At 41.0% G+C, this 284,460-nt stretch overlaps 4 protein-coding genes and 1 pseudogene across 6 annotated transcripts; all 5 read right to left on the bottom strand.

The window, feature by feature from the left end:
- Window positions 1-5,571: 5,571 nt before the first annotated feature.
- Window positions 5,572-25,127, bottom strand: HMGCS2 (3-hydroxy-3-methylglutaryl-CoA synthase 2). The gene is given in 13 exon segments (XM_030869319.2): window positions 5,572-5,678; window positions 6,927-7,049; window positions 7,683-7,746; window positions 7,748-7,793; window positions 8,841-8,872; window positions 8,874-9,015; window positions 11,423-11,588; window positions 12,956-12,970; window positions 12,973-13,119; window positions 13,708-13,832; window positions 17,407-17,474; window positions 17,477-17,914; window positions 25,116-25,127. Coding segments are annotated over 13 exon segments (1,485 nt in total).
- Window positions 25,128-36,293: 11,166 nt separating this feature from the next.
- Window positions 36,294-63,589, bottom strand: REG4 (regenerating family member 4). Its single transcript, XM_060293631.1, is given in 7 exon segments — window positions 36,294-36,442; window positions 55,746-55,851; window positions 57,711-57,737; window positions 57,739-57,849; window positions 61,545-61,642; window positions 63,122-63,173; window positions 63,500-63,589. Coding segments are annotated over 7 exon segments (633 nt in total).
- A 10,107-nt stretch (window positions 63,590-73,696) lies between these two features.
- Window positions 73,697-76,727, bottom strand: LOC138842612 (tigger transposable element-derived protein 1-like; annotated as a pseudogene).
- A 564-nt stretch (window positions 76,728-77,291) lies between these two features.
- Window positions 77,292-79,799, bottom strand: ADAM30 (ADAM metallopeptidase domain 30). Its single transcript, XM_030869322.2, is given in 5 exon segments — window positions 77,292-77,418; window positions 77,420-77,706; window positions 77,708-78,248; window positions 78,250-78,659; window positions 78,876-79,799. Coding segments are annotated over 5 exon segments (2,289 nt in total).
- Window positions 79,800-104,767: 24,968 nt separating this feature from the next.
- On the bottom strand, window positions 104,768-282,828 carry NOTCH2 (notch receptor 2). Of its 3 annotated transcripts, XM_030869221.2 has the most exons (34): window positions 282,619-282,828; window positions 228,527-228,608; window positions 199,531-199,790; window positions 195,720-196,055; window positions 185,268-185,390; window positions 166,424-166,657; window positions 164,924-165,079; window positions 164,200-164,388; window positions 163,145-163,258; window positions 162,224-162,337; window positions 160,303-160,536; window positions 156,272-156,382; window positions 149,282-149,474; window positions 147,781-147,926; window positions 146,097-146,210; window positions 136,488-136,607; window positions 135,937-136,089; window positions 133,019-133,247; window positions 131,571-131,772; window positions 129,688-129,841; window positions 129,121-129,305; window positions 127,369-127,501; window positions 122,919-123,155; window positions 119,952-120,064; window positions 118,492-118,997; window positions 116,818-117,165; window positions 115,828-115,970; window positions 115,415-115,625; window positions 114,872-114,968; window positions 113,230-113,398; window positions 112,333-112,634; window positions 111,392-111,539; window positions 110,292-110,389; window positions 104,768-109,364 (listed from the first exon to the last, which is right to left on the bottom strand). In XM_030869221.2, the coding sequence occupies exons 1-34, from the start codon at window positions 282,689-282,691 to the stop codon at window positions 107,976-107,978; spliced, it is 7,416 nt and encodes a 2,471-aa protein (XP_030725081.2). In that variant the 5' UTR covers window positions 282,692-282,828; the 3' UTR covers window positions 104,768-107,975. The 3 variants fall into 3 exon arrangements, with proteins under 3 accessions (XP_030725081.2, XP_069901305.1, XP_069901301.1); XM_070045204.1 differs by lacking the exons at window positions 228,527-228,608; window positions 282,619-282,828 and adding an exon at window positions 226,326-226,342; XM_070045200.1 differs by lacking the exons at window positions 228,527-228,608; window positions 282,619-282,828 and adding an exon at window positions 210,831-210,931.
- Window positions 282,829-284,460: the final 1,632 nt, after the last annotated feature.

The following is a 284,460-nucleotide window of genomic DNA, read 5'->3' as shown; positions in this document are numbered from 1 at the left end:
TTGAGGGTTTTTTACTCCGTCTGTAGGGGATGACCCATTCCTACCTTATGCCCAGCAGCATCTGTTTTGGAGACAAGGCAGGCTAAGAAGGCCCGGCACCGGGCAGCTCATTGACAGTGGCAGGAGCAAACCCATCACTGTGGCCTCAGAGCCGTGACTGAACGGAAGGTCGGTGGAAGCTCCACCAGTAACCGCTCACTGTGCTGACCTCAGCTGTGAGCTCATAACATGTATTAGGGCCTTGCCGGAGCAGACCTGGAAGGGGATGGGCCTGAACTCGAACAGCAAGGTGGCTTTGAGCTGCTTTGACCTTGAGCACAGTGCTTAATTCCCCTAAGCCTTTGTTCCCTCATCAGTAAGAGGGATTAAGGACGCCTCTCAGGATTGAATGGCTTAAGAAAGTGGTGTATGGGAAGTGCCCGAGGCCCTTGGTCTCTTCATCCCTATGTCTTTCTTTAAGAGCAGACGACCAGGTGTCCGTCGCTTACATAGAATCCCATGCTCCAAACAGCCCTCCCTTTGCCCTTGTGGTAACGTTCTTTCAGATCTGGACGTGGGGTGTCCTGACATCAGACAGCCCGTTCTCTCTGCCTGGAAAGAGATCAAGAAGCATCTGGTGGGGGTCGGGGGGGGGGCGGTGGGCGCTGGAGCCCATCGATAGCTAGAAAAATAGGCTGAGATCGATAAGTTAAAAATTGAGCTCAATCTTCAGCTGCCCAGCCTCTTCTCAGAAGCCCCTAGACAAACCTGTGCTCTAAGGTGGTCAAAACAATTCTAGAAACCCCAATTACTTGAGCATCCCCAAATATCTTCCTAGACGTGGGTAGGTTTTGAAGGCATGGGACACATTCACTGTATCACCCTGTCCTGTGGCTGCCCACGTAAACTCTCCTAAATTTAAAAAGGCAAGATTAAGTTCAAGATCCAGCTGGTGCTGTTTACTCCTTAGCATTTCTCTGTGGTTTGTGGCATCTCTGCACCGCCTAACTTTAGAGTGGAATTTCCTTCTTGTGTGTCTTGGCTGGGAAGCAGAAGTTTTGCTGGAAGCTCAGTGAGGGAGGCAGACGAATAGTGGGACAGGAGGGAACTGGCCTCCGAATGCTGGCTCCTGGGACTCTGAGATTCAGAAACGTACGTACGTACGTACATGTGTGTGTGTGTGTGTGTGTGTGTGTGTGTGTGTGTGTGTTTAGTATGTCCCCTGGAGACCAGAAGTTGCCTCATGGTCAGTGGGCTGGACCACTCTCCACATCTGTGTCAATATACTGTGACATGTTGGTATTCTTGCTTGAGCTGCGTTAACAGGCCTCAATGCCTTTATCAAGTCATCACTCCGTCCTCTCCTGCTGTAGGTTGTCCTGGGTGATTTTTTGCCCACATAGGTAAGTTCTTTATCTGCATGATTGTAGCCTACCTTAGGGTGAAAATGGTGACCGGGCAACTGGAAAATCATTCCCTCATATGCTGACCTTAAACAGGGGGAGAGGGCTCTGTTCAGAGCCAGCAGGAGTCAGTTTTAATGAAGTAGATGCCGGAGGTACCAGAGGAAGTCCTAGGGCTTAGTATCAAGGTCAGTGAAGAGGGGGAGAAGAAGGGGCTGGAAACCTCTGGGCAGTGGTGACAATGACCAGTGCTCTCCTGGGTGCCCTGCAGCTGAACCAGGGCTCATATTCTGCCGGCGTGCACGGTATGGGCAGCACCTTGATAGTCTCATTAAATATTTTTAATATCACCCCCACATAGTGTCCAAATGACTCACAAGTGGCAGCAGGCCTGGCTGCGGCATTCGGTGACACAGAAGGTCCTGGTTGCTCAGGCCACAAAGACCCCCCAGCAAACTATGTGGATAGAAGGCAAGGTCCGGAGTCTCCTGCCTCAAGAACTCAGGTGATTATGGTACTAAGTGAAGTAAATCAGACAGAGAAAGACAAATATCATACGACATTTCTTTTATGCAGAATCTGCAAAAAAAAAAAAAAAAGTGACACAAATGAACTTATTTACAAAACAGAAACAGACTCAGAGACTAAGAGAATGAACTTACGGTTACCAGGGGGGAAGGATGGGAGGGAGGGATAGATTGGGAGTTTGGGATTGACACATATACACTGCTGTATTTAAAATAGGTAAACAACAGGGACCTACTGTATAGCCCAGGGAACTCTGCTCAATATTCTGTAATAACCTAAATGGGAAGAGATTTGAAAAAGAATAGATACATGGATATGTATAACTGAATCACTTTGCTCTACACCTGAAAATAACACAACACTGTTAATCGACTCTGCTCCAATATAAAATAAAAATTAAAAAAAAAAGAACTCAGGTGAATAAGGGCTTTGCTCCCATGACTACAGACACTACTCCAGAGATCCTAGGAAAGGCATACATTGTCCTGCCAGGGCTGCCAACTAGACTGAGGGCCCCCAAACAGCTTGCTGAGGAGGAGTAGGCAATGGGGGTCAGCCAAGGCGGGCTGCTGGGTGGCAGCTACAGCTGGTGTAAGAGAACAAGAGTTCAGCGAGCACCTGGAGAGGGCCTGGGAAGGGAGTCAGCTGATGCAAGATTAGCGCTCTCGCAGGGCTTTATCTCGGATTTTCTGGTGCCTGTTGTGAGTCGAACAGCCCGGAGCAAGCAGTGAAGTGGGCGGGCCCAGCACCTCATCTCCCTGTGCCCAGTGTCCTGTTATCCCTAGGGCGGCCTGCCCACGCCTGCCCTCCTCCCCACTGACAGAAGCCATCCTCCCTCCTCCAAAGTGCCCCTTTCCTGCTGGGGTGGCAGAGGAAACTTTCTACAAGTACATAAGTTAATAACTGAAATAACTTCACGCCCCTGAACTATTGCTGTTTTACAAGAAGATCCTAGATGAAGCAGTGCCCTAGCTCAAGAGGGAAAAACCATCCTCTAAGGGAAGAGTTTCCTGCTAGGGATTGAAACAATGTTTTTGGCTGCAGGAGCCCAAAACATAACCTATTCAACTCTGCCCTGTGCTCACTTGTGCCGGTAACACCAACAAGGCACGGGACCAAGGAGCTTTGATCCTCATATCCTGAAGTCATTTCTGGCCCCTGTCTGCTGGCTCTGTAAGGTGTCTGTAAGGTGTCTTACGATCAGGGAAGGAAGCTGGCGGTGGAGGCTGTGTTTCACCCTTTGTTCCCCCTGTACCTCTCAGAGAATGGAATTGGAAGGGAGAGAGGGAGGGTGTGAGGTGAGCGCTCGGCAAGTTCACAGCTGTGGGCGTACATGCGCGTGGGGAGAGTGGGACCTCAGAGCCAGGAGGGCCAGCAGGTTTCTCTGCATGACAGCTGCTGCACTGGTTGTGTTCTGGTTTCCAAGAAATATGGGAGTTATTCCCTCCTTCCCTACTTTTTAATTGTGTTCTATTAGTTTAGTACCAAACCTAAAATTTAGAAATTCACAGAAAACCCTACGAAACAAAGAAAGAACTAACAGCACAGAAATTTAATAATAACAAACTTGTAACAAAGGAGAGGCAAGCTATCAGGATCTTGCGGGAGACAACGGATCTGCCACATTTCCGGTCTGTGATTCAAGGCTGAGCCTTCCCTCCATCCCTCCATCTCCCTTTTCACAAAGGGCTCCTCTAGCACCACAAGCCCATGACAGTGACTACAGCAGGGAAAGGCATGAAGGACCCCCTAAGGATGGCCCCTCACTCTACAGGGCCAGTGCTTTTGGGGGCTGCTGTGTCCAATCCAATCTATTTACCAGCTAAGAGTGGGGGACATTTATACGATCGAGAGAGGGCAGAAATTCTATAGCGTACTTTTTCAAGGAACCTCTCCACAGATAAAGAAACAAAAGAAGGACATTCAATCATGAGTCTCACCCTGGGCATCCCCCCTTTCCCCATACCTGCTCCTTACCCGAGGCAGGCTCTCCTAAAGATATCCCGAGGTCTGGGGCGTTCCACTGCCCTTCCAGCAACAAACCTGGATGCCTGAGGGCCCTGAGCCCAACGCCATGGAAGCCAAGGCTGGGAGGTGGGCAGGGTCCCCATGACACATCCTGTCTGTGATGGGAAAACAGGCTGGGCAGTGCAGAGGCAGAGCTCCGCAGAGCACTGCACTGACATACAATCTTTATTTCAGCTAACATCTCAGTGGTGTAGGTTCATTGCTCCTGTGAGACAAGGATGAGGCCCAGCTTTTCTTTTCTTGGTACAATGCTGCTTAAGCATGTGGACCAGGAGAGGGAGGGAACCTGATTTGGAAACTCTCCCTTGAAAAATCCCAATTCTCTCTCTCTTCCTCTGTCTCTTCTTTCTCCTCTCTCTCTCTCTCTGCTTCTGATGACTGAACTAGCTTGACACATTTAATGGCCCCCTCTTTGCCACTGACTTGCCCTTAACAACCATATTACAAACAGACAACAGATAAGCAAACAAACAGATGACTCCCTGGTAGCACCAAAGTCTGATGAGTCTGCTTAAGGAGCCTGCCGTTCTCAACCATACCCTGCAGCCTGGCCGGTCGGCCCCCTTTCCAACCTCGCTTACCTCCTAACATCCCAGAGGCACACTTCAGTTGCCCCACAGGGCTGAGAACGCTGGCAGTGGTTAGGAGTGAACAGAGGACACCCCTTATCCTGCAGTTTTCCTGTTTTATCCGGGTATCTGGTTTACCCAGGACTTCTTCCTCATCTTTCCCTGTTCCCTATCCTGCCCTTGGCAAACCTTTTTAGTCTTCCCCCTTCATATACCAAAGTAGGGGGGAAAATTTAAAAACAGGAAAATGTAGATGAAGTATTCAGGCACAGGGACTGATCTGTTGAGATTTATGTGTTGTAAAAGCAATTGCTTCTCACACTTCCATTCTGCTTATCTTCCCAATTTGGAAGATTAACTGAAGGCAGATATCTGGGTCCATGCACTACAAGATTCTAATTCTGAATCTTTGATTTTCCTTTAAAAAGTACCATAAAGAATTCTCCTATTTCTCTTCCCGATTCCATCCACTTCCATCAAACTCTTCTCTCCTTATGCCCCTACCCACTTATTTCCCAAATCTCACTTCTTCTACCCAGAAGGAATCGCAACACGGGACGATTGCTCACAGCCCCTTAGCCTAAGGTTCCCTCCAGCCAAGGCTTCTGCCTCTCACAGAATCCCCAGCACCCCGTTTCCTTATGAGTCTCTCCAACACACTGGCGTGTCCTTCTCTGATGCTCTTCATCTTTGTTACCAACTTGCCCCATTGGAGTAATGAGTTCCATAGGTTCGGGTTCACAGCCTGCCTGCTTCTGTTGCGGATGCTAATTTTGTTTCTATCAGGCTTCTAGGGGAGCTTCCTATCATGAGTAGATCAGGTAAACAAGTTGACTCTTCTTTTCAGATTCAAGATTTAAGAACGTGCCCCTCCCCCCAGCTTTTGCCTTTCATGGGCAAAGAGCCCCAAGAGTTTTACTTGGTCCTCGTGGTACAAACTCCCCACCTCTGATCATTTTGGAAGCTACGGACCCTCTCTGGCCTGTTCACACTCTCAGAACTGCATCTGTCACCCAGAAGAAAACCTTTAAGCCACCTACACTCTAAAATTTCACTTATCACCTTTAGACCAGACGCCGGGCATACTTTCGGTGATACAGCTCGTCCACTCTCTCCAGGTATCAAGTGCCTAGGAAAAGGCTGTTTTTGTCACCAAGTGGTGAGAAATTCACTGTGGAATGAGAAGAGGCAATACTCACAAAGGGCTGCATGGGGTTGAGGAAGAGAAAATGGTAATAGGGACGCCTAGACCTTCACGTGGAGCTCTCCTGGCTGTGCTGCAAGGGGTGGCGAGGTCACCTAGTCTACACCCAGTAGGGCACTGGGCCATCAGAAGAACCAGAAGCAGCTCTCTTGGAGCTAGTACCTAAGACTTGTCTACTAGAAATTTTGTTGTAGGAGTATGCTGTTTTTCTGCAGTAGACATGCCCTTCCTCCATTGAAATCTTCATCATGTCCTTCTGCCAATGGTACCTAGCTTGAGGTGTACCTCAGAGCATCCTGTTTTCTAATAGACACTTCCTTCCTAGCCCTAAGTTTTCCAACTCTGATTCATTGTAGTATTTCAAAGTTTTGTCCATTAACGTTCATCTCAGAGGTCCTATTTTTATTTTATTTTGGCTTCTTTTTTGCTCTAACATGTCCCCTGTTCCAGATAAGATCAATGACTACTAGGTCTAGGTTTTCTGGAACATTCTCAATTCCATAAGTTCAGTCTCCTTTTCAGGGCAAGTCATGTGTCCCAAGTTTTGCTTGAAAAAAATATGGTTACCCTGATTTTAAAATGACCATCTGGCTTCTCCAGTCCTAACTTTTGCTTTGGTGTACTTTTCCTTTGTTGCTTTTTGGGGGCACTATTTTGTTTTATGTTTGGTAAGGAAAGGGGGTAGCTGAAAGAAGACAGTAATATTTGCCGATAACTTATTTATCATTAATTCATTCATTAATCTCTTTGGCAATCCTGCAAAGTTCGTATGATTTTAGAAATGAGGCAACTGAGAAAACTTCAATAATTTTCTCAAAGATAAAGAGCTGATAAGTTATCACAGCTCAGCTTAGACTTTGATATCCGGCTCCAAAATCTGGGCTTTTTCAACTGTTGCGTAGATAGTGTTTTCAAAGACCATACCTCTGGCTTCCAGGGGACTTCATTGTCCAGTATCCTGTTTTGGGTGGTTATCTATGCTCAGTGCTGGGAAGCCACATGCTGCCTCCTACCTCTTCCCAACTCTGTCTTCTGCTTCCCCACCCAGTTCTTCCCCTTTCGAACCTAACAAACCTTCTCCCAATCATATCTGATAGAAGTCGTCACTCTCACCCACTATATTCTAGACTTCTGATGAATCCCTGGCTCTCAGCTCCTGGCATAGAATCTGAGAAAAATTGCCTTCTTCTCCTCTCTTTCTGCCTTTTTTCTTACCCTTGTGGTAGAACTGTTCTCTTTGGTCCATTATTTCTGTAAACTTCTCAGGAGACACATGCTTCCGGGAGGTGAGACATTTTGGCAGGTCTGATGTACTGGATACCAGCTTCTCTGGTGGGGGGTGGGGGGTGGGGCGTGCGGCGAGACTGGGAAGCAAAAGTAAGACTCTTAAACTTACTTCATTGTCATCACTGCTACCAATCACAAGTCCAATGGAGAGCCAGGCTCTGTGGGAGCTCCCGCCCCAGGGGAAAGTGCTCTATGTATGGCTTAGAATGTCAAGAAATGATAAAGCTCAGCAAATATAATGTTAGCAAAACATACAGGCAGACTCTCATTTAGTCAAGGTGTATCCCGTTTAGCGCTTAGATGTATGCCCTTGATCACGTCCATCATAAAATAATCCACAAATGTTTCCTGGATATCTCAAATCCATCCATTTCTCTTTAACCAGTTGCAACCAAACCACCACCATCACCTCTTGCCTAGACTATTTGCTGGAACAATCTGACAGGTTTCCCCACATTCACCTTTGTTTCTCATCAGTCTAGTCTCTAAGTAGTAACCAGGGAAGTGCTTCGAATACATGAACTAGACAAACTTACTCTATTGCTTAAATCCCTTCAGGGCTTTCCTTTGTTCTTAATCACAACATAATTCTGTCAAGGTGGGAGCCTTGGTAGTGGTGAGGCAGAAAGTGGTTTCTTTTACCCGATGAAACTGGCCAGGAGTGCCTGATCAAAAGACTGGACTCACCTGGAGAAGCATCCTGGGGCACCCGAAATGAAAAGAAACTTTCCGCTAAGCCAGAGCCATTAAGAGAAGGCACCAGTCCTGGAGCCAGCCAAGTCCTGGGCAGAGTGACTGCGGCGAAAGAAATCAAAACCTAAAACCACACATCAACATTATGTTCCGCACTGCAAAGAAGCCACCAGTCTAGTCAACCTCTTGCAACTAGCAATGGGTTCTGGGCACTCTACACAAACAGGGGCTTCTGGAAGACCCTGGGGGTAGGCCCAGAAGGAGGAAAACTTACCAAGAGGAGAACAGCTAAAGCCTAAGATACAGAAGCCACAGTGAGCATAACTGAATCTCTGGGATGTAAAAGGAACTTCTCCCCACCCAGGAAGCCAAGATGAATTCAGTGAACTCTGAAGGCACCTCCAAGTGAAGGTCAGACCACTGGACTCATCTCAAGGCTCCCATGTTGACTGGCAATGCTTCAGCAGTTGTAACTTTTTTTATTCTACCCTCATTAGGAATAATTTGAGCAAGTCCAATGATATACATATATATTTTTCTCATGTTGTATGCATGTACTAGTACAAGTGTTTTCTTGTAAAATCCACAAAAGAGAATATCTATAAAAATAAAAACTAACACTTGGGCCTCTGCTGAGCATTACTGTTTTAATTGCTTCAGACATTTAACATTCATCAAAACCTTAGAAGGTAGGTATTGCTATTGTACAAATTTTATAGTTGGGAAAAAGAAGGTGCATAAAGGTTAAATATTTTTCCAAGGTCAAAGCTAATAAATGGTAAAGAGATTTGAACACAGGTTGTGGGCTCTAAAGCTAGAATCTCTTGACCAACATGCTTTACTGAGTACAGAGATTTTAAAGGATGAGATCAAAATATGCATAAAAGTTCTACTATTTTCCTGCTGCACCAGATAGGTCTTGCTCATCCCCTGGCATCGTACGTGCACTTCACTTTGGAGACCACTGTTTAATACTGATGGTACATCTGCCTACCCATACACCTTTGAAACCTGTTTCTTTCATTTTCCTTCCTTTCTTTTTTCTTTCCTTTTTGAAAAACTTCTGAACCAGAAGAGGAACAAAACTTGGTTGAACCCTCAGACCAGAGGCCACGGGTGAGAGGAGGTGGGGTCACATGCCGTACTCACTGGAGCAGAAGTGAGGCCAGGCATCCCTCCACCCAGGGATGAAGTGTACATATTCCCGTTGTGTGTGGAGAGGTAGAGGGATGCCTTGCTCTTCTTGTTGAACATGTCTAGAGAGGCCTTTTGAAATGCTTTTGCTACGTCCTTATCGGTGTAGGTGTCTTCCAGCTTTAGCCCCCTGTGAGGCAGCCAGAGGAATAGGCCAGGCGAGAAGCCACATGAGGGAAGGAATGCAGCACGGGGAAAAGTGTAACAGCTACTGGAGAGAAGACTTTGGGACACATGTTTTTTATAATAGAATATTTGGAAATACAGAAAACACAGAGGAAAACTGTCACTAATAGTCTTACCATTCAGAGAGAGCACTTAGGTCGTAGTTTTCTTATGGAATCCATTCCTAATTTTATACAGTTTATTGGAAAGTAAAATCATGTGATACATTCTGTTTAGCATGCTTCCTTAACTAATTTTCTCTATGACATTGTCAGCTTCTCTAACATTATTATTTTTTTTTTTTTTGCGGTACGCGGGCCTCTCACTGTTGTGGCCTCTCCCGTTGCGGAGCACAGGCTCCGGACGCACAGGCTCAGCGGCCATGGCTCACGGGCCCAGCTGCTCCGCGGCATGTGGGATGTGGGATCTTCCCGGACCGGGGCACGAACCCGTGTCCCCGGAAGCGGCAGGCAGACTCTCAACCACTGTGCCACCAGGGAAGCCCTCTAACATTATTTTTAAAGGCTGCCAAATGGACCATGATATTATGTACCCTACTTTAACCAATTGACCCGTTTCTGTCCTCATTAGCTAAAATACTACAGAGAATAGCTACATGTTTGTTTTTTTTTTGGAAACATTTTTTTTTCATTAAAAATTTTTATGCTATTTTAAAAGGTTACTTTCCATTTACAGTTATCACAAAATGTTGGCTATATTCCCCGTGATGTACAATACATCCTTGAGTCTATATTAGACCCAATAGCCTGTACCTCCTACACCCCTATGTTGCTCCTCCCCCTCTCCCCACTGGTACCCACTAGTTTGTTCTATCTATGAGTCTGCTTCTTTTTTGTTATATTCACTTGTATGTTGTATTTTAGATTCCACTTACAAGTGATATCATACAGCATTTGTCTTTCTCTGTCTGACTCATTTCACTTAGCATAATGTCCTCCAAGCCCATCCATGTTGTTGCAAATGGCAAAATTTTGTTCTTTTTTATGACTGAGTAGTATTCCATTGTATATGTGTACCACATCTTCTTTATCCATTCATCTGCTGATGGACACTTAGGTTGCTTCCACACCTTGGCAAATGTAAATAATGTTGCTCTGAACGTTGGGGTGCATGTATCTTTTCAAATTAGTGTTTTGGGGTTTTTTTGATGTATACCCAGGAGTAGAATTTCTGGGTCATATGGTAGTTCTATTTTTAGTTTTTTGAGGAATAGCTACATGTTCTTTTAAACACGTGGAATTACTGAGCCAAAGATGCACATCTATTAAGGCTTTTGCTTCATGTTTTCCTATTACTCCCCCAAATCTTTGTATCCGTTTACTATTGCTCATTTTCTCATAGACTCAATTCTGGGTATACAAAAATTTTAAACGCTATCTAAAGAAAACATTAACTTGTTTATATTTGTTACTAATGGGTATGCACATTTAAAAATATGATTATGTGCATTTCTTCCTTGAGGAAATTTCTTGTCCATATACTTTGTTCAGTTTTCTACTTAGTGTGTTTTTCTTGTTATGGATGAGACTTTCATATATTAGAGATAGTAAGCTATTATCTTTGGTATATGTTAGAATTTTTTTCCATGGGGTAGGTCTTAGGAGCAGTGTTTGTGCTAATTTGTATGTTGGTGGCAGGGTTAGCAGTAGTAGTTAGAAACAGGGGCAGATGTTGGTAAAATACTCCAAAACTTGAACAGATACCAAGAAGAAAGGGAAAGATTCCTTTCCCAGTGAGAACTCTTTGTATTCTTCTTTTCTGAATATCTTGGAGTATCGCATCAATAAACAGCATTCTCCCTGCTTTATCGACAGCAAAGGGGAGTGAGCTGGACTATCTCTATTTCATAGGTGCGGGGATTTGAGGCAACAAGCAAGACATTCATTAAGCCAATGGCTAGTGGGAATGAGACCAGACGCTCCCCAAGTTGCCATCCTGCATTGTGATTATTTGCTTCTAGGTGTTTCTTTCTCTACAGACTGTGAGATCCTCTAGGCAGGTATCATGGAGTCACATCCACTTTTATGTCCCCAGAGTTTAGTATGATGTCTGACACATAGTTGATGTTCATAACATGTTTATTGCCTGAATAATTTAGCCACACTCCCTTTCCCCTTTTTATTACTCGCCGAAGCTTCTTATAGTCACTTGATCTAGAGGTTCTGTCAGTGCCCCTGTGCTCCCTAAGATACAGGGTGAGGTCTCTGAGAAAACAATAACGCACTAACCCACGTGAGGACTTGGTGTCATTTCTACTGTGTTGGAGGATTGTTGTCTTTTCCCACAGGAGTGGCTGGTGGTCCAAACTCAAGGCATGAGGAAGCCTCCTCCTTCTTATGAAGAGACCTCACCTGAAGGCTTCCAGCCTCTTATAGAGGCCGGTCTGTGTGTTGCCACTGGCTAAGAGAAAGTCATTGAACATCAGGTGAGCCAGGGATTTCTGGACCCTCTTGCAGAAGGGTGTGTGAAAGATCACAAACTGTAAGTCATCAGGAGTGAAATGTCGATCGATGCCAGCTGGAAGAAGAAGTGTGAAAGCAAGGATGTGGCAGGATCCACTTAGACATACTCTCCAAGATCTAACTGTGCTGAGGTCTCCCAGAAAACTGGCTCCTACCTCCGGCAAACACACAGAGGTTTGTTCATTCATTTTACAAGCATTTTACTAAGCATTCTACTCATAAAGAAGGTAAAGAAACAAATATTTTCTTCCTATCTGCCATTGCCAACCTCTATGACAAATAATTCCTCAAATCAACCTCGTACTGTATTATTTTCTCTATTTTCCAGGGGAGAAAACAGTCTCCAAAATATGAAGCTGAGTCATGTGTCCAAGGTCACCCAGCTTGAAAAGAGCTGGCTTTGGCTTTGGGTTCTGGTGTCTCTGGATCTACACTCCAGACTCTCTCATATTCCAAAGAGAAGAGCAATGCACCCCCTGCCCTTAGGAAAGTTTACAATTCGGTGCTGAGATCCAAAGCGGCATTGATCAAATTCCATATGAGATTAAGGACTAAAATTAGAATGTCATAAGAATTCAGAGGATGCCAGAGCAATTAGCCAATAACAATTTTACAGTGGATGGGCAGAGGCAGAGATGTTGAAGTCGACTCCTTTCCCATGGAGGCAGCCAGCATCCCACCCAGTGCAGCAGAGACAGGCAAGATGCTTCAGGACACCCCTAAAGCATCCATGCTCTGATGCTTCAGCACATGCCTTTTCCCACACTGAAACCTGCCTTTTTTAGATGCCCATCTGGGCATGGCTAAACAGGTAGGAACTCCCCACTTTATTTTTTAAGTGTATGAGTTTCTCTTTATTTTTAAAAGAAGATTCGTTTCTTTTCTGATTATGGAATTGGTACATATTTTTTAGCAGAGAACTTCAGAAAGTAAGGTGAAAATAAAATCAACTTCCAACACTACCAGGCAAAGAAAAGAATCACTGATAACACTTAAGTATACTGAAAATATAGGTAAGAATTTTCAACATCAACCAGACTTTAAAAGGTGGCAAACTATAAACCAAGAGTCAAATCACTCCTGACTTCAACAGAAATGAATCCTGGCCTCCATAGGACGTGGTCACTCTGATTCACACAGTACCTCCCCAGGTGGCCGGCACCCACTGGCTTCAGCTTTGACCTTGGATTGTCTACTTTCTTTCATTTAACTCAAGTTAGAGGCAATTTCATGCTTGACTCTGGGTGACTTCCAAAGGGAATTTAGCTCAGGCCCAGGAAAGGGTGTCAGAAGAAGGGGACATGAAACAATTCTCTTGTGATCATTTGAAGAGGAGAAAAGAGTCCTTGTCTTAAGAGGTTAGGACGTACTCTTGGCCTCGTGTGAATAGGGTCCCCACCTTCTGCCCTCTGAGCCCCATACCTTGCTCCCACTCGTCTGCATCTTTTGATGGTATAACATGTAGCATCGGTCCAGGGCCCGTAAGTAGCGCTGGATGGACAGCTTCCCATCCAATTGTGGGCACTCTGAAGTCATATCTGCTTTGTAGAAGTCATATACATTCTCCATGTGGGTTGCTCTAAGCCCTGGCAAGGCACACAGAGGGATTCGGGGACTGTACAAGGCAGCCCACGTTGAGCAGAGAGGATAGGAGAGCCACATACAAGCAGCCCCCTGGTCTTTATCTTTCTCGTGCCCAAGCCTGAGCCCACCGAGCATCCCTCATGTGTTCAAAAGGAGTTGATTGAATTGTCACTTTTATATAAATGAGATTTATATTTCCATTTCCATACCTAGATGGGCTTAAAAAAAATCTGGAATAGACACCAAAAGTCTCAAAGGAAAGCTCTCACTTTATACTCAATTATCTTCTTTCATTTTCAGTTGTCAGTTTAGCTCTCAAAGGGTCCTTGTCAGCAGCACCAGTGCCAGCCATTCCACACATCATTATCCCAAAGTGTGATGGTGCAGAAGAGGCAAGCTTGCGGATCCCTCTCTTCCCCTCCTCCCTGCCCTCTGCTCCCCAGTCCAGTCTTTTGGAGACAGTCAATATCATCACCAGATCCACATTTCGGCCCTGCATAGTGGGTGGGCCAACTTGGAATTAGGAGCTAGGTATTTGGTTACGCCATGCACAGTCTCCCGGCGCCACATAGACACTGTTTACTACAAACCTCTCTTGAGGGCTAGAGGGCCCTTGGGCCCAACCAGCATTGCCACAGCTCCAGCCCTGCCTGTGGGGTGAATATTACCACTGGAGTACACTGCGATGTCTCCACAGACCACCAGGGCATAGTGACTTGTAATGAGAGACAAGAAATAATTATTATCACTACCAAATCTCAAGCAGACTGAAAGCCTCCTGTATGCCAGGCACAATTTTAGGTACTGGTGATAGATCACTGAACCAAAATAAAAATTCTTGCCCCATGGAACTTGGTCTAGTGAAATTCATCATGACACATTTGAAATGCAATGTCCAAACTCAGTGTTCTGTGACTCTAGCTGTAAAATCCTCATTTATTCAGAATTCAGTTTCTGAATTCAATGAAACATTCATAAATTAGCACTTCTGGAGATAATTTAGGTTTGTACTGATCACCTTATAGCACTTCATAGTACTACAGTGGAAATTTCTTTCAAATCATAGAAGGCCAAGGGATGGGGAGGGAAACTAATATTTGAAATCCTAGATAGACATGAGCTATCCTCAAACAATCCTTAAAATAATCCAGTGAGGCAGGAATTATCCACATTTACAAAGGAAGACACTGCCTTCTAGAGAATCCAAGTAATTTGTCTAAGGTCACCCACCTCATGAATACGGAATTAAATATTCAGACCCGGTTCTGACTGGATCCTGAACCACGTGCTTCGAACAATCTGGTATTACCTTCCTTCTGAGAAGAGTTAGTGTCAAGTAACCACATTTAATGTAGGTGAACCATAGTAACTACTTCTATAGTAGCCAGATGATTATTCAATAAATGATTGTTGTCTTGAATATTATTTGTTCCTCTCTCATCTGATAGTACTGCCCGCCCTCAAACTTGGGTTTGTGAGAGAAACATGGCGGCAATTTTAGGATTCTACCTAAACTGTGAGGAAGCCCCCAGGGTTTATGCCAGCACTGTGTTGAGAGCCATTATTTCTGTATAATTCAGTCCTCACAATAAGCTTATCTGTCAGATACAGTTATCTCCTCTTTATAGACAAAGGAATTGAGACCCAAAGAACCTGAGTCACTTACCTAAAGCCACGCAGCTAATAGATGGTAGGATAAAGATTCAGAGTCAAGGTTCCAACCCAAATTCATTGAAACCCAAGAACCTTCTCTTAAGATTATATAACAACTCAAACTCCAATCCCAACGAAACAGTATTGTTATTTTTTCTCTGCAATTTTATATACATAATATATAAAAATATATAATAAACATATAATATATATAAACAAAATTTATATATGTATATAAAATTAGGAAACTATAGAATAGTATTTAGAAGCCATTAAGGAAAAAACCAGTCAATTAGACTGTCTAAAATTAAAACCTTCTATCAGAAACAAACTCAAAAGACAAACTGGGGAAGTATTTACAGTACATAAAGCCAACAAAGGATTATTTTCATTCATATATAAGCGCCTCATAAGAAACATAAGATATGTAATAGAAAAATGGCCAATAAACATCATAAAAATATCAAAGTTCTCTTATAATAGCAAAGGAAAATCAATGATACTATTATATTACTTATTAAACTGACAAAGATTAGAAAGTTTGATAATATATATTGTAGGAATGCACTTTAGTACAACATGTTGAAGAACAATTTGGCATATTCTATCAAACCTTTAGATCAAACTATTCTGCAATTCCACTTCTAGGAATCTATTCCTAGAACATATTATCATGAGCGTGCAAAGCTATTGTACAATGTTCATTAAAACAGTATTTATAATTGCAAAAACATACATCAATCTAAATATCCATCTATATGGGACTAAGGTTTGGCATATCTGTCAATAGAATATTATGTGGCTTTTAAAAGAATGACTTTAGGTGACCTTATGTGTATATCTATCTATCTATCTTATATCTATCTATCTATAGAATGACCTCTAAGACATCATAGAGATGAGGAATAATGTGTACAATGCTAAAAAATGAATAGATAAGGGTATGCTTTCAGGTATATAGAAAATTCCTGGAAGAATACATAGAAACTGTCAGTGTTAAATTATGGGAGTTGGTAATGGGGTGTCAAAGGGAAATTTTCTTTACTTTCTTTACTTTTCACCCTTTTGTGTGTGTGTGTGTGTATGTACTTAACTGTTGGTTTCAATTACCTTCATTTAAAACAAAAAAAGACAAGAAAAAATGAGGTCTCTCAGGCAATCTGAGCCAGTACCACTCTTTCCTTCCCTCATACCCTGCTGTCTCTCTGGAGTGGTCCAGACCTTCTTGGTGAGTCCCAGAACCACCTTCTCCCATCTGAGGGTCCCCAGGTGGATGGCCAGGTCAGAAGCAGAGATCACATCTATGCTGGCCTTGTCTTGTTTTGGCATTTGCCATTAGACTCAAGCTTAAATATGCTTTTTGTTTTAGTATAGATTAACAATTCACATCCTAATAGCTTGTTTGAATTTTTCCCCCGCAAGACATCACGTTAAAGAAGGATGCATTTGCAGCCCTCTCCTGTGGAATACCCAACCATTCAGCAGAATTTACTCATTTGAAATGACATGTTTGAAGCTGCTAATGCCCCCAAATAAAGGCTCTGATTTTGGGTTAAAGGCTGGTGTGTGTCCCTTGCCCTTCACTTCTACTCTCTAACTAAATTCTGGGCTGGACATGTTGGTGGTGACGGTAGTAGGGGTTGCTGGAGAGGTAATAATACAAATGCCAAGCAGGAGAAGCACTGCAAGTACAGGTTTGACGATGTAGAGACTAGAACATGCCAAATCAATGGAATCATTCTTGGCGAGGCTACGCAGGGCAGTTGAAAAAAAACACTGAATGGGTGTGTGGAATTGTACTGCCTTGTTGCATGAACAGAGACAAACCATTAAACTCTTCTTGGCCTCTTTTTAAAGTGAAAAATATTGGATTAGATAGTCTCTAGGGTCACCGCCAACATCAAGACTTCATAATTAATTTTATAATTAATGTTTATTATGGTTTCTAAAGTTTAAATTCTGGTTTCCAACTTATTAAAGTAGGGCCTTGTCTGCCCAGGTACTGTTTTTTCACATCTCCATTGATATCTTGTTTAATGCCTGTAAGGCAGGTAGGCAAACAAAAACTCTGAGTCTCTCAGAGGTTAAGGGACTTGTCATCAATTATTGACAGACCTAGGTTTCTAACTCTCCTAGGAACCAGGCAAGGGAGAGAAAGTAGAAATACTCTGTGTCATAGTCTATCCTGTGATTCTTTGGGTCTATTTTTATCAGGGTGTTTTTCCCTAACACCTAAACTTGTTTAAATCTTTTAACATCACCAATCTCTTTCCCGCTCAGAGACTTGGGAGAAACCTTAGAGAAACAGGAAGAGTGAAATGGGAAATATACCAAATTTGATTTGGTGTCTTGCTTCTGCCATGCACTACGTGTAAGATATTAGATCCTCCATTTTCCCCCCATAAATCAGGTATGACAGCCACTTCCTAGGCTGTTGTGAGGACCAAATGAATGACTCTGTGAACATGCTCCCTGATTAACTGTATAAAGCTATACACGTCTCAGTGGTTATTATCATTGTGGTTGTTGGATGATCGCAGCAGCTGTATGAAGAAGGTGTCCTTCCCTCTCTGAATGAAACCACCCAAGGAAAGGAGAAGCTGAGGATTCGGCCTCCAACCCAGCTCCCTTCTTACATATGCCTCTGGCAGCATGTACCATCCCAGGAGCTGGACTCGACCCAGTTGGCAACACTGAATAGAGAGAGGCAGTGTCACCGTAGCAGGCACTGGTGGTATCTATGCCCTCAATGTCAGTGTTGCCTGAATCCTGGAAGAGCTCCTTGAGCACTGTTTTGACAGCCTTGGGCTTGTCGATGATGGTCTCAGTGCCCACTTCCCGCCGGCCCACAGATTCCCATGGGAGCTGCGTGTGCTCCATCAACTGCTGCACCACTGTCAGGCACAGGGAGTTGATGCCCTCCTGGACTGAGCAGAAGCCCATCTGGGTTTGGCCCATGCCCACTGTGTACTTCCCTGCCCCCACATTGTTAAACTTCTCCATGTCTGTTTGGTCCACATAATGGGCTGGGAAATAGACCTCCAGGGCAAGGATGCCCACATCCTTTGGCCAAGCATCTCTTTTGGCCAAGGGGATAGCAGGGACTGTAGAAAACGTGTAGTAGAGAAAACAATCAAAATTCCACTAATGGGCTCTAGCTAGTTTCCTCAAAAGACAGTACAGCAATCATTTCATTCATTTTTTAAAAAATATATTTTAAAGACATCAGATGAATACAAATTTAGAATTGTATTTTCCTGTTGAATTTACCCTTTTATCCTTAGTAAATGTCCCTCCAGCATTTTTATAGCTAAATACATGTAGAACAAGCAACGTCTGTGGAAATACAGAAGACAGAGAGGGCAATTCCAAACTGGAGCAGAGAAAAAGTGGAGAAAGATTCAGTAAAGAGGGAAGAAAACTGTTTCTTTCCTGGACCCACCACCTCTCTTCAACCCTGACTCCTAATCCCTCTGGAGAAGATCTGGAGTTTCTCCTTCTAGCTACAAGTAAAGAACTCACCAAGCCCACCTTCTATTTGTTCCACATAAAAAGCACCTGAAAGCTGGTTACTTTAGAGGTATTCTTCATTTTCCAGATGGTGAAAGCAAGGCACACATTGGTGAAGCGATGTGCTCAGGGTAACTTCTCAGTTTCTCATCTGTTAGAAATATTCTGTCTTTTCACTCATGAGTACCACCAAATTCCTTTGACTTGCATCTGGCTACAGGATTCCTGATCGTGGAAGAGTGACAGGGTGGCTCTGCAGGCTTATGCATTTAGCTCTATGCCACAGGAATTGTAGCCCGGATGGAATGTATCCATCAGTCATCCACAGGATTCTGGGCTTCTTGTAACCCCCGTTTTCCCATCACAGAGGTCACTTTAAAGGACTGCTGTGAGGCAAAATGGATCATGTGATCACAAGATAGTGAGGCAAAGTGATAAATGTTTATTCGTATCTGACAAAAGAGAATTGAAGTTTAGTTCTCTGCCCTATTTGGTGACACTCAGATAATTAGAGTTTATACTCTCAAATGTTCGTGGAAGAGCTTCCCAGTACCTAGAGCTAATGGCTACCCAGAGCTCAGTCCTGTGCTTGGCTGGGTTTTCTCTCATTCTCATTCTCCCTCTGTCGTCTCTAAGCTCACTCCATCCCTCTCTTTCCCAGTTAGAAATCTCAAGTCATAAGGAAAGTTTCCAAGAATTAGTCACATTGTAACTTTTGTAAATGTCTTGGTAGGGGGTTATTACTTGGAAATGGATTCCAGAGCCTTGAAGAAAAGTTAACATGTAGAGGTTTCCAGAAACATCAGGCCACTGGAGTTAAGAGTATCCATCTAATCTTGTACTTTCTCTAAAAAATAATCACTTTATTTAATTTAGAACTGGTTTCGTTCTGGTGTTGCTTGGTTCAAGAACATGCATCAGACTTTTATTTCTTTACTCCATCTCGCCTCCTTCTCTTGTGTTTCAAAATTAGCTATTAGGGCTTCCCTGGTGGTACAGTGGTTAAGAATCCACCTGCCATTGCAAGGGACACGGGTTCGAGCCCTGGCCTGGGAAGATCCCACATGCCGTGGAGCAACTAAGCTGGTGCGCCACAACTACTGAGCCTGTGCTCTAGAGCCCACGAGCCACAACTACTGAGCCTGCGTGCCACAGCTACTGAAGCCCACACACCTAGATCCCGTGCTCTGCAACAAGAGAAGCCACGACAATGAGAAACCCATGCACTGCAACAAAGAGTAGCCTCTGCTCACCACAACTAGAGAGAGCCCGCACGCAGAAACGAAGACCCAACACAGCCAAAAAACAAACAAACAACAACAAAAAAAACACAAAATTAGCTATTATATGCCAGGCACTGTGCTATGGAGGGCTGTGGGGTGAAGGGGACGGTCGGAGAAAGGCGGAGATCAAGGTTCTTGGGGGCCTCCTCCACCAGTAGGAGGAATGAGATAAGCACATACATACTATATAACCCAACCAAGAGTCAGAATATGATAAAGGCCACAAGAGGGAGATGGGCAAAACCCCACGGGAATTCAAAGGAAGCAGAGATTTCCTGTGTGTGGGAGAATCAGGACTGGCCTCATGGAAGGGGCTAAATTTGAGGTCAACCTTGATGGATAAGTGGAGCGTCTTCTGATGAAGAATTGGAGGGTGGCTGCAGGGACAGTGCTACAGCAGGGGGTGATTGAACAGGTAAGGGCACCTGGAGCAGAGAGTGAAGGGGAGAAGGAGGACAACAAATGAGAAAAGCAGGTGGGGACCATGAAGTGGAGGGCAAAGGTCTTCCTTATTTTAAAGGCAGTTGAAGCACATGGGGTGGGAGCCGTCTTTATGGTGGATTTAGAGTGAATGCAAGTTGGATTAGAGGGGATAGACATACAGAGAAAAGGAGAGCCATAAAGAGGACTCTTAATACCCATCCAGGCCATGGAAAATGGGATTAGCTGTGAGTACACCAAAAGGGAGATGTGAATGATAATTCCAAGTGTTGGAACCAAGGACATCAGAAGGAGGGGGCAGGTCAGGGGGACTGGGGTTTATCTCTTGGAGGACAGCCAACGGTTGCTCATTGAGACAAGCAAATCCACTTCAATCCCTTCCTCACAAATGGAAAAACATGTTAAATTCCGAGCTGGGACATTAGGCCTGTACTCAGGGGGTGGGGAAGAGTGTTGATGATGGTGGGGAGTCATGAAGAAAATAAGAAGGCTCAAGGCATCTCCTCCCACCCGATACATCCACGCACACAGGTTCCCTGGGCACCAGGCAAGGGAAGACACTGGGCGAAAAGTGTTTCTCTAAATATTCTTGGAATGCAGTGTAGAAATGGGAAGGAAGAAAGGGCTAGTCCTAAAGTACACTGGATGGTTTAGGGGTGTCCGGGTGCTAGCGGTAGCTGTGTTACCATCAATGCTGGGAGACTGTGAGCCCTTGGGCTGGACTTGGGGAGTGTTTGCAAAAAAAAAGGAGTGCGTGTGTGCTTCTGTGCACGAGCACATGGTACACACACACGCACACACATACACTCTTATCTGTACATCTCATGTCCCCCTTTCATGAAATCAGAGAGCAGAGAAACACACTTCTTATCCTCCGTCCATTTTGAATCTGACTACAGTGACTTGAAGCAGCTGGTTTTACTGACACTGCAGGTGACACAGAGTCCTGAAGGTCTCAGCAGGGGCTGGGGGGAGAGGTGCAAACGGTGGTGGAGAGAATGTCATGGGCCCTGGTACCGATATTTCCATTGCTTCGTGCTGCTAGGGGTGTAAAACGTGTCTTGCTGACATCGGCAGGTGCCAGAGGTTTGGGATCCTGGAATTCGGTAAACAGACCTGGGCTGTCTCTTTAGAGATGAGGTGACTGAGACCTTGAGAGGTTAACTTGCTTCTTTAAGGCTGTTCCCAAGCCTTGCCAACTTTTGACTGGGATTCTAGTGACTTCTGCCTCCGCAAACCCTGCCCCTGCTTATCGAGGCTCTGTGGCTTCTAAAACTGGGCACAACTTCTCACTTAGAACATGGGCAAATCAAAGAAAAGCATCATCTCTCCAACATGTACATACCTGTGCTGCTCCTGGGCATGTATGGGAAAGGATGGCACTGATCCCTCCTTTCTTGGGCTCTTGTGGCAGCCTTGTTTATGTTCAGCCACCTCAGGAGGCTATGGTGTTCCTTATAATACATCCTAAGGTAATCCAACCTGGTCTTGGACCCTTGTCTGAGTTACTCTCACTTGGTTGTCGAGAAAGCTCTCTGTCGAGTTAGCTGTTATTAATGTATTTTGATGATAAGGAAAATCTCTCAAAACCAAAGGGAATGAATCTATTCATAGTAGCCCTTTAAGTAGTTGGGAGTGGTACGGGCATACAGGCAAAGGGCTGGAATTAGAGAGGATAAAGAGCCTGCTCCATTTCTTCTGTTTTTATTGTCATTCTTGTGTTTGTATAGCGCTATACAATTTCCAAGTGCAATGCAATAAGTGCTACAATAAAAGTACAGAAGCCCTAAAGAGGTGATCGTCATTTGCAGCTCAAGGTCTCCTGAAGAGGAAAGGTCTGCTTTACTGATGAGGCTAGTGATATGTGGACAGGTGATCCAGCTTTCCCAAAGATCTACAGCTGGTAAATGGCAGGTTGGGCACTCAACCATGTCTTTCGACTCCAGATTCTGCTCTTTCCACTTTGGTCTTCTACTTCACAATAAAATGCTCCTGCCCTCTGATCTTCTAATGAATCTCTCCCTCCATCCCACTCTCATTGCACCGATCTTCCTCTATCTTTTACAAGAGTCATGCATTCACTCATTAGTTCATTCAATTAACCCCTCTGTCTACTATGACTCTGTGCAGGGCACAGAGAACAGTCAGAGTGGTTCCTGATTTAGGGGAAACAGAGGCAACTTCATTTTCCTGAAGACAGAGAACTTCCAGCTGCCCCTAGAAGTCCAAGTCTCTCAGGTCTTCCATCATCTTTAGATTCTTGCCTCCATACATCTTGGTGCTTACTGCTCTAACCCAATCTCCCACCTTGCTCTGTCACCCCATGCCCTTCCACTGAGCCACTGGCAAAGCTCTGTCATCAACTGAAAATTCCTTATTTCCAATCCTTTTTCTGAATACGCCCTTTGCTTCTTTCTCTGTCTCAGACTGCAACTCTCACATGGTGGTTGCGCTCTTTGCTTTCCATAATATGGGACCCCTGGCCAAAGGAACCCAATGTACTGCAGTGCTTGGAATAAGGCATATGTCCTCTTTGCTCTTCGCTGATATCGCCAGAGTATTTTTCTTCTCCCTCCTCTCAAAAGCCCCATTCTCTGCAAGCACATGCCATCTGTCTGGACCAACCAGTGCCTTTCATTCTTGCAGTCAACATTCAGTCCTGCTCCACTACCCTTGTTCATGAACATGGAAGCACAGGGATCACTGCCTTCCTTTCCACCCTCAATCCTCAGCATTCTTGGAGATGTGAATCTCCACATAGGTAATTCATCCACGCTGCCCTCTCACGTAAGTTCCCACTTCCGTGATTTTTGTCCTCCACTTGACCTCAGCCTCCCATCCCACACTCATACTCTTTTTTTTTTTTTAAGTATAATTGATTTACAATGTTGTGTGAGTTTCAGGTGTACAGCAAAGTGATTCAGTTATTTATATATATATATATATAATTTTTCAGTTTCTTTTCCCTTATAGGTTATTACAAAATATTGAGTATAGTTCCTGTGCTATACAGTAGGTCCTTGCTGGTTATATATTTTAAATATAGTAGTGTGTATGTATTAGTCCCAAACTCCTAATTTATCCCCCCCCCTTCCCCTTCGGCAACCATAAATTGGTTTTCTACGTCTGTGGGTCTATTTCTGTTTTGTATATAAGTTCATTTGTATTATTATTATTATTATTTTTGGATTCCACATATAAGCAATATCATATGATATTTGTCTTTCTCTGTCCTGCTTAGTCACTTAGTATGATAATCTCTAGTATGAGTTTCCATTCTCATACTCTTGACCTTCTCGCTATACAACCTCCAAAGTTTTAATTTCATGCAGCACAATTCTAATAACCTCTATCTTCCCTGCTTACTTTGTGTGTGTGTGTGTGTGTTTAATGTCTTTATTGGAGTATAATTGCTTTACATTGTTGTGTTAGTTGCTGCTGTATAACAAAGTGAATCAGCTATACGTATACATATATCCCCATATCCCCTCCCTCTTGCGTCTCCCTCCCACTCTCCCTATCCCAGGCCTCTAGGCGGTCACAAAGCACCGAGCTGATCTCCCTGTGCTATGTGGCTGCTTCCCACTAGCTATCTACAATACATTTGGTAATGGATATATGTCAATACCACTCTCTCACTTTGTCTCAGCTTACCCTTCCCCCTCCCAGTGTCCTCAAGTCCACTCTCTACATCTGCATCTTTTTTTTCTTCTTTTTTTTTTTTTTTGCGGTACATGGGCCTCTCACTGTTGTGGCCTCTCCCGTTGCAGAGCACAGGCTCTGGATGCGCAGGCCCAGCGGCCATGGCTCACGGGACCAGCCGCTCCGTGGCATGTGGGATCTTCCCGGACCAGGGCATGAACCCGTGTCCCCTGCATCGGCAGGCGGACTCTCAATCACTGCGCCATCAAGGAAGCCCTAAACCCACTCTTGGTCTACCCTGTGCCTGTATCTGAGCAGCTAAACAAGGCTGAAGGAAAACACAGTATGGTATTAACTGGTTAGCTTTACATTTACAACCGCATATCTCAAATGGACCCTCAGCATAGTCTGGCAATTCTACTACATTTTCCTAGTTCATTTGCTCTCCCACTCCCAAATGACTAGTCACACTTCCTCTTCTGTCTTCAGCCCATCTCCTCTACTCATTCTCAACTGATTACTTCGACTCCTCTTTCACTGAGAAAATAGAAACCATCAGAAGAGAAGTACTCCATCTCTTATTAGCAAATTCAGCAAATTGCCTGCCTTTATACCCCATACTCTACTTTCCTATAGTTCTTATCTAGAGGAACAATCCCTGCTCTGTTTTAAATCTGATGTCACCACTTGTGCACTGATTGTACTGCCTCTGCTCTGTGTGAAGACTGTGGTTCTGCAATTGTCTCTTCTCTTCTTCCTGATTTTTCCCCTTTCTACTAGGTTGCTCTTATCAGCGTTCAATCACATCTTTACCCTTTTGCCACATCTTCTTTATCTACTCATCTGTCGATGGACACTTAGGTTTCTTCCATGTCCTGGCTGTTGTAAATAGAGCTGCAATGAACATTGTGATACATGACTCATTTTGAATTATAGTTTTCTCTGAGTTATTTGTAGTGAGGTGGATGGACCTAGAGTCTGTCATACAGAGTGAAGTAAGTCAGAAAGAGAAAAACAAATACCGTATGCTAACACATATATATGGAATCTAAAAAAATAAAATAAAATAAAATGGTCATGAAGAACCTAGGGTCAAGACAGGAATAAAGACACAGGCCTACTAGAGAATGGACTTGAGGACGTGGGGAGAGGGAAGGGTAAGCTGGGACAAAGTGAGAGAGTGGTAGTGTATATATGGACATATATACAGTACCAAATGTAAAATAGATAGCTAGTGGGAAGCAGCCGCATAGCACAGGGAGATCAGCTCGGTGCTTTGTGACTAGCTAGAAGGGTGGGACAGGGAGGGTGGGAGGGAGGGAGACACAAGAGGGAAGAGATATGGGAACATATGTATATGTATAACTGATTCACTTTGTTATAAAGCAGAAACTAACACACCATTGTAAAGCAATTATACGCCAATAAAAATGTTTTAAAAAATGCCCTTTTGACCCTATATGTCCTACCGAGTGTGCCATCGCCTCTCTGCTCCCCTCTATACTGAAAGCCACTAAATTTTCTGTTCTCAGTGTTTCACATCTTTTCTTCTCACTCTGTCTTTAATTGCCCCATTTTGGCTTTTGTCTCCTGCATTCCATTGAAATTCCTTTTGTCAAGGTCATCAGTAACTTCCTTTTTGCCAAACCCAACATTTGGTTCTGAACCTTCCGCTTACTCGACCTCTCAGGAGCACACGGCTCATATTCTCACTCCCTCTTTCTTGAGACACATTTTTCATTTGGCTTACAGAACCTGACAACCGCAGGATTTTCCTCCAAATCACTGGCCACTCCTCACAACTGCTCCTCCTCCCTATGACCTCTAAAATTTGGAGCTCCAGGTCATCCCAAACACTCAATTCACTGAGAAAATAGATGGAACTGAATAGGAACATTAGGCTCTTAGACCAAAACACCCAATAGTCACACAGAATTATGGATACTAATAGATGATTTTGATAAAATTGAAGGCCAAAACCAGCCAATCCGGTAAAAACTTTATTAAGTATAGATAACAGATTAAGCACTGTGCTAAGCATTGGGAAAACATGGGATGGTTCAGCTTCATTTCTTTCTCTCTTTTAAGTTGGCATGTACTAAGAAACTACTGTGTGCCAGGTACTGTGCTAAGCACTTTTTGCACATTATCTCATTTAATTCTCATAACTGAGATGGCTACTATTATTACACCCATTTTACAGATGAGGAAACTGAGGTTTAGAAAAACTGTATAATCATCTGTGGTTTGAGAACTTGCAAGTGACTTAAATGGGCTTTGAATCTAGGCTGTCTGGATCTATGCATGATCTGCACCAATCTTCAACCATTTTTGGTTGAAGAAATGTCAATGCCATGTGGTTAAATCTAATATTAAGTTGTTTCTTTGGAATAAGGGAACCTTGTAGGTTGAGGAAGTACCAGGAATATGTTATTTGAAGTATAAATTGGGGGAAATAATAGCATAACAACATCAGGTGATAGTTTTTCATAGTGGACAGAATTTAGTTGACTTAGTCAAGTAATTATAGTCAAGCACAATAAAGTAATTGGTTTTTCTATGAATTGTCCAAAGTGTTGAAGGAAATATAGTAAAGAAGACACCCCTCAAACACTTACATAAACTCACATTTTGATACTTTCTAAATGAGGACAGACATTTTTATTCTTGCTTTGAGATTTTGGGGTCCTTCAACTCCTGGACGGCAGCTCTTTAGCTGAACTATTGATGAAAGATAGAGTGTTGATTAATCAAAAATGTGTCAGGATGTATATGTATAGCTGATTCACTTTGTTATAAAGCAGAAACTAACACACCGTTGGGAAGCAATTATACTCCAATAAAGATGTTAAAAAAAAAGCGCCAGGTGCTAGATAAACATTAGGAATCAGAAAAATTGATTATTATGGTTTAAAAAGTTTAGAAAGTTTAGGGTGAATCTTGCAAAAACAATGTTTGTTTTTTAAGCAATTCTGTCAAAAAAGCTGATTTAGGAGAGCAAAATTGTAATAAACAACGTTCCCAGGCACCTAGATTTACCATTTTTAGCTACATCTGCCTCTTCTACCTCAGAGACTCACAGTCCTCATTTCAACAAATGCCCTGAAGATGCATTTAGCCAAGGTTTCTATGACTGATAAATTGAAGTAGATCCCCACTCATGCAGATTTATACTTTAGATCTCAATGTAAAGGAAAGGAGTTTTCAGATTTCTAGGCATCGGGAAGCGTGTAGGAAAGTTATTTCTACAGAACGTGTAGACCTAGGGACAAGTCTTTATGTTTGGGGAGACGAACCCTGTTTATTTAATAATAATACTAATTCAATACAAGCATATCTGGTACTTCATCAGTTTTGAAATGCTTTCACACGCAATCTGTACTCACAACAGTTCTAAGTTGATTTGGACATTGAAGCTTCCAGAGGTGAAGTGACCTGGCTTGTGGGTGTGTGACTAGTTCATGGCAATGGCTGGGAGTAGATATCTCTGCTATATCTCCAGATCGAGGACCCTCATCACATCTACGTGTGGATTCTGCTATGGGAGGGGAGGAGTCAGAGCTACTTATGATTTTGTGACTGGTTAACCAATCTCTCCTTTGCCAGGTCTTGCCTTTTGTGATTATCTGGGCTAACATGCAGACCTTTGATTCTAAAGCTTCCAGGGTTTTGTGAGGGAGGACTACTGAGGCCCGCAGGAAGTGTGCATAGATTCCTATCTAATTAGCTGAGAGGTCCTGAGAAAAGTAGGGGAAAGGGCCTGGAGTCTGATGAGATTTCTCAGAAGAGAAACATTGAGCACTGGTGTTCATTGTTTTGTTTGAGTTACATCATTCCAGGAGTTACCTTGCATTTGTTATATCATCTAGGGAGCAAACCCAGCAAGATGATGTCCAGTCTCAAGAGGGAAAGATTCAATATTTGCACAGGGAAGACAGTGGAGTTGCCCGTGAGTCTCAAAGAGAAAACCTTGGCATCATCTGATCACCTGTCACTGCTTCTCTAGCATTTATTGTCCAGCCTTCTTCTTCTCAGACATTTAAACTGTTTGGAAAAAAAAAAACAAAACTAACTTCCCACAGTCATTTTAGGTCAATAACAAATAATATGTCACAAAATAACCAATTTGCGTAAGTAATCTCCTTTTCTTTTTTTGAGCTCTCAGAATTTCGTTGTTAGATAATTATCATGTATTTGTCTTATTATCATAATTTATATTTGCATAGCATTTTAACAAGTCCAATTTTTTTCTGCTTGGCAACATGGCAAACTGTCATAGGTTGTTGAATTCCTCTTCTTAAATCAAAAAACACTAGAAAAATGACTAAAGCATAAATTTGAAGAACAATTCAGGAAAAAAAAGCTATGAGAAATCCCTGAGGAGTCTGAAGGATGCCCTGGACCAAGGGATGTGGGATAGACGCAGGGATGAGGTTGGATGAGGGCTGAAGCCTGCAAGGGAAGGATGGTTGCAGGGGGTAGTGGGAGGAGAGACACTGCAAAAGCCCTACCCCGGTGCGTTGTTCACGAAAAGAGTTGCAGGTTGACCAATCATACACTGACAATTATTCTAACAAACCTCCATTCTCAAACCCCAAACTGGTGGCCCGGCAATATTTTCTCCAGGTGCTGTTGTTTTCCCAGCAGTTTAATTGTGCAGTCTTGGTCAGGAGAGTCTCCTGGTCAAGTGGCAGCAAACAGGATGGTCATCAGTGGTTCTGCAATGTCTGGGGCTTATCCCCACCACTCATTTGAAATGTGCCTTGAGGAACACAGACTGGGGCCAGATCTTCAGTGCTTCCACAACACACAGCACTAGAGAGTATCCATTACCCCCAGGGGACATGAACTCATATGCCAAAATAAGGATACATTGAGGTCTATAAAAGGAAGACAGCGCACTGAACAGAATTTTTGAAACAGACAGATCAAGAATTTAAAATAATCATCCTATGTGTCCTTAAGAAGGGAAAGGAATGTTTTGTACTACAGGGCACTAATAAGAATCACAACAAAGAATTATGTGTATAACTAATTCTATATAATGCTGGAATAAAGACTATGTAGATGAGAAATACTACAGGATGGGAACATAGCTTAAAAAAATTAGTGAGTAGGAATATTCAATTGGGGAACTCTCAAAAAAGGCCAACAAGAAAGAACAAAATGAGAAAATATTGTTTTAAAAATCTAAGAGATTGGAAGAATAAATGTAGAAGTATCAATATTTGAATAATGGGAATCCCCAAAGGAGAAACATTGGAAGAAATAATAAAGATACATTTTCCATAGTTAAAGAAAGATGACACATCTCAGTCTGGAAAAAAACTTATCAGGGAACAAGCAAGAGAGTTAAGGAGAAAGTGGATCTAGAGCACATACAGAAAAAGAGGAAATTCTAAAAATTTCTAGTAAGAAAGATCACCTGAAAAGGAACAAAAGTCAAGTGGCATTGCAATTCTCAATAACAACACTGGACTCACTAAGACAATGAAGTAGTATTTTTAAAGAATTAAGGAAATGGACTTCCCTTGTGGCGCAGTGGTTAAGAATCCACCTGCCAATGCAGGGGACACGGGTTCGATCCCCGGTCCGGGAAGATTCCACATGCCGCGGAGCAACTAAGCCCGTGCACCACAACTACTACATAAAAATTGAAAATGAATGGTTAGAATAAAGTATACTATACAAATATGAATCAAGAGAAAGCTGAGGTAGCAATATTAATATCTGCTAAATTGGGAGAGGATAGATTATTTAATGGTTAATGTACTCTGTGGAGAAAAATAAAACTGAACTCTTCAGAGAGTTGGAGGTAATTTGGGTGTCCATCACTGCAGGCAGAATGGGTAAAATGTGGTTGGAAGTACAACCCAGAGTGCTATGAAATGGTTAGAAACAGCACGTTAAACACACAAATAGCAACGTGGATGTGTCTTAAAGGTAATGCTAATGTAATGTAAAGTAATATTTACTCAAGTTTACTCACAAAACAAAAATACCTATTTTATAAAAACAGATACAAATAGAAGTGGTTGTCAAGGTGGGGTCGGGAGGGAGCTGAGAGTGGGAGAATAAATACTGGTAAAACCACAAATTCCATATCCATGGCTACATGATCTTATAGTACAGAGGTATTAACATAGACTTTGGAACCAGGCAGATCTGGATTTGAATCTTAACTTTTCCGTATCCTACTTGAATAACCTGAAATTGTCATTTAAAATTTCTTAGAATCAGTTTCCTATTAGTTTCTTCAGTTGCTAGGGGTGGAGAATAATAGTTCTGCATCATTGGGTTGTGGTGATGGTTAAATGGGATAATGCCTGCAAGGTGCTGAACACAGTAAGAGTTTAATAAATGAATATTATTATTACCCTTATGTGTTGGGAAAGGATGAGAAAATGAACCACTATCTACAGGCTGAAAAGGATCTGTAGATATCACTGGGCCTTATCTGAAGCTTCCTCTCACTGCCCACTACCACATTTCTTCCTGCCAAAGAACCTGTGCATCTTATTTGATGCATGCTAGCTAGACCTGGGAAACTCAAGGGAAATTCTGTTGTGTGAATGTTGTTAACCTTTCAAGAGATGAGAGGAAGAATCATTGGAAGGAACTTGGCGAAGAAGTTTAAAGAAGGAACTTGGCAGCCTGCAACTTTGCTGGGTCTAAAAATCTAGGAAATCAAACTACAGTCATTATACCTGCAGGTCATTTTTCATTGTAACTTGAGATAAAGGATTTTCTCTGTATAACAATTGGGTTAGTCTGGCTTTTGGCTGACCTGTAAGCCCAGGATGAGAGGGCAGAATACATTTCCTCTTGTGCCCATTGGAAACTTCTCCCCCTTCATTTTGAAATCAGTTCATGTTTGTTTATGAGGATATAGGATCTAGACAAAAAGTCAAGTACTAAAGCCATTCAATGGAGTAAACAGGCACAGAAAAATGAAATGTTTTGCTCAAGTGATGGTGCCAAGGACTTAGGACTCCTTCTCTGATGCCTGAAAATTGTTGTTAAATATCTGGTATTCTTAGTCAAAACATCTGGACAGCAAATGTGATTTTTTTTCCCACAAAGGAAGTTTCCTTGATTGTTCTCTTCTTAATATGAAGACAAAACTCATTTCTGAAAAATTCTGGTAAGCAAACAGAAAACATACCATGATTCCATCACAAGCATGGTTATCACCTTCATGTGTATCCTTATGGATGGTTTCTGAACAGATATATTAAAGGTGAAAAAGATATAACATCAATAGAGAAAACTCTAAGCACCTCCAACTGGTAGTGGGTGAGCGAATTCACTTCAAATACCCCCCATCCCCACACTGGTTTTCTTTTATTCTAATTTAAAAGTCATTTTCCCCCTTCACTTTCTATTTATACACTATTATGTTGTATGGTGTACTCCCCAAAGAAATGTTCTTCTCATATCTTTCTTCCCATACCTCTCATCTGTGCAAGGTCACCCATTCTCCAGAGCCTGACTCACCCCCACTAGACACTTCCCAGACCATTCACCACAGCTAATGTTGGTCTCTCTCCACTTCTAGAATTGACTAATTTAGGCAGAACCATAGCCCTCAGTGGCCCCTAGTCCCAGCAGATCCATTCCAGACTCCACGTGACAGCTTTTCAAACAGCACCATCTTGCTCATGCCTCTTGTGGAGATGCTGGCACAGTATGGAACGGGAGAATGATTAGAAACTCTCTCACTTCTTACCTCATGAGAAGCTTTCATTCATCCTTTTTCGGGTCAACAGCTACAAATCGAATGCTGTTATGTAGAAATCAACACATAAGGAGCTATTCGCTAATGTGAAGTAAGATCTGCTCATTTCTTGAGGCCATCATTTGTGATGGAAGGAAGAAAGAAAACAGAGAAAAAGGAAGAGAAGAAAGGAAGGAAAGAAGGAAGGAAAGGAGGGAGGGAAGGAAGGAAAGGAAAACAGAAAGGAAAGTATAAAATCCTAGATTTTATAGTGTGCTATTTATAGTGTGCTATTCACTCACTATGAGACCTCAGTCAATATATTTAACACCTCAACCTTTAATCTCCTCATTTGTAAAATTGGAAGAATAATTGAAAGTATTTTACAGCTTGTGAGGATTAAATGAGATCATTTGTAAGGAATTAATACTTGGAAAGTACTCAATCAATAAATGTTGCTCAATAAATGTTAGTAATTGTGAGGCTGATTTTATGTGTCCACTTGACTGACCCACAGGATGTTGGATAAACATTATTCTGAGTGTTTTTGTGAGGGTATTTTTAAGTGAGTTTAACATTTACATCAATAAACTGAATAAAGCAGATGGTTCTCCCTGATGTGGATGAAACTCATTCCATCAGTTGAAGGTCTGAATAGAACAAAAAGGCCAACCCACCCCTGAATAAGAGGGAATTCCTCCTGCCTGACTACCTTCCAGCCAGGACGTTGTTTTTCTCCCTACCTTCAGGGTTAAAATGAAACATCAGCTCTTCCTGGGTCTTAAGCCTGCTACTCCTCGGACTAGATTGGAACTACACCATCAGCTCTACTGGGTCTCCAGCTTGCTGACTGCAGATCTTGTCAGTCTCCATAGTCATATGAGCCAATTTCTTATAGTAAATCTCTCTCTCTCTGTTTCTCTCCATATATATATATATATATATATATATATATATATACACGTATATGTATATCCTGTTGGTTCTGTTTTTCTGGAGAACTCTGACTAATAGAGTAATATTATTATTTGAAAGTTATATCTCACATACCTTTCCACAATGTTCAAGGTAAATTTACTCCTTTCTCCAGTCCAGTTCTGTGGAAAATTATGTTATTTGCCAAATGAGGAACTGACATTAAGTCTGAGAAGATATTTCCTGACCTTGAGTCCTGGAATCTTCTTTTCTGGAGGAGGCAGTTCCAGAAAAGTAGCTGTCCATGAGGAGAGTAAAGATTTCAAACTTAGTTTTTTTTGTTTGTTTGTTTTTGTTTTTTTTGGCTGCGTTGGGTCTTTATTGCTGCGCGCGGGCTTTCTCTAGTGGCAGCAAGCAGGGATTACTCTTCGTTGTGGTGTGTGGGCTTCTCATTGCGGTGGCTTCTCTTGTTGTGGAGCATGGGCTCTAGAGTGTACGGGCTTCAGTGGTTGTGGCACGTGGGCTCAGTAGTTGTGGCTCACGGGCTCTAGAGAGCAGGCTTCAGTAGTTGTGGCACACGGGCTTAGTTACTCCACGGCATGTGGGATCTTCCCGGACCAGGGATGGAACCCGTGTCCCTGCACTGGCAGACGGATTCTTAACCACTGCACCACCAGGGAAGTCCCTGTTTTGTTTTATTGTGTTACTTTAGTATCTGATGAGTTAAATGGTGACCAGGAAGCTGGTGGAAATTCAGAGTCTGTGTGAAGCAGGTAAAAGGTCATCAAGCTCAAAGGGGGAAGCTTGGCTTGGTAGCTAAGAAGGATCTTCTATGAAAGCTTTTGCTGAGACTGATCAACAGCCCTCCAGCTCTTGCCCCAGGAGGCCTTTGGGGGGTTCATGGGAGGCCAGTGACAGATCTGGGTCCAATTCACTGTTTCACAAAAGAGTTTTCAGTGATTTGAGCCCAGACAATTTCAAAGCTAGAACGAATCTTGGAAGTCATCCAACTTGTAGATTCTGCGAATACAGTGGTGGCATTGTCTTTGAATTTCTGAATCCTCACATCAAAACAGGTAGAGGAAAACCAAAATCCCATACACATTTGCAATAAAACTAAGTGATAGCGAATCCCTGTGACCCCCAAAATACAAGTGGGTGAGGATAAACCAACAGTCATAAAACTTGCTGTGGCATCTGTGAGGGAGAAAGCAGTGGGCAGCAGTGGTGTGTCTGAGGACCTGGAGAACCAGAGAACCTCTAAACAGCCAATGAGAAACTGCCAGAGAGCAGACAGACTAATTCAGGGGCATTAGCTCAAAATGGGAGTAGTTTTGTCCACCCCAGTGCCAGTGAGTACAAGCTCCAATCCCCAACTCCCCAGTAAGATCTCAAGAGCCAGAGCGGCATAGCCAGTGGTGTGCTGGTAATTGTTTAACAGTCCAATTTGTGGTGCTTGCTGATTTCCATGGTATAAATACTCCTGCCATGGCCAACTGCAAGCTACTAACATGAGTACAAAGTTGGGAAGAGATACGCACAGTTGATTCTTACAAAGTGGGAGCCGGATGTGAACTCTAGTAAGAACAAGAGCTCTTTTCCAGCATTGGAGGGACACTGAATAGAAACTGCTGGGAGTGGAATTAAAACTGAGTAGGACAAGAACAACAGCTACAAAGGAAAGAGAAGGTCGAGGTAAACACGGGGGAGTGGAACAGAGCCAGGAAATCTCAGACCGCTAGCTGCCATATTTCTGAACACTGCACAAAAACAAAAGAGAGAGCTCAGTAAAGTTAGAAAATCTACCCCGAACCACACTACCTTTTAAAAGCTCAGGAAACTAATGTCACTTAAAAATGAGCAATAAAAACATATCAAGGTAAAATCTAATGCAAAGTTATTATAAGAAGTCATTTAACTCTGTGGTTCCCAAACCTGCTGGACATGAGAATCACTGGGGGGGAAATAAAACAAAAACAAAATCAGAAAACATTCTTTCTGAGCCATTTGTTCTGGATAGGAGGGCATACTACTGGCTACATACAATAAGTTAAACTGGCCTAACCAGTATGTTGACAATGCAGTGGTCCCTTGATATCCTCAAGGGACTGATTCCAGGAACCCCATGAATACCTAAATCTGCAGATGCTTGAGTCCCTTACATAAAATGGCATAGTGTTTGTATATAACTTATGCAATCCCCTTATATACTTTAAATCATCTCTAGATTATTGTAATACCCAATAAAATGTGAATGCTAGGTCAATAGCTATAAATACAATGTAAACACTATGTATAAATTTGCCAGAGCCTGGGAAATTCAAGTTTTGCTTTTTGGAACTTTCTGGATTTTTTTTTTCTGAATATTTTTGGTCCAAGCTTGGTTGAATTTGTGGATGTGGAGCCTGTGGATATAGAGGACCATTGGTAGTTGTCTCCAACAGCCTCCTTCCACTGAGCCGACAACTACCTATGCCCTTGTACCCTTCTCCCAGTTGCCCAGAGATTTTCATCTGGAGGGGTGTCATGTGCAAAACTGCCTCATTCTAACCCCAAACTATCCATTCTATATTCTATCCCTTCATGAAGGAATGATAAATGAGAACTGATAAATCTATGACAACTAATGTTTCAGTAATTAATTTTAGCTTACTAGAGATTCCCTCCCCAATACTTTCATACAATAGCTGTAGTATTGCATCTATTTTCACTGTAGACCCTCAAGGAATCACTAATGTGAAAATTTCCCAAACAATTTAGGTAGGCATATGGGGGAGAGATTTTAGGTCACAAGAGCTTCAACAGTTCAGGTTCTTTGGTGACAAACAAAAGAATCCTAAGCACACTAGAAAGAAGGAATATTTATAGCCTTGGGAAGGAGAGGAACTGGGGACCTTCTGGGAATCACAGAAGCATGAATTCACAAACCTTCTGTTAGGGTGTACATTAGGTAACTCAATTCCAAACACATTTCAATTCTCAACATTCAAATTCCAGAGAAAGAAACTTTAAACTGTTTTTATTGGGTCACATACCCATTCCCTTGATACGTAAGTGGAGTTTTATAATCAACAGCTCCAAACTATATGGAATTTCTCAAGAAGGAAAGAAACAAGAAAAAATACAACAGATTTCCACTAGAGACCTCTCTCTAGATCTGCCTGGTTCTAGTCGCCCTGACTAGGTGACTTGAATGCACTTTTGTTGAATGAATTCTAAATGAGTCATTCAAGATATAAAAAAAAAAAAAAAAAAAAAAGTCAACCTGATGTGCCTGGTTCTCATGTGGCTTCTGTTCTACCCCACACTGTCCCTAACACTGCACCTGGCATTTCTTTGCATTCACTTTAAAGAATCCCCTTATATCACACATCATTGATTAAAGATTTTGTGCTGAGACAGAGAAGAAGGTTGCATTGTACCCCACAAAAACATGAACTAAATCATTTCAAGAAACTACCCAAGTGCCCATCATCAGTAGAATGGACACAAAACGTGGCATATTTGCAGAATGCGCTACTACACAGCATGAGAATGAGCGATATACAACTATGCATGACATGAACGGCCTCACATACACAATGCTGAGTGAAAGAAGCCAGACAAAAATGAGTACAGATTGTACAATTCCATTTAAACTATGAAACAGGCAAAGCTGGTCATATTGTTCAAGGTCAGGCTGGTGGTTACCTTTTTGGGGAGGGGTCATGACTGGAACAGAGTGTGGTGCTCCAAGGACAAAGAACAAGATAGACTCAAAGGGCCAACATTGCTGGAACCAAGAGTTACAGGACTCCTGTCACTCTGTCACACTGCGACCATTGCAATGTCCCAGAGCCCTCCTAGCACATGCTCCGCTGTTCTCCAGCTCAGCATACTGAAAGTATACATACTCTTCCCAGTCAGCAGATGACTCGCAGGTTCCCTGGCTTTAAAAACAGACCAGAAACCTTTGCTGAGGGTCGACTCTCCCTATCAAGAAGTTGGCCTGCTGCTCTGGCAGCGACCCTTCCCTCTAATAAATTGTCTTCTTGACATTCCGCATTGTGTCTGGAAATTCTTTTCCAACCCACATTCGGACCACGACGCAGAGTGCAAGGGCAGCTTCTAGGGTGCCGGTCATGCTTTGCTTCTTGGTCTGGGTGTTGGTTTCATAGGTGTGTTCTGTTTGTGAAAAGTCATTGAGGTGTGCACTTTTGATAAGCAGACTTTTTTGTGTATATTATATACTTCAAAAATAAGTTAAAGAAATCTTATTAGATATTCTTGTTCTTCCCGAAGGCCCTCCTTGCCTGCCTGGCCAACCAGGGGTCCTCTCTGTCTCCCCTCTCAGCTGTGTCCCTGCTCTACCCCTCATGCTCAGGGATCTTCTTTTTTTTTTTTTTCTTTTTTGGTACGCGGGCCTCCCACTGTTGTGGCCTCTCCCGTTGCGGAGCACAGGCTCCGGACGCGCAGGTTCAGCGGCCATGACTCACGGGCCCAGCCGCTCCGCGGCATGTGGGATCTTCCCGGACCAGGGCACGAACCCGTGTCCCCTGCATCGGCAGGCGGACTCTCAACCACTGCGCCACCAGGGAAGCCCAGGGATCTTTTCAGCTCCTGCTCCAAACAAGTTCCCTTCCCTGTTTGGCATGGCTCCCTGGAAGGAATAGTTTTTTGCTCTATCGGCTTCCCTCTCAGAGAATGGTCCTGCTTGAATTTCTGGCCTTCAATAGTTCTTCCAGAAGTTCTTGTGAATAGTGAATAAAATGTTCTCATCCCATTGTATTTTCACCTGAGAAAATATTTGCAAATGAGACAGGCTGGGACCCGGGACCCTTTGTTGGGACCTAGAACCCCTTGCTGCAGTGCTGCAATGCTTGCATCTGGACACACCTCTCCTCAAGCAACGAGATACAAAGAAACTGTATGGGACTAAAAATAACTGCGTGCATGCCGCAGTTGAGGCAAATTCTGTACCCAAAAGATACAAAGAGACCAAAAAACCCAACTGCCACTTTTTAAGAGCCTGGAGCAAAAACAGGGTGTTGGGAGCAAAAGCGGGGTACTGCACATGCCCCCTGCATACAACACCACCTAAGCAGTGGGCAAAACACCTCAGCCACCTCTCCGGCCCAACCCCTGGACACACCCCTACCCTCACCCCATATAAGGAGCAAGCTTGCCCTCCCTCAGGGAGCGAGCAAGCAAGGAACCTGTTGTTTGTTCTCCGCTCCCCCTGCTGCAGCAGGGGCCCCGATTTAAAGACTTGCCTGAATTTCTAGTCTGGCCTCTAGTCAATTTCTATTGACTGGGGAAGGCCAAGAACCCTGGTCGGTAACACAAATATTTACAATTTTGGATTCACAAATTCTGCCCCCAAGGGATAGATAAGAAGAAGAGACCTGGTATTCCACTAACTTACTAGTTCAGACATATTCCTTCATCTTCCTCTCCTCTCTGTTTGCTTTTTCTTAGGGTAATTAGATGCTAAGTACCAGGGTGGAAGTCTAGTGATCACACTTGTGACGTTAGGGATTGTAAAGTTGCAGTCTGGCTCTGCCTGTATCCTCTCAGGCTTCACCATTTTCAGTGCCTGCTATTGGTGTATAAATACCTCAATTCCCTTGCCCCAATGTGTGGTAAGTTTGAGGCAAGTGTAGCAGGCGGGCTTCCAGAGTTCCTGAGAGGGATTAAGGTTCAAATTGCCCATAGTTTGTAATTTATTCACACACCCGTTATTAGCTGCCTCCCTTCCCTATCTCAGTTCCTCAGGCCCCTGCAGGTTTCCTAGGATCTTCTCCCAATTCCATGTGAACCCTTGTCTCAGTGTCTGAGTCTGGGGCAACACAGACCAAGGTGGACATGCCCATGTGCACATGTACACAAACATACACAACAATGAATGGTATTAGTGTATGGCAGACACGCCCTAAGGTGACCTCTAATGAGTCACACCCCTTGTGTAATCCCTTCCCCTTGAATGTAAATGGAACCTGGGACTTACTTCTAGCCAACCAAATAGGATGAATAGTGATGGAATAGTCACTCCAGGGCTTATATTACATTATAAGAGAGAGATTCTCTAGTCAGTTTCAGAGAAGCAGACCACCATGTTTGAGGTGTCTGTGGGGGTCAGAAGACAGAGAGCTGTGGTGGCCCCTATGATCTGGGTGTTGCCTCTGGACAAGTAAGAGGACTCAGCTAAGCTATGTGGAAGCCCTTGACCCATGGATATTCTGAGATAACAAATGTGTTGTTTTAAGCCACTAAGTTTGTGATAAATTGTTAAGCAGTAGAAAATGACTGCATTCTCTGTGGAAATTATTGACCTGAGGTTGGGACGTGTTTCTCCCATTCCTTAGGACCTTGTTGGCAGGAATTCAACCTCAAGTGCCTCCGGGTCCAACTTTGCTCTTTGATTTGTTATCTAAGAACAGTCAGGATTGACACTTTTTCTTGTTCCTCCTGAGTTTTCACTAAAAGTGACTATTTGGTTGGTCCATCAATTCTCCGGTAAATGCACATTTCTTCAATAATGGCTCTCTCTAAATTCCTTCTGGAGAACTTGATCCAGAAGAGCCTGACCTTTCCAAGGTCAGGACCAGGTCCAGGCTCGCAGGACCTTGTTCCATGGCTCATTTCAAAAGTCTGCTGGGTTGTAACAGGATACGTAAAGTTCTTTTCTTCTTCCTGTGTATGTCAGCAACTTGACTTATGAATTAGGGCAATCCTCTAAACTGCTATAAGGCTGAGGCTCTCCCTTCTGTTCTCTGAGAAGTTATGAGAAATTTTACAACATTATTGGGCAGCTGTCTATATTTTCAAGTATTGTTTGACGGGCTTCCAAGAATTTCCCTACAGCTTTGGAGCAGAGCCAGCTTAGCCTCCTCTGTTCTTGCTTTCTGATATCCGCTCTATCTAGCATTTCAGTACTATTTCCACTCAACATTTAAATATTTCTTCCCTGGAGATGGGGTGCAAGTGGGAGTTATGGGGAAGATTCTTTCAGCATTGCACATTATTTTATTTTATTGAAGTATAGTTGATTTACAATGTTGTGTTAATTTCTGTTGTACAACAAAGTGATTCAGTTGTGTGTATATATATATATATATACATATTCTTTTTCATTATGGTTTAGCACATAATATTGAATGTAGTTCCCTGTGCTACACAGTAAGACCTTGTTGTTTATCCATTCTCTATATAATAGTTTGCATCTGTTAATCCACAAATCCCAACCCAACCGCGCCACCCCCACCCCGCACCCCCATGTCTATCCTCTATGTCTGTAGCATCTCACATTTCAGTCTGGCCAAACAGAGCTTTCCACTGACTGCTCCACATGTCAGCCCTCATCTCTGTTGCTTGGCCCCAGTGTGGGCGATAGGCATGTTTTTGTAACCCAAGCTCTACTGTGTTCACTTGTGTCCTAAGAAGAGGATTAGCCTGTTGAGACATTGAGACAAAGGCAGAATCTTAAAAAAATCACATTAAAGGTATTTCCCTGCTCTGTTATCACACTGGAAGTCAGAAAAATTTAATCCTAATAAAGCTGTATTTACTCTCTCTTCTCCTGTGAAAAATTTTGCAAGCCACTTTATATTTGCTCCCATTAAAAAAAATTCTTCAAGTAGGATCCTTTCAAACTCAGTCTATTTCAAAAATCAGCAGAGGTTCTGAACATCCAGGCCACCGGTGTCCATGGATCCTTCACAGGAGCAGACAGCTCTCTCAGATACTGGTCTACTGCTACAGCTCTTGGTCTCCCTACTGTTCTGATTGTTAGAGAGTGGTCAGGTATGTTCAGTTGATGTATTTGACTACTGCTACAGGAAAAGCACTTCTGGTCCAGGTGTTGGCCCATGATTGGGCTCTCAGCTCACCACTGCCTCATGTCCCCCTCTTATGCTCAGCCAGTGTTCCCCAAAGAACAACCACTGTGTTGGGAGAGCTGCTTCCAGGAGTTTATAGAGTCAGCCACAGGCTGGGCCATCCCCTCATTCTCCAGAGCACAGCGTGTCTCCCTCGTTCTAGAACTGCTCACGCAGAAGATCCACCTCTTCCCCTGTGACAACTTTGCTCACCATGAATCGCAGGAACTTTAATCGAGTGCCAAAACTATTTGTTAGATTCTTATCCCAGGACGATGACTGCCTTAGGTGATATCGTTATAATATTACTGAGAGTAGCAATTCAAGTGTGTTATTTCTTTAGACGATTTGCTACAGGAGTATAGGACACATGTGACTGTGCTCCCAATTTAATACCTTCCTTGACAAACAATTTCATTAAATCTACTCAATGATCCTAAAAAAAGTCCTTTTTTTTTTCTATTTTACAGATAGAAAAACAACCTCAGAGAGATTGAATGAGCTGTTCAAGGTCACACAGCTATTAATTGACATACCTGGGATTAGAACTCAAGTGCGTTTGACAACAAAATAAATGTTTTGTTCTTGTCTTCTGACAAGAAGGAAGAGAACTCCTGGGCTGATGGGGGAATATAAAGACTTGCCTTATGAACCTAAACACTGAAAGGTGTTTCTTAAGCTAGAGTCATGTACCCCTGGTACCTTATAGGACTAATTTAGGGAGTTTGCTCGTTCTCTGAAAAAACTTCTAAAAGTGTATTTTCATTTTGCTGATAATCTGGGGAAAAAGATAATTTTCTGTATAAATGCTTAATTACTTTCTGAGTAATGCCTTGAGATTTGCATGCTGCATTTGCATTTATGGTAAAAGTCATTGGCACCAAGTAGTACTTCGTTAATTATGAGTGAATGGGAGAGAACACAGGCTGACTTTCTATGTAACATGGTGTGGAGTTGAGGCTGAGTGTTGCAGGGCTGTCAAAGAATGAAGGCCTTGTTCTAGTTTGGAAGGAGAAAAGCTACAGTGATATTTGAGTCACAGAGTAACTGTGGAATGCCAAAAGAATCTGAACCGTAGCAAAACATACCAGGCTCCTTTTGTAAGCCTTGTGATTGTTTGGTTGAAACTGGACGATGCAGTGGCTCTGGAAATTGGATTCTGTCCCTTCTCCAGGGTTTGCTGTGTTTTTTTGTTATTGTTTTTGCTTTTTTTTTTTGACTGTTGTAGGCTATCTCTGTGCTAAAGACCAGCCTGAGGTGTAAACTTAAGGTTTTCTCAGGTGTTTTCGGAGACTTTGCCTTTCCCTGGGCACGCACAGTCACTTTCTATGAATAATTTTCCCCACATACATGGCTGCTTTTGAATGTCCTAGTCTTTGATGTCTGGCTCCCAAGAGCGGAAAAAGAAAAATGAAGGGGGATGGGGGAAAGGGTTCCTGCTCTTTAAATCTTTGGGAAGTCACTGCAGCTGAAAGGGGAGGTGTTGCAAAAAACGGAGTGAGGTACGAGGACAATGGCCTCTGTGTTTGCACCTTTGTGGTGAGAAGCAGCGGTCAGCAATCAGAGCACAGGTCACCGATATTTGAGGGATGGGGTGAACTATTCCTTATTGGGAATTTGGATTTATGGTCTGACTATTTAATGATCTCTGTAAATAAATTAACGGTTTAAAGAGATTTTTGTTTCTGTTGGGTATCCCAGGTCATTTCTTCACAGAGAATCTAGTTTATTGGCCTTTTCCATCAGGAGTTTGGTTTTATGGTCTGTTCATTTGATGATCTCTATAAATGGATTAATAGTTGATAGATCTTATTTCACTGGGTGAGAGGTGACAGAGAATCTGGTTTGTTTGTCTTTTCTGTTTGTCTGTTGACTCTCTGGAGCTCAAAGTAATTAAGAATTTTGCAGAAGAGAACAGCTCTTTGAAATGGACCCGTGAGTTTTGTAATTATGTGTTTTTTCTGACTCATAGCTGAAATTCCAGAATTGAAGTTGTAAACTCCCTTTGTTTCAGTCTGGATGTCTATGTATCTGATTCAAGAGATCTTTACGTCTAGTTGTGTGAGGGTGTAAATTATCCTACTTGCCGGTTGGTGTTAACAAATTAGATTATAAATTATCTTAAGTTAAAGGATCTCTAGTCTGATTAGCTAATGAGATAAATATATAAACTGAATATTTCTAAATATTATATAAACTTATAATAAATATATAAATAATATATATATAGTATTATATTATATATATTATATATATAAATATATAAACTGAATATTTCTAAAATTCCAAGTAAATAAGGAAATTGAACTTTTAATGTTTTCAATGTTTTAGACTTAAAAAGTATCCTTACACAGAATAACTCAGAAATGTTTTAAGAATTCAAGTTCACACAATTTAGGTAAATATTTGGCAAGTGAAGCTAGTTTAATAATTTTAGTTACTAAAAATAGCTAAGTCTTCACTGATTTATCACAGATGAGTATAAATGTAGATTTTATTCTGTTGTAGGTACATTGTTCCCAGACTTAGGCAGATTTACTGATCAAATAATCTGTCATTATTTCTACTTAATACTTACAGTTATGAAAAATGTAAAAATATGAAAAATGTGTTTCACCAAATTGACTCATTATTCTGATAAAATTTTATTTTAACAATTATGTTTTGTAGTACGTCAACTTGAGGATAATTTCCAAAATGTTTAGGTACGTTAAAACCTTAGACTAGGATTAAGTTGAATTAATAAATGAAATTTCATTGGATAACTGCAAAATTTCTAAGTAAGACAGAGCACTGAAACATTAATTACTAAGCATTATTTTAACTTTCTATGTTTTTGCTTCTTCTTATATGCCACAGAGAAACTATATAGAGACTTTAATAGACTATCTTTGGGTCTATTAAAGAATGTGTTCATTTTTGCCATTTGAGAAGTTGTATAAAGTATGGCTATAGAAAGTTGTATTGTATTTATGAGCTCTGCAGGACAGCGAAGATGCTGGTGTGTAACCCCAGTTGTCTACCCCAAGTTTTTTCTGTGAAATAGAAATTACTTCAGTTAAAAGTTATGATTAGTATATGTGACTGAAACTATTTAGGAACAATAATTTCAGGGAAATACAACTCTGCACATATTAGTTTGCTAAGGAAAAGATTAGTTTTGTCCTAAGAAGCAATATTGTAACAAATTCAATAAAGAGTTTAAAAAATGGTCCCCATCAAAAAAAAATCTTTAAAAAAATGACCAGCCGTGTTTTACACTGTCCTGTTTAAGCCTTAGCCTCTCATAGGAATCGTCCCCGATGCTGTTGAGACTTGGGTCCCATATTCTGCCTCATGTGTCACTCTGACTTCTGTTTGTTGAAAGTAACTCTGCCAGACATGCCCGCATATGACGTCTTGATCCCTGTTTGTGACTGTATCACGGGAAGCTGTGCTGACCAGTCCTGCTGTCTCTGCTGTTTGTGACCACACACGCAGATCTGTGCCAGCAGTAGCATCGCTGGGAATAGATCCCAGCCACCCTGAGCAAACAATGCTGTACCTTCAGTGCGGTGCTGTTCTTGGCTCAGCGGTCAGCCTCTGCAGACCTGACTGTAGACTATGTTCCTAAGGCTGGGCCAGAGAAAGAAGTATTGAATGTGTTTAATCTGCAGCATCATGTTTGAAAGCATGGACTTTGGAGTCAGACACTCCTGTGTTTGAATCCTGGCTCTACCACTTATTATCAAGGGCAGCTAGCTTGCCATCTCAGAGACTATTTCTGTAAGGTGGTATGTTTTTGTTTTGAGGATTCAATGAGCTATAGGTAAATAGCCAGGAAAGGATCTTTGAGTCATTTTGTTAGTATGTTATAAGAAACCTCCACATGTTTTTTCCGAAGTGGCAGCGCCATTTTGCATTCCCACAACAATCTCTGAGGGTTAGGGTTGCTGTGCCTCCTCACCAACACTTGGTATTAACAGTCTTTTACATTGTAGCCATTCTAGTAGATGTGTAGTGGTATCACGTTTGGTTTTGTCATTGCTGTTGTTTTGGATATTTTTTGTGTGTGTGTTGTACGCGGGCCTCTCACTGTTGTGGCCTCTCCCGTTGTGGAGCACAGGCTCAGCGGCCATGGCTCATGGGCCCAGCCACTCTGCGGCATGTGGGATCTTCCCGGACCGGGGCACGAACCCGTGTCCCCTGCATCGGCAGGCGGACTCTCAACCACTGCGCCACCAGGGAAGCCCTGTTTTGGATTTTTTAAAACAGCTTTCCTGAGATATAATTCACATACTTTGTAGTTCATACATTTAAAGTATACAATTCAGTGGTCTGAGCATATTACATCACTACATTTTTTGGCAAAATACATATAGCATAAAATTGGCCATTTTAATAATTCAAAAATGTACAATTCAGTGGCATTATTATATCTACTGTGTTGTACAATTATCACCACTGTTTCCAAAACTTTTTCATTACCCCAAACAGAGCCTATGTAACCATTAGGCAATAAATCCCTGTTCCCTTGACTCCCTAGGCTCTGGTAACCTCTAACCTACTTTCTATCTTTAAGAATTTCCTTATTCTGATATTTCATGTAAGTGGAATCATATAATATTTGTCCTTTTGTGGCTGACTTACTTTGCTTAGTTTTCAAGTTTCATCCATGTTGTAACATGTACCAAAACGTCATCACTTTTTATGGCTGAATAATATTCCACTATATGTATATAAAATATTTTTTTACCCATTCATCTGTTGATGGACACTTTGGTTGTTTCCACATTTTGGCTATAGTGAATAATGCCACAATAAATGTCAGTGTACGAGCATCTGTTCAAGTCCCTGTTTTTTGTTCTTTTGGGTTTATACCTAGGAGCAGAATTTCTGGGTCATTTGATAATTCTATGCTTAGCTTTTTGAGGAATTGCCAAATTGTTTTCCATAGCAGTTGCACCATTTTACATTCTAACCAGTAATGTACAATTTTCCACATCCTCACCAACACTTTTTTGTGTTTTTCTAGATCATAGCCAGTCTAGTAGGTGTGAGGTAGTATCTTGTTGTGGTTTGATTTGCACTTATTTAATGATTAATTGTATTGAATATATTCTCATGTACTTACTGACCATCGTGTATCACTTTGGGGAAATGTCTATTTGAGTCCTTTGCCCATTTTTTCAGTTGGGTTGTTTGTCTTTTTGTTGCTGAGTTGTAGGAGTTCTTTTGTATATTCTGGAAATTAAACCCTTATCATATATACGATTTGTAAATATTGTCTTGTATTATGTAGGATTTTTTTTTCACTTTCTTGAAATGTTTGATGCACAAAAGTTCTTAATTTTGATGAAGTCTAATTAATCATTTTTTTCTTTTGTAGCTTGTGCTTTTGATGTCGTATCTAAGAATCCACTGTCAAATCCAAGGACATGAGGATTTATGCCATATTTTCTTCTAAGAGTTTTATGGTTTCGCTTTTATAGTTAGGTGATTCACACATTTTGAGTTTATTTTTGTTTGGTGTGAGGTAGGGGTCCAACTGAATTCTTTTCCATGTGGAAATCCACTTGTCCCAACATCATCTATTGAAGATACTGTCTTTTCTCTATTGAATGGTCTTGACACTCTTGTTAAAATTAATTGACCATAGATGTATGGGTTTATCTCTGGATTCTCAATTCTATTCTACTGGTTTGAATGTTTATCTCTATGCCAATGCCATACTGTTTTGATTACTGTAGCTTTGCAGAAGTTTTGAAATTGGAGAGTGTGAATACTCTAACTTTGCTCTTCTTTTTCAAGATTGTTTTGGCTATTCAGGACCCCTTGCAATTTCATGTGAATTTGAGCATTGGCTTTTCTATTTCTGCAAAAAACACTGTTGGAATTTTGATAGGAATTACATTGAATCTATACATTGCTTTGGGTAGTATTAACATCTTAACAATTTTAAATCTTCATATCCATGAACACGGGATGCCTTTCCATTATTTTAGATCTTTTTTTCACTTCTTTCAGCAATAGTTTTTAGTTCTCAGTGTACATATTCTTCAACTCCTTAGTGAAATGTATTCCCAAGTATTTTATTCTTTTAGCTGTTATTTAAGATGGAATTGCTTTCTTAATCTCCCTTTTGGATTGTTCATTGTTTATTTGGATTGTGTATGAAAACACATGTGATTTTTGCATGTTGATTTGGTACCGTGAAGCTTTTCTGAATTTGCTTATTCGCTCTAATAACTTTCTAATAGCTTTCCGTATATAGAATCATGAACAGAGATAGTTTTACTTCTTCCTTTCCAATTTGGATGCTTTATATTTCTTTTTATTGTCTAACTCATCCAGACAGAACTTCTTACAACGTTGAATATTGCGAAAGCAGGAATTCTTGTCTCATGCCTGATTTTGGAGGAAAGTGTTTAGTCCTTCACCATTGAGTATGATGTTAGCTGTAGGTTTTTCAAAAAAGCCTTTTATCGTGTTTCAGAAGTTTCTTTTTCATCCTAGTTCCTGAGATTTTTTTATTATGAAAGGGCAATGGACTTTGTCAAATGTTTTTCCTTCGTCAATTGAGATCACCATTTGGGTTTTTTCCTTCATTCTGTCAGAGTGATGTATTACATTGATTTTCTTGGGTTGAATCACATTTATATTCCTGGGATAGTCACATTTGGTTTTAATTTGCAGAGCTCTAATGACTAGTAATGTTGAACATCTATGTGTTTTCAGCCATCTGTATATCTTCTTTGGTGAAGGATCTGTTCACGTCTTTTGCTCATTTAAAAATACTGAGTTGTTTGTCTTATTGATTTGCAAGTCTTTTCTCAGATATATGTTAAACAAATATTTTATTCCAGTCTGTGACATGTTTTTTAGCTTTTTAATAGTATTTTTTAAGGACAAAATTTGAACATTTGAAGTTCAATTTATAATTTTTTTCTTTTATTGTTCTTGTTTTTTGTGTCCTAAGACATCTTACCCAAGATCACAGAGATTTTCACCTTTATTCAATCTTAAAATAAATGGCTTCTGGCTTAGTCTTCATGTTCTCAGATTACTCTCCTCTGTTTTTATTCATGCAGTGACTACAGACTTCCCATATAGTAAGTCTGATGGAAACGTGTATTGCATTTAAAAATTAAGACTTGGTATGTGCCTTCTTCACTATCCTGTGTCTGTACAGTCATCCCTCAGTATCCATGGGTATTGGTTCCAGGATCCCCACCCCTACCCCCAGATACCAAAATCTGTGGATGCTCAAGTCCTTTATATAAAATGATGTATTATTTGCATATAACCTACGCACATCCTCCCCGTATACTTTAAATCCTCTCTAGATTATTTATAACACCTAATACAATGTAAATGCTATGTAAATAGTTGGTGGTGCACGGCAAATTTGAGTTTTGCTTTTTGGAAATTTCTGGATTTTTTTTCAAATATTTTTAATCCGTGGTTGTTTGAATCTATGGATGTGGAACCCGCAGATACTGAAGGCCAACTGTACTGCCTCCTATGTGGTCATGCACATGCCAGGCAGACCCATAACACAGAGTTTTCTGGGACCCAAGGTTTCTCCCGGATGGCTGTCCTCCCGTGTTCCAGCAGAGGATGTTAGTTTCTGCCATGGTAGTCAAGCAGCTAATTATGATAGCTCACGTGACTTTCATAGAGGACAACTATATTTGTTAATGCTTATGCCAGGCCCCATCCTAAACTCTTTACACATTTTAACTAGTTTGATCCTCAAACCCCACAGAAAGTAAACGACGGCTCAGAGACTCCAGGCTCCATCTCATACAGACAGTTTGAGGCAGTCAGTCAGATCCAGAGAGGCTTAATTCCAAAGCCTTTGCTCTTCCCACTATAAAAACTATCATAGGCTGTGGCTGGAGTCTTATATAAGTGAGCACATTTTGGGAAACAACATAGACCTGATTTTTCTTCTTCTTAAATCAGATGCATGTCCAGATGCATTGAAGTGCAGACGTCTGATTCTGAGGTCCTGCCGTGGGGTCTAAGGACAGGGTTTTCCACAGGGTGGCCCTTAGCCCCCAGGTAGAGAACCACCTTTCCCGCACTCAGCCCACATGTGTCAGCAGGGTCACATAGATGAGGGCAGTGTAGCTTGTGCACTGCACAAAGGTATATGGCTAAGGGGGCAAGTGGGGGTTAGAATCCAGCCTGTTTTGGTCCTGTGGGTCCATGGGGCAGTGTCTTCCCAGAGGGGCATCATCTTTTTATAATCCCTACAAAGGCACCATATCTGCTAGCAGTGGCCCTGTCCTTTTTTTTTTTTTTTTTTTTTTGCGTTATGTGGGCCTCTCACTGTCGTGGCCTCTCTCATTGCGGAGCACAGGCTCCAGACATGCTGGCTCAGCGGCCATGGCTTATGGGCCTAGCCGCTCTGCGGCATGTGGGATCTTCCTGGACCAGGGCACGAACCCGTGTCCCCTGCATCGGCAGGTGGACTCTCAACCACTGCGCCACCAGGGAAGCCCTGGCCCTGTCCTTTAGGTGAAGCTGACTAAACCCCTGGGCTCTAGTGAAATTACATGTAATATGACTTAGCTAAGTTAATCATCACATTCTATCCTCCTGGCCATAGTGATTGGTTGAGGAATGAGCACATAACTCATGCAGGAGACTCTTGGCCAGTGAGGCTTGATTTGGAGGCTTTTGTTTGAGGGCTGTGGTTCTCGCCTGATAAGGTGAAGACTGGAGCTGCTGCAGCCATCTTGCAACGAGGTGGGGCTTGATAATGAAGTTAATTCCCAGAAAACGTCAAAAAATATCGAGAGAGAGAAAACCTTATCCTGGTGACATTGTTGAACCTTTGGTCAAGTTACGCCTGAAGCCCAAATCTACTTATGGACTGTGGAATAACATAAACCAATAAATTCTCTTTTTTGCTTGAGACAGTCTGGCTGTCAGTTGTGACCAGAAGCACACTAACTATTCCATACACACCTGCACACATGCCTGCTCCCTATACCACGTCCTGGCTTTATATTTTCATCACAGCCTCTGTCGCTATCTCATAGTACTTTACTTATGTGTTTAGTTAATTGTTTTCCTACATCCACTCCTCACCCCTGCTGAAGTGTATGCTCTAAATGGCAAGGAATTTTATCTTCTTTGTTCACTGATGGATTCCCAGTTCCTGAAATGAGTTCTTAGCACATAGCATACATTCAATAATATTTTGTTGAATGATATACCCCTACTCAGTGAATTATTAAGGATTACTAAAATTCCAGATGCATAAATGAAAATCAGCACAGTTCTAGAGTTGACCAAGGACCATATCAGCCTTCTGATAAGACAACGGGAAGGTAATAAAGCTTGCGCTGTGCACGTGTACATGCAAATTGTTGGCATTTCAGCAATTTCAGGGAGGGGGCTTAGTTATTGCTACATCACCAAGATTGTTTTCAGTTGGTGAGGCTTTTCAATTGGAACTCTTTCTAAGTACATTTAAAATACTTTTAATATATTTATAGAATGACTGTTAGGTTTTACTTTTTGTTTCGTGTTGGTGTATCTGCTGTTTTTTACTTTTTGGATTTTTATTTTGTTCATCTCTACTTCTTTACTATCATGATGTATTATTTTTCCTTTGGAAAGTGTAACTGAATTAGGGGAGATAGGTGAGCCATGGTGTCTTTTATCTCTCATATGTGTCATAGTCAGAAAAAGACTGAGAACCTCTACCTTTTGGGGGGATTGTCATCCACATTTCATTTACATCCTTTCACTTCTTACAGGTAATACCACAGAATCTGTCACTTAATCTAATAAGGTTTACATGGCTCCTGTCAGTCTGGTAATCCCCATTTATTTACCATCTCCATCATAGAATCTGATACTTTTGTTTGATTCTCTGACAGTGATTTGCCCCAGAGCCCTCCTGGGAGTTGGTGGCTGCTTTTTGCAAACCTAACTGTATGCTTGTAAGAATGACCCTTTTCCATCTGCCTGTCACCTTATCTGAACTCTCACTGTTAAGAGATTTATCCTTCAGGTTAACAAGCTATTTAATGCTTCGGGGGAGCAATACATTACTTCTGATGTTTTTCTTTGACAACCAAAATGGTGACAAGGTTGTGATGTGAGGAAGGAAAAAGAAAGGAAGGACAGAAGAAGGGGGAGGTGGGTAGGGCCAATGCTCTGTTTCATTTCCCCTCTCTTCTTTCAGCCGGCGCTCGGTAGCTAGTCTTAGGCTGCCTAGGTGATAGGGGATCATCTTCAGGTTGGGGTATAAGATTTTGTGTTTACTAGTCAGCAGTGCCATGTGGGTGAAGTGAGTGGCCATCTGCATAGCCTGGTCTGCACGGCCAAGCCACGTGTCCTCTCCTCTCTGGCGACGTTTCCTGCTAAAAAACGGGCATGGGATCACACCAAAGCCATGTTTTCTGTAATTGTCAAGTCCATACTGTTTTGCCTTACATTGCCAAGTAGATTCCTGACCTAGGGAGGAAAAAAATGACCTCCTCGGTATTGGAGCCACCACTTCATAAAGAATCAAACCTCGGAAGGCAAAGAGACTCGAGCAAGACCACGTGAGCTGTCAGCAGCAGGAGAGGGAAGAGCACCCAAGGCCAGGCCAGCTCCACTGCACCTGCTGCAGAGCTTACAATGAAATAAACTGCCACCCACTCAAGCCTGCTTCGAGGTTGGCCAGGCACGTCACCTCCATCTCTCCTTTATCACACCAGGGCTGCAGCCGGGGAGGAGCTCTTCTGAGGGGGTGGGGGGGTGGGAGGCAGAGACTGGAAGGAAGGAAATGGAGAAACACTTGGGTGTGTTTTCTGAGTCGTATTTCACCTTTTCACTCTCATCGCTACTGAAGTGCAACAGAGCAGCCTTCTATGCACACAACCACCTGTTAAAAGGTGGCCCTGGAATTTACGGTCCACATCACCCTAGTAGAGACTCTGCTGGTAAATGTTCCCCATGGCAAATGGAACAATAAGCAGGTGGCTGAGGAGAATGAGGGCAATAGAGAGAGGGCAGAGGGATGCAGAAGCAGAAGAGGGCTAGAGACTCTTTCCTGAGTTTCTTTCTCCCGGATGGCCAAAGACCTGGCTCTTTCCTCGGTGGGAGATGCATACCCCTCGTCTGCTGAGGGCAGCTAGAGGTGGGGAAGAGAGTACCATGGAAAGGGGTTATGGGGTGAACATTTAGAGCTAGAAGATACTGTCATACCAATGTTGACGTCACTGTCCCTGAGCTTAAAAATGTCAGTGCAGTAAGGGCCTCATCAGTCCTAGCTGCTCTGTATACTCTCCGAGACAACGATCAGATCGCCAGCATGGCAGAGAAGGAAGAGGAAAGGGGCTTGAGCAAGGGCTGGCAGGATCTTGATTCTTTCTCTATGGTAGGTACTTGCATAGGAAGTGTTGGAAAGTCAAAAAATCTATAAGAAAATAAACAGACCTTTAAATCTGTCTGATTGTGTATTGAGCTTATCAGTGACCTCGGGGTGTTTTGCTTGGACCCATGGATAAGGTACATACTTTTACTGGTCAGCTTGGCTAGGATGTGGTGCCCAGTTGTTTGGTCAAACACCGGTCTACGTTTTGCTGTGAAGGTATTTTTCTTTTTAGATGTGATGAGCATTTAAATCAGCAGACTTTGTGTAAAGCGGATTACCCTCCATAATGTAGTAACCATCCAATCAGTGAAGGCCTTAAGAGAAAAGACTGAGGTCCACGGAAAAGAGGGAGGAATTCTGCCTTCAGGCTACCCTCAGCCTCAAGACTGCAGCATCAACTCACAGGAACGTCCAGCCTGCTGACCTGCTCTGTGCACCTCAGATTTGCCAGCCCCACCATCGCAGGAACCAATTCCTTAAGATAAATCAATCTCTCTCTCTCTCTCCCTTCTATTTCTTCCATTTCTCCGGAGAATCCTGACTAAAACAGGTACTAATGGAAAGAAAGAAAGAAAAATAATTTAAATGTCACACAATTGCAGACACTGTACACCAGCACTGCTTTTGAGGGAAGGCAGGGCTTGACATAAACCAACCGAAAACAAGAGGCTCTTTCACGTATGAAACAGGATGCTGTAAGGAACAGACGGTGATCTTTCCTGACGTCCACAGCTGAGGAGCTACAAAGATCCCACCTGAAGTTCAAAGAATTGGAAGCTGCTGAAGCCAGCCATGTCCCATCTGGCCGCTGATTTATAAAGGACTGAGAGGAAGGACTTTTGAAGGACTGAAGTATTTTTGAAGAGAGGTCCAATTATTTCCCTTCCAGAAACCAAGCTCCACAGAATCACTTGTCATTCTGGGTCGTCTGCCATAGAATGATGAGTTGTTCCCCAGCTGGATGTCTGCCTGGCTCTGACTTGCAGATCTGGCCCTGACACCAGTACCAGTGTGTGTCAGGTCGCTGGGATGAGAGCCCTGAGAGAGAGGGCATGGGGGGCACAGCCAGACAAGGCGGGGTGAGGCACGCCCCCTCATGTGCCTGGTTCTCAAGAGGTATAGAGGATGGGTCCTGCTCATTATTGCAGCCACGGGCCCCACAGCGGGGCCACAGAGTGTAAATGAGATGGAAATACAAGCATTCCGCGCACTGTCATGGTGCGGGGCAAAGAGAACATGGCATGAGGCATCACACAACCGAGGGTTAGCAAGCTCCCCTGTGGGCACTAATTTAGGGAGGTGTCTCTTTTCACTCTCTTCTTCCATTCCTCAACACCAGAGGGGCAAGTGCAGGGATGCACTCTCCCCTCCAGGCCACGAGAGCCACGAGCCAAGTTTGCACCGTGATAAACACTTGACATATATTACGATGATTAGTAGTAGTATTTTTTCCCCTTTACAGAGTGGCATCTGAGGCACAGAGAATTAAAAAATCTGGTCAAGGTCACACAACTGAGAGCAGGAGCTGGACTCCTAACCCCAGGCATTCAGAATGCAGAGCCCAGGGTTGTTTTTGTTTTGTTTTCTTTTCTTTTCTTTTGCGGTACTTGGGCCTCTCACTGTTGTGGCCTCTCCCGTTGCAGAGCACAGGCTCCGGATGCGCAGGCTCAGCGGCCTTGGCTCACGGGCCCAGCCACTCCGCGGCATGTGGGATCTTCCCGGACCGGGGCATGAACCCGTGTCCCCTGCATCGGCAGGCGGACTCTCAACCACTGCGTCACCAGCGAAGCCCCAAGCCCAGGGTTTTGACCTAAACTATATTGAATATGAAATTTATTTTTCAGTTATAGAACCCTAGTTATCATTATTCAATATCTCAAGGTGAACCAGTAGATAAGTCAGGAGGCACCATGAAATACAATTTTCCAGAGGGTCAGAGTCTTTCTAAATAGATAGAAAAAAGGAACAAGGCCAGTCACACAGACAGGCACACACACAGGATGTGAGTGTGAGGCCTAAAAAAACCTTGGGAATCTTAGAAAAACAATTTAGCCACTGAGTTGGTGAGGCTAAATCTGTTATACAAATATAAAGTGACATTGACGAGGCTGAGGGAATGTCCTTTTGCATTCTGCCTTCACCAGTTTCTAATCCTTGCTTCATTCCTTGTACTTTTCTGCCATGAGAGCCTGTATTCTGAGAGTGGAGAGCTGCGCTGGGCGAAAGGGAAGGGTAGCGTCCAATGGCCTGGCATTCTGAGGTGGACGTCTGGCTTCTGAGCCCCACACAGGAAACTTTGTCGTTGGGAAATTTGCTGATGTAAACACGGACTGACAGGGGAAAGATTTTTGTCTGAGAACTTTGTCCAAGTGAAATCTTAGGATCATGGGAGGGACTTTGGGAGGCATCTGGTCCGTTGCTTCCTTGAAGCTCGGTCGGGCATCCAGCCCTAGAGAGTCTCATGTTGTCGGTCTAAAGCAATCCCTGGAATTCATATTTTTAAAATGTTCCTCAGTTGACTCTCATGTGCTGTGAGCCTCTTTTAACACTTTTAATGCTGCAACTACAACAACAACTACAATGTCCACTTTTGCTTGGTTCACTCTAGTGATGGGTTTCTCACTACTTCCTGGGGTAGCCCATTATGTTTTTGGACAGGGCTGATTGTTCAAAATATTTTTCCTTAGTTTGGATAGAAATCCACATTTTGGTAACTTCTACCTATTGGTCTTGGTGTGTTCCTTCCATCTGAGATGAATTATTCCTTTAACAGCAGCAGCTGTAGTCTCTGAAAGACTGTGGAAAGTCCTTCCTTGGTCTGTGATATGACCCACTTACCTCTGAGGGTTTACCTAGAGCTCTGCCTCAGAGGTGGTCTCCACATGGCCATCATTCATCCTTTGCTGTCAGAAAGTTTTCTCACTCTTTTGTGCATATAAGCTTTATTCCTCAGACAACAGTAAACCCTGTTCCACATCCCTTTCCACCTGAGCCCCAGTATCTGAGTCCTCAGTCCAGGCTGTGTCCCTGACCCACCCCCTGGCTAGTGGGGGAGTCTTAGTGACACTGTGATGACTTTTTAAACCCACTGGGATGTTCTCTTTCATATCAAGTGTGCTTTTGATCTTTGACATTCTGTTTTCTTTTCATATCACTTATTAGCTGTGGTTCTCAAATAGGAGTGATTTTGTCCCCCTAGGGGACATTTAGCAAAGTCTGAAGACACTTTTTGTTGTAACAACCTGTGTCTGTGTGGATGCTACTGGCATATGCTGGTTAGTGACTAGGGTATGCTCAACCTACAATGCAGAGGACAGGCCCCAAGACAAAGCATTGTCCACCCCCAAATGTCATTTGTACCAAGGCTGAAAACCCTAGCTTATTAGCATTAAAAAAGCAAAGACTTAAAAAAAAACAAAACAAAAGCAAAGAATGAAGGCAGGCAAGAGAAATGAGGCTGCAGAGACTGTGTGCAGCCTGCAGCCGAGGTTCCAGGCGCTGCATCCTCAGAGAAACAAATGAGGAAATAACCCAGGCAAAGGCGAGGTTTCCAGGGCTCACGCGGAACCCTAACTATAAAGAAGCCAGAAAGGAGTCACATATATTTACTCCCTGTAGCCTGGTTTTCCCCAGATGTGACATATTTCCCCCTCATGGTATGTAACAGAATTTTAAGATAAACATATTTAAGAAGAAAAGTGAACGTAATTACTTTGCTGCACAGGAGTAATTAACACAGCATTGTAAATCAACTATGCTTCAATTTAAAAATGAGTTATTAAAAATCAAAAGAAAAGAAAGAAAAAAGTGGATTTAAAGAATATATTGATAACTGAACCGCTGGTACGGTGATATGGCAAAGATTGTAAAATGGTCGGTAAATAATGTCTGCGACAAGACCGTTGCCTTGTAGGAAAAAAGAGTTGCTGGTGTTCGGGCTTCCCTGGTGGCGCAGTGGTTGAGAGTCCGCCTGCCGATGCAGGAGACGCGGGTTCGTGCCCCGATCCGGGAAGATCCCACATGCCGCGGAGCGGCTGGGCCCGTGAGCCATGGCTGCTGAGCCTGCGCGTCCGGAGCCTGTGCTCCGCAACGGGAGAAGCCACAACAGGGAGGGGCCCGCGTACCGCAAAAAAAAAAAAAAAGAGTTGCTGGTGTGAAATGGAGCAAAGAGGCGTCAATGTGCATCTTTGCTCTCAATGGGAAAGGGAAGGAGCCGCGATTTGGCAAGAGATGCAATAGAACTTACTGTTCATGGCGTTCATCTCAGCATAGTACTTGTTCCCACCCACGGACTTGCCAGACAGAGTTCTGTAAATATACGTGGCCCCATCGAGCCACGTCCACTGTTGCCCCTGCAAATGACAGGAGACGGGAGACATGTACACATCAGCCTGCCCACCTGCTCACAGCCCAGACCCATGTAAAACATGGTTCTCATTGTAAAAACTGGGAAAGCACAGAAATGTGTAAAGACGGGAAAGTAAGAAAGTCACTCCGTTTAATCTCTAGGAGGAAAACATTACTAATCTTTTACTATATTTACTTTTGGTGCAATCATTTTTGTCTATCACAATAGTTTTATATACTGAAAAATGTGGTGGCCTTTAAAATATATATTCAATTGTGTAGCATCTTGCATTCCAAACATTTTTTAATGGTAAGAATGCACCATAATTTACCTTACTAATTCTCTTATTGATTGATGTTTACATTGTTTCCAATTTACAATTATTGCTAAGAATACTGCTATGAACCACTTTATTTGCAAAGCTGTTTCTGTACTTAAAATTATTCTTTAAAGCTAGCATCCCAGAAGTAGAATTAATGGCCAAAGGGCATGAATATTTTGAGGTTATTGATATTTATTGCCAAACTGCTTTCCAAAAACAGTTCAGTTGTAGGAATTTACATCCTCATTTACTGGGAAATTTCTCCTTATCCTTAAAAATATTATTCATTAAGACAAAGCAAAAGTCTAATAATCTGATGTCAAATTACATTGTTATTCTAATTTGCATTTCTTTGATAACTAGAGACATCGCACAATTTGTTAGACTGCTTATTAGCCTCAGTCATGAAGGTAAAAAAATTAAATTACAAAAAAAATCTGGTAGAAATTGATGTAACTATTTATCCTATCTCTGAATGAGAGAGCTCTGATTGATAGCAATGTGAATATATAAAAATGTAAAATTCATTGTATAAAATATATGTAACATCTATGGCAAAGTTTATCAAGAAACAGAAAGTCGAGCTTCCCTGGTGGCGCAGTGGTTGAGAGTCCGCCTGCCAATGCAGCGGACTCGGGTTCGTGCCCCGGTCCGGGAAGTCCGGAGCCTGTGCTCCACAACGGGAGAGGCCACAACAGTGAGAGGCCCACGTACCGCAAAAAAAAAAAAAAGAAAGAAACAGAAAGTCTGGGGTTTTTCTCCTTGTATTCTTTGTGGTTTTTTGGGTTAACACAGAAGTCCCACAAAGAATCTGTAAACTGCAGATCCCACATAGAGACCTCAGCAACCTTACATGTCATTTCTTACTATGAGGTATTGAGGTGGGTAAAATGAGGGACCAGTGAAGAAAGTTTAGGATAACATAAAAAACATGATAGCATCTAGCAAAAAGCTTAGCTGAAAGTTTCCAACTTTAACTCAAGATCTAATGGGGGTTTAACTAAGCTTGGTCTCCTAACGGGTCTGTGTGTGTGTGTGTTTATTTGTATATACCCATACATACTTACACAAACTTTTTTTTTTTTTTTTTTTTTTTGCGGTACGCGGGCCTCTCGCTGTTGCAGCCTCTCCCGTTGCGGAGCACAGGCTCTGGAAGCACAGGCTCAGTGGCCGTGGCTCACGGGCCCAGCTGCCCCGTGACATGTGGGATCTTCCTGGACCGGGGCACGAACCTGCGTCCCCTGCATCGGCAGGCAGACTCTCAACCACTGCGCCACCAGGGAAGCCCCACAAAATTCTTTGTAAAGGCTCTGAAGAGCTGGTAATTTTGTGTTCAAAGATGTGGGAGAACTTTAATTAGATAGGTCTGTAAGTGGAGGAAATTGTTTCCTCCCTAACCTTGAAGCTTTGGCCTCTATCAATCGGAGGCAGGTGACTGAAGAAAACCTGTTGTGTGTCAGTAGGCCTGGGGCTGTTTCCCAGAGAGGGGCTATCTACCTGGCTTTCCCAAGGGGCCATTTGTGGGCCAAGTCTGAGGTTACCTTCTGCAGGTCATGCAGGTAGATCCATTATGGGCTTGTTTCTTTGACAGCCACCTATGTACGTTGCTATGGTGTTGGCTTCCTTTAAATTCAGGATAGATGCCAGGTGGGCTCCGTTTCCATACGACTGACACTCGAGCTGAGGGCAAGGAGGAGATGTGAAGTTTAAAAGCACAGCCCACACCCTAAATATCCATCGACAGAGGAATGGATAAAGAAGATGTGGTATGTATACACAATGGAATATTACTCAGCCGTAAAAATAATGAAATAGTGCCATTTGCAGCAACATAGGTGGACCTAGAGATTATCATACTAACCGAAGTCAGACAAAGACAAATATCATATGATATCTCTTGTATGTGGAATCTAAAAAAATGATACAAATGAACTTATTTACAAAACAGAGATAGACTCACAGAGTTAGGAAGCATACTTATGGTTACCAAAGGGGAAAGGGTGGGGGAGGGATAAGTTAGGAGCTTGGGATTAATATATACACACTACTATATGTAAAATAGATAACCAACAAGGACCTACTGTATAGCACAGGGAGCTCAATATCTTGTAATAACTTATGAGAAAAAATAATCTAAAAAAGAATATATATATGTATATATATGTAAAACTGAATCACTTTGCTGTACACCTGAAACTAACACAACAGTGTAAATCAACTGTATTTCAATAAAAATTAGAAAAAAAAGAAAAGCACGGCCCTCACTTCAGAACCCTAGAGCACCAGGCAACATGGGCACACACAGCCCCCACCTCCCCTTGGGATCTAAGCCCCACAGAAGACTTCCTGTCACCTTGGGAGAAAACACAACTGTCACAGGTGTCAGGCCTCAGAGGGGGAGGCAGTTCGAGGCAAGGGCACGAGCTTTAGGGTCAGTGGAAGTGCCTGGGGTCCTGGTCTTGCCTGTTTTTAGTGTATGTGACCTTGACAAGTCACTTCACCTCTCTTCCTTATCTGTAAATAGAGGAGATAATTAGGGCTACACAAGGGAGTTGTTAGGAGGATAGAATTATTATAATTTTATGTTATAATATTGCACTTCAACAAACCTAAGAAACCACTGACTGTAAAATGTGCTGTTCTCTAACAAGACACTTACTGCCCAAATAAAGAAATCATTTTATATATGCACATTTTATAGCTAGACAGAGCTATATACTTTATGCTCTTTGGGGGTTGTGTTACAGGATCTGCCTACATAATAACACAAATTAATTTAATAAAAACATGGTTTTGGCTGTGGTTGCTACTCTCATGTTTGCCTTTGAACTTGCTCAGGATTAGATGTGGTGACTGCTTAATGATAATTTACCAACCAGTTGATAATACCAGAATGTTTTTATACCCGTAATTTCTTTTTTTAATTTTAATTTCAATTTTATTTTTTAACGTCTTTATTGGAGTATAATTGCTTTACAGTGTTGTGTTAGTTTCTGCTGTATAACAAAGTGAATCAGCTATACATGTACATATATCACCATATCTCCTCCCTCTTGAGTTTCCCTCCCACCCTCCCTATCCCAGGCCTCTAGGTGGTCACAAAGCACCGAGCTGATCTCCCTGTGCTATGCGGCTGCTTCCCACTAGCTATCTATTTTACATTTGGTAGTGTATATATATCAATGCCACTCTCTCACTTCATCCCAGCTTACCCTTCCCCTTCTCTGTGTCCTCAAGTCCACTCTCTACGTCTGCGTCTTTCTTCCTGTGCTGCCCCTAGGTTCTTCAGAACCATTTTTTTTTTAAGATTCCATATATATGTGTTAGCATATGGTATTTGTTTTTCTCCTTCTGACTTACTTCACTCTGTATGGCAGACTCTAGGTCCATCCATATACCTGTAATTTCATTTGACTTTTAAATTTGTGATGCATGGAAGCTGGATTACCAGTCAATGTGTAGTGAGTGCACCAGTTACAAAAGATTCCTGGGACAGAAGAGGCAACAGGCTCCGTCTGTTTAAATGATGTTTCCCTTTCCTGTCAGTTCACACAGCTAGAACTCAGAACGCTGCCTCTTCTGTCCAAGATCGGGTCTTCCTGTCGTTTTAACTGCCACCTCCATCACCTCCAGGAGTCTTGTGAACTAAGATGCCAGCTAGGAACCAAGGAGCACAGCAGCCATGGTGTCAATTTCTCCGGTCCTTCCTGGCACCTTCTCTGCACTCTGGTTCAGGAGTGGTTAACTGTGCTAAGTAAGGCTTGGTATCAATCATGTGGATCGTTTTTGCCTTGAAAACCTGAATTGAGCATCCACCATGTGCCACAGGCTTTTTGCAAGTTCTTTTCATGAATCCTCCCAACAACCCCATGGGATAAAAGTGTTATCCCCATTTTACAGAAGAAAACTGGTAAAGCGAGGTAGAGCTGCAACTAATGTGTGGCAGAGCGTGATTTAAACTCAGGTCTATATTATTCCAAAGCCCTCCAGATGTCTTCTTCTTTGTTTTGGTAGGATTAGTGTTGGACTCTCCAGGGACAGGCAGTACAAACATCTGTCCAGGATTTCTCCAAGTTGCTTCCCAAGAACTGAGGAGAAGTCCACTGCTGTCCATGAGCTTTTTCTTCTTTCAGTGGACAGAATCCGGGAGGCCCTTTCTGTGTTTGGCTCTTTTTTTATTTTTTGCTATCATTCACATCTGCTTAGGAAAGCATTGCATTGGGGCCAACTTCCCTGGGTTTGCTCTGCTGGTTATTCTCGGTGTAATCTTGGGAAAGTCGCTTATGCTCATACTGCATTGCAATTTTTTGTTTAAATGTCACAATCTTGCATCAGTTCTGCACTTTTTTAATTTTATTTTATTTATTTAGTTATTTTTGGCTGTGTTGGGTCTTCGTTTCTGTGCGAGGGCTTTCTCCAGTTGCGGCGAGCGGGGGCCACTCCTCATCACGGTGCGCGGGCCTCTCACTGTCGCGGCCTCTCTTGTTATGGAGCACAAGCTCCAGGTGCGCAGGCTCAGTAGTTGTGGCTCACGGGCCTAGTTGCTCCGTGGCACGTGGGATCTTCCCAGACCAGGGCTCGAACCTGTGTCCCCTGCATTGGCAGGCAGATTCTCAACCACTGTGCCACCAGGGAAGCCCAGTTCTGCACTTTTTAAGGCCAGAAAAGATCTTTGCATCCTCAGTAGCTATCACATGATAGGTGCTTCCTCATTCTGAGTTATTGATTTACAGGGATTCTGAGGCCATTCTGGGCCCAGATCACACCTCATTTCCCCACATAACTTCCCGGTCAGTGACTTCAGTTTAACAACCACAATTCAGAGACACAGCAGCACGACTCCCAACACTCTGAGGTAACTCAGTCTGACTGGCTATGTGGGTATCTCTTAGAAAAGCCTCAGTGAAATAGAACCAATACATTTGTTGGGTTATGGAGACAGTGAGGCCTTGCATTTGTCTGGAATGCTTCGCTCTCCGTCAGGTGGCTCTGAGGCTGTCTACACACGGCTCTCTTGCTGGTAAATCTTGTATGGCAATTCAGTTGTTCTTTCTGTAAGTTCCTCATCTCATCGTCTTTGGATTTATGTCTTTCTGTCTTTCTCCCTGACAGTGAACTCCTTGAGGGCAGGCTGTTCCTTGCTCATCCTCATGTCTTTGCAGCCCATCCAGGGTCTGGGCCTATAGCACATGCTCCATCAATGCTTACACAATTAAAGGAGTTGAGCACATAACCCTCTACTCTCCATTTCACCAGCCAGGTTACTTCTCAGGATACCAAGGAAGGACCCTTGGCTCTGAGTTGAATGATACCTGGAGCTTTGGGTGGCCCCTTGCTTTAGAGAAGCCTCTCCAAGCAAGGGCCAGATTTCTTACCTCAGCATCAGACCAGTTCTTCAGCTTCTGGAAGTATCCCTAGCAACAGGACTTGTAGTAAAACCATCCAGTAGCACAGCTAGATCTCAGGATGATGGCTGCGCACAAACAAAAGGCAATTACAAGTTATGATGGCAAAAGGAAGCAATTCCCACACTTGAGCCAGTTTAAGACCTGGCTCCCCTTGAACGGAGGGAAGGCTAAGTGCCCTGGAGGAAGGATCCCTCCCTGCTGCCGAATCTTTATACTGTTAATCTCTCTCGTAGCCTTCTCCAAAGGGGACTGTGGGCTTTTACCAGAGTAACTGTGCATTGGGGGAAAGGAGGTAATCAGCTCTTTGAGGATTACTGGACACCGGCTCTGAACTGACACTAATTCCAGGAGACCCCAAACATCACTGTGGTCTGCCAGTCAGAGTAGGGGTTTATGGAGGTCGGGTGATCAATGGTGTTTTAGCTCAGGACTACTTCACAGTGGACCCAGTGTGTCCCCAAGCCCATCCTGCAGTAATCTCCTTGGTTATGGAATACATAATTGGAACAGACATCCTCAGCAACTAGCAGAATTCCCACACTGGTAGCACGATCAAACAGCTATAATTCAAGACCTCACAAGAGTGGATGAGGGGCATAAATTGGTAGTTTTAGGTATTACAAGGAGGGAGTGGTGTTTTGGCTAGGGGGATGCAGGACAGGTTAGATGGCAACTTGTTTGGAACTTGAGAATAGGGGGGCTGAAAGTCAGTAGCAAGGGGAGGGCAACATTTTAGGCGAAGGGGGCGGATGAGCAGAGGAATGGTGGCAGCAAGAGCAAGCACTTACGTTTGCCTTAACTGTAGGGCATCTGGCAAGCAAGCACTGTAGAAGAGAAGGAGACATTCAGGGCCCAGAAGCCAGGGAAGCTATGATCAAGAAAGGCACACGCTCCTCTGGCTAGTGGGCTGGTGAACGGGCCACATCACTGAAACTGAGGTTTCTGAAGAAGCGGAGATGTCTGGAAACACAGAGGACCCAGATGATGAAGGGGATGCCAAGCTAGGAAATTTGGACTTTGTGCCAGTGTGACTGCACTCCAATGCTCTTGGTGGGTACAGGGGTCTTTCCACCCCCAGTGCATGTTCACAGACATTTTTGTGGTCACATAGCATTTCCTCTCTCCCTACTGAGATGACACTGTTGTCACTTGCTTGCCCCACTCTTCTGTTCTACTTCATTCCTTGCCTATAAATCTCCAGGGGCTTCCTGTTGCTTTCAGATAAGCTCTCCGCTCAGTTTGACATTTAAAAGTGCTCACAACCTGGTCTTGTGGCCCTATTGAGACACAGCTTCCGGTGCAGAAGCCCCAGTTCTATCTTGGAACACGACACTCATTACTGACATAGATCCTTTGCTTGTGCTATGCTTTGTACCTGTGAATGGTGGACATTGACTAACCCAGCTGAGGCACAGCAGGCAAGGTTTCAAGGTGAAAACAGCTCTTTTGCCCCTTTCCTGTTTGCCCATTTCTGTTCCCCTTTAACCTTAAAAGAACTTAATTAGAGGAAAGAGCTCACTAGGCAATTTAACCTAACTCCTGACTTATGCTCTCTTGAATGCACACCGTGTTTTGTCTAACTTGCTGATTCTTTTCCTAGATAAAAAGAAGTAAGAAGTAAGAATGAAGCAGTTAAAAAATGACAAGCTCTCTATTCTCAACAGTCCCCTTAGCAATCCTGCAGTCTGACCACGCAGGCAAGGTAACATCTGAAGAGTCAGCCAGTCTGCAAGCAATGGGGAATGATGCAGAATCCAACTTCCTCTGTCAATGATTCATTGAGATTCTTCCTTCTTTTTCTCCTTTCAAAACTGTCATGGCTGAGCAGAATCTTCAGAGTTGGTCTCTGGACACAAGTCCACCTTCTCCCTAGATTACTGGCTTTTCTGATTAAAGCACCTTTCCTTTCTACTGACACTTACCTCTCGAATTATTGGCTCTTGTGCAAGAAGCAACCGAACCTGGGTTTGGTAACAAAGTGGTACATCAAATGTACTAGGAACAAACAACATAGACACTCATGTGCTTAAATACCTCATCTTCTACCACCTTTAGAAATACAAACATCATTTGATGTTAAATAAAAAGAACGCCTTTATGCTGAGACAGGCTGGGATCTGGGACCCTTTGCTGCGGTGCTGCAATGCTTGCACCTGGACACACCTCTCCTCAAGCAACAAAATACAAAAATGCTGTATGGGACTAAACATAACTGCGTGCATACTCAGCTGGTGCAAATTCTGGACAAAAGATACAAAGAGACCAAAAAACCCAACTGCCACTTTTGAAGAGCATGGAGCAAAAGCAGGGGGTCAGGAGCAAAAGCAGGGTACTGCACATGCCCCTTGTACACAACACCACCTAAGGGGTGAGCAAAACACCTAAGCCACCCCTCTAGCCCAACCCCTGGACACACCCCTACCCTCACCGCATGTAAGGAACAAGCTCGCCCCCACTCAGGGAGCGAGCAAGCAAGGGGACCTGTTGTTTGTTCTCCGCTACCCCCTGCTGCAGCAGGGTCCCTAATAAAGCCTTGCCTGAATTTCTTGTCTGGCCTCTGATGAATTGCTATTGATTAAGGAAGCCAAGAACCCTGGTCAGTAACAATGCCACTGTTGGTACTTCTGCTACCACTATCACCAGCTTCCATGTACAAAGTGCTTTCTTGCTGTCAGGCACTATGATAAGCAGTTTATTCATACTATGTATTTATCTTTTTTTAAAAACATCTTTATTGGAGTATAATTGCCTTACAATGCTGTGTTTCTGCTTTATAACAAAGTGAATCAGCTATACATATACATATATCACTATATGTCCTCCCTCTTGCATCTACCTCCCACCGTCCCTATCCCACCCCTCTAGGTGGTCACAAAGCACCGAACTGATCTCCCTGTGCTATGCGGCTGCTTCCCACTAGCTATCTATTTTACATTTGGTAGTGTATATATGTCAGTGCCACTCTCTCACTTCGTTCCAGCTTTCCCTTCCCCCTCCCCGTGTCCTCAAGTCCATTCTTTATGTCTGTGTCTTTATTCCTGTCCTGCCCCTAGGTTCTTCAGAACCATTTTTTTTAAGATTCCATATATATGTGTTAGCATACAATATTTGTTTTTCTCCTTCTGACTTACTTCACTCTGTATGACAGACTCTAGGTCCATCCACCTCACTACAAATAACTCAATTTCATTTCTTTTTATGGCTGAGTAATATTCTATTGTATATATGTGCCACATCTTCTTTATCCATTCATCTGTCAATGGACACTCAGGTTGCTTCCATGTCCTGGCTGTTATAAATAGAACTGCAATGAACATTGTGGTACATGACTCTTTTTGAATTATGGTTTTCTCAGGGTATATGCCCAGTAGTGGGATTGCTGGGTTGTATGATAGTTCTATTTTTAGTTTTTTAAGGAACCTCCATACTGTTCTCCATAGTGGCTGTATCAATTTACATTCCCGCCAACAGTGCAAGAGGGTTCCCTTTTCTCCACACCCTCTCCAGAATTTATTGTTTGTAGATTTCTTGGTGATGGCCATTCTGACTGATGTGAGGTGATACCTCATTGCAGTTTTGATTTGCATTTCTCTAATGATTAACGATGTTGAGCATCCTTTCATGTGTTTGTTGGCCATCTGTATGTCTTCTTTGGAGAAATGTCTATTTAGGTCTTCTGCCCATTTTTGGATTGGGTTGTTTGGTTTTTTGATATTGAGCTGCATGAGCTGCTTGTATATTTTGGATATTAATCCTTTGTCAGTTGCTTCATTTGCAAGTATTTTCTCCCATTCTGAGGGTTGTCTTTTTGTCTTGTTTATGGTTTCCTTTGCTGTGCAAAAGCTTTTAAGTTTCATTAGGTCCCATTTGTTTATTTTTGTTTTTATTTCCATTTCTCTAGGAGGTGAGTCATAAAGGATCTTGCTGTGATTTATGTCATAGAGTGTTCTGCCTATGTTTTCCTCTAAGAATTTTATAGTGTCTGGCCTTACATTTAGGTCTTTAATCCATTTTGAGTTTATTTTTGTGTATGGTGTTAGGGAGTGTTCTAATTTCATTCTTTTACATGTAGCTGCCCAGTTTTCCCAGCATCACTTAGTGAAGAGCACATACCTATATTTAAATTCTGTTTTCTGCCTGATTCATAATAAATCTTTTAGCTACTTCAGGTCTGGGATCATGCCTACCTCATCTCTATAACCTTATGCTGAGGAGGTTTTAGTGCTAATCTGACCAGTGACCTAAGAAAGATTAGTTGCTTCCAAACCTGCCCCTTTTCTTCTTAGATGTTTTCTTCTAGAGAACAAACAAGCTCACTCATATCTTTCTTTTTCCCAGACAAAAGCTTCACTTAACTTTTTTTTGTTGCTTGTTTTTTGTTGGTTTTTTGACATTTACCACTTTCTCAGGGAGAAATGTTTTACTTCTTCTCTTGGAAAAATTCATGCTCTAAACCCACTTGAAAGCATCTTATTGTCATCTATGTGATGATTCTACTTTGCTTCCTAAGAAACTCCTTCAAGTGGAAGCATGTACACTGATATATCTCTATAGACAGATGGTACATTGCTGAAAAGAGAAAGTGGTTAAAAATGTTTAGATCAAAGTGAATTTTCTGATGGAAAGTAGAAATATGACCTCTTGACATATATCCAGAAATATTCAGTAAGCACACATCAATTCATGACACACTAGTACAAATGCCCCATAAGATTTTCTGCGATGATTGATATGTCCTAAAGTGTGCTATCAATGCAGTAGCCACTAACCACATATGGCCATTGAGCACTTGGAATATGGCTAGTGAAAATGAAGAGTTGAATTTTAAATTTTATTTAATTTTGTCAATTAAATTTAAATTTAAACAGCTACATGTGGTTAGTAGCTACCACACTGGACAGGAAAGATCAAGAGGATTGGAGTGGATTTCTTACAGAAGCAGATTGATATGAAACAAAAGAGAATTTGTTCTTACTTTTGAGGGAGCTTAGAAACAGAGTGCAACTCTGTAGAAGTAAGTCCTGAGAACTTGAAGGAAATGTGAGAAGTTTTGGAGGAAAGCTATAGAACTTGGATTTGAGTCAAATTTAATTAGATCACCAAGCTGACACCTAGGTTACACTTCAGTTAGAAATCTTCATCATATCTGCAGGATGTTTTCTGACTCCAGTTTCCCTGATTGAACCTTGGATGGCAATGATCCTTTGCCTTCTTCTTCAAATGACCAATGAACTCCATTTTGAGTTGAATAGTAGAGCTTTTCACTGCTTCATCATTTGAGGTCAAGCAAAAATTGTCTCCAGCTTTAGGATGACAGGAACTCACCTACTACCCATTTTAACTAATAAGGAGTTTCATACTTTACCCTTGGTGCCTACTGGAAGTTTATTGAAAAAGTCAGTTACTTTGTGAGAGGGCAGACAGCAGAAGCAAGAAGAACTACAATCTTGTAGCCTGGGGAACAAAAACCACATTCACAGAAAGATAGACAAGATGAAAAGGCAGAGGGCTATGTACCAGACAAAGGAACAAGATAAAACCCCAGAAAAAACAACTAAATGAAGCAGAGATAGGCAACCTTCCAGAAAAAGAATTCAGAATAATGTTGGTGAGGATGATCCAGAACCTCAGAAAAAGAATGGAGGCAAAGATCGAGAATATGCAAGAAATGTTTAACAAAGACCTAGAAGAATTAAAGAACAAACACCTAGAGGAATTAAAGAACAAACAAACAGAGATGAAAAATACAATAACTGAAATGACAAATACACTAGAAGGAATCAATAGCAGAATAACTGAGCCATAAGAATGGAGACACAGATATAGAGAACAAATGTATGGACACCAAGGGGAGAAAGTGGCAGGGGTGGGGTGGTGGTGGTGTGATGAATTGGGAGATTGGGATTGACATATATACACTAATATATATAAAATGGATACCTAATAAGAACCTGCTGTATAAAAAAATAAATAAAATTCTAAAATTAAAAAAAAGAAGAAGAATGAATAAGTGACCTGGAAGACAGAATGGTAGAATTCACTGCCATGGGACAGAATAAAGAAAAAAGAATGGAAGGAAATGAAGACAGCCTAAGAGACCTCTGGGACAACATTAAACACAACAACATTCACATTATAGGGGTTCCACAAGGAGAAGAGAGGAAGGACCTGAGAAAATATTTGAAGAGATTATAGTAAAAAATTTCCCTAACATGGGAAAGGAAATAGCCACTCAAGTTCAGGAAGCACAGAGAGTCCCAGGCAGGATGAACCCAAGGAGGAACATGCCAAGACACATAGTAATCAAACAGGCAAAAACTAAAAACAAAGAAAAAGTATTGAAAACAATAGGGGAAAAATGATAAATACCATACAAGGGAACCCCCATAAGGTTAGCAGCTGATTTCTCAGTGGAAACTCTACAAGCCAGAAGAGAATGGCACAATATATTTAAAGTGATGAAAGGGAAGAACCTACAACCAAGATTACTCTACCCAGCAAGGATCTCATTCAGATTAACAGAGAAATCAAAAGCTTTACAGACAAGCAAAAGCTAAGAGAATTCAGCACCACCACACCAGCTCTACAATACAAGAGAAGAAAAGGACCTACAAAAACATACCCCTAACAATTAAGAAAATGGTAATAGGAACATACATATCAATAATTACCTTAAACGTGAATGGATTAAATGCTCCAACCAAAAGACGCAGGCTCACTGAATGGATACAAAAACAAGACCCATATATATGCTGTCTCCAAGCGACCCACTTCAGACCTAGGGACACATACAGACCGAAAGTGAGGGGATGGAAAGAGATATTCTATGCAAATGGAAATCAAAAGAAAGGTGGAATAGCAATACTCATACAAGATAAAATAAACTTTAAAATAAAGAACATTACAAGAGACAAGGAAGGACACTACATAATGACCAAGGGATCAATCCTAGAAGAATATATAACAATTATAAATATATATGCACCCAACATTGGAGCACCTCAATACATAAGGCAACTGCTAACAGCTCTAAAAGAGGAAATTGACAGCAACACAATAATAGTGGGGGACTTTAACACCTCACTTACACCAATGGACAGATCATCCAAACAGAAAATTAATAAGGAAACACAAGCTTTAAATGACACAATAGACCAGCTAAATTTGGTTGATATTCATAGGACATTCCATCCAAAAACAGCAGATTACACTTTCTTCTCAAGTGCGCACAGAACATTCTCCAGGGTAGATCACATCTTGGGTCACAAATCAAGCCTCAGTAAATTTAAGAAAATTGAAATCATATCAAGCATCTTTTCTGACCACAACACTATGAGATTAGAAATGAATTACAGGGGAAAAAATGTAAAAACACAAACACATGGAGGCTAAACACTACGTTATTAAATAACCAAGAGATCACTGAAGAAATCAAAGAGGAAATCAAAAAATACCTAGAGACAAATTACAACAAAATCACGATGATACAAAACCTATGGGATGCAGCAAAAGCATCTCTAAGAGGGAAGTTTATAGCAATACAAGCCTGCCTCAAGAAACAAGAAAAATCTCAAATAAACAATCTAACTTTACACCTAAAGGAACTAGAGAAAGAAGAACAAACAAAACCCAAAGTTAGTAGAAGGAAAGAAATTATAAAGAGCAGACTGTAATAAATGAAATAGAAACAAAGAAAACAATAGCAAAGGTCAATAAAACTAAAAGCTGGTTCGTTGAGAAGGTAAACAAAATTGATAAACCATTAGCCAGACTCATCAAGAAAAAGAGGGAGAGGACTCAAATCAATAAAATTAGAAATGAATTTCTAATGAATTAGAAAGTCATTTAGGAGAATGAATTCATGTAGGAGAAGTTACAACAGACACTGCAGAAATACAAAGCATCCTAAGAGACTACTACAAGCAACTCTATGCCAATAAAATGGACAACCTGGAAGAAATGGACAAATTCTTAGAAAGGTATAACCTTCCAAGACTGAACCAGGAAGAAACAGAAAATATGAACAGACCAATCACAAATAATGAAATTGAAACTGTGATTAAAAATCTTCCAACAAACAAAAGTCCAGGACCAGACGGCTTCACAGGTAAATTCTATCAAACATTTAGAGAAGAGCTAACACCCATCCTTCTCAAACTCTTCCAAAAAATTTCAGAGGAAGGAAAACTCCCAAACTCATTCTATGAGACCACCATCACCCTGATACCAAAACCAGACAAAGATACTACAAAAAAACAAAACTACAGACCAATATTACTGATGAATATATATGCAAAAATCCTCAACAAAATACTACAAAACAGAATCCAACAACACACTAAAAGGATCATACACCATAATCAAGTGAGATTTATCCCAAGGATGCAAGGATTCTTCAATATATGCAAATCAATCAACGTGATACACCATATTAACAAAATTGAATAAAAACCATATGATCATCTCAATAGATGCAGAAAAAGCTTCTGACAAAATTCAACACCCATTTACCATAAAAACTCTCCAGAAAGTGGGCATAGAGGGAAACTACCTCAACATAATAAAGACCATATATGACAAACCCACAGCAAACATCATTCTCAATGGTGAAAAACTGAAAGCATTTCCTCTAAGATCAGGAACAAGACAAGAATGTCCACTCTTGTCACTATTATTCAGCATAGTTTTGAAATTCCTAGCCATGGCAATCAGAGAAGAAAAAGAAATAACAGGAATACAAAATGGAAAAGTAGAAGTAAAACTGTCACTGTTTACAGAAGACATGATAGTATACATAGAGAATCCTAAAGATGCCACCAGAAAACTACTAGAGATAATCAATGAATTTGGTAAAGTAGCAGGATATAAAATTAATGCACAGAAATCTCCTGCATTCCTATACACTAATGATGAAAAATCCAAAAGAGAAATTAAGGAAACACTCCCACTTACCAAAAAAAAAGAATAAAATACCTAGGAATAAACCTACCTAGGGAGACAAAAGACCTGTATGCAGAAAACTATAAGACACTGATGAAAGAAATTAAAGGTGATACAAACAGATGGAGAGATTTACATGTTCTTGGATTGGAAAAAATCAATATTTTGAAAATGACTATACTACTCAAAGCAATCTACAGATTCAGTGGAATCCCTGTCAAATTACCAATGGCATTTTTTGCAGAACTATAACAAAAAATCTTAAAATTTGTATGGAGACACAAAAGACCCCGAATAGACAAAGCAATCTTGAGAAAGAGAAATGGAGTTGGAGGAATCAGGCTCCCTGACTTCAGACTATACTACAAAGCTACAGTAATCAAGACAATATGGTACTGGCACAAAAACAGAAATATCGATGAATGGAACAGGATAGAAAGTCCAGAGATAAACCCATGCACATATGGTCACCTTGTCTTTGATAAAGGAGGCAAGAATATACAATGGAGAAAAGACAGCCTCTTCAATAAGTGGTGTTGGGAAAACTGGACAGCTACATGTAAAAGAATGAAATTAGAACACTCCCTAACACCATACACAAAAATAAAGTCAAAATGGATTAGAGACCTAAATGTAAGACTGGACACTGTAAAACTCTTAGAGGAAAACATAGGAAGAACACTCTTTGATATAAATCACAGCAAGATTTTTTTTGATCTACCTCCTACAGAAATGGAAATAAAAACAAAAATAAACAAATGGGATCTAATGAAACTTAAAAGCTTTTGCACAGCAAAGGAAACCATAAACAAGACAAAAAGACAACCCTCAGAATGGGAGAAAATATTTGCAAACAAATCAGCGGTCAAAAGATTAATCTCCAAAATATATAAATAGCTCATGCTGTTCAATATTTTAAAAACAAACAACCCAATCCAAAAATGATCAGAAGACCTAAATAGACATTTCACCAAAGTAGACATGCAGATGGCCAATAAGCACATGAAAATCTGCTCAACATCACTAATTATTAGAGAAATGCAAATCAAAACTACAATGAGCTATCACCTCACACCAGTTAGAATGAGCATCATTAGAAAATCTACAAACAACAAATGCTAGAGAGGGTGTGCAGAAAAGGGAACCCTCTTGCACTGTTGGCGGGAATGTAAATTGATACAGCCACTATGGAGAACAGTATGGAGGTTCCTTAAAAAACTAAATGTAGAATTACCATATGACCCAGCAATCCCACTACTGGGCATATACCCAGAGAAAACCATAATTCAAAAATACACATACACCCTAATGTTCATTGCAGCACTATTTACAATAGCCAGGTCATGGAAGCAACCTAAATGCCCATCGACAGATGAACGGATAAAGAAGATGTGGTACATATATATAAGGGAATATTACTCAGCCATAAAAAGGAACGAAGTTGGGTCATTTGTATAGATGTGAATGGATCTATAGACTGTCATACAGAGTGAAGTAAGCCAGAAAGAGAAAAACAAGTATCGTGTATTAACGCATATATGTGGAACCTACAAAAATGGTACAGATGAACCAGTTTGCAGGGCAGAAATAGAGATACAGATGTAGAGAACAAACGTATGGACACCAAGGGGGGAAAGTGGCAGGGGAGGTGGTGGTGTGATGATTTGGGAGATTGGGACTGACATATACATATATACATACATATATATGTATATTTTATATATGTATAAAATTGATAACTAATAAGAACCTGATGTGTAAAAATAAAATAAAATTCGGAAATTCAAAAAAAAAAGTCAATTACTTTTTCACAGCTAAACATTTTAGTACTGTTAGACTGGCATGGAAAAAGAACCTCAATCAGGCAGGGGCAGGGGAGTGGGGAGTACCTAACGGAATAATCAGAGAAAGAGATTTTTTAAAAAGGTGCTTTAAGAGAATGTGAAAATAAAGTCTGGTAGAGGGATGTGGAAAAATCTGAAGTGATTATATAATGAGGAGAGTCTTGAAATGTTTTCCAGTCCTAAATCCTGAGAAAACAGCCTAAACCCCTCATTATTTTAAGAAACTATTGAAGAGTTCCTCCTTGCCCCCCTAGGGTGCAAATTTTTACAGCCCTGGACATTGTCATATTATATTTGATGGAGATATTGACCATGAGTACTGTTGCAAGCAAGCCCTGTAATATCCCACGATACTGGAACAAATCCTATCAGTGTGAGAGAAGAAATGAGTCACCGAGGAGGTGTTCATTATCTTTTACAACCAGTCTGGAGAAACCCTTATCTTGACAATAGAGTTTATGGCCACCCACTCATCCCCAATGTAGGAGGCAGGTGGTATAGAGGACTCTCCCCTTCTCCACATTTCCTGGGCAATCTATTCTCTATATTTGTGACAAGCTCTGCCAGCTACAAAGCCTCAGGTGATTTGCTTAAGAAGCACAATGGAAGTTATGTCACAGAATTTTAAATTGAAAAGTCTGTACATGATTAACTCTCTTCTTCATCCTTCAGTGCATTCATCCCAGGCTTTATCTCATCCGTGAACCCTGCCCTAAACCAGCCCCTCCTTTGTAATAGCATTCCCCTCATTGTATGGAAATTATTTGTTCGTGGGCCAGATGCCACTCTCAAGAACAGGGATGTGACTTAATCTCTATCTTGGGCACTTGGCACTTGGGTGGTGCTCAAAATGTGTTTGCTGGACCAAACTCAATATATTAAAATCTGTACAACAGTGCTTGTCACATAGAAGATACACAATATATGTTAGCTTCCATTTTCTATATTTTCTGAATAATATGCATATGTAGAGGTGTGAAAAGATTGTAATAATAGCAAGTACTATAATTCATTTTTAAGGGGGTTGTCTTCAAAAATATTACCTTGATAAGCAAATTGGAGTGAAAAGTAAGACCCTAAGAACATTTATTAGTAGGATGGAAGCATAAAACATACACAGGCATACCTTGGAGATATTGTGGGTTCGGTTCCAGACCACCGCAATAAAGCAAATATCACAATAAAGCAAGTCACATGAATTTTTTTGTTTCCCAGTGAATATAAAAGTTATGTTTACACTACACTATTAAGTATGCAATAGCATTATGTCTATTATGTACAAACCTAATTAGAAAATACTTTATTGCTATAAAATGCTAAGGAGCACCTGAGCATTTAGCGAGTCATAATCTTTGCTGGCGGAGGGTCTTGCCTCAATACTGATGGTGGTTGACTGATCAAGGTAGTGGCTGCTGAAGGCTGGGGCTGCTGTGGCAATTTCTTAAAATAAGAAAGAATGAATTTTGCCACACTGATTGACTCTTCCTTTCATCAATCATTTCTCTGTAGCATGTAATGCTGCTTGATAGTATCTTAGCCACAGTAAATCTTTCAAAATTGGAATCAATTGTCTTAAACTCTGCCACTGCTTTGTCAACTAAGTTTATGTAATATTCTGAATCTTCTGTTGTCATTTCAACAATCTTCATAGCATCATCTCCAAGAGTAGATTCCATGTTAAGAAACTACTTTCTTTGCTCATCCATAAGAAGCAACTCCTCATCCATTTAAGTTTTATCATGAAATTGCAACAATTCAGTCACATCTTCAGGCTCCACTTCTAATTCTAGTTCTCGTGCTATTTTCACCACATATGCAGTTACTTCCTTCACTGAAGTCTTGAACTTCTCAAAGTCATCCATAAAGGTTGGAATCAACTTCTTTCAAACTTCTGTTAATATTGATGTTTTGACCTCTTCCCATGGATCACAAACGTTCTTAAATGGCATCTAGAATGGTGAATCCTTTCCAGAAGATTTTCAACTTACTTTGCCCAGATCCATATATATGGCAGCTATAGCCTTATGAAATGCATTTCATAAGTAATAAGACTTGAATGTTAAAATTACTTCTTTTTTAACTTTTTATTTTATATTGGAGTATAGCTGATTAACAATGTCATGTTAGTTTCAGTTGTACCGCAAAGTGATTCAGTTATATGTATACATGTATCTATTCTTTTTCAAATTGTTTTCCCATTTAGGTTGTTACATAATATTGAGCAGAGTCCCCTGTGCTCAATGGGCTACAGAATGGATTTTGTGTTAGCAGGCATGAAAACATCATCTATCTCATTGTACATCTCCAGCAAAGCTCTTGGGTGACCAGGTGCATTGTCAATAAGCAGTAATATTTTGAAAGGAATCTTTTTTTCTGAGCAGTAGTTTTCAACAGTGGGCTTAAATATTCAGTAAACCACACTGTAAATAGATATGCTGTCATCCAGGCTTTGTTGTTTCATTTATAGAGGAGAGGCAGTGTAGATTTAATATAATTCTTAAGGGCCCTAGGACTTTTTGAATGGTAAATGAGTATTAGCTTCAACTTAAAGTCACCAGCTACATTAACCCCTAACAAAATTCAGCCTGTCCGTTGAAGCTTTGAAGGCAGGCATTGACTTCTCCTCTGTAGCTATGAAAGTCCTAGGTGGCATCTTCTTCCAACAGAAGGCTGTTTTGTCTACATTGAAAATCTGTTGTTTGGTGGAGCCACCTTTATTACCTATCTTAGCTAGATCTTCTGGATAACTTGCTGCAACTTCTACATCAGTACTTGTTGCTTCACCTTGTACTTTAATGTTATGAAGACAGCTTCTTTCCTTAAACTTCATGAACCAACCTCTGCTAGCTTCAAACTTTTCTTCTGCAGCGTCCTCACCTCTCTCAGCCTTTGGAGAATTGAAGAGATTAGGGCCTTGCTCTGGATTAGGCTTTGACTTAGGGAAATGTTGTGACTGGTTTAATCTTCTACCCAAATTACTAAAATTTTCTCCATATCTGCGATAAGGTAGTTTCTCTTTCTCATCATTTATGTGTTCACTGGAGATGCAATTTTAATTTTCTTTAAGAACTTTTCCTTTGCATTCATAATTTGACTAACTGTTTGGTGTAGGAGGCCCAGCTTTCAGTGTGTCTCAGCTTTCAACATGCCTTCCTCATTAAACTTAATCACTTCTAGCTTTTGATATAAAGCGAGAGATGTGTGACTCTTCCTTTCACTTGAATATTTAGAGGTCGTTGTAGGGTTATTAATTGGCCTAATTTCAATATTGTTATGTCTCAGGGAATAAGGAACCCTGAGGAGAGGGAGAGAGATGGGGTAACAGTGGGTCTGTGGAGTAGCCAGACATACACAGTATTTATTAAGTTCACTGTCTTATACGGGTACAGTTTGTGGTGCCACAAAACGATTACAATAGTAACATCAAAGATCACTGATCACAGATAATCGTAAAAATATAATAATAATTTAAAAGTTTGAAATATTGCGAGAATTACCAAAATGTGGCAGAGACATGAAGTGAGCAATAGCTGTTGGAAAAATTGCACCAATAGATTAGCTCGAGGCAGGGTTTTACAGGGTTTTACATCCAATCTGTAAAAAAACAAAAAACAAAAAAAACCCATAACTGCAAAGCTCAATAAAACAAGGTATACCTTGTATCTAAATATTTCTGCTTCTGAGCAATAAACGTGAAATTTAGTGGAGGGGAGCATAAAAGAGAAGTGACAAATCTATTAACAGTATTGAGGCTATAAGCACATGTCCTCTTTTTTTAGGATATTTTCTGATGATGGCCAAGCTTGAAAAATGTTAAAATTATGATCACCACAAAGATGGGGTTATTTCGGTGTTACTCCTCTGAGTAATAAGAGTCCCCAGATAGTCCAAGGGGACCACTCTTTATTGTGAGCCTCCCACACCTTCTTTAGTTAGAAGAACTATGTGGCTAAGAAAAGAGGAGATTGGGGTGGGGTACAGTGGACCTGCAGTGCTGCCTGGGGAAGGTGAGGGAACAGCAGGAGGACTCAGCCCAGAACAAGACCAAAACACTTGGGCTCACACAGGTCTGGGGTGACGAGACCCTCGCTGAGCAAGAAGTGGCCACTGACTCCTCTGAAGGGGCCAGTCAGTCCTCCTCTCCTCCCAGGCAAAAGGGTGGGGGAGAACACTTGGAGGCAGACCTGGGTGTACTTGGGATGGAAGGTATTCCTCACTCCCCTCTGATCTCCTTAGGGGTGTGGCAAACCTGGGGCCAGATGTCCCCCAGCACACATTCACAAAAGACTTGCCCCTGCAAGCAGAAACCCAAAGCACAGAATTCTGTTAAGATCCTTGTCCTCAGGACACTGACAGACCTTGTCATCATTTGTAGACTGTGGTGCAATGCAAGAGTTACGGTAGATTAGAGTCCTCAACCCAGCTGAGGTCAACCCAAACACTGAGTCAGAGATCACACTTCTACGGAGATACAGTGAACCATACAGTGACTATAACAGCAGAAGATACTTAACTGAGGGACACACACCCCTTGCAAACTATCGCATTCTATATATAAAATGTGGTAGTTACCATTTATGGTTCAGCACGGGGCAGAGACACACAGGATTTCATGAAGGAGGCAGAGGGAAAAGCAGACAATGGTTTTGTTTGCTGGGAACTGAGAGACAGGACTCTACTCTGAAATCCACTGTAATTCTATGAAACGCACAGCATTCTGTGTTCGAAAAGCTGTTAGGGCATTCTTTTAAGGATATCCAAAACTTGATCACAAACCAAGGGGAAAGTGAAGCAGGAAAGAAAAACGCACTGATTTGTTTCCAAACCAAGAATACCTTTTATTTACTGATCAAAACCTCAAAGAACATTAGGTAAAATAAATTGAAGGAAGAAGGAAGAAGTGTTTGGATAAATGAGAAGCTTGTTCAATTTATGACCCTGTGTAATAGAGTGACAGTGGATTGCCTGATTGCTTTTTTGGTTTCTTGATCATTTTGGTCTTGAATTGTTCTGCTCCAGTGTTAATTGGTGGTGTTTCTTTCTCTTTGGATTTATAAGCTTCCTATGATTTTCCTGAAAAGCACAACAATCACTGAGATAATTAAGAAAATCAGGCGCATTAACATAATGGACACGACCTGAAGTGAGGCGGGCACCTCCCTCTTTAGGGGTCCTGGAGGCCCACTGTCAACGCTCCCTCCATACCCCCACTCCTCACAGAATGGAGGGGCCCAGACATACATGCAGTGGCAGTTTTTGTTACTGTTGCAAATGCCTCGGCCGTTGCAATTCTCAGGCAAACAGTCAAAATTCAGGACTGAGCTATTCACACAATTTCTATTAAAAACATATCCGCTCCTTACCACAGAAGGTACCATCACTTATCACATCCAGGTCAGGTAACCCCATAGGTACCATGGCTAGATGATAGCCAGTGCCCCAGCACATGAGATTTTCTTCATGCAGGTGAGTGGAAATTAGAATAGTATGATCTTGCATATCAGGGATGGTTTCGACATTTATACACTGTAGCCTGCCACATAATGCCTTTTCTCTGGGACACTTCTCATACTGACGAACTCCTAAAATACCACAGTTCCCATATTGGTCACCTATTACATTAACTGCATTGTAGCATTGAAGAGGAGCCCCCATGGCATCAGCTCCAAAAATATTTGGACACTGCACAGTTCTGGATTGGCAGCCCTTTCTGACACAACGGGCTCTGTACTTGCACGGAGTTCCATCCTGCTTATATGCGTCACTTGGGCAGAATGCTGAGGTCCCACTGCAGTGCTCTGCAAGGTCACATTCATTTTCTTCCCCCTGACACGTATATCCAGATGGACGAAATTGACAGTTATGACAGCAACGTCCAGTGCTACAGGGCACCTTCTTTGAATTTACAATCTGGCTGACAACATGGGTCTTCTTTACAGTCCTCTCTTGAACCACAATCACATTCCTCATTCTCTTCCACAATTTTGTTTCCACATCTCTTTACCACATAACCTAATCCTGGGATATCCGTTAGACAGTTTAATCCTGAACTTACCTGCGAATAAAATTCGGCATAACTACAATTACTAAACCCAGTTCATCCAGTGCCCATGATGCAACTATGCCTACCCTTACATTGGCAGTATTTGTAATCGTGGATCATTCCCACACTATGGCCCAGAGCATGAGTCGTCCAACTGGCAGGTCCAAGGATATTTTTATCTAGAATAGAACGTGTAGATCCAGAAGGCAATGTACTACATACACTTCCCCAGTGCTGTGAAAGCGCATCACTAAACTGTTTTTTTGTTGTTTGTTTTTTGGGTTTTTTTTTGCCATACGCGGGCCTCTCACTGCTGTAGCCTCTCCCGTTGCGGGGCACAGGTTCCGGACGTGCAGGCTCAGCGGCCATGGCTCACGGGCCCAGCCGCTCCGCGGCATGTGGGATCCTCCAGACCGGGGCACGAACCCGTGCCTCCTGCATTGGCAGGCGGACTCTCAACCACTGCGCCACCAGGGAAGCCCCACTAAACTGTTTTTTAAGGTATAGGTGTGCCCGATCTGCTGGAATCCGACGACTCAGGTCACGTGATCTGTATTGCACAAACTGGCCTAAAACTTGTGATATCACTGGGGCATTAAGTGCTATTTTGTCTCTGTCTGTCCATACTTCCATAGCTAATAGTTGTATTCTCGTACGGACATCTTGAAAGTAAGAGTCTGCAATTGCAGTCAGAAGAATGGCATCATTTATGACTTGAGTAAGTTTGGAGTTCAAATATAAATACCTACTGTTATCAAAGACCAGGGCTAATTCCAAGTACTTTTGGTGCATATATGCCTCACTAAAGTCATGTATCCTAGCCCTGTTCTCATGCTCGGCCAACTGCTCTACTGTTTCATCATTAGTTGAGCCACAGATCTGATTGGGAAATTCCTCCTCTTTCTTTAGGAGATATATGACATGTTCAAAATTGGAAGAGGCTCTGAGGGGCTCGATTTGGTAATGGTTGGCATTGACTTTCAGTATGCCTCGGAGACCCCCCATGCATGTACTTAAAGTAGCTTTAGAATCCTGATTTCCTTCAACCAAGCCCATATGGTTGCAGTCGCTGGGTATATAAGGGTGATCCTCCAAGAGCCTCTCCTGTTCTGTGAAGGAGAAAACCTGCAGATTCCGGGGCAATAGAAACCTCTTGGGCCACAGGTGGAGGACGTGGTTCTTGCCTTTTACCTGCAGGAGGTAGGACACGTGCTTGGCCACACCCTGCTCCCCTCCATGGAAGCTCAGCTTCTTGGGGACGGTGATTTCATAGGAGTCAAAGCCCCACTCGGGGTGAAAAATTAAATCCTTGCCAAGAGAGTCAACCAGGAGCACGGGCAGGACTAGCAAGGGGAGCGAACGGCCTGGGCAGAGGAGCGTCCTCACTGACCTCATGGCAGAGCCTGTTCCCAAGTGAGTCAGTCCCTGCCACTGGGGCCTTGCGACTCAGACTTCCAGGGACCGCCGCTAGAGGCGCGGGACTAGTGAGTGCGGAGCTCCCTGAGCCCCCGTGTGGGAGCGCATCCTCGGTCCAAGCTGGGTCAGGCTCAGTCCAGCGGATTTCCACAGCAGGTGCACGCCCTGTCCAATGCATCTAGTTCGTTTTCTGGGCGGTGCCGTTGGGCGCACGTGCAAGAATCCAGGGAAGGTGCGCGAGAATAAAATGAAAAGCGAGGCTATTTGCACAAGGGGTGGAGAAGGGCAGAGAACGGGTTGGGGAAAAGGAGAAGGAATAAAGAATAAGAGGAACTACGGTGCACTTGTTAAAGGCTCACTGTATCTTGGGCCATTTCTTCTGTTTCTATAGGCCTTAGGACACACCTGATTTTTCCATGGGTTGAGTGGGATATTTTAAAGCCCGTTGTGTCCACTTCACAGTTAAAATCATTTCCACTTTTCTGCTGAGCTCGCTTGAGGCAAACGGAAAGATCACCGGAGCCAGCAAGAGTATCACCAGAGCCTGAGAAAATCAGAGGAGACTCCACCTCCCCACCCCCACCCCGGGCAGCTCCTGTGGTCAACAGGTGAAATACCGAGCAGAGTTCAATAAATGCTGAATTTAACAAAAGGAGGTCTTGGTCACTTTAGTGTGAACGGTTAGGGGAACTGCTGAGGAGCCACATGCCAGAAGGTTGTGATGTGAAAGGGGGATTCAGAAGGGAGATCACAAATCCAGACCACACGTTCAAGAAGTTGGATGTGAAAAGAGGGAAGAAACACAACAGTGGCTGGAGGGTTCTAGGGAGTTTCGGATTGTCATGAACAAACTGCTATATATAAAATAGATAACGTGCTGTATAGCACCAGGAACTCTGCTAAATATTATGTAACAATCTAAATGGGAAAAGAATTTGAAAACTAATAGATACATGAATAGGTGTAACTGAATCACTTTCCTATACACCTGAAACTAACACAACATTGTTAATCAACTATACTCCAATATAACATAAAAAGTTTAAAAAAATTAAATAAATAAAATTAAATAAAAAAGAAGGATTGTTAGATGGAAGGGTCCTGGCCATTCTCAAGCACTGTTAGGAAAACCCCCATATACAGCCTGGCTCAGCCTCCAGGAGAGGATGGTGGGTCCCTTCAAAGGGGGCCCACTCAGGGGGGAGCAAAGGAGGAGCCTGTGTACAGTGGAGATGACCTGGTTGGCAGGCAGGAGAAGCAGTGAGTGTAGTTAGTAGCCAGTAAGGCAGGGCCAGTCTGAAGGTTCAGGGTCCCAGTAAAGTCAGCTGCTGAGGTGAGGGACAGTGGAGGTAAAGGAGATGAAGAAGAGAAGAACTCAGCAGAGAGCTGTCTAGGGACAAATGAAGGTATCACCAAATGTGTTGAGCTCCTAGTTCAGATTGGAAATCAGAAATCACAGTTTCCTCCGTCTGTGATTTTCTCAAGCCCCCAGCAGCCTAAACTGGGGAGGGCAGTTGGGATCTATCTCCTGTATTCATTCTATCTTATCATCATTTTCACATCAATACCATTTTCCTTTAGGCCCCTGGAGTATTTCTTGATTAAAACACTAATTCTGCAGCTCCTGTTGCAACAAAATTGTCTTTGGGCTAAACTCTACAGCATCTGTTTGTTAACACAAAGCTTTGTGGAAATAGCCTGCTTTGACCTATCTCCCCTTATTTACAAAAATCATGCACATATATTGTAAAAGGTGGAAATAACCCTGAATTACATAGAGTAGAAAATGCAAGCCTTTCCTTTATCCTCAATCTGCATATGTCTCCAATAAACTCTTCCCAACACTTAGAATTCTTAGGTATGATGCTTTTTCCATCTTAGGACATGCCATTAAAATATAGAAAGTATGTCATATTTAAAAATAGTACATACTATTCATATATTTTTGACACTGCCATTTTTCAGTACACAATATATTGTAAATAATTTTCTAGGCCATTGATAATAACAGACGTAGATCATTGCCTACTAACGGATACGTAATATTCTATAGTATTCACATAATTCTTTATTTAACCATTTCCTTTATGTATTCATGGTATAAACATTGTTTCAAATTTTTACATTTTTCTTGTTGATAAATATGTTCTATTATGGTGATTAAGATAAATATATGTACACATTAAATATTATTTATTTATATGTAAATATATAGATGCACATACACACCTTTTTGCCACTTCTGGTGGCTTCTTAGAATTGTGTTAGATCAAAGAAAATGCAAGTGCTCAAATTGATTGAGCCCTCTGAAAATCAGACAGAACTCTAAAAATCCTGTATTGGTTTACAAATTATCTTGTAAAGCAGTTTGTTCAATAACACGTTTTAAACACTGTGGTTAAAAAAACATAACATTAACTTTACCGTTTTAACCATTTTAAAATGTACATTTCCATAGTGTTAACTATATTCATATTTTTGTGCAACAGATCTCTAGAGCTTTTCCATCTTGCAGCACTAAAACTATACCTAAAAATCGCTAATTCTACCCCCTGTCCCCTACACATAGAAACCATCTTTCTACTTTCTATTTCTATGATTTTGATTACTTAAAATATTGAGTATGAGTAGAATCATACAGCGTTTGTCTTTGTGTAACTGGCTTATTTCACTTAGCATAATATCCTTAAAGTTTCTTCATGTTGTAGCCTGTGACAGGATTTTCCTTTCTTAAGCATGCATGCTCTTCCATATATGTATATACCACACTTCCTTAGTCATTCATCTGTTGGTGGACATTTGGGTTGCTTCAACCTCTTGACTATTGTGAATAATCCTGCAATGAAAATGGGTGTGCAAATATCTCCTGAAGATCCTGCTTTGAGTTCTTTAGGACACACATCCAGAAACTCAATTGCTAGATATATGGTAATTCTATTTTTAACTTTCTGAGGAACTCCATATTCCTTTCCTTAATAGCTGCACGATTTTACATTCCTACTAACTGTTCACAGGGTTCCAACTTCTCTGCATCCTTACCAACACTTATTTTCTGAACTTTTAATAGTGGCCATCCTGATGGGTGTGAGGTGGTATATCATTGTGGCTTGATCTGCATTTCCTTGCTGATTATACTGAGACTCTTTTATATGCTTATTGGCCATTTGTATATCTTCTTTGGAGAAATATCTATTCAACCTCTTGGCCCATTTTTAAACCAGATTATTTAACTTTTATTGCTGAGTTGAAGAAGTTTCTTAGATATTCTGAATATTACCCTGTATCAGATGTATGATTTGCAATTATAACTTTTCTCCCATTCTGCAGATTGCCTTTTCACTCTCTTGAGTGTATCTTTTGGTGTACAGATTTAAAATTTGTTGTTGTCATCTTTTTTCTTTTTTAAATACATCACGTAATATGTAGTATTTCTTCCTCCTTTAGGGTTTTTTAAATTAATTAATTAATTTTATTTATTTATTTTTGGCTGTGTTGGGTCTTCGTTGCTGCACGCGGGCTTTCTCTAGTTGCGGCGAGCGGGAGTTTCTCTTCGTTGCGGTGCACGGGCTTTTCATTGAGGTGGCTTCTCTTGTTGAGGAGCACGGACTCTAGGCATGCGGGCTTCAGCAGTTGTGGCTCGCGGGCTCTAGAGCGCAGGCTTAGTAGTTGTGGCGCACGGGCTTAGTTGCTCCGCGGCTTGTGGGACCTTCCCAGACCAGGGCTCGAACCCTTGTCCCCTGCATTGGCAGGCGGATTCTTAACCACTGCGCCATGGAAGCCCTGTTGTTGTCATCTTTTTAATCAATTTTTTACTTTGTTACCTGTGGTTTTAGTGTCATATCCAAGAAATCATTCCCAAATCCAGTGTCCTGAAGCTTTACCCCTAGGAATTTAATAGTTTTTGTTCTTACAATTAGCTGTTTAATCCATTTTGAGTTAATTTTTGTACATGTGTAAGGTAAGTGTCTAGCTTTATTCTTTTGCATATGGGTATCATAACATTTGTTAACATATCATAACATATGTTAACATATTTGTTAACATATAACATTTGTTAAAGAGACTCTATTCTTCTTATTGTGTAGTCTTGACATTCTTTTTGAATATCATTTGGCCATATATAGAAAGGTTTATCTCTGGGTTCTCAATTCTATACCATTGGTCTGTATATCTATCTTTATGCCAGTACTAAACCATCATAATGACTATCAATTATTATATTTTACCAATATTAAGTCTTCCATTCCATGACCCTGGGATGTCATTCCATTAATCTGAAGCATCTTTGGAATTTTTTAAGCAATGTTTTGCAGTTTTCCACGTCTAAGTCTTTCACCTCCTTTGTTAAGTATATTCCTAAGAATTTTATACTTTTTAAGGCTATAGTATTGTAGTTTAGTGGGAATATTTCCCAAATTTCCATCTCAGTTTGCTCATTGTTAACATATAGGAATGCCCCTGATTTTTGAGTGTTGATTTTGTATCCTGCAACTTTGATGAATTCATTATTAGTTCTAACAGGGTTTGGGTTTTTTTGTGTGGGGGTGGAATTCTTAGGATTTTCTGTATATAAGGCCATATCTTCTGCAAACAGAGATTATTTTAATTCTTCTTTTCCATTTTATATGTGTTTTATTTCTTTTTCATGTCTGATTGCTCTGGCTAAAGGTTCTGTACTATGTTGAATAGTAATGACAAGAGTGAACATCTTTGCCCACTTGTTCTTGATCTTAAAGGGAAAGCTTTCCCATTGAATATGATGTTAATTGTTAGCTTTTTATTCATGGCTTTTATTATGTTGAAGTAGTTTTCTTCCCTCCCTAGTCTGTGGGGCATTTTTGTCATGAAAGTGTGTTGAATATTTTCAAATGCTTTGTTTGCATCAATTGAGATACTCATATGGCTTTTGTCCTTTGTTCTCTTAATGAGGTTTAGTACATGGATTGATTTTTCACATTTTGGACCATCCTTACATTCAGTATAAATCCCATTTGGTCATGGAATATGATCCCTTTCATGTGTTGTTGAATTCAGTTTGCTAGTATTTTCTTTAGGATTTTTGTATCAATATTTATGAGAGATATTGCTCTGTGGTCTTCTTTCCTTGTTATCTTTTATCTGGTTTTGGTACTATGGTAATGTTGGCCTCACAGAATGAGTTTGAGAGTGTCCCTGCCTCTTTAATTCTTTGAAAGAGACTAAGAAGTCTTGATGTTAATTATTCTTTAAATATTTGGTAGAATTCTCCAGTGAAACCATCTAATCCTGAACTTTCCTTTGTTGACAGGTTTTGATTAATTTTCAATCTCCCCACTAGTTATAGGCCCATTTATATCTTTTATTTCTTTGTGATTCATCCTTGGTAGGTTGTTTGTTTCTAGAAATGTATCCATTTCTTAGGTCATCCAATTTGTTAGCATATAATTATTCATAGTAGTCTCTTGTAATTCCTTTTATTTATATGACATTAGTTGTAATGTTTCCTCATTCATTTCTAGTTTAGATATTTGAGTCTTCTCTTTTTTCTTACTATGTCTCATTAAAGGTTTGTCAATTTTGTTGATATTTTCAAAAAACCAACTCAGTTTCATTGATTTTTTTTTTTTTTACTATTTTTTGATTCTCTATTTCATTTATTTCTGTTCTAATCTTTATTTTTCCCTTCTGTCTGCTGAATTTGGGTTTAGTTTTTTTCTTCTTATTGTAATTCCTTGAAATGTAAGGTAAAGTTATTTATTTGAGATTTTGCTTCCTTTTTAACGTACGTGTTCACTTCTATAAATTTCTCTCTTTGTGCTCCTTTTGCTACATCCCATGAGATGGGATGTTGTGGCTTCATTTTCATTATCTCCAGATATTTTCCAAATTCTCTTATAATTTTTTCCTTACCACACTGGCTTTTAAAGAGTGCGTGGTTTTATTCCACATTTTTGTGGATTTTTCTGTTTTCCTTCAGCTAGTTAAAAAAATTTTTTTAATTGAAAAGTATAGTTGATTTACAATATTATATTATTTCAAGGTGTACAGCATGGTGGGTGATTCAGTGTTTTTACACAATGTATTCCATTGAAATTTATTACAAGATAAGAGCTATAATTCCATGTGCTGTACAATATATCTTTGTTGCTTATCTCTTTTATACATAGTAGTTTGTATCTCTTAACCCTCTACCCCTAATTTACCCCGCCTCCCTTCCCTCTCCTCTTCAGTAAGCACTAGTTTGTTTTCTATACCTATGAGTCTGTTTCTGTTTTAAGCATACATTCATTTGTATTATATTTTAGATTCCACATATAAGTGATAGAATACAGTATTTGTCTTTCTCTGTTTAACTTATTTCACAAAGAATAATATTTTCTATGTCCGTTCACATTGTTGCAAATGGCAGGATTTCATTCCTCTTAACAGCCGAGTAATACTCCATTGCATATACATATCCCACATCTTCTTAAGCCAACCATCCATTTATGGGCACTTGGGTTGCTTCCATGCCTTGGCTATTGTACATAGTGAAGCTATGAACATTGAGGTGCATGTATCTTTTTGAATTAGTATTTTCATTTATTCCAGATATACACCCAGGAGTGGAATTGCTGGATCATATGGTAGTTCTATTTTTAGTTTATTGAGGAACCTCCATACTGCTTTCCATAGTGGCTGCACTAAATTACATTCCCACCAACAGTGTATAAAATTTCCCTTTTCTTCACATCTTCACCAACACTTGTTATTTGTAGACATTTTGATAATAGCCATTCTGATAGGTGTGAGGTGATATCTCGTTGTTTTGAATTGCATTTCTATAATAATTAGCAACATTGAGTCTCTTTCCATGTGCCTGTGCACTTACCAAGGTCTGATGTGCTGTCTGTGCAGGTTTCTACAGCTCTGTTCAGACAAAACCCAAGATTGAGTCTTTTCCCCTGTTGTGGTCTTCCCAGATTTAGTGCAAGGTTGTGGCATGAAGTGGGCAGGGTTGGAGCATTTCTTCACCTGGGCCTGGGATCCCAGTGTTGTGGCTGTGGTAATGGAAGCAGCTGGGTTGCTGTCAGAAGTCGGGGCTGCTTCTATGGCACTGTTTGAGAAAGCACCAACAACGGCTGTTGCCATCACAACTGGACCTCTCCCTGGGCCTGTGGGTCTCCTCTGTGTCTTTTAGATGGAGTCTTTTCCCAGGACCTTGTTGTCCCAGATCCAGTGCCAAGCTGTGGCTTGGAGTGAGTGGGTCCAGCGTGTTCCCTCAGCTCAGACTGGGGGGCCCAGAGAGGGGGCAGTCCCTAGGGCAGACCTCTCTCCGCCCAGTCTGGTAGCAAGCCAGCACCTGCACACTCCTCTCGAGTGGAGTCTAGGTAGGCTCCTCCAGCCTTTCTACCTGTCCCAGCAGTTCTCCAAGTAGCCAAGGGGGCTTGTCTCCTCCCTGGAGTACCCCAGGACTGAGATGCCCAGTCTATGGCTCAATCTACTCACTCCCCAGGGCAAATGCCTGCCCCTGTGATCTCCCATTTCCTCTTAGTCCCCTCCCAAGGGCACAGGTCTCAACCCAATGCGATGCTTTTCTTCCACCTGATTACATGGGAATTTTTCCTGCAGCCTTGGTCATATAGGACCAGTTCTGCCAGTTTCCAGTTAGTTTTCCATTAGAATTGTTCCACATGTATATATATTTTTGGTGTGTTGGTTGGGAAAGGTGAGCTCCATGTCCTCTTACTCTGCCATCTTCATTCCCCCGCTCTGTAACAACCTATTTTAAACCGATAACAACTTAAATTCAATCGTATGTAATAAAATTATATACAATCTTAGAGGAAAAATATTTTGTAAATTAATCAAGGAGGTAAGTTTGACAGGCTTAAATGTAATTTGGGTGTTCTCTCTCTCTCTTCTTTGCTGTATGGAGTAGCTGAAGTGGTGCCTTCCCCAGCTCAGGTTCCCTTTCATCTCAGAGCTCTGCTCAGATAGTCTGTCTCTGTAAAAGGAATCTTGGTGTGAGCAGCTAAGCCACTTCTCCTGCCCCCATGTTACTAAATATAAATGGAAGAAAAAATCATATGTAAGCACTCTACTCTTTTACATCCCTACCCCCTCTCACTTTATCTTATTTATGACACAAATTACCTCTTTTTATATTGCTTATCCTTAACAAATTTTATAATTGTTTTTAAGAAAAGTCTATACCAGACTTACAAGTTGTTAACTCACCTACATCACAATAGTATGGCACTCTTTATTTGTCTAAATATTTACCTTTGTCAGGGAATTATATATTGTTGTATGTTTTTGTATTGCTATTTGTCATCCTTTCACTTCAACTTGTGGAACGCCTTTCAGAATTTTTTAAAGATATGTCTAGGGCTTCCCTGGTGGCACAGTGGTTGAGAGTCCGCCTGCCGATGCAGGGGACGTGGGTTCGTGCCCCAGTCCAGGAAGATCCCACATGCCGCGGAGCGGCTGGGCCCGTGAGCCACGGCCGCTGAGCCTGCGCATCTGGAGCCTGTGCTCTGCAACGGGAGAGACCACAACAGTGAGAGGCCCATGTACCGCAAAAAACAAACAAACAAAACAAAACAAACAAAAAAAAGATATGTCTAGTGGTGATGAACTCCCTCAGGTTTTGCTTATCTGGGAAAGTCTTAAGTTCTCCTCTGTTTTTAAGGATAGTTTGGGCAGGTGTAATATTCATGGTGACACTTTTTTCTTTCAATAACTTTAATATATCATCCCACTCTCTATATCTGAGAGATTTCTGCTGAGAGATCTGCTGACCAATCTAGTGGGAGCTCCCTTGTACGTAACACTCAGTTTTCTCCCTCTGCTTTCAAGAGTCCCTCTTGATTCGTGACTTTTGACAGTTTGATGATCATATATCTTAATGTAGGTCTCTTTAGATATATCCACATTAGAGTTTATTGAGCTTCTTAAATTTGTATGTCTATTTCTCTCCTCAGATTTGGGACACCTTTGGCCATTTTTTCTTCAAACAGTTTCTCTGATCCTTCCTCTGTTCCTCACTTTCTGGGATTCCCATTTGTATATGTTGTTTCAGTGGATCGTATCCCCTAAGTCCCTTAGACTCTCTTCATTTTTCTTCATTCTATTGACTTTTTCTTCCTCTGTTTCACTAATGATGAAAGCCCTATCTTTTAATTTTCTGATTTTTTCTTCTGCCTGGGTGAGTCCCTCCAGTGAACTTTTCAAATAAAGTATTGTATTCCTCATTTCCAGAATTTCCGTTTGGTTCTTCCTCGTGGTTTCTATCTCTTTGTTGATATTCTCATTTGTTCATGCATCATTTCCCTGATTTTGTATAGTTGTCTATCTGTGCTCTCGGTTAACTCATTGATCTGTAAGTTTGAATTTTTGTCTGGCAATTCATATAACTCCCTTTCTTTAGGTTTATTATCTAGAGATGAAATTGTTTCCTTAAACATGTCATGGTTGCCTGTCGGTTTGTATGTCTTGTTTTGTTGCTGTCGTTGTTGTTCTATTTCGGATTTTGGCATCTAGAGCATCAGTCAGCTCTCCCAGTCTGGTGTCATACAGGGCGGTTTTTCTCCACACAGCCAGGCAAGACAGTCTGGAGATCTCTCAAGTCTTTTCTCTGTGTGTGTGTGTTTAATGTATAATGTCTGTGTGTCCTTTCTGGGCTTGTTTATGCAATTTTTTTGAAGTGATTTGCCTGTTTCTATTCAGGAGCTCCCACTGCAATGTTGAAGCTTATCTGGTGTTGTTGTAAATCACCATCCTGGGGCTCCACCTAGTTTCTGTCTGTAGTGCTGCACACCCTCGTACATGGTTTATATCTTTGCTCTGAAATGCCTCAACATGGCATCTTTGTTCCTGTCAGTACTGGAGTACAGGCAAGACAGACACTTGTCCCTTGGACTGTCCCCTGAAGGTCATTTGTACTTACATTCTACTCCTTTCCCTTCCCAAGGAGAAGATGGGAGTTGAGTGTTTCCTCCCAAATGTGCTGCATATGTGTGTTGGTGGATCAGGGGATGATGGAGAGGCTCTGGTGAGAGAAAGTGGATAGAGCTGCAAATTCTGTAGCCAACTCTCATGAAGATGGCTTCACGCTCCTGTGGGGTATGGTTGTCTTTTTACTGGTTTCTGGATTTCTCACAGAGGTATTTTGTTGGTTTGTAGTAGTAGAGGAATGTCAGGGCTTCCTACTCCACCATTTCACTGATGTCTTTAGTCTGTTCAGTGGAACGTTTTGCAATGGTAGAGATGTTAATACAGACCAATACTATAGCCACTAACATTCTGCATTTATTGACCTATTAAATGTGGCTATTGTGACAAGGCAACTGATTCTCAAACTTATTTTAATTACAGTTAATTTAAATTTAAGTAGCCACGTGTTGCTACTAGCTGCCATATTAGCCAGCACAGCTATAGAAGGTCCAATTTCCTATGTTTCTAGAAGTATTTAATATTCAACTCTTTAATATAGGCTTATTAGAAAAAGAAGACATAGCTCATTATTTAAAACGACCTTCTCTGATTATTAGTGAGACTGAACTTTATAGCAGCTTAATGCCAATCTACTCTTTAAATTATTTCTAAATTGAGATAAACTGACCTATAACGTTATATAAGTTGTAGGTGCACCACCTGATGATTCTCTATGCAGTAGTCTCCCCTTACCTGTGGGGGATAGATTCCAAGACCAGCAGTGGCTGCCTGAAACCAGAGATAGTACCAAGCCCTATATATACTATGCTTTTCCCTATACAAACATACCTATGATAAATTTTAAGTCATGAATTAGGCACAATAAAAGATTAACCAAAACAACTAATATTAAAATGCAATAATTACAAGAATATACTGTTATGAAAGTTATGTGAATGTGGTCCTCTCTCTCTTTCAAAATATCTTACTGTTGGGCTTCCCTGGTGGCGCAGTGGTTGAGAGTCCGCCTGCAGATGCAGGGGACGCGGGTTCGTGCCCCGGTCCGGGAAGATCCCACATGCCGCGGAGCGGCTGGGCCTGTGAGCCATGGCCGCTGAGCCTGCGCGTCTGGAGCCTGTGCTCCGCAACGGGAGAGGCCACAACAGTGAGAGGCCCGCGTACCGCAAAAAATAAATAAATAAATAAATAAAAATATCTTACTGTCCTGTTCTCACCCTACTTCATCTCGTGAACCTCTGAGATGATGCAATACCAATGCAATGAGACGAAGTGAGGTGAATGATGTAGGCACTCTGAAGGGAATTCTCCTTTACAGTTGACCCTTGAACAGCACGTGTTTGAACTATTGGCTAATACAAGATTGCTGCAAAATAAATACAGTACTACATGACCTGTGGTCGGTTGAATCCACAGGTGCAGAACCGAGGATCCAGAGAGCAGACTAACGGACTTGAGCATCCAAGGCTTTGGGTGTCTGTGGTGGATCCTGGAAACAACCCCCCGTGGATACCAAGGGACAACTGTAATATTTTTGGACTACAGTAGGCTGCAGGCAACTAATAATATGGGAAGTGAAACTGTGAATAATGGAAGACTACTGTATTTATGTATTGCTAAATGATCACCACAATAAGTCAAACTAACATTCATGTCTACACATAGTTATACTTTTTTTCCTATGATGAAAACTTATAAGATTTACTGTCTTAGCCACTTTCAAATGTACAATACACGATTAAATTATTCTTACATTTGCCTCTTTGTATCCTTTGCCCATTCTTCTCTTACATGCTTTGCTCTGCTTTTTGATTTGTTGGCGCTACTAATATATTGCAAATTAATTTGGCCAATGTGTTATTTGTCATTAACCTATACAGTGTCTTTCACCATACGAAATATTTAAAGATCTTCTGCCTTCTGGGTGTCATGCCATTCTTTTGTTCTTCCTCATCCTATGATTGTAAAAATGTCTGTCTAATATGTGCTTTAAAAAATTTCTCTTAGTACATCTCTGATTTTTTTTTTTTTTTGGTATGAAACCCAATACTGTCTTCCAGGTGTGGTATGATTCTGTTCTGTCTTATTATTGGATCAAGTACTGAATAATCCTATAACTGACAAAGGGCACTCTAAATGTTTTTAACACATCAATTAGAAAAAGACAGAAATAATCTAATAGAAATCTAATAGAAAAATGAGCAAAAGGTTTCTGCAGGCACATCACATAAGAGAAAATTCAGGTAGCCAATAAACAGATGGAAAGGTTTCAATCATATTAGTAAACAGAATACTGCAAATTAAAGCTGCTATCTGACGCTACACCCATCAGGTTTAGCAATGATTCAAGAAATTAATAATATGAAGCTTTGGTGAGGATATAGAATGATAAGACCTCTCTTACACTTCAGTGGCAATAAATCAATAAAACAACTTTAGATACCTGTTTGACATTATCTCATATAGTTGAAAATAGTCTCTATGATCCAGAAATTCCATCTCTACCCTACAGAAATGTGTACATATGTACACTAGGATACATGGATGTAACAGTACTCCCCAAAACTGAAAAGAAGCCTAATTTCCATCAGTGGTGACTGCAGCAATGGAGCTAATGAATCTGAGTTATATGCAACAACATGGATATTACAAACAAAACACAAATGAACATATAAGTCAAAATCAGGCAAAACTGAACTTTAATTTTAGTGTACATGCATAATTGATAAAAATAAATCAAGGACATTATGAGCAGAACTGTCAGGAAAGTTGTTACTTCTGGGGTGAAGGGAAAGGGCTCTAATCAGGAAATAATGGGATAGGGGCAGGATATGGTTCATGTAGCTTCCAGGGAGCTCTGGTGTTGGTAATACATTTCTTCAGTACTACTGTTTGCTGTACATATTTGTTAAAGCATTCCTGAAATTTCAAGCTCTTTTGTGTATATATTATATTTCATGGTGAAAAAAAATTTTTTGTAAATTTTTTGTCTCTTTCTGAGATGTGACAATTACATGTGCTTTTTTATCATTAATCTTTAGGTTGACAGATTAGCATAGACTCATAAAGATATCATTGAAGGGATAGTGCTGGTAGATTAAATATGGCTGGTATTTTTACTTACATTGAAAAAACTATCACGGGTGCACTGTGTCCCTCCCATTTTTTTCTCCTAAAAGATAAAAAAATAGTTTCAATTTTTTGAGATGGCCATTATGATTCATTACATCCCTTTTGCTAGTGAATTAATGAAATGGTTATTATATGGATTCTAAAATGCCTCTGCATTATTCATATGAAGATAAAGCTAAGCACAACAAAGAACAGCACTTATTTCTCTTTAACGCTACCTTCTGAATCTATCCATTTGGGTTCAGTCAGTAGAAAGAAACCCTACAGTAATTGAAACAGGAAAATGTAATATAAAACAAATATTAACTGTAACAGAGAATGGAATAACTAGAGATTGGCTATTAACATGTATAAAGAGAACTCTAAAGAATATTGAAACAGTGGATATATAATAAAGCAGATATGATATGATACATGACATGATATATATGATACAATATGATATGACATATGATATAGCCACCACTCCCAGGGGTGAATTAGAGCATCTGTGGCAGGAAGAGTTAACCTCCTCCTAGGGCTGAGATCCAGATCTCGTTGGAGGGCACAGCCTTAGATCACTGAATGGCAGAGAAATCACTGAGGTACACTCTGGTATGTCTTGCCAGAAATCCAACCTCTCATGTCCTGGGGAAAACTGTTCCCAGGAATATGTCTCACTGAGGCACTGCAGGGCACTGGAGAAAGTTGTTCATAGGGAGGTATGTCACCGGGGCACTCTAATACACTCTACTACAGAACCACCTGGGGAAAAGTGGGTGCCTGGGATTGCTACTGGTTGCTGGGTGCCTCTGGCTGCCTACACTGCAGATGTGGGGCCCTAGAGAGGCTGCCTGCACTTCAGAAGTTTGGCCTGGGAAAGCTACTTCAACTGCAGGAGAAGCCTGTCTAGGGAGTCACTGGAACAAGAAAAGCAAATCTCTTACTCCTAAAATTTCTCTCCAGCACCCTCTACTGATAAAGCTTAACTTAGTGCCAGCTAACAAAGCTAAGACGCTTAAGGGCCCAGACCCATTTGCACAGGCACAAAGGGAGATTTTAGAGCTAACTGGTCATAAATTGATAATCTACTAAGTCCGCTATGAGGGACTAGATTTGCCAGTCAGGACAGGCAAGATCAAAGAATTCTAGTTAGAGCTCTATTTTCTCTCACCCAGATGTTTGAGGCTGGAGCAAGGTGTGAGGATGGCACCCTTAAAGGATGATTCTTCCTGAGGCACAGATGGAATAGGCAAACCCATTTTATTTCCCCCAACAATGTTCTCCATTTGGTCAACAGAGGTCTTCCAACCCATACCCCTCAGTTATCCAGTTTTTCTCAATTGATTTGGGTAGCTACACTTCTGAACCCTATGACCAGAATACATATAATTTCCTTCACAATTTGGTTGAATTCAACTAATCACTAATAGAAAAGTTTCCAATTTCTTTAAAATGTTCTCTTGTCCTCTTTAATTGCAACAAGCTCTAAAAGTTTATATTAGCCTCTGGACATTTTATGCATATAATTAGTTGGTCTACAAGCAATGACTGTGTGTTTCTATTTTTTTTTTTTCTTTCCTTGCTAGAACTAGGACTTCCAGATCAACTTCAGATTGAGAATATATGAGAGCTGGCATCTGCATTATTCCTAACTTTAAAGGAAACAAATTTATACGTTTATTATTAAGTATGATGTTTTCTATAGATTAGATACCCTTTATTAGTTTTAGGAATTTTCTATTTCTAACTGCTGTTATAGTTCATAATTTTTATCATGAAGATGTAATTTTCCCAAATACTTTGTTGATTCTACTGAAATGATTGTATGAGTCTTCTTAAGGTGTGATATCTAGTAATTGATTTACTAACTGTTAACCATCTTTTCTTTTATGAGAAGAAAATTATTAGTCATAGTGTATTTGTATTCATCATTATGAACTTGCTTCTAGTTTCAGTTTGGTAATAATTGATTTACAATTTTTGCCTCTATGTTTCTAGGTAAGTTAGATCTATAATTTTCCTTACTTGTATTATCCTTGTAGGGTTTTTCTATCAGAGTCAAATTAGATGCATATATTGAGTTGAGGAGTGTTTTATTTTTCATTCTCTGGAAGGTTTATGATAGGCTGCTCTTTTAAATTTCAGTGTATTATTATAGCAGCTAGGCCTGATTTTTCCCAAACATATTAGAATAAATTCGTTTACATTCATAATTTTTTATCTACTGTATCTGCCAAAACATCCTACTTTTATTTCCCTAATACTTGTTAGTTGTGCCTTCTTTATATTTTTATTTAATTTAACTATATTTATTACCTTCTTTTAGTTATTTCATTAATTTCTGCTTGTCTTGGTTATTTCCTACTTTCTATTTCTTTGGATTTATTCTGTGGTTCTTTGTCTAATTTCTTAAACAAAATGCTATGCCAAAACAATCTTGAGAAAGAAGAAGGGAGCTGGAGGAATCACGCTCCCTGACTTCAGACTATACCGTGAAGCTACAATAATCAAAACAGTGTGGTACTGGCACAAAAACAGACATATAGACCAATGGAACAGGATAGAAAACCCAGGAGTATACCCATGCACTTATGGTCAATTAATCTATGACAAAGGAGGCAAGAAAGTTCAATGGAGAAAAGACAGTCTCTTCAATAAGTGGTGCTGGGAAAACTGGACAGTTACATGTGAAAGAGTGAAATTAGAACATTCTCTAATACCATATACAAAAATAAACTCAAAATGGATTAAAGACCTAAATGTAAGACCAGATACTATAAAACTCCTAGAGGAAAACATAGGCAGAACACTGTGACATAAATCACGGCAGTATGCTTTTGGATCCATCTCCTAGAGTAATGGAAATAAAAACAAAAATACACAAATGGGACCTGATTAAACTTAAAAGCTCTTGCACAGCAAAGAAAAACATAAACCAAAGAAAACCTGTGGGATGGGACAAAATATTTACAAACGATGCTATGGACAAGGGATTAAACTTCAAAATATACAGACAGCTCATACAGCTTAATATATATATAAAAACAAGCAATCCAATAAAAAAATGGGCAGGATACATTTCTCCAAAGAAGGCATTCAGATGGCCAACAGGCACATGAAAAGATGCTCAATATCGCTAATTATTAGAGAAATGAAAATCAAAACTGCAATGAGGTTCACTTCACACCAGTCAGAATGGCCATCATTAAAAAGTCTACAAATAATAAATGCTGGGAGGAGCTTCAAGATGGCAGAAGAGTAAGACATGGAGATCACCTTCCTCCCCACAAATACATCAGAAATACATCTACATGTGGAACTACTCCTACAGAACACCTACTGAACGCTGGCAGAAGACCTCAGACCTCCCAAAAGGCAAGAAACTTCCCACATACCTGGGTAGGGCAAAAAAAAAAAGAAGAAAAAACAGAGACAAAAGAATAGGGACGGGACCTGCACCAGTGGGAGGGAGCTGTGAAGGAGGAAAGGTTTCCACACACTAGGAAGCCCCTTCTCAGGCGGAAACTGCGGGGGGCGGAAGCTTCGGAGCCACGGAGGAGAGCGCAGCCACAGGGGTGCGGAGGGCAAAGCAGAGAGATTCCCGCACAGAGGATCGGTGCTGACCAGCGCTCACCAGCCCAAGAGGCTTGTCTGCTCACTTCCCGGGACGGGCGGGGGCTGGGAGCTGAGGCTCGGGCTTCGGAGGTCAGACCCCAGAGAGAGGACTGGGGTTGGCTGCGTGAACACAGCCTGAAGGGGTTAGTGCACCACGATTAGCCGGGAGGGAGTCCGGGAAAAAGTCTGGAGCTGCCAAAGAGACAAGAGACTTTTTCTTGCCTCTTTGTTTCCTGGTGCACGAGGAGAGGGGATTAAGAACGCCACTTAAAGGAGCTCCAGAGACGGGCGTGAGCCGCAGCTATCAGCGTGGACCCCAGAGACGGGCATGAGACGCTAAGGCTGCTGCTGCCGCCACCAAGAAGCCTGTGTGCAAGCACAGGTCACTATCCACACCTCCCCACCCGGGAGCCTGTACAGCCCGCCACTGCCAGGGTCCCGGGATCCAGGGACAACTTCCCGGGGAGAACGCACGGCATGCCTCAAGCTGGTGCAACGTCACGCCGGCCTCTGCAGCCTCAGGCCCGCCCCGCACTCCGTACCCCTCCCTCCCCACGGCCTGAGCGAGCCACAGCCCCCGAATCAGCGGCTCCTTTAACCCCGTCCTGTCTGAGCAAAGAACAGACGCCCTCAGGCGACCTAGACGCAGAGGCGTGGCCAAATCCAAAGCTGAACCCCGGGAGCTGTGCGAACAAAGAAGAGAAAGGGAAATTTCTCCCAGCAGCCTCAGAAGCAGTGGATTAAACCTCCACAATCAACTTGATGTACCCTGCATCTGTGGAATACCTGAATAGACAACGAATCATCCCAAATTGAGGAGGTGGACTTTGGGAGCAATGATATATATATATTTTTTCCCTTTTCCTCTTTTTGTGAGTGTGTATGTGTATGCTTCTGTGTGTGATTTTGTCTGTATAGCTTTGCTTTTACCATTTGTCCTAGGGTTCTGTCAGTCCATTTTCTTTTTTCATTACTTAAAAAAATTTTTTTTTTAATAATTATTTTTACTTTAATTGTTTTATTTTTTCTTTTCTTTTCTTTCTTTCTTTCTTTCTTTCTTTCTTTCTTTCTTTCTTTCTTTCTTTCTTTCTTTCTTCTTTCTTTCTTTCTTTCTCTCTTTCTCTCTTTCTTTTCTTTCTCCCTTTTATTCTGAGCCGTGTGGAGGACAGGCTCTTTGTGCTCCAGCCAGGCGTCAGGGCTGTGCCACTGAGGTGGGAGAGCCAAGTTCAGGACACTGGTCCACAAGAAACCTCCCAGCTCCACGTAATATCAAACGGCGAAAATCTCCCAAAGATCTCCACCTCAACGCCAAGACCCAGCTCCACTCAACGACCAGCAAGCTACAGTGCTGGACACCCTATGCCAAACAACTAGCAAAACAGGAACACAACCCCATCCATGAGCACAGAGGCTGCCTAAAATCATAATAAGGCCACAGACACCCCAAAACACCACCTGACGTGGACCTGCCCAACAGAAAGACAAGATCCAGCCTCATCCACCAGAACACAGGCACTAGTCCCCTCCACCAGGAAGCCTATACAACCCACTGAACAAATCTTAGCCACTGGGGACAGACACCACAAACAACGGGAACTACGAACCTGCAGCCTGTGAAAAGGAGACCCCAAACACAGTAAGTTAAGCAAAATGAGAAGACAGAGAAACACACAGCAGATGAAGGAGCAAGGCAAAAACCCACCAGACCTAACAAATGAAGAGGAAATAAGCAGTCTACCTGCAAAAGAATTCAGAATAACGACACTAAAGATGATCCAAAATCTTGGAAATAGAATGGACAAAATACAAGAAACGTTTAACAAGGACCTAGAAGAACTAAAGAGGAAACAAACAGTGATGAACAACATAATAAATGAAATATAAAATTCTCTAGAAGGGATCAATAGCAGAATAACTGAGGCAGAAGAATGGATAAGTGACCTGTAAGATAATAGTGGAAATAACTATTGCAGAGCAGAATAAAGAAAAAAGAATGAAAAGAACTGAGGACCATCTCAGAGACTTCTGGGACAACATTAAACGCACCAACATTCAAATTATAGAGGTCCCAGAGGAAGAAGAGAAAAAGAAAGGGATTGAGAAAATATTTGAAGAGATTATAGTTGAAAACTTCCTTAATATGGAAAAGGAAATAGTTAATCAAGTACAGGAAGCACAGAGAGTCCCATACAGGATAAATCCAAGGAGAAATACGCCAAGACACATATTACTCAAACTATCAAAAATTAAATACAAAGAACAAATATTAAAATCAGCAAGGGAAAGACAACAAATAACACATAAGGAATCCCCATAAGGTTAACAGCTGATCTTTCAGCAGAAACTCTGCAAGCCAGAAGGGAGTGACAGGACATATTTAAAGTGATGAAGGAGAAAAACCTACAACCAAGATTACTCTACCCAGCAAGGATCTCATTCAGATTTGATGGAGAAATTAAAAGCTCTACAGACAAGCAAAAGCAAAGAGAATTCAGCACCACAAAACCAGCTTTACAACAAATGCTACAGGAACTTCTCTAGGCAGGAAACACAAGAGAAAGAAAAGACCTACTATAATAAACCCGAAACAATTAAGAAAATGGTAATAGGAACATACATATCAATAATTACCTTAAATGTAAATGAATTAAATGCTCCAACCAAAAGACATAGACTGGCTGGATGGATACAAAAACAAGACCCGTATGTATGCTGTCTACAAGAGACCCACTTCAGACCTAGAGACACATACAGACTGAAAGTGAGGGGATGGAAAAATATATTCCACGCAAATGGAAATCAAAAGAAAGCTGGAGTAGCAATTCTCATATCAGACAGAATAGACTTTAAAATAAAGACTATTACAAGAGACAAAGAAGGACACTACATAATGATCAAGGGATCAATCCAAGAAGAAGATGTAACAATTGTAAATATTTATGCACCCAACATAGGAGCACCTCAATACATAAGGAAAATACTAACAGCCATAAAAGGGGAAATCGACAGTAACACAATCATAGTAGGAGACTTTAACACCCCACTTTCACCAAAGGACAGATCATCCAAAATGAAAATAAATAAGGAAACACAAACTTTAAATGATACATTAAACATGATGGACTTAATTGATATTTATAGGACTTTCCAGCCAAAAAAACACAAAATACACATTCTTCTCAAGATCAGCTCGGTGCTTTGTGACCACCTAGAGGGGTAGGATAGGGAGGGTGGGAAGGAGGGAGACGCAAGAGGGAAGAGATATGGGGACATATATATATGTATAACTGATTCACTTTGTCATAAAGCAGAAACTAACACACCATTGTAAAGCAATTATACTCCAATAAAGATGTTTAAAAAATAATAATAATAAATGCTGGATAGGGTGTTGAGAAATAGGAACCCTCCTACACTGATGGTGGGAATGTAAATTGTTACAGCCACTATTGAGAACAGTATGGAGGTTCCTTAAAAAACTAAAAAGTAGTTACCATATGATCCTGCAATCCCACTCCTGGGTATATATCTGGAGAAAACTCTAAAAGATAATGCACTGAAATGTTCATAGCAGCATCATTTATAATACCCAAGACATGGAAGCAACCTAAATGCCCATTGACTGTTGAATGGATACAGAAGATGTGGTATATATATACAATGGAATTTTACTCAGCCGTAAGAAAGAATGAAATAATGCCACTTGCAGCATCATGGATGGACCTAGAGGTTATCATACTAAGTGAAGTAGGCCAGAGAAAGACAAATCTCGTATGATATGGCTTATATGTGGAATCTAAGAAAATGATACAGATGAACTTATTTACAAAGTAGAAATAGACTCACAGACATAGAAAACAAACTTAAGGTTACGAAGGAGGATAGAGGGGTGGGGGAGGATAAATTAGGAGTGTGGGATTAACATATACACACTACTAAATATAAAATAGATAAACAACAAGGACCTACTGTATAGCACAGGGAACTATATTCAATACCTTATAATAACCTATAATTGGAAAGAATCTGAAAAAGAATATATATATGTATAACTGAATCACTTTGCTGTATACCTGAAACTAACACATTGTAAATTAACTATATGTCAATTAAAAATTTTAAAATGCTTATGTTATTGATTCAGTCTGCTGTGGCATAAATATTTAGATGAGAATTTTTCTACTTAAAAACTTTGGTTGCTTTCCATAGTTCTAATAATTACTATTTCAAAAATAGTGGTAATATTTGATAAGAATTTTTGTATAGTTACTAAATATCTTCTAACATATTTTATTAATAACTGACATTTATACATTAAATTTTTTCATAGATATAGGGGTGTTGGTTAGATTTTTTGTTTCTAATTTGATAGTGCCATGTTCAGAGATTACTGTCTATATGATACTGATTCTTTGAAACTACACTAAGATTTTAAGATGGCCTTACCTAGGTATAATTTTTATGAATGTTCCAGATATTCTTGGAAAATTCATTAACTGTTATTGTGAAGTCAGTGCTCTGTATATAACGGGGTGTTGAGAAGGTATTCTTCCTGTCTTGGAGGCCTCTTGATGTCCTTTAGTCAAACCACAAGGAGCACCCTGGTGAGTCAAACAAAAATGGAGTCACTGATGCTTTTTGCTGCAGGGAAAATTACACACTAAGGGGAAATGTGGTATCTCAGTAAGTGAGTGTTAGGAAGGGCTTATTATGGGATTGTACTTGTGTTAGTTGATACTGAGAGAGGTTTAAAAAATTGAGTATCTTAATGAATATTATCAAAGTTGCAGGCATGATCAGATGAAATGTGCTCTTCTCTTTCATTACATCCCCAAACTGGATTTTGTTTATAATAAAGTTTTTCTATAAAGTAATTTTACATTGTTTTATTTACTGAAACCTAGGGTAGGTTTTTAGTATATTTTCTTGGGTTGTCCAGGTATATAGTCTTATTAATCTCAGATGAAGATATCTTCTCTTCCTCCTTTCCAATTCTTATATGTAAAATCCTGCAATAACCATAGTAACAAGATTCTGATGTAACATGATTACTGGTTGGTGACCCTCGTCTGCCAGATCCTTATTCTTAAATCTTTTCCCGGAGTGAAGGGAAAGGGGTGACTGAGGAGAGGGAGAGAGAAAAATGAGACAATTCCACTACAGAAAGACACAAGCTGGGTTCTTACATCCCAGTATTTGCTGGCCTAAATGGTCTGAAATAGGCATAAGAAGCAGGTGATGTTTACAATGAAGAGCTTGCCGATCCCTGTCTCATTACAGAACCCAGACTCAATTCTAATATGTTTATGCTGAAGCAGCTAAGTGCCACCAGGTAGTACCAAATAGCAGCCCCCAGACAGGTAGGGATGCTCCTGCTGGACTCCAGAACTCCTACCCGGCTAGCCAATAGCGGGCTTGCCTTGCTCTTTTAAGTAATTTGGCAATTCTGTGGTCTCACAATTTATACAACTGAATTTGAAAATATATTTGCTTCATGGATCACCTATTGCAAATAGCAATGTTGTTAAGCATAAAATAATCTCCACCAATTAAATTTATGAAAGCAAATAACTGGAAAAGGAAGGAGGGAGGAAGGAAGGGAGGGGAACGGAGGATATAGGAGTCTCACCTATATTACCTCATTTTTGAACATCTGAAACAAATATGAAAAAATATTAATGTATTATAATTTTAAAATATAAAATTATACAGTTATATACTACAGTATTTATATTAGGTGTTTATACATTTCTGTCAGTATTATAGATACATTTTATTGAAGTGTAACTCACATTAGTAAAATTCACAAATCTTAAGTAAATTTTACATGAAATTTTATGTATACATTCATGAAATCACCACCAAAGTCAAGGTATTTGCTGTCTCCAAACAGATTTTTCTTGCAGTCTTCTCAGTCAAGACCCCTCTCCCCCCAAAGTACCCACTATTCAGATCTTTATTTATCAGCTGTTTGCTTTTCTGACTTATATAATGGAATCATACAGAATGTATTTTTTAGTGTCCAGCTTATTTTGCTCAACATTATGTCAATGACACCTCTTTATATTGCTGCATATTATTCTTTTTCATTTCTGGGTAGTATTCCATAGAGTGACAGCACCATAATTTATCCATCCTCCTGCTGATGACTATTTTCAGTCTGGGTGCTCAAAGACAAGGTGGAGAAGAAACACACTAGTTGATCAGGAAAAGAAGTTAAGTCAGGATTATCAGTACATAATTTCCCTGCCTTCACATATCAATGGCAGGCTGTCAACAGAAGTTTTTTAGAAATATTATCATTGGAGGGAAAATGTTTTGGATAATGTTGTGTTTGCACCTTCCAGATCCACTCTCTTCCTTTCTCCACCAAGATTTCTCCTCCAGGAAGCTGACCTGTATCAATGGTTCAATTCCAACAGACTCCTTTATTTTCAGACTTCAACTTGGATTCAGCAAATACAAAGTCCAGGGTGGAAGTGTGGTGGAAAATGAGATCAGGGTGTTCATTTCTTGGCTTCCTTGCAGTGAGAGGGCCTGGGGCTCACCATGCCCCTGGCAGAAGTCACAGCTCTCCTTGAGTTAACTTGTTCCAAAGGACTTCCTCCTTTCAGTTTCCAGTAACCCCTCCCAGCCTTCACGCCTTTGGACCGGGAAGTGGTAATAGATGCTGATGCTAATGAGGACTTTCTGCACTACCCCTTAGGTTTCCCCTACACCCCACACGCATTTCATAATTAGTTTTGATAAATAAGCCCTTCTTGAATTATCCTCATTTGAATTTGCCCACACTTTGCAGTCAGGACTTGACCAGTGCAGATGTTTTAAATGTGTTTTCTTAAGGTCCGTTTCAAAAGAAGGAAAAGTTGTATTCACTGTTTCACACACATTCACACACCTACAAACACACATACACACACACACACACTTCACACACACCATCTCTCTCTTCGGGGCTTTTGCAAGCACCTGATTCATATTTCATTTTAGAAATACTATCACCAGGGAATTCCCTGGCAGTCCAGTGTTAGGACTCTGCGCGTTCACTGCCGCAGGCCCAGGTTTGATCCCTTGTCGGGGAACTAAGATCCCACAAGCCGCGTGGCACAGTGTAAAGAGAAAAACAATACTGTCACCAAACGAGGTGAATGACCTCAATATCGTGCAGCAAGCCTGAGGCAGTGTTTATTGTGAGAACTTGGAAGCAGAGGCAGTAACAGGCTTGTAGTTTGCCTGTTGCCCATCACACCATCACAGTGTGCAGACATTAAAGATGGTTGGTCTATTATCATGTTCTGAGAAAAGAATTCACCCCCTCTCCTTGAGCTGTGAGGCCTTTTAGTTGAATGACAGGGAAGCCCAGTCCCTCCCCTGGTGTGACCATGGCCTGGGGTCCAAGTCTATTGTTCCAGCTGTGTGATATGGCAGCCCTCGGCCTCCAGCCCTGCTCTCCCTTCTTGCATTTCATGCCTAGGAAAGCCCTGCATAGTTCCTGCACGATCAAGCACTAGGTTTCTACACTTGCAGTTGCAGGAATAGGATGTGATGGACAGCCCAGATCCACTGAAGTAGGTTTCCATGGAGCAAATTTTTGTTGCCACAGAATCTGAGAGGCTCTGAGAAGCCAGCCTGTAGAGAACCAGACTTGGGCGAGACATTCCTTAGCTCTCAAATTCATTTTCTCTTTACACCATGTCAAAACCCAACATGAGGACTCAAGTGTGTTTTATATAAAATGATAACACTCAGGATAACCAGTATATGATATCAATTGTGTTTAAAATGCCATATATACCATCAATGTCAAGTATTTGTGTTCAAACATCTTACTGATGACAAGTAAATGTATGAATGAACTTGGTAACATTTATTATGCAAAATAATATGATATAGCTGTATATTTTAACTCTATACAAAATTTAAAGAGGAATAATATTGGAAACTAATGGTTTAGTTAATAGCACCATTGGTTTTATTAGTTATATCCCAAATCCCAATTCTGGCTTTAGCAAATATTCTACATTTCCACTGGAAGGCACTTTGTCCTGAGACATTGTCCATTTGTCACCAGTTAGTGCACAGTGAAGTAACTCAATCTTGTGATACTTCCTATCTGGCAGAAGCTTTCTCCTCAAAAGCATTTATTTATTCTCTGCCTGGTGAAAGGAAAAAAGACTAGTGCTAGGCTCCGTGGGATTCAGAATGAAAAGAACATGTTTTCTCTCTCAGCAATTATGACATCATAAGGTAAATCACTGCAAGATCAGCGATGCAAGAATGGAAAATAAAAACTGCAGTGCCCATTGAGCTTGACATGTAACATTTTTTATTTTGTGATAAAAATGCTTCCATATAAATTTCGTCTTAACTACTTTTAGAACGAAACTTTGAAAATTAAAAACAAATTGCGCATTTTCCTTACTATGTATAGTCAGGAATATGCAGTCATTTTACTGGTTATGGGTTTCTCATACAAACAGATATCGTATCACTTTTATGAGAAATGTACACAAGGAAGAAGCCACAGTACCAAGCAGTTATGAATGGGAGCCTCAGGGCATATAAACTTGTCCTCTCAAACAGTCATTATACATTCAGTATATTAGTTAAGGCCAAAATCCCAAAACCACCTGCCAACAGAACATTACACCTTTGGTTCTTTTTTATGCAAGAATTATGAACTAGCAAATTTAATAAGATGATATAATGGACTTGTGCATCACAGCTGACTGCTTACATAAAATCTTTAGCTCTCAGTCTTTCTTTCCCTCAAACCTCTCCCTCCCTTACCAATATGTAAGTCAGAAAATGACACTTAATACAAAAGAAACAAACAAATAAAAAACATATCCCCAAAGGCAGACAGAAGAGGAATCAAAGGAAGAATTCATAAAGATAAAACAAGAATGTGCGGGGCACAGAGGGTGACCTATACCTGGCATAAAAGTTGTATCCCATACAAACTTAGTCTCCAATTCAGCACCCATGTGAGAAAGTGATTCTCCATCTTACCTTCTCTTTTACTAGGTACTATACAACTCAAGTGTTCTCACAATCTAAGCAATTGATAAATTCTGGAAAGGCAGTGTCTTCCTCCTCATCACTGAAGCCTGTTGTCTGTAATGGCAGCTTTCACATTCATTTCCCCAAAACCCAAAGAGGAACAAGCAAGTTAGGCCTACAGTGTGCTTGCAGATGGAGAAGGCTACAAGGGATCAAGCTACTGGATCAGAGGCTGACACTCTGAGGAAGAGGGGCTGGAACGGGATGACGGAGAAGTGCAGATGTGTGGGGTCCACAGTGATCCATGTAGATAGGTTCTCCCCACCTGTGAATCAACAAATGCGTCCAAGGATAAAGAGTCACCATTTAGAATGATAAAATACTACATACTATGAAAGGGGCTGGTAGAGTTGCCGTGTGAGAGAATAAAATACAAATGAACAAACAATCTGCTTATATCAGGGAAAAACAAAAATTTTTTTTAATTCAATGAACTGGGGCAGGACTGGCAAAATCCTTTGTACAATTCCATGCGAACAGACACACAGGGTTTCCATACGAAGTCACAGACAGATAAATCAGGTAAATGGGAAGAACTGATGAATACTCCCAGGCAAGGCAGGAATGAAAACTATCGAAACCAACACGGAGTAGGCAGACCACCTATTAATATCTACAAAACGTCCCCAGAAGAACTAATTTTCCATGTGTCATGACATCATAGCACCGGGCGGAAGTAACAGTGTGGAGACAGGACCAGTTGTTAGCTGACTCAGGCAGAAGAGGAAGAAAAGTATTTTTCTCCTCTTTCTAGCGTTGGCTAGAATGCTTCGTCCTTGACAGAGGGTCAAAAAAGTTGCCAACACCACAAATACAGGAAGCAGACTCAGGTGAGATACAATCACAATCTGAACAGGAGGATGACAAGACAGTGAGTCTGTAACTGTCCATTACCATCTAGAAGGTGACTCTATGAAAGGAAAAGGTCCCTGATAAGTGTCCACATTAGTTCCCTAACAGAGAATCTCATGATTGCTTGAAAGGAAAAGAAATGGTAGCAAAAAATAGCAAAGGCTACCTCATAGTTCCTCCCCTTCCAACCTTCTTGTAAGCCAACATTCTATTTCCCACACTCAGAAAACCCACGTGTTCAGTGAGAACCTACTGGGTGCACCAGTAATCAGACCCCACAGTATGGAGGGAAGCTGGGTGAAGGGGCCTGGGATCAGAAGGAATGTCAGGAAGTAGAGACTACAGCCATCTGACTAGCGGAAGACGACTGTCACGGGGGGCCCTTGTGCGGAGGAAATTTCACTTCTAAACAGCGAGGGAACATTGTTTGAGACATTTTCTTCTTGGAGATATGTGGAGGGGAAGGCTCAACAGCTAAGATGATCTTCATCTGCTGGATGTGTGAGTGAAGCAGGCCGAGCGTTCTAATATCAGGGAACAAATGTGTTTCACACTGGCAGTCAATGGAATGCTTGGCAGGGACGGGTCAGTGGGTAACCACTCCTTGCATGAGTTACCTTATCTCTTGGTCATTCCAACATTCCAAACCTTTGTCTGTTTGGGTTTTTGAAGGGCTCATATTACCTACACTGCCAAGGATAAACCTTCACAATTACTAGGCCCACAAATGGAAAAAACAACAGATTCTTACTCTTCTTCCTGGTAAGGTTTGTAGGAATCCTGTATGCAGGCAAGAGAATTCAGGGGCAGCCTCTTGAATGGGGTCCTGGTCCCCTAAATGGGTTCAAAGAAAAATATTTTGCTCCCCTTCTTATTTTAGGAATGATATTATGTAGGAGAATGCACTATGTCCATTTTCTAAAGAAACATACTTGAAAGTTTTCTGCTGAGAACCATAAAAGTAAACCCCGTGAGACTCCTAGGGACACTGGGAAAAGAAGGCTGCAGGTGCTTTCCAGAGCAGGAATGATTAAAAGCACAAAGGTCCTGCCCTATAACATGCAGGTGGGGTTCCAGCCACAGAGAGGTGCAACAATTACAGCACCAAGTGAAGTCGAAAGACTTTCCAAGGATGAGAATAGAAGATAGGTCAACTCCGGCAGAATTCCAGGGCACAATTCCCAATAGGACTCTACTATAGAATCTTCTCATGGCTATAACAATAGCCCCCAAGGCTGAAAATACAGTCCAAGCTGCAAGAATGTCTACAACAGGCATCAATTTTGCTGCCCACGCTGAAGAGAGGAAACACGGTCCCAAGTCTTGTATTCATCTTGCAATTCCATGAACCTGGGCTTGATGGGCAAGAGATTACAAGGAGCCTTGTCCTTTCCCGGCTCCCAAAACCCTGCAGATACACAGTGAAGCTAATAAAATTGCTTCCTTTGCATCATCTACAACATAAGAGCATCTCCTCTCCCCTGCCTCCGGAAGCTGGTTCCAGAGATTTCTTCATTTCTCTCCCGGACGACCTTCATTTGCTCCTCAGCAGCATTTACGATAGGAGTTCTGTCCCTACGCTGGAGGCAGAGTGTTTCATGCATAGACCTGCATGTTGCTGCGTGGTGGCTCAGACATGTGTGCCCCAGGTCCCCGCTGACCTCCTCCAGCACCCCCAGGAGTGGGGCTGGTGGTCACATCTGACCAGTCAGAAGCAGAGTGGGGGGATGAACTTGACCACTGGTCAGGAGACTCTGGGGATGGTGTCAGGTAGGGATGCTCACCCTGGAGGTGACCACTGTGACTGGGCGTTCTCTCAGCAGCATTGGAGGAAGCATAGCTATGCTGTGAAGGGGGTGTGGGATACTTGCCCACAGAGGCTGGAAAGGGATGGTAGGCTGGGAGAATGGTCTGAGCAACCTGCCCTTCCTGCTGGGGCATCATGGCAGTGGGAAAAGCCATACTGGGCAAACGAGCCATTTCTGGAATCTGATACATGGTGGGCAGGGTGCCTGCAACAGCTGGAGGGCAGCTGGATGGAGGCTGGGCAGCCCCGGCTGGTTGGGCAATGCTGCCTTTGGGGATTAGCTGGAAAGTCACGATGGGGGGCAAGGGCTCTCGAGGGGCAGGTAAATGCTTCCCTTCAGGCGGCCTGCTCTGGGGAGTTATGCCAGGGTGAGTGCCCTCAGCTGGAGCCAGGACCATACCAAACATCTCGTTGTACTGGCTCTCATTCACCTCCACACGGTTCATCCAGTCCGCTGGGACAGTGACTGGATGTAGCCTACCCAAGCTCCCCGCACTGCCACTGCCTGGGGGGACAATGTGGTGGTGTGACAGCAGCTGGCTCACTGAGGGAAGCACAGGGTTGGCCCCGTGAGCCAAGGGCTGCATCTCATGAAGGTTAGAGAAAGACAGTGCATGCTGTGCATGGACTGGGGCAGGGGGGGCAGCAGTAGCCAACACAGGGTTGGGTGAGGCCTGTAAGATTCCGGGGGATGTAATCATCGGAGAGGATGTGGTATCAGAAACATATGTGTGAGGAGATTCTAGGGAATCAACGGGGGACAGAGTCACTGAGCTCTCAGACAACTGGCCCTTGTCACTCAGAGACTTCTTCCTCCTACTCCCCTTGGCATCCTTGGCCTCCTTGGCAAGGTTAGGGAGGCTACAGGGCACAACACTCTTGGCATTGGGCCGTCTGGACTTCTTGCCCATCGGGGTGTGCTTCAGACTGAGAAAAGATCTGTTGGGTCCACAGATGACAGGTGAGAGAGCAGAAGTCAGCACGGTGCCTGGAGGGCTCGGGGTCACGTTGTACTCATCCAGCAGGCGCACAATGTCATGGTGCATGCGGTCCCGAGCCACGTCCCGGGGAAGACGATCCATGTGGTCTGTGATGTCCCGATTGGCAAAATGGTCTAACAGGATCTTGGCTGCTTCATAGCTCCCCTCCCGGGCAGCGAGAAACAGAGGGGTCTCTTCCTACAGAAAAGGCCCACACAGAGCACATTTTAATAACACTCTTGAGAATACAGCAGTGTCTCTCAATCTGTTTGTCATCATCCCTTTAGACATTTTTTCCTAACTTCCTTCCCGCATGAAATTTTAATATCACAGATAAAGTGTATAACTACCTACATACTGAAGGGATATCTGGACTTTATACATAAAGAAAGTTAAGATTATTTTATCCCTCCACAAGAAGCAATTTTGCCCCATTGAGTGCTACATCTCCTTAGTGGGGAACATGTGAGATAAAGCATGTCCCCAAGCCAGAAATTCACTTAAAAGAGCACTGAGCTTATCAAAATAGGGTTCTAAAAGGAATAACAGGTAGAAATAAGAAAGGTATGAGGGGAAGAACCTAAAGCATTTATAGAGCTGGGAAAAATAAGGGAAAGTAAAAGAAAGAAGAGACAAAACATCTGAGAGAAAGAACTAACAGAAGGGAAAAGAGGAAATGAATGAGAGAAGATAAGATGAGCAAGAGAGGGGAAACATGACATAAAAGAGGAAGAAAAGCAAACAGGAAAGCATCATGGTGCCCAAGAACAGGGGGGAAAAAGTATCAAGAAAACAAATAAGAACAAACAAGTGAAAAGGAAGTGAGTGTGAACAGAATGAAAACCAGGAGAAAGGGAAATGTCAAAGAAGAGAAAGGCAGAAAGGGCTACACCAAAGTTATTGACAGGAGAGCCTGATGCAGACTGAGTACTGAGTAGGCAGAGGGTCAATCCTGACACTTCCCTGGTTAAGCCCAATACAAGCACTCCAGCTCTCTGGACCAAGTTCCAATCTGCTTCCATCTTTGTCTATCCTTATCACAAGAGGAGCTACAGGAGAAAAGTGAAGGCCTTATAATCTGAGGCACTGCTGTGCCTGCCCTCCAGCTCAGAGCCCAGACCGTACCTTGTTGTCCTGCATGTCTCGGTTGGCCCCATTTTTCAACAGCAAAAGGGTTGCCTCCACATTATTCACAGCAGCTGCCCAGTGAAGAGCAGATTTTCCTGCAGGAAGAAAACATTTTTAGGGCTTCCCTCGTGGTGCAGTGGTTAAGAATCTGCCTGCCAACGCAGGAGACACGGGTTCGAGCCCTGGTCCGGGAAGATCCCACACGCCGCAGAGCAACTAAGTCCGTGGGCCACAACTACTGAGCCTGCGCTCTAGAGCTCGCGAGCCACAACTACTGAAGCCCGCACGTCTAGAGCCCGTGCTCTTCAACAAGAGAAGCCACCGCAATGAGAAGCCCGCGCACCCGCTCGCTGCAACTAGAGAAAGCCCGCGTGCAGCAACAAAGACCCAACGCAGCCAAAATTAAAAACAAAATAAATTAAAAACAAAACAAAACAAACAAAACATTTTTATAAGCAGACAGAGCAGAAGGACATGGCCTACTCCCACTATCGGGAAGCATCAGGATTTATACAAGGAAACCTTGAACTTCTCAGACGGCAGTAGGAAGCCAGTTCTCTCTGGGGGCCCATAGGAAAAACCCAAGTATTCTATTAATTTTCCCCTATTCTAGAAATACTTCAGTACAGGCTGCCTTGCCTCCAGAAGACCTCTAAGTAAAAGGATCATCTGTCTGTGGTACCACATCCCTCACATGGCAGAATCTACCCTGTCACACACTGAAGGCAATAACCTACTTATTTATTACAGGCCAGAACGCATAGTTAGAATATCTCACAACCCTCACCTCCACAATGAAGTTGGCTCTCACATCCTCATATCAAGAGTGGTATGCCTGGGAACGTACACAGGGAAACCTTCCATAGACCTGCTTTGAGATCTGAGAACCCTCACCAAAAATCCCTTCCCGGCTTCATCTATGGACCTCCCACTGTCTCAGATCTCTGAACTCAATATGGTAAAAGGAAGAATGAATGACTGAATGAATCTTCAGTGGATTCGGATCTGGGACAGCTCATTAAGGATCGTGCAACAATCTTCCTCCTCAGAGGCTTGCTTTGCAGGTAGGAATCTGAACCCCTGCTTCTCATCCCTACCGTGGTCGTCCACTGCATTCACATCGGCTTGGCAGTTGATCAACTCTGCCACCATCCCCTCCACAGCTAGGCGGGCAGCCAGGATCAGGGGTGTCGTGCCATCGTTCATCCTGGCATCTAGATCAGTTACTCGGTTGCGGATCAGTATCTAGAACACGAGAAAGCACAGAAAAGAGAGTCACCTGGATACAAAAAATAATGAAGCTAAGATAAGAAATAACAGCATCAGAGCTGAGGCTACACTGTAAGTCCCTGGAGTACAGGGAATGTCTTGTTATCTTTGTGCCCACGGTTCTACCATGGTCAGTCAATAAATATTTGTTGAATGCATGAATGAAGGAGTAAACGGATGAACGAAAATACAAGTAGGTACTCAAGCTTTACAATGGCTATGTAAACTCATGTACTTCTACTTTCTAAAGCGAAAAGAGGGATGTGGGAAAATACCACAACCTCAGTTATGGTGTCTAGGTTAAGATGATACAGCATGCCTCCAATTTCCCCATCAGGGTAGAATAATAGGGAATCAGGTATACATTATGAACTCATGTCAAGAAACCCGCCAAGGAGCAGCTGGAAGCCCATATGGTCCGACATATCTAGAGGGAGAAGCTGACACTAGTCAGAGGCTTCATAACAGGTATCACTCCCATCTGATCTTTTCATATGGGAGGCATTTTGCCATGTCAGAAACAAAACAAGGCTAAGCAGTGATTAACAATCAGAAGACTGGTGTTATCTGCTGTTGGCTCTATTGTTTCCTGGCTGTAAATGTTCAAGTCTGTTTGCCTGCCTCCCTTTTCCTTTCCAGCAAGCAGGACTCTATCATCTGCCTTATTCTCTCAAAGAATCATCGAACAAATGTAATGGGATGTTAAGTGCCTTAATAAAGGGAAAATATACTAGATCCATAAGGAACCGGCTCTTTACATGTACTTTACCTGGAAGACACCCTGGGCATCAGCTGCCACGGCAGCATGGAGAGGGCAGCGGCCCATGTTGTCCTGGGCGTTGGCATCTGCACCTGCATCCAGGAGGCGCTTGGCGGCATCGGCCCTCGAGTAGCGGGCTGCAAGATGCAGGGCCATCTCACCAGTCCGGTCTGTCTGGGCTTGGAGGCTGGCACCCTGGTAGACCAAGTCTGTGATGATGTTGGCGGAAGAGTCCTCTGCATCTTCATCTTCATCACTCATATCTGAACTGCCTCCTCGGAGAGAAGCCAGCATCAGTGGGGTGCACCCATCTAGAGGAAGGGAAAATTCCAGAAAGTATTCGAGGAGGGGAAGGACATTAATTGTCCATTAACCCTATTGTCGTCCAATGTGAAGAAAATTATTCTTTTGTGAAAAAACTCTCTGATTCTTGTGGTAATTGGCAATTGACTTTTCCTGGATAACATCCTTTCTGTAAAGAGCAGCTTCTCTACGTTAAATAAGCTTTCCTGTTCAAGTTCCTAAGTGCTATGTTATTTTAAATTGGACAACTTTTTAAAATAGCCAGTATTAATAAACGATGTGCACGAAGGTACGAACTAAACAAATTCTCTATCCCTCTGCTTTGGAATATTATTTTTTTGTCCTACTAAAATCTATCCCAAATCATCAGTCTGTTTGCTGTCGAGCATGCTGTATGTGAAGCAATGTGAAATCCTTCCCTCTTTTCTCATATAAATTCATAATTTCTGCAAGCCTGCGTTCCTTAAACATTCATTTCCTCAAGCTGATTTCCAATCTGTGAAGTCAGAAGGGAGCATGTCACCAAGTGGGACAAACACAGGGATAAGGTGGAAGCCAGGGCAGGCATGCGCAACGAGAAAGGGGAGGCTTGCAGGTGCTGACCTGGGCCGCGGACGTTCACATCCAGCACATCCACCTCCTGCTCTGCCTGCGGAGGAGTGAGAGCCAACGATGGTGTCCTACGGATATCTGCAGCTTCAAGGTGCTGCTGTGTCCACGGCCGTCGATCGATGGGATCGTCTTCTTCTGAGAGTAAAGCCTCATCTTCAGCCTGAAAGGAGAAGACAACTCTCCCTATCAATCTGGCCCACGCCAGGAGCTGCAGACAAGGAGCTAGTCCAGAGTCTCCCATCACTTCTAATCTCCCACCCAGTATTCTCTGTCCTCCTATCGAACCTTCCAGATTATTATCCACGTTGGCTTCCCACTGCTCTCACGATGTGGTTCCTGTTTACCTCTCCTGCATCATCTGTACCACTCTCCTAACCTCCCCAATCCCATACTCTAGGCTTCAGCCTTACTACGTCACCTATATTACCTACCTAACGTGCCATCTACAGATCCCCAAAGCACCATTTTCCTGCTTCTGGGCTTTTGCCTATGTTGTTCCTTCAGCCTGCCATGGTCTCTCCCAATTCTTTGTCTGACTAACTCCTGTCTACCCTTCAAGTAGAAAGCAGACTCTAATTCCTCTTGTTGGTCCTCCAGAGCACCCTCTGCTCACTCTTAACTGAGCATGTATTAAGTATTTACATGGCACTACACGGCAGTTTCTACCGCTCCCTGAAAGGTTCCTCACAACAGGGAACAAGCCTTGCTCACGGCTGTCTCCTTGTACCCTGTATTTAACCCAGCGCTCAGCACAGAGCAAGCATTCAGGAAGTATTTATTGAATAATATTATTATTATTATAATTTTAAAACCAGCTGCCCTTTATGAAGTATTTAGTATGTGACAGAAAATAGGGAAGGCAATTTACATGTATTGCTGTATTTAATCCACACAACTCACAGAGGAAAGAAGTATTATTATTTTCCCTATCTTATGGATTAAGGTAATTAAATACAAAGAGGTTAAGTAATGTGCCAGAGTTTTGGACTTGAATCCAGTTCTGACTAGAGCTAAAGCAATGTTCTTAACCATCATGGTGTACTTCATGCCCGTACTCCTCAAGCATTTATCTCCTCAAGCTGATTTAGACTACCCTTGGATACATGCGCATCCCAGCCATGTATATCTATGGGTGAATGGTCTCCTTTTTCATGTCAGACTCAGGCCAATGTTTACCTCTTACTTCTATATGGCTTCAGTTTCCAGGGCTCAAGCTTTGAAGCCTCCGAACTCAGGGGTCATTGGCTCTCTTCCACTGATTAGTTCCACCTTCCCTTCCAGAAGGAGAAGTACCCAGAGAGGATAAGGGAGAGATCTAGCCATGAAGGAAATTGCTATTTACACACAGTAGTCCTTATTCAAGTACCATCAGCATGACACTCGAGGAAGGAAGCATGTTTGTTTTATTATTTTTAAAGAGTTCTTTTTGAAAAACTTACACAGCTAACCCAAGGCCATCAGTGACCTAAAGGTTCCTGCTTTTTCAGACAACCTAGGATAGCCTCTGCCTGGGCAACATGTAAAGAATATCACCCTTTTCTCCCATTCATGAGACTCTAGATAGCAAAGGACAGAAATACGAAAAGTGAGCAGATAATGGATAACAATGGTGGTTCTCCCATGGCTAGCTTACCTTGGCTTTCTTTGGCTGGGGCCCTTCATCGTCGACCCAATGTTCACTCGTTCCAGAACCAATTAGGTTAGCCTCTGAGACTTGCACTGAGAGATTTCTGATGTGACGGAATTATGAAGGTGTAAAATAAGGGCAGATGTTATATCATAAACGAACATAGAAGTTTTCAATACTTTTTCTACCATCACACACTCTCATGGCTATAGTCAGACTTTCAGGGCCTTTGGCCCAGGAAAAATGGGTAATATTACATCCCATCGCCTGAGGAAATATCCTTTCCTTTCCCACTAATCAAGAGCTGACAACAAAAGTGTGCCTGCCTCATCACAGAAGCTGAGGACCACTGTGATTATATGTACAGAATTGAAGCATCCAGACACGTATTTTACAGCCACTCAGTAGGCATCGCGAATCATGGTCAAGCGTAATAACACAGCATGGCCAGAGCTCAGAATATAAAATCATGATTCAACAAGATCTGATTCTCCTCTTATCCATGCTCATTATTACTGTGAAGGGTAGCTTGTTGGCAGACTCCCTTACTTCAGCCCCACGGCATCCTGTCCCACTGGCTCACGACGTTTGTGATTGCTGGAGTCACGGCGAAGGGTGAAGCCTTCAGGCAGCCAGAGGGAGCCATGCTTACGCTTTCGTTTTGCCATGATCACCCCCAGCAGGATAATAAACAAGACAATCACAACAGCAACAGCAAGTAGATAGATAAGCTGGGTGCGTTTTGGGGTCAGGGATTCACCTGAAAGTGCAGAGAGACAGAGAAAAGTGATGAATGAAACATCCAACTCTCAGTATTCCCCCTACACTCCTTCAGAGAACAACTCTGACCTCACCAGCCCTGAGAGATAGAGAGTCGCACATTGTAAACTATGCCTTGTTCTTTCTGCCCGCAAGTGACACCTTTCTCCCCATACTTTCCCCTTAATTCCAGTGCTACTCACTGACAACAGACACAAGGGGGTACGACAGGGTCCCCTGGATGGCGTGAGATGCCAGAAGAGCTGCTGCTGCATCCGTATTCTTGAAGCACTGGTCTGAGTCTTGGACACACTGGCGGTTGTCGATTTCCAGGAATACCTGAGAGCTGTGGGAAGCCGAGGGGAAAGAGGTAGAAGGGAAATGGGGAGAAAATGGAAGGGTGTCAGTCCAGGAATCCGAGTTGGAGAGCGTGACATGAGCCTTCTTCCTCACGCTCAGCCTCAGGCTCTCCACCTCTGGACGCTGCCTCCAGAAAGATCTCAGAAATTAAGATGCTGTCCATCTAGATCCCAAACACTAATTCTCACTCGGGAGATGTCTCGCTATCCTTGGTTTGGCTCAGTCTAAGCATTCCGACTTAGGCAACATAAGACAAAGTGAGAAAATGGGGTGAAGCTGTCTTTGGTGGGCTTCTCCTACCCGTTCCAACGTACTCAAAGGTACATAGAGCCACTCTAAAAATACACCCCTGCCCCTTGTTTTTGTTCCTTACTCTCCTTTGTCTGTGCATCTGTACTTCAGCTAGCTATTGAATTGAACACTGTGAGATACACTAACAATGTGATGTGTGAATGACAGAACATCTGCAGAACATCACCGCTGTCAAAGAGACATAAATGAAGGGCCTTGAAAAGGCGGCCAGGATTAATACAAAGAGGAGTCATTACTAGAGGGATTTAAGGTAACTCTGGCAAACGGTTAGAGATTCTAGCACTTGAGGGGCCATCCTGACATCCTGCCCCCCACTTGCTCCAGCCCACTTTTCAGGATCCCCAAATCAAGGCAAACCTTTAGCACTAACGGTAAATACTGGGATCATGGGCTTGTGTTACTTGGTCTGGCTGTTCTTTTTCTGACCTTTCATTTTTATAGCTGCAGTTACGACTTCTGTGTATCAAAGTGCTCAGCTTGATAAAATTAAGCTTTAAGAAGTTCAGAAATTACAAACTTACCCAGCCACTTCCTGTTCTTGATCGCCTGGAAGGGACCTGCGCGCCAATCTCTGCTTCTTCATGGCAGCTGACTTTTCACCATAATAGGGGTAGACCATGAGGTCCCCCTGGGCATCCCGTTTGATGCGTAGGTTGGTGTGGAGCAGGGTGCCCAGTGCACGCAAGAAGCTGCGAGCATCCTGGAGCAGCTGTTCAGGTGGCATCAGCACCACAATGACCAGGGTACCCTCTGCCAGGTTTTCTGGCCGGTCAGCAGCACAGTCCAGCCCATCCCAGCCACACTCCTCACTGTTGCATCCCTGGTCACAATGGTTGTCTTTGAAGTGGTCTGCACAGTATTTGTCATATCTAGGTAGGGGGAGTCAGAGGAGGAAGAGAACAAGGTAAGGGTCTCAGACCAGACCGGAGCTCTATTTGATTTCCCCTTGGAACTAATGTGGATTTTCCTACCCATTTTCTATGGCTCAGATTAGATCCCGAATGTCCCATGAAGCCTTCTGTGACTCTCCTATCCCTGTCTTCTTAGAGTATATATAGTCTACACCCCTTAGTGTCAGTGAGTGCTCTCTGAATGAGAAACAAAACTGTACTCACTACACTCATGGGTCCCCAGACAACTCACAATCTTGTTAAATCTACTTGGTTCATGCTTCCTTTATTTTTTTTTTTATCCATTGCCTCTAGGCTTTCAGAAGTAAAACATGACTCTACAGAGTGCTTCCAGAAACTGGATAGTAGCCCTGTACCATCAAGAGATGCTGTACAGTGGACCATGTTGATATGGCCCAATTCTTTTCTAATCAAGATTGAATCCCAGCTCTGGAAGGTATAGATGGGGAGCAGTGTGTCCCACACAGGATACCAGATCTAATTTGTACAGTATCTTTCAAACACTGGGGAAAGGAAATTGAATCCGAAAGCCCGGTGATGCAAAAATCATTTTATTTCCACTCTCCTCTCCTCCCCCACTCCCATCCATTGATGGTTCCACCACCTAGTACAACTTGTGCCACTCTAGCTCAGGTCAGGAGTAGCTGTATGTGCTTTGGCAAGTTCTTGAACCTCCTAGGTCTCAGTTCCCTCACCTGTGAAAGGCCATTAACAATACCTATGCCTCACAAGGTTGGTGAAAATTAATCAGAGTTAAACTAAATGGGATGACTAAATGGAAAGTCATTATGTAACCCACAAAGCCCCCTATAACTGCAACAATGAAGACCTGGAGGGTTAAGTTGCCTAAGCTAGCTTGTGCTTCCTGCTAAACCTGATGGGGAAACCCTGTCTTAGGGAAAGGAATGGGGCAAATAGAGAGAGGTACAGACCTTTCCATCCATCCTGCAGGCAGGTTATGTGAGAGGCTGCCTGAGAGTGGGTAACAACACTTCCAAAAGTTATTTCCCCCAGGAGGTTGTGAGAGCAGCAGGCGAGGAAGCAGAGACAGGCAGAGAGAGGGCGGCTGTGCAGTGAGCATTCCTGCCCCTCTGTCAGCAAGGGAGAGCACAGGGCAGCGTGCGCTGGGACAAGGCTGACACCAGGAAGGAGAGGGCCCCAGAGCACCAGTCCGAAAAGCAGAGGCAGCTTGGGCTGAAGCACTGGAGTGGTTAGGAGCAACAACAAGAAACCGAGGTATGTTAGTGACAGTGTCCCTCAGTTCTGGGGACCCTGGATGCTTACTTGCACGTCTTGCTATTCCTCTGGCATTCAAAGTTGTCAAACAGGCACTCAGCCGTGTTGCACAGCTCATCACACTGGTTGTTGATGTAATCCCAGCAGGGAAGCGGGGAGGAGCAGTTGGCCCAGGGGTTCTCCATGGTGAGGGAACAGTCACCCCCATCCCACTGGCAGGCATGGCTGTTGCAGGCCTCATCGCAGACGCCATCCCGAGCTTTGTCGGCACAATACTGGCTCACACAGGTGGCAGGAGGGGTGCTGGTGGGAGCTGTGTAGAATTCACAGTGGCTGCCCCAGAACGGCGGAGAACACTTGCAAGAGTAATAAGGAGGCTGGCGCTGAGGGTAGCAGCTGCCCCCGTGCTGGCAGGGGCTACTGGCACAGCCTGAGTCGCAGTCCTGGGGGTTGGGGCAGAAGCAGCGGGGTCCTGAGGCTGTGTGCACACACTGCTCCCCTCTCCTACACTTCACTTGTCCACAGCTGCTCTGGCATCTCGCCCCAGAGAATCCCTGTGGAAATTAGTGAACAAATGAGAATGGCAGGCTGACTCTTGAGGGCATGTCCCATTTTCCCTCCCAACCCCCTCTCTGCCACACCTCTAGGGAGGTAAAGACTAGACCCTTGGCTAAGATCCCTCCGTGTAGCCTTCTGGACCAAGTTCTAGGAAGAGACCTCTTCAAGTCAACCTATAGGTTAGGGCTGGCGGTTCCATAGGATGAACATAGAATTTTCCCGCTCTAAGAGCTCAGTTCTAGAAATGAAGTCAACAGTTCATGGTAAGATAAGAGTCAGGTGACACCGTATCTATTAGCACCTTTCCTAAGCGTCATTAGATCACTCATACAGTGACTTTATAGGGGAAAAACCTCACTTCAGAGTATTAGGTGTCTAAAAAACTTTCCTATGCCATTTCGTTCCTGGCCTTCTCGCTCAGTCCAGGCCAAGGTTACTGGACAGGTTTCCTTTTGGTACCTCTCCACACATAGTGATCTGTGTTAGAGAGGTGTTAGCCTCTGGCAGTAGCAAAAGTGTTTGCACAGCAAATGGCTAACGTTAGGCTTCCTTCTAGTTGAAGAAGCAGCCTGCTCTCAAATAGTCCCCGCCAAGGAATGTGAGCAGGGTGGCATTTCCAACCAACTCTCTCCCCATCTGGGCAGTAAGACTACCCTCCAGCACAAGACCCAGAAGCCAGAGACACCAGCCCTGATTTCAAGGGAACATTCTATTGCCCTTGGTGCTTCTGAAGATTGACAGTCACAGATCAGGGAGCTCACTGTTTCTGGAAGTATTTTAACAGTTCTAAATGGAAAACTGAAGCACTTTCTCCTAAAGAGGCTAAAATTAAGAAATTTCCCCACCAAGGTAGCTCCCCACAGAGCTCGGAAACACCAGGTTTAATCTTAGCTTCGTCACAGACTGTGTGGAAGAGAGCATCCTCCTTCAATAGGCAACAGGGCACTCACCGGGGGACAACGACAAATGAAACCATCAGGCATGTTGCTGGCCACAGCACAAGTCCCTCCGTTCAGGCAAGGCATCTGGGGACACACATCGACGAACGTTTCACAGTGACGACCTCAGAGTAGAAAATGAAAGGGTGTTTTAAAAGGCAGAAGTAGTAACTGCAAGTTACAGAACAGAACACTCGGGGGCTTCCCTGGTGGCGCAGTGGTTGAGAGTCTGCCTGCCAATGCAGGGGATGCGGGTTCGTGCCCCGGTCCGGGAGGATCCCACATGCCGCGGAGTGGCTGGGCCCGTGAGCCATGGCCGCTGAGCCTACGCGTCCGGAGCCTGTGCTCCGCAGCGGGAGAGGCCACAACAGTGAGAGGCCCGCGTACCACAAAAAAAAAAAAAAAAAAAAAAAAACAACAGAACAGAACACTCCTGGGATGTGGGCCAGTCAAAGGATTAGAGAAGGAGGGAGAGGTATGAGAATTAAGGTCTAATCCTAAGGGAACAAAAGAGGATGAGGAAGGCACTCATTGGATCTTAACATGCGTGGCCCATCACCGACTCAGGGCAGTTCCCTCATCTGTCTTATCTACAGTAATAAGCACAAATGGCACACATACGTGCCTGAATCGACTCACAAAACAAGAATCAACTCACAAAACAAGACTCACAAAACAAGATTTTTTTTTAAAAAAAATGACTAATCCCTCCAAAAACAAAAACGAAAATGACATCTAAGCTTTTTTTGAAGGCACTTTAGCTTTCATGAGTCAAAAGAAACATTCAGCAAAAGTGTTCACTGCATTTTAACACCGTCTATTCCATAAGAGAGGCTACACCAGACCAATACATCTAAATGGTGATTAACATATACACACTACTATATATAAAATAGATAACTAATAAGGACCCTACTGTATAGCACAGGACACTCTCTACTCAATACTCTGTAATGACCTATATGGGAAAAGAATCTAAAAAAGAGTGTATACATGTATAACTGATTCACTTTGCTGTACAGCAGAAAGTAACACAACGTTGTAAATCAACTATACTACGATAAAAATTAAAAGAAAAAAACTAAGAAAAAGGGTGATTTGCAGTTTATAGCGAATTTTCATCAGTGACGTCTCTTTTCAATCATTTTCTAGCCTTTCTGTAACCTGATTGGCACTGTTTCAAAACACAGCTTAATATTCCCAGAGTTAATGATCTCTAGGCACAGTTCAGTTCTAAAACAGAAGGTATCCTGAGCCCACTGTTCCATGACAAACTGAACTAAGCAAATGAAATCATGGGGGGGCGGGGACATGGGGCAAGGATTCAGGCCCCATCTGGCCTTCAGGCACTTGGAAGGGAAGAGATGGCTTTAAAAATTAAAATGCAACTAAAATAGCAGTAATTTTGGCCAACCAGAATAATGAGGCAGGAGTTACAGATGTTTGTTTCTTCAAATCACAGCAGCAGACAATAAGCAAGAGCAGTCACCCCGTTTGCACAGGGCTCAGGGACTGATGGTCCCTTGATGTTCATCTCAGCATCAGCACCCCACCATAATCGCCATCAATGAGTCAAAGGGTTTTTTATTCACAAGGGTAGAAAATGTAGAAACACCACTTCCTGACTAGGGGACCCCAATTCAAGGTGTCCTCCATTCCTTCCTTCATCTATTTCCTTCTTTCTTTGTAAGAGCTTATCATCGTTTCCAAATAAAGGAAGCCTCAGAGGTAATGAAAGGAACAGGAGTCAGTTCTGCTCTTCTGGCTTCTCAAGCACATCATGACCGATATGAGACTACAGACCGATTGTTCATATTCTTTCTGTCCAGGGTTGCCTCGAAGGCATGATGTTCATAACGGATTGTTTCTCTTTTGATAATGTACCTAGGCATCTTCTGTATTTCAAAATCCATCCCATTTTTAATAAAATTCCCAAGTTCTTAAAGGTAGCACATCTTCAACATTGGAAGGAAAAATGTCTGGATATAATAGGCTCAGAATGTAGCAGAGTCCAACTTGCCAAACTATTAGTAAGTAGACTACTGCAGACTCTCATCTGACTCCCAAGGAATACTTACTTCTACAGCATAAGATTCGGATGGACCCCAGAAGTGCAAAACAGATTTCTGAGTATCTGATGATATTGCCATATTTAGACATAAACAACTATTTTAGCTCCCCAAAGTCATCAAGCTGCCCTCCTCCAGAAATAATTAGCAAGTGTCTATGATAAAGTCCCTATGCTGAGGCAGGACTTGGTCATCTTTATAATCTGTGATGAACACAGCCAAGTCTTAAGACGGCAGGTCATACTTGTGACTTCTGAAGTTTTCCTTTTCAAACCCTCATCAACCAATTCTGGTTAAACACACCCCAATTTGGATCTACTTCCTTTAAGTGTCCTAGAAGACCCTAAGCCTCTCTGGATTCCCACAGAGGTGGAAAGGTCACAGTGGCAGCAACTACCCAGTAACTCAAGTCACTACATGCCAAAGGAGGCAGGGTGATGAAACCAGAGTTAGATGTAAGGTTCCTGAAAACAAGATGTTATTTTGCTCAGATGAAGAGTTCTGGAGATGGATGGTGGGGATGGTAGCGTAACAGTGTGAATGTCCTAAACACCACTGAACTGTATACTTAAAAATGGTAAAGATGGTAAACTAAGTTATGTGTGTTTTACCTCAATTTAAAAATGTTATTTTGCTCAACTACTTCCAACATTCTATTTCTTTTTTTTTATATTTCTGCTACAATATGATATAATGAATGTATAACAAAAGAGACAGCATCTCTCAGGAATAGCAAACATCGATGGAGCACAGACCTAAGAAAAAATTGGGCCCTTGAATTAAGCCGGTCTAGTTTTTCACATATGAGAAAAGCTTCACTCAGGTCTGGGATGTGTCATACAGGACCCAATTTCCTCACTAAACTCCCCCTCCGAGGCAGAGTGGCTGGGGAGGCTGGAAAGTCGCTCACCGGTAAAGGCACTGCGGCAGACACACAGGTAGTCGTTGGTAAGCTGTATGCAGTCTAGGCTGCCCTCAGAGCTGCAGGGGTTGGAGAGGCACTCGTTGATGTCCCCCTCACACCGCTCTCCAGCAAAGCCAGGCAAGCAGCGACAACTGTAGCCCCCAATCCTATCCACACACTGACCGCCATTAAGGCAGTGGGGACCCCTGGCACAGTCATCGATGTTCTCTTCACAAAGCAGGCCTGGACGAAAGAGAGGAGAGAGAGAAAATCATGACAATCCTTGGAACGCTGCTGTCCAGCAAGGGAGAAGCACCCTTGTTGGCACTTTCACAATTAGTCAGGCTACATTCCTCAGTCTGCGGTGGGAACTTTTAGGTCAGGCAGGGCAAAACACACTCTTGATCAAGGGCAGCTGCTATCCTCTTGGTCAGCAGTAAGGAAAGAATGTACTCAGGGCTTCACACGTTTTCTCCCACACAACCGAAAGAAGCAGCTCACTAGGTAGTAGCTAGCATTATTTCCATTAATTTATTCATTTTGATTCAAAATATAAAAACAGTTAAAAAATAGCAATAAATAAATAAATAGATTACAAGTAAGAATTGGAAGAATTCTTGGTAAGAATTGGAAGTAAATTTTGAGTGACGTAATTGACTTTTCCTGTAAAATAGTATAAGTGCACTAATATCTTGTATTGAAAAAACAGAGGGGAAGTATCCTGTGGAGAGCTCAAAGGTTATTCCATTTAAAACAGAACTCATTCAATGTGCTGTAGTTGTAAATGAGCCATCAAGCATGAGTATCCGTAAATATTTTTGAGAAAGAAACAAAAGAAATCAATGACTATTCTAGAAATGATTTCATGATTAATTCAAAAAATTGCAAAAGAAAGGAAAGCAGTTCTGTATTCCTACCACTTGTAATAGCAAGACTATTGGAAAGAAAAGAAAAATGTAAGAAAAGGCCTCATTTTCAATAGCAGTAGCAAAAGATAAAATACCTAAGAATAATCTTAACAAGAAATGTGCTACACCTACGTGAAGGCTTTAAAATAGACCTGAAAGGCTCAAAAGGAAACTTGAATAAATGGAAAGACACTATGGTTTGGTTAGGAAGACTCCTCATCATAAAGATGTCAGTCTTCTTTACACAAATTCATAAATTTAATGTGACTCCGATAAAAATACTAACAGGATTTTTAATAGACAATCTGATTCTAAAATTATATAGAAAAACAAACTATAACCACAGCCTGGAAAACTGTGAAAAAGAAGACCCTTAATATTTAAAGCAGAGAGGCATTGATAAATTAATAGAATAACAGAACAAAAAGGAAAGCCCAGAAAAACACCCAAATACACATGGGAATTTAGAATTTGATAAAGGTGCCATCTCAAATCACTGTACGAAAGATCAAATATTCAGTAAATTGTGTTGGGACAAATCAGTAGCCATATGGAAAAAGTTCTCCAGTATTCTAGTACTTGAAGAAAATATGTGAGAATTCCTTTATAATCTTAGAATGTGAACAGTGTTGCTGACTAGGATTCAAAACACAGAAACCATAAAAAAAACCCTGATAAATTCAACCTGATTAAAAATAAAAATCTCTGCATGAAAAATTCCCATAAAGAAAATTAAAAAACAAAAAGCAATACATCGGGAATATACTTATATTTTGTTTCATAGACATCTGTTCTCTGTAAAATATTAAGATAAACAACATAACAGGAAAAAAGGATACAGATATGAACACAGAAACCATAGAAAAAAGAAAACCAAATGACTCTTAAATGAGAGTATGTCCATTCACATTGAGGAGAAGCCCACAGGTTTGCTCATACATTGCAATTCAGTAATATCAACCAAAATTACAAATGCACCTATTCTCTAATCCAGCTATTCCATTTCTGAAAATTTATTCTACAAATACACTTACACACATGCTAGACAATTCACATTTCTATCATTAGGGCACTGGTTAAGTAAAATATGGTATGCTCATAAAAGGGATTTCTGCAGAATAAAAAAGATTAAGGAGGTTCTATATTTTGATATAGAAACATCTCCAATTAAGTTAAAAAAAAAAAAACCAAGTGCAAAATACTGTGTCTAATCTATCTTCGGAGTAAGAAGTGGGTATTAAAAATATCTTTGTCCTTGGCTTCTATATACATAAAGAAACTCTGAAGGATACATTAAAAAAAAACTCAAGAAAGATACACAGAAAACTAAAGAAAAGTGGTGTTTACTTGTTTGTGAGAGAAGGAGAACTAGGTATATGGGAAAGAGATTTTTCACTGTATGCTCTTTCTACGTGTGTGTGTGTGTGTGTGTGTGTGTTGGGGCGGGGGGTTGTATAAAATTGTGGACCATGTGCATACATTACCTATTAACAAACAAAATCAAAAATTGCAAAGTAAAAGCAAACCGGTATGTGCTCCCACTCTCATAGAATATATGGTATTCTATGGACTGCTAGTAAAATGAACACAGATGCTTATCCTCCCATCAGAATAGAACCAGCAGTCATGAACAGACCTATCAAGTAAAAGAGAGGTCAACCTCAGCCTGAGGCAGAAGAACTATTACAGTTAGTTCTTGACGTGGGGGACTGGAGGCAACCCAGGCCAAGATCCAAAGCTCAGGAGTATAGAAAGAAAAGCAATAGTGGTAACTCTAGCAATGAGGCTGTGGGACTTGAGAGTCCTCTGGAATGTTCACCAAGGGCCAGAGAGAAATAAATACCACTCCACATATCTAACCAAACACAACAGTATAATAACTCAACGAGTTCTAAGTATGACAAACTCAAAGAGATCCACACCTACACACATCACAAAAGACAGAGAATTTTGAAAGCATCAAGAGAGAAGAGACTCATCATGTACAGGGATCCTCAATAAGGTTAGCAGCTAATTTCTCATTAAAAAAATGGAGGTCAAATCACATGGGATGGGATGACACACTCAAAGTACCAGAAGAAAAAGACTGTTAATAATAATAGCAAAACTATCATTTCAGCCATCCTTAACAAATGGTTAGAAGAGAGAAATTTCGCTGCCTTATGAAACGATCCATTCTAGGACTGATACCTCTAATTAATAAAAAGTTAACGGTAAAAAAAAAAAAAAAGTTAATGGTGTAGCAGAGATTTTAGTGTAGATGAATATCCATGTGCTTGCCTACGTTTCCCAGTCTCCCTTGAAGCCAGGTTGAGACCATTTTACTACTTCTGGCTATACTGTGAGTAGTAGTGATGGGTGTCACTTCCAGACTGAGGTATTGAAAGCTGCTGCATGACCCTGTAAGTCTGTCCCTCTTCCCCTGCTGTGGAGGTCTTGGAGGCCCCGTGCTGCAAGCCACATTTCTAAAATATAAAGAGAGGTAGCCCAACACACTCAGACTTGATCTGAGTGACAAAAAAAAAAATTGTTGTGTTAAGCCACTGAGATTTGAGGCTTAATTTGCTACTACCAGAATCACAGCTTGTCCCATACAGTACAAGTATTCAAAGGACCAAGCTAACAGCAAGTCAAAATTAACTTCTACTTCTCTTTCAGGTACTGAACAGAGAACTCAGTACTTTTACAGGACAAATCTTCAAATATTCAAAGGCTGTTTCTCCCTAATTTTTTCTTCCCCGTTAACCTCATTGCTCAATAACTAGCCTACTAGTGGGGTACTCTTCCATTTTAATTTAGCCAAAGTCTGAACTCAAGAAGGGTAGATTACCAAAATTCACTGACACAAAGGTCTAAGACAGTATAAATATTTCTCTAACATTCTATTCTCTTTGACAATGAGAATCGATTTCCCACCATTGTGGATGGCCTCTTACTTTTTCTTTTTTTCACAAGCTGCTCAGAGCAGGTACCATTATAACTACATTTCTTCCAAAAAACAATACTCTAAGCTCTTTCCAAGAGATTGTTTGGAGGCAGGGGAATGCCCCTGGCAAAATGATGGCTCCATCACCCACCATCTAGGGTTGTATCTCATTAGGTCTTACTGCAATTCTTAGCTACAGTCTTGGGCCATCAGTGTTCTCCCCTGGCCTTATGAAAACAGGCAAATGTTTTCATGTCATTCATTTCCCCACTTTATGGAGGCAAAACTTGGCAAGTTTAAAAAAATAACATGAGCTGGTAAATATGAATTATTTTTTCAAGAGGCCACTAGCTGTCTTCCCGAGAAGCACCAAGAAATCTTGCTAACCAGATTAACTTTGTTGCAACCTTATGTCATTTTCACGTTCTGTGTTTCACGGATCTCAACAACAACCAGACAGAATTGGAGTCAGAACATCAGAGCTAGGCAAGAGATGAATGAAATGGCTTGAATTACCAGGATTCAGATAATGCTTGATTTTTAAAAACCCACTCAACACTAAAAATGCATTTATAACTTAGAGAATTCCCTGGATGGAAGACAGGTAAGGCTGATTTCATACCCCGAGTGCCTGGTGGGCAGGAGCACTTGAAATGGTTCACAAGGTCGATACAGGTGCCTCCGTTCTGGCATGGCTGGTTCTGGCACTCATCCACTTCATACTCGCAGTTGACACCCTGATATCCTGGGACACACTGCCAAGAGCAAGCAAAACGAACAAGAAATATTGGCCCATTGTAGGACACAGACCTTGAGAGCAAATGAGATCTGGTAAGTTACCTGTGACCCTCTTCCCCCAGCCCTTGTACCCTTCTCTGGCATCATCACACTCTCTACTAACAATCTCGTGCAGAGTTAGCTCACATCTTACTGGCATTTATCACTTCCAGCCGAAAGTGACAAAAAGCCACTTGAAGGGGAAGGCAAGGACTGAATAGTCTGAGCGATAGTTCCGATGATGCCTGTGCAAAACTTTCGTCCCTCCTGTGTGCAGGCTTCCCCTAAAATATGCATTCCTTTGTATGTGATGAGGACCCTGTGACTCACTCTAACGGTATGTGTGGATGGTAGTAAAGATATCACATGTATTGATCTCCAGGTTCAGGAAACTACATGTTTAAGTGTGAGAAACTGACTGGTATGGGGTGAGGGCCCAGAGAGGTGGGCTAGCTAGCTGGGCTAGAGGTAGGGGTTCCAGGGCTTTTAGGGCTCATCAAGAAAGAAGATACCGACCACAAAGTGGCTCTATTTGGGAAATGCTTTGAGTCCCTCACAGCATAAGATCATCCAGAGGGAGAAAGAGGGTAAGGAGAGGAGGGCAGATGAACTTGGAGGGAAGGGGGTTACAGAGATGGGGCTGACGTGTTTGGTGATATCACTCAGCAGCCAGGCCAAGGTCTGTGCATCAGAGAGCTCTGAAGGGCAGCTGTGGCTTGGTATCTTCATGTCCTGGGGCTTATCTTACCTATGGCTAGCAGTGTCTGGTGCAGGTTTGCAGAATATACAAAGCAGGCAGGCTCTAAGTGGCTAAATTCTACTTATTAAGGCTATGTTTAAAACAACTGGATGTGTCAAAATTTGAGTTTGGTTCCAGTGGTTTTTGAGCTACCAGGTCTCAGCCTGCTGTGAAGAAATAAACAACTTAGGGACCAATATACAGATGCCATCTTTGGCTCATTTATGATAAGTAGACAAGCAAAGCTTTTCTCAGTGTTGCTTGGTGGTCTAAATTGGGATCAAATCCATGTCTCTGGTCTTTTGTTAAAATCTTGATCTAACCATTATCAGCCCAGACATTAAGAAGACATGACATGTCCCTTAAAAGACACACACATCCTCAAGTATACACATGTAACAGTATGACACTACACAGAACAGGCTAAGCAACATTTTTTTGAGAGAATTATTAGTTGGTTGATCAATGACTGTATACAAAGATGACATGGGTCAAAGGGACACGCCTCAAAGTGGCTTCTCCTATCTCAACTGCTATTCAGGGAAATACCAGGAGCCGCAGGGCTGGGTGGGACTGTGAAACGCACAGCGGGGAAGGTTGGCTTTGAATCCTGGAAGCAGCCCTGTGGAAGATGGTTCCAGAGCTCTGTAAAATTATCTTACCAGAGCTATTTTAACTTATTGCACAGGGGGACTGAAAAAAAAACAGTCATTAGTAAACACTGTAATTGTAACTGGAAAAAAAAATCTATAAATTGTGAAAATAAGACATAAGCAGCTAAACTCAATATGCTAATGTTCGTAGGAGTTGTGCCGTCCTCTGGGAGGTCTCTGACCTCTCCCTGCTCATCTTACTCACCTCACATCTGTATCCACCAATGAAGTCCCTGCAGGTGGCTCCATGCTGGCAAGGATTGGACGAGCACTCATCCAGCTGATCCTCACAGTAGCTCCCGGTGTAGCCCAGGGGGCACTGGCAGTGATGCGAGTTGCCAGCACTGATACAGATGCCTGAGTGCTGGCACAGGCGGTCAACGGGCACCCCTGGGAAACCCAGTGGAGGAAGAAACATCACGGAAGGGCATACAACACGTCAGGTTCAGACCAACTAATCTAAGCCGGTTGACACATCAAACTTTATTATTGTCTAGTTCACAATCCTCGGTACCAGCTTTATATTAAAAATAAACAAGCCCTGAAAGTGGAATATGCCTTCCTTTCACTTCAAATACCTTTCTTTTTGGAATCTCTAGAGCCGTTTCTCTGCCCTTTCACCTTCTGTTTCAGACCCTTTCTCCAGAGTCTTCTCCATCCACTCCTGTCTTCCCTTCCCTCTCCTCCCATGATAACAATAGTTGCCCTAAAACGCTGCTGGTCAGTCAATACTTTGTGGACGGACCCTTGAGTCTGAGGGGGCACAGCTCACCTCTGTGGGAGGCCGCAACCTCACAGGAGACATTGGGCACGTCACAGTAAGCACCAGCCCATCCAGACGGACACAGGCACCGGGACTGTGCTTTTTCCTGAATGCAAGTACCTTTGTTTTTACATGGAGACCGACTGCAGAGGTTCACCAGGGTCTGAAACAGGGGCATACACATACATCAACATTCAGACACCAGAAACGAAAAAAAAAAAGTTACGCTGCATTTTAAGAAATCAAAGGAAAGCATACTAATTAATAATTTAAAAAAAGAGCCCTCACCCAAGCCTTAGATCCACTGTCCCCAGATAATCCAATCATTTTATACAGTCTAATTCCTTTTAGCTCTGCTATTTAAAAATTCTTACCACACAAGTTTAAGAATTTGAGGAAGCCCAAGAGGTTAAGTTATCCCCTATGCCACACTTACGTCTAGAAACATGGCCACCGTATAGGGCTAGAAAGAAAGAGAGAGTTAAAGCTGTCAGACAGCTCCTACGTGCTGCTCCTGAGTGAGAAATCCACGTGGGGCTTGATCAAGTCTGTCTGCGGTGAATAGAGTGAAAGGACTTAAAGCCTGTTAATAAACCTAAAAACTGTCAAAGAGCTTATTTGATGGGAGAAACTCAGGCTTATGAGAAGCATGAGACAAAGACTGTAAGTGAACTAGCACCTTCTCCAAAACTCACATGGGGTGGCCTGGCCCCCGGGGAGAGGAAGGCCATACTCAACAGTACAGACCTTTTGTGAAAGAAAGGGGGAAGGGCAGAGCGCTCCACGAGCACCTGTAGCCTGCACTGTGAGAACAAGCAGGAGCCCTGTGAAGAACACCCTCCTGAAGGGTGAGCTGGGACTAAGCGAGAGAGAGGCATGGACATGTACACACTACCAAACGTAAGGTAGATAGCTAGTGGGAAGCAGCCGCATAGCACGGGGAGATCAGCTTGTGCTTTGTGACCACCTAGAGGGGTGGGATAGGGAGGGTGGGAGGGAGACGCAAGAGGGAGGAGATATGGGGATATATGTATATGTATAGCTGATTCACTTTGTTATAAAGAAGAAACGAACACACCATTGTAAAGCAATTATACTCCAATAAAGATGTAAAAAAAAAAAAATACCCTCCTGATCCAAAGAATCAGCAACAAGCTGTTTAACAGGCAGAGGAGCTTATAGCACCTTTGCTTACAGCAAAGCCTTATTGGAGTGTACTCTGTAAGTCTAGTTAAACGTGGCCATTTATTCCTAAGTTCTTTGGACTGCTGTTATTCTATCATGTACCATTGTTTGAGAGGTAAAGCTACATAAAATTAAACACAATGCTGTTTGGTACGCAACCTTGGAAAAGTTACTTTGCCCCTCTGGGGCTCAGTTTCTTCTTCCACGAAATGAAAGGCTAGACCAGTCAGCTCTGAGGGATCCTTCCCTTATAAGAGTCTATGAAAACGTATATTATTATAAATAGTTGAATTTAAAAGACATGTGAATAGCTTGGTTTTGAGACTGTTACAATATTGCAAGACATGATAGTTCTCATTATCCCCTTAGATGTTGTACCTGAATTTTTTAAATCGTATTTTGATTGTTCTTTATTTCCCTTTTTGTATTTCCTAAATGATATCTATGTGCTTATTTCCCACATGCATTTTCTGCAGTTCTTGGTTAGCCTGTTATAACAATTTTATATTTGTTAATCCACGTAATCTTGCCAGTGTCACCATTTTGGAATCTACCAGCTATTAAGAAGCTGTCCAGATTCATCTCAGGGACATCCCTAAGACCCAGAACTTTCTCTTTTGGGTGGGGCTTATTCTGCCTAGAAAAGGAATAGGTGTAATATTCAACTATTCTGAGGGAGCTGAATGAATGGGATGGAGTCTAATTACCTGACAGTTTTTCCCAGTGTAGCCCAATGGGCAGATGCAGCGGTAGGTACCCAGGCCATCAACACATACTCCTTCATTCAGGCATGGATGAGAGTTGCATTCATTGATCTCATGGAGGCAGAAGGGGCCAGTGAAGCCCACAGGGCACAAGCAAGAGAAGGAGTTAATCCCATCGATACATGTGCCACCGTTGAAACAGGAGCTAAGAAGCAAACAGGGAGAACAACATTAGCTATGCAATCTGGTTCCTCTGACCTGCTATTTAAAAACTAAGGTTCCTGGAATCTAAGATATTACAGAGGCAAATACTCCTGAGCACCCAAAACTCCTATATCCAGTAAACTTTACCTTTTTCCAAACTAGAATGGGCACCAGTCAGCCTGAATCTCAGCTTCCTTTGCACAGCCAAAAAGATTAGAGGAGTATTTAAAAGTCTGAGCTTATTAGAGGCTGAGGTTCCCAAAGAAAGTGAAGGTTTCCAAGTTTTACCCCGTGCTTCTGTAGCTTTCCATGTCTCAAATTTCATTTTATCCCTAAGTCAATTTAATTTATAAGGGAAGTGTTAAATAAATAGCTCTTGACTCTAGATTTCTTTATGGAAGAGAAACAGAACAAATTTGTTGATAATAAAAAAAGAAACAAACCTCCCAGAAATTACTTAAAGAGGGATGACAGGGCTTCCCTGGTGGCGCAGTGGTTGAGAGTCCACCTGCCAATGCAGGGGACACAGGTTCGTACCCTGGTCTGGGAAGATCCCACATGCTGCGGAGCGGCTGGGCCCGTGAGCCATGGCCGCTGAGCCTGCGCATCCGGAGCCTGTGCTCCGCAACGGGAGAGGCCACAACAGTGAGAGGCCCGCGTACCACAAATTAAAAAAAAAAAAAAAAAAAAAGGGATGACAAATCTGCAAAGAAATAGGCATTTCTTAATTGTCAACTAAAATGAACAAGAGATCAAAAGGATATGGAATAGAATTATAGCTCTTTCTGTTCCCTATGCAAGCAACAAATGATGATCCATCTCACTAAGTTGTTTTTTTTTTTTTTTGCGGTACGTGGGCCTCTCACTGCTGTGGCCTCTCCTGTTGCAGAGCACAGCCTCCGGACGCGCAGGCTCAGCGGCCATGGCTCACGGGCCCAGCCGCTCCGTGGCATGTGGGATATTCCCGGACCGGGGCACAAACCCATGTCCCCTGCATCAGCAGGCAGACTCTCAACCACTGTGCCACCAGGGAAGCCCTCTCACTAAGTTTTTCAACCTCTAACCTTTGAGCTTGTAACTAGATGTCTACAAGGACTCAGGAACCAGGAAATAAGAGGTGATTATGGGGTGGGATCCAAGTGGATGCCTTATGCCTGTCCCTTGATCCCAGTACTGTGCTCTGTAGTTTCCTCCTGTTTCTCCCTTTGCCCCTAAGACACTGGTGCCTGAGGACACGGGCTGCTCACCTCTCAGTGCACTCGTCAATGTTGTCCTCACAGTGGACTCCATCAAATCCCGCCTGGCACTTGCAGGTGTAACTGTTGACATAGTCAGAGCAGGTCCCTCCGTTCTTACAGGGTTCACTCAGACACTCATCCATGTCTGTCTGACACCTGTCCCCAGTGAAGCCCGGAAGGCATAGGCAGGAGAAAGTATTCACTCCGTCTACACAGGAACCTCCATTCTGGCAAGGATCTAAGCCATCGCACACAAGAATTAGAACTCTGAACAGCAGCATCAAGTTAACCTTAGACTCATAAAGGTGAGTACCCTGCACTGAGTCACACAGAGAACAGAAACAATTCTGACTTTTCTTTGCATCTATTTTGCCCTGACTCCTCCATTTATGAAAATGAATGCAGTAACACTTCCCTGAGATTCTTAATAATAAGAATCTGTTTAATACCTGGAATGAACTCTCCATACACCACTAACAGTTTTGCAAACTTAATAGTCATAAAACTTGTATTTGTCCCACAAACTTCCATTTGTAAATCAAATATATGCCCCAATACACAGAATCTCAGAAGTATCAATAAAGATTTTCAAAAGGTGTATGTGGTGGTGGAGTGGGTTGGGTAGGATGGAATAGATAGTAATCAGCCCCCTGCGCTAATCTATCTTTGCTTTCTTTTCCCTCCCTCTCTTCCTTTCTTCCCTCATTTCATTTTTCAAATGCACACAGAACATTTACCAAGACAGACCATACACTGGGCCATATGACATGCGTTAATAAATTTAAAGTAATCAAATCATGTGAAGAATGTTCACTGATCACAATGGAATTAAACTAGAAATCAGTAACAAAACCTACCTGGAAGGAATCAGCAACAAAAGATATTTGGAAACTAAAGAACACACTTCTAAATAACTTATGAGTCACAGAACAAATCCAAATGGAAACCTGGAAGTATTTTGAGCTGAACGAAAAGAACATGACACGTCAAAATTTGTGAAATACAGCTAAAGCAGTGTTTTGAGGGAAAATGGATAGCATTAAATGCTTATTTTAGAAGTAGTAGAATGAAACAAAATCTAAACTTCCATCTTAAGAAACTAGAAAAAGAAGGGCAAACTAAAACTAAAGTAGGCAATGAAAAGACTAAAGAGCAGAAATCAATGAAATAGGAAACAGTAAAACAACTGAGAAAAATCATGAAACTAAAACTGGGTTCATTTAAAAGATTATAAATAAATACATACCTACATACATAAGTACACATAATACATAAACAGATAGATAGATTACTAAAACCAATAATGCTCTACCAAGAGCAACCAGATGAAAAAAGAGAGAAGACATAAATAACCAATATCTGAAATAAGAGAAGGGAAATAACCCCATTTTAAAATAAACATTAAAAGTACAATAAAGGAATATCATGAAAGACTCAATGCCAACAATTCTGACAACTTAGATAAAGTAAAACTCATTCCTTGAAAGATGCAAATCACCAAAGCTCAATGAAAAAGAAATAGATACCCTGAACACCTATTAAAGGAATTAAATTTATAATTAAAAACCTTCCCAGAAAGAAAATTCCAGGCCTAGATGTTTAGAAGAAATGATACTAATTCTACTCAAAGTCTTCCAGAAAATAGAAAGGGAACACTTTCTGATTTGTTCTATGAGGCCAGCATCACCCTCTTATCAAAACTATACAAATACAGTATAAGAAAATTAGAGAACAACATGCCCCATGAACACAGATACAAAAATCCTTAGCAAAATTTGAGTAAATAATATCCAACAATATATGAGAGAGAGAACACATCATGACCAAGTAGAATTTATCCCAGAAATTTAAGGTCAGTTCAACATTTGAAAATCAATTAACATAATTCACTTACATCAAAAGACCTTAAAAAACAGTATTACCACCTCAAGAGATACTGAAAAATCATCTGAAAGAAAAGTAACCCTCATTCATTATTAAAAGGAAGAAAATTCTCAGCCAACTGAAGGTAAATTGCAAAATTCTCACCAAATTGAGGTAAACTGAGGTAAATTCCTCAATTTGATGCTTTTCCCTTAGAATCAAGAACAAGGCAGGACCGGCTTCTCTCACCACTTCTATTCTGCATTTACTGAAGTCAGTGCAATAATGCAAGAAAAATAAATAAAATGCGTACAGATTTAGAAATAAACGAATACAGAAAAGAAATAAAAGGTATAGCAGTTGTATTTATTCAGAAATAACATAGTGTATTATCTCTATAAAAAAATCCTAGGAATCTAAACTAAACCAGAAGCTATACTAATCTGGAATTAATGATAAGTGAGTTTAGCAAGATTACAAAACAGAATTACTCAGTAAAACCTTTAGAACTCATATTCCCTCTCTTCAGAAAAGAGTTTTCATTATATGATTCTATTTATATAAAACTGTAAAAAAATTCACACAAATCCATAGTGACAGAGATAGATCCCTGGTTGCCTGGGACAGGAAAGTGGAAAGGAGAGTTAAGTTACAAAAGAGATGAGAATACTTTCAGGGGGGTGGACACGTTCAGTATCTTGAGTATTGGTTTCAGTTGTCGTACGGCAAGACTTATTGACTGGTACATTTAAATACTGGCAGTGTGCTGTATGTTAATGATACTTCAAGAGATGTGCTTTTCTAAAAAAGCTGTCATAGCATTGTTCCCACTTCGTCAATGTACAAAAATCAGTAAGGCAATACTTAGAAGGGACTACCCTGCCTTAACTCCTAAAGCCACTGGCTTCAAAATGAAGATTTTTAAAGTACAAAGACTAAAGACACATGGTAAACTATTGGACGGCCCGTCTCGGCACTGAGAGGCGAGCGCCTCCGCTGAGTTCTGCTCTGCTCCCTATGCTCTCCTCTCCCTCGGGGGCTGAGGAGCAGGCTGGCATACTCACTGGCAAGGCAGTCATCGATGTCCTCCTCACAGTCCATACCACTGAAGCCTGGAGGACACTCGCACATGTAGCTGCCCTGGGTGTTATGGCAGAGACCGTGGTTCATGCAGGGCTTGGAGACACACTCGTCAATGTCAACTGTACACCGCTGACCTGGAAACACAGGGGCAATGAACGGTCCAGTCTTTGGAAGTCGATTCCCACAGAAATTTATGTGGGGCCTGAGCTTCAGCTGGGGTAGGTGGGGCTACCCCAAGGATATTCCGGTTGGTCTCCTGCTTTTGGAAGTCCCTGAAGGCTTCTGTGCCCCTAGCAGTTGATGCTACAATGCCCTGTAGAGCATCATGGTTTCAGACTCTGGTGGGAGTCCTCTAGCCCCAGAGACATGCAAAACGGAAAGGCTTTCTAAAACATTCCAGTTAGCAGCTTCTATACATGGCCTCCGTTCTTAACAAAAGAGGGCAAGCCTCAAAAGACCAGGTCCTCCGTGTCATCAGATAACCTGACCACCTTGTTTAAGGCTCTTGGTTTCCCCATTCCCATGTTGTTACCTTGCCAGCCAGGAGCACACAGGCAGGTGTAACTCTCAAAATCTGGTGCCTCTTTGCAAACACCAGCATTCTCACAAGGGTTTGGGGAACAGGGAGCCAATACAGTCTGACAGTTCTTTCCTGTAAATCAAATGACAGAGTTCATTATAGAGAAAAATTCCAAGGAAACTGAAACTCCCCCCCACCCCACCAAATTCTATACTGAAGGATGATCTCTGAATTCAGGTCTAACGTAATGGATAAGAGCTTTGGAATCTGAGAGACCTATGGACTTTTGTGTCTTGGCTCTGATGTGATTACTAACAGTGTGATCTCAGGCAAGTTATCTTCTCTGAGCTTCCACATAAATAAGATGGGAATTAGGATGGTATATAACTCACAGAGGCTTTTTGTGGATTAAATGATAAAATGCTTACAAAGTCCTTATTAGCATAGGGCCCAGTACCTAGAGTAAGTACTCAACAACTGTTGGGCTGCTGTCATCTTCATATTATTATCACAAGGGGTTACATGGATTTGGAATCCTGCATCAATCAGGGGTGACATTTTCTGCATCTTCATAGCTAAGATTCAGCTACTCAGATGCTTAGCCACATAGATCTACCTTCACATGAGCAGGAAAGAAGTAACACAGCCACCTACTCCTCAAAACCTCTGCCGGCCTGTTCCAGAAGGCAATGGGGTTGATGAGAAGGCCACCAGAGGTGGAAAACAGTGAAGTAATTCTGAATGCCTAGTAACATCTCTCCTTATATCAACAACATGGCATTGATAGTTGCCCATCAACATTTCCTATCTTAGTATACTGAATATAAGACTCCAGAAAAAAATTAAAAGAATGCTTTTATTAAAGGGGAGATAGGCTTTTTCCAAGACGGCAGAGGAGTAGGAGGACGTGGAGTTGCCCTCTCCCCACAAATGCACTGGGAATACATCTACAAGTGGAACAATTCTCCCAGAACACCTGCTGAACACTAGCAGAGGACCTTGGACACCTAAAAGGACAAGAAAGATCCCCACATAACCAAGTAGCATGAAAGACAGAAGAAGGGAAAAGGAAGAGGAGAGGAAGCAGGATGGGACCTGTACCCCTGGCAGGGAGATGAAGGTGAGGAGAGGTTGCCACACCTGGGGAAGCTTCCTCACCGGCAGGGAGATCAGCTGGGACAGAAGGGGAGACTTGGAGACTCAGAGGAGAGTCCGGCAACTGGTCTGTGGCAGGCAGGACACAGTGAGACCTATGCAGATGGTCCGTGCCACAGTCCTGTGCCACCCAGCCTGAGACGGGTGCCTGCAGGTGCACACGGGGGCTGGGTGCCAGACGTGGGGTTTGGAGAGCAGACCTGGGGAGGGGACTGCTGTTGGCTGTGAGGAGACAGCCTGAAGGGACGGGAGTGAGGAGCTCTGCAACCAGGAATGCTTGTGGAGGAAGCCCGGACCGCCACAGAAGTGAAGCGCCCCGAGTAAAGGGCAGGGTCGCCATTGTGCAGCCTCTCTCCTCGTGAGGCAGGCCCTGCCTCCACGGGCACGAGGGAGGGCTCCGGCTGGAGGCCGTTTGTGCCCCCGCTTCCATCGCTTCCTCTGCCTCCATCCCCCCCACCCCAGCCTGGACAGCACGCTGGCCCCCGTCGCCACCTGGGCTCCTTCCAGCCTGACGAGCTCGTGTGCTCCGGCCACCTCTGGAGCAGACTCCGGTGAGAGGAACACACACAGAGGTGGGGCTGAAACCACAGCTGAGCCCCAGGGCCCGTGTGACTAAGGAAGCCTCACCTTAAGCCTCTCCTCACAGCTACACGAACCCAGAGTTACACCTCCTCTGATGGCTTCCTAAATTCAGCGCCTGCGAGACATCCCAAAGGACAAGTGCTCTTGCAGCTGGGACGGGTCTGGCTTTAGCAGCTGTAGGCTCTGTGGGCACATACACAGAGGCTGGGCCAGGTCAGAATCTGAGCTGCCACCACAGCTCCCACAGCAGGTCCAGGTTCATTACTACTGCAGTCCCGGGACCTGACTTCAGTGGATCTGCGCCAGTGGCCTGGTGAAAACAATGCCCGAGAGTCACCAGGGCCAACTGCCAGCATACCCACAGTTACAGTGGGACCAAGAGCAGTGCCAACAACAGTGTACTTTGTGAGCCTGCACAATGGGCAAAAGGGGACACAATAGAGCACATTCACGGGTGAACAGCTCCAAAGGAGGAAAACTCAGTGACTCCTCTCCCAGTGGGAGCACTCCAATCCCACCTTCCTTGCACTGCAGATCAGAAACACAGTTAATAAACAGATCTAGGGGCCTCTACTCCAACAACTAGGGATCAGGCCCTGCCCCTGACAGGACAGTGACAACCACAGAGCAAAAACGAGGCCCTGTTCAATATCCAGGACCAGGCTCTGGTCACCACAACACCAATCAAACTCCCTATCAAGGGGATAATGGTACAAGCCTCTGGACCAACCTCACCCACCAGGGGGGCAGACACAAGAAGCAAGAGGAACTAGAATCCTGCAGCCTGTGGAAAGGAGAACATAAACACAGTAAGAGTGACAAAATGAGAAGTAAAAGAAATATATTGCAGATGAAGGAGCGAGATAGAAACCTATAAGAACAACTAAATGAAGAGGAGATAGGCAATCTACCTGAAAAAGAATTCAGAGTAATAATAGTAAAGATGATCCAAGATCTTGGAAAAAGAATGGAGGCATGGCTCGAGAAGATATAGGAAATGTTTAACAAAGACCTAGAAGAACTAAAAAACAAACAAACAGAGATGAACAATACAGTAACTGAAATTAAAAATACACTAGAAGGAATCAATGGCAGAATAACTGAGGCAGAAGAACAGATAAGTGACCTGGAAGACAGAATGGTAGAAATCTCTGTGGTGGAACAGAATAAAGAAAAAATAATGAAAAGAAATGCAGACCATCTCAGAAACCTCTGGGATAACATCAAATGCACCAACATTCGAATTATAGGAGTCCCAGAAAAAAAAGAGAAAGGGCCTGAGAAAATATTTGAAGAGATTACAGTCAAAAACTTCCCTAACATGGGAAAGGAAATAGTCACCCAAGTCCAGGAAGTACAGAGTCCCATACAGGATAAACCCAAGGAGGAACATGCCCAGACACACAATAATCAAACTAACAAAAATTAAATACAAAGAAAAAATATTAAAAGCAACAAGGGAAAAGCAAGAAGTAACATACAAGGGAATCCCCCATAAGGTAATCAGCTGATTTTTCAGCAGAAGTTCTGCAGGCCAGAAGGGAGTGGCATGATATATTTTAAGTGATGAAAGGAAAAAACCTACAACCAAGAATACTCTACCCAGCAAAGCTCTCATTCAGAGTTGATGGAGAAATCAAAAGCTTTACAGAGAAGTAAAAGCTTTACAGAGAAGCAAAAGCTAAGAGAATTCAGCACCACCAAACCAGCTGTACAACAAATGCTAAAGGAACTTCTCTAGGCGGGAAACACAAGAGAAAAGAACAAAAGAGGAAAGGAAGAAAAAAGGATCTACAAAAACAAACCCAAAACAATTAAGAAAATGCCAATAGGCACACACGTATCAATACTTACCTTAAATATAAATGGATTAAATGTTTCAACCAAAAGACACAGACTGGCCAAATGGATACAAAAATAAGATCCATATATATGCTGCCTACAAGAGACCCACTTCAGACCTAGGTACACATACAGACTGAAAGTGAGGGGATGGAGAAAGATATTCCATGCAAATGGAAATCAAAAGAAAGCTGGAGTAGCAATACTCATATCAGACAAAATAGACTTTAAAATAAATACTGTTACAGGAGACAAGGAAGGGCACTACATAATGATCAAGGGATCAGTGCAAGAAAAAGATACAACAATTGTAAATATATATGCACCCAACATAGGAGCATCTCAATATACAAGGCAAATGCTAACAATCATAAAAGGGGAAATTGACAGTTAACACAGTAATAGTGGGGGACTTTAACACCTCACTTACACAAATGGACAGATCATCCAGACAGAAAATTAATAAGAAACATAAGCCTTAAATGACACATTACACTTAGATAGACTTAATTGACACTTATAGCACATTCCATCCGAAAGCAGCAGAATACACTTTCTTCTCAAGTGCACATGGAACATTCTCCAGGATAGATCACATCTTGGGTCACAAATCAAGCCTCGGTAAATTTAAGAAAACTGAAATCATATCAAGCATTTTTTTTACCACAACATTATGAGATTAGAAATCAATTACAGGAAAAAAACCTGTAAAAAACACAAACACATGGAGGCTAAACAATATGTTACTAAATAACCAAGAGATCACTGAAGAAATCAAAGAGAAAATCAAAAAATACCTAGAGACCACGAAAATACGATCATCTAAAACCTATGGGATGCAGTAAAAGCAGTTCTAAGAGGGAATTTTATAGCAATACAATCCTACCTCAGGAAACAAGAAAAGTCTCAAATAAACAAACTAATACACCTAAAGCAACTAGAGAAAGAAGAACAAACAAAACCCAAAGTTAGTAGAAGGAAAGAAATCATATAGATCAGAGCAGAAATAAATGAAATAGAGACAAAGAAAACAATAGCAAAGATCAATGAAACTAAAAGCTCGTTCTTTGAGAAAATAAACAAAATTGATAAACCTTTAGCCAGACTCCTCAAGAAAAAGAGGGAGAGGACTCAAATCAATAAAATTGAAATGAAAAAGAAGTTACAATGAACACCACAGAAATACAAAGGATCATAAGAGACTACTACAAGCAGCTGTATGCCAATAAAACGGACAACCTGGAAGAAGTGGACAAATTCTTAGAAAGGTACAATCTCCCAAGACTGAACCAGGAAGAAATAGAGAATATGAACAGACCAATCACAAGTACTGAAATTGAAACTGGGATTAAAATTCTTCCAACAAACGGAAGTCCAGGACCAGATGGCTTCACAGGCAAATTCTATCAAACATTTAGAGAAGAGTTAACACCTGCCCTTCTGAAACTCTTCCAAAAAATTGCAGAGGGTGGAACACTCCCAAGTACATTCTACGAGGCCACCATCCCCCTGATACCAAACACAGGCAAAGATATCACAAAAAAAGAAAATTACAGGCCAATATCACTGATGAACATAGATGTAAAAATCCTCAACAAAATACTAGCAAACCAAATTCAAAAACACATTAAAAGGCTCATACACCATGATCAAGTGGGATATATTCCAGGGATGCAAAGATTTTTCAGGATCCGCAAATCAATGTGATACACCACATCAACAAATTGAAGAATAAAAACCATATGATCATCTCAATAGATACATAAAAAGCTTTTGACAAAATTCAACACCCATGTATGATAAAAACTCTCCAGAAAGTGGGCATACAGCGAACCCACCTCAACATAATAAAAGCTATATATGACAAACCAACAGAAAACATCATTTCAATGGTGAAAAACTGAAAGCATTTCCTCTAAGATCAGGAAAAAGAAAAGGATGTCAACTCTCACCACTATTATTCAACATGGTTTTGGAAGTCCTAGCCATGGCAATCAGAGAAGAAAAAGAAATTAGAGGAATCCAAATTGGAAAAGAAGAAGTAAAACTGTCACTGTTTGCAGATGACATGACACTATACAGAGAAAACCCTAAAAACGCTACTGAAAAACTACTAGAGCTCATCAATGGATTTGGTAAAGTTGCAGGACACAAAATTAATACACAGAAATCTCTTGCATTTCTATACACTAACAACGAAAGATCAGAAAGAGAAATCGAGGAAACAGTCTCATTTACCATCACATCGAAAAGAATAAAATACCTAGGAATAAACCTACCTAAGGAGGCAAAAGACCTGTACTCAGAAAACTATAAGACACTGAGGAAAGAAATCAAAGATGACACAAACAGATGGAAAGGTGATACCATGTTCTTGGATTGGAAGAATCAATATTGTGAAAATGACTATACTACCCAAAACAATCTACAAAATCAATGAAATACTATCAAATTACCAATGGCATTTTTCACAGAATTAGAACAGAAAAGTTTACAATTTGTATGGAAACACAAGAGACCCTAAAAAGCCAAAGAAATCTTGAAAAAGAAAAACAGAGCTGGAGAAATCAGGCTCCCTGACTTCAGACTATACTACAAAGCTACAGTAATCAAGACAGTATGGCACTGGCACAAAAACAGAAATATAGATCAATGGAACAGGATAGAAAGCCCAGAGACAAACCCACGCACCTATGGTCACCTAATCTATGACAAAGGAGGCAAGAATATACAACGGAGAAAAAGACAGTCTCTGCAATAAGTGGTACTGGGAAAACTGGACAGCTACATGTAAATGAGTGAAATCAGAACACTCTCTAACACCATACACAAAAATAAACTCTAAATGGGTTAAAGACCTAAGTGTAAGGCTGGATACTATAAAACTCTTAGAGGAAAACATGGGCAAAATGCTCTTTGACATATATCACAGCAAGATCTTTTTCAATCAACGTCCTAGAGTAATGGAAATAAAAACAAAAATAAACAAATGGGACCTAATGAAACTTAAAAGCTTTTGCACAGCAAAAGAAACCATAAACAAGATAAAAAAACAACCCTCAGAATGGGAGAGAATATTTGCAAATGAAGCAACTGACAAGGGATTAACCTCCAAAATATACAAATAGCTCATGCAGCTCAATTAAAAGAAAACCAAAAACAATTCAATCAAAAAATGGGCTGAAGATCTAAATAGACATTTCTCCAAAGAAGACATACAGATGGCTAAAAAAGCACGTGAAAAGATGCACAGCATCACTAATTATTAGAGAAATGCAAGTCAAAACTACAATGAGATATCACCTCACACCCGTCAGAAGGGCCATCATCAAAAACTCGACAAACAATAAATGCTAGAGGGGGTGTGGAGAAAAGGGAACCCTCCTGCACTGCTGGTGGGAATGTGAATTGGTACAGCCACTATGGAGAACAGTATGGAGGTTCCTTAAAAAACTACAAATAGAACTACCATATGATCCAGCAATCCCACTCCTGGGCATATATCTGAAGAAAATAAATACACTAATTCAAAAAGTTACATGCACCTCAATGTTCAAAGCAGCCTTATTTATAATAGCCAAGATATGGAAGCAACCTAGGTATCCATCAATAGATGAATGGATAAAGAAGATGTGATATGTGATACACACACACATACACACACACACACACACACACACACACAGAGGAATATTACTCAGCCATAAAAAAGAATTAAATTCTACCATTTGCAACAACATGGATGGATTTAGAAGATATTATGCTTAGTGAAATGAGTCAGACAGAGAAAGACAAATACTGTATGTTATCACTTATATGTGGAATCTAAAAAACAAGACAAACAAATGAATATAACAAAATCGAAACAGACTCACAGATATAGAGAACAAACTAATGGTTACTAGTGGGGAGAGGGAAGGGGAGTAGGGCAAGATAGGGGTAGGGGATTAAGAGATACATACTACTACATATAAAATAGATAAGCTACATATATATAAGGTACAGCACAAGGAATATAGCCATTATTTTGCAGTAACTTTAAATGGAGTATAATCTTTAAATATACTGAATCACTATAGTGTACACCTGAAATGAATATAATGTAAATCAATTATACTTCAACAAAATAAAGTCAAATTACAACTAACTCAATTTAAAATTTTATCCTAAAATTTTGTATTCAGAAAGAAAACAATATTACCACAAATTTTCATCAATATCCCTAACAAGTTTTTAATGTGTCTGGTCAGAATAATGGCTCACAAGAAAAGGCAACGTTTCCTAGTTCCCTTCATGCTGGCCAAATTCAATGACACTTAAAACACTTAGTGACAACTCAGCACTGAAATTTTAATCTGCATAGATTTCCAGTCTCATATAATTTCTCAAAATTCACAAGTAGTAAATTCTTTTAATAAGATCCTAATACACAGAAAAACCAACAGCCAGCATTTAGTCAAATATTCTTATAGTATCTGAATAGCAAGAAGACAAATATTTTCAAGATGACCTGTGCACCTTAGTCATATTCAGGTAAGTCTCTAATGTGCCTGAACATAGTGACACCTGCTTGTATCTCCCTACAGCCATCAATTCTCAGTCTTTATGGCTGTGAGTGAGATCATCTGCTCAGTACCAACAAATGTGATCAGCACTATCACTGTGAAATGGCGTTATTTAGACTGTCTGTCTGTGGGCTTCCCTGGTGGCACAGCGGTTGAGAGTCCGCCTGCTGATGCAGGGGACACGGGTTCATGCCCCGGTCTGGGAAGATCCCACATACCGTGGAGCAGCTGGGCCCGTGAGCCATGGCCGCTGAGCCTGCGTGTCCGGAGCCTGTGCTCCGTAACGGGAGAGGCCACAACACTGAGAGGCCTGCGTACCGCAAAAAAAAAAAAAAAAATAGACTGTCCGTCTGGGGATAGCTAGGGATCTCCGATAAGTGATTTTATCAGTCAGGCTGGCTAAATGCACTTTCCCTGCATGAATGTTTCTTCTAAAGAGGTGACAAAGATAACAATGTAGTATCAAGTCTTTCAGGTAACAGAGGCATGCTTCTGGCCACTCTGCCACTCCAAACAGCCTAGAGTCACTAGCAACAGCTATAATGAACAGCCTACGGCTCCAGGGGAGTAAGAACTCAGCCATGCTCCTGCCTGCATGCTATGCACTGGAGAAACATGCAAAGTCACTGTTCATGTTTCTGTTTTGTTCCCCACAGATGAAGAAAATGGCTGACGAAGAGGTAAACGAGCTACACAAATACAACCAATCACAAGATGGCAGTAATGAGGCAGAAGACTGCAAAGAAACGTCCAGGCACACTCCTGTAATACCACCCGAAACAAAGCACACCTGATGTGCAACGAAGTCACACCCACGTCTTGCGTGTGTGTGATCGCCATCCCAGGGGTCGTACCTCTCTGAATAAGATGCAGTGGCAATGAACGTGAGGAGAAGAATGACAAGAGGACAAGCTTTGGATTCAGAGAGACTTAGGGACAAATCCTAGATCTACCACTTACCTATGTGACCTTCAGCAAGTAACCTCTCTTTGCCTCAGCTTCCACATGTATAAAATGGTGATAGGAACTTCTAAATACTTTGTAGAATTATTGTGAGCACTAGATCAAATAATCCCGAGTATGTCAAGTGTCCGGCACATAGTAAATGACCAATAAGTGGTAGTTGTTGTGTTAGCAAAACTCAGACTAAGAGCACAGGCCATAGAGACTCTGGGTCCATTCAAATAATGACTAAACCATCAGCTATGTGTCAATTCCAGCCATATATAATTTTTAAAAATTTTCAAACCCTAAAAAATAAAGGCAGCAAATGAGTTTCCCCACCACGTGCATCTAGAGAGGCCACAGTGTTTTCTCAGAGCTGAAGACCCAGTCAGTGAGGGCAGGAAGGGTGACGAGGGAGTGATTCCTCAGAGCGGCATCAATGCCCCACAGATCCCGTCTCTGAGACTCAGAGGTTTGGAATGACAAGGCAAGACCAAGCAACCCTTCTGGTCCTTGCACTTGCAGGACTCACCTGTGTATGGCAGCACACAGTGGCAGGTATAACCACTTATATCATCAAAGCAGGTTCCTTGGTTCAGACACGGATTCGAAGCACATTCATCAATATTCACCAGACAGTTATAGCCTGTAGACAGAAAAGGGGAAAAACCAAAGACAGTGAAACTTCGTTAGCCTCCTCATTATCTCATTTACTAAGCAATCCTCTCAGTGGTAAACGTTAAACACCTCAGAAACTGCATTAACTTCTTCAGGCCACTGGAACACCTGTTCATTCATTTCAGTGTCAAGTCCCTGACACAGTCAGTAAAAAGTGCTTAATCCATCAAAAAATGAATGGAAGAACAGTATATTCTAATAGCTTGAAAGTCTAATGCACCTCCAAACGTAAGTAATTTCTCCATTATGGACCATGAAGTTCATTAGGGTGAAGACCTACTGCTATATCTAAATAGAAGCTCTTTCTATACAGAGTATCTGGTCAGGGCTTAAAAACAGCCTGTAAGTTATCAAGGGATAAAATATTCGAATACTTAATCAAAGCCTGCGATTTATGCCCACTCTTTCAAATGCACAGTCTCTACCATCGATGTGGTAGGGCTTCCGGAAGTCACGAAGCTGTTTCCCCTGATCCAAGACACGAAATCTACTCCCACTATGAAAAAGAGAAAAGGAAGGAAGCATCCATGGGGACAGGACTGTACTAAATGCCACACGCCTTTGTCCCTTCAGTAGGGCCTGACACAGAGCCTTAAGACTGAGGAACTACAGCACTGTACAAAAGAAAATGATGGTCTAGGAGTACAGAGGTCTGGGTTCAAACTCTACTCTGCTACTCGACAGCCGTACAACTCTGGACTTTACGTTTTGATTTTTATTTTGTTGATCAGCAAGTCTCAATGAGACAAAGAAATAAACGTGTTTTTAAATCTATAAGTTTCTTTGCAGATGTAATATATCTGAATGTCAGAAAATTACTGACTAAAATGTGGTCTCAGAAAATTTTCAAGTAATCCAAGTGACACTGAAACATACTGATATATTACAGTAGCCTGGCACAATTCTGAGTGGTGAAATCAGTGACTACATGGATAGCGAAGTACAAATGTGAATGATTTACCCACAGGGTTCTCTCTCTTGAGTATCTAAGACAAAAGCAACGGGAGAAATACAACAGAGACAACTCAAAACGTGATTTTACACAATACCCACTATTATGCATTTTTCCAGAAGGCCATAGGTGACTAGGTATCATCTAAGAATATCTTAATGTGTAAGAGAATTTGTTGGAAAGGTTTTAAATACATGGATTCTTCCATGATATTATTGCTACAATTACAGTAAAACAAAATTTTCATTCTACTACCAATATCTCTTGCGAATTAACATAGAATCAAGCCTACACTGGAGCTTACAATTAGAACACCTGTCCAAAGTTGTGTAAGTGGAGTTCTAATTGCTCACCTTAAATGGTACTGTTCCAATAACTCACCTCTCTGCTAGTCTGAAAATAGAATCCATGTATAAATCTATCTATGTTTTTATTCCCCAACTGCCCTATAAATATTAAGTACTCAAATTATATTTGCTGTATGAGTGAGAAGGAAAAAAGGGAAAGGAAGAAGTGAGTCAAGCCATATGCACCAACAGAAAGGCAGAGAGAGAAGGGAGATAAAAATAGGCACTTTTGCTTTCACCTTTAAAGCCCTTCTTGCAAGTGCACCTGTATCCATTCACCAGATTGTCACAAGTTCCTCCGTTCTGGCATGGATTAGAAAGACATTCATTTCTGTCCACTTCACAGTTGATGCCAACCCAGCCTGCATCACAGAGGCACTTGTATCTGAAAGAAGACAGAGTTATTTACTGTTGGGGGATGAATGTACAATTGAGTCATAGTTGAAATACACCATTCTGAAAAACTGAAGGACCAAGGAACTCTTGGGTAAGCTAATCTCATTTCTGATCCTCTATGGACCTATACTTGGGTCACCATGTGAATCATGTGGGCCCATCTGGAGTATTCAGTAAACACACCTTCCTGGCCCACAAAGATGCTAGAGAAACTAAGTAAGTATAGTGAGTTTTCATATGTAAACAGTGGTTGGTACAACAAATCAGGACAATCTGAAAGACACGTTAACACAGATAAATCTGCAGTTTCTTTTCTTCTATATAAACTAAAAGTAACGCAAGCCTTAGGATCACTTGTTTCTGGTATAAAACAGACACCCAGGAAGTAGTGTAGTTATCAGAGACACTAAGCCACTCTGAAGAGCTCCTGGGATGTCTGACTTCTGAGACATGCTTTGCTCTGACCTGAATCCCTGCCCCCAGAAAGCACTGAGGGTACTGAGCAGGAAAAGGAACAAAAATGAAGGTATTTGAAATATATGCACATTGTTCACAATCTGAACATCATTAGCACTTAGAATGTGGTATCAGGAGATAACAGCCTCCTAGTCTGGAGATCCTTTAAAAAAAAGTAGGTGGGTTGGGTTTCTTTGCAGGCTGCTATACTCTGAAACAGGAATACTGAGTTAATTCATCTTGGAAATAACTTGATTTCCTATTTACCTCTTAATACACTCTTCGTTCTTTCACCTGTCGTAAGCATGGCAAATGGTAATGCCCAGAGTCCTGTCCTCTGGCAAGCACAGCAAGAGTACACGACTATCTCATGGAACCTAACATCACACTTTGTGATTCTAGAAAATTACTTACCAACACATTACACAACTCTCAGGGGCTTGCAAACTGTGAACATTTCATCAGGGCCATGTCTAAAGTTAGCTGAGACTAGATCTACTTCAGTGGCACCCACTGGTACCATGATGGAACAGAGTTGGGCTTTTTTTTTAAGCAGGGGGGAAAATCAAATAGAACATCCCTCAGAACTCAATCTTGCAATGAGTACTAAAAGTGCAATTGCCAAAGACTCATAAAATTACCCTGGATTCCTCCCATGTGCTGACTACCCACATGAGGAAAGAGACATTCCTCCTTATTTTCCACCTACTCAGTCACAGAAGGTAGAGAAGAAGTGGCGATTTGGTAGACTATGCCGCAGACTACCGAAATCTTCAGCGAGGTCTCAGCTCAAGTCCTGACTGACTTCTACAGGGTATGGCCAATACTAAAACTCAACTGGCTTGACACAAGTCAATAAGAAACTATTAATACATGACAGCTACTCACCCACTGAGGCCCCCAGTACAGTTTCCGTGGACACAAGGATTGCTCAGGCACTCGTTCACCTGTGAGTAGCAGCTGGGATGATGGGGCCCCTCAGGGCATATACAGCGGAAACCGTTCACATCGTTGATACATGTCGCACCCTTGCGACAGGGATTGGAGGCACACTCATCAATGTCAATGTTACATCTCTGCCCTGTAGAGAAGGGAGACAGTTTTTGTCAAATACAAAATGCTTAGGGAATAGACACAGAACTATGAGATCTATTGTGTTGATACCTTCATCTTCATAGGCTATAAGATGCCTTGGGCACCGCATGTCAAGACTTAAGGAATAAGACATCCAACGGCCCTTAGTGCCATGCAAGGAAGGGGCAAAGGGCACTGTGCTTTGATAATAAAGTTAACAAAATGCTGGAACAGTGTTGTAGTGTTTTGACATGTATTTCTTCACTCCATCTTAGAGATGGGGAAACTTTACAAGGATTCAAAAAGAGAACATCAAATGTTACCAAAGCTGGCTGCTCTTCTTGTTGCTGTTTGGAGTACTCTCCAAGAAGCTTTCCTTATCACTGCTTTCAGCTGGTTTACTGCATTCATTTTTTTCAGTTAGTCAATCTCTTACATTTCCATATATGGTAAATCTCAACAGGAATGTTTCGTGAGTAGACTATTAATTTAATGATTAAACTGATTGAAAAGAAAAGCTATTTTACTTTCACTTTTAGAGTTGTATTAATCCATCTTCTGCCGCAGGAAGAAGAGTATTCTAAGCATAATTTTATTGTTCTCTGATCACTGAGAAAACCATCCAGGGTCTCTCAATCTAGACCAGTGGTTCTCAAACTTTAATGTGCAAAAAGAGTTGCTAAAAGTACTTGTTTTAAAAGGAGATCCTTAGAGCCCCAAAACCACATTTTATTTTTATTTTTTTTTGCGGTATGCAGGCCTCTCACTGTTGTGGCCTCTCCCGTTGCGGAGCAACAGGCTCCGGATGCGCAGGCTCAGCGGCCATGGCTCACGGGCCCAGCCGCTCCGCGGCATGTGGGATCTTCCCGGACCGGGGCACAAACCCGTGTCCCCTGCATCGGCAGGCGGACTCTCAACCACTGTGCCACCAGGGAAGCCCCAAAACCACATTTTAAATAATGTAGGTAAAACAGAAAGACAAATACCGTATGCTAACACATATATATGGAATTTAAGAAAAAAAAATGTCATGAAGCACCTAGGGGTAAGACGGGAATAAAGACACAGACCTACTAGAGAATGGACTTGAGGATATGGGGAGGGGGAAGGGTGAGCTGTGACAAAGCGAGAGAGAGGCATGGACATATATATACTACCAAATGTAAGGTAGATAGCTAGTGGGAAGCAGCCACATAGCACAGGGAGATCAGCTCGGTGCTTTGTGACCGCCTAGAGGGATGGGATAGGGAGGGTGGGAGGGAGGGAGACGCAAGAGGGAAGAGATATGGGGATATATGTATATGTATAGCTGATTCACTTCGTTATAAAGCAGAAACTAACACACCATTGTAAAGCAATTATACCCCAATAAAGATGTTAAAAAAAATAAAGAATAAATAAATAAATAATGTAAGTGATTCAAATACTACATTTTGAGAAACTCTGATGTAGACAATTATTAGTAGTTTACCATCAAATAATAATGTAAATGTTCAGAATATATGAAGCTGAACTGAATATGTTCTTCCTCTAAAACATATCCAAGACTGCACTTTGAAAAGATGCCTGCTATAACCTTCACATTTATTTCTTTAAGTGGAATAATGTATGCCAGTTACGTAAGAGTTTTGCTTTGTTAAGTTTTGAATAAATGATTTAACTGTATATTCCAAAATGATATAAAATTTTAAAATAACCCATAATTCTGTAAATGAGTGGCAACAAGCAACTGCTAGGAAGGAATTTATAAATTTCTAAGAAGCCAATTTTCTGATTTAGATAAAAACAGGCATTTTCATTTAAGAAAGAGCAACCCTGCATTTAGAACAGGAAATTCCAAATGAAATAGATACACACCCCTTTAAAGTACGGGTATTAACATTTTTTCACCCTCCACTGCTCTCTAAACCATTATTGGTGGTTCTTGAGGTAAAAACCCATAATCTGGTAGTAGTTGCTATTTTCCTCTTAAGTGTTTTATTAATAACTTATTTTAAAATACTACTTTCTTAGCTTCAACCTCTGATTTTTTTTTTTGGTGTTTGCCACTGGCACCAAGATAAGAGCCAGAACTCTTCAACTGTAGCACTATCCTCAGCCTGCAATCCAGTGGAGAATGAGAGGAAAAAGCCTTTTCATTTTCTGTCCTTTTTTTGGGAAGAATCTTCTCAGAAGCCACTCCTCTCACATTTCCTTCATTTGCTTTTAAAAGCTCTTTGCAGAATCAATTTTCAAGTCATCTTTAGCTGAGAGGGTTGAGTGCCTCTTTGTGCAGTCTACTTGATGGACTGACAGCTGCTTCACTAGCAAGGTCCCACGCTTAAAGTAGCGTTAGAAACCCCAGCATCAGAAACATCCAGCACAAGGCTATGTGCCTTGCTGGGCTCAGTAACTACTGAATGAGAAATTAACCAATGTTTCTTATCTTGTAGGTAGGTGCCCAAAAAATTAGTATTTAATGAATGAAAGCACGGTATAGTCCAGACTCGAGAGTCTGGTGTTGGATGTCAGAAGTTCCATGTGTGATTCTGGTCATTCATTCAGCAACATTTTCTAAGTGTTCCCTCTGTGCTAGACACTGTTTTACAAAATGCTGGCTAAAAAGATAATTAGGGAGGTCCCTGCCTTCTGGGAACTCACAGTCCTAGCAGTGTGACTCACTAGCTAAGACCATGGACACATCAAGCTCTATCTTTCAGTTGCCTTATTTGTTAAATGAGAATAATAAAACTTCCCTATCTGCTTTTTTTGTTTTGTTAATTTTTAAATTAAGACATAACTGACATATAACATTGTGTAAGTTTAAGGTATACAATGTGCTAGTTTGATATATTTTATATATTGCAGTATGATTACCACCACAGAGTTAGCTAACACCTCTATCACTTCACATAACTATCATTTCTTTTTGGGGTGAAAACAATTAATATCTACTCTCTTAGCAATTTTGAAGTTTATAATGCAGTACTGTTGACTATAATCACTATGCTATGCATTCTATCTCTATAACTTATTTATCTAGTTGCAAATTTGTACCCTTAAACAATATCTCCCCAATCCCCTACCCCACAGTCCAGACCCCGGTAAACACCATTCTACTCTCTGGTTTTATGAGTTTGGCTTTTTTATATTCTGCACATAAGAGATATCATATAGTATTTGTCTTTCTCTGTCTGACTTATCTCACTTAACATAATGTCCTCAAATTCCATTCATGTCGCAAATGTCAGGATTTCCTTCTCTCTCACGGCTGAATGATATCGCATTGTATATACACAACATATCTTCTTTATCCGTTCATCCATTGATTTACACTTAAGTTGTTTCGCTATCTTGGCTACTGTGAATAATGTTGCTATGAACACGAGTGTGCAGATACCGCTTCGAAATAAGTTCCTTCAGATATATACTCAAGTGTGGGATTCCTGGATCATAGGATAATTCAATTTTTAATTTTTTGATAACTGCCATATTGTTTTTCCATAATAACTGTACCATTTTACATTTCCATCAACAGTGTATAAGAATTCCCTTTTTTCCACATCCTTGCCAACACTTGTTCTCTCTTATCTTTTTGAGAACAGCCATTCTTTCAGGTGTGAGGTGATTATCTCACTATGGTTTTTTCATTTCCCTGATGATTAGTGATGTTGAGCATCTTTTCATGTACCTGTTGGCCATCTGTTTGTCTTCTTTGGAAACAGAAGGTCCTTTCCCCTTTCTTCCCCCTGATGCTAAACATTTGTTTTCCTTCATCATTTATACATTTTTTGAATGTTTCTGATGAATGCAGTCTGGGTTCCGGATCACACTCTAAATCTTTTTAAAGGCATGATCTCATTTTCTACCACCTTTGCCACACTCAGTGCTCCTCACTCCCCTTGTGCTTAGCAGCGTGCCTGTTCAGGATATGCCATTATTCGCTTGACTACGGGCTGGAGAACCAAAAGCAACTTGCATGTTCAACATTTATAAATTTGTAATTTATAAACATTTATACACCTTACTCCTGATTAGAAAATACTGTAAGAGATTTAGAGAGAGACAAGACTGTAAACCTCGTATCTATTTTTTAAATTGTATTTTGGTGATTTTATATAGTTGTATAATGACATTGTAATGAGGATTAGCTCTATTGGTAGCTACTCATGATTAGCCTTTCAAATGCTATTTGAAAAACACTAGGGTTTGGTAGATTGTAAAGCTTTCAGAACCTCACCTGTTTCAGATGATACTGGATTTCAAAATACAAATCATGATTTACAAGTTAAAAATACAATCAGTCTGTGGCTAAATCATGTAACTCTGAGAATTAGAGTGAACATTGCCAATATCCTCTATCTGGAAATTACTGGGTATTTTCCAATAATATTTTCCAAAACTGGGTATAGCTACTCCTGACTAATGTGTTTTCATTTTTAATTGAGGTATAATTGACATAGAACATTATATTAGTTTCAGGTGTACAACATAATGATTTTATATTTGCATATATTGAAAAATGATCATCACAATTAGTCTAGTTAACATCTGTCACCATACATAGTTACAGAATTCTTTTTCTTGTTATTTGCCCAATTTTTAATTGGATTATTGCTTCTTTACTATTGAGTTGTATGAGTTCTTTGTACATTTTGGATATTAACCCCTTATCAGATATATTGTTTGCATATATTTTCTCCCACTCTGTAAGTTGCCTTTTCAACTTATTGTTTCCTTTGCTGTGCAGAAGTTCATTAGCTTAATGTAGTCCCACTTGTTTATTTTAGTTTTTGTTACCTGTGCTTTTGGTTTCATATCCAACCTATGTACTTTCATGGACTGTTATAAGAAATCAGCAAAATAATGGACATCAAGGTGAAACTGAAAAGTAGTTTATAAAACTGGGAAGTATTCTATAGAAGTACCACATGATTTCTTACTTTTCCTGTTGAATCATTTGGTATAAAGAGGTCTGCAGAGAACAGAGAATTTAGTCTTAGAAAAAAAAAACCTCCCTTAAATCTGCTCAAGCTGTTATTAAAATTGTAATTAAAAAATAGTAGTATTAAAATAAAACAAAGGCAAGACTCATATTTACAAGTCATGTATATAACAAAGGCACCTCATATTTACAAGTCATGAGTATATATCACAGTTGTCTCTGATATTTTCAGCAACTGACTTAAAAAAACAAATAGGAAAAACAGCTGTAGAAAACTGTTCCAAGAACAGGGTACCACCCAGTAACCAAAACATTCCATTTCTTGGTTATGCAGTTTCATGCTACACCTTAAGTTTATTTTAGAATATTTTTAGCCTATGTCCTCCCTCTTTGACCTTCCTGATTTGCTAAATGTTAAAAAGAGAGAACATATGATTCACTGACATTTCCAAAAAATTTAAGATGAGTCTGAGGCTTACATATGTAAAAAGAAACCACAGCAGGGACCTACTTAGGCTGTCCAGTGAAGTGGGAATGAGTATGGACTCTAGAGTAGGACCCCCTGGGGTGGAATGCTGGCCGCAGTGCACTAGTACTGTTACTTAAGCTCTCTTGAGCTCTGGGTTTCTCATCAATACTGCAGAAATAATAATAGCAGTGGCAATTCAATGAGGTTAGGCACTTAATTTAATGCCTAGCTCAAAATAAGGCCTTGAAAAATGCATATGTCATTCTACCTAGCAGGAATTTTTGTGTATTCAGTTGGCTGTCACTTAATGTTGGAGTAACACGTTTCAGAACACAGAAGTACGTCTGGCTATACCAGCAGTGCTGGGCACTAGATATAAGAGGTTTCATCACACCTGTCTTCTGAGTTATCTTCCACTGAGCAGATATTACGGTGACCCATGTGGGCCATAAGCATTCCTCTCTCATGTCCACAATCACACCAAGCAGTGCAAAGGCTTGTGAAGTACAGAGAGGGGTAAGTTTCTGGCAAGCAAGAGGTATCTCTTCACTTGGCTCTGATGGCCTTTTGACATCATAGTTTAAAGAACTCCATGGGAAGTTTCTCACATTGGTTGCAAATGAACACATGGTATTTATTAAATGGTAACATCATTATGTAAGTGCCTGCTTCTATGTGGCACTGTCTAGAGAGAATGCGACAGGCACATTATATGCTCTCTGATGGTGCCATTAACAAACGGATGTGTCAGTAAAAGCCTTCAGTAGAGGCTCAGTAACCTCTAGCACGTTTTCATCAGGAGGGTAATCTTATTAGCAACAAAAGAGGTCAAAGAGAAGATGCATGTGAGTTTGTGTGTGTGCACACATGGTGTGTGTATAAATGTTCTAGCTGCTTATAATTTAGGAAGAATTATAACCAATTTTATCTTAGTCACTTACCTTCTTCCTCCTAGAGAGAAAAAAAACCTCTCTGTGCTAGCCAAAAATAGTTTGATCCTCCCAAGTTTTGGCCTTACCCAACAATCCCCCATAAGAGGAAGTAGTCAGAAGAAAGCATTTAGTGTTTTCATAGAATTTTACCTTGGCCATGCCTTTACAGAAGGTATTCACTACTAAGTGCAGAAAAATAAGGGTGGCTTTGAAAGCTATATAATTCAAGTCTGAAAAGAAATTCTTTTCAGGTAGTTATAAACACATGGCCTAAAAACCCGAACTAATGAAAAGTTTCATGTTACAGTTTAGGGAAGCCCTGTAAGTAGAAAACTGGGCCAGAGAAGCACAGAATCAAACTTCTAACTTTCCAAGAGACAAAGAAATAGGAAATATTTGAAAAGTACTTTTTCTTTAGATGCCCTTTTCCCAAAGTGATGGGGCTGAAGGAGGAGGCACCCAACAAAAAGGAGCGTTACCTGTGAATCCTGGCGAGCAGACGCAGCTGTAACGATTAACGCCATCCATGCAGACCCCATGGACACAAGGGCTACTTGCACAGTCATCAAAATTGATCTCACAGTTAACACCTGCAGAGATGAAAGCAAAGAGAAGCCACGCAATATCAGCACAGAAAATACCAATGATCTCTGCTTGTGGTGCTAGGTGTTAAGGAATCTAAAGAGTATCCAGCCAACCCTGGATGCAGGAAAGGAGCAGTTCTCAAAGTGCAGTCCTCCAGGCCCCATCGGGGCATCACGAGGTCAAAATGATTATATTAACCATACTAAGCCACTATTCGTTGTTTTCATTGTGTTGGAATTTGCACTAATGATGCAAAAGCAATGGGGGAAGGACTGCCGGCATCTTAACAGGAATCAAGGCAGTGGCACCAAATTGTACTAGTGGTCTTTTTATTCTTCACCTCCATGTACTCGGTTAACACAAAACAAAAAGATAGCTTCACTTAAGAATGACTTTGGTCAAGCTGTCAAAATTCTTAACTTTATAATTTGATTATACCTTGACCCTTGAGTATACCTCTACTGTTCTGTGTGATGAAATGGAAAATATACATAAAGCAATTCTGTGGCATGCCAACCTTCAGAGCTGTCTCCAGGAAAAGCAGTTGTGTGATTGTTTGAGTACTGAACTGAAACAGTTGCTTTGTTCAAAGAATCCCATTTTAATTGAAAGAACAACTGACGGACAAACCAGGGCTATTCAGACTTAAGTATGTAGCAAACATTAAGTGAGAGAAATAAACCTGCCATTTCAAGGAAAACAACTGTGACAGTACTGTGCTCCAAAGATAAAATTTAAGCTTTCACATGAAAATTAGAATTTTGGAACTTGTATCTACTACTACAAGCTTGATACTGACTGTCCCTATGATGGGCTAAAGTTCAGGATAAAGAGTCTGGTAACTTCGTTCTGGGGTATGCCGCCTTCCTCCTGGTCTGTTCCTCAGATGAATGGTAGAGTTTGGCTCTATTTAGGAAGGTTTAATTGTAGATATGGGTAACTAAATGGTAGAGATACACCAATCATTATTGTTACCATTATTCTCTAAAACTACTCATGACATTTCATTATTTATTTAACATGAATTTAGTGATGTGGTTGGGTATCATAGTAGAAGAATATCTTGGTAGTTTAAAAAGTCTAAAAATAAAGCCTGATAGTTAGGATATAAACTAATAAACGAAACTTCCACAACAAAATGCCATAGTTTTTATTCACTCACACTTTATATTAATATTTATTGATAATAATTACTATATTAACAATCTGTTGAGCCATTATCATGAGCCAAGTACTCTGCCTCCTACATTCCATAACTTTATTCTCCTCACTCCACTGGCAAATCAAGCTGTGTTACACCCATTTTATCATGAACTTGCACAATTGCGTCAGCACAGTTAGGACGCGAACCCAGCTCTCTGGATTCCATACACTTCACCATACCATACTGGTCATTCCGTGATTGATGAGGCTATACTGCCCTACTGGCCACAGATGAGGCAAGGCTTCAATATTCTTTGATTACAAATGGATACCTTTAGGAGATGTGTCTAGCCCTTGTTTGACAACCCCCGTTTACTCGCAATGGACCAAGGCAGGCCCCAAACAGCCATGGAGGTCCAATGTGACTCTGCCCCCAAATCCATGTTTCATTCTAGCAGGAAGAGACACCCAGCTCAAGCTGGGCCAATGAGATTATCTCACTGAGACATTGGAACATGAACTGTGTGACCTATGGTCTGCATGTGGCCCTTACTTCCTGCTCATCCCCCCAAAGCCACATTGTTCAATTCTCACTTGGCATCTGGAAGATACTTCTGTGTGCTTTCACAAAATTCTTTCTGCTTGTCTGTTTTGTAGTTGTTGTTTGCTTGTTTGTTGATGATTCTTTTAGCTAGTCAAGGTGGTTTCTGTGACTTGAAACCCAAAAAAACTCACTGAAGATCACAGGTATCAAAAGCATCAAAAGTGATTCTGGGTAGTGTATTGCACTTTAAGTACTTACTGAGTGAGAAACCACAATTATAACCAGCAAGTTGTAAAGCATCCCTCTATCCACACACGCATCCAAACTCCAACCTACCAACTCAGACTATATTATGAATGGGTTGTGGATTCTTATTCTAGAACTCGAGAGTCTATTCATAATGATGGATTGAATGAATCCTTTCACCCAGGCTCCTGGTACATGCCAGGTCTTTCTCCACCCATTACAGGCCAAGATCTCTTTATGTTGCCTGCATCTCTTTGCTTTAATACTCCAAACAGCCACAGGAATGGATCTGGCCGTTTTCTGAGAGAACCAGGGCCTTCCCTCTCTATGCTGCCTGCACACCACTGTTATTCACTGCTTGCCTTTCTCACTGACAGCTACTTTCACCTTGACTTCTCTCTCCTCCCCAGGGAACACACCTGACCCAACCTGGCATTATTATATAATCCCGGAGAAAACAAAGTGCTTGCCAGCCCACCACTCACCCAGGTGTCCAGTACATTTGTTGTAACGGGAACAACAGCAAAGCCTAAAACAGCCCCACCATTCTAAAGGCATCCATTCAATCGCTTGTAAATCTCTCAAATTTCTTTCCGTACTGCAATTTCTCATGTCAGGGGACCAGCCCGGAAGCAAATTGCTTTTGGAAGGTTTCACAAAGATCTATTCAGCTCTTTTACTGAGTTATCTAAACGTGGGGAGGGGGAAGGCATTTTCAACTGGGAAGGCATGGGATGTTTCTCGTATGCTTGAGCAACTCAAAAAGGACTTTGTTTTCAAACTTGGCATGTACGGGTTCCTGGATGAAGACCAGGCCTTTGACAAGTTTGAAGAAATGGATTTGGAAATAACAAGATGAAATGAGGGCAGCTAACCTCCTCCCCCACCTCTGCCCCCTACATAGGCCATTTTCCTTAAATGGAAAATGAGTTCTCAATAAATCACTCCTCGTATTGGCAGGTTCCCTTCTAACAAAGGCACACACTAGTTAATCTTCCACTAATACATTTTCCTTTGATCGGAGGCACGGAACTTCTCTGTCCATTAACCACAGTTGTGACCATAATTATTCCTCGAATAAATAAAACAGGATCTACTGAAACCTGTGAAATGCTGCTGCCTGAGAAAACAATTCAACATTTCCCCAGCAAGGAGCAGCATGCCCTCACGACTAACGAACAGTCATTCAACTGGAGTCAGGAAACAGCAAGGAACTTGGGATGGGAAATGGCAGCTCTGCATTCTAACTGACAATGGAACGTGTTGCAAAGTCTCTCCTCTCCTTTAGATTCCCCGCCCCCCAGATGGCCAAGGCCCACCAGAGAAAAATACCAGGAGAAAAGTGTCACATTAAAAATACTGGACTCTGGGCTTCCCTGGTGGCGCAGTGGTTGAGAGTCCGCCTGCCGATGCAGGGGACGCGGGTTTGTGCCCCGGCCCGGGAAGATCCCACGTGCCGCAAAGTGGCTGGGCCCGTGAGCCCTGGCCGCTGGGCCTGCGCGTCTGGAGCCTGTGCTCCGCAACGGGAGAGGCCGCGGCAGTGAGAGGCCCGCGTACCGCAAAAAAAAAAAAAATACTGGACTCTGAAACAGAGGAAAAACTATTGGAAGAACTGGAGGCAGGGAGGGAGGACCAACTTCATTAATCTGATTGAGGTGGAGGTTAAAGAAACAAAGACGATCAAATCAAGCCACAAAGGCAAGATGGCTTTCAATTTTAAATAATAATTTCAATTTTTTGAAGTGGTGTGCCTCCTTTTAATGAAAAGCACATACATAAAGCCATCAGCTTTGCAAAGCTATTGTCTCTCATTCCTCTACTGGCGAGAGCCATCTGCCTCTGAGACACTTCTGGCCATGGCTCTGGCTGAGCTTCTCAGAATCAAGACTCTTTTTTAGGTATCTACGCATATGCCAAGAATGTCTGAGACATCTGCATAAATTGTTTCTGAAAAACAGTGAAAACTCCAAAGGAAATACGGCGTGGGCTTACCTGATGTGCCTGGCTGGCAGTTGCACTGGTAACCATTTACCAGGTCGATGCAGCGACCCTCATTCAAGCAAGGGCTGCTGTAACATTCATCTATCTGGTCGCTGCAGATGGCGCCCATGTACCCTGGATTGCAGACGCAGGTGTAGGAATCAATCCCATCCTGACACTGGCCATGGTGGCAAGGATCGGGGTCACAGTTGTCAATGTTCTCCTCACACAACACACCAGTGAATCCTTGGAAGAAATTGTACCAAAGATGCTTAAAAACCAAGGCAGACGTTGCATACCTGAACATAAATGTAGCCGGCATCCACTTATCCTACACATCCCAAGTCTTAAACAATTCATACTGCAGGAAATGAGCAGTTGGAACTGACTATCTGCATTGATTTATAAGGCAAGCCTAGAGAGTTTTGCTTAAAATAAAGTTTTTCAAGTCAAATTTGTAGAATTCAAATAGCTTTTTCTAAATAATAATTTCATTGCAGAGACGCTTTAACTGCATCTTCATTTAATATTGGACTTCAGTGGGGAATAGCTCTCAATATTTTTCCTTAATATATTTACCTCTATATTCCTTTCCTCCCAAACCCAACTGCATATACAGGTACTATATTAATGGTTTCATGTACCTTATCTTCCCAATTCTGACCTGAGAGGACAGAGAACTTTTCTCTGTTCCTCTCAACCTCCCAGGGATCTATGCATATACAGTAATCTTTTAATAAATACTTGTTAAATAAAATGAATGAACAAGTTATGACAGTTAAAAGAAAAGGGACAAATAAAAGTTCCTTTATTCAACATTAAATCCTTTTAAAAGACTCTAGGAGGGCTCTCCTCCCGTTTAAACATGAGTTCAAGCTTTGTAAATTCTCTCCAGTGAAGGTTATTCTCCACAAGCATAATCTGGCCAGAGGAAGACAAAACCTGAAACCTCTCCAACCAGAAACAAACGTTTGTGAAAAGAGAAGAAAATTAAGTGGACCATCTGACAGGGCCCTCTCTAAGTAGGCCTAACAAGTGGTAATGTTCCAATACTACTGAAATAGTAATTCTCTGTGTTTATTGTTATGACTTAGTTTGCTTTTCTGTGATCACAAAAAAAAATCATGCACATGATGCTTAAAATCCTTTAAGACTCCATCTTCTAAAAGAAGAAAAAATATCTTGAATTATATTCATAACTCCTTTCTTAAACAGTCAGATGAAAAAAGAAACTGGGAATTCATGTTTGCTACTAATTTCTAGTCCTTTTCTACACAATGATGGTCTGTGCAGAAGCAAATGTGTAATAAGGGACATTTGGCTTATTCAAATCTACTCCCAAATTAGAAATGTCACCACAGATCAGAAATGTAGAATATTTGTAAACATTCTTTTTGACCCTAGTAGCAGAAGTCAGGAAAGAGGACCCAAACTTTCCCAGACAGGGCTCCCTCCCCCGTTCAAATACACATCCAACTCTCAAAGCATCAGTCATCTTTTATGCAGAAAACCTCTGCACTTGCACACCACTGCCCACAGATTTCTGGGCCTTTGTTCGATCACTTGCCTCAAGAAACACAGAGACAGGTCTCCTGCTGAGAAGCCCCAGTGAAAAATAGCTTTCACCTGGAACTCTTCCCTTTTCCAAAGGAGTAGGTCAAGCCAGCTGGAAACTTACCGTTGCCAAAATCTGCCCAAGAAAGACAGGGGCACCAAATGGAAATGTCCAGGCCAGGCCACGATTGTGGTGAAGGACGCAGGTGTTGTAGAGGAAACAGTGAGAGAGCAGCAAGAAAGAGGCTTGGAAGAAGCTCTTTCTAAACCCAGAGCAGCCCATGTTAGTGGACTGGCCTGGCAGGGCAGCTAGAAGAGGATGGTCTCCTGTTTTGTTCAGGCAGACCTACCAGGGGAATAAGAAGTGAAAAATTCTTACCTGTGGCGCACTGGCATTCATAACCATTTGGGTGATCTATACACTTTGCCCCATTCAGACATGGAGTACTGGAACAGTCGTCAATATCGATCTGGCAAACTGGCCCAGTGAAACCTGAAAAGGGTACAGCGATGACACAAGTCAAAGGGTTATCCTATGCCTTCCTTACTATGAGAATGATGCCCAAAGAGAACTGGGTTGCTATTGGCAGGGTTTATACCCATGGGTCAGCAAATGTAGAATTATTCTACCCAACAGGTAACTAGGATAACTGGGTTAGGCTCAGGGCATCAGAGGTACCTGTGTGTCTCTCTACCTTTTTCTTCCCACCACAGAGTTCACTTCTAGTTAAAGTAGGGACTGAATGGTTATAGGCAGAGCCCCCTAACAAGTGAATGTAGCTTCAGAAGAACTGGGACCTCCTCTCTAAAGAAACAAGAGAGGCTATAGACTCTGGCAGAAAATTTAGCACGTCTTCAACAACAGCTTTGGGGAGCCAAAGGAGAGACACAGCATTCTCTGCAAAGAATCGCCTTGTGCTGTTTCTGTACCCATGGGTGAAATGTCTAAAAATAATCATCTCACAGAAAGGTTTCAAGAATATGACCCACAGGAAAAAATAAAATCCTGAATAACCTAGAACTAAGGCTTCCGTGAGGTATGAACTTTCCCAAATGTACACACAGACAGAGAGGTCATGGGTCATTCAGAATAGACTTGGACTTCTGGCCACAAAGGATTTGGAAGATACACTGGCTGAAACAAATCCCCCATTTCTGTACACACACACTCCTATCCTGAAGCACTCACTTTAATGACTTCCTCATGTACAGCCCACACACGTTCTCTCCCTCCTCCCGTCCCTGTGGTCAGCCAGCTTTATGCTTTCAAAGAAAACGGGGGCAGGTGGTGGGCATTTACCAGGCGGACACAGACACTGGAAGCGATTGACTTTATCCACACACTGTCCATTGTTCACGCAAGGGTTGCTCTGACATTCATTTATCTCCAATTCACAATGCACACCTTTGAAACCTGGACAAAATGGACCACACAAGTGGCTTAGAAAAAGACAAAGGCATGTTCTAGCCAAGAAAGCACAAAGTTGCAAAGATGACTATATCCTCTATGAGTATGAACATTTCTGCAGAGGGAAAAGAGGACTCTGCTATGATTGGAAACAGTCACTGTAAGCAACAGCCAGACAGGGGAATATTCTGGGATATCCATGCCTCTGTGGAGAGGGGGAAGAGGTCACCTCCAAAGACCTTGCTAAGACCTAGCATGCCAACAAAGACCGAACCACATTCTCTGATCAGTCCAGGCTTTGCTTTCAGGACAGTGCCAGGCCCACAGGGTCCCCAGTCCAAGTTCCTAAAGACCAGCTGAGTCAGAGACGCTGTTGCTCTCAGGGTGCAAGTAAAGGTCAGGAAGGCCTGCCAAGGCTAGAGAGGCCAGCACCCTCAATCAGGCAAAGCAGCCACTGACAGCCGTCATTTTTAAGCTGGGTTTAGCGGTGCTGTCTGAGGATTCAAGCAATGGTCTCTGCAGAAGAGTTCCAGAGTATAACAAAGCATGTGTATCTCACTATGAGGTAAATGGCAAGAGCCTATACAATTATGGGTAAAGTTATTTTCTATAAATGGAATGGTATGTTATTTGTAACATATCAGGGGGTAAGGAAAGCTTGCTATTTAAAGAATTTTTATGATAAATCCTTTATTAAATCAAAGTATACTTGCATTTTAAAAATCTTCTGAATTTTTCTCTCACATGTATCTGGGTTTTGACATAATGGGATTGCTTTTCATAGCTCTAAGAATTCTAAGATGGCCTTACTCCTTAAGGGTCCCCTTGGCGGGGGATTAAATGGTAACAGAGCTTATGGAATTGCCACACTATACTGAGTGCTCTGCCTAAGAGAAGCACAGGGCAGTGCCTCCTGTCTAGATCCCACACACTGATGGCCCATGTACCTGGCATGCACAGACATGTGAAGCCTCCAATCTTATCCAGACAGGTGGCATCATTCTTGCAGGGGTCTGAATGGCACTCGTTGATGTCCATCTCGCAACGAGGCCCTGCATAGCCCTTCAGACACTCACAGTGGAAGGCACCATCTGTGTTCACACATTTTCCCGCATGCTCACAAGGATTGCTATTGGCTGGAAGACACAAGCACCAATCACCAGGATCAGAGCACTTGATGGGGCTTCCACAAACGTGGACTACAGAAGTGTGTCAGATTATTAGCATTAGGGCCAGGTCTTTAATAATCGGGTTCTCAATTTCCTATTTTCTTCTAATCAATCAATCAATAAGCAAGTAAGTAAATAAATAAACAAGATGAAGGAAGGAAGGAGGGAGGGAGGGAGGGAAGGAAAGGAGGAAGGGAGGAAATAAGGAAAGAAAGACAAATCAGGACAACCTCAACTCTTGTGAGTCTCTACTGTTCTTATGCCCAAACTGTCACTAAGGTAGGGCTTTATGTTAAGAGTCAAGTACAAACTTTCTATATATTTCAGCTCCCAGAATAGAATATATGGTTACACTGAAAGGTTAGCTGTGAACAGTGGGCATGTAACAGGTGAGATCCGAGGTTTGGGTGAAACATGCTCGTAGAGTAAAATGCGCTTCAGCTTAAATGCTTGCTGAGCTCGACAGACACCATGAGGAATCGGAAAGGTTCTGTGTACTCACCCATGGCACACTCATCCACATCTTCTGTACAGTCACCCCCTTTGTAGCCTTGTGGACAGGTGCAAATATACTGCCCGTTCAGAGGGTTGGTGTCACACAGTGCCCCCTTGTGGCAGGGGTTGCTGATGCATGCATCGTCCAGATGACATAAGAGACCTATCACAGGGTGGGGTAAGGAGAAGACAGAGAAAATGTCCCTTACTTGGGGAACAGTTTTCTCTTTCATGGAGGAGGGAAAACCTTATGACTGGCACATCAAAATCCAATATGAAGATTTAGAGGCAATTTCCTGACCCAATCTTAGGGACATGCTGCAGGCAGCAGCAAAGCAAGGAGCTTCTGCAGACAACCCTGATAGCCTGACCCTGAGCCCTTAGCTGGACCCCTCCCCAAGGGTAGATAAAGTGAGGCCATAAAGTGAGATGGTTAGATGATGGAGACAGGAAAAGGGAGAGATACTTCCCATTGTGCTGTCATGTTTAGTTAACAAATAAAAATAGAGGACTCCCAGTTCAATGTGAATTTCAGAGAAACAACAAATAATTATTTACTATATGTCCCAAACAGTACATACATCCTATATTTTATTAGGCAACCTACTTTCTTTCCCAAGATCATGCTACCTGATCATCTTGGGGCCACCTGCATTTCACGAGCCTCAGAAGAAAAAACCAGCTGAACGTCATCAGCCTATACTCGGGCAGCTTTTTAATAGTGTCAACATTCCTGGCTCAAGTGCCCTCAGGACTCTGAAGATATTACTAGGCCCCATGTTCTGCAGAGTTCACATGGGAACTGGATTTTCCAGTCTGAAATTAGCTTAAGAAGAGGTGACTAAGGCTTCTTCTACAAAGCTGGAGGTGGGGCTTTCGGAAAGGCATAGATATAAGAACATTTCAAAACTGCTAGGCACCAAGTTCTCTCACTAAGCAATCTCCTTCCATCACATTCCTCCCTTCACTGCTCTATTCCTAGAACCAGAAGCTGTTAAACTGAAAGGCTAGAGCAAGGTTAACTTTGCAGTCGGTAAAAACCTTCCCTTAGAGGACAATATGGAGAGCTGGAATGCACTTGTTTCCCTCTTGCCAGCTTTTTCTGAGTAAATGGATTATTTCTTCTTAAAATTAACTGCCTACATCCATTTGTGAGTAATTTTGTCTTAATTTCTGAGAAATTCATCTTAATTTCGGAGTTGCCTTTCAGCTTAAAATCTTAAGGAGGGCTATAGATGTTCCCAAGGCAATAGTTGCTAACTTTCATTTTGGAGGGATGAAAAACTGAGGTACACAGAGTTGAGAGCCAAAAGTCCTAAGGAAGAAAACTAATTTCACAGCACTTTGGCTAATTACATTTCCAGAAGAACAGCTTTGAGAGGCATGTTCCTACAGATGGAAATTAAAAGGACATACCCCAAAAGGGAAGAAAGAGAAGGAGGCAGAAATCCCGACGGCTCACCAGCCCTTTCCCTCATTTCCAGCTCTGTTCTTCCGCTGGCCTTACCTGCCTTTCCTTCTGGGCACATGCAAGAGAAGGAGGCCACACGATCAATGCAGGTGGAGCCTGGAGTGCAGGAGGCGAAGGCGCAGTCATCAATGTTCTCACTGCAGTCATCTCCACTCCAGCCATTAACACACACACAGCCATAGCCCCCATTGCGGTTGGTACAGGTGCCCCCGTTCTGACAGGCATTGGGTTGCAGCAGGCACTCATCCACATCCTCTGTGCAGAACTGTCCTTTGGGGGGGAAAGCGCCTTTGATTAGGGTTCTTAAGTCTCAGAGGATTAGTACCATACCAGCCCCGACACACTCTTCACCCTCATGTGACCTGCCTGAAATTGAGGCAAAATTAACTCACAGCAGACCAGGTCCTCACATGAATTTTAAGGCCACCTTGAGACATCCATATAGTTATTCCAGGCAAATAATTTACAGAATGCAAGTTGCCATCCCTAGAAACTCTGACACCATGAAATCTAGCCAACCTATCAAAGAGAAAATTGAGTCTTCTAAGATCCTTAAATCTGATTTGGTTAAATCCCTGGGACAATGAATACATAAGTGAGAAGAGCAAGGAGAGAAGAGTCTAAGAGATGAGTAAGGACAAGAATAATAAGAAGCAACCTAAAAATCAAAGCTTTAGGGCTACTGTTCTATATCTTGACCGTATCAATGTCAACATCCTGTTTATGCTGCTGGATAGTAGTTCTGCAGGGCGATGTTACCATTGGGGAAGACTTGGTTAAGGGTAAACAGTATCTCTCTGTTAATTCTTATAACTTTGTGTGAAACTATAATTATCTGAAAATAAAAGGTTTAATTAAAAATAATGGTAGGGCTTCCCTGGTGGCGCAGTGGTTGGGAGTCCACCTGCCGATGCAGGGGACACGGGTTCGTGCCCCGGTCCGGGAGGATCCCACATGCCGCAGAGCGGCTGGGCCCGTGAGCCATGGCCGCTGAGCCTGCGCGTCCGGAGCCTGTGCTCCGCAACGGGAGAGGCCACAACAGTGAGAGGCCCGCGTACCGCAAAAACAAAAAAAAAAGAAAGAAAGAAATAATAATTAAAAAATAATAATAATAATGGTAAGGGCAAGCAAGGGTAGAGAGAAGAAATTAAGGAACTAAGGACAATAAGAGCCATGGTAAAATATGAATGTGAAAGGCAAAGCCAAGATGATGAGACTGGAGCAAATACTGGATTAGTGGAATAAGATGTGGGAAGCCGACCTAATGTAGTAGAAGATGGAAAAGGATCAGTTTGTTCTGCCTAAAAAAGCAAACTGAAGGATGATAATAAGACCACTTCTGCATGGACTGCAGGTCACTATGAGAGCAAGGATGGGGGACTATGGCAAAGGCTCTTAGGCCCAGTGACAATCGACTTATAAGCAAGGAAGTTGTGATTAGCAAGCATTTAGTGCCAGGCCACCTGAGTTGTAAAACAAACTGATGAATCTTTCTTATCAGAGGTCTTTTAATACCAGTTTAGGGAGCTACCAAAGGGAATGAATATTCAGGTCATATGAATTCTCTAAAACAGAACATGACAAGTGGCTAAAACCCAAAAAACCTCAAGGTGTCCTTAATTCTTTCTCTGTCAAAAACTCACTGGATAACTCAAAAAGGCACTCTGATGAAGAGGCCTCTTAATGACAAAGCACAGGACTTTTATACTCAGAAAATGCCAAGGGTATACCTAGTCCCCAGATAACAATTCAACTTGGCTCAAGTACTTCCAGAGTCTGCAAAGTGCCCAACTGTGTAGCCATCACTGCTAACAGAAGCTAGCTGTGTCTGATCCAACCTAACTGACAACCTATTCTTTACTCCTATCTAACCTATACATCCATTATTACAGAACCAACATCATTCTATTGCACTTCTTTGATCGCACAGCAACCTCCCATCACTTGGCTGCAAGCAACCTCAGTTCAGGGATATTTTTTGTATTCCCAGCTAAGAACCCTCTACCTAAGATGGCAGAATGGGTGTGTGGGCATCTCTGGAACTCTGTGCTCAGGACCCTCTTCTGTGCTGCTCTCCTCACCCCACTTCATCCACATAATTCTTGAAGGAGCCGCCATGTCTTTACATGATCATGCATATGCCTTCCTGGTCACAGCTGACTGATCCAGGATGGGCATCTTATACAAACTGTCACTGTGTCTCTTTTCCAAGCTTTTGGACTAGAGACCCTCTACCACATGGACCAAAAGAATAACATGACCAGTCTACACACAAAATGATAACAGTGAATCAGAAGTACACAAGAAAAGAAAAATAGAATCTGGGGGCATTCAAGTTACTGGTTCCAATTGTTCCCAAAGACCGACTCTTCATAAGTCCATTCAAGAGCACAGCCATTCTGAGAGATGTCCCTTCCAACAGGTTTCCCTAATTTCAGATGGGGATCTGTCAATTGCAACCTGCAGTATTAACTAATACAAAGTGAGTGAGTGAGTGAATGAGTGCAGGAGTAATCACTTCCCCAGGGGAGACGATGTCATTTAGTATAGAAAGTTTTGCTCCCCCACTTTACTGGCAGAAATGCTACCTCAGGTTAAAGACAGGTGTGTAATTAAGATGCAGGTGGGATTTAGAAATGAAAACATAACCAAGAAGCAGGTGAAGAGTTTCTGTAACCTGGAAATTACTGAGAGTCTTGTCTCTTACACCTATGACTCAAGTACCATGCTATCGTCAAACCAAACTGACTTGCTGAATGTGAGAAATTTGGATGTTATTTTTCTTTCTTATTGGCTCTGTGATAATTCTGAGTATGAGACACTGTGATTTTAAAACATCTCATATGTATTTCATATGCATTATAATACCCAGACACTTAAATATTGTAGTAAGACAGACTAGGTTAATGAAACAATGCTTGGAATGAAAGTTTTGTTCTCTTGGGAAAGGAAACCAAGAGTCACTGATTGCGTACTATGAACCAGGCATTGTGCTTGAGTTGTCACAATCATTATCTCATTTATAGTTAAGGAAACGGGCTCAGAGAAGTAAAATAACTTGCCCGTTGTGAGGCAGGCAGAGCTGGGATTTAAACTAGAGCTGCTGACTCTCAAATTCGTAACAAAGACTTGAGGTGTGAATCTCACCATATCAAAACAATCTCTGTGCATCTCAGTCTTCCCAAGCACACAAAGGCATGGGGAAGGAGACAGGACAGGAAAGGTGAAGATTAAAATCATGACTCGCACCATCAAATTACTGGGGAAAATTATGTCCAAAAAATCAAATGTATTTTTTGAGTACAGTTGACTGTTTTTCTAATGAGGGTGATTTTTGAAGGTTAGATACCTTCATCAAATACCTTAGGTGTTTGGTGTTAGATACTGTTAGAGAAATCAAATCTACAGAGTCAGGAGAATACTGGCTTATAAATAATCTTTTATAGAATGGATCATTTTTCTCTAAGGTTCAGGCACATTTCTCCAGAACAAAACCCTTCCCAGGCATATTTATGCCAGAATTTTTTCCTCATTCCAATTCTAGCAACCAGTCATTACATTCAGAATATAAAAACAGTAACCAGGGTGCCACTAAATTGCTTGTTCCAAAATTCCCAGTGGAAAGTCTGCCAACATACTGTACTTCCTTCATGTCACCACCCCTCTTGGCAAAGGAGGAAACCAATGCAGAAGCCTAAAAATAAGAAACGTGAGGCTCAGAAAGGTTAGGTAACCACCAACCCCACCATCCCCACCCAGGGTCATACACTGGTAAGTCAGAGCACTGTCATTCAAACTCAGATCAATTTGACTCCAAAACTACTGTTCTTTCTACTGCAGCACAGTTAACTATCCAGCCCTGGGTTTGGTCCACAAGATCTACAGACTAAGTCCCCGATCCTAGGCTCTTAAAGCACACAGAGAAGGCATGGAAGCATGAGACAATAAAAGAAGACCCTTGGTAGAAATGAATAAAGACAAAAAGTCACTAAGTACTGAAATAGGAAAGTTTCTTGGAGATCTACTAGAAGGGCTGAGTCCATTGCCTGAGGTCATTCAGCTTTCCCCACTACTCCATGGCAAGGAAGCGTCAGCCTCGGCTGGAGGAAGAAGGCTTACTCAGGTTGGTAGGGTTAGGCCTTGAAGACGTCAAAATGACTGGAGTCTATTCTTAGTTGGGGTTTGAAATGAGAAAAGGCTGGAGACCATGTGAGGCTTTGAATTCTAACATGAATTCTGAACTTGATACAGCAAGCAAAGGGAAGTTATTGCAGGCTCTCAGGTGGGGGAAGGTATGATCAAAGTTGCATGTGAACATTCGTCTGCCAGTAGAGTACAGGAGGGACTAAAAGCAGATGACTTTCTTTTCGTAGGGAGGGAAGGAGAAAGCACTAAGTGAGGAGCTACCTAGCACATAAAAGCCTCTGGTGAAAAGCGAGAGCTGCGTTCTTTCCATGCCCTGCCTAGCTACTACACCTCCAACCCAAACAAGTCTCAGCCTGTGTCGGCACACAAACTCTGCTGGTGGACTCCCAAAATATGTTGCACAAAGCTCGGTGAGGCAAGTTTTTGAGGGCATCAATGATCCCTCTTACTAATTTCACCTGCCAGGTACTGCAGGCTACTGGCATCTGACATTGGGACTAAAGCAGGGGGCTATTAGGCTTTTCCCATCTCCTATTAGAAAGGAAACCACTTGTTTCTAGAAACTACTTTCTCTATTGCCACTATGAGTCTGTACTAACTTGGTATGAAATGCTACACTACCGAATCCCTGGCTGACACCTTAAACACTTAGAGCCACCTGCATATACTGATAATTCTCTGGGTGACAGCTTTTGTTTCATAAATCTATCTCAAATCTCTGTCTTTCCTTCATATATTTTACTCTATAGCCACAATGGCTTCCTGTTGGCTCCTTTCCTACCTCAGAGCCTCTGCATAACCTGTTCTCTTCACCTCAAATATCCTTCTTCCTCTTATTCGTATGGCTAATTAATATTTCATACCTTGACCTTCCTTATAATGTAAGTAGACCTCCAAGCTCACACTCCTCATTTTTCTCCTTCATTACACCTACTCCATTCAGTCTGTCTTATCATTTATCAAATGGTGTAATTTTATATTCATTTGTGTTTTGCAGTTTCTGTCTCTGTTAGACTATAAGCTCCATGACAGCAAGGACTTTGTTGGCCATTCACCTCGGTTTACATGTCAGGCACTGTACCAGACACTTAGCGTCAGTGGTGAAACAGACCTTAGATTCAACCTAATGTGCTCATTTTACAGACAAAACTAGGACCAGAGAGGCACAGTGACTTGTCCACATTTACACAGCTAGTTGGAAGAAGAATTAGAAATAGACAAAATTAAAAACGGAAATCAAGTGCTGAAAAGGACATTGGGGTGTGAGATCACAACACTTCAAGTTAGTCTTCAAAATGACTGTTGAGGGAAAGGGCAGGGTTGAGAAACGTATGGGAAGAGCAAGATGCCTAAGCAGTGCTACAAATGAAGATAATACAACTAAGAACAAGTATGCTATTTTATATATAGTAGTGTATATATGTTAATCCAGCCTCCTAGTTTATCCCTCCCCCCACCCCCCTTTCCCTTTGGTAACCTTAAGTTTGTTTTCTATGTCTGTTTTGTAAATAAGTTCATTTCTATGTTTTTTTAGATCCTACATATAATTTATATCATATGATATTTGTCCTTCTCTGTCTTAGTATGATAATCTTAGTATGATAATCTCTAGTTCCATCCATGTTGCTGCAAATGGCATTATTTCATTCTTTCCTATGGTTGAGTAATATCCCATTGTATATACGTACCACATCTTCTTTATCCATTCATCTGTCGATGGACACTTAGGTTGCTTCCATGTCTCGGCTATTGTAAATAGTGCTGCAATGAACATTGGGGTGCATGTGTCTTTTCGAATTACGGTTTTCTCTGGATATATGGCTAGGAGTGGGATTACAGGATCATATGGTAGCTCTATTTTTAGTTTTTTACGGAACCTACATACTGTTCTCCACAGTGGCTGTACCAATTTACGTTCCCACCAACAGTGTAGGAGGGTTCCCTTTTCTCCATACCCTCCCCAGCATTTATTATATGTAGAGTTTTTGATGACAGCCATTCTGACTGGTGTGAGGTGGTAGCTGACTGTTGTTTTGACTTGCATTCCTCTAATAATTAGTGATGTCAAGGACCTACTGTATGGCACAAAGAACTGTACTCAATATTTTGTAATAACCGATAAGGGAAGAGAATCTGAAGAAGAATATATATATATAAAAAACTGAATCTGTGCTGTACGCCTGAAACTAAAACAATATTGCAAATCAACTATACTTCGATTAAAAATAAATAAATAAAATATGACACAAATGAACCTATCTACAAAACAGAAACACACTCACACACAGAGAACAGACTTGTGGTTGCCAAGGGGGATGGGGGTGGGGAAGGGAGTCTGCGGTTAGCAGATGCAAACTATTATATATAGGATGGATAAACAACAAGGTCCTACTGTATAGCACAGGGAACTATACTCAATTATCCTATGATAAACCATAATGGAAAAGAATTTAAAAAAGAATGTATACAGGGCTTCCCTGGTGGCGCAGTGGTTGGGGGTCCGCCTGCCGATGCAGGGGACGCGGGTTCGTGCCCCGGTCTAGGAAGATCCCGCATGCCGCGGAGCGGCTGGGCCCGTGGGCCATGACCGCTGGGCCTGCGCGTCCGGAGCCTGTGCTCTGTGGCGGGGGAAGCCATGGCGGTGAGAGGCCCGCGTGCCGCAGAGGAAAAAAAAAAAGTTAAAAAGAATGTATACATATGTATAACTGAATCACTTTGCTGTACAGCAGAAATTAACACAACACAATCTACTATACTTCAATAAAAAAATAAATTTATTAAAAAAAGAAAAATAAGTACGTGGTATTGATTTTGTAGGAGTGGGGTCACTTTCATAATGATCTTTTCTTATTGCACCGTCCTATGGTCTTAAAAGCAAAGGATGAATGAATAAGACTACGGGCAGTGCCTGTGTCACAAAATATAACAGAGTGAACCCAATAGGACTGTACTGAAATGGGAACTATGACCTGGGCCTCACGAGCATCAAGTTCTAGCCATGTGAGCTTAGGACCACTAAACAGACACCATTTTATGAGCTGCAAGACATCGGGATACAAACAGTTCATTATGGTTTTCTCAGCACACCACAAACAAATCATCATTCTGACTTGGAGTTACAAGTGACTGGGAAACAAGAGGAGGAAGGGGAAAAAGGAAAGAAAAGAAATGGTCGCTGAGCCTTAGCACTTCTGGAAGAAGCCCTCCCCTCCTAGTCACCTCTCAACTTGGGCGGGGAGAACCTTTCACCACCTCAACGGCCCTGCTAAGGGGCAACTCTCATTAGCAACAACAATCACCACGTGAGGAACATGTAAAAATGAGCTTGGCTGACCCCTGCCCTGACCCTGCTACCTCCTCTTCTTTGGTTAAGTCAAGAGAATTCGGTCTCCAATATACGCTTCCAGCCAGCAGTCACCCGGGCTCCTGAGTTGGGGAGTTTCATCTTTTCATATCATAGCAGGGTATTCTTGTAACCTCTGTCCTACAAACCTTCTCCTCTACACACAGGAGAGTTTCCATTCCGCTCCTGAAGTGAAAGGGCAGAGGACAAGCTTGACTATTCTACAACTTCCCAGGACGAAAGATGGTTGAAACATTTTGCACAAACACTGGAGTCTACAGGGTCTGCCTAATGAGGGGCTGTGTGCATGCACTAACGTACAAGCACACACATGTATATATGAGGCTAGGGTTACAAGTGGCTAAGGGGATCCTGTAGGTGTGCGGGATACACATGCAGATAAACGCAAGAATCTCAGTGAACGTTCCCATGAATCCTAGACACCATCACCTTTTTCAGGCCTCCTCAAAAGCCTGGTTTCCCTGCACCCTGATCAATTATTTTTTTCTAAAGAGTCACCAACTTAATCTCATCGTGTACAGTGGATTCTGCCATTTGCCTGTTCAAGCCCTCTGATGCCTTCCATTACACTCAGGATAAAATTCTAAGTCCTATCTACATTTTCTGCCTACCTCTCCAGTCTCTCCCCTTGAAATACCACTCGTGCCAGGCACTCTGGCTTTTTATTTTTATCCCTTCTCAACATGATCACAATCTTTCCCCCATACAGGTCTCTGCACAAGCTGTTCCCTGTACCTGGAGCACTCTTAGGCTCAACCATCCCCTAATAATTCATACCCACCGTCCACAGCTGAAAGAGACAGTACATACCTACCCCAAACTCAACTAGTTCTACCTGTTAATATGCTAATAACCTCTACTTTTCCCACTAGGTATTTATTATAGTTCAAAGTCTTACAGATAATATGCTTTATGTCTGTGTGACTAGTCTGTAAGTTCCATGGAGAAATGGGTGATACCATTTACTTCATCAGTGAATCCCTAGCACTTAGCACATGCCCAGCTAATAATTTTTCTTGAGAAGTAATCAAAAATATTTGTTAAACAAATTTGATCTGCTCTTGTCTTCTCTCACTTAAGTCATTCTAACCTCAAAATAATAATCATCTTTCAACTCATCTCCCTCACACTTTTAGGGTGTCTCTATCCTATTCATACTCCCAAACTTTCCATCACCCCCTTATTTACATCCCCCCATCAATACACATGCCTCTCATTCCACCCTCTTCCTTAGCTGCTGAACTCCATCTCATTGATTCCACACCAAATTCACCCTGCCTTTTGACCTGAATCCTTCAACTGTGTCTCAAGGGTGACTCTATATTGTGGGGTACCTTACTTCTTCAACTGAAACCCAAGATTGCCCTAAAGACTACATCCCATCAGCGGGCAGCCCTCCTCAGTAGAGGTCCTCCTCTTCCAGTTGCCTCCATCTGCATGAAGGTAAATAGGCAAAGAATCACTCTTTCCTTTATTTCCTAATGGTGCTACTGACTTCAAATAGTAAAAATAGACTTATTCAGCTGTTTCTAGGTACTAGACACTGTGATGAGTGCTTACACTGATTGTCAAACGTAATATTATCATACAAAATTAGTCCAGATTTACAGACATAGTACAGACCCGGTCCACACTGAAGAAAGATACTAAAGTGTCTCAGGGAAGTAAGGAGAAGAGACCCTGACAGCACCCAATAATAGCCCTGAATTTGGAGGCATGAAATTGGGCCAGGAACAAACTGGAAAATTTAATGCTCCATTCATTCATTCATTCAACAAATATGTATATACTACATGCCAGGCTTGACCTGAGACTAAAATGGTAAACAAAAGAGTTGTGGATTGTACCCAGAACGTACAGACAAGTAAGGGTTTTACAACCAAATAAATAGTTATAATAGTGGGTAAGAAGTGCTCTAATAGATACGTATTGCCTTAGGAACACAGGGCAGAACAGAGAAGAACTATGTTCTGCAGGTCCAGTGGGGGATGCTATGTTTCACTGGCAAGCCAAGATTATGGCCTAAAGGCAGCCTGTAGCAAGGCAGTGTGGGTTTTTTTGACAATTCACTTTCCTACAGACTACACCTTCAAACCACCTAAGGTTGCATTTACAACAAAAATTTATCATACAAATATTAACAGTAATGGCAGCATATGTCTTGATATTCTAAGATCACAATCGTCTCCTGCTTTAACTATTTCTGAGGTTCTTTTATCCATGTGTTCACTGCTGTGTGTTCCAAACCCAGAATGATGCCCTCGTGCCAGAGAGTGCACAAATCTATAAAACAGACGGAGATAAGTACAACGGAAATCTCATGAACGGACTCCAAAGTATGCCACGTGATGCTACTTTAAAGTCAGAATAAGTGCATTACAGCTGAATAAATTGTAAATTACTGTTAAGAAAGAGAGAGAGAGAGAGAGAGAAAGAGAGAGACTTTGTATGTTAACCAGGTTGTGTAAGAATGTGTACGTATGTGAGAGGATGTGTACAAAGGGGGATGGTGGGGAGGGTACTTCAGGCAGAAGGAGGTGTATGTGTACAGGTTTGAACAGAAGGCAAAATGTGACTTATTTGAGGCAATGAAAAAAAACACTGTGGTTCAATTACAAGGCATGCATCCGTGGAGATAAGGCTGGAGAGGGAGTTATACTCAGAGCCTTGGAACTCTATCCAAAGACAAGGGGGACCTACCGAATCACTCTAGGCAAAGAAACAACACAACCCAATTTGTGTTTCAGAAAGCCCACCATGCTGCTACGGGGAGAATGGACTGAACTCCACCCCATCCTTCCAGGTCAACAGTAATTTAAAGCACTGAGGAGTCCCAGGGCTCCTGTGGCCGCTAGAGCAACAAGAAAGTCTGTGGTGCTTCTGGGGCAAATTCCGGATGCAACAGCACTAAAGAGCATCCAGCCTCAGCCACTAGAGGGGATGGAGGTCGTGTCAATGCCGGGTATTCAGACAGCTGATGCTGGCACAGAGGCTTCTCCACACAGAGGAAATGGTACCACACTTCTGTCTCCCTGCCAGGAGGTCCACACTCTGGCTCTTGCACTTCCTTGGGCTGCTGGGCTGTTAAACAGTTTACATAAAGAGCCCCTCACTTCCCTGGAAGAAGAAACTAACTGTAGCAGGGGTTCCAAAGACAATCAATCTACTCTATTTATGGGCAAGCCATTACTAATGAGCAGAATGAGTAAAACAAAAAACAACCTGGAGTCCATTAGAACATTTTTCAATATAAAAGATGTAGAGGTACCACTTAAAATGTAGATGAAAAGCATACTTGTGAAAAATGTGCACTTCCAGAAACTAGTACATTATAGAAAGAATTGGTTCTGTATTCTAAAGAATTTTATACACATGTAGGTTTTCAGAAGAAATGAAAATATAGGGCATCATACTCTGATGAAATGGGGTGGGCTGAGACAAAGGCAGAAATAGAGAGGACCTAGATGCAATGAGTAAATACTATAAGAATATAAGAATGTAAATCAACTATACTCCAATAAAAAATTTTTTTTTCAAATATAAGAATGTCGTTCAAATATGAATCAGAATTGAAAATGATAAAGGACAGAACTGACAATGAAGAAAAATCATTTATGAAGGCAAAACTTAGGAAGCTCTTGTGAAATGCAAAGAAAAAAACAAGCAGATTAAAATATAGAGAGAAAAGATTTTAGCTATGAGGAAGAATGAAGACCTAGTGTAAAGGTAATAGGTGTTCCTGAAGACACAAAAACAAATGAGAAACATAATCTTTTCTGAGGTGAGAATAGAACTAAGTCTGCAGATCCAAAGGGCTCGAAAAGACTAGGAAAAAATAATAGGAAATATACCTATACCAATATTGGTTAAAGTTCTGATTTTAAAGAGGGAGGAGAGAGGTGAAAGGAGAGACAGAAAGACAGAGAGGGAGAGAGAGAATGACTGAGCAGACACTGGACTTCCCTATAAGACTCATTACAAGAAGCAAAGGAACAATATCTAGGAACTTCATAACAATGTAATTTGTGACCCAAGAATTCAGTATCTATACAAAATGCCATTTGTGTATGAAGGCAACTAAATTAAAAAAATATTTTTCAAATATACAAGAGCTCTGAGGATATGCCAACATGTCACTTTTCTGTAAAAAAATTCTCAAAGATATACTTATTTGACTGAAAAAGTAAATGAAAATAAAAAACTCAGGAATGAGAAGGTTGTGATATAAATGTACTGGTAGTTAGCATAGAACAACTTATACAGAGAACTAAGCCTAAAGTGTTATAAATTGGATTTTAAAACAGTATACATAGCAATAATTTTTAAAGAACATGGGTAAGACTTTAAATTTCAGTAATAATACTACTATAATATAAATTTTAAAATCCCAGATCACATGAACAAAACCTGGAGAGTGAGGAGAAGGTTAAGAGAAATATGTTCATTCCTTACCTTACAGAAAAGGATATACTTTCATTTTTGACAGAAAAAAGTAGAGAGATGAATGCAAATCCAAATTATTCTAAACATGTATATCTTTTAAAATTAAAAAAACACTAAACACTAAATATAATTTAAATCATTTCACCTCTATTGTCCTCGTGGACCAACTTCCACTTCCTTGAATTACTTAAGCACATGGTTTATGTTCCTTTCATTCTGTGCTCTCCCATCTCCCATGAAATCAACATCTGGGTTGAGGACCAATAAGGTCATCTGAGCCAAGAGTTCTTACTTTTCTCAACTCAACAGACCTCCACATCCACTCATTATCACAAACAGACTCACATTCTGGATCTCATTATAAGACACTCATTGTTCCAACTCCAAGATCTCAAACTGGTACTTCCACTCTCTGAATATAACTTCCAATCTCCCTTCTCTCCCATTCCCAACAACCATTTCACTTAATTTTTCCCCACTACAACTTGAAAGAGTAAACCACTCCTAAATAACCCAGTTCACTAACCAACGCCTTTCCAGCTGCCTTAACTCTTTGTCTAGCCAAGGTTCTATGGTTAGTCACATGAATGAAGTTTCTGTCCCTAAAGCTACTGCCCTGCTGCCCCGTCTCTCTCTTTCTGTCCCCCCATTTTTTACCTGTACAAAATCTTGAATAAGTGATTTATTCCCACTCCTCCTTTTACTCCTCCCTCAATATCCACTTTTCTCTTTAACCTCTTGCAATCTGGCTTTCTTCTCTCCTTTATGGACAAACTCCATTTTAGAAGATTTCCAGTGACCTCAAAAATTCTGACTAACTCTCTGCAATTATCATTTGGATTTGAGTCTCCAGGTTGTCATTCATTCAATAACCATCATTTGTTAAAATTGGTCCTGGGAATGCCAAAATAAGTAAGGCCAGTTCCCAATTCCCCAGAGGCTGAGAGTGTATTAGGTGAGGTAATAAGCATACAAAACAGTAAGAGCAGTATAATATTGCAGGCGCTATAACAGAGGCATGTAGAGTTGAGTCAAAGGTACAATCTTAAAATGCACCCCGACTCAGTGATGCTATAATGGCAGAGCTTCTTCTGAACTCTTACACATCCCCTTCTCTCACCTTCATTCTTTGGATCCCTTTCCTCATCAATTTTTTTAAGTGTAGACTTAAGATCCAGACCCTCTGGCCTTCTCAGTTCTCACACTTTCCTTACAGACTTGAACATTTCCAAGGAAACCAAAAATAAGACTCAAAATCTGAGTCTCTAGCCCCTACCTCCATTTTGACCTCCTAGGTCTTACTGCTGAATGTTTTCACTTGGAAAACTCACCTCAAACTCACCACCATCTCTAGCCTATTTCTTTATCTCTGTCAACAGTCCCCACATTCTCCCACTACTCAGATTTTAAAATAGAAGTTAACTCTTCTCAATCTCCCCTCTCACCCAAACGAGTGCTTAGATCAGTGGTCCCCAAACTTCTTGGCCCCAGGGACTGGTTTCTTGAAATACAAATTTTCCAAGGACCAGAGGGCGGGGCAATGGTTTTGGGATGTTTCAAGCACATTACATTTATTGTGCACTTTATTTCTATTATTATTGCATTGCAATATATAATGAAATAATTATACAACTCACCATAATGCAGAATCAGTGGGAGTCCTGAACTTGTTTTCCTGCAACTAGATGGTCCCATCTGGGGATGATGGGAGACAGTGACACCCAAAGTGTGTTGCTTATGTCCAGTCTACTCCATAAGATGCAGCTTCACTGTCACTTGCCACTCACTGATAGGGTTTTGATATGAGTCTACAAGCGATTGATTTATTATGGGCTCTGTGCAGTCACACCTCTCTGCTAATGATAATCTGTATTTGCAGCCGCTCCCCAGCGTTAGTATCACCGCCTCGGCTCCCCCTCCGATCATCAGGCATTAGATTCTCATAAGGAGGGGCAACCTAGATCCCTCGCATGCGCAGTTCACAGTAGGGTTCGCGCTCCTATGAAAATCTAATGCGGCTGCTGATCTGACAGGAGGCGGAACTCAGGTGGTAACTAGAGTGATGGGGAGCGGCTGTAAATACAGATGAAGCTTCGCTCGCTCACCCGACACTCACCTCCTGCTGTGCGGCCCAGTTCCTAACGGGCCACGGACTGCTACCAGTCCATGGCCTGGGGGTTGGGTACCCCTGACTTAGATGGTCCCCAATTCCTATCCATGCTTCTTTCAAACTCATGATCATTCCTACTTTTTAACTCCTATTGTGGTTATGTGTTGACTTCCTTATTTCTTCCTAGTGAATTTGACCATTCTTCAAAGATTAGAAATTGATATATATCTTTTCTGTGTCTCTTATAGCATCTAGCATAGTATGTAACTGTAAGTTAATCAGTAAATATCTGTTATTGAAGCTACCTTACAACCATTCTCTGAGGGCTTGAAAAGTCATGAAATGAAACTGGATCTTTCCTGGGATGCAGCAAAAGCCAGACATTGAGTCATGGACCACGAGGGCAGAAAAGATCCTTCAGTCTCACCTCCTGCATTTATTGGGCCACACTAACCACTCACCCCTGTTCCCACCAACACAACCACTAATTAGCTCTGAGACCTCTGGGATGACAGTGCTTTAGGTTAGCACTCCGGCAGTCTGCTCAAATGATAGCAAACTGAGGTTGGGTTGGGGGGATGGAGCAGAATTCAAAAAAACAGGCTTATTTTCAAATCCCCACAATCAAGTTGACAGCAGAGAAATTGAAACGGGAGATGCATTTTTCCATTCCTCCATGCAGACTACAGATGAAAAAACTTTTGCAGTCCCAGATATACTTAGTTTCCACTCTCACCAAAACGCTCCATTTCTGTAGTATTAAAAATACAGAAAAGTGATTTTGAGAAAAGCCTCATTCTAGAGAACAACTTGCACCAACTAGAGGCAAGTCTGAAATAGGAGCACTGAGTTCAAAATCAAAATACCACCATGAAAAGACTCCATTCCCAGAGAGCACCTCTGGCAGTATGTACTTGGTGATTTGTGCCAAAAATTTTTGCTGAAGTTGGAGCAATTGACAGCAAAGGAAATCTTAACTAACACGTTAGGTTCATCATGCTATAAAGGAGAGCTGAGAGAAAATGTGATTGGTTTCATTTGACTCATGTCCACCTAACTTCCATTGTTCACTTCTGCTTAGTGTCCCAAAGCACTATTCCAAGCCCAAGCTGAAATTACATTTCTGGGTTCTGCACAGGAAAATAAATCATGTCTGCCCTAGGAGTGAACCCAAAACCAAAAGCAGCCAGAGAGGAATTTGTGAGTTGAGTTTAGAGTCAACTTTAATTCTGAAGGAAATGAACCTTTAAAAGGAAAATTCAAATAACAACCTATGTAGACAAAACATTAATCTACACGGCTTCAATTAATTTGGGGACCTTTTGTAACTTTTTTTCTTAAGTGGATATCTGCCAGAGCAGACCTTCTCTCATAAGATGGCTTGGAGCCAAAGACAGTAATAGTCAAGACATTTGTGCTCAGGCTTCCTCAAATCCTTAGGTATACATACATATCCTAAAGGAACATCCAACTACCGACTTATCTCTATAACAAGATTCCTATTAAAAAAAAAAAAAAAGTAAACCATTTGCCCAACTCCCAACACCAATTTCTTTCTTCCCCCTGGGCTTTAGTTTGTCCAGAAGAGTGGTAGCCTTTGAAGGCACAAATTAGTACTATTTTAGACAACCATGTCAGGTAAAACCACTCTGCACTGGGCTAGGTAGTAGATCAACTACTTATAAAGCCTAGTAGGAAGGTTAAAAGACAAAAGTAGTAAAATCATCTAGAGCCACAAGAAGTAGTTAATGGAAACACAGAAAGATGTAAAATATGATGTCAAAAACAGTAATCAGAGCTTCCCTGGTGGCGCAGTGGTTGAGAGTCTGCCTGCCGATACAGGGGACACGGGTTCGTGCCCCGGTCCGGGAACATCCCACATGCCGCGGAGCGGCTGGGCCCATGAGCCATGGCCGCTGAGCCTGCGCGTCCGGAGCCTGTGCTCCGCAACGGGAGAGGCCACAACAGTGAGAGGCCTGCGTACCGCAAAAAAAAAAAACAAAAAACAAAAAAAACTCTACTCCTCATACAGTTATTGTGAAGATTACATAAAATAAAACACTGTAATTAGCTCATTATTTGGGTGCTAATAAACATTGGTTAACTCTCAGCTCCCAGCCCCATTCATTTCCTTAATTTGTATAAGGCAGAAAATACTAATGTGACTTTATTTACAGCTCTAATGTCAATATCAACAGGAACACTACAACCCAAAATTTTCTTTCTATTCTTCTCAGAATGAGGTTGGGGCTGGGATCAGGAACAGCTCAGCTATATGCTACTGACAACAAAGGTCTGTAAAGCGCTCTGGTAACTGACGTCATCAACAGTTCAGTGACCCCATTCCCTCACGTCAAGCACATAATAATGCTAATATTAATGTGGTGAGCATTATCACAGAGGAATGTATGGGGTAGTAAGGGAGCCCAGAGGGTAACACTTAGCTCAGCCTAGAGAGAGGGCATGGGGGGGGTGCTTCCTGAAGGTGGTACCCACTTGATCTGAGCCAGGCAGGCAAAAATGGTGAGGACTATAGGGAGAGGAGAGGAGAAGGGAAATCCAGAGAAAAGAAACGGTGTGAACAAGGACATAGGGCGTGGCTGATATAGGATGCTGTTCTTATCGCCGAAGAAGCAGATGGGGCTGAGGCCAGGGAGGACTTCACATAATGAAGGAAGGACCTTGGACTTTACCCTGTTGGTCATCGGGACAGTTAAAAAAAAAAACAAGGCTGTCACTGGAAGTCAAAGATTGGCATCGGTGAAAAAGAAGAAGGAAACCTGTGGTGGGAAACCAAAGACTGAGGGTATTTTCAATGACAGCAGATCAAAAGTAATAAATACTGACACATTGACACACTGAATTATCGATTCTGCCATCCCCTCTAGAAAAAATACAAAAGCACATGGAAAAAGAAACATCTTCAAAGGGCTTTCATAGGAAAAAGGTATTTACTAAACACCCTGGGGCAAGAAATTTTGGTAAAATATCATTTCACTGGGAAACTTTCCCCCAAGATTGGACCTTCCTAATTAATATCAAAGCAGGAAACTGAGTGTGCTATCGAAGAAAAGTCAGCAGTGAAATCACAATTATCATTTAATCTTCATTGGCATCAGGAGCCTTGGTACCACACAGAGCCACTCTCTCCCACAGGGCAAGGGAGAGATTAGAATGGGGTCAAGTTCCTAACAAGCATCTCATCCTGCCCAATACCACTGTGAGGATCATTAAAAAGAGAAAAATTCAAATCTTTCCAGTTACTATTTGTCACATAATTAACTTTACAGTAATCTTTTTAAGTTGGAAAAAAAATGGCCTATGAAAAAAATCACCAGAGAAATGGCAAAAGCTAAAGAGAAGCGAGACTATGACAGAAAGAGCAGAGGGTTGGGAGTAAAGTCCTAGGATCAAGAAATCAAGAAGAAATTCTAGGGGAAGTCCAATTTTAGGGAAACCCAGTGGGAAAGTATCTTAAAAAAAAAAAAAAAGACAGTTTGGGGATTAAAAGCAGAAATGTGTGCCCTTCCAGGAAATCGTATTATTGAAGTTTTAAACCCTTTTAATCTTTTTCTATTCCTAAGTCTACGGCTCTAAAGAGTACTCTAAATAATTAGCTGCTGCAGATGAGGGAAGGCAATTCGGAGACTCTAAGGAATACCAGGTAGTAACAACAGCAATCCAATTTCAAGACTCCTTTGCTGGGCACAATCCTTCACTGGTACTGGAGTTTCTTCCTTATAACGTTAACTTATTCTTGGGTTTCCACATTAAATCAATCAACTTCTCTCAAAAAGGCTCAGTTTTAATCACTTAATCAGTTCTTACTTGTCTCCACTTTCAGTCAGATAAATAGATATAAACAGAAATTGGAACCAAATGTCTGCAGAAACTCAATTTCAAAAATAAGAGGAAAATCTGCTTAAGACAACATTAGAAGCTTCCAAGAGGTTGTAAATTTAAGCAAGACTACTCTTCTAATGTCAGAGGCAGAAAAATCTGTGTGCAAAAAGGGATACAAAAAAGGAAAAAATAGCAATGGAGATGGGTGTCGTAAAAATAATGTCAGCAAGAGGACCTGCCCAACCCTTTGCATAATTATAGGACATGACAATAAGATGAGATAGATTTCTGTCTGTGAACAAACAATAAGCTCTGAACTCTCGCAGCCTGCATAATTTATTTTCATTTTTTTTTTTAGTTGGAAGAAGGAAGAGCATTTTAATAACCTTCTCATGTAATTATGAATATTCTTTGATACTACACCAAAACTTGACAAGTTGTAGCTGCTTCTTCTTTTCCAGCTTTATTGAGCTGTATTTAACATAACATTTGTGTAAGTTTAAGGAGTACAACATGATGATTTGATATACATATGTATTGTGAAATGATTACCACGATAAAATCAGTTAACACATCCATTACTTCACACAGTTACCATTTTTTGTGTGTATATGGTAAGAACATTTATATTTTTGCATTTAAGTATGTTCCTTTCCTCTCAAATATTTAATAAGCATCTACTATGTTCCAGGCAATGTGCTGTTCTACCAGATAATAACATCGGAGTCTTTCAATAACGTTCTTTCTCGTATCTCCCACAGCACCTGGAGTGGTGCTGAGTTCACATCAGCCGCCCAATAAATACCCATGAAAATATTTCTTCCTTTAAGTGAACATGGGGGAACATATGGGGTTAGCACTATACCCAATGATGTAGCACAGAGACCCTTGTAAAAGACGCCCACTTCAATAACAGACTGCCACTGGTTACCAACCTATGCCCCATTCTGACTGATCTGTCACACTGTACATACCTGTCCACTGAGGGGGGCAGCGGCAGTTGTAAGTGTTGACCCCATCCACACAAACCCCTCCATTCTGACACTTGTGATTAGGACAGTCATCAATATTCCGCTCACAGGTGACCCCTTCAAAACCTAGTAAGACAAGAACAGAGAAAATGATAAATTCTCACACAGATGGTGTGATCTGCTCTTCTCCACAGGGCATGGTCATCAGAACAGACTGACTTCATTATTTCAATTCAATAGGCAGCAGCTGGTCAACCCAAGACTCACCATATAAAAATCCCCCAATCTTCTGTCTTCTCTTGCCTCAAGCATAGTTAGACACTTAAAATGACTCATTATGCCAATGACATGCCTTCATAGTTACCTCACAAGTATTTCAAAGTGTTTTCATGAAATAAAATCCCAGTGAAGATAAATGTCTACTCAGAACAGCTATTTACTCGTTCTAAAAAAAAAAAGGTATTAGATTTTCCCCAGCTCCATGCTAGATTAATGGGAAGAACAGATAAAAGACTACCTAATTAAATTTAAATTCCTTTTTTTTTCCCCTTGGGAAAATCAGCGTGGTGGGGGGGACATAAGAAAAAATATTGAACTTAAAAGTCTGAAGATACGGGTCAAGTTCCAACCTCACTGCTTATAAGCTATTTAATACATGGTAAATTACAAACTCTGAAGTAGCTTTCTCATCTGTAAAATGAGGCTGACTGCACCTGCCCAGCCTGCCTTTCTAGGTTGTTATAAGTGCCACATCATGAGTAAGGTAGAAATAAATATAAAAAGCTATCTGAATATCGGGTGGCATTATTACTAACTAAACTTGCTAACTATTATTACTAACTAACCAACCCTTCAAATTCTTCATCCTCCTCTTCACATTAACAGCATTGCTTCCTTCCACTTGATTTCTCCCTTCCATGAAAAATGAAACTAGCACACCAAACTTCACCCTAACTGCCCATAGAATGTTCCTCTGTAATTTATACATTGGGCTTCTTCTTTCTCTCTCCTTGCTACCAAATCTCTTAGCTATTAAAATAGAAGACTACCAGCTTTAAAACAAGAGAGAAAGTTCACTGATCATCCTCTTATTTGAAATACATGTGACTAAGTATTTGCCCTCTTCAAAATGTCCCTTAAGTTTCTCTCTCTTACTCAAAACACTTATTGGGTCTTATACGAGGCACTGGTATAGGTGAGTAAAAGAAAGAGTCCCTGCTTTGGGGGCATTACAGTCTGGTGAGTGGGACAGACATCAATCACACCTGGCTTTATTCATTCCTTACCACAAGCTACTGCAGTATTCTACATCTGCTCTGTTACACTGGAACATGGCTGGTTTCTCTGAATACAGTAGCAGTCATATAAATGAGTATGAACCAAGCAACCAAAAAAATTACCCAGAGAGCAAAGGAAATCATTTTGTAGAAGACGGAGATAATTGAGAGCTTGACTGAAGAGAATTCTGTTTCTCTAGGTGTTTGGTACTCAGTCCATTCAAGCAGATGAGTCATTAAGTAAGCTTGAGAAAGACTATGAAAAATTTTATAGACTCAGATTTTTAAAAAAATTAATATTACTCCTATATCTGTTTAATCACATGTAAGTCTTACAAATGGACTAATGAGTCAGTAAATGTTGAATTGTTTAAGCCCACCCATAATTATGCTAAGGTGAGGGCAAATCTACAGGTCCAGAAAGTACAGTCCCTGAACAATAACTGAGGTCTCATTTCTAGCCTAGTGCTCTTAAATGGAAACATTCTTCAGAAAAGTTAAAGATAGTTTTAGAGTGTAGGAGGGAAATACGGGGTCCTGGTCCACCGCTGTTAGAACCTGTGTGGTCTGGTGGTGTTCCAGAACTGCTATTGGTCATCCTCCCCCAACTTGATCTCCCTGGTGACTAAATATGGTTGACTAGGGTGTCAAGGAGGTGATGAAGACTTTGTAGCCAAACTATAAGGACCTGAAACTGTGACCTTGAATTTATATTTGCCAGTGCTACAGCTAACTGAATTCACCAACCACAGACAAATTAAGAAAGCAGAAGCATTTCAACATAACCACAATATATAAGAAATAAAATGCCTTCTTTTTATGACTGTTTTAGTTCTTACCTGTCACTATGTAGGTAGGTAAGAAGACAAGTAGGTGAAAGAGTTAATTCATGGTTGAAGCATGGCCTCTGGGGCCAAACTGCCTAGATTCAATTCTCACCCTTGCCATGCAGTAGCTGAGTGAACACGGGCAAGATACTTAAACTTTCTTTCCTCTCTGGGGTAATTAACAGGACCTACCTGAAAGGTTGTTTTAAGGATTAAATGAGTCAGATATAAAAAACACTTAATTCAGTAAGTTGTGTTGGAACAACTGAATATCTAGATGCAAAAGAATAAAGTTGGACCCCTTCCTCATCCCATACACAAAAATGAACTCAAAATGTAAGAGTTAAAATTACAAGACCCTTAGAATAAAACATAGGAGTAAATCTCTGTGATGTGGGCTAAGCAGAGATTTCTTAAATATGACCAAAAGCACAAGCAACAAAAGAAAAAATTGATAGTTTGGAGTTCCTCAAAATTAAAAACATTTGGGCTTCAAAGGATACCATAAAGAAAGTAAAAAGACAGCCCACAGAATGGGAGAAAATACTTGCAAATCATGTATCTGTTAGGAGACTTATATCTAGGTTATAGAAAGAATTCTTACAACAAAAATTAAAATACAATATATATAATATAATAATACAAATAGCCCAGTTATAAAATGGATAAAAAATCTAAATAGACATTTCTCCAAAGAAGATATATAAATGGCCAATAAGCACATGAAACGATGCTCAACGCCAGCCATGAAGGAAATGCAAACCACAACCATGATAAGCTATCACTTCACACTCACTAGGATGGCTATAATTAAAAAGACAGATAACAACAAGTGTTGGCAAGGATATGGAGAAATTGGGAATCCTCATACACTGCTGGTTGTAATGTAAGATAGTGCAGCCACTATGGGATATAGTGTGGCAGTCACGAAGAGATTAGAGTTACCATATCACCCAGCAATTCCTCTCATAAGTATATACCCCCAAAAATGAAAACGTATGTCCACTCAAAAACTTGTACAAGAATGTTCACAGCAGCATTATTCAAAATAGCCAAAAAAAGTGGAAGCAGCCCAAATGTCAATTCCCTGGTGAGTGGATAAATATTGATACAAAGTGGTAAATCCATACAATGGAATATGATTCAGCCACAAAAAGGAATGAAGTACTGATACCTCCTGCAACACAGATGAATTTTGAAAACATTAAGTGAAAGAAGCCAATCACGAATGACCACATACTGTGTGTTCCCATTTATATGAAATGTCCAGAATAGGCAGCTCTATAAGAAAGTAGATTAGGAGTTGCCTAGTGCTGGGAGGGAGTTAGGGGGAGGTTAGGGAATGACTGCTAATGAATACTAAGCTTCTTCTGAAGTGATAAAAATGAGCTAAGATTTATTGTGGTGATGGTTACATATATCTGTAAATATACTAAAAACCACTGAATTGTACACTTTAAAAGAGAAAATTACATGGTATGCAAATTATATCTCAATAAAGCTGTTATATTAGAAGGAAAAGCACTTAAAACAATGCCTGATGCACAGGAAGTGTTTTACACATATTAGCTAATACTATTGGCTTGGCCAAAAAGTTTGCTTGGGTTTTGCCATAAGATGTTACAGAAAAACCCAAACGAACTTTCTGGCCAACCCAATATTATATATCAATGGGATCAAAGCAACCCTGAGAGATTATCTACTCTGATCCTTCTAAGTTACAGATGAAGAAGGTAAAGGCCACGTGGCTGACCTATGCAAGTTTAAATGCCTAGTAGTCAGTACTCAACCAGAAATTTTTTTTTTTTTTTTTTTTTTTTTTGCAGTACGTGGGCCTCTCACTGCTGTGGCCTCTCCCGTTGGGGAGCACAGGCTCCGGACGTGCAGGCTCAGCGGCCACGGCTCACGGGCCCAGCCACTCCGCGGCATGTGGGATCCTCCCAGACCGGGGCACGAACCCGTGTCCCCTGCAACGGCAGGCGGACTCTCAACCACTGCGCCACCAGGAAAGCTCTCAACCAGAAATTTTATTCAATTTCAATCAGTATGATCTCTGGGACCCCAGAGTTCCCTTTCATTAATCTGAAAAACTGATCTTGGGTCAAAAGTTCCCATGTCTGAGAAAACCCTAACCAAATCAGTTCTCCTCCAAAGTTAAGACAGGATTTATGCTTTAAAAATAGAGTTACAGAGGGCTTCCCTGGTGGCGCAGTGGTTGAGAGTCCGCCTGCCGATGCAGGGGACACGGGTTCGTGCCCCAGTCCGGGAAGATCCCACATGCCGCGGAGCGGCTGGGCCCGTGAGCCATGGCGACTGAGCCTGCGCGTCCGGAGCCTGTGCTCCGCAACGGGAGAGGCCACAGCAGTGAGAGGCCCGCGTACTGCAAAAAAAAAAAAAAAAAAAAATAGAGTTACAGTACTCTTTGTGGAAAGAGCTAGCAAATTCTTATAAGAAAGTCTACCTAAGGGCGAGGGGAGTAGGGAGGGAGGGTAAGGCTTAAATGAATAAGTTATAGTGGAATCACTTCTTAAAAATGTTTTAAGGGAAAGGGAAACAGACAAGTCTCCAGACCTGTGGGTGGGATGGGTGTAAAAGACTTACAGAAAGGCTCACATGACTGTACTAAAAGGAGTCCACTGCTTAAAGCCAATTCACATCCTTAAAAGGCCAAAAAGAAAGAAATTAAACTCAGAAGGAACATTTTAAGACTGTGCTGTTATAAAACCATGGGCCACGTAACTGATAAATGATGACAGTGAGGGTGGGGAGCAGAAAAGTGTCTTTTGAACTTGTCATCCCACACAGAGAACAGCATCTCTCAAGAGAGCGTCCACATCTTTCCATTTTCAGCCCCCGGGAGGTGTGAGGGTGGAAAGGCTGGGTACAGAGGCACAAAGAAGACAACAGAAAGGGGAAGCTGAGATGACACAACCAGGATTCTCCCAGGCCAGGCTGAAGGTCCTCAGGAAGAGCTTCTGTGCACAGGGATGAAAGAGTGAGGAAAACCCAGGGATGCCTGGAACTGGACAAAGGCACAAAAGTAAACAGCTACGTGCTACCTTCTCCCTCGCCTCTGGGAAGAAACCTGTCACAAGAGCAAGCGGGCCCCACCTCTGCCCCACTGGTTTCCTCGGCACACTGCATCCGTCCTCTGAATGGGCCCCAATGAGCTCACCGACCCCATGACTGGCCCCTGGATGCCTGCCCCACCACCCACCCAGGTGGCTGCTCCTACCTGCCTCCCTCTGTAGCTCCCAAATCATCTCCACTTCCCTTTCTAACTTTACCTCCAAAGAAGTCAGAGAAATGAATAAAGGGGTTCAAAAGAAATAAATTCAGAGCATTTTTTAAAATTATAGAATATAGGAATTCTCTTCTCTATCACATTCAATTCATTCATTTGTCAAATATTCATTACGTCTCAATTTTGTTCCAGGCAGTAAGCTGGATACTGGGGAATTTAAATGAGGGTGTCTACTGGCAAGGATGAACAGTCAGTTTGATAAGTGCTGTGCTAGATGTATACAGGTTGCGAAAGACCTCAGGTCTCTAGTCCCCGCGGGGTAGGGAATATGGAAGGCATTTCAGTGAAGTAGGTGCCTTTGACACATCATAAGGAATAAGTTCTATATAAAAAGGCAGGGTGGGTGGGGGAGGTAAGTGACAGAAGGCTGAGGAGGTAGCACGGGCAAAACTGCCAAGCATGACAGAACAGGAAAAACTTCCAGGAACATCAAGTACAACTAGATGCAGGGCCCAGGTTAGAGGAGCTAAAATAATGCGCCCTGCAAAATGGTACGACAACTTCTGCGTCTGCTCCAGTGAAACCTGCCAGAATATGATTAGTATAATACCCAAGAGAACATCACATGCCCGTGCATATGAGAATGCAAGAGGGAACTCTTTCTAACAGTTTTTAAGCTCAGCAACTGCAGAGCAGACACAAAAGCCACAAAATGTGGTTAAGCTTTATTTTAATGATATAGGGATATAACATATCATCAGCCTGTAGTGTACAGAGGTGACTTACAAAGGATAAACCTTCCTTGTTTGGACAGGATGGATCAGACAGCTTTTTATGAAGTTTAAAAATCATAAAGGAATAAGGAGGTACAGAAGAGAAAGAAAAAGGGAAAGTCCATCAGGGACTGCCCTATCCAACTGTGGACTCACAGGTACAGCCAGGAGATACAAACAACCCACTGCTTTCTGATGACCTGTGCTACTTCTTAAAATATCACAAACATAAAACCAGTTTAACTCATTCTCCCCCCCACTAACCCCCCAAAACTGGGAATCAGTGATTCAAGAATTTATTTTCTATTTTGTTCTTTTGTTAAAATTACTCTGGTTGAGTGCTCCTCCTCGGGGCTTCTGCTAAAAACTTTACCTAATGGTAGTTCATAAGGATCTGGATTATTAACAGTTGCTGCTCCAAGAAGATGAAATACAGTTCCTTGGTTTGACTCTATCAGTTCCCTCTTGAATATATTCCTTTTTTTCTTCCCTCTATGGAGAAACACTTCTTTCTTTATTACACAGGATGAGTCATTCTTGCAGTTTTAATTCCCTCCCCATCAGTCTTAAAATAATTCTAAAATCAACTCAGTAACTACGGTGCCCTTTGCAGGAAAAGAACTATATTTTAACCATTCAAAAATAATCACTAACTTATGTGGGGTTCACTGACTTTCAGAGTTGAAAAGAACTCCAATTCTTTTTACGCAGTACTAGTATAAACAAGTACAGAAGGAGAAGCTAGACTAAGTCTAGGGTGCATGTTACCAGGAAGAAAATGAAAAGACCAAAGTTATGTTCTCAATACTACCATGTTATACTAAACTCAATCTGTCAATCGATAGGTATGTGCCTATTATATACCTGGCATGGTTTCTAGGTGCTTGGGACGTATCACTAAATAAAAACAAAGATCCTAGCTTCCACTCTGGAGAGGCGAAGAGGCAGCAGAATTTAGAAAAGACAGACAATAAACAATAGACATAATGAGGTAAATTATATAGCACAAATTATATAGTAAGACGATGACAAGTGTTACAAAAAAAGAGGAGAAAAGAAAAGAAAAAAAGTAGACTAGGGTCAGTAATGGAGGGGGAAGGGAATGGTTACAACCTGAAATAGGGTGATCAGGGTAGGCCTCAGTTAAAACTGCAAAGACTTGAAATGTGGTGGGAAGCAGCCATCTGAGAATTGCAGAACCTGGACAAAAGCTACTTTGCCTCTTGCTGACTTGGTTTCCCCACCTTTAGAACTGAAATAATGATTCTCTTCAAATAATGGTGTTGTGGGCTTCCCTGGTGGCGCAGTGGTTGAGAGTCCGCCTGCCAATGCGGGGGACACGGGTTCGTGCCCCGGTCCGGGAGGATCCCACATGCCGCGGAGCGGCTGGGCCCATGAGCCATGGCCGCTGAGCCTGCGCGTCCGGAGCCTGTGCTCCGCAACGGGAGAGGCCACAACAGTGAGAGGCCCACATACAGCAAAAAATAATAATAATAATAATAATGCACGAACCCATGTCCCCCGCATCGGCAGGCGGACTCTCAACCACTGCGCCACCAGGGAAGCCCTAGAGAGTAATTATTATTTTAAGTAACATTTTAGTCTCTTGGACAGTGTGGAGAGCAATGCGGGAGGGACAAGGACAATGGTAGTGCATCATGAAAAGGACTCTGTAAAAGAAAATCATCTCCAGGCATTATTTCCCCATGTGGAAATAAAGTTAATACTTTGCAAACTCCACCTGGTACATAAAAACAATGAGCATAAAATCTTATACAATGTATAAATATATATATTTATTCACAGTGTTACTGCATTATCTATTGTTTTGAATTCTTTTTTAGTTTCCTTCTATACATGGTCCAAGCTGACGTCATCCGTTTTAGATCATGCAACCCTGAAAGGCAAGAACCAGCCTACTTAACTGTTTCTAAATACCTGCATGATATGTATGTATGTAACAAGTACTGACTGAACATAATTAGAAGTATCTCCTTTTTCTTTTAACATAAACCTACATTTTTTTAACCCAAACACCTCTAAGCATTTAACAAAAAGTCTTACACATTTCAAAGCACCTTCAGGGGAAGACAAGTAGTACAGTGTCACGGAACAAGGTGTACAAAGCACAGGCTTCGGAAATAACCTGCTTGGATTTCAGGACTCAGCCTAACCACATGTCAGCTGTGCAACTTGGAGTAAATCAATTAACATCTCCAAACTTGAGTTGCTTCACCTGGGAAACCAGAAAAACAATACCTAACCCCAAGGTTTTTGTGTAATGGAGCTAATGGAAGCAGAAGTACCTGGCACAGTGCCTGACTCATAAAAGGCATGAAATACGTGTTAGTAACCTCTTTGCCAAATCTTCTGCCCCCAACGCTGCACCCCCCATCCTGATCCCAAACACACACATACATGCACACACTTCGTCAGTGTGTAAAAAAAATGTCTTGCTTTAAACTATAAGGAGAGTGTAAGAGACAGCCAGGATCTCCTTACTCCATCCCACTAGCCCTGGCAACCTCTCAGCTGTGGAATCCTTGGTTATTTCCTTTCTCAAGGAGGAGATACTATTCTGGTTTGACAGATCCTTTCCTGGACACACTCTCAGAATTCCCTAAGGTTGTTATCGTGGCTAATGGATAACAATGCAGAGGCTATGGGAGTGAATAATCACTCTCTCCCTGCTAAAAACTTCCTTTATTGACTTCTCTAACTTCCCGTTAGTACTTTGCTGCCAAATCAACCTCTTGTTCTAGGCAACTATTAAAAGCAATTTTCTTGAAACTAAAAAACACATTTAGTCTTCAACAATAACTTGCACTAACCTCAATTACTAGCCACTTAGGCTATTAGAATATTAGACTATTAGAAAATTTGCAAAATTAAATTGTTTACATTTCTACTTCCTCCTTTTAACCCTTAAAATGCAAACAAAAACAGGAGTGAAGAAAGATATCTTTTAGTTATTCCTTCTACAAGAGAATGTGGGTGACAGTAATATTAGGTAAATAAATATTTAGTGTCTAAAATGACAGCATTATCTATTCTTCATTGAAAGAGAAACTGAAAGCAGTGCAATTAAGTAGCTTGTTCTTGCGGCTCAGAGTTAAATGGTATCCTTTTCTATTATGTGGCAGTCTTGTATTGCTGTATCTCAAGCATAGCACCGTGCCTAGACCATAGCTGGCGGCCAGTAAATTTTAACTGAATGAAATGAATAAATTACCATTTGCTTTTATCCCGAGGACCAACATATGACCTTTAATCCCCAAAAGATAAAACAAACGAGCCCATTATATGTGAACCACATCCACAACACCAGAATCTAAGATTCCTACTCCAAAAGAGTGGCTAAAACAACTTCTTTTTGAGGCAATTCTGCTTACTTAGCACATTATTCCCCCCTACAGTTTTCCTTCTTTTGTTTTTGCACTAAGGTTATTTGTATAAAAAGCAGAATCTTTGTTGCCTAGTAATTCATCTGCTCCAGCTGCTTGTGTTCTGTTCCCAATCAAAATTCTCGGTTTTCAGCCTCCTCATCATTTTTATAAGGAGTTCCGTGAATCCGCCAGCCTGGCTCCTTTTTCCGTCCTACAGAACACTGGGCCCCAAGCTCCCATACACTGCTCCTCTTTTTGCTTCTACCTTGGGGTTATGTATGGCTGTGCCACACATAATCTATCAGCGCTCATCAAAAAGTGTCCACTGATTAGCAGAGCACCGCTGCCACCCCAGTTCCCAAATTCTCCAACTTCAAGTCTGGGCAGGGCTACCCCAAAGTCAGAGAGACTACGTGGAGAGGGTTCTAAAGATCGGAAGCTCAGTGAAAGTCACAGAAGGGTAGGTGGGTACAATTAGGCAGCTATAGTAAAATAATCCATTATTCTATCAGAGGTAGAAACATATAGGAAAGTTGATCATCTATTATTATTGTCAATTCCGTTTAAAGCATTTTATTAATCATACATACACATTTTTCAATGTGTAATTCTCATTGTGTTCCTTTCCATTCCATAGACTTGTCTATCGTTTTCCCAGAGCTCTGTGTCCCTTATTTCTCACTGTTCCTCCAAAAAGGACAATAAACAATTTCCAAGCCACTCATCATCATAAACCCTGACATGTTAAATTACCCCCTGCTCAGTTTACGGACCACATGGGCCCATAAAACTCCTCTCTCACCAGCAAACCACCCCACACAAAATTCTCACTTCCCCTTTTCCCTCCTGGGAGGGATACTTCTTAAAGGAACAATTGAACCACACCCATCCCCTTCCTTCCTGCTGGAGGTGCATCCCCCAACCCAGGACACTAGGGGGACTCCTTACCTGGAAGGCAGTTGCACTCAAAGGCGAAGTCACCAGTCTGCCGGCAGGTGCCTCCGTTGACACAGGGGGAGGGTGCACAGGGCACGTAGGGACTGTCACAGTGCTGGCCTGTGAAGCCCTGGGGGCACTGGCACTGATAGGAACCCGGGAGGTTGAGGCAGGTGCCACCGTGCTGGCATTGTCCTGGAACATCACACTCATTGACATCACTTGCACACTTCTGCCCTGTGAAGCCTGCAAGGCATGTGCAGGAGAACTGGTTGGCCACAGTGGTACAGGTACTTCCATTTGCACAGGGCTGAGACAGACAGGTATCAGTCCATTGGCACAGTTTACCTAGAGGAAAGGTAACAGAACTCAGTACTGCCCACAGAAATGAGGGTCAGCCCCATCCCACCACCCCACATCTCCCACCCAAAGGGTGACATAAGGGAGCCACTGCATGGAGAATCCCTAAGCTCTTTGAATCTTACAGGAAGCCCATATCAGAGCTTCCTCAAGTTCACCTGACAGGGGCACTCTCCAGGGCCCTCAGCTGACACACAAACACTCAGTGGGTCACATGGGAGGGGGAGGGACTGTAGGTTAGTCGCAGGAAGCCTACATCAGTCCCTGCAGCACAGGATCCAGAAGGGTCTGGATCCACCTACTGTCTCACACCTCCTTGTCTTTGCATAAGCTGCTCCTCTGTTTGGAAGGCCATCTTCCTTTGTGGTTACCTAATGGGCTTCAACTTATCTTGACAGCTCTACTCATAAGTCACCACTGCTATAAAGTCATCCTTAATGCTCCCCTCAGCTCCCCAAATCCCCACACCCTCTCCCTCACACACACACACCCCTGCACATGCAAACATATACCCCAAGTTTGTTGTTTCCTTTTATATCACCTGTCACACTGGCAGGGGTCAGATCCCTGTAGTAGGCTCTCAAATCATGTCTTTTGAATGAATAAAATGTATCGATATTTTCCAAAATAAATTATGACTAAATAGACCTCTTAGATGATAGAAACAAGTCAATATGACTTCTATCTCCCTTAAACACAACACACATGCACACGTATTCTGGGAAACATTTTGTTGATTGCGGTCTCGACAAAAATATTGCTGGGTGTGTTTGAAGGAGATACAGACTCTCTGGCTTCTTATATATGGAAATAACTAGAAGCTGTCATGAGAATAAAGGTCTAGAAAGGTAAATCTTGTGGACTCTCTCAGGTAGGAAAGTACTAGAAAGCAGCAGGAAGAAAGTACTGAATCTCAAGGCATAACTCAAAGGAATCAAAGCAGATTCTTTGAGGTAGAAAGAGAGAGAAAAAAAATACTCCCATGCTACTAGTAAATTTGGTATTCACGTGGTTTTTTGTTTTCATTAGTGTAACCTTTTTTCAAAACTAAAGATATGAGAACCCCCTGAATTTGTTAGTACTCCAATTGGTTGTCTAGATAAACACCCAAATCTTTGACCCCAGAGAAAAGCAAATAACAGTCATGACAGCTTCTCTAAAAGGGAGAGAGAGGTGACATTTGAGCACACAGAAGCGCTCTCTGCCTATCAAGAATATCAAATTAAAGGGAAAGGGTGCAATAAAAATCTGGGTACAGCATGTATATCTCACAGTGCTAAGCCTAGAGAAAATGAAGGAACCTCAATCTTTCTTCCTATTTTTTCTTCTGAGAGGTACTTACCTACAATGGAGAACAGATAAAAATGGTTACTTCTGACAACTGTGTATATCAGAGTATTTGCCTACAACTGAAACAAGAAGGTCTCTGACCTTGGTTTCCCATATATGTTTTGTACAAGCACTAACTTCCTGCCTCTGTTTCTTTATCTATGAGTGAGGTGAGCTCATACAGTCTGACGAGGTGGTATAGTGAGCTATCCCAAAACCAAAAGGGTGAGCTTGACCTGTGGTAGTTCCTAAAGTGACAGACAAGAGTGGCAGATGTGTAAGGATGATCAGAACCCTGCAGACCACCAAGAAGAGTTTGTTTTAATGGCAAAGGAACACATTTTAATTTGAGGGTTATTTCAGAGTAACATTTTAGTTCTGAAGAAGGCACTACTGTCATTTCCACCAGTCAGGATTAAAATGTGTTAAATAGATATGCCTTCCCTTTGCCTTGTGGAGCCAAACAACTCGAAACTGACAATCAGGAAAAATTATTCTCTTAACCACCAAATCTCTTCAGTGACTCACAGTATCAATGCTGTCATAGTCATGATGGAGATAACGGATCATCCTATATATCTTCTACCCGTAACAACACCTTTTAATGAAAAACCAGTAGAACAAGTATTCCAAACTAAATGGTCCAGTCTAGTTTTCTGAATATGTCTTTCATTTTTTATTAGATTTACGGAATTGTTGATATAGTGGGGGACAAAATGATGGCTTGTTCTCCTTTTCTCGTCTACCTTCATAAACACGTGTGGTTCATTCTGAATAAAGCTCAGACCCAGCTTTGAAGAACCCACAATATAGTCAGATGAGAGACATGTAAAAATTAATTACAATAAAATGTGACACATAAACTAACAGAACATAGAGACTAACTGTGTAAAGGAATCATGAAAGGGTCACTAAGAGTTTACAATAACATTGGGCAATCCCTAACTGTAGGAAAGGGCGTTCCAGGCAAAGGGGTGTGCAAAAGCATGGAGGCAACAGGAAGCATGACATTTTCAGGAAATGATGAGAACACTGGCGTCACTAGAGCTAGATGCGTGTGAGGAACTGAGGCTATAAGAAGATGTAAGGCCTAGACTGTAAGGGCTACGCGAGCCATGTAAAAGAGTTTGTACTCTGCAGACGATGAAAAGTCACTAGGGTGGTAAGCAGGTGAGTTTGTGAGAAGATCTGCACTCATGTTAAAGATCCATGGTAATGTGACAGGTGGACAAGACGGGGAGAAAGTAAAGGCAAGGAAACCAGGTAAGAAGCAACTGCAGGAGTCCAGGTGAGAGATGACCTGGACCTCACCTACAGAGGTCTTTAGAGGTCACAGAGCAGAAGAGAAAATGGAGAGGAGTAGACAGGTGAGACGTATCTCAGAGATTAGACGGGGTGACTGAGTCTAAGTGGGGTACAGAGAAGTGAGAGGGAGTTTCTAGTTTGGAGTATTTGGAGTGTACATTGGTGCCACTATGATATCAACATGTTGAGTTTGAGGTACCTGTCGAATTTCTAAGGATAATATGCAACGGATAGTTAGAAATATGAGCCTGAATGTCAGGGTTGGGGTGGAGCTAAAAGGATGACCACGAGAGGCATCAGCAAGGGATGAAGATGCTGAGAGTTGAAGCAACTGGAGATAGCGAGATTCCCTGGGGAAAGCTGTGCTATGACTCAAAACGGGGCTCAAAACAGAATTCCAAAGAACACAAAAATTAAATGTATGAGGACAAGGATAAGGCAATGTAGAAGCAAATGGAACAATCAGTTTAGAAAGCCCGAAAAGCCAATGCCCTGAATGTCTGGGGAGAGGAGATTTCAAGGAATAAGTTATCGGTAACACGAACAACTTTTCTTCTGGTGATAGTTAAGTAATTCTGATCCCCAATCCTGATATATATTCTTCAGGCAGTCAACTACTTCTGAGTATCTGACCCTTTTTCTTTCTCTTTCTCCCCTTTCAAAAGGAACTGAAGGATAGTTGATTGGAACATTCTGGTCCTTACCATAATGTTAAACATGTACCAGAGTTGGGGGGACCCTAAAGAACCAGATGACAGTTATCTAAAAGATGCTAAATAAGAGTACCTGCTGAGAATGGGAAAGTATGGCCGTGAGTCCCATTTGTTACCTGTAAAACCGACTTGGCAGGTGCACTCATAGGTATCCCGGCTAAGCACGTGGCACTTGCCTCCATTCAGGCAAGGGTGAGACCCAAAGCAGGGGTGAGTGGTCGAGTACTGGCAGTCCTCGCCTATGAAGCCCGGGGCACATCGGCATGTGGCTTTCCCCAACATAGCCTGGGCCACACACGTCCCACCATTCTGGCAGCGGTTCTTCTCACAGGGGTCTCGATGTTGACAATATTCTCCCAAGAATCCCTCTGGGCATCTGTATGGAAAAGAGAGGAGTCCATGAAAACTCCTGACTTCTTATAAGTTCCCCAAACTTACAAGATAACGCAGTCCATTCAAGAAAACACGAGACTGTAAATGGAGAAACCCAAAGGTACAACGGTAAAACTGACTCACTTTGGGAGGAGAAGTGTTTAGAGTACTTAACTGCATACTCTCATGTCTTTTTGAGTTTTGGCAGGTGACAGAATATCAGGTGGGTGACCCAGCATGGTCTGCCATGGCCAGTCAACATGACCCTTATTCAGAGGCAAAATACAGCTATAGCTTTTTTCATGTAGATGCAGGCTGGTATGCTGTAACAGCACCTTTTTGTGCAGCATTGTTGATACTTGCCTTTAAATTCATTAACTTTCTCGTTTTGACTAAGTCAATTGATAGAATTAAGACATTCACATGATAATGTATGGACTGAGCCTCTTATCCTCTCCAATTTAAAATATATAAAATCTCTCTCAAGCATTGAGAAATAATAAGTTCTACTTTTGTTGTTTCCACTGAGACATCAGTTGGCCTATACCTAGACTTCTGGGTTATGTTCAAGGGGTTGAGACTGTGATAAAGAAAAAGGAGGTACAGGAATGGGGAAGGGTTCAAAGGGGCTTTTCAGAAACTTAAATCCGTTAAGATATTAGTAGCAGGCAGCTTTCCTAACCAAAAAAAAAAAGCACAGAATATAATTAAAATAACATTTAAAATATCTAAGGTACCATACAAACACCAAAGTGAAGAAGGGAAAACAATTCAAGAATAACATTCTATACCATTTTCCACACACTGTGTTGAGGAATCTTTTTATATGCCATCCATTGATTCCTAAGATGCACAACCATCCCAAATTGTGTGTAATATTTACGACAGTTTTCTCTAAACACCATAAAAAGGCATGGAAAGTCTCCATTTTCATAATGAAGAGGTTGTTCAAATGGGACCTCTAAGAAGCATTTAAATGGAACACAAAGTCTTTGATTCTAACTATACATCTTGCCATTTGGCTGTAACCCAGATATTCTGGTTCAACCTCTTTCTCCATTTAACTTTTTGGAGGATAGAAAACTAACTGCAAGGCTGTTCCACCATTACCTCGAAGATAACACATTTAAACCAATGTGTTTAAATCCTATCACATCTTCCAATGCTCAATCACTATGTTCTGACCCTCCCAATCACCCAGACTTGAAGCACTGGGGTCCCGTCTCACTCCTTCTTGTCTTTGCCAACCATATCCATGATGTTTTATTAGCCACTGGTTGACCAGGTGAGGTCTTCAGAGGTCACAGTTTTGAGAAAAGGAGAACCAGATATTTGGGAACTAAGACAGTACATGCCCAGATGAATTACACAGTAACTAAAATGGCTGGAGGAGGAAACAGAGCTAGTAAGTAGCTACAGTGGCAGTGATGTAACTGACCCCAGCCTCCTCACCTTTTCCCAGAGCTCTGAACAGTAAGAGTGGCAGAGCCAGGAGCAGCTGGAGCTCTGAGCATCCTCATGAACAGATGAAGCTAGAGAATAAGAGGCAGTGAGGAGAGGGCACAGCAGTGAAAGCAAAGACTGGCTGAAGTTTCCAGTGAGGAGTCTGCACCTCATACGGTGAGGAGGCCCATTTGGAGTCCTGGTGCTATGACCTTGCACAAGTTATTGGGTTGGCCAAAAGGTTCATTCAGTTTTTTTCCATAAGATGGCTCTAGTAGCACTTAGTTGTCTTTAACTTCATTCAAAACAATTTTGTTAGACTATATTGTGACAGCTGTCATATCAGTGTACATTTTTTAAAAAACTTATCAAAATTGGTGAATTTTTGTGTAGCCATTTGAATACTGAAGATGGAAGAAAAAGGCAACATTTTTGGCATATTATGCTTTATTATTTCAAGAAAGGTAAAAACACAACAGAAACGCAAAAGAAAAAGATTTGTGCAGTGTATGGAGAAGGTGCTGTGACTGATTGAACATGTCTAAAGTGGTTTGCAAAGTTTCGTGCTGGAGATTTCTCGCTAGACGATGCCCCATGGTCAGGTAGACTAGTTGAAGTTGATAGTGATCAAACAGAGACATTAACTGAGAACAATCAACGTTCTACCACGCAGGAGACAGCCGACATACTCAAAGTATCCAAATCAAGCACTGAAAATCATTTGCACCAGCTTGGTTATGTGAATCGCTTTGATGTTTGGGTTCCACGTAAGTTAAGTGAAAAAAAACCTTCTTGACAGTATTTCCACATGTGATTCTCTACTTAAACGTAATGAAAACATTCCATTTTTAAAACAAATTGTGATGGGCGATGAAAAGTGGATACTGTACAATAATGTGGGATGGGAGAGATCACGGGGCAAGTGAAAGGAACCACCACCAACCACACCAAAGGCCGGTCTTCATCCAAAGAAGGTGATGTTGTGTATATGGTGGGATTGGAAGGAAGTCCTCTATTATGAGCTCCTTCCAGAAAACCAAATGATTAATTCCAAGTACTGCTCTCAATCAGACCAACTGAAAGCAGCACTCAACAAAAAGCGTCCCGAGGGGCTTCCCTGGTGGCGCAGTGGTTGAGAGTCCACCTGCCGATGCAAGGGACACGGGTTCGTGCCCCGGTCCGGGAAGATCCCACATGCCGCGGTGCGGCTGGGCCCGTTAGCCATGGCCGCTGAGCCTGCGCGTCCGGAGCCTGTGCTCCGCAACGAGAGAGGTCACAACAGTGAGAGGCCCGCGTACCGGGGGGGAAAAAAAAAGAAAAAAAAAGCATCCCGAATTAGTCAACAGAAAATGCATAATCTTCCATCAGGATAACACAACACTGCCTGCTTCTTTGATGACCAGGCAAAAACTGTTACAGCTTGGCTGGGAAGTTCTGATTCATCCGCTGTGTTCACCAGACTTTGCACCTTTGGATTTCCAATTATTTCCGTCTTTACAAAATTCTCTTAATTGAAAAAATTTCAATTCCCTGGAAGACTGTAAAAGGCACCTGGCACAGTTCTTTGCTCAAAAAGATAAAAAGTTTTGGGAAGATGGAATTATGAAGTTGCCTGAAAAATGACAGAAGGTAGTGGAACAAAAGGGTGAATATGCTGTTCAATAAAGTTCTTGTTGAAAATAAAAAATGTGTCTTTTATTTTTACTTAAAAAACCGAAGGAACTTTCTGACCAATCCAATACTTAACTGCACTATCAGCTCTCTCACATTTTAAATAGTTAATAAAGCTACCTGCATCGTGAAGCTGTTTTAAGAACTGAACAAAATCAAGTATGTGAAAAACTTTATAAATATGTAAAAGTTTTGCAGATGAAAAACATTTTTTCTCTCTTTGTACTTATTGAGGAAAAATATAATGCTTTATTCAAATCACAGCTTGATTTTATAACAGAATAGGTTATTTGCTGATTATTTTTTAAGTAAAGGAGCAAAAATTGCCAACGTAGCATAGGTAAAATTAACCCTGAGCTATATTATTAAAAGCATTTGCAACTTATTCAAGGTATCTGTTATGGATGACGTTAGAAACTGCGACACAATTCTCATTCACAGTGACAGTCCTCTGGGCATTAAGCCTGGCTAACACCTCTCGATTCTCCCACACAGGAATTCTTTGCCTTGTAAATAATGGCAAACTTTTAAACCTGGGTGGGCTTTGCCCAGCTTTGCTTCCACCACCTCCCCAACACTATCATATGGCGTCTGCTCGGAGAATGCAAACTCATTCAAAAATGAGCTTCATAAACATGTAATGAAAACGTAAGGTTCCCAGGAAAACAAAGATGAAAACAATATGCAAGATTCTGAAGCCAAACAAACGTATTCCTGAATTATCTATTACTAAGGTTTAATCTACATTGTTGCTTCCTACCAGTACGAAAAAATAAGTTTCAACTAAGGTATGTTTAAGAAACCAGTAAAAATAGAGGTGGTGACTACAGCTTGTCGGTCTACTCTGACCCACTGCTTACTTTTTATGGCTGGAAAGCTAAGAACGGTTCTTACATTTTTAAATGGTTGAGGGAAAAAAATTTTAAAAAAAACAATAATATTTTACGACATTTGAAAATTATGTAAAATTCAAATTTCAGGGTCCATACATAAAGTCTTATTGGAACGCAACCATACTCGTGCATGGAGGGATTGTCTATGGCTACGTTCGCACTACAATAACAGGGTTGAGTAGTTGTGATGAAACGATATGGCTCGAAAAAGTGTTTACTATCCGGTGCTTTATAGAAAAAGTTTGCCAACTCCTGACTGACAGAATATCTGAAGCCTAATTCTATGTATAGCATCCAAATGCTTATTAATAATGATGTTGATGATGAAGAAGAACATTCTCATATCAGTTTCCACAAAGAATGTTACACTCATTCATTCATGCAACAAGCATTTACTAAGTGCCAGGCATTGTTCTAATGCTAGGAAAATCCTTGAACTCGTGGAGTTTAAATTTTAGTAGGAGAAGACAAAAAGCAAAATTAATAAGTAAAATACATAATTTGTTATGTGACATTAAGTGCTATGTAAAACAAGAAAGGGGCACAGGAAGGGAATGAACTGGGGATAATGGAGGTGGATAAGTGAGGTATTTCAGTTACAAATAGGAAAAGCAGAAAAGGCCTCACTGAAAGGCACATTTGAGTCAGAACGTGAATGAGGTGAGGGACTAGCCATGCAGGTATCTAGGGAAAGCATGTTCAAGGCAGAGAGAACAGCAAACGCAAAGGCCCTTAAATAGGAAACAGTCCTGGCATGTTTGAGGAATAGCCAGGAGACCTCTGTGGCTCCACCAAAGGGATTAAGAAAAAAAAGTAGCAGAAAATAGATTACAGCTATAACTGGGAGGCAGATCATGAGGGGTCGTCAGGCCACTGCAAAGAAGGATTTAGGGTTTTACTCTAAATGAGATAATACTTAGATATGATGTACAACTGATTTATTCTTCTGAAGTCCATGTACAGAAAACACGTCTTATTTTTATGGGAAACTAGACCCATTGTTGGTATAATAATAAAGACCTTCTTATTTAAAATGTTCTAGAGGGCTAGACATCAACCTATTCCTTTACCTTAAAACATGTACAAGTCTCTTTTTTTTTTTTTTTTTTTTGCGGTACGCGGGCCTCTCACTGTTGTGGCCTCTCCCGTTGCGGAGCACAGGCTCCGGATGCACAGGCTCAGCAGCCATGGCTCATGGGCCCAGCCGCTCTGCGGCATGTGGGATCTTCCCGGACCTGGGCACGAACCTGTGTCCCCTGCATCGGCAAGCGGACTCTCAACCACTGCGCCACCAGGGAAGCCCTACAAGTCTCTTTCAACCTACATTTTTCACTAAGCCTCATCTCCCTTTCCAAATTCTTCCTTCACAAATAAACTTCTATAACTGTAGCCTAATTTTACAGCTATTTTCCCTTTCTTTTCCACTTTTTTATTTGTTCCTTTGCAGTAAAACTTTCATTCTACTTATTGCCCAGAAACTCTGTCCTAAGAGCAATGACTTTCCCCTTGTCAAGTTCAATGGTCTCATCTGAGATTTCTTCATAAGGAAATTCTCCCTCTTATAGGAGGTACTGCTGACCATGCCTCCATCACCCCACTTGTTTTACATTTGGCTTTTACGACTCCCTCTGTATCTCAAAGCTTGGTAAATTCTTAGTCTAGATTGCTGAATCCTCTTCTCCTTCTTCCCCATCGATTTACGGCCACTTGAGGCTTAAGTCTGGGCTGGACTACTCTTTTCTCTCTTAGGCATTTGTTATTTTTGTTATTGTTCATTTTGTTTTAAGCAACTATCTTCATGTATACAGCTCCAGTTCCATATGTTCAGTTTACTAAAAGTCATCTACTTACCCTAATATATCCTGCCAATACTTGACACTAAACATTTCAAAAGTAGGATTATATTTCCATGAAACTTTAATGCCTCCATTTTCCTAAGGCTTCCATTTACAATCTCAAAAGTCATTTTCGGTTAATCCTTTTACATTATATACAACTTATGAACATGTTCTCATGTCTTGTTAACTGAATTCCTACAGTACTCATCATTCCCACGCACTGTTCCCTTTCTGATAAAAAATTCTGATCATCTTAAAAGCCTCAGGCCAGACATCTTGTTGCTGTCTTTTTCCCCACTTCCATCCATCCTTGTAATAACAGAACCTTGGGATTAAAGATACCCTAAGGTAATTTCTACCCAAAGAGATAATTCTTTCTAAAATATCCCTAAAAGACGACCACAGCCTCTACTTGAATAAAAGTAGTTAAGCATGGTGTCTGAGAAATAGAATTTAATAAATACTTGAAGTTATTTTGTTCCTATTATTAAAAGCACAGATACCAGAACCAGATCACCTGGATTTCAATCCCATGTACTCTATGAGTGATCCTGAGCAAGCTACTAAGCCTCCTTGTTGTAAAATAAATTTCATAACAGTGCCTACCTTGTAGCGTTTTAAATAATTGTAAAGCACTTAGAACAGTAGGTAGCACATAGTAAATGCCATGTATTTGTTAAGTAAAATAAAATTACTGGCTCACTGCTTTAACAATAGAACTCTCTTCAGTGTGGGTGGATCCCCATGTCAGGAAGCTCTTTCTTTCTGATGTCTTCAAATTCTACCTTCCTTCCTAGGTATGTATATACCAAGAGGGATAAAACATAAGTCCACCAAAAATCTGTAAAGAATGTTCAGAGCAGTATTATTCATAATAACGAAAAGTAGAAACAACCCAAATGTCCATAGCTGATGAATGGATAAATAACATGTGGTATATCCATACAATGAAATATCATTTGCCATAAAAAGGAATGAAGATTTGATACATGCTGTGACACAGATGAACCTTGAAAATACCATGCTAAGTGAAAGAGGCTAGACACAAAAGGCCACGTATTGTGTGATTTCATTTTTGTGAAATGTCAAGAATAGGCAAATCTATACAGATAGAAAGTAGATTAGTGTTGCCAGGGGCTGGGAGGAGGGGGAACTGAAGAGGGACTACTAAGGAGTAGAGAGTTCCTTTGGAAGGTAATGAAAATGTTTGAAAATTAGATAATGCTGATGGTTACACTTAACTGTGAATATACTAAAAACCACTGAATTGTACACTTCAAAAGGGTGAATTTAATAGTATGTGAATTACTGTTGGTGGGAATGTAAATGGGTGCAGCCACTATGGAAAACAGTATGGAAGTTCCCTAAAAAAACTAAAAATAGAGTTACCATATGATACAGCAATCCCACTCCTGGGCATATATCAATATCTAGACAAAACTCTTTAATTTGAAAAGATACATACACCCCAATGTTCACAGCAGCACTGTTTACAACAGCCAAGACATGGAAGCAACCTGTCCATGCCCATCAACAGATGAATGGATAAAGAAGATGTGATATATATGTATATACCCATACACACACACACACACACACACACACACACACACACACACACACACACTGGAATATTACTCAGCCATAAAAAAGAATGAAATAATGCCATTTTGCAGCAACATGGAAGGACCTAGAGATTATCCTACTAAGTGAAGTAAGTCAGAAAGAGAAAGACAAATACCATATGATATCACTTATATGTGGAATCTAAAATATGACACAAATGAACTTATTTACAAAACAGAAACAGACTCACAGACATAGAAAACAAACTTATGGTTATCAAAGGGGAAAGAGAATGGGCAAAGGACAAATTAGGAGTATAGGATTAACAGATACAAACTACTGTATATAAAATAGATAAACAGTAAGGTCCTACTGTGTAGCACAGGGAACTATATTCAATATCCTGTAATAAACCATAATGTAAAAGTATATATATATGTGTGTGTGTGTGTGTGTGTATAAAAAACTGAATCACTTTGCTGTACACCAGAAACTAACACAACATTGCAAGTCAACTATACTTCAATAAAAATTTTTTAATTAAAAAATTTTTAAATAGTATGTGAGTTATATCTTATTTAAAAAAAATAATTCTGCCTCCCTATAATTTCCACCTGCTGGCTATGCCTGTCTTCTAGAACAAAACGGAACAAGCCTTCCGCTTCTATTACACGTGGTCCTTCAAGAATTTAAAGATTGGACTTCCCTGGTGGCGCAGTGGTTAAGAATCCGCCTGCCAATGCAGGGGACACGGGTTCGAGCCCTGGTCTGGGAAGATCCCACATGCTACGGGGCAACTAAGCCCGTGAGCCACAACTACTGAGACTGTGCTCTAGAGGCCGTGAGCCACAACTACTGAGGCCACGTGCCACAACTACTGAATCCCGCGCACCTAGAGCCCGTGCTCCGCAACAAGAGAAGCCACCACAATGAGAAGCCCACGCACCACAACGAAGAGTAGCCCCCGCTCGCCGCAACTAGAGAAAGCCCGTGCACAGCAACAAAGACCCAATGCAGCCAAAAATAAATAAATTTTTATATATTAAAAAAAAAAAGAATTTAAAGATAGCTATGTCGACTCTTCATTTTCTTTTTTCCAGGATTCAATGCTTTGGACTATTCCAGACTTCCTCACCATTTTAGTAGCTTTCTGATGCTTAAGATAACAATAGTAATAATAATAACAGTGACCAACATTTTTGAAGCACTTACTATGTATTATGTATTTGCTAAGCATTTTATTTTTATTACTCCCTATAACAGTTATGTTATATTATGATCTCCATTCTGTATATGAGGACCTTGAAGCTTAGAAAGATTAAGATTTCAGAGCTACAATATATCAGAAGCAGGATTCAAATCCAGGTATGACTCCAGAGCCCACCTACTTCAAAACTGGGCTATCCTGCCTAGCCCCAACTAGATGATTCTAGTTCATCAAAAACCTCTTTAAAAGGTAGGGCCCCAAATGGAAAAAAAACACCTGATACATATGTTCTTACCACTATGGCACAGAGCTGGACCATCACCTCCTGTGATCTGGACACCGTTGTTTCTAATATTGCAGCCTAAAGTGGTGTTCACTTTTTTAGAGGTCACAAAATCCAGTCAGTTAAAAAGTCCATATTTTTTTTCACATGAACTATTTTTATGCCATATTCCTCCCATCCTATGTTAGTACAACTTGTTTTTTGAATCCAATAATTGGACCTGTAATTTCTTTCTTTTAAATTCACCATGTTGAATCTTTACCCCAAGTTTCCTTGATTGAGATAACTTTTACACTTTATTCATATAATTACAGAATTTCAGCACTGCACCAAACCTCAGAAGTCAACTGGTCTGAACCCCTATTGCACTGATAAGGACACCAAAGCTAACTGACCTGCCCCAAGTTTGTCTGCAAATATAGAAATTTCCCCGAGTTTTGCATCATCTACAACTGTATTTCTATCTTTACCTAGATCCTTTATCAAAACATAGACTATCACTTAACTGAAAGTATTCTACGAAGTCTTGCCCCAAGACCGGTAGCCATTCAGTCAGCTCTATCATCTCAATTACCCCAGCATCCTGTCCACACCTCTCCATTAAGGGTAGCCAGAAAATTGCTCACTGAAAGAATGATCCTTCTCAAGTATAATTTTGATCATGTCACTCTTCTGCTCAGAAACTAGCTTTAGGGCCCAGCCCCTCAAATCCTTAGAATCTATGGCCTACTTGTCTGCCCCACTCCTACCACCCGTCTTACTCCTCAGAGATCCATAACTTAAGCACTCCAGATTATTTCCACATTCGTGTCTACTCTTCCCTATATAAATATCTTCTTTCTAATCTCCATTTTCATCATCACATTTTCCCATCTGATAATGTCTCTAATTAATTTTCCTTTCGTCGATCCTTGCTTCAGAGACCTGCTCAAAACCTATGTCCAATTATTAAGCTTTCTCCACACCATCTCACCATCTCACTGATCAGATCATCTCTGATCTAACAGTAGTTGCATTCTATGTTACATGCTACATAATTTCTAACAGTGTGGCTCTTCTTCATTTATGCCATAATTAGGTCTTTCCTGTGCCTCTCTCAAACTCCTATTTGATATTTTTTTGTGAGAAAGGGCATATCTTCAGACCTTGGCACAGGTGCCTTGAATACCATGAACACCTGTGTTGCAAAAACCCCTCCCAACCTCACACTATGCTCTGCCTGGTAGAACACAGGCCAAGGCCACCTTAAGAATCATCCTGAGGTATAAGATTATCTCTCACACCCCAGGAGGCTAAGCAGAATTATGAACATGGGAAGAAAGGGGAGAAACGGGTGAGACAGCCAGAAATAAAGGGCCCCTGTTTCCTAAAGCAGGAGACCTTTCAACTTTGCAAATCCCTGTTCAACTGTAATACAAGTACACCATATACCCTGTTAGTCTGAGTGGGAATTAAGGCTCTCCACTGAAAACAGGAGTTTAAATAGCCCTTTTCTTGAGATGGCTCAAGTTGAGTTTATTATCCAAGTTCCCTTATAAATCTTTAGTTCTATTAGTTTATTAGAACTTCTATTAAGTTCTATTAAGTACAATTTTTGGAAAATAGCCTAAATCTTGAACTAAAGGTGTATATAAAAAATTTCTAAAAGATAACCAAAAAACTCTAACAGCTGCCTTTTGTTCCCAAAACAATATGAATGCCCGCCTCTCAGCAGGGAATTTATCACTTATTTAAGTAGTATTCTCAGTGACTTCCTCCTAATCTCTTCCTCTCTCTGGAACTATATTCTCTGAAAGAATATAGTTCACAGAGGAGGCTGTGAGTACAGGGAAAGTTTTGGGGGGCTTTTTCCCTGTAAAATAATTTCACAAACTAATCTGAATACTTATCAGCTCCATACAGATATATTCATGCCTTTTTCGGAAAAAGTCTGCCATTTCTGACACAAAGAGGTCCACTCTTTCATTGTTACTGTTCAAACACACACACATGGCGAATGAGGTGAAGGGGAGGGATGGAGGAAAGAAAAGAGAGAGGAAAACAAGGGATTCCTCCAAATGGAACTAGAAAACATTCCAACTGAATGGATGCCCATACAGTCCCCCCTCAATAAAACAGATGAAAACCAGACCCCAACTCTCACATGTCACCAGCAGCCTGGATTGGTTTACATGTAGCCACTTTACAGACTTCAACGAAGCTGGTATTTGAATAGCAATTCCAATCTATCTGGCAATGGCTGCAGTTCAGGATCAGTCTCCCTAGTAATACAGGACAGAAAAATTTGTTCTTTCAAGTTTCCTAAGTGAATAGCCACTCGTCTAGAGAAAAGCTTAAAACACTGCAGCAGCTTGTGTCAGCTCCAAGATGACTGTAGTTTGAGCAGGAAATAAGCCCCTTTTCCAAATAAAAGCCAGTGTTCTCTCTCCTTGTTTTCTCCACCGAATGTTCTGTATCAGCAGGGTGAGCCCAAATGGCATGCACGGCTTCGCTGCAGCTCTGCCTTTAGCTTTTTTTAGCGAGGATTTGGTCATTAAAAAAATAAAACAACAACGCAAAACCCCACCACATACAAGAAGGAGGAAAAAAGAGGCGTGCTTTACGAAACAGCTATTTCAAAATCATGATTTTTAAAAAACTATACAGAATGTGGAATGGAGGGGGGAAAAAATGTCTCATGTGGGTTGTGTCGGCCCTGCAGCTGCTCCTCATTAAAGCTCCTCTTTACTCCCTCTGGGCTGGTTTCCAGCAGAAAATTCTTTAAACAGAACTCCGCTTTCAACCCACTTTCTTCTTGCTCTGGGCCTCTCGGCCCCCCAATCCACAGTGGCAGCCTGCCCTAGCTGAGCTCTAGAGGGGGAGCTGTCGTTAAGGGAAATGAGGTAAGGGCAGAGGGAAAAAATAAGAAACCAAATTAAGCATTGGTCAGTAACAAAGGTCTGCAGTTTGAAAAGGCCCCAAATCAGTCTGTTCTTTCCTGTGACCATAATGCCAGCTTAGTTTCCTGCCCCCTCCCCCAGGCCCCCGTTAAAGTAGATAAAAAATAATTGCTAACAGCCAAGGCTAACTGTAACCAGTTAAAGTTCCTATATAACACTTAATTCCCAAGGCTCTGGCTTACAAACTCCTAGATGCCCCAGAGTCTACAGAGTCAAGTCTAAACTCTTGGTTGGCATTCAAGAGGCCCAACCTACTAATCCAACCTCACCGTTCCCCTCCTCTCAGTACCACCAGTTTGACATCTCATCAGACTGTCAACTTTTTAATTCTATAACTCTGCATAAAGGTAACCAACTGGGTTATGCTAATTACTGACTTTGTTTTAAAAAAAACAACAACAAAAGAACAAAACAAAACAAAATAGTACATGAAGACTTCTTGTTAACTTCCTGGTAAAGAGGGGAAAAGGGAAGAACTCTGTGAGGCTAACTTCTTCTTGCCATTCCCACTCCCACTGTCACCTCCCCTCCCCACAAAAAAGAAAGGAAAAAAAAAAAAGGAAATACTATAGCTTACTTAGCAAGAAGGAAAAAGAAAAAGAACTAAAAAAAGCAATCATGAAATGGTACAGATGAACCAGTTTGCAGGGCAGAAATAGAGACACAGATGTACAGAACAAACGTATGGACACCAAGGGGGAAAGCGGCAGGGGGGTGGGGGTGGGATGAATTGGGAGATTGGGATTGACATGTATACACTGATATGTATAAAATAGATAACTAATAAGAACCTGCTGTATAAAAAATAAAATAAAATTCAAAAAATTTTTTAAAAAAAGTATTCATGTATAGAGTTAGGGCCCAGTGCTGGGCTGTTTGTGGTAAAACACATTTTCTAGGGCTTTGCTGGTTTGATGTAAAGGAAACAAAGACAAACATACAATCAATTTCTCTCTCTCTCTCTCTCTCTCACACACACACACACACAAACACACACACACCTTTTTCTTTTACCACAACTAATAAACAAAGACTACCAAATACTGCAGGACAGCCCATTTTTCTACTATGTAAATTCAGCTTCCTGAACAGAACATTTCTGCTTTTCTTGTAGAAGTAGTTCAGAAAATGTTAATCTTGGTTCCCACATTAGGCTGAACGCTTCCAAATTAAAAGTTTCCCACAGGAAAAGGATTTCATGGGGAGTTGTGAGGCTGGGAATTGTCTTCTGAAACTCCACCTCGCTGGGTTTCCACGTGTTCAGCTTTTTCAACCACCCCCCACCCATCTGAATAAAGCAATAAACACACACTGATTTTAATAAATCCAAATCAACCAGAAGCTGCCGTGGTATATGCTTTAAAACTTAGTTCATAGCATTGTTCATCTTCATCAGAGACTATGAAATCATGGTTAACCACTGCAATGGGAAACCATGTTTTATTTACGTAAGAATTTGCAAACACCCTTATCTTCCAGTTTATAGTCTGGGCTCATTTATCAGAACTCAAAAGCTGAACTGAGTGCCTAGCCTCTTCAATCATCACTTGAAAGATTGGGCAAGGGCATACAAACAGCACTGAAAGAGCTCTGTTGCTGCTATAACAGAAGATGGTCTTTCCTCTGTCTTCTAGCACACGATCAGTACCTTACCATATTTCACTGCACTGGACCCTGAGAAAATATCTATTTGTGATTAAAACACGGCAAACATACTCTAAACACATAAGTTTACAAAAAGCACCCTTCACAGTAATAGGCAAAAATGAATGAGTTAAGCCAGTTGTTCCCAAGCTATGCACTGTACAGTTGCTGCAAGGAGTCTGTAAACGCTTATAAAACACTCTCTAGACTACCAGATAATGTCCTATCCATATAAAATGGACTGTAAATGCTGTTACAATTATTAAAATTTTGAGGTATTATGAAGGGTTACTGAATTCTGAGTAGATTTTGACATTATGCATTGTATTCAAACAAGAGACCATGAAGTGGCTTCAACCCAAGATCATCTCTCCTTTATGCCTCACACTCTCGCAAGGCTCAGCTTCTTTAGCTCCTAGAACATGTTACAGTGTGCCTCCAGACCTCTGTACATGCTGTTCACTCAGCCCAAAACACTTTTCCCCTCCCTCTTCTTAAGCCCTAAAATTCCTTTAAGCTTCAGCTCAAATTTTATTTCTTTTGAGAAACAGGCTTGATGCCCCCTGCTGTATATTCCCATAACCCTAACATATATCACTCATTACCTTGTATTATGATTATTTGTCTGCCCAACAGACTAAGAATTATTCATCACCATACTCCCAGTGCATAATACAGTAACTGGTATATAGAAGGCATTCAACTATTCAGTGCTTATATTCTTTTTTTTTCTTTTTTTTTTTTTTTTAGTGCTTACATTCTTAACAGAAGCCAAAAGGCAAAATGCAAGGGTCCATGGAGTCTTTACACCTTCAAAAAACTTTAATTATACTCAAAGTTTGGGAACCACTAGGTTGAGCTATTTACCCAAAGGATTATCAATACTAATTAAGATTCCTCATATATAGAGGACTTCTTACCCTTCACTTACCCCTAAATCATTTAAAGTGGGCAAGCCAAATCTATATGGAGTAGATTTTTTAAATCACATATTCCCCCAAAATATGAACACACACACACACACACACACAGTCTGCATTTTCTTTTATACTTTCATTAATCTTTGATAAAACACTGACTACATGAAGCACCAGGATCCTGAGTGACAGAACATCCTGCAAAGTGGCCTCAGTAACATAAACTGCTACACTCTTTTTAGAAACTTAGCAGTAAAAATTAAACAAAATTTCAGAGAAAAAAATTGAGTGTGGGTGCTTGCTTTCTGTTCGCCAACATGAGTAGGTGACCACCTGTAAAATTCTGAAGTCTAAAAAATATATGAAAACAGAAAGTTCCAAAAGCTTATGGTTTGGTCTGAAAGGATTCCTAGTTCAAAAATAATTGTACTCAAATCATATCAAACCAAACCTGAATGTGAGAGTAGGCTTGGAGAAAAACCTGCATTTCTCCAAACTTTAAGAGGGTAAAAAATATTTCTTTGTAGATTCTGAATACATCATTCTTGAAAAAGTAATAATCACACATATAGGTATGCAAAACCATTCAATGAATAATTGGAAAATACAATTTCAAAATGCCCTGAAACACTACAAAATCCCATTTAAATGGCCTTAATTAGAACCAGAGATAATAAAAATAGTGGGCATCATGGGAAAAATAAATAACAGTGCCTTGAACCCTATTTCAAGACAAAAACCACTACTTCCCATAAAAGATAGGACAATGGCCCAAAGGGTTAAAAAAATGGTTCTTGAGGGTAAAAAAAGATCTTAGATATTACAATGGTTTGTGAACTTCCAAAGGGCCACAGTAGATAAACTGATATACAATATATCTATGGTATTAAAGTTGCATGGGGCAGGGGTGGAGAGATTAGGAAAAAACTCTAAAAAGGCTCCTTTGGGGCAAGGGGTGATAATGATAAAAAGGTTGAGAAACAATGATATTGCATATCCAAATAAGGTAATTTTTAGCTTAGTATCTGGCACTCATAACACTCATAAATGGTAGCTGAATTAAACAGAAAAGTTTCCTACAAATGTTGCCTATATTCGTATATATTCAAACTCACATGTCTTCAAAAAAGTGTTCCTCAGCTTTGGAAATTCCTTTACCTATGCCTGATCTGCTGTATGAAATCAAATTCTATGCCTCCGTAGGGTCAAAGTGAAGATCTTGCAAAGCTAAACAGTGGTCTAACGAGAAAATTTATCTAACATACATGCAGATACCATACAGATTATTTCTTTTAAAAATACAATGCTATCATTATTTTATGTACTCTTGCATTCTTATAACAAAAACAGCAAAACCTTCAAACCCTCACTGCATGGACAATGCTTGCAGCGCACGTGAAAGTCTTAGCCTACTGGTATCTATACTTGGAAGCATGCTCTATCATCAACTACACGGCTGGGACTGGATTTGTTTTGTTTATCTGTTTCCCTCTAGATTATAAGCTTTTGAGAACAAACATAATTATTAAAATCATCACCATCACAATAATCACCCAAAAAACTTTTCCACACAAAGGATAACTTTGATGAAGTTAATGACATCTCACAACATTCATTACTTTTATGACAATAAGGGAACAGTTACCATCAAAGAAAAAAATGTAATGTTTTTATTCATTTTATTGAAAACACTCATTAATTTAACAGGATCTCGGCTTTAGTGCATACCTCCAGCATGGGTCATCTCAACTAGAAAAGTGGCATCAACCAAAAACTGATACAGGAAGATTCAGATATAATTCTTGGTTCTAATTTCAGCAACATCTGCTTTAAGAATTTCTTTTGTATATTAAAAAAAAAAAAAGCTTAGCCCAAAAATGGCTCTTCCAGTCTATACCGCATGCCCTCCAAGGACATGAAGCATTTCAAGTGGTTATTATGCTCTAAGGTAAAGGTCAACAAATATTGCCCTGGGCAAAATCCACGGGCCACCTGTTTTTATACCTCCAGTCCAGGAGCTAAAGCTGGCTTTTACATTTTTTTAATGGTCATGCTTTAAAGAGGTATATAAGTGCCTACATTATATCCTCAATTTGCTTCTTAGCCAGCAAAGCTTAAAACCTTTACCATCTGGCACTTTAAGAAAAAAGTCTGCTGATCCCTGCTCTAAGGCCAGGACAGCATTAAAGTACACATAGGCTAAAAACACCTTCAAAACATGTGCTTACAATTTAGGTAACTTTTTTTGTTTACTACAAGTCAGGGCACTTTAGGAGCACTTGTTATGAACTGCGTTTAATTTCAGAAAGGCAATCCAATGGTCAAAGAATCATCATTGTCAATTGTCGTACCTCTGCATAATTAGAACCAAAGATAATAAAAATAACGAACATCAAGGAAAAAAATTATGGTGTATAACCTTCATGTGGTGACTCAAGACAAAAACCACTACTTCCTTTAAAAGATGGGCCGCTACTTCCTTTAAAAGATGGGACCATGGCCCCAAAAAATCTAAGATATTACAATGATTTGTGGCCTTCCAAACCAAAGAAACTGAATATCAAGCAAGAATCCTGAAAGTATGCACTCAAGTTCATACAAAGTGAAGATAAATTCATCCTGAGAGGCACTTCACTTACTAAACTGAGTCAAGGCAAAGCCATGCCTGATGTAGCTACATTCTCCTGCACCATTCTGCTTAAAAAACCCATGTCTACTGGTAAGTGAGATGTACTTACGGCATACCTAAGGATGGATGGATGGATGGATAGATAGATAGATAGATATGTAGTTATGAGTTTGCTTTTTATCTGAATAAGAAGAAAAATATATTGGGCTTCTCTGGTGGTACAGTGGTTGGGAATCCGCCTGCCAATGCAGGGGACACAGGTTTGAGCCCTGGTCTGGGAAGATCCCACGTGCCACGGAATAACTAAGCCCATGTGCCACAACTACTGAGCCTGCACTCTAGAGCCCGCGAGCCACAACTACGGAGCCAAGCCTGCGCGCCTGAAGCCCGTGCTCCGCAACAAGAGAAGCCACTGCCATGAGAAGCCCACGTGCAACAACAAAGACCCAACACAGCCATAAATAAATAAATAAGTAAATAAATTTATTTTTAAAAAAAGAATAAAAATATAACTAGTATATTGTTTTACAAAAACTCTCACCCAAGACTTTAGCATGTTCTCAGAGGTTTTGATTGAGTGGTTCCCCACAGACCTTTCCTCTAGATCAGCCCTGGCTCTTCCACCAGATGTGAACCTTGAATTGGCCACCTTACTTCTCTGAGCCTCAGCCTCCTCATGTATTAAAACAAGACGCTAGGCCAAATAATCTCTAATATTCCCTTCAACTCTAAAATTGTACGATTCCATTAGGTATGTTCTACAGCCCCCTTGGATACTAATATCCTTTAGGAGGATTAAAGACCTCCTTTAGAAGGAATGCAAAAGAATTTCCACATTGTTTTTGTTTCATGGAATGTTAAAAAATAAAATGTACAGCTAGAGTTAAAATTCTTGGTCTTTCAAACTGCCTCATAAAAGCCCTGAACTGTTTGTTTTTAATTCTGCTTTTCTCTCTCCTTCTCTCCTCCCCTTCTCCCTATATATTCACCCTGTTCCTTGAGGGTTGGTACCAAAAATGAAAAGAAATAGCACTGAATCTTTAGGTCACCTAATGGGGACTGAGAAACAGCTTTTAGTCCCACTCTACATTCTAATCACTTATGTAATACAGGATAAGTCACTTGGCTATATTAAGCCTTGGGTTCCTCACATATAAAACAAGATCAGTGGGAAAGGTGCTCGACAAAATCCCTTCCACCTCCTAAGTATGATGACTCTACAATTTTGGCTGTTGAATTCCCTCAGCAATACTGCCCGAGAATGTAATGATGCTTGCTGACGGTAATGCTTGAGGTCAGTGGTTGAGTATGTCTCAACCATCAACCCACTCCAAGCAGGGGCTCCCTGGGGAAAGAATTGTGCCTGTGTTTCTTCTTTTATATCCTTCACACTGCCCAACTATCAACCTTCTAAGTACACAGACAGTTCAATACATACTTGTGTAAATGAACTGTTGTACAACTCACACTTTCAGCTAATCCCTCACAGGAAGCATAAGGAAGCAAAGAATAAGCAAAAGAGAAAGAGTGATGTATTTAAACAAGATATGGAGAATAACAAGGAACCCTGAGCCTAAAAGGGAAAGTCCTTACCATCTTCCCCAAGACATCTGGCCAACATGAGAGCCTGTTTTCTTCAGCACAGAATGGTGGTAGACATTGCAGTCCCTTTATGGAATCTGATCTACTGAAAAATTTCACAAGACTAAAAATGACTGATGTGTGTGTCTGGGAAGAGATGCACCAAATTTAAACTTGCAGGGAATCAATCACTTAATTAAATTCATGTAGGACCTTTTTCCAGATACAATTTTTATATATCCTCTCAGCACAGCGTAAGTACCTGTCTTACTCATTTCCCCAGCTCAAGATGCTCTCATTAATTCTTATAAAATTTAGGAAAGAATGGGTAATATGTCATAATTAGAGAGTATGCTTCTCTGAAGACTAATTATAAACTCTGACTGTCAGTGTCAACCTTTGCCTGGAAGGAAATGAGTCAACTTTTCATTAGTAATCAAGCTCTGTCCACTTTTTTAAGAGTGACCCAGAAATTCAAGACCATGAATTTTAACATGAGACAGAAAATCAGACACCACAAATATTATATACAAATGGGACTAAGACAGAAAAATTAAAGTCAAAGAGGCTCCTGAGGTACTTTTCAGGCTGAGTGAGGTTTCAGAAGGGGCAAGTTACCCAGTAAAATAACTACCCAAGGAGATGTCTCTGGCTTACACAATAAGAACCCCAGCATTTCAAAACTTTAAAGGGACAGGTGGTTAAATGGCCAAGGCACTACCATGGTCAAGGTAAAAAATCATAACCACTGTCAAATGTTTTCCACATAGAATAGGCATCCCTGGTTTATTCTGGATAATTGAGGGTTTGGATATGTACTATATAATCAGAGGAAACAAGCAGTAAAGGACATGAGCTAATTTGGGGTAACCAGAGATGTGGCGAACAGATGCTTGCTTACTCTGGATGCCTGAACTGAACTGGATCAGGCCAATGATATGCTGGACAGAAGAGATCTGAGGTGGGAACACCTAAATTCTCAGCTACGAGAATGCGCTATGCCTTACATGAAGACCGATCCTGTTCCTGGTGTCTCTGTTTTTCCATCACTCCTCCTATCCCAACCCATTGTTTCTGCTGCCTCAGAGATTCTTGAATTCTGAGTTTCCCTGCAAATGGTGTCCACAAGCCTACCTGGTCACTCTGCTCTGGAAGCAGCATAAGACTCAACAGTCAAGGCCAAAAAAGGGAGGGGAGGACAGATGACTGCTCCCAGCTGCCCTCTCTTCTTGTCCCCGGTCTCCCCACTCACCCCTAACTCTAGACAGTCTATCTTCAAGCATTCAAGCCAGCATGTGCTAAAGGAATGATTTTTTTTAATGAGCTATCACTGTGAAACAGATTAATCCACATACCAGTTTAGTAAAACCTCACACAAACTGAAGTATAGACAGAAGGGAACACCCAAGATGTAGAAAAGTTTTAAAACTATGTCATTAAGGAAAAAAATGATGAAGATATTGGTAACAATTATTCCAGTTAATAATAGCTCTCTAGTCCCCTCAGTCTCTCTACTTCCGGCCTTCCACCTATCCATCTCCTAAGACACAGTCAATATTCTCAGATTCTAAGTGAAACACAAAAAAATCCCCTGACTGTAGTCTTCTGTCCCATAGTCATCCCCTTGTCTGAATCTCCATAGTTCTTATCACCTGTGCTGCTCCATTGGGCAGTTATAGACTATGTGTGTGTGTATATATGTATATATATGTGTGTGTGTGTATATATATATATATATACACACATATACATACACACCCACACATATATATGCCTCATCTCCCCAACAAGATGGCAAGACATCAGAGGACTGCCACCATGTCTTACGCAGGAAAAACACAACATTCATTAGCAGACACTCCCAGTACAGGTACTTGTGAATAAGAAAGTCAGACAGCACAGGCCTCCTCTTGGCCTTTATGTCTGTTCACGACACCCAGCACAGTGCTCAATCATAGTAGCCAGCTCAATAAACAGCAGTTTGATGAATATTAAACTTTCCTTTGAAGAGTGCTATGGACTGAGTGTGCCCTCTCAAAATTCTTACGTTGAAACCAACATCCCCAATGTGATGACATTTGGAGCTGAGGCCTTTGGGAAATAATTAGGTAGATGAAATCATGAGGGTGGGGTCCTCATGATGGGATTAGTGCCCTTAAAAGGAGACAAGGGACCAGAGCTTTCTTTCCCTACCATGTGAGGATATAGTGAGAAGGTGGCCATCTACAAAGCAGAAAGCAGGTCCTCACAGGGAACCAAGTAAGCCAGCTCCTTGATCTTGGACTTCCCAACCTCCAGAACTGTGAAAATAAATGTCTGTTGGTTAAGCCACCTGGTCTGTGCAGACTGAGACAAAGAGTGAGGATCCTAAAGTGCCTCAGAGTCTTACTTTCAGAGTTCAGGATAAAGGACTATACATATAGTAACTGCAGGAAATTTACTGAATCTATACAGACTCAAGTGCCCTAAATGCTACTATTCTACATAAGGTCTAATCAGCCTCTTTTCTTATTAACCCCTACCTTCTCCTCATACTTATATGAAGAAAAGAAATGGATATAATGTTCCATTTGGATGTGTTTCCTGAGTAATACCACCTGTTACTTAAATAATGCCTTTATTAGTCTTTGCTTTCACTTTCTTTTCATAAAGACCTTTTCATAAACGTCCAAGTAGGAGACTGTTTAGGAGAAGAACATTTTAAACAGAAGATAACTGCATTAATAAGGGAAGGCTGAAGGCACCAGTATAAGAGTCAGTAATATATTTTTGGACACAGAGGATGAAGTGCTAGTGAAGATTATTGATGATGGATAAATAGGACATAGAAAACTTTGGGAAGCCCCAGACAAATTGTAAATTACCTTACATCGAGATGTAAAATAAAACACAACTAAGACAAATATGAAAACAAAACACTCACATAACACAAACACACACAAACAAAACACACACACACACACACACACACACACTCTCTCACATGATGGGGTGAAAGAAACACTAAACTTCATTTCTACCTACAAAATTCCTAGCAACAGGATGCTGAGAAGAGGACTTAATGAAAACCCCCATCATGCCCACACATTTATGCTAGCTTAACAGAGAAAAAAGCACTTGGAAATTTTTAGATAATTACATTTTTATCACATTCTGACTTCTTCAACCCCTTTGTATTCAATCTTGCTAGCCCTGATGAAAGACAGATAGCCAAATTTTAAATGAAGGATTTAATTAATTACTCCAAATCGAGAAAGAGAAATGTTTCTCATCCTGCTTAGTCACAAGAAAAAAGGGGATAAAGGAATTACTATACGAAATTAATGGTGCTGACATGCCACAATGGAACAATGAGAAAGAAACTTCACTTAGGATTATGGTTAACCTGGGGATGGTGTTGAAAGAAGCCTCGCTAAACTCCTATCTATTCATGCCAGGTTTGCGGGCCAAAATTAGTTGCTTTAACTTACTGGCAGTGACCCAAGACAGGCAAAAGGATACAGGCAGAGCCTAAGAACCACCTCCTCCTACTTCTCTACCTAACACTGAAGTTTATAAAGCTTCCAACCTAAGAATAAAAATCAGCTGAAGAGAACATGAGAATTCTGTTGTTATATATTGATAAGGAGCTATTCATCAAGACTTCTTTTATGAAAAATTCCTCAGGGACACAACATATTTGTTAAAGGAGCTTTCAAGGATATAAGTGTTAATAAGAAGAATAGCTTAGTACTGTTAAAGGGTCCAGACCCCAAGTCCTAAACAAGGAAAGCCTCACAGGACATACATGTATCTATACATCTATAACTCGCAATGCAAGTATAAGGCACTATGTTTAACAACCTGTGGCTTCTGTGCTGGCAGCACCGTTTATCAGAAGTTGTAGAATTTAACCTGTCTGTCTCAGTTTCACAGGTGCATAAAATCTGCCTGGACTTGCTCATCTTCCATTAGGAAAAAGAAGGGAGATGTTTCAAGTTTTTAAGTTTAGTTTTCTCTACTAAAAAGCATTTTAGTACACAATATCCTCTACCCCCACCTTCACTGCTCTCTTCTTATATTTCATCTGCATTAATTGCACTGAACTTTCAAGTGCAAGGCCACTTCTCAGAATTGCAGCATTAGCCAAGCCTGGCCCACGTACACTCATGTAGCTACAAGCAAGTTCAATAGTATTGAACTAGTATTATGTAGTATTATGAGCTGCCCAGGCCTACCTATGTCTCTACTTTAAAATCAGGAACTATATATAGAGTTTTAATCATAATCCTGATCTGAAAATCTACCTTTTATACACTTTTTAATGTTCCACACTTCCTTTTCAGAAGGTCCTGTTTGAAATACCACTTTAAAATAGGTAATTTTGTCCCATTTTACTAATAAGCAAACTGAGACTCAGAGCAAAAGCAGATTTTCAAAGAGCACATCTCAGGTCAGATACTTAAGAGTTACGTGATCTTGGGCAAATTATTTAACCTCTCTGAGTTTCCATACACTCATTGGTAAAACAGGGATATCAAGACTCTCTACCTTACATGAGGACTAAAATAATACCTGTAAAGAGCTTAACTGAGCACACAGCCTAGTATGTAATAAGTGATTAATAAATATTAGCTAGCATAATATTCTTCAGCTTGCCAAAGATCCAATTACTGACAGGATTTAGGGCTCAAATTCAAGTCTATCTGGCATAGAAACCTGTCCTCTCCATGTCACCAAGCAGGGCTCTTCCAGATGCCTTAATCCACTCACCAGTGCCAGACTGAACCACACAGGAGTGTGGCACACACAAAAAAAAAAATCAGCAGTACTGATTTTATCTTTTTTAAAAATTTGGATATTTTTAATCATAATTTTTGCATTCATTTTGATTTTTGAACTATTGCCTTAAAGTATTATTCACCTCAACTGAAGGAACCTTGCTGGCAGAACCAGTTTCAGCAGAAAAAGAGAAAGTGGTTTAACAGTTGATATTCTTCCCAGTGCATTTCTTTGATCTGATACTGCCCCTGAACAGCACTCACCAACAAGGTGAGTGAAAGGGGAAAATGCTGAGTCAGTCATGACTTTTGAAAATGCCTTTCTAGGGCAGTATGGCCACAACACAAACATTGATAACGCATCCTCTACTATAAGCAAGGCTCTGGAAGATTCTGAGTATCTCTGTTCTCTCGCAACTATACAGAAACTTATCAAGAGGACAAAGAAGGCGATGGCTCCAGTTTTCTTGGATGGCTTTTGGAGGCCTGGACCACCAACACTACTCTCTAATCCTGGCAAGGAAAATTGTTAGTTGTTAAAGTTTAACGTTTCTTATACCTAATAGATAAATTTTAGGTAAAATGTGACACAGTTATATTTTATAACATTTTCTATTTATAATAATTTACTTTAAGGGCCTCCCTGGTGGCACACTGGTTGAGAGTCCGCCTGCCGATGCAGGGGACACGGGTTCATGCCCCTGTCCGGGAGGATCCCACATGCCGCGGAGCGGCTGGGCCAGTGAGCCATGGCCGTTGGGCCTGCGCGTCCGGAGCCTGTGCTCCGCAGTGGGAGAGAGAGGCCACAACAGTGAGAGGCCCGCGTACCGCAAAAAAAAAAAAAAAAAAAAAAAAAATGTAGTTTCTAGTTAGATACTTTGGCAAAAAGTACAGATTCTCAAATGCAATCACCTATGCACAGGAGCCTATATAGCTCATGCTGACTTGCCATTGTTTAACAAATATTGTGCTAGTTACCTCCTAAGTGGTATGTAGAAAACTTTGAAAGACTCCTTTAAGATTATAATTCTTACCATTAAAAGTAATGGCAGAGTAACTTAGATCAACTCACCCATTCATAATAATTATAAACTCCAGACAAAATATTAAAGGTACCAGAGAGCAATCAAAGCGGGCAGAAATTACAAGGGATATGAGCCTCGAAGGAAAAAACAAACTACGTATGTGAAACATGCATTTATACACCTTTTTCCCTGAAGAGTATTCCCCAGTTCGTGAAGCACAAGAGAAACAGAAAGCAAGCAGAGAATGCAAGTCTTACTGAGCTAAAGAGTCAAAGGTGTCTAGAATTGTCAAAGTAGCTGAAATTTGAGGAGGAGAAATCCTGGAAAAAACAGAACCACAGAGGAGGTAGCCCGAAAATATGTAATATAACTCCACAACAAGATGATATTTAGGAACACAATGGAAAGCAAGAGCTGGAAGGCTGAAAAGCTGAGCATGGTTCCAGGGAGTCAGAGGTTTTACTTTAAATCCTACCAAATTAGAGGGGCTTGGGATACACCCCAGAATATGGTAAAAACCTCACGCTTTTCACTGAACCCACTGAGGGGTCATACCTTGGGAGTAAGGATTATATCTAAAGCCCAAGTCTAGACCAAGACGCACCACCAGACTAAGAGCAAAACAGACCTCCCATAGCACAGCCCAAATAGCATCAAGGTGATCTTCCAGTAACATTCTTTAGTAGAAGATAAAGTTTAAAATGCATCACTCACAATGTCCAGAAAACAATAAAAACTACCATAAACATGAAGTAAAGGGAAACTGTACCCACAGTCGAGTTAAAGAGCTGTTTACGGAAACATGTCCAAAGACAACCCAGATGTTAAAGAACTGGCAAACAAGGATTTTAAATAACTATGATAAATGCGTCCTTAAAAATACACATTTTGTGAATTTTACAAATCATAACCTCACCCACCCCCAACATTCTAGTGAACTTGAGTTGCCCACGATTTTTAATCAAAGTGGGATTTGGAATGGTTTATATTTGAAAGCCTGAGAAAACAACTTGAAAGTGATTAATGACAGCCAAATTTAATTATATATTTACACCTCCCAGTAGGACAAGCGAGAGAATGAAATGCCTTACCTCTCTGTAGTGAGAGGGCTTTATTAAGATATGACAACAACTATTTAGGAGCAATAATTGAGTTTTATGCAAGATTACACCGTTTCTCCTTGTCTGGCTCCCAATCTAATCACAGACTGATAGAGTACTTAGACTCTTAACAGTTAGAAAAAACAGTTGAGCTGTGTACAAAACTAACCTTTAAAAGTACTTATCCTCATCTGTCAATGTGATCTTATCAAGGATTTCTATAACTTCCATAAACAACCATTATAATTTAGCTGAATCAATAACATTATGCTCTTTAAAGAGACAGTCAGATACCTTCTACTTTAAAACATTTTCCATTAACTCCTACCCACCCACCCCAGTAAAAAAAATTTGGCCTCAGCTTTCTTTTCCTAATCCACTAAGCAATCTCACGGATAAAAAGACAATCATGTGTCCTGCATACCTGATGTAATTTTTATAAACCTTCTAAGTGTTCTAATATTTATTACCATTTTGTGAAAACAGTATTTACTGAGCAAGCTGGAGTAACTTCTTTCCCCAGGGGAAAAAGCAAAGCTGGTGAAGATATACTGAAAGGTCTGCTAAATAAATGGTACTTTTACTTAAATTTTTCTTAACGTTCTGTGGAGGTTAGCTGGCATGGCACTGTAGGACGACTGATTTGGCTTCCCTGATATTGTTCTTGCTTTTCCTGTGTCCACTTATGTAGACACTGATACTCCTGAAGATGCTAACATTACTTTTATTGAAGTAGAGAAACGTTCTCTTTTTACAAGGTTTGTTGTTCACATCGGTCTCCCGAAAAGATGGCCTTGCCCATTTTATTCCCTTACTCTCCTTTTCTCTAGAAGCTTGTTTCCCTCACAACAGGGTTGGAAGACATCTGAGGGATGTCCAGGACTAAATCCAGAGCTATATCCATAAGCAACCCACCCCATCAATAATTAACAAGTATCCAGGGACAGAATTCAGGCAGCTCCATTTTTGTCAATCACAAAGTGAGTTCCCTGTTTCCTAGCAATGCTTCTTCCAAAAACTAGGGTCAACTTTGTCTCTCTCACCTTGGTTGCAGAGTCTGAGACTAACAGCTCACAAATCTGTTTTCTCCCCGAAATGTCCCTTAGTGTCCATTCCTGGTAAGTGCTCAGAGATTGGTCTCCTCTACAGCCCTCGTTCCCCATGTCAGACCACAAATATGTAGGCCAACACTTAGAACGTATTTGAAATTCTCCCTGCATAAGTCACCAAGTTGAATTATCTCTAAATAGAACTAAATTGCCTCTCTGTGTAGTACTACCATCCTGAATGCTACATGAAGCCAACAAAATTCTCAGAGGAAAGGACAGTTTCTACTTATTTAAGACAAACAGATTTAAAGACATGTGAGTGATATCTACTGAGCACTTTTGGTTCAAGAAACATATCGTTGAGCGCTAGCTACATACCAGGCACTGTACTAGGCATTAACTGTGCAAAAGCACACAAGACCAGGACTTCACACTCTAGTGGGAGAAACCAACACATCAACAAATGATCATAGTATAATGGGTTAACTACCACGAGAGAGATAAATAATAGAATAAAGCAGGCAACTAAGACACCAGATGCCAAAGAGATTAACAAGATTTCAGTGGCCAATTCTAAGGTACCAAGTTCCTTTCCTTATTATCTCCAGTTGTGTTTCCATTCTTAGAGGAGACTACATCACATGTTTTTGGTTGGATTTTTTTTCCCAGCTAGAAAAACTAAGTGAACAGCCCATAATCAGTTACATAAAAAATTTCACTTCCAGTGTTATATTTATTCCAATCCAAACAACCTATTGTTAAGCTTTACTGTCATCACAGCTTAAAATATTTTCACTTTGGTGAAGAAAATTTTTTCTGACTTGGAAAATTCTTGTTCATAACATTAAAGAACTTAGATCCTGTTGTCAGAATAGACTTGATTGGAAAAATGTCATTATCATAGTTATGTTTTTCAGTTAAATATCCAGAAAAGAAACAAACCCATGTTGGATAAACTCACTTCAAATGCTTATCAAGGGCTTCCCTGGTGGCACAGTGGTTAAGAATCTGCCTGCCAATGCAGGGGACACAGGTTTGAGCCCTGTGTCCAGGAAGATCACACATTCCGCGGAGCACCTAAGCCCGTGCGCCACAACTACTGAGCCTGCGCTCTAGAGCCCGCGAGTCACAACTACTGAGCCTACATTCTACAACTACTGAAGCCCACGTGCTACAACTACTGAAGCCCACGTGCCTAGAGCCTGTGCTCCACAAGAGAAGCCCCCACACCGCAACGAAGAGTAGCACCCGCTCGCCGCAACTAGAGAAAGCCTGTGCACAGCAACGAAGACCCAATGCAGCCCAAAATAAATAAATTAATTAATTAATTTTTTAAAAAATGCTTAGCAAGCAAATACTTCTACCAAAGCAAAGAACAAATATATCCCATAAAAGTGTTAAAGAAGATAAATGTTATATTGCCAAATCTTATTTTCCATTAAAGAAATAGAATGGAAACATGTTCCTATCAAAAATTTTCAATTGAGGTTGAAGAGGGAAAAAAATTATCCATAGGCAACCTAGAGAAGCAATTTATGAGATTACCTCACAGGTTTCCTCAAACAAAAAGTATGGCTACACTAGAGGATGATCAGAGAGAAAGAAAAGAAATGCTCCTGAGGACTAGTCTAAACCCCCAGTCCTATCTACTCCTCATCCTTATTCTTTTAAACCTATATAATGACGTTCAGCCACAGCCCCTGCTCCCCACTCCATCCCTACAAGCATGTGTGCATCTTCTCTCACAGTCTCTCTCTCAGAATTGATTTTTTATATTAGATAAAAGTTTCACATGGCTTTACTTAGTATTTCACATAGTATTTACTTACAGTAGGCAGAATTAAAGTTAACATCTATTTGGTTTGACTTTAAAACAAGATCACAGCTAACACGTTGAGAAGCGATTCTGAGGCTTTGCCTTAAACTGAAAATGTAAAAGAATGTACTCACTACATTTAACTAGCTACTCACTGAAAGTCTTTTTCATGATGAAAAAGATAAGACAGTAAGTTCTTATTAACCATTTATCTGACATCCACATCCTCATCCCCCACAAAAACTACATCAGAAAAGTTAGAGAACCAGTAACATTTCACAGAAGTATTAAAAACAGAGCAGTATTACCAAATCTTGTCCAATTTCCTATTGAGGAAAAATAAAATACATAAAGAAGGAAAAAACAGAGAAAAACTTACTTGCAGTACCCTGTACCATTGTGGTAGGTAACACATATTCCTTCATTTACACAGGGCTCATAGCCGTCCCGACATTGCAATGCTAAAAACAAAAACAAATACACGTTAGAAATAAGTCACTAGTCATAACCCTCAGACATCAGAGAAACAGCATCCAATCTGGGTCAACATTCATTCCCATATCCAACTTGATTTAGGTTTCCCTTTAGAGTTTTAATCATCTTTTTATCTTTTGGCTCCTACAGTCATAGAAGTACAGAAGCTCATCCCAAGAGTCTCTTCCCATGATAACTGTTCTGTGGTCCGGAATGATACTCTTAATTCTCTGTGCCTCTATCTCTCTGGCTGTTACATCCCTATTTCCCAATGATACTAAGAAAATTAAAGCTATACTATCCATGATATGCCATGAGCATCTTGGGATTTGGATACTTCAGATGAGCAATGTAAGGATTCATCAACGAATATTTAGGAAGACCTGGGTAGATACTAGGTCACCATGATATTAATGAATTACTTAAGCCTCAGGTGAAGTTTCAAAACAGGCCACTTCAAGAAATAATCAGAAACATCAATAATATTCATTCAACAAACTGTATTTGAGAGCCTAGTGTGTACCAGACACTACATTAGGATCCAGAGGAAAAAGGGGAAATGGAATTCATAGAGAAATGAATAAAACATAATCTCTAACTTTAAGGGGCTCACACAAAGATGGGGAGTAGACTATAAATAGAGATTGTAGAGGAGGGGGGATTAAAGCAAAAAAATGAGAAGTTAATTTTATATCTATAAATAAAACAATAATTCTCAAATTCTTGAACCCTAGTCCCTTTAATAAAAAGGTACTTCATCATCTTAATCCCTCCCAAAAGCAGACTACCCAGAAATAAACAGCAATAGTAGAAACTTTCACTGATTTCAGCCAGAAGAGGAGGAGGGCCACCCAAAGCCTCGTTTGCTGGATAATTACAGTACCTTGATTGTTTAGCTTTTAGAGTTGGCATTTTCATCACCAAAATGCTTATCAAGAATACTAATAACAAGTGGAAGGGCAAGACAGAAAGAAAACTTGTCAAACAATAAAAATCAAAATTGAAGTCCATGAACTTTTTCTGGAAGATTATTAAGATCTTCATCTCCTAGGATGGTTCGTGTATAAATACCTGAAAGCAAAACCGAGAAGTCTCCACTTTTGAGTTTCCTCTGTGAGTACCACTCTATGAATAAACTGCAATATCAGAGGCTCTAGGTCTGCCCTTCCGGGGCATTAAAACCAGCTTCTTCTCACAGCAGGGCCCAGGCACAAGCTGGATGTTAGAACAGCTCCTCCATTAACAATTACTGCATAAGAGCCTTCTATTTGCCCAGTACTGTTATCAAGTGATGAAACCCTTTGAGAATGTTTACAAAAATCTCAGCTCTTAAGATAATAATATTTTTAAAAACTAGTGATAACAATAGCAGCTAACACATAGCACTTACTAAATACCAGGTATTGTTCTAAGCCCTTTACACAGACTAATTCAGTCTTCCCAACAACCCTATGAAGTAGTTAATTTCATTAAACCCATCCTACAGAAAGGATAAGTGACCCGCCTATGGTCACAACAGTGAGTGAAAGAACCAGAATTTGAACCTAGGGAGTCTGGATCTCACGAGAGAGTCTGTGCTCTTAACTACAGTAATAAACTACTTCCCACCATCTGACATTTTTCTTCTCAAGAGGGGCAAAATAGGTATTATTATACCCACATATTAGAAAGCGAAGGCCAAGGAGGTTAAGAGGCCTCCTCATGGGGCATTCCTCCATAGCACTAGCTGTGACACTGCTGGGCCTTACTGAGTCCAGCCCCGTCTCCATGACAGCTATTGGTATCACACAAGCAGTCACTAGGCTGCAGCCTGCGCAGGCATATTCAGGAAGAGGGTCATCTTGTTGTCCATATCCCACTTCCCTGTAGGGCTCAAATGCTCCCTCTTCCCACACTGATAAGCCCAATGCAACAACTATAATTAAAACAGTTAATGTCAGGTTATTTCCTCCATACCAAAGTTCTCAAACTGATTTTTTTATTCTCTTTAGACACTTTTATTAGTTTCAATGAGAACTTCCTGACTTTTTTTCTATTTGCTTTTTTCTTTAAATAGGAAAGGAATGTCCCGCAGGCCCAGAGCAAGCCACAGCTCTGGCCTCCCCCTGCAGGAATCCTGGGGCAGTGGAGGGAGTCAGGAGTCCTGAAACCCTGGATCTACCACAAACTAGCTGCACTACTGCAAGAAAAGCACAACCTCATGGGGGCTCAATTTCCCAACCTGTAAACCAAACTGGGGTAAACTAAATGCTGCTGAAGGATCCCCTGTGATCCAACAGTGACAACTCCCTCATTAAAAGTAGATGAATGGCATGCCTGGTACCTAGAGAAATCTATCCAGAAAGACAAAAGAAGCCAGCCACCCATGACTCAGAAAGCCATGGGTGCAAAAAAAAAAAAAAAAAATCACAGTCTGTTCCTATTAAGCATCTCGGAAAATCATTACAGTGACAGGTGCAGAGAAATACAAACAACCTAAAGTCAATATGTGGCAATCAATCTAGAAAATAACTTCACAGCCTAGCCTTCGTGAACCAATCAAATTCAGGGACCAAAAAGGAGGTAGGCTCGCAAGGCTAATAATTAATGCCGTTTGGCTAATCCGTAGGATCATGCTACCTTGAACCTTTAACATTTACTAAGCCACGGTTCTCAAACTTTAGTGTGTATCAGAATCATCTGGAGGGCTTGTTAAAACACAGATTGCTGGACTCCACCCCCCACCACCCCGGTTTCTGAGTGAGTCAGTCTAAAGGGGGCCTGGGAATGTGCATGCCTAACAAGTTCCCAGGTGATGCTGACGCTGTGACTCTGAGGAGCCACACTTGGACACAACTCCTGTACTAAGGCATGGTGGTCCACTTTAAGGAATCCCCTGAGACTACATAATCCACCAGAAGTCCTGGATGATGGAGACGACAATGTATTGCCTGGATGGATAACAGCAACGACAACCAAGTAAAATTTGAGACTCACAACTTTGCTCAGAGGCTATTTCTAAATGAATACTGTAATTATTTGTCATAAATATAGAAGTTAAAACTTTGATAACTAAAAACCATGACAGTGAGGCTGGGAAAGATCTCATTTCAAAATTCAATTTACTTTTTTCCCAACGTAAAACACTTCAATTTAACAATAAAATTAAAAGCAGCTTTATATTTGTAAAGTAAAAAAAGTTCCATCATATCAGTTAGACATTAAACTGATGTTTTAATAGACTCAGAGAAACCGGTCACTCACAAAAGGAGTGACTTTTTCCCAAATTTTCATCTAAGCTACAGAGGTTACTCAATAAATGCTGGCTGACGAATATCAGTCTCATATATGTACGTGCCCCCTGCCCCCAAAAAGGGCAAAAACAAAAAGAAGCAGTGGATTCCAATTTCATCACTCCATCACTTGGCAATGTGACACAATATCTAGAATATTTCCAATTTTCACACATTTTCTCTACTGCATATTTGGGGACTAGTCTTCCAATACTCAGAAATATACTTACAGATGGAATTCCCCAGAGGTCCAGGGGTTAGCACTCCACACTTTCACTGCCGAGGGCACGGGTTCAATCCCTGGTCGGGGAACTAAGATTCCACAAGCCTCAGGGAGCAGCCAAATTCATTTAAAAAAAAGTACTTACAGAGCATCTACTATGTGAGGTGCAGGCCCTGATGTCAGGGAAACCATGGTTAACATAATAAAGTCCCTGTCCTCATGAACCTTATTTCTACTAGGGAAAGACAGATAATGAATAAGTAAATTTATTTATTATCTCACAGCGGTAAGTGATAGATTCTATTGGAAACAAAACCCAGTTATGGGATACAACGTAATCAGGAAGGCTGGAGGTGTAGGGACCTACTTTAGATAAAGTGACTAGGAAAGGCCTCTCTCAGGTGGTTTCCTTTGAGCTAAGACTTAAACGAACAAGAATCATGAAGATATAGGGAAACAGTGATCCCAAGCAGAGGAAACAGCAAGCGTAAAGGCCTGGAGAGGGAATGAGACTGGTATTCCATGTCTGTATGGCTAGAAATTATTAAACAACAGGCAGGGTAATAGGAAACAGCAAGGAAGGCAGGCAGGGGTCAGATTACGGCTTCTACTCTAAAGGTGAGCATGAACTACTGGGCTGCTCTAAGCAAGGAAGGCAACACAACCAGATCTGTGTTTGAAAAAAGTCAAGACTGTTAAATGTTCCAGTGTGTGGAGGCTTTTCTTCCTTTCTTATATAAGCTTATGAAAGTCACCTCATTTTAGACTAGGCCAAAGCCACTCATTTTCTCAGCTCCCCCGCAAATGGTAAGGACTTTATTCTAATCCCATCTAACCTCCCAGAATGACAATGTTACAAGGGTCAGTCCACCACTCGCTAATCTGCAGTGGCTTTCAGTTCTTACTCAGTTTTCAGAACTTATTCTCAGCTTGGCTTCAGAAGAATCAGTTGAGAGGTGGATGCAGTACCTTCGGTAGGTACAGAACCAAGCTTGGCACTTTTTCTTCCAGGGACGAGTCATTCCTTCCTTCTTCCAGTCGAAGCCCTCACCCTGGCCTTCAAGATCGCAGCCTACATTATGCACCCAGCACTTCACCTCGAACCGCTTTGAATGCAGCCTCTTGCTTGAACAGACCATTGTGAACTCAGTTCCTTGCCTCCACTAGTATCTCAGCTTCCTCTGATTGCCACTTCCCCTTTACTATCTAAATTCTGCTCCTTCCTCCCAGGCCCAGCTCACCTTCTGCCTGGCCCACAAAGCTTCCCCTGGATGGTTCTGTCCTCACAGGCCAACCCCTACCCTTGTAACACTCATAACTCACAATTTAGCATTTAATTCTGTGCTGTCTCCTAACTCTCTCTGCTTTTACACTTTTAAGTTCCTAGATGATAGAAACCATTTCTTCTCTTCTGTATATTTGAGGCAATATAGTTTAGTGATTGAAAGCATAAATGCTGAAATCAGGATCTCAGTTGGAATTCCAGCCCCACCGTTTACTGTCTATCTCTGTATCCTCTTTGTACTTTCATTTCTTCATGTACAAAATAATCTCTCTCAGAGCCCTGGCAAGAATGAACCAAATTAATACATTTAAAGAGCCTAGAACAATGCCTGACACATAGTAAGAGCTCAAAAAAGGACTGCTCACATAGTAGGTACTTAAATTCTTTGTAATTGATACCATGATAAATGGTGGCTTTAGAGGAACTTGTTATATCAATCAAACCCCAGTTTAACAAACTGAGAAATCTGGAAAAATAGAAGAGCCCTAAGCAATTTAGGACATATCAATAAATGGAATAAATTCTTCCCAGTTGCCACCAATAAAGGTCTAGTAAAAGATATCCTGAACTACTACAAAAAAAGTCACTCAGTGCTCAAAAAAAAAAAAAAAAAGGTATAGCACTGCAAGCATAGGGAGAAGTGATTCATGAAAGGTAAAGTAACACTATATATGAGCAAAAATGTCATTCAGTGTTAACATGGTGCTTTTGCTACTTGTGGAACGACTACTCTGAGTATGGCCCTCTACCTAGCACTGCATGAAAAGCAAACAGGGACAAAACAAACGATTCCTATTCTCATGGTGCACACAATCTAGGGATGTTAGGAACAGGGACAGACAGAAAATGACCAACCCAAATGACTCTAAGATAAATAGGAGTAAAATAAAAATTGTTTTTACTGTATACCTTTAGCAGACCCTCTCAATATCAATTTCAGAATCACTCCAGAAAAAACCTTTAAGAAATACAACACAAACCTTTGTTGTTGAGCAGTGAGTATAACTCAGTCCAGACAAGGTTCTAGTAAAGTTTATCAGCCTCATTTGTATATAAATACTGCAAACAACAGAATAAACTGTCATTGATTTTTACCAGTTCCAGTGCCTAAGGAATTTGCCCATTTAGGGACAGGCCCAAGATCTCCAGACTTAATGGAATTGTCCTTAAAACTTCCTCTAGGCATTTACCTAGGTTTTCCAGGGCTTTTCAGTATCATGCCAGCTACATATCACTGGTTTAAAAGACTCCCTTTGTTTTAGGAATCTCTAACATGAGTAATTAAGTCTGCACCCCAGCCGGTGTAATCTGAGCAGCCTTCAAACGTGTTTCACTTGTTGCATTAACATGTAATCGTTTTAAATTGGCATTACTTGTCGCTTTGCAGCCTCTTCAAATAAGCCTCTGTTGTCTATCTCACATGATTTTTTTCATATCCTGCTCCCTCTGTCTGCAGGATGGCATCTGTTTGCGCTTTTACGTCCCCTGATGACTCAAAAGACATTTTAATGCCTTGAATGGCTGGGGTTCCTAAAATATGTGAAGAGGAGGCATAGAGGGCCCCTTTAATCTTCTTTTCAACGTTTATGCAAATTTCAAGTAGCAGCATTTGAGAAAGATGAAGTCTGAGTTTATGCCCTAGGACCTTGGCTGTGGCCCGCTGCTATTGCTTCAGGCACATGGTGCTGGAAGAGGCTCAGTAAAATGAACAAAGCAAAGTTTTCTAAAATGACTGCTTGCATTATTACCAAAAATAGGAGAATTGAGGGCAGACAGGGAGACATCAGGGATTTGCAATAAGTCTCGCAGCACCCTGCAATTTCAAACAACAAAGCTCTCGCTAAATTTTTTATTCCATTTTTTGGGATTAAGCCATGGAAAAAAAAAAAAATCCAAACAAACAGAAGAAGTGCAGAAGCTTCAAATCCCAAGTAGTACATTTAAAGAAAAACAAAATGGAGAAACATCTGTCTTCCTCCTTGAAATCTGCCTTGATTAAAAGGCACATAAATGAAACAAGGGAGATATTAATTTTATTTTCCTGATAGCGTTCCGAGGATTTCTATGCCCCTTAAAGTTATCATCTAATAGAACATTTGTTTTCTACTTAAGAGATGATAATACCAGATCCACAGAAATTAAGGCTTAAGCTATAAGATTCATAGCAAAATATTACTACTTTTCAAAAGCAGGAATGCCTTGATTTAAGAAAATATAACCAACAAAAAACTGAATTTACAAATAACATAAGGGTATTTTTTTAATTATTAATAGCATTTTTAGTTTTATAAAGATATTCATCCCAGTGAGTTGGTGAATCCATAGTAATCTTTCATTTTAAAAATTCCAATTTTTGTCCTATTTTATAATGTTGGATTTATTGCAAAAAACAAAATTTGGCACATTTGCTGTACTATGTTAACATATATTATGCACTGTGTTTTTTTCTTTTTCTTTTATTTTGCTGTATTTTTAAAGACTGCAGAAAAAATTTACTTATGAGTTAAATTTTAATTTCTTAGTTTGGGGATGAAAATGGACTTCCTCTTCCATATGAAATGCAAGATATGAAAAATACACATATACTTATAAATCACGTGACCAATTTGTTAATAATCATCTCTACACACACATTCTTCCACCTGGAAAATACTTCCCCTCCCTTTCTTCCTTCTCCATCTTGCTAACTCCTACTTATATTTCAATTCACGAATAAAGCATTACCTTCCTTAAGAAGCCCTCAGAGACCCTCCAGTCTGATTTACATGTCCCTCCTTGTACTCCCCTTACATCTTGGGCAGATGCATTATAAATACAGGCTCACCAATTTCTCTCTACCTCTGAGCAAATTCCCTAAAGGCAGTGACCATGATTGGCTCATCTTTGTATAACCAGGACCTAGAACAGTGCCTGGAACGCAGCAGGTATACTCAATATTCATAAAATATTCAATGAACTAACTATCTCTAATTTTGACAAAACTCTTTAACAAACTCAACAATCGGTTTATGTGTTTAAAATATTCCAAGGCTCCAATTTTAATAAGCATGGGGATACCCAAATGTGACTGTGCCTAATAATTCTGATTTCATACTGTGTAAGGAGTAGAAAAGTAAAATATGGAGGAAAAAATGGTGCAAATTTCCTGGCCTTTAACAGGGATGAAAAGTTGAGAAAGTGGAACCATACTTTTTAATCTTCACAAACCTAAAACATCTTTGGAAGTTCCTATCTTAAAATTTGCATGAATAAAGAAACACCCTCCCCCGTGAATCTTAAGCCATGTGTATTATGGTAAGAATTGATTTAAATGGTTTGAACGGAAGCCAAATAATTTACTTCTAAATGGCAAATGCAGAAACCAGGCATAAAAATTCCAAGTGAATGCTAAGCTAAGATAGTATGCTTTTTTTTTTTAAAACATCTTTATTGGAGTATAATTGCTTTACAACGGTGTGTTAGTTTCTGCTTTATAACAAAGTGAATCAGCTATACACATACATATATCCCCCATATCTCTTCCCTCTTGCGTCTCCCTCCCTCCCACCCTCCCTATCCCACCCCTCTAGGTGGTCACAAAGCACAGAGCTGATCTCCTTGTGCTATGCGGCTGCTTCCCACTAGCTATCTATTTTACGTTTGGTAGTGTATATATGTCCATGCCACTCTCTCACTTTGTCCCAGCTTACCCTTCCCCCTCCCCGTGTCCTCAAGTCCATTCTCTACGCCTGCATCTTTATTCCCATCCTGCCCCTAGGTTCTTCATGACCTTTTTTTTCTTATTTTTTTTAGATTCCATATATATATGTTAGCATACAGTATTTGTTTTTCTCTTTCTGACTTTACTTCACTCTGTATGACAGACTCTAGGTCCAACCACCTCACTACACATAACGCAATTTTGTTTCTTTTTATGGCTGAGTAATATTCCATTATATATACGTGCCACATCTTCTTTATCCATTCATCTGTTGATGGACACTTAGGTTGGTTCCATGTCCTGGCTATTGTAAATAGAGCCTCAATGAACATTGTGGTACATGACTCTTTTCCAATTATGGTTTTCTCTGGGTATATGCTCAGTAGTGGGATTGCTGGGTCATATGGTAGTTCTATTTGTAGTTTTTTAAGGAACCTCCATACTGTTCTCCATAGTGGCTGTAACAATTTACATCCCCATCAACAGTGCAACAGGGTTCCCTTTTCTCCACATCCTCTCCAGCATTTATTGTTTGTAGATTTTTTGATGATGGTTATTCTGACTGGTGTGAGGTGATACTTCATTGAAGTTTTGATTTGTGTTTCTCTAATGATTAATGATGTTGAGCATTCTTTGTGTTTGTTGGCAATCTGTATATCTTCTTTGGAGAAATGTCTATTTAGGTCTTCTGCCCATTTTTAGATTGGGTTATTTGTTTTATTGATATTGAGCTGCATGAGTTGCTTGTAAATTTTGGAGATTAATCTTTTGTCAATCGCTTCATTTGCAAAATTTTCTCCCATTCTGAGGGTTGTCTTTTTGTCTTGTTTATGGTTTCCTTTGCTGTGCAAAAGCTTTGAAGTTTCATTAGTCCCATTTGTTCATTTTTGTTTTTATTTCCATTTCTCTAGGAGGTGGGTCAAAAAGGATCTTGCTGTGATTTATGTCATAGAGTGTTCTGCTTATGTTTTCTTCTAAGAGTTTGATAGTGACTGGCCTAACATTTAGGTCTTTAATCCATTTTGAGTTTATTTTTGTGTATGGTGTTAGGGAGTGTTCTAATTTCATTCTTTTACACTTAGCTGTCCAGTTTTCCCAGCACCACTTATTTAAGAGGCTGTCTTTTCTCCATTGTATATTCTTGCCTCTTTCATCAAAAATAAGGTGACCATATGTGCATGGGTTTATCTCTGGGCTTTCTATCCTGTTCCATTGATCTATATTTCTGTTTTTTGTGCCAGTACCATACTGTCTTGATTACTGTAGCTTTGTAGTATAGTCTGAAGTCAGTGAGCCTGATTCCTCCAGCTCTGTTTTTCTTTCTCAAGATTGCTTTGGCTATTCAGGGTCTTTGTTTCCATACAAATTGTGAAATTCTTTGGTTCTAGTTCTGGGAAAAATGCCATTGGTAGTTTGATAGGGATTGCACTGAATCTGTAGATTGCTTTGGATAGTATAGTCATTTTCACAATGTTGATTCTTCCAATCCAAGAACATGATATATCTCTCCATCTGTTTGTATCATCTTTAATTTCTTTCATCAGTGTCTTAGAGTGAATAGTATGCTTTTATTCTACAGTACCATTTTCCCCATGGGTAGATACACTGACACACATCCACAAAACAATAAGCACCAATATGGTCCAAAATAGCTCCAATGTATTTCTTCACTGTAAGTATCTAACCCTTTGTAAAATGACACTGACCAAAATAGTTACAAGGTTTTCATGTCCAAAAGGGTCAGGATCTTAGTGTAATAAAACCCAACAGAGGGTAAGAAGTTATATCATATTTGGAGTTAAATTATTCTCCACACAAAGGACTATATATTTCTGTACTACTTAGTGGTCATAAAAGGCCAGTCTGAAGTATTATTCCATTGTCTTATATCTTCTATTATCTGTTCTGTTCTATGGTCTCTATCTGTTCTATTATCAGAGACAAACTCTGCCTGTCACCAATTTCCTGTGCTTTTAGTAAACACTCCCTTTGTAAAATTTTTAAAAGACTATATTGTTAAGCACAGCTCCATTTTTCAAAAAACCCTTAATTTCAAATACATGCTTTTCAGTACCCTTGCTGGGAAAGAATTTTATAAATATATATAATTTTCTTGACACCCACCCAAAAGAAACAAAGTGTTCTTTTAGCTTAAATTGTTCAGAATGCTTTTTAAATGGAGTAGACAATTTCTACGGTTTGTTAATTTAGAGGTAGACCCTAAAAAGAAAGAATAAGGGACAAAATTATGTCGAAAGTGAAAATGGAAAAATCTAAATTGTTATATGTTATATAAAATCATGGAAACTTCCCAAAACCAAATGGGGAAAACCCAGGGAACAACTTCAGATTTCCCCATAGGCATCCTTCCCTACAGGAAGGATTTTTTAAAATCGTTGGCTGGTAACAGTAAATGTTACTCCCAAGAATCAAGTCACTGGAACACCATAATCAGTGTATTACGCTAATGGATGATAGAAGGTCTGAATCTTTTTTTTTTTTTTTTTTTTTTTTTTGCAGTACGCTGGCCTCTCACTGTTGTGGCCTCTCCCGCTGCAGAGCACAGGCTCTGGACGCGCAGGCTCAGCGGCCATGGCTCACGGGCCCAGCCACTCCGAGGCATGTGGGATCTTCCCGGACCGGGGCACGAACCCGTGTCCCCTGCATCGGCAGGCAGACCCGCAACCACTGCGCCACCAGGGAAGCCCGGTCTGAATATTTATACAAAGTCGCACTAAATGTTCTGAAGTCAGGGCTTGCACAGGCTAAGTTCCTAACATTTGGGTCATTTCTATATTATTATCTGGGTCACTGAGGTTCTATATCTTCAGCCAAAAGTAAACCCTATTCACCTGTGGACAATATTCAATTCAAACTTCCTTCACACATCACTGAGAACTGTCTAAACCCAAGAGCTCAAAAGGTTCTAAACTGTAGGCTCATACCCAGAATATCCCAGATAAGCAGAGAAACCAGCACTGTGAGGAAAATACCTAAATCTGGAGATGGTAAATGCATATCGTTCCCATTTCCAGAGAACATGCCTGGGGCAACAACCTTGGAACAGGAGAAGGTAACAGAAGGAAAATAATCTTTATTAAATATCAAGGGTAAAAGAAAACATGAAATACAGCCCCAAACTTCCATTTTTATGTAGTTTTGTTTTCAATCCCTCCCTTCTTTTGTTTCTTCAAACACAAATCTATGCCAACTCATGCAAACAAAACTTTGGCCCCATGGTCAACAGAAAAGAATAATAATAATGCACGTTTAAAAATATTTGATGAAGAGCTGATGATTTCAATATTCAATCAATCCCTCTGAAAAACCCTAGTCCTCTAACTCCATAAAACTTTCAACTACTCACATTCTTTCTTTACTGTGCATGTAAGCAAGAATTTATCTCTAAGACTACTTAGACTTCTGTGGAGTTAACACCAGTCATTTGAATAACAACAGCCCAGCACACTAACGGTCACAATTTGGCCTGCAAATGCTCATGTCCATTCTTGCTCATCTAACTGTTGCTGGATGAGCCAAGAAAGACAGCAAACAGAAAATCTTGTATACAGGCTTATCTCATTTTACGGCATTTTGCTTTATTGCATTTTTACAAATTAAAGGTTTGTGGTAACCATGCATGGAACCAATCTGTCATGCCATTTTTCTAATGGCTATTCCTCACTTCATGTCTCTGTGTCACATTTTGGTAATTTTCACAAAATTTCAAATTTTTTCATTATCATTGTATTTGTTATGATAAGCTGTGATCAGTGATTGTTGATGTTTCTACTTTAATTGTTTTGGGGTGCCATGAACTGTGTCCGTGTAAGACAGTGAACTTAATAAATGTGTGTGTTCTGACCACTTCCCCAACCAGCTACTCTCCTATCTTCCTCCCTCTCCTCAGGCTTCTATAGTCCCTGAGACACAACAAAAGTGAAATTAGGTCAGTTAATAACTCTGCAATGACCTCTAAGTGTTCAAGTGAAAGGAAGAGTCACACGTCTCTCACTTTATATCAAAAGCTAAAAATGATTAAGCTTAGTGAGGAAGGCATGTTGAAAGCCAAGATAGGCTGAAAGCTGGGCCTCCTGCACCAAACACTTAGCCAAGTTGTGAATGCAAAAGAAAAGTTCTTGAAGGAAATTAAAAGTGCTTCTCCAGTGAACACACAAATAATAAGAAAGTGTAACAGCCTTATTGCTGATATGGAGAAAGTTTTAGTGGTCTGGATAGAAGAACAAACCAGCCACAATATTCCCTTAAGTCAAACCTAATCCAGAGCAAGGCTCCAACTCTCTGCATTTCTATGAAGGCTGAGAGAAGTGATGAAGCTGCAGAAGAAAAGTTTGAAGCTAGCAGACGCTGGTTTAAGGAAAGGTTTAAGGAAAGAAGTCATCTCCTTAACATAAAAGCAGAAGGTGAAACAGCAAGTGCTGAGCAGAAGTTGCAGCAACTTATCCAGAAGACTTAGCTAAGATAATTAATGAAGGTGCTACACTAAACAACAGGTTTTCAGTATAGATGAAACATCCCTGTATTGGAAGAAGATGCCATCTAGGACTTTCATAGCTAGAGAGAAGTCAACGCCTGGCTTCAGAGCTTCAAAAAACAGGCTCTTTTGTTAGGGGTTAATATAGCTGGTAACTTTAAGTTGAAACCAATGCTTATTTACTGAATACTACTCCAAAAATCCTAGAGCCCTTAAGAATTATGCTAAATCTACTCTGCCTGTGTTCCATAAATGGACCGACACAGCCTAGGTAAGAGTACACCCATTTACAGCATGGCTTACTGAATGTTCTAAGCCCACCGTTGAGACCTACTACTCAGAAAAATAGAGTCCTTTCAAAATATTACTGCTCAATAACAGTGCACCTAGTTACCCAAGAGCTCTGATGGACATGTGCTATGAGATTAATGTTGTTTTCATTGCTACTAACACAACATCCTTTCTGCAGCCCATGGATCAATAAGTAATTTTGACTTTCAAGTCTTATTATTTAAAAAATACATTTTGTAAGGCTATAGCTGCCATAGATAGAGATTTCTCTGATGGATCTGGGCAAGGAAATTGAAAACCTCCTAGAAAGGATTCACCATTCTAAATATTATTGAGCTCATTTGTGATTCGTGGTAAGAGGTCAAAGTATCAGCATTAAAAGGAGCTTGGAAGAAGTTGATTCAAACCCTCTTGGATGACTTTGAGGGGTTCAAGACTTCAGTGGAAGTCCTGCACTCCAGGAGGCTAGCACCAGCCCCAAGGCCCCCTCAAGCCAAACAGTCAATTGCATGGGAAGCCTACCCTTCCCTCCAGCTGGCCCACAGCTACTGCATGAGACATGGCCTTGCAGTCAACCAGGCCAAGGACCAGCCCCACTTATCAGCATGCACACAGGAGTTATCCCTGCCACAACAGTAGGGTGCACAGAGCCCACATAGGAGATACCCCCAGAACATATAGCTCTGGTAATCAGAGTGAAGCATGTTGCTGGGCCTTATCACACATCCCCTACATAAGGCCACTTCTCCAATAACAGGAAACATAACTGACTTACCTACCACATAGAAATAAACACGGAGAATTGGGCAAAATGAGGAGATGAAGGATATGTTCCAAAGGATGGAACAAGACAAAATCTCAGTAAAAGAACTAAACAAAGTGGAGATAAGCAATCTGCCCAATAAAGAGTTCAAGGTAATGACCATAAAGATGCTCAACAAGCTCAGGAGAAGAATGGATGAACACAGCGAGAATTTTACCAAAGAGTTACAAAATATAAAGAAGAACCAAACAGAACTGAAGAATACAGTAACTGAAATTAAAAAATACAATAGAAGGAATCAACAGTGGATTAGATGATACGGAAGAACAGATCAACAATCTGAAAGACAGAGTAGTGGAAATCACTGAAGCTAAACACAAAAAAAGGAAAACAACTTTTAAAAATGAGGACCATTTAAGAGACCTCTGGGACAATATCAAGAATACTGATTTTGCATGACAGGGGTCCCAGAAGAAACAGAGGGAGAGAAAGGAGCAGAGAACTTATTTGAAGATTAATAGCTGAAAACTTCCCTAAACTGGGGGTGGAAACAGACATCCAAGTCCAGGAAGCAAAGAGAGTCCCAAACAAAATGAACCCAAAGAGGTCCACACCAAGGGACACTATAATTAAAATGGCAAAAATTAAAAATAAAGACAGAATCTTAAAAGCAGGAAGAAAAAAGCAACAAGTACAAGGAAACTCCCATAATACTATCAGCTGACTTTTCATCAGAAACTTTACAGGCCAGAAGAGAGTGGCACAATATATTCAAAGTGATAAAAGGGGAAAACCTACAACAAAGAACAGTCTATCCAAAAAGTTTATCACTCAGAGTTGAAGGAGAGATAAAAAGAGTTTTACAGACAAGCAAAAGCTGAAAGAGTTCAGCACCACTAAACAGGCTTTACAAGAAATGTTAAAGGGACTTCTTTAAGCAGAAAAAAGGCCACAACTAGAAATATGAAAATTATGTAAGAAAAAATCTCACTGGTAAAGGTAAAAATACAGTGAAGGTAGTAGATCAACCACTTATAAAGCTAATAGGAAGTTTAAAAGACCAAAGTAGTGAAATATATAGATGTTTATGTTGTTATATATGAGACTCAGGGTAACCACAAACCAAAAATCTGTGATACACAAACAAAAGAGAAAGGAATCCAAATACAACACAAGAGATAGCCATCAAATCACAAGCGAAGAGAGCAAAAGAAGAAAAAAAAACAACAAAGAAATAAAAAAAAACAGAAAACAATTAACAAAATGGCAATAAGTACATATCTATCAATAATTACTTTAAATGTAAATAGACTAAATATTCTAATCAAAAGGCAGAGAGTGGCTGAATGGACCAAAAACAAGACCCATATATATGCTGCCTACAAGAGATTCACTTCAGATCTAAAGACATACAGAGACTGAAGGTGAGAGAATGGAAAAAGGTATTCCATACAAATATAAATGAAAAGAAAGCTAGGGTAGCAATACTTATATCAGACAAAATAGACTTTAAAACAAAGACTGTAATGAGACAAAGAAGGACATTACATGATGACAAAAGGATTGATCTAAGAAGAAGGTATAACAATTGTAAATTTATATGCACCCAGCATAGGAGCACCTAAATACATAAAGCAAACAGTAACAAACGTAAAGGGAGAAATTGACAGTAACACAATAATAGGGGACTTTGAACATCCCACTTACATCAATGCACAGATCACTGAGAGAGAAAATCAATTAGGAAACACTGGCCTTAAATGACACATTAGATCAAATGGATTTAATAGATATATACAGAACACTTCATCCAAAAAACAGGAGACTACTCATTCTTTTCAAGTGCCCATGGAACATTCTCCAAGATAGATCACATGCTAGGCCACAAAACAAGTCTCAGTAAATTTAAGAAGACTGAAATCATATCAAGCATCTTTTCCGACCACAACAGTATGAGACTAGAGATCAATTACAAGAAAAAAACTGCAAAAAAAACCCCATACACACATGGAGTCTAAACAACGAGCTACTAAATAATCAATTGAAAAAAACAAAAAATACCTAGAGGGCTTCCCTGGTGGCACAGTGGTTGAGACTCCGCCTGCCGATGCAGGGGACACAGGTTTGTGTCCCGGTCTGGGAAGATCCCACATGCCGCGGAGCGGCTAGGCCCGTGAGCCATGGCCGCTGAGCCTGCGCACGCGGAGCCTGTGCTCCGCAATGGGAGAGGCCACAGCAGTGAGAGGCCCACGTACCGCAAAAAAAAAAAAAAAAAAAAAAACCTAGAGACAAATGAAAATGGAAACACAACGACCAAAATCTATGGGATACAGCAAAAGCAGTTCTAAAAGGGAAGTTTATAGCAATACAAGTCTACCTCAGAAAACAAGAAAAATCTCAAATAAACAATCTAACCTTACACTGAAAGGAACTAGAAAAAGAAGAATAAACAAAACACAAAGTTAGCTGAAGGAAAGAAATAAAAAAGATCAGAGTGGAAATAAATGAAACAGAGACTAAAAACAATAGAAAAGATCAATGAAACTAAGAGCTGGTTCTTTGAAAAGATAAACAAAATGGATAAATCTTTAGCCAGAGTTATCAAGAAAAAAAGAGAGAGTACTGAAATCAATAAAATCAGAAAAGAAAGAGAACTTACAACAAACACCACAGAAATACAAAGAATCATAAGAGATTACTACAAACAGTTATGTCAGTAAAATGGACAACCTAGGAAAAAAATGGATAAATCCTTAGAAATGGACAATTTCCCAAGATTGAATCAGAAAGAAGTAGAAAATATGAACAGACTCATTATCAGAATTGAAACTGAATCAGTAATTTTAAAACTCCCAACAAACAAAATTGAAGAATAGAAATCATATGATCATCTCAATAGATGCAGAAAAAGCTTTAGACAAAATTCACCATCCATTTATGATAAAAACTCTCAATAAGTGAGTACAGAAGGAACACACCTCAACATAATAAAGGCCATATATGACAAACCCTCAGCTTAATGGTGAAAAGCTGAAAGTATTTACTCCAAGACTAGGAAAAAGACAAGGATGCCCACTCTTGCCACTTTTATTCAACATAGTAGCAGCAGTTCTAGCCACAGCAATCGGACAAGAAAAAGAAATAAAAGGAATTCAAATTGGAAAGGAAGAAGTAAAACTGTCACTGTTTGCAGATGACATGATACTATCTGTAGAAAATCTAAAGATGCTATTAAAAAAAACTATTAGAATAAATAAATTCAGTAAAGTTGCAGGATGCAAAATACAGAAAACTGTTGCATTTCTATACACTAATAATAATCAGAAAGAGAAATTAAGAAAACTATCTCATTTACAATTGTATCAAAAAGAATAAAATACCAAGGAATAAATCTAAAAGGTAAAAGACCTCTTCTGGGAAAACTATATGACATTAATGAAAGGAACTAAAGATGACACAAACAAATGAACAGATATACCATGCTCATGGATTAGAAGCAGCAATACTGTTTAAATGTCCTAACTACACAAAGCAGTCTAAGATTCAAGACAATCCCTATCAAAATATCAGTGGTATTTTTCACAGAACCAGAACAAATAATCCTAAAATTTGTATGAAACCTCAAAAGACCCTCAACAGCCAAAGCAATCTTGAGAAAGAACAAAGCGGGAGGTATCATGCTCCCAAACTGAAACTATACTACAAAGCTATAGTAATCAAAACAGTATGACATGGCACAAAAACAGAGACATTGATCAACGGAACAGAATAGAGAGCCCAGAAGTAAACCCAGGTTTATGTGGCCAATTAATCTACAACAAAGGAGGCAAGAATATACAATGGGGGAAAGACAGCCTCTTCAATAAATGGTGCTGGGAAAAACTAGACAGCTGCAGGCAAAAGAATCAACCTGGGCCACTTTCTCACACCATATACAAAAATAAATTCAAAATGGATTAAAGACTTAAATGCAAGACCTGAAACCATGAAACTCCTGGAAGAAAACATAGGCAGTACGATCTTTGATACTGATCTTAGCAATATTTTTTTTGGATCTATCTCTTCAGGCAAGGGAAACAAAAGCAAAAATAAACAAATGGGACTACATCAAACTAAAAAGCTTTTGCACAGCAAAGGAAACTATCAACAAAACAAAAAGGCAGCCTACTGAATGGGAGAAGATATTTGCAAATGATATATCTGATAAGGAGTAAATATCCAAAATGTACAAAGAACTCATATAAATCAACATCAAAAAAACAAACAACCCTATCAAAAACTGGGTCGAGGGCTTCCCTGGTGGAGCAGTGGTTGAGAGTCCGCCTGCCGATGCAGGGGACACAGGTTCGTGCCCCGGTCCGGGAAGATCCCACATGCCGCGGAGCAGCTAGGCCCGTGAGCCATGGCCGCTGAGCCTGCGTGTCTGGAGCCTGTGCTCTGCAACGGGAGAGGCCACAACGGTGAGAGGCCCGCGTACCACAAAAAAAAAAAAAAAAAAAAATTGGGCCGAGAATCTGAATAGACATTTTTCTGAAGAAGACATACATATGGCCAATAGACACATGAAAAGATGCCCAACATCACTAATCATTAGGGAAATGCAAATCTAAACAACGAGATGTCTCCTCACACCTGTCAGAATGGCTATCATCAAAAAGACAACAAATAACAAGTGCTGGTGAGCATGTTTAGAAAAGGGAACCCTCTTAAAATGTTGATGGGAATATAAATTGGTGCAGCCACTATGGAAAATAATATGGTGGCTCCTCAAAAAGACTAAAAATAGAATTGCCACATGATTCAGTAATTTCTGGGTATCTACCCAAAGAAAACAAAAACACTAATTTGAAAAGATACATGCACCCCAATGTTCATAGCATTATTAACAATAGCCAAGATATGGAAGCAACCTAAGTGTCCATCAATAGAAGAATGGATAAAGAAGATGTGGTATATATAAACATATAACAGAATATTACTCAGCCATAAAAACAAAAATCTTTCCATTTGCAACAACATGGATGAATCCAGAGAGCATTATGCTAAGTGAAATAAGTCAGACAGAGAGAGACAAATACCATATGATCTCACTTTATATGTGGAATCTAAAACACAAAACAAAAAAAGCCAAAATGAAAACAGACTCACAGATACAGAGAACAAATGGGTGGTTGCCAGAGGGGAGAGGGTGGGGTGAGGCAAAATAGGTGAAGGGGATTAAGACGTACGAACATCCAGTTATAGAATAAATAAGGCACAGGAATGTAATATAAGGAATACGGTCAATAATACTGTAATAACTTTGTATGGGGCAGATGGTTACTAGACTTATCATGGTGAACATTTCATAATGTATGCAAATGTCAAATCTCTATGTGGTACACCTGAATCTAACATAATATTGTACATCTACTATATTTCAATTTTTAAAAAAAGACCTCTTAGTGGACAAAATAACTGCAGATGTGGTGGAAATAGCAAGAGAACTTTAATTAGAAGCAGACCCTGAAGATGGCACTGAATTGCTCAATCTCATGATAAAACTTTAATGGATAAGGATACACTTCTTATGGATGAGCAAAGAAAGTGGTTTCTTGAGATGGAATCTACTCCTAGTGAAGACTGCTGAAATGACAACATAGGATTTCGAATATTTTATTAAACTTAGTTGACAAAGCAGCAGCAGAGGCTGAGAAGACTGACTCCAATTTTGAAAAAAGTTCTACTGTAGGTAAAATGCTATCAAACAGCATTGCACACTACAGAGAAATCATTCACAAAAGTAAGAGTCAATCGATGCAGAAAACTTCACTGTTGTCTTATTTTAAGAAAGTGCCACAGCCCCCCCAATCTTCAGCAACCACCACCTGATCAGTCAGCAGCCACCAATAACGAGGCAAGACCCTCCACCAGCAAAAACATTACCATTTGATGAAGGCTCAAATGATGGTCAGCATTTTTAGCAACAAAGTATTTTTAATTAAGATATGTACATTGTTTTTTTACATATAATGCTATTATACATGTAATAGACTACAATACAGTGTAAACATAACTTTTATATGCACTGGGAAACCAAAAAAATTCATGTAACTTGCTTTATTGTGACATTCACTTTATTGCAGTGGTCTGGTACTGAACCCACAATATCTCCAAGGTACACCTATACGTCAATAAGTGACCATATCGGGAACATATGTATATGTATAACTGATTTACTTTGTTGTAAAGCAGAAACTAGCACACCATTGTAAAGCAATTATACTCCAATAAAGATGTTAAAAATAATAATAATAAGTGACCATATTGAAATTTCTCTTCCATGTTTGTGTCTTCAAACAAGGGAAGGAAATCTAGGTTTCTCTATTTGCAGCAACACCTGATCTGGCAAAAGTTACATTGCCTTTCACAAAGGTTTTTTTGGTTCTAGAGAGGCCAAAAGACTTCCCTTGTCCCAGTTTCAGTCCAAAGTTCTCAGAAAGAGCAAAAGCAATGATCTAAACTCCAATATATTAGAATAAAATTTGGGGGGTAAATCCAGTAAGAGGTGTTGACTTTCTGGAGCTCAGTGCTTCCCCTACTCTCATAAATGAGTCATAAATTCCTAGAAAAAAATTTTTTAAGCAGATGCCCTGGCCTACCACTCATTTCATCTGCTTTGCTGCCACTCCTCCTGCCTGACAGCCCAAGGGAGTTCCAGCAAAAGAGAGACTCTGGACTGGGCAACACCTACACCATGTCTGCTCTACCTAGCTTCAACCCAGCTAAGAGGCCAGACACAGGGGAAATGCTTGGAAAATGTTTGCCAAGCCAAACTGTTGAAGGAGCAGGCCAGTCGTTTTCTATCTCTTTTGAAGAGAACATAAACAAGTCCTTAATTTCCCACAAAAGAAGACAAAAATAAAATCTGCAAAATGATAGTTTATTCTAGCTTTCTAAGGTCACAGTGACCTGACAGAGGAGATATTTTAATCTCTTTTGTTTATCACTCTTAAAATACTCTCCTCAATAAAAATTCATTGCACTTTGGGGAAATGGGAGTGACACTCATGTTGAACAAGAGGGATTTACAAAGGGAGTTTTACCAGTTATACCACTCCAGGCCCAGTGGGAATGTCCTTCTCACCATCACTTCATCACATTAACAGGATTAAGCCCTCTGGAAAACTGGTATTAAAGCAAGTAACCCTCAGTTCAAGCAAAGGGACAAAGGATTCAGTGAATGTGGTTATTAGTGTATTAGTGTTTGCTGGTGATTAAATAACATCTCTCCTCCTCCCCACCAAAGCACACATCACCTCATCAAAAACATTAAAACCAAGGCATTGTCATCACTTTGGCACTAAGCCTGAATATAAGTTACCATAGAAAGTCTCAAATACTCTAAGTTTTATATTAAAAACATCAAGTGAATCAAGTATTCTCTCCCTCAATGTAATCTGGCTTTAGAATAGCTAAGTAGAACATGTTTATAAATTTAAGCACAGTGAGCTTCCATCTCCACAGAAAATAACCCCAAAGCATCAACCTTCCAAAGACACAGTACCTTACCCCTCAAGGGGTAACTCTAAAGATGAGAATTTCAGAAATTGGCCAGTCATATCCTAAGTTAGTTGTCTGGTCAGTGTCGTCCCAGTAAAATGAGAGTAATAAGCACCTACAGATGGAGTTGGTACTGACTCGGCAACATGTACCCAGGATTAACATCCCAGCTTCTAAAGGGCAGGAAGTTTCAGCTTATTTCTACCTATGTTCCCCCACCCAAACCTATAAGCATTCTAAGGCCAATGTGAACACTGTGGCCAAGCAAATCAGAAAAGTCCGTTCACACCCTCAATTTCTCAGCCCTGAAAAGGCTGAAATACCCAGGTCAACTGGCCAAACATAACACTATGATAAAAGTACCTCCGTACTTTACAAAACATTTTCATACAAACGATCTCATTTGATCCCCACAACAATCTTGTAAGCATGCAAATTGGTATTAGCACCATTTTACAGAAGAGGAAACTGCAATTCAAAGAAATAAGGGACTTGTCCAAAGTTATTCAAGTCAAGATGGCCAAACTAGGACTAAAACACAATTCTTTTTTTTTTTTTTTTTTTGTGGTACGCGGGCCTCTCACTGCTGTGGCCTCTCCCGTTGCGGAGCACAGGCTACGGACGCGCAGGCTCAGTGGCCATGGCTCACGGGCCCAGCCGCTCCGCGGCATGTGGGATCCTCCCGGATCGGGGCACGAACCCGCGTCCCCTGCATCAGCAGGCGGACTCCCAACCACTACGCCACCAGGGAAGTCTTAAAACACAATTCTTTGACCTACTAGTCCAGCGTCCTTTCACTCACTACACCTGCTGCGATGCAGTCATAACAATCTGATATCCACCAAAACCTGCAAACCTCTTTAATATACATTTGTGACTCTTAACATTTTCATGTAGCTAAGCACCCACATACCAGCTGTGTACACAAAAAAAAAAAAACACCTATGCCAAAGATCAGCTAATGACCACACTCTTCTCAAAAACAAAGGTAATACTGAGTTCCCAGGATAAGAACCACTCTTCATGCACATGCCCTAACAAGGACTGACATCCATTCATTAATATCACTCCTACCTCTACATCAAAAGAACCCCACTTTTGAAAACTTGCCAACCCTAGGATTCAATACACTACTATGTATTATCAATATTTCTTAGGGAAAAGACAAAAACAAACTGCTCTATGAGATAAAAGACCAGGTGAAATTGTATAGAGTTTTTCCTTTGTGAAATTGTAACTAGATACCATTTCTTCTCAACAATAGAGTAGCATCACAGAAGCAAAAGGAAATTATGGAACCAGATCACAAGAATGATTACACCTTATCTTGACAAGATTTTACTCTTACAAATGATGACCCTATTAAAAGCAGGCAATCTATCATCATTTGATTAAGCTACCCACAATTCAATTCATTAGAAATAAATCCCTTCAAAGAACACATCTGCAGTTAAGTTAATGAAAACTGAACCACTGAACAGGAAAACAGGAAAAGTGTGGTCTGCTACTCAGAGAAGGTGGGTAATAACTAATGTGGTAAACCGAGAATCCATAAAAGAATATTTTCCTCATCTGGTCTGCTTCTCTCCAATTGAAGGAATCCACCGAGAGGGAAAAAAGACAAAAACTCACCTTCCCAAACCTAGAAATAAACTCTCCAGACACATACCCATAATGATACTGGATGCCACTCAAGAAAACCTCAGACAGCTCAGAACACTGTTTTTCCACAGGCTGAGAATACAAGACTCGTCTCTTCCAAAGTCAAAAGGATAAATTTCATTACTACATTTTGGTACATTGTTCCATAAAATACTACCTTACTTCATGTCCACACCACTAAAGAACTGTAGAAAATAATGACTTGTTAAAATAGATTACTGTTCTGTTTCCCTTACAACATTTTTTAAAGGATCTCTGACACCATATACCAACCTGGGTCCATAAATTGGTGGAGAAATTCAAAATAAAGTTTCAAATTATAATTGGTTTATAACACATAATATATTCTCTATAAATAAGTATTCCATCAAAATTCAGGAAATCTGATGACAGAAATGTAAGAAGAAAATGGGTTTTTGAAAAGGCTCAGACAAAAAGAAAACTAAATGGCTATAATTGAGAAAAGATATGGGCAAGGTTGTTTTTTTTTTTTGGCATCTAAGCCCCACTTCTGAAACAACAGCTCTTTGCTCAGCTGGAGGAAAACCACACGACTTGGAATAAGTCACTTAATATACTGTCCCTCCTTACGTTAAAATGACACTGTTGACTCACCCTCAGTAGGATATGTGCTTGGTTTAACTCGTTTTTCCAGTAACAGTAGTGAACTGAGCTGCTCTAATATTGAAATGATTTGCATCCTCACAAATGACAAAAGTATTGGGAAATACATATACGTAATACGTGTATATATATAATATACATTTCTATTATGTATATTTCATATATTTCATAATACATAATATATATGTATTATGTATATATATCATAGAGTATATTTATATACTCTATGATATACACTACATATATAACATATATAATATACTCTATAAATATACTAAAATAGAGTATATTTATATACTCTATTTCACACATATATAATAAACATGTATATACATAATACATGTCCCTGAGTTTCTCTGGCTCTGCTGCGTAGCCAGTGACTTTTATCCCTCTCTTTAATTTGCCCTCCAGAGTCTCTCCACAAATGACGGCCGTGTTATTCCTTTTTATTTTACTACAAAAATGGAATTTATTATTACCAAAATTAATTTTCATTGCATTTACTCAGTGTATCTTTGTCTTAGCTAATCCTCAAAGTCCTGAGCTTCCAAACCCTGAGATGAAACGAACGAATTTATTTTCATTACTTCTGATTACAAGTCTTGCCCAACTTTGGGTAATATTGCAGAAGGCCTAAAACAAATTAACAACCCTTTCAAACTACCAGCAGCATTCAACAGCATTCCATAGGAAAGCATGGTATATTCTCCATCCTGCTTCTGTCATCTCTAATTTGCTCTCTAGTTAAGGCTGAAAGTATTTTTTTAAAAATCAGCGAACATTTACCAAGCCCTAATATGGATTATGAAGCAGGTTAATCACTATAGCAGGGGGTAGGGAAAACTTAATGATATCAAACAAGGGTTTTGCACCAACACAGACCATAAAAGGGAAAGTTGTTCATTCTCCTTACATCAAAAACGGGGCTTCCCTGGTGGCGCAGTGGTTGAGAGTCCTCCTACCAATGCAGGGGACGGGGATTCGTGCCCCGGTCCGGGAAGATCCCACACGCGGCAGAGCGGCTGGGCCCGTGAGCCATGGCCGCTGAGCCTGCGCGTCTGGAGCCTGTGCTCCGCAACGGGAGAGGCCACAACAGTGAGAGGCCCGCGTACCTCAAAAAAAAAAAAAAAAAAAAAAAAAACAGCATTCTTTCTTTAGAAGAAATTCAACCTAATTCATATACATCCTCCATCCTTATCTCTTCCACTCTGGAAAGACAGCTTTTTAATTCAAAACCTCAAAAACTACTTTGCAGAGGGACATTCAAATTACTGGGATTAAAAAGTAATCTATCTAATGAAAGAAGCAATAGCTTTGACATTAAACTGTTCAATTTTCAGTCTGGACCAGTGGTCTGCAAAATCAGATGTGTGTATTCCAGAGGTGGAGGGGTGCAATGCCATCCACTGGGGAGCCAGAAGAACTTTTAGAATGTCTACATATTTACAGTCTAAAAAACATATAATTGAACTTTACTAAGAGTTAACATATGCACATATGGTATAATAGTTGTACAGGTACATAATTTATAAATATTTATTTACTTACTTGGAGGAGAGGGTCCATGCTCAAAAAAAAGTTTTTCTTGGGGCATACATTTGTTTAAAGTTTGCAGGTTCCTTTACCCCGGCATTTCACAAACTAGGACACACATAGCCCTGGGGAGCCGGGGGGCGGGGGGCGGGTCACAGCATTTGGGGGAAAATGCAAAGAAATTGAATAAACCTGGTACATGTTCCTGGTGCCTCTGTTTCATTCATGCTAGGGTAAGGGAGAGTCACTCTTTTCTGTAATCAGGTGCTTTGGAAGACAACTCCAGTAAACATGTCTTAGGATGAAAGGGGCCACAGAATGATGACCTAGGTTCCATGCCTGGCTCTCTAGCACCTAGCCGCCACCTGACCCAAGGCCAATCACTTCACTCTTTCAGGCCTTTTAGGCTCCTTCTAATTCAAATTTTATGATTCACAATTGAAAGTTTTCACCCCATCCTTACCTGCTTCTACGTATTCTTCTAACTGGAACGTGCAAGCCTCCCCTCCCCACAAGGGGAGGCCTTGACTTTTCATTCCCTCAGCTTCCGTGCATTATTCGCATAATGCTAAAGGACACTTGCTGGAAGGGTTTGTAAGTACTCTCAAGTTATTTCCAAGTGTCCCCCCAGTACTCTTGGACAGACTGTAGTAAGCTCCTTCGTGTATAGGGTTGGGGCAGCATTCTGCATGAGGGAACCAACGTACACCATCACCTATTCATGCTGGCGATCTACAGCCCTGGCCCTGACGCAGATCAGCAATGTACTTATTTAAGGGGAAAGGGAACAGGAACCTAAATTACCCACCTAACAAAGGTGGATGTTCTGAAACAAGAAAATAAAGCTGAGACCATGTTCAGGTAAGCCAGGCTATGAGAAAAAATAGCTCTGAACTCAGCAGGAACAAAATGAGGAACTGGAGACAGCACAGAGGAGTGTGAGCGCATGCTGGTAGGACGCCCCCTCTCACTCAAAACAGCCGTTCACGACCCAGCCATGGCCACCCTGTCAAAATAATTGGTACTTAAATGAGTTAGTATATGAAACATGCTTACAGCCTGGCACTGTTAGTTAATATTATCCTCATTCCATCGAGTACACCAGCATTAGCAGAAGAAATGTTACAGCTTTATCTGTAGACTTTGGGGGCTCCATGGCAGAATTTTCACCTACCCAGAGCAGGCTGATTCAACTTCCCTTTTCAGGTTTTGTCAACATCTGTAAAGGTTCCATGGCATATCTCCTATCACATGAAAAGATAAGACTCAATTCCCAGGCAATACAGTGCACTTTTAAGGAAGCAGCATGGTGTGAGGGATAAAGCAGTGGGCCAGGGGCTGAAAAGTCAGACATCTTGTCTTTGTACTGCCACTAATTTTTGTGCTCTTGAAAAATTACTTACTTTCCTAAGGCCTAAATTTTCTAATCTGTCTTTTAAAATGATTAGGTGACCTAAAGTCCCATAATCAAGAAGGCAGTAGCTTACAAACATTTTTACTGTGATCTACGGTAACAAATAGTCACATATATATGTACACAGCCAAAACAAACATTTCAAGAAACAATGCTTACCCCTACCTTGTGACTTTTCTATTCGATTCGATTTTTTCCCCAAAAAGTGCAGTTTGAGACCTACCAAATTGGTTTCATGACCCACTAGTGGTCACAATCCGCAGTTTAAAAAGCATGGTAGTAAAGAGTGTGGTCTTGCAGTCAAACAGACCTAGCACCACTGTCAACTAGCTGCATCATCCTGGGTAAGTTACCAACCTTTTTAAAGTTCATCTTTTAAATGGAGATGAAAACACCAGGGTTGTTCTAAAGATTAAATGCGATAATGATTGTAAAGCACTTAACTGCACAGTATGTGACACAGAACAAACACTCAATAAAAAGTTATGGTGATGATTAATAATATCAATGTCATTATTACTAAATCCAAAGATTCCAAAAGAAAGTAAAAATAAGTAGAAGGAAGCTAGGAAAACAAACAGGCTCACCTTTGCAAGCACTGATAACCAGAAGGACTGGGGGCCTCCCTGGTGGCGCAGTGGTTAAGAGTCCGCCTGCCAATGCGGGGGACACGGGTTCGAGCCCTGGTCCGGGAGAATCCCACATGCCACAGAGCAAGTAGGCCCATGTGCCACAACTGCTGAGCCTGCGCTCTGGAGCCCGCGAGCCACAACTACTGAAGCCTGCGTGCCTAGAGCCTGTGCTCCGCAACAGGAGAAGCCACCGCAGTGAGAGGCCTGCACACCACAGTGAGGAATAGCCCCGATCACCGCAACTAGAGAAAGCTCACGTGCAGCAACGAAGACCCAACGCAGCCAAATATAAAAACAAATAAATAAATTTTTTAAAAAAAGAAGGACTGATAATCAGGTTAATCCTGGCCTATGCCCATGGAAGTTTCACAAATGGAGGCATTTTTGCATGCTTTCTTCACAGTATCCCCTAACAACTGAAACACTCATGTGTTTGCTGAATGAATTAATACACCTGGAAACTCACCTCTACACACTGCAGGAACTATAAGAAGACACCAACTAAGCTTACGTAGCTCCCCAAACTTAAACACCTGAGGATGCTCTAAGCCAATGGTTCTTAAAGTGTTGTTCCCCAAACATTAGCAGCATCACCTGAGAACTTGTCAGAAACGTGAATGATCTGGTCCCATGCCAGGCCTACAGAATCAGAAACTCTGGGGGTGGGCTCAGCAATCTGTGTTCTAACAAACCCTCCAAAACTTGATGCACATTCAAGCTGGAATACTACTATTCCAAACAGTGATGACTTGGAACCCTATAGCAATCCCAGGGAGCTATACATACAAGCAAAGGGACTCCTGCAAAGTTTGCTTGTCCTAGGACTAGTTACTCGGCTAGCTCAACCAAGACTCTTTAGAGCCAGGTATAACCTCTAAGGAAGTTCTCAAGAATTGCTTCTCCTCTTCTTCTTCTCCTTAGCTCACCAATAGAAGCCTAAACTAGACAAAGAAGCACAAGGCCTCATTCTTAGAAGGAATGCAAAGCTTATTTCTTAATGGTCTCTTACCTAAGCACATTCCCTGGGCTCAAACTGTCCCACACCAGGACTTCGGTACCACAGCTCAGAGTGCTTCCTGAAACTCTGCATCAGCTCTCAAATAACGAGCTGGGTCTCACAACCAGTAAGCACACAGCAACCCTGGCACTGAAGTTACACAGCACTGCTCTACCCATACTCACCTTGCATTTTACTGCTTGCCAAATTAATGAGAACTTATTAAGCATCCATTGTGTTTACAGGTATATATATGCTCCAAAAAGAAGGTAATCAAATATTAAAACTCCAAAATCAAAGTCTGTAATCTGTTCCTAAATCAAAGAATACATTTGTATCACTAGATTTAGTCTACTCCTTTAGAAAGTCATGGAAAAGTTCGTTAATTTCTATAAAACCTAGAGAGGGCAGACAGCAGAAGCAAGAAGAACTACAATCCTGCATCCTGTGGAACAAAAACCACATTCACAGAAAGACAGACAAGATGAAAAGGCAGAGGGCTATGTACCAGATGAAGGCACAAGATAAAACCCCAGAAAAACAGCTAAATGAAATGGAGATAGGCAACCTTCCAGAAAAAGAATTCAGAATAATGATAGTGAAGATGATCCAGGACCTTGGAAAAAGAATGGAGGCAAAGATCAATAAGATGCAAAAATATTTAACAAAAATCTAGAAGAATTAAAGGACAAACAAATAGAGATGAACAATACAATAACTGAAATGAAAAATACACGAGAAGGAATAAATAGAAGAATAACTGAGGCAAAAGAACGGATAAGTGACCTGGAAGAAAGAATGGTGGAATTCACTGCTGTGGAAAAAATACAGAAAAAAGAATGAAAAGAAATGAAGACAGCCTAAGAGACCTCTGGGACAACATTAAACTCAACAACATTTGCATTATAGGGGTCCCAGAAGGAGGAGAGATGGAGAAAGGACCCAAGAAAATATTTGAAGAGATTATAGTTGAAAACTTCCCTAACATGGGAAAGGAAATAGCCACCCAAGTCCAGGAAGTGCAGAGAGTCCCATACAGGATAAACCCAAGGAGAAACACGCCAAGACATAGTAATCAAATTGGCAAAAATTAAAGACAAAGAAAAGTTATTGAAAGCAGCAAGGGAAAAACGACAAATAACATACAAGGGAACCCCCATAAGGTTAACAGCTGATTTCTCAGCAGAAACTCTACAAGCCAGAAGGGAGTGGCATGATATACTTAAAGTGATGAAAGGGAAGAACCTACAACCAAGATTACTCTACCCAGCAAGGATCTCATTCAGATTTGATGGAGAAATCAAAAGCTTTACAGACAAGCAAAACCTAAGAGAATTCAGCACCACCAAACCAGCTCTATAACAAATGCTAAAGCAACTTCTCTAAGTGGGAAACACAAGAGAAGAAAAAGACCTAGAAACACAAACCCCCAAAAATTAAGAAAATGGTAAGGGAACATACATATCAATAATTACCTTAAATGTGAATGGATTAAATGCACCAACCAAAAAGCACAGGCTTGCTGAATGGATACAAAAACAAGACCCATATATATGCTGTCCACAAGAGACCCACTTCAGACCTAGGGACACATAAAGACTGAAAGTGAGGGGATGGAAAAAGATATTCCATGCAAATGGAAATCAAAAGAAAGCTGGAGTAGCAATACACAGATAAAATAGATGTTAAAATAAAGAATGTTACAAGAGACAAGGAAGGACACTATGTAATGATAAAGGGATCAATCCAAGAAGAAGATAAAACAATTATAAATATATATGCACCCAACATAGGAGCACCTCAATACATAAGGCAACCGCTAACAGCTATAAAAGAGGAAATCAACAGTAACACAATAATAGTGGGGGACTTTAACACCTCACTTACACCAACGGACAGATCATCCAAACAGAAAAGTAATAAGGAAACACAAGTTTTAAATGACACAATAGACCAGATAGGTTTAATTGATATTTATAGGACATTCCATCCCAAAACAGCAGATTACACTTTCTTTTCAAGTGCGCACAGAACATTCTACAGGATAGATCACATCTTGGGTCACATATCAAGCCTCAGTAAATTTTAAAAAACTGAAATCATATCAAGCATCTTTTCTGACCACAACGCTATGAGATTAGAAATCAATTACAGGGGAAAAAATGTAAAAAACACAAACACATGGAGGCTAAACAATACGTTACTAAATAACCAAGAGATCACTATAGAAATCAAAGAGGATATCAAAAATTACCTAGAGACAAATGAAAATGAAAACACGATGATCCGAAACCTATGGGATGCAGCAAAAGCAGTTCTAAGAGAGAAGTTTATAGCTATACAAGCTTACCTCAAGAAACAAGAAAAATCTCAAATAAACAATCTACTGTTAAACCTAAAGGAACTAGAGAAAGAAGAACAAGCAAAACCCAAAGTTAGCAGAAGGAAAGAAATCATAAAGATCAGAGCAGAAAAAAATGAAATAGAAACAAAGAAAATAATAGCAAAGATCAAGAAACTAAAGGCTGGTTCTTTGAGAAGATAAACAAAATTGATAAACCATTAGCCAGACTCATCAAGAAGAAGAGGGAGAGGACTCAAATCAATAAAATTAGAAATGAAAAAGGAGAAGTTACAACAGACACCGCAGAAATACAAAGCATCCTAAGAGACTACTACAAGCAACTCTATGCCAATAAAATGGACAACCTGGAAGAAATGGACAAATTCTTAGAAAGGTATGACCTCCCAAGACTGGACCAGGAAGAAATAGAAAATATGAACAGACTAATCACAAGTAATGAAATTGAAACCGTGATTAAAAATCTTCCAACAAACAAAAGTCCAGGACCAGATGGCTTCACAGGTGAATTCTATCACACATTTAGAGAAGAGCTAACACCCAGCCTTCTCAAACTCTTCCAAAACGTTGCAGAGAAAGGAAAACACCCACACTCATTCTATGAGGCCATCATCACCCTGATACCAAAACCAGACAAAGATATCACCAAAAAAGAAAATTACAGACCAACATAACTGATGAATATAGATGAAAAAGTCCTCAACAAAATACTAGCAAATAGAATCCAACAACACATTAAACAGATCATACACCATGATCAAGTGGGATTTATCCCAGAGATGCAAGGATTCTTCAATATACGCAAATCAATCAATGTGATACACCATATTAACAAACTGAATAAGAAAAATCATGTGATCGGACTTCCCTGGTGGCACAGTGGTTAAGAATCCGCCTGCCAATGCAGGGGACACGGGTTCGAGCCCTGGTCCAGGAAGATCCCGCATGCCGCGGAGCAACTAAGCCTGTGCACCACAACTACAGAGCCTGCGCTCTAGAGCCCATGAGCCACAACTACTGATGCCCACGAGCCACAACTACTGAAGCCCACGCACCTAGAGCCCATGCTCCACAAAAAGAGAAGCCACTGCAATGAGAAACCCGCGCACCACAACGAAGAGTAGCCCCCACTTGCCGCAACTAGAGAAAGCCCACTCACAGCAACAAAGATCCAACATAGCCAAAAATAAATAAATTAAATAAATTAAAAAAAAAAAGAAAAACCATATGATCATCTCAATAGATGCAGAAAAATATTTTGAGAAAATTCAACACCTATTTATGATAAAAACTCTCCAGAAAGTGGGCATAGAGGGAACCTACTTCAACAAAATAAAGACCATATACCACAAACCCACAGCAAACACCATTCTCAATGGTGAAAAACTGAAAGCATTTCCTCTAAGATCAGGAACAAGACAAGGATGTCCACTCTCGTCACTATTATTCAACATAGTTTTGGAAGTCCTAGCCACAGCAATCAGAGAAGAAAAAGAAATAAAAGGAATACAAATTGTTAAAGAAGAAGTAAAACGTTCACTCTTTGCAGATGACATGATACTATACATAGAGAATCCTAAAGATGCCACCAGAAAACTACTAGAGCTCATCAGTGAATCTGGTAAAGTTGCAGGACACAAATTTAATGAACAGAAATCTCTTGCATTCCTATACACTAATGATGAAAAAGAGAAAGTAAGGAAACACTCCCATTTACCATTGTAACAAAAAGAATAAAAAACCTAGGAATAAACCTACCTAGGGAGACAAAAGACCTGCATGCAGAAAACTATAAGACACTGATGAAAGAAATTAAAGATGATACAAACAGATGGAGAGATATACCATGTCCTTGGACTGGAAGAGTCAATATTGTGAAAATGACTATACTACCCAAGGCAATCTACAGATTCAATGCAATCCCTATCAAATTACCAATGGCATTTTTTACAGAACTAGAACAAAAAATCTTAAAATTTGTATGGAGATACAAAAGACCCCAAATAGCCAAAGCAGTCTTGAGGGAAAAAAACGGAGCTGGAGGAATCCGATTCCCTGACTTCAGACTATACTACAAAGCTACAGTAATCAAGACAATATGGTACTGGCACAAAAACAGAAATATAGATCAATGGAACAGAATAGAAAGCCCAGAGATAAACCCACACAACTATGGTCAACAAATCTATGACAAAGGAGGCAAGGATATATAATGGAGAAAAGACAGTCTTTTCAATAAGTGGTGCTGGGAAAACTGGACAGCTACATGTAAAAGAAATCAGAACACTCCCTAACACCATACACAAAAATAAACTCAAAATGGATTAGAGACTTAAATGTAAGACCGGGCACTATAAAAGTCTTAGAGGAAAACATAGGAAGAACACTCTTTGACATAAATCACAGCAAGGTCTTTTTTGATCCACCTCCTAGAGTAATGGAAATAAAAACAAAAATGAACAAATGGGACCTAATGAAACTTAAAAGCTTTTGCACAGCAAAGGAAGCCATAAGACCAAAAGACAACCCTCAGAACGGGAAAAAATATTTGCAAATGAAGCAACTGACAAAGGATTAATCTCCAAAATTTACAAGCAGCTCATGCAGCTCAATATTAAAAAAAACAAACAACCCAATCCAAAAATGGGCAGAAGACCTAAATAGACATTTCTCCAAAGAAGACATACAGATGGCCAAGAAGCACATGAAAAGCTGCTCAACATTACTAATTATTAGAGAAATGCAAATCAAAACTACAATGAGGTATCACCTCACACCAGTTAGAATGGGCATTGTCAGAAAATCTACAAACAACAAATATTAGAGAGGGTTTGGACAAAAGGGAACCCTCTTGCACTGTTGGTGGGAATGTAAATTGATACAGCCACTATGGAGAACAGTATGGAGGTTCATTAAAGAACTAAAAATAGAATTACCATATGACCCAGCAATCCCACTACTGGGCATATACCCAGAAAAAACCATAATTCAAAAAGATACATGCACCCCAGTGTTCACTGCAACACTATTTATAATAGCCAGGTCATGGAAGCAGCCTAAATGCCCATCGACAGACAAATGGTTAAAGAAGATGTGGTACATATATACAATGGAATATTACTCAGCCATAAAAAGGAACGAAATTGGGTCATTTGTAGAGACGTGGATGCATCTAGAGACTGTCATACAGAGTGAAGTAAGCCAGAAAGAGAAAAACAAGTATCGTATATTAACACATATATGTGGAACCTAGAAAATGGTACAGATGAACCGGTTTGCAGAGCATAAATTGAGACACAGAAGTAGAGAACAAACAAATGGACACCAAGCGGGGGAGAGCGGCGGGGGCTGGGGGGGGGTGGTGTGATGAATTGGGAGATTGGGATTGACATGTATACACTGATGTGTATAAAATTGATGACTAATAAGAAAATAAATAAATAAATACATAAAAATTTTTAAAATTTCTGTAAAACCTTACTTTTCCAAAAGGCACCTTAGTCAGAAGCCCTGCAGTGCTACAAGATTCTAGTTAGAAACAAAAAAATTTAGAGAAAAAACAATGATTTTTATCAAAAGCAGAAAAATATCCAAAAGCAGAAAAATATAACTGCTGTCTTTCCACTCTGGAAAGAACTGCTAACGTAGCTTCCAAAGGCAAAAGGGTACCTTTTACAAACAGAAAGATCCCAAGTTTCTGTCAATAAAATGATGATCCAGTTATACACCAAGGAACAGACAGAAGACCTGGCTTCGGTTCTCCAACTATCCCTGGTACCTACAGGGTGACTTTGGATTTGGTCTCACAGGGTGTCTGCCTCAGTCTCCACAAATGAACACATGATCTTATAAAAGATATAATGCACATGAAAGTGCTTTGCCATCTATTAAATATTATCTTCTCAACATGTCAATTTATTCCTGTGAACTGATTCCTTCCCTCCAACTCACAGTGACCAAAATGATTTATTTTAGAAAGTGCTCATAAGTGGTTTGACAGCAGGTGTAACAAAGGTGTAAGCTAAAAATGATACTGAACACTTTCATACACATACAGCAGCATGAAGCCATGGACATGAACAGTTATGACAAAGAAATGGGTTAGAAAAATGACCCATAGTACATTGCCCTTCCTGGTTCCGGCAAAAATTTGAGCTGGAAAGACACGGTATCTAAAAAGGAAAACTAATGACAAACAAGAAATAAAGTGAACTATTTCAAAACCTCAGAAAACCGTAGTTTGAGAGCAAGGGGTCAGGGAGGGCTATGTTTTTGTTAGGTCTGACTTGCCCTCAGCTATGGGTGCACTGTCTTTTCATGTGGCCCCAAAGAAATAGCTGAGCCATTATTGTTGTTGATAATGATGAGCAGATGCTGATGGGATGATTGCACATCAACTGTTCTCAGACTCAGGTCTTGTGTAATTGGGTGTGTCGATCTATGTCACTCCACAGATGGTTATTAAACCAGTTACAACTTCCCTAAATCTTTTCACTAGAAGTGAACAACACTCTGGATAGTTATTCTCTGGTGCCAACTGAGAATAGGCACTATCATAAAATTTTTTTTTAAAACAGTTTCAAGGTTTATCCGTCCTCCTCCCAAGACACAAACACGCATGCACACACGCACACTCTTAAAGTTGGGATGTTTGTTTAATTCAAAAATCCAAATTATCAAATTTGAAATTTAAATACCATAAATACTTCTTTACTAGAGTGACTATAACAAGTCTATTAATTTCCACCTGGCATGAATAAAAAATATATAATCAATTCCCAATCTTCTATCGACAAATGATATGCATTTTGGATAATCTATGTGCCTCAGGAACAATAACAATCCTGCTATCAAAGCTCCCCTCAGGTTGATGTAACACGGGGAATCCCAGCTCTCATGACATAGAATCACCGAATTCTTCCTAGTGAGAGAGGTGCAGCCCCACCCCCGATGCGGCTAGAGGACAGTGACCTTTATCGAGGAAGCTCTCAGCTGACCACAGGGCATGGCCAAATGTCCAACTGGACTGCTAGAGGAGACAAAATGGTCCATTTGGCAGTCTGTTGATACTGAGGTGTCAAACCTTCAACTAACTAATTGGCCACTCTTTGCAGTAAGCTTTCCTACACTGTACACCTGAAAGAACACTTGTTGAGATGGCTCCGTTGAATGAGAAGCACAACTTTTGAAATGCACTCTGTGGAAAGGCCAGCATACTTCCATGTACAAATAGATGTAACAAGCCACAAGCTCATATGTTTTTAGCCTCAGAATTAGTAAGCTAAACTGAAGTGCAATATGTGAATTTCATCATTTTTCTTTCTTTCCCCATGACCATTTGGCAGAGTTAAAATTTTAGCTATCATGCATTTTCTTCCCTAAAATGTATCAGTTACAGTTCCCACAGAAGCTAGCTATGCATTTCCTTGTGGGTGTATGCGTAAACTACCATAACAAAACATTTTCTATTTCCTCATTTTGATCAAAAGGAAAGAAGAAATGCTAAAGTGCACTTACATAAGTGACAGTGCAAAACTGACATGCCTATCTGTATAAACAATTTATATTCTGTTTAAATTTGAGGTTATGATGATTAAGGAGAGACATGCCAAGAGCTATGAAATAAAATTACATTAAGGGGTAGCCCATGCTGCATGCTCTTGAGAGACTTAAGAGAAACTTTAAGGAATAGCAAAGTCACTTCAGGCCACTCCGGAAGAACTAAGGCTTGAGACAGTAAAAAACAGCTGGGGAAAAATACTAAGAAACAGACACCAGAACACATAAAATGCTTGTAAATGAACACAACATTATGGACCCACTGGCAGAACATGTGGAAGCTGTGATGGGTTAAGGTGAGTCAGCCACACTCTCCAGCCTATTTCACTTTGGATCAACAGCAGCAGGGACAACTGGTTACTGCAGGCACAGAACAGCTTTAAGAAAAGCTAACTTACCCATCTAGAGAAAGACTCCTCAACCTTTGCTTCATTACTGTCATGCTCTAACTGACACAACTAATCAAACAAAAGGAAAGAGAATCCTTTCAAATCATGAGGAACAGAACTCAGATTTAGGGACATTATGGAGCAAGCAATGTGATATAATGAAACAAGAACTGCCCCAGAAATTAGACCTGGATTCTAATCATGGCTTTGCCATATACTCACCATGCAATCTAGAGGAATTCCCTTAAGCTATTTGAGACTTACTGTTCTCACCTGTAAAACTAAAATATCACCAGCCCTCCTTCCTTAGCAGATTTCATTTGTGGCTCAAGTAAGATCATGTTGATAAAAGTGATTATAAACCAGGACGCACTATTTAATGTAAAATATTATTGTATGTAAAATTCCCAATCCAAAATTCTGTGAAACAGAAAAACTTCACCATCTAGCCCCCAAATGATAAACTATTACATGACTCAAATTAGATCACATACATCTGTATGATGAGACCAGCCTAAATGGGGATGGGAGGTATTATGTGTGTTAGGCTGGTGTAACCAACTTCAACCATTTTTTAAAATATTTCCCCACTGCTCTCCTAGTGTCTCAAAACTGCTCAGGAATTACAAGCAAGAGCGATAATCTCCTCACCCTCCCCTCGCCTTCTCTGGCACAGAAATCTGACATAGGCCACTTCACATGCCTGATTAGATAAGCTTTCCCAATGCTGAAAGCCAACTGCTTCTAACATTTCAAACCTGATTTCCATGAAGACTCAGGGGTGAAAGATGGAAACAAATAAGCCAACCAAGTAGATCCTCCTTATTGAAAGAGTTCTCCAGCTTTGAGTTGAAATACTAAATAATTTTTTTCTATGCACCTAATTGCTTCTGAGGTGATAGGTGCAAGTTGCTGCAAACTGAGCAGACAAAAGTGTCAGAAAGGCTTTTGACTTACACACAATTAATCCTGCAAACTTTAAATTACTAAAATGACAGTGCTTTAGTCTGTTCTTTAGGTGATCCATAATCCTGCCTTGGCAATGGAGCAGAGCCTAAAGGGAATCATTAAAAGATATTAAAACAAGAAGTCCAGAGACAAGTATTCCCAGACTACATCTTCCAAAGGAGGAATTGCCATGAGACTAATGAAGTTTAAACTTTGGGGCCCCCTGCACTTGAGCACCTATTCTGTGCCCAGAACCATGCAGTTAAGTATGCAGTTTCCAATATTTACAAACAATCCTGCAAGTTAGGTATTACTATTATTACAATTATATAAATCAGGGAATTGAGACTTAGAGAAGCTAAGTGGCTTGCCCAATACCCTTAGCCAAGAATCGGAGCCAGGCCTAGCTGGTTCCAAAACTCACCAGCTACGCTAAAGTAAACATCAAAATGTATTTGGAAGGGTATCTAAAAGTCATAAATAATCAGCCTTTACCGTCATTTACCTCTCATTATGCTTCATATCCCTGGGCATTCTCTCCTTCACCATTCAACTGGCAGCTGAACACAACTAAACCTGAAGGAGAAAGTCCAGTATGTCTGAAAGGACCCACATGTCTGATCATGCATGTTTAGACTGTATTTTAAAACAGAAGGGATTATCTGGGATTCTGTTGATGTCAAACATACTTCTCTCATCTATTAGTATTGATGACCATCAATTTTCAGTGACAAAGGAGATAATAAGGAAAATGTTCACAGAAAAGAATAAAAGACAAGGTTATCCTCATGCTTTTTCTGTAACACTATGTGCAGAAATGCTACACACAGTTAATTTCAAAGTTCCCAGGCCTAGATAGGTTAGTACTGGGCAGTTTTAGTATTGGCCATGTCCACTTTCATATGCATTCCAATCATTTTACATGGTCTTTTATATCCCTTTCAGAAAGATACAATAAGAATACAAGCACACAGTCAAGAAAAGCTATCTGCAATTTAAAAGGCTGGCACAAACAGGACTCTGGATTGCCATTTTCAGACTTTCAAAATGTTTTTTATTCTTTTAAAAAAGCTACACATTCATTCCTAGTCTTAATCTACTAAAGAATTTCTTTTAAGATCAAGAAGTAATAGAGAAATGCTAGACAACTTTCCTTGGATTACAACAAATATAAATCCATCCCTCCCATTTTCAAAGCGATTTAGAAAGAACTGCAACTCGTCAAAATGGAATTTTGACATTTAAATAATTTTCACATTATGTAAATGTTCATTCAGAAGTAAGATGTTAAGAAGAGTAAAACTTAAGTCAATTTAATACAGAAAATGTTACTAAATCCAAAGTTACACTATCTGTAGGGCTACAGGACTCTACCAAATGACAAAGGCATCACTTAATAGTGGGTAAATGTGTGAGCTCTGGAGTCGGGCAAGGGGGGTTCCAGCTCCTGGTCTATACCAGCTTCTGGTCTTTATCACTAACTGGGTGACCTGGATGACCATGCCTTAATCTTTCAGTAAGTAAGAATTATAACACCGACTGTGAGGACTAAAGCAAACACATAAAGCACTTTTTCCCCAGGCATCTGTCACGTAATAAACCCTCAGTATATGGAAGCTATTGTTACTTCTTATAAGCTCCACGAGGATAGAGTTTTTTGTCTGTTTCGTTCACTCTATTAATAAAGAAGCATGCCCCGGTCAGCTTTCATGCAAATACAGTTCCTCCAAAGTGACATTCACATTTATCTACATTAATTACATTCAAATGCTGCTACCCTTAGTATATACCTCCTCTCTTTTACTGTAAGTGGCTGCAGCTGCCTTTGCAGGATGATTTAAATTACTGGGAAATATTTTAAGCGTTTTAAGGGTATCTGAGTTAACATATGCACCACTTACATTTTCAGTGTGCTTACACATAATTATAAATATCTCAGACCATAAAAGAAAACCTTTCATAATACTCCCACAACTGAAAAACAAAGTCTTAGAAATAATTACAGAGGGAGCAGAAGGGAGTGGTAGGTAGAATACAGTTTACTAAATTGGCAAAATAAAATTTGGAGTTTTGTCTTAAAACAAAACAAAACAAAAAACCTGACAACCATTTGTTCAAGGCTGCCAAAACTTGAGAATAAGTAAACTGTCATGGGAAACAAATGTTAAAATATGAAACCCTTTTCTGAGAAAGTTACTCCACCAGTCCTGGCTAATCCAATTCTGAATCACTAACGACTCCAGTCCTGCTGGGTTGTCTTAACTACAAAGAAGTCCAAAGGGACAGGCAGGGTCTCACAGGCAAATATTTTCTCTGCTGTCACTGACATTTACAATATAGTCACACTTCTCTCCTCCCCCACCCTTCTCACTCCTTCACTGTTCCCTTTTCAGGTTTCAAAAATCAGAGGGTCAACATACTGATACATCATTCGACTAAGGAGTATAGAGGAGAGATCACTTGACTAGAAAACGAGAGCCTGGATTCTGGCCCCAACCTTGACCTGGCTCTGGGCCCTCTGGCCAGTCACTTGGGCTTTGCTTTCCTCATCTGTAAAACAACAAGGGACTAGATGGGTGGTTCCCAGCCCGAGATCCCAAAATCTCCAGGAGCCCCTAAAGGTGTAATAACAGATCATGAGGTATTTCTATTATTCCAAAGAGATTCCATTAAGTGCTATAAGGCTAATTAAAACATCAAATGCATGGTGACACCAGATGGCACATGACGATGTTTATCATATCATAGGGAAGGGGGGAACAAGAGTGTTGGACCTGATATTGTCCTCAAAGCTACACCTCAGAAAAATCATAGTTTCTGTACTAAACATAATCCAACCACAAATGTCTGGTGAATAAATAAGGGGGAAATGATTGAATACGTATCAATACAATTTGTATAGTAGACAAATTCTCCAAATTGAAGATACACCCCATTAAGGGAACAGACTCAAATATAATACCCTTAAATATTTACAGGTTCATGGGAAACCAGTGAACAGTCTACATGCTGCAAACATGAAGCTCCTATTTCTCACCAAGGATCTGAATCACTCATCCACTTTTGATTAAAGAAAAGTGAAAGCAACAAAAAGCCAGTCTAAACTGCAACATAAAATACACCACCAACAATAACTACTATTCACTGCACTCTTACTATGTGCCAGGCACCATACTACAAATATAACACTGATTAACTTATTTAATCCTCATAACAACCCTAGCAATTACACGCTGCTATTACCTTTATTTTATAAATAATGAAATTTAAGCATAGAGTGCTTAAGAAACAGGGACACAGGGCTAGTCAGTTAAGAGCCCTGTGTATCCCCGCCCTTTCTCCCTCTAAGCTGACAACTCCTTCTCAAAGAGAAGTCTCTCAAAACACAAAGAGAAATGTCCCCAAGCAGAGCCCTTAGGAGTTGGGCCATTGCTCTTGAGAGCAGGTTTCTGAGGAGCTCATAGCTGTGGCCCATTCTGGCTTAAAGACATCCTTAATGGAAACTCCCCTCTTCTCAACCCAAATTCAGTCTGCTTGTCCTGATGATAGAAATCAACTGAGAGAAGCCCAGGGCCATTAGTCAACTAAAATCAACCCATTTATTCAGAAGGTACAAATGATTCCTAACAGCTGGCTCTTACATTCAGAGAACCTATGATGAAAAACATGCATTTTCAGTGTACTAGAATGAGTAAAGGTTAGGGAGACAAATAGACCAAAACAATCAGTCAATCAATCAGTCAATTCCAAACCTGCCACTTAGTAACTGCATTATCCTGAGCATGTTACAGGTCTCAGTTTCCCCTACTCCCCATCTCAAAGGGTTGTTGTGCAGGGTAATCGTGTGAATGTACAGAAAGTGCCATGGCTGACTGCAGAGGCCCTAGAGCCAGAGGTCTGAATCCTCGCTCCATCCCTCACTAACAACATGATTGGCCCCAACACCCAAAGCTACGAATCTAAGCTCCGATTTCCTTACCTGTAATATAGCTAATTACTGTCTACCCCAAAGGATAGCCACGCGAATTAAATGAGGAGATATATGTAAAGCCCCTAGGAGAAGGACGGACACATAGTAAGAAGTAAGCAATTTTTTTAAAAAAGCTGAGGTTTTAAAAGTCAAACCACAAATTTAAGTCCCAGCTCTGTTACTTATTATCTAGGGCTAAACAATGGTATACAAGCCAACTAACCCCTCACAGGCTCAGTTTCAACCGAGATTTTGTAAAGATTAAAGGAGGCAATTGTGTAAGAGTGTTCTGTAAACTCTGCATTGCTATGTAAATGTTAGGGTTGTTTCACGTTTTATGTTAATTGTATCGAGTGGTCCTTTCAAATACTATCTTCATCTTTAAAATGGAAAAACTGAGGCAGAGAAATTTTAAGCCATAGAGGGAAGGCTGCTAATCCCAAAAGTAGGATGGAGAAAAGGATTGGGCCAAAATAAATTCAGATCGTGACAAAGCAGAAAGTAATAAGCCTTCAAGAGGAAAGATGAGAATAAACGTCCATTAATGTATGTTTTTAATCAGCAACTTCACCTGCTGATTAAGCCTCTCCGTGCACAGTCCAGGCGTAAGAATTCTCTAATTTCCTCCCAGAAACAGCATTAGACTTCAGGATGAGAAAGAGCTTCACTATCAAGCCTCTTTTCCCATCCGTAAGTTAATTTTGTGGCTGGGGCAAAGACCAGGGGACACAAACTGGAATCTAACTGGCTTTCTCTTAACCACACCTTAAAAAAAAAAGAAGTTGCAATCTTACAGAGAGGTCTCCTTCTTTGGTTGGTCAGAAATGTCGTTGTTCCCCAGGTCTCCTCATGCTAAATACGGTAATAGCTGGCAAACAAACAGCCCAGTAAATTCCAATGATACTTAAGAAAGCATTAATATTGCCTGAAATTACTCTGAATCAAATACTTAAGACCTACAGGGCTGCCACATAGAGCAGTTCAGCTGGAACTCTTATGCCAAAAGCAGCAGGATGCCTTAAGAACATACAAGCTTGAAAAAAAAAGCAAATCTACTCTTCTTTATTGCAACATTCTTCAGCAACAACACTGATCTCCTACCCACTGTGCACACAGCACTGCACTAGGGCAGTGGGAGGCTGGAGGGAGAAAGCTAAGAAACAGGTGGTGTTCGTGGGGTGCCAAAACAACAGGTTGATTCAGTCAGTTCTGTCCCACAACTAATCGATTTGGTGAAGGGAGAGGGGAAGGAATCTTAGTCATCCTGTTGGCCGACCAAACTGACTGGCTAGACCATTGCACAATTATCAATTAGGCCAAAATATCAGATTTAATAGTGCATATTAGCCCTGCCTAATGGGATGTTACACACTTCCAAGATCTTGGATATCTCAGAAGACAACACAGAAGCAGATTAACCTCTACCCACCAAAATCACTTATCAGGCTCCAGAATACACTGTTTTTTTTCCAGCATCTTTTTATAAGGTATTAAAGTAAATGTGCATTTTCTGGGCACATAAAACTGACAGCTTGTTGATTTATGATACAGTCAGATTAGAATTTTAAAGTAATTACAGAAAATACCAGTTAACAAATACATAGAAAATTGACCAAGCACATTAGAAATCAAAGGATTTTTTAAAAAACTATCAAATTTTTGATATCAACATTGGTAGCAATTTGATATTATGTAGTTTAACGTGTCCATACATGTTTTGACACATTTAAGATAGACAAAGAGATAATACCTTTAATATTTAAAGAAATATTTTAAATCAGTAACCAAAAACTAAATACCTTGATGAATAAAAGACACAATATACCAAAATAAAGAAATAAAAAGAAAAGGCAATACAAATGGCTACTGACCATATGAAAAACATTCATCATCACTGTAAGCAGAGAGACCGATTAAGATGAGGTAGCATTTACCACTTACGCAATTGGTAAAGAGTTGTAAAAATAAAAACTAGTGTTGACAATGGCTGGAAACACTGAGAGTCTCATATTCTGCTGATAGAAGTATAACTTGGTCAAACTATATGGAAGGAAATTTGGCAGTGTATATCAAAAGCCACACAAAGATCCACACTCTTTAATACAATAGTTTGACTTCTTGGAATTTATGTTAAGAAAATAAATATTCCTATCAAGATTTATATGTAAGAATGTTCATCACAGCATTATTTACAAATTATGAAAATTGGGAACTAAGAATAGATTTCAGTTTAAATAAAATATAATAGAATCTTCAGATAGAACAATAGGCAGCCTTTAAAACCATGTTCTTAAAAAATATTCATACACAAGAAGTATATTCAATATCTTGTAATAAACTATAATGGAAAAGAATCTGAAAAAAGATTTTATATATATATATATATATATATTCTTTTTGAATCACTTTGCTATACACCAGAAACTAACACAATATTGTAAATCAACTATACTCAATGAAAAGGAAGAAAGAAAAAAATAAAATAAAGAAAGAAATATTTATATATGGGAAAATGTTCACAATATTTTAAGTGGTGCAGAAGTATTTGGTAAAACTGTAATATGTTAAAGTCCTAATTATAGTAAGAGACACAGAAACAAAACTGTATGAAATGTAACAAAATAGCAAGTGTGGGTTTTGATTGGAGGTGATAGGATTATTGGAGATTTTAATTTTCTCTTACGTTTTTCTGTTTAAAAAATTCTATTTCCCAATTTTTAAAAATCACTCTCTTTGAGATAGTAATTTCTCTTCTGGAAATCTAGCTTAATGGAAAAATCCTAAAGAGGGAAATTTTTGTATAAAGAAGATCAGTGCCATTTATATAGAGAAAAAAAAAAGATGGAGCCAAATATGCAACCAAAGCAAAGGAGAAATCACCAAAGAAAGGCAGAACAGAAAACTGTATATACATTATAAATATACAATTTTTAAAACTAAGAGTAGATAAAAAGACCAAATGATGTACACCAAAATATTAACAGTGGTTAAGACTGTGGATTTTTCTTACACTTTTCTAGACTTTTCAAAGGTCCTTAACTATCTTTAAATGTAATTACTTTAAAACCCCCTCCCCCCAAAAAATCTTATAAAGGTGCCATAGAAAATCAACAAAGTGTAAATATGAGTTAATTACATGTAAACATAAGGAATAATTCTGTTGCGATGCAACCCTACCTTAAAATGTAACAATGTTTGTTTTCAGTTACAACCATTTTCCTTAAATGTCTTAGAAAGTTTATGTCACAGGAGCCATGACATATTGTTACTTACTTTATATAGTAACATCCAAAACTTGCACGATTTACAAATATGTTTTTTTCTCTAATAATCCTCATAAAGATTAGAAAGTGCTTTAGATGTTGTAATAAAGTAAATACCCTTCATGTTTCCAATTTAAAAAGATACAGCAAATAAGTAAAGGCATATTCTGTGCAAAGAAAACATAGTAAAAAGTAATAATCAAAACATAGATGTCCTCAAACTTCAATGACTCTCCACACTTTAGAGACAAACAAAAGCATGTGAAAGCAGAGAATTAAACAAAAGTTTCTTTGCAGCATACCACATTAACCATTCAGAGAAGTTAACAAATTAGCACTATCTAGTTTTCTTATTATTCATATTCATAAACTCAACAGAACATATTAGTGTATAAATAGTTCTCAATAGTTCTCAATTTTTCTTATTTGAATGTTGGATAAGTATGCCAACACAGCAACCTCTCCCTGTTAGGTACTAGTTAAAATAGGCTATTTAATCTTTGAGGTTTAAAAGCCTCCCAGAATCTCCTCACAAAAGAGAGAGAGTAAAAAGAGATGAAAAAGAAGCAAACAATTTAAAAAGGCACCTGCCTCTGAACAAGGTAGTATACTTTAGAACGTAACCACAGCTTCTTGTACAACACTTTAGTCAGCAAGCAAAACTGTATTTTAAAGGGATACTATTTGTTAAAAGACAACAGACTATTAGGGAGACAATATCTGACTCCAGTCAAAATATTATCATCATGTTTTCCTTACCTCACAAAATACACACACGCTTTCTTCATATGAATAAATATATGAGGGTGGGAGCGCTACCCTTAACCCAGAAACAGGTTCTGCAACACCCACAGATCCAACCTGTCTTTGCGAGATGATGAGTCCACCTTGGCACGATATTTGGCTGAGGCATTCAAAGAACCAGAGTCACTGCCAATATCCTGCAGAAGGAAATGACTTGAAGACCAGAAACTGCCCTAGAGGCCTCTGGGGAAGGTGCTCCAGTCCACTGGGAAGAGAGACACAGGCCCCTCACCGCATGACTAGGAGAGCAAGGGCACCGGAACTGGAACATGGTAACCCGCCTGCAGTTCAAGAGTGGCAAGGGACAGTAAAATGACCTCCCAGGAGTTTGTCCAATCATCTAGTAAACCCCAAACTTTGAGGGGCTAGTAGGACAGGGTTTTGCCAAGACAAGCACAAGAGGGTGAGGGAGACGTCAGCATGATTAATCAATGCCACCTGAGGCAGCAACTCGGGGTGTGTCCACGCTACACCTCAGTCATTGCCTGACTGTGATGAGAAGTTCCTTCAGCTACTGCCACTGAGAACTCGATCTTCCAAAGGAGCCCCTTCCACCTTAACTTGTCCTAGATCAGGCTCAGTCAGCATCCAGGACTGAGAACACAGCCCTCTCTCTTGCCACAAACCCACTAAGACACCACAGCAGGTGCCAAATTTATATTTACACCCCCACCAAACAAGGGGTCTTTGTCTTTTCCCAGTCAAGTCAAGTTTTGATACTTCTGAATTCCAACAGAGAAAGAGGAGAACAGCAGACAAGCCCAGCAGGGGTGAGCTGGGGGTCGCCGTTCCCTGGTGGTCCTAGAGTTTCCTCCCTCAGACCCTACAGCTCTTAGTCACCCTGACTACAGGAAACTGCTCTCAGAGAGTGTAGATAAGTTACTAAATAACTGTACTTCATGTTCCTAATTTTGTGTGCTCATCTGTCTTGTCTCCCTGATGATGTCAGCTCCTTGGGGGCAGGACTCTATCTTCATTTGGTCAGTGATTCCCACACAGCTAGAAAAGTAAAATACCCTGTACTCCCTACCACATGATACTAAGGAAAACACACAAATTAAGGATGACAACACACCACAGTCCTCCCTAACACACCACTAAGAGGGAAGAGCTACACAGGCAATAAATCTTAGAGCCAATATAGCTAGGGCTCCTACTAGAGTATTATATAGAAACATATATTTACATATATAAGTAAATTAATACAATAATTGCTTTGCTTTGCTCATTCCTAGCTATGGCTTTTCATCCCACCTTCTTGGCTTTACTATTTTTTTTAAAGTCACAATGTATTTTCTGCCACAAAGCTGGTCCTCCCTTCAAAAGGGAGAGGAGAAAAGAAAGAACAGACCTACAGCCAACTTCCTACCACTGCCAACGAACACTGCTGTTTGTCCCATCCAGAGGCCATGAGCATATCCTTTCAGATCTGAAGCCACTTCCTTCTTCTTATCAAGAACAGCAAGACCAGGGCTTCCCTGGTGGCGCAGTGGTTGAGAGTCCACCTGCCGATGCAGGGGACACGGGTTCGTGCCCCGGTCCGGGAAGATCCCACATGCCGCAGAGCGGCTGGGCCCGTGAGCCATGGCCGCTGAGCCTGCGCGTCCGGAGCCTGTTGCTCCACAATGGGAGAGGCCACAACAGTGAGAGGCCCGCGTACCGCAAAAAAAGAAAAAAAAAAAAAAAAAGAACAGCAAGACCAAGTGTCTTTGTCAGTGGAGCACTCCTGGGCCCGTTCTTGCAGACTGCTCAGTTCTGCTCAAGAGGTCCTCCATTCCTCCTTTATTCTCCCTTCCTTCTTCCATTCGCTGCAGCAGCCCAGACACCCCACCAAAGCAGGACTGCCTGAAATGAGTGACCTTTATATTTTTTGGCACTAACATATCTGAGGGAAATCCCTGCAGCAGACATGTGTTCATAGGTTAACAAAGCAGACATCCTCAAAGACAGCATCATTCACAAGGGCTGAGGACAGAATTCCTTAATGGACACCAAAAAGTCTGTGGAACTTTTAAGTATTCTGGTATCTCAGGTAACATTCTGATGGAGGGATAAGGAGGCTTCCACCAAAGTCATACATGACACACACATGGCAGTCCTAAGACTTTGGATAGATCACAAAAAAAACTTTTTTTTTTTTTTTTTTTAACAACAAAACAACTTTACTAGCCTTATGGGGACACCAGAGCAGCTTCCTTCTCCCTGGTGAGCTAGGCATTCCGTAAGAAGCAGGGGAAGAAAATGACCACAGAACGCAGTCAAAGCAACCCACCTCTAGCACTATCAAAGAATAAACAAACAAACAAAAACAAAACAAAAAGCCCTTGGCTTCCCTAGATTCACTCTGCAGTGATTCCAAAACTTCCCTAGTGTAAGAATTACCTGGCTATTTCTTAAATATACAAATTCCCAGACACTATTCCATACTCACTGGATCAGAATCTCCAGGAGAAGACCCCAGGTATTCCTATCATAAGAGAGGTTAGGGAAACACTGCTCAACAAATGCTTCCCTCCCACAAGTGCCCCTCTGGGCAGGGAAGTATAAAACACATAGGGCTAAGGTGATTAACCCAAACAATCACCCCAGACAGGATCATCTTCATGCTCCTCAGTGAGTTTAACTCCTTCTACGGAGCGGTGGGTGTCAGTTCAGTAAAGGGTACCTTTGGATCCCTGTCACCCACAAAGGGCTCAGGACTCTTTGAGACAAATGCCTGAGAAGAATGCCAATGGGGGCAAGTCATAAGGAGGCAGATTACAGCTGAATATGAAAAGATCTTTCTAAGAATTACAGCTGTCCAAATCTAGACTCATCTGCCTCCGAAGGCAGGGAGCTGTCTATCACAAAAGGTGTTCAAGGAGAAAAAAGGCAGGCTACATCTTAACCAGGATGTTGTGAGAGCATCAGAATCAGCACGGGAAAGATAGGACTAGGTGAACTTTTTAAAGTTCCTCCCAATACATAAGCCAATAAAGAGGAAAATTTCAGCTACCCGTTAATTAATAAAAAGAGACAGCATACAAGTCTGTAGGTGGGGTCAGCCTTCAACTGATCTTTCCTCTTCAAAGGAGAAAGAAGTATAAGGACACACCCCTGACTCACCATTGCTCTTTCAGAATGTCCCAAAGCTGGGGAGGACAGAGCAGGAGTCACAGGTGCTCTAACCAGGACCTGCTGCCCAGCTGACTCTGCATGCTGGGCACAGGTCGGAGAAGGGATGTGTGTGACATGGTCCCTGCCCTCAAGGAACAAATTTCATTTTGGAGATAGCTCACACTCTATGATTCTCTCAAACATTTATTTATCATGTCTCACTGTTAGAGTTGCTTGTCAGTGGTGGTGGTTTTCAAGGGAACCCTCTTGGTGGGAAAAAACAAATACACTTAATGTAAATATCCTCTCAGTCTAGTACAAGTTTGCAATATCCAGCTCAGGATGAAAAAAAACTCAAAAGAATCATCTAAACAAACTTAGTTAATTCTAAGTTTGGGATTGACATGTACACACTGCTATATTTAAAACAGATAACCCACAAGGGCCTACTGTAGAGCACAGGGAACTCAGCTCAATATTCTGTAATAACCTAAATGGGAAAAGAATCTGAAAAAGAAAGGATACTTGGATGGGTATAACTGAATCACTTCGCTGTACGCCTGCAACTAACACATCATTGTTAATCAACTACACTCCAATGTAAAATAAAAAAATTTTCTTAATTCTAACTTTAAAAACACTATATTCCGAGAGTCCCCAAAATGTCCAAATTACAGTCAGGTGTGGCAACTCTGGACAAAATAATAAAAATTGTTGCCACAGTAATATAGTAAATACAGGAAGCAGTACGAGCAACTCAAGTGAGTGGCTGGGGGTGGGTGCCAGCACCTCTGAGGTTAAATTCCAAAGTAAAAGTGACCTTTATGAAGGTCAGAAGTGATCAGAAAAAAAAAAAAGAAAGAGAGAAGAAACTACACACACACACACACACACACACAGAGAGAGAGAGAGAGAGAGAGAGAGAGAGAGAGAGAGAGAGAGGGAGGGAAATTCAAAATGGCAAGTTTAAATAAAACATCTGGGGAAGGGAAAAATTTGGTTCTTCCCCCAAATGTAAGGTAAACAATAACTCTTGCAAATACTGTCTTTTAAAAAACTGACTTGAGTACCACAGTAGTCCAGAATAAGAAAATGACTAAAAGTAATTGTCAATTAAACAAATATTTATTGAGTGCCAATTAGATGCCAAGGCACCATACTAGGTACAAGGGGGGGCATCAGAATAAACACAACTGAAAAGACACAGTTCTTTTCCTCAAGAGGCACACATTAACAATAAGCACTTGAGGAAGTGCTAAGTACTTTTGTGTACATGAGCTCATTTGTACAAGAGATGGAAGTGGTGTGGAGAATGGACGAGGCACTAGACTGAGGACCAGAAGAGAGAAATTCTAGTCTCGACTCTAGTCTTGGCTCAGTGATTATGAACAAAGTGCCCGAGCAAACGGAGGACCAAAGCAGTGCCCCTCCAGCAACAGCACAAGACTAATTAATAACTGACCTGGAGGAGAATTCTGGTCTTCTGGCTTCTAGTCCAGTGATCTGCCCAAAATACAATGCATATGGTAGCCCGATAAGAAAGAAAAGTAGAGGAAAAGAAAACCCTTTGGTTTCAAGTCATTTGCAGAGAAAGGAAAGAAGAGAGAAGGAGAATAAGGAAAGGGTGGAAGTAAAATAAAAGGTTCAAGTTGCGGCATCCAGAGATGTCAAGAAAAGAAGCACTTAAATAAGCACCGTACACACAGTATAATGTAAAACCTCGGAGTATATTCTCATGCAAACCATTGCTTAGAATTTTTCGCTCTAAAACCGTTAAGGACCAACAGACAAACTGTCCAAAAATGATACATATGAATGAAGCTTGAAGAAAAAGAGAGAAGAAAGGGAGGAGGCCATTTATAATAATATCCTGCAAATATATGAAGCCCTTCTAAAGAGACAATGTGGACCCATTGTGCCCAGATGAACAAGAAGAAATAGTATTATACTCTATAGCTTTTATGCTGGCAATTTTCAAAACCTTTGGGAGTCAGAAGGGTTAAATACTGGAACGGCTGATTAAGGTTCAGCCCATTCTGGAAATTATTAAAATTAAAAAGGAAAGACCCCATGTACTCACCTGATGGCAGAATAATGAAATATCATTGAGTTCCAACCAAGTTACTGTATCAGAATCACCTGTAAACCTTGAAAAATACAGAATCTCAGATCTACTGCACCAAAAGCACCCCAGCTGATTTTGAAGCAGCCAGGATGTGGAGCTTTGCTCTATTGCCGTGGACAGGGTAAGGAGGAAGACCACTAGGAATGGCATCGGAGAGTGGGAACTAGATCAATGCAAATTTTGTGGGCAAAATAGAATTTCTGCGGGTGTGATATTTTTAAAATGTATTGTAAGGCTGGTCTGAAGCATCCAAGCATATCCCACTGAACTTAAACATTTTCTAAGGCTCCTGAAGTCAGCAACTATAGTTCAGGTGAACCGAAAGTTACTCCTCTATGCTATAAGAAGCCCACAGGAGAGGCAGTAGAGTGGGAATGGCACAGGGAGATGCCAAAAAGATGTGGCAAATATTTTTTAGAATCAAAAAATCAGGAAAAAGAAAAGAGAGACTAAAAAAAAAAAAAAAATCACTCTCCTTCATCCCTCTTCCCCAACAAGAAATAATAACAATACAGAGAGAACAAGAAGAAAAAGGAAAACAGTTTTAGGGTAAGTTTTATCTCCATCTGAAGGAAAAAACAATTGGTGATTTTTTTAAAAGCAAGCGAAGAATTCAACTGAGAAATCATCTAGCAGGCAGCAAAACCAGGGAGTCACTTCCCATTGCAAAGCAAAAGAAAACAAGGAGCAAGGGGTGGTCTTGATAGCTGTTTAGACAATCAGACAGATGGGTTGACAGCTCCTTGCCTTAGGAACTCAGTGATGTTTAAATTAACAATTGGCCACTAGCCAAATACAGGAACACTCAAAAGTTTGGAAGGGTGTGTTATAATTGGTACCTTGGCAAAACACAATGATAATAAATTGAGAAGATTCAAGCAGCTTTCACTGCTAGACTCTGAAAAGATTCAAGATTTGTACCAATAAACAGGTTTTTTAATCTCTTCTATTTTTGTGTAGTTTAGCATCTGAAGAACACCTAAAAATCAAAATACCTAAATCCTATCCTTTGAGCTAACACTAACACTCGACTTGTCCACCTAAAAGCTGGCTAGTAAGAGCAATACCTCATCAGTGCAGAAGTATAGGTCCTAGAATGAGAGAAACCTTGTGTGTCAGAGTAATCCTATTTCTGACATCAGTCTCATCATTAAACACTTAAATTAGCAAATCGCTTTGCAAACATATTATTCCCTCCAACTCTCTAAAGTAAGTGATCTCTTTGGTTCTCTTCCATAGATGAGACAACAGACCATGAAGATTAAATTATTTACTAAAACAAGCTAATGGTAGACCAAGGATTATAACCCCGGACTAGCCCATTGTTTATACTCCTCTCTATCCTAAATTTACACTTATACTAGAACTTTCACTCAAAGAAAAAGGAAAGGCAAAAATACTATCATATGTGTTTTGTTAAACGCTTCTGAAACAAAAGCTTTGGTTCATCATCACACAGCATCCTAGCCCACTTCTGAAATTCTGAGGGACCCAGAAGTGTATGGAATTTGAACTTTCCAAGAAGGATCTGGTTGGTGTTGAACAACCCAGCACTGTGATAAATAACCTTGATGTCTTTTAAACATCTGTGATTGGCATGTCGACTGTCTGTTAACAATGAACAAAAAGCAAAGTTTTCTGAAGCTCATCTTCATAACTTTCTCTTTGCAAAGAGACATAGATCATGTACTAGTCTTCTTGGTAAGGGTAAAAAATCTTCCTTCAGATTAGGCTAGGAAAAGAAGGGGCCCCTTTCGGTTCAACAAACATGCACAAGCCACCATCCCACTGGAATCAGAGAGTTCAAAAAAAAAAAAAAAACACAGCCCTGCCTTGAAAGGACTTTCTGAATACCTTTTGACTGTCATGGGTTTAATATACATTCTCTTAATTAATCCTATTAGCTGGGTAATTTCATTCCCATTTTATTGGTGAGTTCATACAACAGAGCTGGATTTGAACCCAGGATTAAAGAGCAGAGCTCCAAAGCCCAAGCTCTTTCCACTAAACAGTCTGAAGAAATCTGCAATCTAAGAGTGTGGGTGGGATGGGTAAGATATGATTCGATTTCCTTTCCTTGATCCAACCGTGTTCAGAAAGACTGTTGCAAATATCCAACCATAAAGAAGCTTTCGAAGGCACCACTTTGAATTAACGTATCCACTGGTCCTCACCCGCCCCCGCCCCACCTCCAACCATGCCAAAAGAACAGCAAAAGCTGCTGCCAGGTTGGAGGAGTTGGTGATCGTCACACCACATTCCTGGGGCTGGACACAGACTCTGAAACAGCGCCCGAGCTCTGCGCCTCGGTAAGAATAACAGCAGTGGAGATTTTTAAATCATGTGGCTCAGCAAGCAGCCACACCAGTTTTCCTACTGCTCCTGCCTCCACCTTTCAAAGACTCGAGCAAAACTTTACACCGTATTCATGGGGACCGTGGATTCAGAGTGTCAGAACTCAGGCGCGCCGCAGAACCCTGTCCCCATCCAAACCAAACCCACCCACTCAGACTGTGGGCCTCCTCTTAGCAAAGCTAAGTCTGGCTGTGAAGGTGTAAGCCGTTGGCCTTGGAGGCCCTGCCCCCGCTCCCTCCACGCCAGGATCTGGCATTCCTCCGCTCAGCCCATCTGCGCTCCGCGGCCGGCGATGGCTGTCCCGGGCAGCCCGCCCTTGGCTCTCCCTCGACCCCAGGAAACGCGGAGCAAAGTGGGCAAAACTGCCCAACTCCCCGAACTCAAGTGCTCCAGAAAGGGAGTTTCTGAGACTTGCTGCCCGCCTCCGGCCGAGGAGGCGTGCGTGCGGCCACCGGCAGAGGGGAGCAGGAGGCGGCGAGGAGCGCGGGGGAGGGGGCGCGCCCAGGGAGGGGGGGCGATGATGTCCAAACTTTAGGAACTAAGTGGCCTCACTCCACGCCGACGGCGAGCCCGGCCTTCTCGCAGAGTGGAGGACTGAAGGGTGGGAAGGGTCGCCCCAGGTGGCCGGCCGGGCCGGGCCGGAGGGGCATGGAACGGGGCGCAGGGGACAGCACCCCACGCCCCGATACTCACCAAGCGCGGGGGTCGCGCGGCACAGCCACAGTGCCAGCAGCGCCCACAGCGGAGCGGGGCGCAGGGCGGGCATCTTCTCGGTCGCCTCCTCCTCCGCCGCCGCCGCCTGGGCAGATCCACATGGGGAGGGGGTCCCGACAGAGGAGCCCCCACTTTTTCCTCCTCTCCTCCTGCTTCTGCCGCTCACGGCCTAGCGCTGCGCCCCGAAGCTCGGGCTTCCGTGCCTCCACTCCCTGCACCCCAAGTCCGCCGCTCCTGGGCCGCCGCCTCAGCCGCCGCCCGAAGTTTGGCTGAAACTTTCTTGGGTGTGCAGCGAAGCAACCTCGTGTGTCCTTCCGCCTCGGCCTCCTCCTCCCACCGCAAACCCCGCCCCGCTATCGCCGCGGCCAGGCCCCGCCGCCTTCAGCACCCAGGGGTTTCCCGCAGGAAGAAGCGCCGGCCCGGGCTGCGCGCGGAGGGATCTACTATGAGTCTTAGACACCCCTTCCAGCCTCGCCAACCCGCGTCGGCTCCCGACGCGCCTTAACTCGATCGGCGCTGGAGCGTCTCTCGGGGCCCGACCTCAGCCGACGGGGTGGGTGTTAGGACCCTGAACTTGAATCACTAGGGTTGTCGAGATCCTGAACTTGCCGGAGCGACAGACATCATCCAGTGAGATAGGTTTCGCCCACACACCCCACACATCCATCCACACACTCCCGGGCCAGCAGGAGGAATGCGGTAGAGAGGGACCAGTGCTGTCAAAGAAGGTAACGGGCCAAGACGCCAAAGTCCATTTAAAATGAACAGAGCCATAAACTGGGGTTGCACCCTTCATTCATTCATGCAGTCAGTCAGTCAGTCAGTCGTTTAGCAAATATTTCTTAGGCGCCTTATTTTGCGTAGCGGTGTGCCCGGCACAATGGACTGTTACTAAAGACGCATGATGCACAAGCTAGCTTTGAGGGCTGAGACATTGCTGCTGCGGGCTGCAGGATTCAGGGAAGGCTTTCGTGAAGGAGCTGGAATGAGAGCAGGATCTTGAAAGGTTAGTAAAATTGGTATAGGACAGGGAGATCAGCTAAGGATATCCCATTGTAAGATGTTGATAATAGCTAAAAATCAGAAACAACCTAAATGCCCACCCATAGAGGAATGGATGAATAATGTATGGTATATTTGTAAAATGAAACACAATACAGCAATTGAAAAGACTGTATTCATATATGTCAATAGAGATAAGTCTTAAAAATAAAAAGATAGTAAAAAAAACTAATTTCAGAAGGAACTATAAAGTATACCATTTCTGTATATTTAAATGTTTTCCAAACAATACTATATATTATTTATGAGTACATAATACACAGTATATGGTAGAAGACTATAACCAGAATAATGGTTACTTCCTCAGCAGGAGAGTGGGGAATGTGATCAGGTATGGGTACAAATGGGCTTGCTATTTGTAAGAAAAGAGCTGAAATAATCAAAAAGTTTGTGTGAGCATAACATTCCAGGGGAAAGCCATCATTAAAAGCAAATAAGATAAGGAAGTCAGTAGATGAGTTCCGGCACTATTAGCAACGACCCACCAGAGTCAAGGCGGGAAAGGAGGTTGGCAGAAGATTATGCAGGACCTTGAATGACAAGCAGGGGATGGGGGGTACAGTTATCTCTCAGGTCATAGAAAACCATTGAAGGTTTTTGAACAGGAGTGAGACTTGATGGAAAGGAAAGTTGCTCTGATAATCCTCTGCAAAATTGATTGTCAGGAGCAAAAGGTGAACCGGAGTCCAAGGACCAGTCAGGAGCTTGTGAGACAGTCCAGGCATGGGGCGATGAAGGCCTGCAGTAATGAGGTAAATT

The sequence above is a fragment of the Globicephala melas genome, chromosome 1, assembly GCF_963455315.2.
Source record: "Globicephala melas chromosome 1, mGloMel1.2, whole genome shotgun sequence".
NCBI lineage: Eukaryota > Metazoa > Chordata > Mammalia > Artiodactyla > Delphinidae > Globicephala > Globicephala melas.
Note: the sequence above shows the minus strand (reverse complement) of the source record. Positions and strands in the feature narration are given on the sequence as shown.

Bases quoted from the DNA above. Each gene is read 5' to 3' on its own strand.
- NOTCH2 (XM_030869221.2), bottom strand. From the start codon at position 282,691: ATGCCCGCCCTGCGCCCCGCTCCGCTGTGGGCGCTGCTGGCACTGTGG. The intron at 113,399-114,871 runs GTAAGCTAGCCA...TTCTCCTTTCAG, and splicing joins CCCAGCCAAAGAAAGCCAAG to GCTGAAGATGAGGCTTTACT. The intron at 112,635-113,229 runs GTCAGCACCTGC...CCCTTCCTCTAG, and splicing joins TGTGAACGTCCGCGGCCCAG to ATGGGTGCACCCCACTGATG.